This window comes from Vulpes lagopus, chromosome 18 (assembly GCF_018345385.1).
Source record: "Vulpes lagopus strain Blue_001 chromosome 18, ASM1834538v1, whole genome shotgun sequence".
Classification (NCBI taxonomy): Eukaryota; Metazoa; Chordata; class Mammalia; order Carnivora; family Canidae; genus Vulpes; species Vulpes lagopus.
Window position 1 is genome coordinate 18,957,501 of NC_054841.1, and position 288,358 is coordinate 19,245,858.

The following is a 288,358-nucleotide window of genomic DNA, read 5'->3' on the forward strand; positions in this document are numbered from 1 at the left end:
GACGATCTCTTCAGACTCCAGGGCCTCTAATGTCTGAGTCACAAACCTTGAGCACCTCATCAAAGCCACTGACTTAACACTGACCAAGAAAGAATCAAAGAGAGAGGCTTGTGGCCTCTGCTGGAGACTTCCTCTTAGGCTACTGCTAAGCCTACTGCTTAGGCTACTGAGGAGAATCACTTGGATGATAGTCACCCTAGTTTAGGCTCTTGTCTCCTCTCAGATTTGTTAAATACAAGTCATCAAGGGTAGAGGCAGGCATCAGTGCAGGTCTAAAAGCTCTGCAGGTGATTCTAATTGTGCAGCCAGGTGAGGGTCTCCTTTTAGGTACAGTCGGTCACGGATCCACCTTGGAGGGTATCCACAGAAGCAGTCTTTACAGAAAGCTAAGCTAAGCTCCACCCACTTGCATTCTCCCACTTGCCTCCAAGGACAGCTTGAAAGTATCTGCTAAAGGGCTGCCCGCTTCATTTCAGATGCAAGGTGCAGGACCCAAATGTATCTACATCACTCCAGGTGGAAGTCAAACCCGAGACCACATTAACAAACTTCACTCATGTTTTCCTTGCTCTGGGCCCACCGAGATGGGCCTCTGGAAAGCCCTCTGAGTTTTGTTGGGGAGTCCTTTGTGTGTTTAGGCATAAGTCTCACTCCCCACATGATGGAGTTTGCCAACTTCTTTCCTGCTCCTCCTTTTCTGCTGACACATGCAGCCCATGAATCGTGGGAAGGCACCTCACTATTCTTGGTCCGGCCTGCCAGGATGCAATTCCCATGTCCTGTGTGCAATATCCCAGACATTGGTACCGGTCCCAGAGCTGAATAGCCCATCATGGCCTCTCTAGTGTATATCTTTGCCCCTTTCACTCCAAACTAAAAAGATATAACTGCAATCTAAATTGACTTGTATAAATCACCCCCCAGCTGGTCTACCCAGAAGTGAGCCTCATAACCCCAGTGTACTCAGCAAAGCAGTCTGACTGACTCAGGCCCACCTGAGCCCCAGGTATGCACTCAACTCTTGTCAAAGCTGGAACTGCAAATTCCAATTCAGCCCCACCATCTGAGGGAATAATAGTATTAATAGCTACTATTTATTAAGTGCTGAGTCGGAGCTGGCATGATGCTAAGTGCTTTAAGTGGCTTATCTCATTTAATCTTACAGAAGTCTTAGAGAGTGTGGGTTATTATGACCTATTTTACAGATGAGGAAACAGAAGGTCAGAAAGGTTAGGTAAGTGTCCCGTTGTCATTCAGCATGTAGGTGGTGGCGCTGGGATTTGAATTCAGGTCTGTGTAACTCAGATGCCCCAAATCCTGGTCTGGCTGAGCTGTTTCTGCAGCACTCAGGTGGACTCCTGGTACTTTCCCCCAAGGGCTCATGGATCATTCAGAAAATAAGCAGAGCTTCAGACTGAGCAGGAGTCCAGGATCACTGGTCATGGTTTCATGTTTTCTATCATAGAATTCGATGGCATTTGTCCATCCGTTTCAATTTCTTATATTCTCCACACTCCTTCAAGAGTTCATTTAGACCAAGGACTCATGAATGGCAGAGTGTCAGAGTTAGCAGAGCCTTAGGCCACCAAGTCCACCCCCATCACCACAGAGGAGAACTGGGTTGATCTAAAGTCACACCACGAGTCCACAGGAAGTGGGTACAGGACCCAGGGTCCTTCTCCCAGAGCCTTGGACTCACTATGTGACTTTGCATAAGTGACTGCTCTCTGAAGAAAGCAACAGGCAGAAAGGTATCCACAGGAGACCCACCTTAAGAGCTGAAGCCAAGAAGATGTGTTGAATCAGGGGTATGGATCTGAAAGGTCTACTCTTCCCCTTGTCACCTTCCCTGCCTCTCCTTGGGCACTTCTGGGAAAGCTAGATACTTGCTGATGCCAGTTAGAAAGTCTGGGGCTTAAGTAGTTTGGGGACTTTGAAAGGGAACTAGACAGAGCTAATCCAGCCATTATGCTGACTGATCTCAGAGGAAGAGTCCTCCCACCAAAGGTTTTAGTTCAGGCTGAACAACCTGCTTGGGTTGTCCTCGGCAAATATTCCTATCATGGCCACTTTCAAGTCACCAACATGATATAACCAACTTGCACATTTCCTGAAAATTTGACATCTGGCTCTGTGAGGTACAAGTCGACTCCAGCACACCACTGCTTCCAAATCTTCAAGCGCCTTGCGGGATTGGGATGGTTCAACTCTCACAGGTTTCCACCCTCACGGGTGTACCATGAAACACTGGTGGGTGGGGGCGGGCGGATAGCTTGGATGTCCCACTGATAGGTCTCTCCCGGCCACATCACTACCTGTTTCCTATCTTGATGGAAATGTTGCCATTTCTACCCTGCTACAGAACAAATAGAAGTGTCACTTGCAGGTCCCAATCTCTGATGCTAGTTTCATATAAAAAATTATATATCTCAATCGCATTTCTCACAGTTGTGATTTTCTCCCCCTTCCCCTCCTGGGATGAAGAATGTCATGTTGGGATACTGTGCTGGGAACTGTTTCCCTCTGATCCTTTCTATCAGGCTACCTTTCCCTCTTTGCAGGTTTATACTTCCCTAAGTTCAAGGCTTCGCCCCATGCATCTTATAAGATTTGGGGGCAGGCTGAGCCTGGTGCATCTGGAAGGGGAGATGAGACTTCGTGGTTCTAAATCTCCCCTTGGCACATGTTCTCAGGCATGAGTGAAGAAGCAGTGACTCGGTTTGAACAGAGAAACTGCAGACAGATGTGCTGTTTTCACATCTGGCTACTTGGAGGTACAGCTGCCTGTGGCCACCCACTGTCTCTGCACGTGTGGGGGAAGGGATGGGTTCCTTCAACTGGGCTGCATGGGGGAGGATGCTTAGGTCCCAATCGGAGGTGCCAATTGGACCCTGGGGGTGGGGAGGATATTTTCTTAAATCCGGGTGGTCTGGCAGACAGGTAGAAGGGTTAAGGGTTGAAGACACCCTTGAGTCCTTGCTCAGCTCCTCATACCAGCTGTCGGTTTGTGAAAGCACAGCCCCCATGTTATCCGTGTTATCCAGGTGACTCCAGTCCAACCTCTGCGGGGGGTTAGGTAAACCCATTCCCTGGATGGCACTGCGCCAGAAAATTAGCAATGATCAATGAAAGGGGAAGGATGATGAAATAAAAGTGGAGTCTCAATTATGCTCTAAATGAGCAAGGTGATGTTAAGTCTTTAGCAGAGGAGGGGCCAGGGACGGGAGGAAGGAAAAAACGATCGCCTGGAATAATTCTGCGCCCCAGTCTGGACTTCGCCATTGATTTCATATTCCAGTTCCACAGATGGGCCATAAAGGCCTTGTAGAGTGCATGTCTCCCCTGCTATATTTCTCCACCATCTGCATAAAGGAAATGTAAGTTGCCCTGCCCTGCTTTTCTGTCCACGGACACTGGATCCTGGGTGGGTCTCAGGGAACAAACATCTGTGGGCATTACGTTAGGGATTCGAGTTTACCAGCGGCTGGGAAGCTGGATTTGTGGTTTCAGGGTACAGGATGTTTCTGTGCGAACCATGGTCAAAGTTGCTTTTGTGAAATTATAAAAGTAATTTGTTGTGTTTGTATGAAATGGAAAGCTGAAACGTTTTTACGAAATGTCAGTGATTGAAACAAAAACAACTTCTTTTCCCCCTTAAACTCTGCTAAAAGGCAAAGTAGTTGATGTTGAATTTGGTGATTTGCCCTGAAAAATGCAATCATTGGGACAGGCTGTATCAGTCATTCAGAATGGAAACCAAATGTTTTCTTCCATATATATATCTATAACGTAAGACTTATCCCCCATCTGCCAAAACCTCTTTCTGTTGAAATGTTCAGAGTGGAATTGCATTAATAAGTAGACATCAAGTGAAATTTGCTATATGCACTTTCCATGGTCTCTGTAAACCGAGTTGCACGTAGGGCTTGTATCAATAAACATCTCTACCTGTGGGTTTTCAAGACAGATTAGCTGAGAAGAACCATTATGGGATAAAAGAAGAGGGCGTGCTGGGAGAAAAATGAAATCAAACATTCACCCGTGCAAACACTTCCTTCCTGGATACTGTTCGGATTTTAATTTCTTTCTTTTTTTTTAATATAAAATAAAATACAAGATGTTGGTGCTGTTTGGAGATAGCCCACATCTGTACCGTAATGAGACAATTCTCCCAAGTGCAGTTCTCAGTGGGGTATTTATTTAATCCGTATTGGTTTTGGACCACAGCCTGTAATGAGGAAGGACACGGGCGGAGGCAGGAGACGGCAGTTGGAAGTCTGTACCTTTTTGAACATGAAAGTATAGAAAGGTCGTGCATGTATTTAGATTTTAGTGAAAATTCAATAACTTCAGCCGCAGACACTTTGCTCCGGAACACTAATAAAAATGGGAATGGTAATAAAGGGCCCGAATTCGAGCTTCTTGGAGATGAAGGCTGGAGCAGTGCCAGGTGCAGCTGCCCTGATGTTCAAGAATGTCCTGGTATGTTTTCCAGGAGGACGCGTGGGCCAATGGAGGGCTAGGCTGATTTTATGGTATCTTGTAACGGCACATGAGCCCCAGGGTCCTGTGAAAGCTGCACAGGCCTGGCTGAGGTGGGATCATTGAACGGGGCTTTGGGAATGCTCGAATTTCCTGCCAGCGAATGTCCTGACTGACAGACACTTCAGAGTTGAAAACTGGAATGTCCCCCCTCAAGCTAGTCATCCTCTGCTGGATCTTTTTGTCTCTCTGCAGGGTAGTGGTGTGAGAATCTCATGGATGAACTGTGGTTTGAGTCAAGAGACCCCAAAGAAAGAGCCACAGACTAGGAACAAGCTGTAGGACTGGCCTTTGGAAGATTAAGGACTCTCCCTGAATGATTTAGCTTCACCCTCACCACTGCCAGCCACTGACTCTCTCCCATGTTTGGATACTCCCTGGTCCACTATCACACCCTTGCGTGTGGTAGATTCAGGATCTGAACCCAGATCAAAGTTAGAAGCGGCATGGCCTTAGACTCACCAAACCTTCTGTGGGCTCTGACCCTCTCGCCTCAGGAGGAAATCAGCTCTGAAAAGAGAGATCTGGGATGAGATTCAACCTAGTGACTCGCCTTGATCCTGGATATGACCATGTTTGCCTAGAGTTGTTTGAGAACCATGTCTCTTTTTTTCTTTTTAAGTATTATTTATTTATTTATTTTAGGAATCTCTATACCCACTGTGGGACTTGAACTCATGACCCCGAGATCAAAAGTCCCATGCTCTTCTGACTGAGCCAACCAGGTGCCCCAAGAACCAGCTGGAAATCACCCCTCAGCCTCCTTTGCTGCAGGCTGATGCTCTCAGCTTACACCAGGGTTGATGCTTTGCTGATGGGTTTGCCCACATTGGCAGAAGGCTGCCTGAGAACCATCTGTTTGAGAAGCTCAGACTTCTCTTGTCAGGCTGGAGATTCTCAACCTGTGCTAGCTTTGCCTGAGCTCTGGAAGCCCAGCATGCTAATAGTACTGATTATTTCAGGGCCGTGCATGGGACATGGCACATCACATCCCGGGTTACTGGCTGTGACGGCTCCAGGAGATTAGTGTACCATTTTCCTCATTTTATAGATGAAGAGAGTGATTGGATTCTGGGTCTGTCTAAGTTCCAAGCTCACGTGATTACTGCTGACCAGGGAGGTTGTGGGGTGGGTCCCTTCTGGGGCATGCTCTTGGAATTTGTCAGGCTCACAGCTGGGAGCTGAAGTACACATGAGCTGGGTGGGCAAGCCTGCTCCCATGAAGTGCCACCTGCACCTGGCTCTTCTTCCCATCCCACTCTTGAGTCCCTCGCTCTGTTCTGGGCCCTTTGTGTCTGCCTTGGTTGCCTTTCCCTTCCCTGCGGAGACCTGGAGCCTCTCACCCAGCAGGGCTGACCTGCCAATGATAAATACCATTTAATTACAGAACAGGCTTTTCTGCCGTTTCTCTCAGCACGGCTTCTATTGCTGAAGATTAAACTTCATTCCAATACCACTGAATTACCTTTTTAAACCTATTATTTCAATGTGATTAACTTCACTTCTTTTCATTTAGCTGTAAGCAAAATCTTGTTTACAAGGCAAAAAAAGTCTTTGCCTTAATATCGGCAATAATAATACAAACGAACATTGCAAGAAAATAATTTATGTGAAAAACAGGAAGAAATGGCATTGATACATGAGGCTCCTCTTCAATTAATAAAAAGGAGGAAATATTTAAAAACAATTTATCAAAGAAATATATACAGTTCATACATCATGCATTTGCGAAGAATGTACTAATATCCATTCCACAAATAGCTGTGTGACCCCGGGATTCTAATTTTTGTGTGTGTGACGGAATCTGGGTTGTGGTTGAAATCCAGAGCTGGGTTCGGTTAATGAAGTGCCAGGAGAGGCTCGTGCTCACTAGACACCTGCCATGCAGGATACCGTGTTCTCCCTTTCAAGGGGGCCGAAATGCATTTGCAGTTTTTGTAGAGAAGGTGGTTGTGGACTCCAAGCCTGGGTGGGCAACCCAGAACCTCGGCTAGATTCTAAAGCACACCTCCACCATTGTGTGTGTGCTTCTTTGCAGGACTGAGATCCGAAGCACTAAAAAACATGATTGTGTTAAGAATTGCAAAAGGAAGAAATGCTTGGTGATTTAAAAAAAAAATGTTTTGGTTTGAAGCAAATCCTGGCAGACTGTTTCCCAAAAGTTGTCAAGGCCGGGTGGCCGCTGGGAAGTGGTGGCATCTGTCACTGCAGTTATGCAAATCTTCTCTTACTGGGGCCAGAGTGTGGAAAGGGGACTCACGGCTGCGTGTTGGCAAAACATACACCGTATGCTATCACCCGCATTTCTCCCTAATTTATTTTGACCATTTTCTTTTATGGCCTTCCACAAGATGCACTTCACAGGGCGTTCCTTTACGGGGAGATGCAGAGAAATTAGCATTTACATCATATTTAACAGTTTACAATGAGTTCTTCTGCCCACACATAAACCAACATGCTTTTATAAGGAAAACATGGATATCGGAATGAGTGTTCCCACATATGGTACTGCGTTTAGCTGACGTGTAGACTTCGTGATGGTTCAAGAAGAAAAATGGGGAGTTAGCGACTTTGCCTTCTAGCCAGGATGCCTGATCCAGTGCGCCAAGCCACTCAGGTGCCCCTGGGAGGAGGAGGCTGTCCCCCACATCCTTGCCCCTGACCAAATTTTCTTGATTTTTCCTTCCCTCCATCCCTCCCTTCCGCTATTTATTAGGCATATTAACTGAGCACCGATGCCAGTCTGGCCCTGAACTGGGGTTGGCACAGTTGGAAGAGAATCAGACACCCTTAGACTGTCTAGTGCATGAGATTTTTGACATATAAAATATACCTAGACATGCACAAATAGTCTGACCAACATTGCCTTGCAGCGTACATCATGTCAAACTCACCTAGGGACTCGAACTGGCCAGGAGAGGGGGTGACAGACTCCAGCCTGCAACGGAGCCCTGACCTCACCATGGCTCATGGGTTTTCTATTTTCCCTATTAGCTCTCTGTCTTGTTCCACCCAGAAACTGATGAATACTGCTTGTCAGGATCTTTATCGACATATTCTCATCTCGTCCTCAAAGCGACTTTTATTTTAGTAGAGTAAATGGATGTAGAGCAGGTGTGGCTGCTGGCCACTCGGGCACCGGCCCTGCTCCATGTTGGGATTTGCAGGACTGGCACCCATGTGGCCTCTCTGAGAGTTGTCCACTGTGTCTGTAGGGATCTAGGGTCTGCACCCCCACTTGCCATCTCAGAGGGGGAGCTTGTCAGACGAGTGGGCATCGGCAAAGCAGCAGAGCAGACTGACCAGTCAGTACCCTAGAGCAGTGGACTGTCCTCTGGGGCAACTACCTCTAGAGGGGCCCCAGGATCCCCTCCAGTGGGGGGCCAGGAACTGTTCACCCTGGTGGGCGCAGCTTCTTCCAAGGTAGGGTGCAGAGTCTCTGAAAGGCTGGGGGAAGTGCCAGAAACCATCAGGGCAGGTTGACAGATGTGTTTCCAGCATCCGCCTCGTTCCTGGTGCTTGGCAGATGGGGCGCGAGGACCAGGCAGCTGAAAACCTGGATCAGTTTCAAACAGCTCCATTTCCCAGGCTGAAAGCAGAGCATTTCCGGAGGGCAGCCACGGAGGCAGCAGCTCCAAGTGCCCCAGCCAGAAAAGTTCCACTGGAGCCCTGCAAAAGCCTGGCTTTGTTGGCTCAGGGAGTTGTGGATCTGAGTGAGCTTTATCTGGCATTCTCTTCGATCCCTTATTTCTGCACCTGTTTGTAGGGGTGCATTTCACCTTTGGTGCCTGAATTCAGACACTTGATAACCTTGAGATATGTCCACTTTCCAGATAGGACTGTTAAGCTAAAGGCTGGCCTGACCTTCTAGAGCTATGCTGTCCCATACGTGGTAGCCACTAGCTAGAGGTGGCTACTGACCACTTAAAATGTGGCTAGTCCAAAACGACATATACTGTAAGTGTAAAACATTCATTGCGTTTTCAAAAAAAAGAGTGTAAAATATTTAAAAATATTTTTATATTGCTTACATGTTGAAATGATAGTATTTTGGATTTATGTGGGTTAAATAGGATATATTATTTTTCATCTTGTAAAAGGTATGGCTACTTCAAAATTAAACCTGACAATGGGGCCTGCATTCTTTTCTTTTGGACGGTACTGTCCTAGAGGGCAGATTTGGTAGGATCATTCTCAATGATGTTGTACTACGTCCCCAGCAAAATTTCCCCAGTAACCCTCATTGCTGAGGACTGCCAGGTCCTGGAGGCATGAGCTATCCCTTCCTCTCTTGACCAGACTGTGAGTCAGATTGGATCCTCGGGGACCCAGGCCAGCTGTTTCTGAACAGTGGCTGCAGGGGCCGCTTTGGTTCCTCTAAACAGTTTCTGCTAATCTGATGCCACCAGTATCTAGACACAGCCTCTGAGCTAGGCCCCAGTGCTTGGGGTTTCTCCCTCTGGATCCAAAGACAAGCTCCTCTTAGGGCCCCCACGGCCTTTCTTCCTGCTCTTGATGGTGATTGGCCTTGTCCTTGGCTGACCCACAGGACCAGGCTGCTGAACCTTTTTTCCTTGTACCTTTTCTACGGCGACAGGCTGCCAGGTTCCAAGCAGGTTCCATTGCAAGTTGGAGCAATCTTGGGAAGTAGGCAGGAGGGGGCATCTTGCTGTAGCCACCTCCATCCTGGGTGATCCCTGCCCCTAATGTCACACGGCACTCTTTCAGCTTGGGGCAATTGGAAACATCCATCCTTAGGGTTGGGGGACCAAGGGGACAGGGCACTACCTCTTTGCTCTGTGTGTGTCTCAGCCAAGCCAACCCTGAAGGCAAGTTCTTTTGCACAGAGGCACATTCTTTTTGGACTCCTCAAGGGCAGCCAAATTCCCCCTCTACCATGGTGGCCTCTCCTAGGGATGGGTAGGCTGGGGCATCATCTTTCTTTCTCCCTCACTGAGCTGGTATTTATTGAGCACCTGCCCTATGTGCTAAGGGCTGGCAACATCACAGCAACAGAAGCCCCCATCACCCTGGCCCCCCAGAGCTCCCTCTGGTGGGGGAGGCAGAAGCTCATCAAGAAATGGCACCATGATGTCTCCTTACAAACAGAGCTACTCTGCAAGGAAACTGCGAACTGATCTGGTCTCCAGGGCAGGTGGCTGTAGTGAGGGAAGGCTTCTCTGTGGATGAGATGTTGGAGCTGAAACTGTATTTTGAAAGCTTTGCCTTTGACTTCCTCCAGGCATTGTGAGGGGCAGGTGAGGCTGGCAGGAGACAGAACTGTCTGGCAGGAAAATTTTAATGAGAATCGTGAAGCAATCCAGAAAATCAGCACTTCCTGGCACTGAATCTTGAGTAGGAGTAGGGGGCAAGTGGGAGAGGGAGATTGGGCTGGAACTCCCCGTAGCGCGAAGCAAGAAGTTGATGCCTAAGGTAGATGAAGGGTGAGCGGGCGTGCACCTCCCTCCTGCCTGAGATGCCGCCGCTATGCAGCAGGTGCCTGACCAACGTGCGCAGGCCGCCCACTGGGTGCCAGGAGTTGGGATGGGCCTCGTGCATTACGGGGCCTCGGAAAAGCATCAGATGCTAGAGTGGGCCTGATAAGACACCCCATGTTGGAAAGAGGCTTGATCCAGGAGACCTGGTTCCAGCCCTAGTTTTTGTCCCCCGACCCTTTGTCCGACCTCAGGCGACCCCCTTGCCCTCCCTGGGATATAGCCTTCTCATCTGTAAAATGAGGGGGCTGGACTGGATGACCTCCAGGCCCACATGCACATCTCAGGTTCCGGGACCCTGGGAGTCAATGACGTGCTTGACTGAGCCATTCCCGGCTGTAGCTGAGAGGTCGGGGTTCAAGCCTGTTATGAAGCTGCCACTCAGACGCTGCCACTTCTGATATTAATTTTCTTTCTCCCCGTGAGGCCTGGAGGGCTTACCAATGACTCCAAGAATTGCCTCCGGCCTTGGGGACGGAAGCTGGCCCTGAAAGCAAACGCCCAGAGCCCCAGAGCACCCCCACCCCAGGCTTCCTGTGAATTGACCCAAATCATCTCTTCGATGAGCAAGCTGTAGCTGCGCTCTGGAGAACGGGGAGCAGGTGACCAACTTTTATTCTGATTGTCCTCAGAGCCATGCTCCGCTCCATCAGAACCCTGAATGAGCCAGCTTTCAGGGCAGAGGGAGCCCTGATTTCATCAGAAGTGCCAAGTCATGGACCTGGCGCTACTCAGTTGTGGGCTCCAATCCTGGAAGTAGTTGAGTGACTCAGGTGTCTTCTGTGAGCCCATTTCTTCCCCTATAAAATGGGGAAGATAGAGTCACCCACCCTCACTATATTACAAGGAGGATAAAAATGAGCTCACATTGCTTTATGTCACATGTAAGCACCCGGTAAAATTTAAAGCTTCGTGCCAATTATTATTATCATAAAATAATAGCAATACAAAAGTATATATCCCTCCTGATGAAAAAAATGGAGCTTAGAGATGTTATTGCTAATAAACGTACCCTTAATTTAGACATAGCGATTTAACTTCTAAAACGTTGCCCTTTTTGTTTTCCCCAGAACATATGAGGCACGAATCATTCCCCCTATGTTTCAGCTGGGGCAGTGGCTCATAGAGGAGTGGAATGCCCAAGGTCACGGCCACCCGGAGAGACAGAAACCCTTATCTGATTGCCTCTAAGAGGGACATTCCTAACCCTCTTATGCTGTTTGGGTTGGACACGACTCTCAGATTCTTTTCCCCCTGCGGTTCTTGGGACAGCCACTGTCTCTTTCCTGGAAGGCCTTGGGCACTCCGAGCTGTGACTGGTTTGCTAGTAGGGCCTTTGAGAGTGGCCATGCACCCCTTTCGTTTTGCATGGTCAGCGGGGGGCCTTGAGCATAGTTCTGGGCAAGATCCCTTGGCCAGATAGCCAGTCCCTCCCTCCCCATTCCTGGCCCCTAAACCCACCTTCAATCTCAGTTGAGTCATGACTGTACCTGAGATGAACCTGCCTATGTCCTGGGCTGATGGGGAGGCCTGGACAGGGGCTGGGAGCCTGCAAAGGTGAGGACTCCAGGGAAGGAGGTCAATCGCTACCTGATGTTTCTGTGAATGGAAGTACCCCCCCTGCCACAGGCCCATTGCCATCTGCAGGTACTCAGCCCCCAGGCCAGGGGCCATACATTAGTTCCTGCTAAAACTTCATTCCTGCCCTTAAGATGCTCATAGTCATGGCTGGAAAAGCTTTTTGGGTGGCCACCAGATACAGCCAGCAAGGAAGTTTCTGCTCCCCTTCTAGCTAAAAATGAAAATGTCTTTTCAGGGGGGAAAAATAAATAAATAAATTTAAAAAGCCCCTGGAAACAACACCTTATCAGAATAATAAAATTAAATTATAACAGGGCTGTCAGTGACACAATATCTGAGGGTGACAAGATGTAATCTCAGTAAAAACATCGGATCTGTCTGTTTATAGATCTAATAAATTATGTTAGAATTGTGCTCTTATAAATCCAGGCTGTCGAGGAAACCCAACAACTAATTCATCAGTTGCTCGAGGAGAGGTCTGCTTCTCTGTTCCAATTGCTCACCATGTAGATAACAAGGAGCCTTACAGACCGGCTGGTTAAATGTCATTTGTTTCAGAGCTGTAACACGGCACGGATCATTGCTCACACATAGTCACCCAATTATATTAACCTGTGCAGCAATACGGTGTAATGACATGACATTAACGCAGCCACTTCAGAGGGGCGCCAACTTCCCTCCTGGCAGAGGACGAGCCCAGCCAAGGGCTTCTCCCCGGCAGCAATCTTGTCATTTAAATGCAAAACAAAAGCTCTTGAATGCGAGGAGCAGAGAGTCACTTCTCTCTGGCAGCCTCTGAAATCTGAAATATTCTAGGCTTTATCCTCTGTCAGCTCTGAAGGGCTCACCAGCCAAGTTTTTTTTTTTTTCTTTTAATCTGGTGACTCAATTTTTCCTAAAGGCCAAGATTCTCCCCTTCTCTCCCCAAAATTTGAGATTTCTTGTCTGGAAGTGTAGTTCTGGGATTGTTCCAAAGGTACGGAACCAGGAGATGAACCGAACCCAGGATGAGGGGCACAGAGGCAATCCTGCCCTTCTGGGGGATTATGGTATCAAGGGGTTCAAGTTTCCTTTATTTTGTCAGAGGTAAAAGGGGCAGGGGAAGAGATCTAGCTGATTCTAAAGCTTTGTGTTTCTTAGTCTCGGCACTACTGACATGAGGCTGGATAATTCTTTGTTGTGGGGCTGTCTTTTAGCACTGTTGGGTGTTTAGGAGCATCCCTACCCCTGAACTCCTAGATGCCAGCCAGTAGCATCCCCCCACCCATTGTAGTGACATGACCAACAATGTCTCCAGACATGGCCAAAGTGGCCCCCAGTTGAGAATGCTGATCTAGGGCAAGGCGTTCTCTCTACACACATTGAGCAGTACTCACAGTGCACCAGATCTGTGCTGGGTTGGGGGCCCTTTAAGTTGCTTTGGAACTTTCTTAATAAAGGAGTGGCCTGTCTCTGGGACACCTGGGTGGCGCAGTGGTGTGATCCTGGAGTCACCCGATCAAGTCCCACATCAGGGTCCTTGTGGGGAGCCTGCTTCTCCCTCTGTCTGTGTCTCTGCCTCTCTCTCTGTGTCCCTCATGAATAAATAAATAAAATCTTAAAAAAAAAAAAAAGAGTGGCCTGTCTCTGAACTTCTAGAATCTCTCTTTTCTTCAAACAGAGAGGTGGCTCTGCCCTTCAGGCTCTTCAGGTTGGAATCCCAGCTCCTCTGCTGAACGGCAGCAAAATCTTTGGGTCTTTGTTGCTTTGTCTGTATGGTGAGGATGATAGTAGCAGTGATCTCATTGGACTGTTGTGAGGATTAACTGATTTATGCAGGTGAGGTACTGAAGGCTTGTACACAGTAAGCCCTTGGCACTTGGTTGTTATTTTCATGAAAGCCTATTCATAAAGGATCCCAGGGACCCTGGGGATAAGGAGTTGGCTCAAACCTCAGGGATGGAGTTTGACCAGGGGTCAGGGCAAGGCAAAGCAGTGCCCCTGAGGAGAACTCCAGTCTGAGGAAAGGAATCAGGTATGTAGCTCATAAAGATGGATCATGTGTACCCAGAAGGGGCTCAGAGATAATGATTGCTGCCCACTTCGAATCAATCAGTCGGTCAATCAGACACATACATAGCATTTTGTTATGTGCCAAGTGCTATTATAAGAGCTTTTCACATCACTTAGTCCTCACAAGAACACTGTGAAAGAGAGGAGTTCTAGCATTACCTCCATTTTACAGGGAGGGAAATTGAAGCATGAAAAGCTTTGTTTTGTTTCAGTAACTATCCAATGTCATTCATTTAGTAAGTTGTAGGACTGGGATTTGAACCCAGGCAACCTGGTTCACACTCTCAACCATCACATTTTGCTGCTAACTCCAGCTCCCCTCCATGAAGGGATAAGAGGTGTGGGGGTAAGGTAAGGCCAGGAGTCTGAGGGTGGCCGGGGCAGAGAGCTGCTCGTTCCCCATGTGAGCTTGCTTCCCTGTTTCTACGTTGGTCGAACCTTTTTTATCTTTCCCCCCTTTCCATTGAAATACTTATGAAAGTGGGGCCAAATGGGGTAAGGGCAGGTAACAGCCTCAACCTCCCCATCCTCATTCTGTAGGATTTGTGTTCTCAAGAGGTCAGAGTCCTCAATTCCCTCCCCCAACCTCAGCCACACTCTCCCCCCAGGATAGCTACCAATGGTGTCATGCCACTGGGGTAGAAGTGCATCAGGGGAGATGATGGACATCTGGGATGTGATGTTGGCTTTGGGGAGGGGTCAATCTAGGGACGAACATGGGAGTTCAAGGGTTGGAGCTTGAGTTTACACCTTGCTCAGATTCTTTAGGAATATGTGACCTTCTCATAGTAACATGGCCAGCTGGCTGGTTCATAAGATAGCTTCACTATCCATGAACCATCAGATTCACAGTAAATATGAGACAGAAACACTGGAAAGTTGGGGAGATGATTAGAAGATGTCATTTGAGCCAGCTTTCTGGCATATGTTTTGGGTCCAAGGATTCAGACAGCAGCCAGGTGGACAGTGAGGACTCAGAGAGTCTCATTTTATTTACCAGAAAAATCTTATCCCTGGACAGACCTTTCTTTTCTTCCTTCATTCCTTCCTTATCAAAGGTGAATAAATAGGAGGAAAAAGAGGCCTTGAGAACTCTGAGAAAATCTTCACTATAAAGCAGAGAACATAGTATTCATGATGCAGAGAAAGAACTTACTTTTGAAAAAAAACTGATTATAGTAAACTGAAGAACACTTTACAACACATCTAAATTTGTTTTTTCAGCAAAATTCATGCAGTTTATGATACAAGATATGAAAAATTAGTTGATGATACACCAATGTAGGATATGAAGAGAGCAAAGTTGAGAAGAGATAGAAATGAAATAAAACAATAAAACCCAACAAAACTAAACATAAAGAAACAAAATTAACATCAACATTAGATGCAGCACAGAGGCAGAATTGGCAAATGCAGAAAATAGAATCAATAATCACATAATCTCTATGTGCCTCAGTGTCATTATCTGTTCAATGTAGATAAAAGCACCTGCTTCAAGGAGTTGATTTGAATATTAAATAAAATAAAGCATATAGAGATCTTAGCAAAATATCTGGGATAGAAGAATGCCTTTAATAAATATTAGCCATTAATTTTACAATTAAAAGCTTAGTATAAAAAACTAATATGGTCACAAGAGAAATGTTTTTAAATTTATTTTATTGTGCATTTGAACCAATAGTAGGCAAAGCAGACATTTTGAGACTTGTATTCAGAAATCTTGCATAAACTTGAAAACCAGCAAAATATAAGAGAAAAAAAAGCATAGGGATTAAGTATATAGAAGACAGAAAATGGTGCTCCATTATAGAGATTGTTGCCTTTCCTAAAGAAGAGACCTTTGGGTATATTCTTTCACATATATGAAATACTTTAAAATAGTTCAAAAAAATTTAAATAGCAAAAATTTTAAAAGAGGTAAGAACAACAAAGGAAATGACAATTGAAGGTGAAGTAGAGGAAACCTTTCTCAACCTCAAGAAAAACCTAAGTGTATTAGTGGAATTCATAGACAAGTTAATTATTTGGCAAACTTTGTTTACCCTATTTCCCTCTTGAAGAGCAAAGGGGGATTTTCCTTGAAATCCCAGCTTGGCAAACATTGATCTATATATAATCAGGTTAACTAGACCCTGTATGATCTGACTTTCCATTAAAACACTAATCGCAACAGCTTCCATGTTCCCTTTTGCTCATTCTCTTCCAGCCACACTGTCCACCATGTTATTCCTTGGAAATACCAGGCATGCTCTCAGTTTAGGGTCTCTCCATAAACCGTTCCTCTGTCTGGAATGCTTTTTGTCAGAGCCACACATCTAGCTTCCTTACTAACTTCAGACTTTCATTCAGACATCACCCTACTCTAGGGCTCCCTATGACCCTGCTGAATGTCCGTTTGTCCAACTCCCTATGCCCTTCCTCAGCTTTATCCTTGCTCCAGCATGTGTCACCATCAAAAACACTATGTGATTTATTCACTTTGTTGTTCATCTGTCTCCCTCACTAGAATGCCAGCTCCATGAAAACAGAGATCTCCATCTACTTCATTCACTGCTGTCGAGATCATTGCTTCACATAGAGTAGGCACCCACCAGATACTTGGTGAATATGTGAATTAGTAAATGAATAAATCCTATAGGCAGACAGGAAAAAAACAAACAGGTTTTCTATAAAGGACAAGTGTCAGATTGCTTTCAGACTTTGCCACAACTCTGAAGACTACAGGACAATGGGTCAACATCTATGGAATTTTGAGAGGAAAAGGTTATGATATGAAAACACACTATTCTCAGCCAAGTTGTTTATTTGTGAAGACAACAGAAAGATGGAAAATGTACCAAAATGTACAAAATGTACCATTGATGAGCTCACCCTAAAATACAAAACGAAGCAAATGAAATCTTTGAAGGCATACTCCACATGAATGAAATGAACCAAAGTTGGAGACTTACCCAAAGTTGAGTAAATCAAGATATAAAGTTAGGGTACTGAATATTAAAACCTGTTAGACAGAACTAAACTCACTATGTTATTTTAATAACCATAAATACGATTACTTAGCAAAGCCATCATCTAAAAACAATTCTTGGAGAAAATGAACATAATATAAACAAACATGAAGTTATACATTAATCATCTGGGTTTAAAATTTCTAGATTATATTAATGAAAACATGAAAGTGAGTTAGGAAGGAATTGGTAAATTTTAAAATGCTTCTTTACTCCTTGTGTAGAGGAGGAGTCAACACCAATGACTTAATTCATTGCATGATGAACAGACTACAGGTTTAAGGTCAATTTTTACAAAAAAAAAAAAAGACAATTGCTTAGAGAAATACAAGGGCATATTATACTCTTCACATAACCAGAGGGGGTAAATAAGCACAGAAAACAATTTATGGAAATATTTTTGTATATATTTACTAGTGCTTTTTTTATATTTTGAATTTTTTTTTAAATTTAGAAATTAAGCATCATGATGATGGGAAACACAACTAATGGCTAAAAGGTTCAAAGAACAGAAAGCATAAGAAAGTAATGCAGAAGACCTAAAATTCTAGGTCTTAAATAGAATACACTTTAATCAAAATGAACTAATCAGTTTTAGAGTGGATTAAAACAAGTAAGTAAACAACAGAAATTAAGTACAAAATTTGTAAAAAATTTAAACCTAAGTCAGAATGACACAGAAAGATAAGAGAGGATTTAACATAAAAATCACAATACTAAAATAATTCTAGTTTAATAAGAAAGCAATACATAATAAGAAAAATGATAGTCATGAATCTTGTTGTGCCAAATAACATAGTATTAAAATTCATAAAATGAACACTGTTAGCAAAACAAAGAAAAGTGATAACATAATAGTGGCAGAGGCATTTAATACACCTCTCTCTGTCTTTGACAGATCATGTAGATTAAATATAAGTAAGGATATTGATGAGTTGAAAAATATATATTTTTTGCCTGTATCTATAACATCAAGGGCTTCTTGACCTTTTTTTTGCAGTTCCCACTTCCATGTCTTAGGGCTGTCATATGTTCCCTAAAAGCAACTATCCTCACCTCTTCCTTTTTCTCTTGGTTTTCTTTTTTGAGTCTGTGTGATCTTTACACAGGTTTCTATGAAAAATCCAGTTAAGCCAAGTATTTTTGGAGTTAGCATCCCTATAAAAGATTTTGGGCATGTCACATGGAAGGATCACATAGCTCATTGTTCAGTACCCTGGCTATCCCCCATAAGTTGTTTCCTTTCCATAAGCCCATATTCTCCATATATGATATGACCCTTAGGGATAGATCTGGTCCCCCTATTTCAGTGAGTTCTTTCCAGAATACCAGCCCCTATGAATCCAAATAGCTTCCCTTACCTTCCTTAGAATTCTGATAAAACAAAGCCTTTCAATCTTAAAAAAAAAAAAAAAAAAAAAAAAAAACAAAGCCTTTCAATCTTTATAAAATTATTGTTGTTGATAATGCAAGTGCCTCCAAGTTTTTTGAATGCAAATTCCTTTATGCAAAACATTTTTGAGTTTACAGCTTCAACATAAGTATATTTTAAAATTATGTAGACATACCATTGTACTAAAATATGGAACTCCATGCTTTTTAGACTAATAGTTGCTACACTTCTTGCTACATACCTCTATGTGTAAAACCTTTCAAGCATATACTTTCAATATGCGCATATTATTAATATTATCTTCTTCGATGCTAATATGACATATGAAACATATACAAAAATAGAGGTTAAAAGGGACAAGATAAAAAATAAATATTAAATACGGGTTCTAATACTTTTTTTCTTGCACCCTATTAGATAATGCTATATTCCTCTCTGTGATGCACCAAAAGAGGAGACTGTGTTCTAGGAAAAAGCTTCTTGGGATCCCTGGGTGGCGCAGTGGTTTGGCGCTTGCCTTCAGCCCGGGCGCCATCCTGGAGACCCGGGATCGAATCCCACATCAGGCTCCCGGTGCATGGAGCCTGCTTCTCCCTCTGCCTATGTCTCTGCCTCTCTCTCTCTCTCTCTCTCTGTGACTATCATAAATAAATAAAAATTAAAAAAAAATTTAGGAAAAAGCTTCTTTTCAGGAACTCTTACATAGTAGGACACATTGATCATATATTAACAAAGAAGAAAAACATCAATAATTTCCCTAAAATAAAAATTATGCAAGTCATATTCTCTGAACACAATATAATAAAAGTAGGAAACATTAAGAAAAGGAAAGGTTAGAGGGAAAATACTTAATTAGTGGAAAGGAAAACAAAACCTTCAAGTTGAAGAGAACCTAAACTACCAGTCATGCAATATTTAGATGAAAGGAAGAGAACATTATTTAGGAACCTTAAGGAATATGGTCAAAACTGTACTCAAATACATTTTGTCAAGTGAATTCACTATTAAGAACACAAAAATCAGAGAAGCATTTTTTCAAGAAATCAGGGGAATATGTACATTTAGGGAAAAAACATGAAAAGTGATCTTTAGGGACAAAAACAGAAACTAACAATTTAGAACATAGACACACAGTAAAATTGACAATTAAATGCAAGTGAAGTTCTGTAGATGTCAAGATCTCTTTTGTCGCTAATAAAAAGGTCAGATTATGGTTCCAGAACATTAGAGTGAAAAATGGTATTTAACATCACAAAGATAGTTTTTAAAGAACAATAAACCAAAAACCAAGCACAGATACATCTTTTCTAATTCACAGTCTAATTTTTCATCTCACTAATAATTGTTTCAGAGCATAAAAAGAAAAGCAAAATTAGCAAAATTTCATACCAAAACCATATAAAGACAGAAAACACAATGTCAATCTTACTTTTGAATGTGGATACCAAAAAACTCCAAGTCTAATATTAAAAGAATAGAGCACCATGAACACATAAGAATTATTTTAGTACTCCAAGGATAGCTTAATATTAGTAGATCTCTATTAAAAAATTAAGCTTCTATCTGCTACTGTGTCATGTGAAAATGCCTGAGTGAACTTTCCCCACATGTGGATAGGATAGTTGAGATTATATGTCCTCATACTTATTGAACGTCTCTGTGGAATACGAAAAATTCACTTCATGGGATGTAGAATTCTGAGATGACTTCAGGGAGGTTGGCAGTCATCTTCCAGAAGAGCTGAGAACAATGGGAGACTCATAGTACCATATTTAGCCATTACAAATCAGAGGAGGCAAACGATGACTTCATATATGAGTCCCCATTGAAAGCCATAGGGCAGACACTCCAAATTACTGGCATTAATTTGTAACCAGCTACTACTCACATAGGCAATTCCTTAAAGAGTGCTACAAGGGAAGAAGCAACAGGGATTTACTTATTTAACAATGACCACTGATTTTTTAAAGTAATGTCAGTGGAGCCAAAAAGTCAATTATAATGTAAGGACAGGTCATATTAAAAAAAACCAATATTATCATTTTTATGAAGACTATAAAAGAATTTAATAAAACTCAATATCCATTTCTGATTAAAAAAATCTAGTTAACACAGGTTTAAAGACTTCTTACTCAACAAAATTTTGGTCTCAAAACTAATATTCAATCCATATATATGGTAAAACACAAAAACAATTTTCACTGAAATCAAGAATAAGGACGCCCCTCCACCTAGTAGAGGCCAGGAACATCTCCCAAGTTGTGATAAACATATCTCCAGACATTGCTAAATGTCCCCCGGGGGCAAAATCATCCCCAGTTGAGAATCACTGTTCTAGAAGTTCTAGTAAATGCATTGAGAACATTTAATTTAATCTCATAAGTGCAATTAGACAATGTAATTTTTAAAATTATAAATTATAACTACTGAAAGAAAAAAATGTCATTACTTGCAGAAGGTGTATTTAACATCCTAGAAAACTGAAAAGAATTGATTAGAATCTCTATGGAGAGTAATGAGAAGAGTTCCTAAAGTGGCTGGATACAGAATAAATGTGCACACGAAAATCTATCCAAAATTCCAATAACAACTACTTAGAAAATATAATGAACCAAAAGCTTTTATCCCAGTAGCAACGGTCATAGAAAATAGAAATAGTAATGGAAAATCTTGAGGAATAAACTCACCAAGATAAATACTGGAATACATATGGAGGAAAAATACAGTTTTATGGAAGAAAGTATCCTTGGATCCACCTCCAGAGTGATCTTTTAAAACTAAAGACGTGTTACTGATTGCTTAACACTGTCAATGGCTTCCCACTGCCTTCAAGATAAAGACGGGTCTGTAACATGCCCACTCTGGCCCTTGCTGAGCTATGCAGAGGTTTGCTCCACCTCACTCCCTGGGCTCTAGGAGGGCACGGACATTTGATTGCAGGGTCACTTGCCATCTAGTACTGCTCTTTCCTAGTCTATACACTCCCAGACCTTTCATTTTATAGAACATAATTTTCAACTCCTGGACCAGCCCCATCACCCTTCTCTGTATATACTCCATTAGCCAAAGTCCCTCTTTAAAGCGTGGGTTCTAGAATTGAATGCAATACAGCAAGTATGATATGACCAGAGTAAAGTATTGTCCCTTTCTTTGTTGTTGTTTCAATATTTTACTTATCTATTCATTAACATTTTTAGAATGCAGATGGAGCTGCATTTAATTTCTGGCTTTACAATTTATTAGCAAGACATATTACCTCTTTGAGACTCAGGTTTGCTTTCGACAAGAGGTGGGTAACAGTGCTTCTTCACGCTTTGGGAGAGTAGTACACGACACTTGTTCTTTTTCCTTTTCTGTGTCCCAGTTGCTCATGTCCTAAGTTACCCCCCACCCTTTCCCCTTCATCATCATCATGTCCATGCCAACATGTTGCATTTGCCGACTGTTATTGAAGCTGACTGGCTGGATTTCCTGCTTCTATTTGTTCCCCATTGAATCCTCTTTACAGAGCAATCATTATAAAATACAGCTTATATATATGACTTCTCTATCAGTACCTTTGATGGCTCCCCACTGCCTCCCAAATTTCAAAATTTTCATCTATAGCTGAGCTGTGTCTACTTTTCTAGTATCATCTCCCACTCCCTCCCTTGAGGCATCCCACTTCTGGCTCAGAAGTTCCTTGGCTTGACAAGCCATGACCTGAGAGAGGACATACTTCTTCATGGGTAGAAGGATTCTCAACCAAGAAAGAAAAGATCATAACAAAATGTCTTCCTTTGGAGCGACACGAAACTGCTTCTTACCAGAGAGAGGGACCCAGGTGAGGCTGCTGGACTGGATGGGAGCAACAAGGATTCCAGGAGGATTTCTCTTGCAGAGCCAGAGAACCAGCCCTGGGGCTCTGGAGGCCCCATTTCTGAGCACAACAGCCTCCCCCAACCCAACACCTCATTGGTCACGGACACTTCCATTTCACGGTCAATTGGCCATAATTTCAATTATGTAGGAAGCTTTTATTTTACATGCAAATTCCAAAATGACTCAGAAATCTGTAGAGAGGCCTAGGTATAAAGGACCAGGAGTTTAGGCCTAGGAGTTGGGAATATTCCTATATTTTACATAACTAACCCTACTGGCCTCAGTATGCTCAGAGGATGTTGTGAGCAATGACTCTTGAGAGAATATAGGAGGCAAAGTGTCTGGAGCGTAGCAGATAGTAAATTTGACGTGGTCTACTGGTCTTTTTTTTTTTTTTATGTCAGTAGAAGACATTATGTTTATATCTCAAAACACCTTCTTATCAATAGAGTTACAAATAAAAACTCGTTGGGCCGAGTCTTGAGTTTTTATTTGGAAATCCAAATTCCAATTCAAGGGAGAGGATTTTAGCCTCAGATAGGAGGAGTTTCCCCCTCCTCTTCTGTGCCTTGGCTTACAAAGCTGACAAAGCAGACACCAGGCAGAGTGGCAGTGAGGCAGTCTGTCCAAGCCTTGCCCCCGTGTAGAACCCAATGAATGGCAGGGAGAACCTAGGTTAAGAGGTTCTCAACCTTGGTTCCCATTAGGATCACCTGGGCAGCTTTAAGGGCTCTAATTCCCAGGCCATGTCCCAGGTCAGTTGAATCAGAACCTCTCAGTGTAGCGCCCAAACTTGAGTTTTTCGAGCTCCCTTGAGATTCCAAGTTTCATCTGGCGGTTAAGAGCCATCATCCTTCTCTCCCCTAAGAAGGCTTCTATGAATGCTGCTGTGATGCTATCTGCAGAGGAAAAGAAGGGACCTAACATATGCTGAACACCGACTATGTGTCAGACACTGTGCAGGGAACTCTTCTTATACTGAAACTTTTTAACAATCCTGTGAGGTAAGGTAAGTCTTACCTTCTCCATTTCCAGGAATTAGCAGCTCAGGGGACTGAGTTGTGACTTATCAGCTCAGGAGAGTGACTTACCCAGGGTCACTTAACCCAAGGAGGTAGTGGGGTCAGGAGATGAAGGAGGCCTTTCTAGCTCCAAAGCGTCTGGTCTTTTAGTTCCATCAAGGTGTATGCACTAGGAGAACGACCAACCATGCCAGGCCGAGGGTTGGTTTTTGGCTATCATCTCCCTGTCCTAAACTGACTTCATTTTTTTTTTTTTAGATTTTATTTATTTATTCATGAGAGAGAGAGAGAGAGAGAGAGACATAGGCAGAAGGAGAGGCTCCACACAGGAAGCCCGACGTGGGACTCAATCCCGGGTCTCCAGGATCAGGCCTTGGGCTGAAGGCGGCGCTAAACCACTGAGCCACCTGGGCTGCCCTGATTTCAACAGTGTTTATGCAACTCTGTCCCTAGAGGAAAAGTGCCAGCTGAAGCAAGAGCTGAGATGTAAGAAGTAAACATGAATCCTCATTTCTAATCTTACCGAATCTTCTGCAGTAACCTCCAGATTCAAGACGACTGCATTATATGCCATCCCACGTGTGCACTCACGGACACTTTCCACTCACATTCAAATGCAGCATACACACACGCGTACTTGGGCATGAAATCAGTACTGTGGGGAACCTACTCTGTGCCAGGCACTGGACGTGTGTATGTTATGCCCAATGTATAGGGAGGTGGTTTATTGAAGAAGAGGTTAAATGTTTAAGCTTGGAAGATGCATGACTTGGATCTTAAGCACAGTTTTCCAGCTGTGTAAGCTTAGCCAAGTCAGTTAAGTCAAAAATTTTCCTTTCCTGCCATTGTTGTTCTATTAGAGGATGTAGGCATATCTCTCTCTGGCTGTGGAGCAGGCAAAGGGACTGGGGGCAGCTCATGAGCCCGTGTCCTCAGAGTCTCTCCCTGAAGTCGGCCAGGGCTCTGGTGGCGGCAGCTGTGTCTGTCCTGATCCTTCTCATGCTGAGGTGTCAGCTTCCACGGAGATCAAGTATCAAGCCAGGACTGGTCAAGGCCAGCCAAAGGTGACCTGGAGGCTGGGGTGTCCATGCAGGCATGTAGCATTGTGTGGGCATGAGCTTGAACTGCCCCACCTTGACTCCTCCTGATGCCGTGAGCAGTGGGGGCAGGTGTGGGCACCCTTTTTCCCTCTGAGGCTTTGCCTGGCTGCTCAGAGTGCTGAGGGCTTGCCTGCACCTTCTCAGACAAACAGACAGATGGACATTCCCAGGAAGGTAGCCTGGTACGTGGCAGAGAGCATGGGCTCTGGCCGTGGGCCTATCTGACCCATCTGGGTGACTCTCAGCCTTCCTCTCTGTTTAGCTCCTGGCCTGGGACACAATTATAGATCTCTGATGGCATAGGCACAAGTCTACCCTCCCTTATTTTAATACCCGGGTTTGTTCAGTTTTCCTGGTTTTAGTCTTAAAAACACACACACACACACACACACACACACACACACACACACACACACAAACAACAATAACAAAACTCCCCAGAACTGATTTAGAAGATGTTTGGGTCTATCAGAATCCTTTCTTCCTTGCTGTTACTTAACTGGGCTCTGCAGTGTCACGGTGGAAACAAAATGTGCCAAGGTGGACAGCAGAACACAGGCCCTTGGCTCAGAATCCCCAGAGACCCTTAGGAAACCACTGTGGCAGAACAGCTTCACCAACATGGGCCAGGGAGTCAGGAGATCCAGATTTGAATCTGGATTCCACCCCTGTGCAACCCTCTGTAAGCTACTTAAGCAATCTGAGTCTCTGCTTCCTGCTATGTCCCCAGCAAGGTCAGATTCCCCTGTTAGAGACATTTGCTCCCTCTATAGGCCTCATCCCTGTACCATCAGACTTTTATTTGGGGGATGATTTGATGCTATCTACTCCACTGAAATATGAGTTCCAGGAAACAGGAAACATGTCTAACTTGCTCACTGCCCTAACTGCAGGCTAGCCCAGAGCCTAGCACTTGGTAGGTGCTTAGCAAATATTTGTTGAATGATTAATTCATGAGTATCCAAGATTGTGCAGTCAGACTCACTGATTTAAGAAGTGGCTGGTGCCAAGAGTTCCTGGGGGCATCATGTCAACAGACATCCCGAAATGCTGATCCATTTTACAGATTAGACAACAAATCTCTTTGCCTACAGACTGAGCTGCCTCAGACAGAGAAAGAAAGTACTGGGGAAGTCAAGCGTCCTTCCACCCCGTAGATGCATTCCCATGGGACTTGGAAGGGACGTCTGAAGACAAGAGTTTGGTGAAGCTGCGTGTGGACTCCTGACTCCCAACTAGGACACCCTGTGACAGGGTACTGCAAGGATCAAGCCTGGGGCCTCAGGGAGCAGAGTCCTTCAGGTGTAGGTGAAGACCTAAGGGGAGAATCTGCAGGTCTCTGATAATATGACCTAGTTGTCATAGGATTAAATGAGCTTGCATGATTCAAGCATCAAATAAGGACAACCTTGGATTAGGACACATTGAATACAAGAACAATCTCTGAGTCCATACAGTTAGGAATAAATACAGTCATGTATTATATATTCACGTAACTAGCTGGAGAGAAGGGAAAGCTCTGCTTATGGTATTCTTACAGTGGGATGTCCCTGGGAAATGAAGAGACTACATGGTGGATTTAGAAAGATCACCGTTTTGCCATCATCACAGTAGTCATTAATTCAGGCAAGAATCATCAACAGAGAGTAAAATAAGTGAGTGCTAGGATGTTTCTAGAACTCTCCACAAATTACTTACAGAAGACGAAGGGAAAATAATATCTTTCAACAGTGGAGAAACCTGGGGTCATCACATTCACCAAGTGACCGAGGTCAACGTCACCAACAATGGGGCAGATACGTCACTCAGAGAACGGCACATCACTTCCGTTCTTTCAGCCCAAAAGTCACAACCCAAATCTAATCAAGGCAACAAACTAAAGGAGCTTCTGTCAAATAACTGGTCCCAACTCTTCAAAAAATGTCAAGGTCATGAAAGACAATCATGAGAGGTGAACGGGGGAACTGTCCTAAATGGAAGGAGTCTGAAGAGACGTTGACAAGTAAAGGCAGTGTGTCATCCTGGACCGGACCACCAGGTAAGAAAGGGAAGGAGTCTCAAGAGCATGAGTGGGAGAACTGGCACATCTGAGCGTGGCCCACGAGCTGCAGAAGATACTGCGTCTGTGTTAATTTCCTGATCTTGGCCAGTGTCCTGCGGTTGTGTCGGAGGCTGTCCTTGTTCTTAGGAAACGCACTCTGAAGTCTTTAGGGGTTCAGGGGGAAGTGAGATAATGTGATGAAGGCCTCAGGCCCAGGCACAACTAGAAATTGGATGCAAGGCTACTTTTTTGGCTATTCCCAGGAACTCTGCCCCTGGCTGGAGAAACCCAGCCTTTTGACTGGTGCGCCGTGCCCTGCAGACAAGTGTAAGCAGCCTAGAATAAATCCCGAGAGCTGTCACCAACCCCACATGACTGGGGAGCGGGGGTTCAGGTCCATCACAATCCTGGACCTTCCTGCCCCTGTGCTGTAGCTCCCCAGCACTCAGGGAACAGGCCAAAGACATAATGTTCTTCTGTTTATGTACTCTCTATGCTCCCAGTCAGAACCCACTAGAAAATACATTGAAACAAAATTAACTTGACAGGGAAATGGATATTTGAATGAGGCTCCTGCTTAAAACAATAATTTATCATGTTCCATCGGACGTCTCCACAAAACCAGGATCACGGGTGGTTTAGCTGAAATGAGGGAATTCATTACTCCCCGAAACATCTCTGGGACTCATTTCACAGAGGTTGGGGATTGCGGCGAGTGAACGAGGGGAACAGACATCCTCCAAGCTCTCCAAAACCATCGGACACTGCTGGGCCTTTTTCTGTGCAATCCCAGTACACCCTCACAGTTACCCTAGACATAAGGATCAATGCCCGACTTCACAGAGGAGGATGCCCAGCTAGGAAGTGATGGGTTGGCTTTTCCAAGTGGGAAGACGCCATTACTCTCATCAAGGACAGAATGGGCTGCTTCTCTTCCTCCATGGCTTGCCAGCCTCCTAGGTGAGCCCAGCCTGTTCCTGTGGGTGTGAGCAGCCCAAACCCTGTCTTGCAGCCTGTGTGTGGGAGCCCTCAGCCTGGTCCCGGGACATGTCCTCCTTCTGGGCACTCTTACAGATGCCTCACAGATATTGGGTAACCACAGAGCATTGTGGAATGAGGTGCCCCAGTGAGAGGCCTCAGGAAGGCAACTCATATAATTTACTCAATCACTTATTTCATTCCTCAAACAGAAATTGTGCACCTCCTATGTATTCTGGGGAAGGGGAGTTACATGGAATCTGGAGTCTAGTCTCAGATCTGCTTTCTGGATCAGCAGGATTACCTGAGAACTCGATAAAAATGCAAATTCTCAGGCCCCACCCCAGACCTACTGAGTCAGAAGGCCCAGCAGTCCTGTCCTAGCAAGCCCTCCTGGTGATTCAGATGCATGCTAAATTTCGAGAGAGCCGTATTGAAGGGCACACAAAAACAATGACAGACTGGTTGCAAGAGCTAGGGACAGAGGGCTTTGATGACTTGAGGGCTCTGACCATTGTAAGCAGAGCCCAGGATCGCATAGAGACGCCCATCTCACTTCCACCCTGTGGGGAAGTCTGGTCCCTCCTTGGCCCCGGACCGAGAAGCTTTACAGTGTATCCAGCAAGTGACCCATCCCCCAGCTCCACCGGAGCCAGTGGTCCAGCTGGACACCCAGAGATGCCCCAAGAGATCTAGGATGGGAGCAGTTGAAGATAGTGGATCTCAAGATAGTGAACACCTTCTCAGGTTGTGCCTCTCTCCTTTTAAAGTGAGGGATGTCAAGTGAGTCAACCAGAATTTGCGGTGATCAATGGTTCAATCTGATGGCTTCAAAAGTTGGGTAGGGAGTTTGGGAAGCATTTAGGACAACAATGCACAAATTTGGGTTCATGCACACAAATATCACACAGAGATCTTATCAAACATTCAGGGGACGTACTTCCAGCTGATTCTGTGGCAGGTCTGGGGGAGGGCCAAAATTTGCATATTTTGCAAGTCCTGGAGTTGTCGTTTGAGGATAGCCTTTCAGAAACAGTGTCTTGTGAGATGTGCTCAGAGGGCTAGCCAGCTCTCAGCTCGAGCCACAGGCTCAGGCTTATCAGCTGACCATCCCTGGCTTCTGGGCACCTGGAGATGGGTCTGTGGATCCACACAGGTCTCCTAGGAGAGGAGGAGTAACTAACTATTCTTATTTGATGGGTGATAGCAGGGCCTCGAGCCTGGCTGGGGGTAGTTGGTAGCATTATGAGCAGCAGAGAAATAATGAAGGTGTTCTCATTTTATAAAAGGCTCTTTGAAATCTAATTAGAATATGAAAGTTGAGATCTTGGGTCTATTTTTAAACAAAGCATGGGTTCAGCAGAAATAATCAATACTGCCTGTTGGCCTTCACGGGGGCAAGCCATGGGCTTCCTTCTGCATGAGTCCTTGATGAGGGGACAAGTGGAAGGAGAAGGAAGGGACCTGTTAGGAGCAGACAGGGCTCTATGGCTGTGGGGGAACAGTTAGAGGAAGAGATGGGGAATGTCACGGAGTCTCCATATTGTCTCAAAGTCCCATCGGATACCTGAAGGCCAAGAGTGGGGGCGGGGGGGGGCTGCAAGTGGTGATGTGTGGCATCCTCGGCTAGAGTAGAAGACACCTACACCCTACTTGGACTGTTGAGGAGAGCTGTAGGGGTGGTTTAGTGAAAAAGAGCATGAGTTTCTGGAGCTACATCCAAAACTGAAGCTCATTTCTGCTCACTGTGTAATTCTTTTTAAAGATTTTAAAATTTATTTGAAAGAGAGAGAGAGAGATAGTAAGGGAGAGCAAGAGAGAGCATAAGGAGGGAGGAACAGGCTCCCCGTGGATGAGGGAGCCCAATGCGGGGCTGGCTCCCAGGACCCAGGGATCATGACCTGACCCCAAGGCAGCTGCTTCACCTACTGAGCCACCCAGGCGCTCCCCTTTGGGTGATTTGACAAGTCTTGCAATCTTTCTAAACCTCAGTTTCCCCAACTGAAAATGGTGGTAATAATATCTTGAAAATGACTAAAGGTCATAGAAGAGCAATGACAGCTAACCTGTGCTGAGCACTGACAGTGCACACATATTATTCCAGTTGGTCTTTGCAACCACCCGATGACATTCAGGGGCTTGCCTTCTTCACTGCAGATAAAGCCATCAGCATCGTGCCTGGTCCAGAGTAGGTACTCAATGACTATTTGTTTCCTTTCCCACCATAGGAGGGGGTCACTAAGGAGGCTCCTTTCCAGAGAACTGAGACTCCTATCTGCCAGTACTCGCCCAGCAGGCAGTGACAGACCATCGTGAAGTCTCCTGAGCCAGAGGGAGCCTTCCAGAACCGCTGGCAGGAGATTTCTGGCTGTAGGGCTGCCAACGGCAGAGCCAGCAGCTCTGGTTAGCGCCTGCATGAGCCAGCATGCACAGAACCCGGAGACGCTCACGTGATGACTATGGTGCCACTTCCCAGGAACATCCCATGCAGATTTGCCTTCCTTGAAGAAAAGTAACGCAAAAGGCCATTTTTCACTTTTAAATAGCCTTCATTCTATGTCTTAATAAATGCACGTTTGTTGATTTGTGTAAGCATGATGTGGGAAGTCTGCAAATGGATGTAATCTGCACCCAGGGCACATGTAAGCACCAGTGAGCACTTTTGAATAATGAATCCCTCCCGTAAAAGACGGACGCTATTCATAATAATTCCTTGCTTTTCTCATTTTGCCGCGTACAGTAGCGATTAATCAATTTGCAATGTTATGTCACCCGCAACAAATTGCTAGCACCAAGACAAATTTATTGCTTTATGATAAAAGAACTTGTTTAGGTAGAAATAAATTAAATTTGGGGGGCTGTTGTTTGGGTTTGTTGTTCACCTAGGTGACCCATGGAGCCTGGGCTGGGAAGGTGAGGGTCCAGGTGAGCCCAGTGTTGACCTAGCGCCCCAGAGAGGAGTGGGAGAGCCAGTTACGGACTGTGAGACGGTGCAGCTCTGATGGGAGACAGCTCCATCCGGAGCTCGAGATGGTTCTCGGGAACGTCGGCCCGGCTCTCCGCGTGAGCAAGTGTAATTTAAGAGCTTTGCACAGAGAGGTTTGGACAGTCAGCAAGGCTCCAGGGAAACACACCCTCTTCTCCTTGTATACTTCATCTGAATTATAAGATTCCAATTTACCTCGCATTGCTAGTGAGGGGAACCTACATCATAGGAACTGGGGAGGGGGTTCGGAGATCAGAGGGTGACACAGGCCCCGGTGCATCTGTTCATCAAGGTGCACCGCAACATGAACATATGGGGGGGTTAGAAGAGGCCAAAATGGTGTTTTACCAAAATTTTGGTGTCGTAAATGGTGCAGTCAGCAAATGTTGCTTTTAACATACATAAAATTTAATTCTGTATAATGGCTCTATTTGCACAGACATTGTCAAAAGCTTTAATTTAACACCCTTCGTAGAATAAAGGCCGGGCTGAGTGGGTTCCTGCCACGGCACGGGTGGCTTGGGGATATACAATCTCCTTTCCCTGGATCATGTTCACAGAAAAGCAGCACCAGGAAGGGACGCATTTTGCCTGAGGACAGAGCGAGGGTGTGTGGAGAAGCATCTGACTTCCAGGATATCACACACGTTTGTCATTAATTTATACTCCATTAATTTGGAATCTGGAGTGGAATCAGGGACTGATGCGTTAATTCTGCTCTCCCCTGACTCCTCTCTCTCTCTCTCTCTCTCCCCCCCCCCCTCGGGAAAGAATTTTTTTTTCTTAAGCAATCTGATAGTCTAACACGATTTGTGAAAAGCAGGTTTCAATTAGGAAGGATGTCAGTTCCGTTGCCCACGTAAGTGGATTTCTCTGCCCCAGCTCATCAAAATCCATTCCAGTGCAGTAGGCACTGGGACCCCCCTTCTGGAATACCTTGACACACCCATTCCACCTGTCAGGGAAAGCACCCCTGTGACTTTCCTGGGCTGTGGTCTCTGTCATCTTGTCTCCTTTCAGCCTTGAGGGAGGGGCATGGAGGCTTCTTGTCTGCAGAGGCTCCTGCAGCCGTCCTGCAGTCTCCGAGCAGCCTCTTGGCCGGCCCCCAACCCCACTGCTGACACCCAGAGCCCCGTGAACAGTGGGGACCAGAGAACTCAAGCCCTTTGCTGGGACCCCTTCTGCTATCTTGGGGCTGGTGGGGTCTCAGGGGTTACGTGGCAGCCCCAGGGGTGGCTGGACTCACCTGGCAACGGCTTCTTTGTCTTCCATTGTGCTGCTTGCTGGGCTCCAGTGGCCCAGGTCCTGGCTGGAGCACCCCTCACGTGTCTGGCCAGGCTCGCCTGTTCTCTGGATGCCTCCCCAGCTGGGGGTCCTGCAGGGGCTTCTGGCCCTCTGTGGGGCTGAGCTCACGCTGCCTGCCCGCTGGCTAATTCTGGTTATTTCTCTTTCTCCTTGCTCTCTTGGGTGCCTTTATTCCTGACCGTGCATTTTCTCTGGGCTCAGGATTAAAAAAAAAAAAAAAACCCACACTGCTAATATCCTTGTCAGCCTTTTCCTGAATCATTGCTGTGTGGCTCCAGGGAGCCACGGGCCAGTGCCTTCTGGCCGGCGGACTCTGTCCCTGGGCCTTCCTGTCCTTGGGGTCCTGAAGCCCCCTCTTTGGGTCTCTTCATCCCCTGCAGGTATTCCCTGGGGGCCTGGATTGTCTGAGAAATGCCCAGCCGACAAGGCAGAAGGGGCCCAAAGCTGAGAATCAAGCTGAGCTTGTCCATGTCACAGGTGACTTCTCTCAAACAGTATTTAGAAAAAAATTTTAAGGTGCTTCCCTCCACATTATCTCATTTCCTGTTATTAGCTCTGTTTCACAGATGAGCAACCCAAGCCTCGGAGGCCTCAGTGATTTGCTCGAGGTTGTACAGCTACTCGGGTCAGGACTCCAGCCCCCACATGTATAACGCAGGTATGGGAGGGATAATCATCCCCATTGGATGGAGGGGGAAACTAAGACCTGAGTTGCCAGAAGGATGCATGGACATGAAAGGAGGGCGCTAGAAGGGGGATTTAGGCACCTGGCATCCAGGCCAGTGTCCAGCTCTGGGCAGGCATCTGTCTTTCCGTGTTGCACGTGAGAAGCCAGGTCAGCCCAGGCCACAGAACACCTGCTAGGAAGTTAGTCCAGTAGTTCAGGGGACTGGGGGTCTACCCTGCTTACTCCTGTCTCCTCACGTGCACACGGGGCCAGGTGGAAAGCCCGTGTTTACACTGCTCAAGAGAAGGCCGGTTAACAGCCTCTGCTCATCATGCTGTGTGGCCTGGGCAGTGTTCCCATTTTAGTCTGCTCTTACAGACCAAATATGACCCTAGTTGGGAATAGAAGTTTCCACAAATTCTGGCTCATGTCCATTCCGTTAAAGACTCAGGCAGAAGGTTGCAATCAACAAACCACCCCCCTTCCCCAGGCAGTCCTCACTGACTCTTCAAGACAGAGCAGACCCTCCCTCCCTGATTCTGAAGCACACCCTTCTCTGAACGGTCACCTTGCTATTGACAGGGCTGGCTGTTCCCCTACCATCCCTCGCCTTGGCTGGGCTGTGGCCACGAGACCTCTCATGGACGTCTAACACCTTCATGTGTCCACAGACGTGCAGACAGCCAGGATGACTAGCCACAGGTACTAACACGCACGTCCACCAGCCTCATTCTCTCCTGGAGACACAGCTACACACGGAAACAGCATCCCACGTATCACGTTCAGACACAGTGTCACGTGCCTGCACACACACCCTTGTACACGAGCACAGGCCCACCTGGAGAAAGTCTGTTCCTGTCTATACACGGCACCTTGTCCAGGCCATGCAGCAACCCTACCCTGCTATTCTGACTATCCTCCCTAGAACAGACCAATTGCAGTTGGGAATTGGGCATGCTCAGGCCCAAGCTTATTGGGTACCAAGCTGTAACACTGAGAACTTTTTGGACGGACAGCCTAGTTCAGCTGGGCCTCCCTTTGTCCGCTTTCCCAGATAGATCAGCGCTGACTATCTCCAGGTGGCATCTACCCGCATCTCGCTCCCTATCAGATAGCATGCTTCCCGTGGGCTCCTGGGGGCCTGAACCACCTCACCTCGCCATCTCAGCACTTTCTCAATAACTCATCAAGGCCAACTGTTGCTCACTCAGTGTTTTTTTTTTTTTTTCACCTTCACATCTGAAGCTCTGTTTTCTCTCAGGACAGATGTTTTCCTGTCCCTTGCCTGCCCCTAGGGCTGTTGATCAATGGAATAGCAGGGGAGAAAGGGAAGGAGAACCCAGATCCCAGGGTCTCATATGCTTGGGCTTCAGCCCCAGGCCTGGCCCTTCCCGGGTTTGTCACTTTGGACAGTCACTTGTCTTCTACAAGCCTCAGTTTCTGCTTCTGCAAACTGGGCATAACCATTTGAACCTTACAGGGCTGTTGGGGGCATTAGATGAGGTTAAACACATGTAAAAAGCACTTGATAGATGATAGAGGAGTCTAAAAATGTGAATGAATAAGATTGTTGTTTTAAGCATGGCCTTACCTTCAGCTTCCCTGCCTCCTAAGTCCCTTGGACACTTGGGCCGGGGCAGGGGCCTGGGCCTCTCATAGAAAGCAGGAGACAGCTGGGTGGGTAAGCAACTCCCTTCACCGGTGGGTGCTGCCCCCAACTCCCTGTCATTCATCGTTACTGCCTGTAAGGTCCAGGGGCTCACCCCTGTCCTGGAAACCAGGAGAAGATGCCCTACATGGATGAGGGCCGCATCCGTGCTGGTTCATTTTGCACATATTATCCTGTTGAGACTTAATACAGTCTGGCAGGGATTATTACAGATGAGGAGGATGAGCTCAGAAAGATGATGTGACCCCTAAGGGATTGAAGGGAGACTTGAACTCTTGATTTCTGACTTCACAGGATGGGCTCCTCCCCCGCCTCCCGACTCTCTTGGGAATGGGGAGAGGAAACTGAATCGCCCGCTTCCTCATCCTTGGCGGCGGCAGGGTGCTGCACAGATCCATCCTGTAAGCAGTACTTACAGCGAATCTCACTCCGCAGGACAACTCAGACAAAGACCTAGTTCACGCAGCTGGATGTGAAATATGGCTCGTGTCCTAGGACGTTTGTATAAAATTACTATTTCTGTAGTGTCACGGCTTCAAATCCACCTCTTATAGGAAGGAGTCCTGCCTTCTTACCAGAGGCTGATCTAGAAGGCGGAAGACTGGGGACTCCTTCCATGAACTCACTGGGGGGCCTCCGGTAAGTTTCCTTCCATCTCTGGGCCTCACTTTATCCATCTATAAAGGAACATGGTTTTCTGGGGTGATTTCTTTCCCCGGGGTAAAGAAACCTAGGTAGAAATGGCCTCCCTGGTCTGACTCTATGATGTTCAAAAAGAGCAGAATTTTTGGCTTCTGAAGCTGTGTCCTTGTCCTCCTGGCTCTCCCTCATTTAGAGGAATCAGCTAGGTTCCCGGTCTAGGGTGAGGGGCCCACCTTTGTCTCTGTCTGATGACTTTGCAGGACCCTTCTTCCTTCCAGAAACACAAGTAAGTACTGGTGGCAGGGGGGTGGGCACTAACGTTGGCCTTCTGGCTGTCAGAGGGGCTTCTAGAAGGAAGACACAGCCCTGGAAGTGTATTCTCCTGGCACTTTCTCTTGGGGGCTGGGGGGGCGGGGAGGAGGGCATCGGCATCAGTTACTGCTCCCAACAAATCGATATGTTGATAGAGCCGCTCTCCTGTGTGTCCGTTTAAACACCGATCCCTGCGTGGGATTCAGGCTGACCCACTCCGTTTGCCAAATGCAAATGCATTAACCTTACAATTGGGTAATCTAATAAAAAGGATCAATGGTCTGATACGGTGCTTATGGAGTCATTTACTGCAAGCGAGAGCAATTGAGCCAGGACCCAGACGAGTGGCTTGGGGGAAGCGGAGGGAAAGGCTCGGGCCAGCTGTCCGGGCTGACGTCCCCTGCGAGGCCCACTCCGCCTGGAGACGCTGGGCCCAGCGGGTGAGAGAACGAGGAGGGTGTTATTCATTCATTACCGCCACTTTAATCACTTAGAGGTTCAATTAAGTATAAATCATTAGTGGTATTTCAAGTTACTTTGCCCAGGCCCACACGTAGCACACTTGACTGGCGGTGGGGAGCTTTCTGTGTCGAGATTTAGCGTACGAGTGAACAAGGCAGTCATATGGGTTTTTCTGCTATGAAATTGATAAATGAAGCGGGCATTCGAGGTACAGCAGTAATTTCTGTGGTGCAGCCAAGTGCTCGCTCCCTTGTCTCCTCCAGCGATGAGGGCATGGGCCCCTTTAATACGGCAGCTTTCCCCTGGGGGCCCAGAGGCCAGGCTGGGCGGCAGGCCTGTGCTTTATTTCCTTGCAGAACTTCCCAGAGCGGGCCCTGGTTCATTAGCGGGAATATACCTGGGGAGAGGGAAAAACGAGGAGAAAGAGGGGAGAGGAGGGTCCTTCACCCTCATCCTGGCGTCTATCCTGTCATCATTTCTTCAGAGCAGCGAGCGGGCAGGATGAGAAGCACGGAATTGGGCTGCCTCGGCAGCTGGATCCCCTCTTCCCAAGGATGCACTTGGCCCCCAGTGGCCGGCATCCCTGTCTGGAAAGCATATTTTCTCCTAATCGGTTTTACAGCTCTTTTAAAGTAATATGTCAGATCATTTTCCCCATATACATAGTTAATGAAAGTAACCCTACAAATTCATTTTAAATAGATGGAAGTTGTTATAACCCTGATCCAGAATTTATTACGTTCATTACAATCTTGCTGAAGTAGGTAATGTAATGGACTATTACTTTTATTATCTTTTTAATCCCTCAAAATTATTAGGAACTGACTAATATTTGGCATCACCCTGTTAATGTTTAAACAGAAATTGATACTTTAATTCGTCTAATAAATGATGGGGGCACTCTGGGTGGAAACAGAAGCCTGATGGAGTTTATCTCGATCAGTCCTAAAGACTTGTAAGTGGGACTTAAGGGTCTGAATGCAATTATTTCCAGGCATCGGATCTGCATCAAGTACTTAGGAAGGACAGAAGACCGAAGATGGGCAGAGTGACATAGAGACCCAGTCGGGGACAAAAACGGGGCAGACAAGCGAGGGGGGGGGGGGGATTTGCACTCGTACATCCAAATTGTAATTCTGATTCACAATAAGCTCTGCTTGGAGCTGCCACCACACCAGTGAGCTCTGTGTCTTTTCCATCTTGCCTTCGTCCTCCCCTCCTTCCCAGATTAAAAGGGTTTTTCCCCCCTCAACCATTCCTGTGTTAGTAATCAGCTTTATGGCTAAGAATTCTCAAGTGCTCTAGAATCGGAGCATTGCTGTGACAAATGATTGGGTCACATTCTCCTAGCGAGGAGTGGAGACCCTGCTTGCTCCTCAGAAAATAATGTTGGCTGCTCAATTTGCAAATTACCAGATCTCACTGTGAATCGGAGGGGGCGGGAGGGGCATACTGTTGTGTCTCTTCCAGAAGCGCCAGGGCTGGGTACTGTGTTTACCCTCCAGAGCTCCCTGACCGATTCCTGCCGGGAGGGTGGCAGGTGGGATTTAGGAGAAATTGAGCCCTTGCACTTTCTTGTTTCTATAAGGCAATGCAATGGTGGCCGCTTAAATTAAAAAGAAAGGAAAAAAGGAAGAAGGGAAGAAAGGAAGAAAGGAAGAAGAAAGAAAGAAAGAAAGAAAGAAAGAAAGAAAGAAAGAAAGAAGAAGAAAGAAAGAAAGAAAGAAAGAAAGAAAGAAAGAAAGAAAGAAAGAAAGAGAAAGAAAGAAAAAAAGGCCTACGAATTCTAACAGGGTGAGAGGAACCAAGTGCTTCCCTTTCTGGCTTGATAAAAGCGGGAGGGAGGTACATTTGGGAGTAAAGCTGGCATTTTGTGTCACTCCAAGGCAAGGGTGTGTTTTCTAACAAAGAAAGCTTCCAGTTAGCAAAGTCACTAATTAGCACAGAGAAGCTCATTAGACTTTAAAGCTGCTTTACTGTATCATGGCTTTGCTCTCTCTAAATGCCCTGAGTTTCCAAAGCAAGAAGTGTATTGATTAAATTGACTCAGCATGAAATGGATCTCGTTTGTGCTGACCCATAAAGAGGTGGCTTCCCAGCTTTCCTGGCACAAGAGCTTGCCAGGAGACCCGTGAGCTGGGCCCAGGCCGGTGGGCTGGGGACAGCATCCTGCCTGCCCGTTGGCCGTAGCCCCATTGAGGGACCGGTTGCCCATCATTCCCCGAAAACCCGTTTTGATCAATGGAGGGGAAAGCTGCCCTTAACTAAGTTTGTTCCTGACGTCTTATAAATCGTGCTGGTTGCTTTCGTCAACACCGAGTTGACAAGGGCTACACGTCGTTTGGGGCTTGATAAAGAGACTAAAAGGCAGCTTCTCAGCATGTTTATTTTTAATAGACATAAAAAATGGAAAAAGGGGCTTTCTCACTCCTCCAAATCCTCGTTGACAGAAAAATACCAAGTGCACGGAGGTGGAGATGTGCATCGGAGATCCTGGAGCGGTTGTGTCTGTGTGTTTGCTAAAATATCCTTGTAAACACAAGGACAGCTCCAGGACTGAGAATGGGAAAGACTGGGCTCCGGAAAGCTCCATCATTTCCTTCCCCAGCATGAAGTGCCAGGTGCAGTGTTCAGGCATCAATGTGTCCGAGCTGTGACAGCATCCTCTGTGCGTCCTGGAGCTCAGGCTGCCTTTCTGGGTATGATAAACCCCATCAATTCCTATTGCGTCTATTACAAATGCAGCATTGTGGACCGAAGCCATGTCTTCTGAGGCACGTTGTTGGAAATCACCCCCCTTTCCTTCTCTAAACCTTTTCTTAATAGAAATAGCTCCTAGACATGTAGGCAGCTTCACTAGATGTGTATGGCACTAAAATGATTTGATGAAGACCATCAAAGCAGAAGGTATATACCTTTAAAAGCCAATTCAAAAATATTCAACAGAAATGTGACGAAGGGCTAATGTTCTTCCAAAAAAAAAAAAAAAAAAAGAGAGAGAGAGAGAGAGAGAGAGAGAGCTCTTTCAAATTGATAAGAGAGATATCAAAAGTCCAGGAGAGAGAGGAGGAAAGTGTGTGAAAAAGAATTTACAAAAGAAGTTCAAGTAGGTAGTATTTATTGAACACTTACTACATACCAGCTATAATTTACATGGGATCCCTCACTCATTCTTTACAAAGAGACCTGATGAAGTATATGTTATTATTCTCCTCCCTATTGAAAGATGAAAAGAAAAAAGCTTCAAAAAGTTAAATAGTAGCTCCCAATCATACAGATTGCAAGCAGAGAGCCAGGATTCAGGCACCTTGATCTTTGCTAGATCATACTTGCTGTATGCTAAACTGCTCTGCTGTGATCCCACAGATTCATAGATACTATCAGGTGACGAAGTTGAAAAACAAGTTCATGTTTTCTAGTAAACACAAATATGTTAACTTAAAATAACAGTGAAAATTTTCATTTATCAAATTAACAGAAGAGTTTTAAAAATATTAATATTCAATGCTGGTGAGGTTGGATTGCAACAGACACTCTTAAATAAGAATTGCAACTGGACAATCTCTATCAAGAGTTTTAAGAATGTACAAGTCACTTGACCCAGTAACGCCCTGATAAATAATTTATCCCAAGGAAATAAAAATATAAATGAACCTTTAGGCACACATCTGCATTAAAGCACAGGAAAATAGATTAATACTCCTCATTAGGGGAGTGGTTAAGTGGATTATGGTGGCCTATTCAATGAAATATTAAAAATAATGAAAATGATGTTGTCAAAGGTTTGTGATACCATGGAGAAATACCTATTCTGGAGGGGAGGGGTGAGGGTAAAGCAGGTTATAAAATTGCATGAAAAACGTCTATCATGTAAAATATGGAGAGAAATCAGAATGGAAGGAAATGTAAAATGTGAACCGGGGAGTGTTCTCTAAGTAATGGGATTCTATGTGGTCATAGTCAGTTTTTTTTCTTTTTTTAAGATTTTATTTATTTATTCATGAGAGACACACAGAGAGTGGCAGAGACAAAGGCAGAGGGAGAAGCAGGTTCCCTGAGGGGAACCTGATGCAGGACTTGATCCCAGGACCCTGGGATCATGACCTGAGCCAAAGGCAGATGCTCAACCACTGAACCACCCAGCTGCCCCCATAGCTTTATGTTTTAAAGTATTTTCAAGATTTTCTGTAGTAAACATGTTCAGCTTCTAAATGGGAGTGAAAGGCATCCTTTATGACTTTAAAAAGTCAATTTCATAATTTAAATTCCCTGCCTGATGGGGATGAATCACTGGTCCCCAGAGCACCACATTAACCCAGGATTCTGGGTATTTTCTCCCTGCATGGGTCCGGGACACCTAAAAGCAACCCGTGTTCTTCAGCAACCTGAGCCTGCTCATCACCTGTAACATACCCGCTCCTGGGGTTATTGGGAGCACAAAATATGTGTAAAGGCCCTTGAACAGTGCCCGCACAGTATGAGCACTTAATGAACATGAATAGTAATAATAATAGTAATGCAGTAATAATGTGGCTGTTGTTTTGTTAGTAGGAAGGAAGCGCCAAGTACCCAGTAGGCGCTGAGAAGTGTGCATAGATTGGCTTGTCCTGGGATGAAACTTGAAGTAATAGGCACTAAAAGTGTCCAGTGCCAGAGCTGAGCTCCTGATGCTGTCCAGGTGTCTAGGCAGCTGCTGCAGAGGCAAAGGGGATTCTCTTAAGTGCACCAAGGACCTCTATGCAGACGCTCACTTCACCCCCACAACCTGGGCACTTCCTTTGGACCAGGCACAGTGCCGCACCTCCATCCACAAGGATTTTCTCCCCTACAATTTTGAGAAGCAGGTTTCATTAGCACCTCTCTGCTTAAGGCTCGGAGACTAGAAGTCACTCTCCCGGGTCACATAGCCAGTAGATGGCAAAGCTGGAATTTGAACCTATGTTGATTTGGCTGCAGAGATGCAGGAGAAGACTGGCAATAATGGCTGAGAATATGGCTCTGGAATCAGAAAGACCTGGGGCTTTGACTCTGTGTGGCTTCAAGCAAGTAAGAAAGATGTCCACACCCCAGTTTGCTCATCTGTAAGATGGGACAGTACTAAAAAAAAAAAAAAAAAAAAAAGATGGGACAGTACTCCGTCTCTTAGTCCAAAAAGCCAATGATTATATGCTACACCATTGTTTTATGTCACACTAAGAAACACAAAATCATCGCCAGTTAAGCCATGATCTCATGCTTTCTTATCTCTGAGACTTTTAACTTTATACTTATGGAGAGTATTTTATTTAGACATAGATCTTTATCACAAGGCCTTTGTACAAACCTAAGAAGGAAAATACAAGGGAAACAACTCGCTTAAGGTATTCCTAAAGCCTCTTCATGCTCAGAGATGGGCTCAGAATTGGCGATGTCCACGTTTTCCCTCACCCTTCTCTTCTGCAACATCGCAAGCACTAGGAGTGGGGTTTCTTTTAAAACCTCTCCTCTATTTTCCTCGGACTTGGAGCCGCAGATGCACATTCTGCAAGTTCTTTTTTTTTTTTTTATTGGAGTTCAATTTGCCAACATATAGCATAACACCCAGTGCTCATCCCATCAAGTGCCCGCCTCATTCTGCAAGTTCTGATGTGTGTTCCCAGACGTGACAATGACATCAAGGCTGCTTCCCGGCTGACAGTGATTGTAAAAAGCATCTCCATTTCAGAGATGTTAAAGTGGAGAAAGGAAGTGTATATGTTAGAATCGATGCGACGTGGTAGCTATCTTCCAGGGTTGTTGGGAGGATTGAATGAGGGGGTGCCTGGAAAGGACTCAAGACGCAACGCGGGACATGTGGTAAGTGCTCCGTGTCGCTGCTGCCATCACTGTCACGGAGTTTCTCCCCTCTGACGTGTGCCGCGTGCATGCGAGGCTTGGGCCTGAGCAGCGAGCAGTGCTGATGAACTAACTGCCTTGTGCTGGCGGAAAGTCTGCTGCATTTCTCTTCCCGTCTCTCTCCCGCCCTACCTGCTCCCAGCCTTCTCTCCCTGCCTCCCCGTCCTCTCTCTACTTTTCTCCTCCTCCTCCTCCTACTTCTCCCTCTCCCTCCTCTCCACCCCCTCTCCAACTCCTCTGCAAATAAATGGCCCTGTCACTCCAGCTCTCTTGTAGGTTTACAGTGAATGGAAGTGTCTTTTTGAAAAGCTTGTTCTGTCTGACATTCTTGACCAGCTCAGGAGAGGGGTCCTTTGCACTCCCCTCTTCTGCTCAGAGATTTGCTCATTTAGTTAAAGATTTACAAGGCTGCTTCTAGGCCTCCAGGGCTCCACCCCACAACAGAGGCAGCTGGGGTGTAGGGGGGAGGCCAGGGGCAGTCCTGGAGGGGTGTGTCCGTCCTGCGTCTGGTGGCTGTAGGCAGACCGGCTTAGGGCCTGCCTAAAAAGAAACCATCTATTCTCATTTACGATTCTTTAAAAAAAGAAGTTCACGGCTTTTATGATGAGCCTGATACATGCATTTAATGACATCAAAGTATTTGATTATTGCATTAAGAAGAGGTCTGTGAGCTCTCTGGTGTCCTCAGTTTTAAGTGTATTTTAACTGCCTACAATGAAAGGGACAAGACAAAAAACGAGCTGTGGCAGCATCGTCATAAATTCTGGGCTGTAATTGACACACCTTTGCTGGCACCGGGAATGGTCCAGGCAGGTGGACACAGGAAGAGGACCAGCAGAGTCTACTTTCTCATGGGCCTGGGTACCGAAAGGAAGGCGAGACCAGCCACCCTGCAGTGCAGATCTTTAGCCAGCATCCAAGCCAGGGAAGAGCCTGGGACCAAGATCAGTCCGGGCTCCACTCTGTACCCACCGCTGTGCTGGGCTCTTTATACCTATTACTGTGTTCGGCAGGTCCTTGCTACAAGCCCCTTTTTCCAGATGGGGAAATGGAACCTCAGCAAAGTGAGGCCACGTGTTCCAAGCCTGCAAGTGTCAGAGCCATCATCTGAAAACCAGTCTTTCTGACTCGAAGTCTCTGCACCACTGCTGGCTACGGCGCTTGGATGGCTTCCGTCTGGGAAATGGTTAATGGAGAAGGAGGAGGGACTAGGTGCTGAGGCCGAGGGAGCACAGGCCTCCAGAGAGGAGGCACCGTGCCTCCTTCCTCCCACCGTCAGGGCCCCTAGCCCCTCGGATCGCGGTGGAAACAGAATCAGGACAGAAAAAGCCACTTGAAATGAACTGCGCCCAGACAGGCCGCCATGGTGGCGTGATTGATACTAGAGCATGCAGGTGTAATGAAACTGATGCCGGCTCCTCTGCACCTGTGATTTATTGAGGACAAATTTAAGATGAGAAAGGGCCCCATACCAGGAGCTGCATCTTCCCCTCCAAGGGAGGGTGGTCATCCATCACCAGCCATTGCAAGGGCCCATTGCGAGCGGCTCATCAGATGAGCCAATAGTCTCTTTGTTGGGGTTCCTAACAAGTGTTGGATCAGCAAAAGTCTATTTATGCTGGTGGACCTTTCAGGACCAATTTGTAGTGGGTCACTGATTCTGCTGGGGTATTATCTTCTTTACTACTCGGGCCAGTTGGGGAACGCGGCAAAGATTAATGGTTTTGGCTGCTGACTTGCCGCCGCAATCTACTGCTTCTGGACCAAAGATTAAGTTTTTTTGTGTTTTACCAGAAAGGGCCCACCTTGCGTACGAGATGTGCTTTGATTTACTGACTTGTTTATGGGGCAAGGAGTTGTGGAAATGTACTTGGTTGTGGTGAGGATTTGGCAGACGGCTGTGAGGCCTGGCATCCACACTCTCCCTCCTAAGACCCTGGACAGGGAACAGGCACCTCCTGGTGCCATGCGTGGTATGGGTCCCGCAGGCCCTGGGCAAGTCTCCTCCAGCTTACACGACATCCGAGCCTTGTCTGGCTCCCAGGAGCTGGCTCTGGGTTCAGAGAGGCAGACGGTGCCCTAAACTTTATTATTTAAAACTATGTTACTAAAAAAAAAAAATCAGTTACAGCTTTTCCTTATTATTTGGAAAATGGCACATGCTCCTCTAATACATCTTGGGGAAAAAAATTAGAGAAGCAAATAAAACCGTGCATAAACCAATTGCCCAGCACTAGGACTGTTATTTCATTCAGGATTTTTTTTTTTTACTGTGCACAAATGTATGCATGCTATTTGACACGATTAGAATCAGACTGGGGTTATGCCAGTTTTTTTGTTCTGTGGTTCTGTATTTTGCTTTTTACAATGAACATTCTATCAGAAGCATTTCCCCATCTCTTCATCACGTTAATAAGTCCTCTTTCCTTTTTCTTTTTCCTTTTTCAGTTGGATTTGTTGTAACACCTCTGGTGCCAGAGGTGGGTTCCTTTATTCAGCAAACGGTTTGCCGTGAGCCTCTTCTGGGCCAGGGCCTGGGCCGGGTTCAGGGAGCTGAATCAGGCATAGTGCTCGTGGGGTAGAGGTACGGCATCTGCTCATGGGATGAATCTGTGGCCTCCGGGGGACTGCTTCGCCTGCACCTCTCACGAGGGCCCAGAACACCACCGATGGTTTAGAGGTAGGGGTCTGTGGCTCGTGACCCCTCCAGAGTCCCAATAGAATCATAGTTTCAAAGGAGGAAGTGAGGCCCTGCTTCCACGGGAGAGGAGGCTGCTGATGGCTCCAGATGTCCCAGCTTGGTGTTTTAAGGTGATTTGGGGACTGGGAGCTAAGTCCTTCCTCCCGCTTGGGTACCAGCAGCCCAATGTTGGAAGACTGGAGGAAAAGCCTTGCAGCGCCCAAAGGACCAGCCACCCCAGGCAGCTGCAGAAACGTCCAAGGAGGCAGGAAGATACGATAAAAGAGTGTTGGCTTGGAACTCAGGACCTCAAAGGGACCTAAGTTTGAATCTCCTGCCCAGTGACCTTGAGCAAGTCACCTTCCCGAGTGATCTGAAAAGGGGGACACGTCCCTCTCAGCTCCCAGGCTTCTGTGTCCATTGACCACATGGAAAGTCCTGTGTGGATGCCAGTGCTCAGTCCCGGCCAGCTCTGCCCCAGGGCCCATTTTCCGGATATCACGCTGACTCCAACAGATGGATGGGCTCTAATTGTTCCAACAACACGTGTGCACTTCACAGGGTCTTTCCTGGGAGGCTTTGTCTTGGGGCCATAAATCACTGGACAACTGTCCCCACGGTTGGCTGGGACTTCCTTCCCCCGACTGGGCTGGCTGGTGGAGGGAGGGGCTGAGCAGGACACAGGGCTGCTTTTGGTTTTTACATCTCTAATTGGGAGTCTTCCTTACTCAGCATTCTCCAGGTTCCCTTTGTAGTGGCCTCGTCTCTGCCCCGGGGCGGGGTCCCCCCCTTCCCCTCCACCCTGTTCCCAGATTAACATTCTTTAAGTGAGCAGAGCATTTTCACTAGACTACTCCAACACTCGCTTTCCCAGCGCTGGTCGTGATAACTTGCAGGAGCATTTGTCCGCTGACCCAAGGCCTGGATCTCTACGTGGCGTGTTGTTTATGGGGGAGAGGTTTCTCTTGGTCCAAGCAGAGCTGTTGATGCCCTCAGACTTTCCCCAGCCTACGGGTCCTTGTCCCATACCCACCTCCTTACTCCCTCTTTCTGCTTCTGCCAACCCTCCTGGACTTAACATTCCTGAAAATCCCTCCCACCCTGGGACATCTGCCCTTGCTGTCCTCTGAGCTCCTCCCTGGGCTCTTCACATGGTCATCACCTCACTGTTCAAGTCTCAGGAGAAATGTCACCCACAGTGCTTCCCTGACCATCCCTCACACCAGACCAAACCACGTCCCCCCATGTTAAACTGCTGGTTGGCATGCAATGCACTTCATTCAGACGTCTCATGGTCTGTGATGATCTAAGTGCGTGATGGCATTTTAACAAGTTGACTGCCAGCACCTCCAAGACAAAGATGATCACCTTTGTTCTGGTGAACCTTTCTCAGGGTCTGGCACATTGGAGGCTCTCAACAAATGGATGGATGAATCGATAGATGGATGGACTGGAGAGTAAATGAGTGAACAAATGAATGGATAAGTGGGTGAATGGATGAGTGGGTGAATGAATGAATGATTTCTAGGTTTGTGTGCAAAGATCTATTTTTCCTTCTTTGATGGACAAGGAGCAAGGGAGTCTCCCCTGGCCCTCTCATCTCCAGAGGGGACCAAACCTCACTCAAAACCAATGTTTCCGGGATACCTGGGTGACTCAGTGGTTCATTGTCTCTCTTTGGCTCAGGGCATGATCCCAGGGTCCTAGGATCGAGTCCTGTATTGGGCTCCCTGCAGGGATCCTGCTTCTCCCTCTGCCTATGTCTCTGCCTCTCTCTCCACGTCTCTCATGAATAAATAAATAAAATCTTTAAAAAAACATTTCTGAAACCTGTACTTGTAGCTTTTCCAATATAGTGATCCATCTTCTGCCCTTCTTCTCCTTTTAAACTATGTATTACAAAAATTTCCAAATATACCCAAAAGTAGAGAGAATGATAATAAAGGCTTGTGCACTCCTTATGCCACATCTGCCCTCACTGGAGTGTTTAAAACACATCCCAGACACTATCTCACTTCATACATAGATATTTTAGGGGGGCATTACTGATAAGTAATGACTTGAAATTTTTTTAAAACATGACCACAATACTATTATCACATCTAAAAAATAATTTAAAAAACCTGGTTCCTTTAATATATGCTCTTTGGTTGATGTTCAAACATCCCCAGCTGTCTCAAAAATGTCTTCTTAACATTTAGGTTATTCAATTAGGTCATTAACGTTGCAGTTGGTAGATACATCTCTTCAGTTTTTAAAAAAATCTGCAACTGTCCCCCTGCTTCTCCCCACATTTTAAAAGTCATCTTTTCTTTCTTTTTAAAAATACCATTAGTTTCTTGGTGAACCTGGGAGGTTCATCCTGCAGACTATCCCTTGTTCCTGATGAGGGCCTCCTTATGGTGTCATCGACCATGCTCCTCTGTCCCCTGTGTTTCCTGGAAGCCGGCAGTCACATTCGATTTTGGCTAGAAGCCATCAGGGGTGGTGCTCTGCATGCCCGTTGCCTTGTGTCCTAATGACCTGTTCTTCTTCTTCTTCTTCTTCTTCTTCTTCTTCTTCTTCTTTTTTTTTTTTTTGACCTGTTCTTCTTTAAAGATGTTAGGATTGATCAGTGGCTTGCCCTGCCTTCCTAATGAACTCCTGCTCCTGTCTCTGTTTCCACTGCCATATGAGCCTGTTTGGTAGAACACGTCAGTTGAGAATATTGATGGTATCGAGCAGATGTGGGAGCCGTCAAGGTCTGGTGGCGAATGCCCTGATTTAGAGTCTCAGTCCCAGATAAGAGGTTTCATTTCCCTGCCTCTTGGTTTCCTTGATTGTGAGTTTGGGCAAACAGCAGCGGCTCGGATCGCTAATACGTGGGGGGAATGTTTGGTACCTCGCTGTGAACACACCGCACTGAGTACTTCCTGCGTGCTAGCTCGCTTAACGCTCCCCGTGGTTTCATGAGGTGTACGAGCCATTAACCCCATTATACATAGTGTGGAGAGGAGACACAGTGGTTGGGTAACCTGCCAGAGGTCACACGGCTAGGAAGCAGCAGAGCTGGGAGGTGAACCCAGGCAGCTGGGCTCCAGAGCCCACGCTCGCCGACGCAATGCTGTGTAACACCCACCAAGTTGGCAGGAGGTTCCCTGCTTTCCTCTGTGCCCGATGCTTGTCCAGTCATTGCAGGGACTGGGCGTCTGTCGGTTCCTATGCTATGGTGCACGTGGAGGGGTGGACTAAGGTAGCCCCAGTGGCCAAAAGGTGTTTGCCCTTTGAACTTGACAAAGTCATAATTCTGTCCTCTCACTGCTCTGAGGTGCACCAGAACCAGTTTGACAAACTCACATGCTGGTGAGAGGTCTGGAGACATAAGGTCCCACCTCCATTTTGGTAGGATTTGACCTCCCCAGAAAAACTCTTCTGAAGCCCAGAAAGGTTAAGTGACTTGCCCAAGATCATGTAGTAAGCCTGTCACTGAGTTAGGATCTCATGAGCCTTGGGCTGTTGCGTCCGGCTCTCCAGGTCGTCTCATGCCCACGTAGAGAGGGCTCTCCCTCTACTCCCCGCTCCCATTTGCTCTCAGCCATTCAGACAGAAACTCCTCTGGGGGTAACAGTGGACAAACATGCCTGCCAAAGGCACTCTGGCTGTTTAGGGCTTTCCTGGCACATCACCAACATTCTCCTCTGGGTCATTACTGTACAAGTCTAGGCCTGCTAACCTCGCCTTCCCAAGGGCATTCTAGAACTGACCTGGCCTCTCCCTGGGCCTCAGTCCTGAAGCAAAAGCAAACCTTGCTGAGCCAGGATTGGAACCCAGTTCTTCTGATTCCAAATTTGGAAGAGCCAGAAGTGATGCCAGCACATCTGCCATGACTACAGCCCTGTCTTCCCAGTAAGGGAAGTGAGGCCCAGAGAGGGGTGGTCACTGGGCGAACTCCCAGAGCCTTACCTACAGCCGTGCTACAGCCTGGGCTGGCTGTTCCCCCGCAGCCCTGGAGATTCCCAGAGTGGTCTCCTGTTGGGCTCGTACCTACATCCAGACCTGGAGGGGGTCTGGTGAACTCAGAGCAGCAGGGCTGGTGACTGGGGGCACCTTCTGAGCCTACTGAGCCAGCCCACAGTCTGTAGGTCCAGTTTGTCTGGTTACAAAGGCCAAGACAATAATTAAAGATGGCTTTGGATTCCCTGTGCAGGATCTGGCGCCGACGCCTAGTGGCTCTGTTGGCGCCTTGAGCCGTGGGCACTCACTAATGGACTGTGGCTGATCCTGGGACTGATTGGCAGCCAGCCTCCAGGTCCTCAGGGGAAACCTGGACATCGTGGCCTCCAGCCTGGAGACGCTTTCCCTTCTGGGAGCCACAGGGGGGCTTCTGGTTGGCCCAAGGCAGGAGTGCCTCTGAGCCCACGGGGTGAGGGGAAACAAACAGTGTGCCTCCCTACCCCTGGGATGGAACAGTAAATGAGCCTTCCAGGCTGCAAAATACAGAAAATTGTCAAAGTACCGACTCCTTATTTCTTCTCCCGGCTGCTCCTCTGCTCTGCAATCCTGGGCTGGCTAGCACATTATTCTCCACCCCTGCCAGAGTGGGAGGGGGCCCAGTAACAATGCCCAAAAGATGTCCTCCAATACCACACTGGGGCACAGTGTGGTCCCAGGACAAGCCAGGCTTCCTTCACTCCTAAGGCAGAGGGGAGAAATCAACCCTTTCAGCCACCTCTGAGACCACCCCTGCTTTTCTGCCCCCCCCGGCACAGCACAGGCAGAGGCATAAACATGCAGGGAGCAGCCCAGGGAAGGTAGAGCATTAGGGAGGCAAGGTTAGAGGAGCAGGCCTTAAAAGCAATGCATAAACTCAGACCTTACCTGGTTGGCAATAGGGATCCATTGAAGGTTTCAAAGGGAGAGCAGAAGAGAAGAAACTGGAGTCAGCCCAGAGTCATGGCTCTATCGTGAGCACATCAGGCAGGGTTGAAAGGCAGATACAAAACGGAAGCATCTGACCTTTTTCTAGGACACCCAATACTTCTGCGCTTTGCTCATCACCCAAATTTTATTCATTTACCCAAAGAGTGCGAAAAAGGCGCTTTAGGAAACTGCTATAAATCCAGTGCGAGTCACCATGGTAACCTGATTAGCAGCTAAATTAAGTTCATGATTAAGAAGAAATAAATAAAAATAACTCTCCTCCTTGGCTGGGGCTACCCACTGGGCCACTTGCGGCCGAGCAGATGCCAAGGCCTTGGACAGCCTGGGCCTGGGCCCCCTGCAGAGATTCTGGGGCAGGGGTGGGAGGCATGAATCTACCTCCAGAGAAGCAAGGGCCAGTGTTTATCCTGCCTGGGGGTTGATGAGGCCCCCGGCGGCCAGGCTGGGGAATGCAGACTGCTCTTCTGGAGGCCAAACTATGCTTGCCACAAGGGGCCCATGACCTCTAATTGTGCCTTCTGGACCAGTCTTCATTTGTCAGGTCATCTCTTCTATGAATTGCTGCCCCTCCAGTTCCAGGGCCCTATGTGCTGGGTGCCAGGGACCCCAACATGACTCAGACCTGATTTTGGTCCTGGAGGGGCCCCAGTGTGTAGTGGAAATTTAATTTCCATGTAGTGGAGATTTAATGGACATTTTGGGTACAGTTTGAAAAGCCCTGATGGAGGTCAGCATAAGGTGCTGTGGACACATGATGCAGGTAGGACTCTGGAAGAGGTGATGATTGAGAAAAGGCAGTTACATGCCTGCTGGAGACTGCCTACTTCAGGTGAGCAATCTGGGCCTTTTGTTTGGAGCTGGCTAGCAGGCTGTTGGTGTCCTAAGGCCAACTTCGAATGGGTTGTCATTGGCCCTCATGAGACCTGAGGGGTCTTCTTGGAGGCTGTGTTGTTAACACATCACAGCAATCGGCAGGAGGAGAGATAGATACAAGGAGAGGAATGAGCCTCCCACTGACCCGAGCCTCCTCCTGGCCAGAGCAGCCTAGAGCCAAACAGGCTTTGGATCCTCTTACTGTCATTTGCTGGGTGTGGCTTCTAGCAAGTGATTTAGTTTAGTTGGGCCTTAGCATCCTTGTCTGTAAACTGGGGGTGAAAATAACAGTAGTTCCTCTCTTGTGAGGTCATGGTGGGGGATGAAGTGAGATGATACTAACCCTATGCAGTGTGGGCCTTCACACGTAGAAAACACTAAGATGGTTGCTGCTATAGCTTCACTACCCAGGAAGTCTGCTGTGACTCAGTGGAAGGGGTGGTCAGGAAATGCCTGCCCTGCTTAGGTCTCTTTTAAGGGAAGTTGCTGTGGGGAGCGCAAATGCCGGACACTCCCCCAGCATGCCCAGGCTGAGGCTGCCTTTCCTTCCAAGGGTTCTCAGCCAGTGACTGAGCACAGGGCAGGAGGGCAATGCTCGTGCTGGCCTGTTCCTACAAGATGTGGGGCTCCCAATGGGTGACTTTGGCCCAGGACCACCCCGTGAGCCTGGCTGACACTCTCTGAGCAAGCACTGCGGTCTGAGTTGCCTCCCTCCCAAGTTCCCTTCTTCCCTATCTCCTCCCTCCCACAGATGTCATGCCTGAGGGCTCTCCTGCCTCCTTCTGCTCCTGTCACATTTATCCTTCACAGGTGTCTCCCCCATTTGCATGCCAAATGTCATTTTGGTGTTGGCTTCTCAGTAGACCCAAAATGATGCAGAGGATCAGAGGAAGAGTCCCAGAGGTGGGTGGCAGTGGAGCTAGGTGCCTGTGGGTAGGGAGTCAGGGCCTTTGAAGACTCCAGACTCTCCTCATGTCTTGTCTTCAAGTGTGTGTGTGCACACACACATGTGTGTAGGGGGCGTGGACACCCCCATGCCCTCTTCCATTATTGTGTTGACTATAGTGCAGTGATAAAGTCTGTTCCCACCAGAAGAAGATGAGCTCTTCAATCTGTTCCCAGATCTTAGGGTTGCAGAAGCCCTCATGCATGGCAGATGCTCAGTCAAAATATCTGAGTGCCTGGGACTTGTATCTTCAATTTTTCTTTGAACAAAATTTTGTTTTCATTTTCTGGTATTTTGAATTGCATCGTTAGCTTATTTAAGCTTTTCAGTTCTTTGTGTGAAGAGACATAGACACATGTATAAATCTTTACACCCACCCAGAAGAGAAATAGCAGCCTTGCTCCGTAGAGACTGCACCTGCCAGCAGACCTTAGAGCCTGCCCCTCTATCTGTGCTGAGCCCTTTGCCATCTCCTTTCTAGAAAGGAGCTTGGGAGTCCCTCAGTTCTGTTCTAGTGGATGAATCTTTTCTGGGCCCTCTCCCCTTCCCTCTCTCCTCTGGCTCCCAGCTTTCCCCCCATCTCTCCCTCCCTGCTAGGCAAGATCAGGGAAGCTGCAAACCCAACCCTTACATCAAAAAGGAACTTGAAAAATACTTGGAGCAAAAATTGCTAACTGTGCATCCTTGCTCTGTGCTGGCTCTGATATTAAATCAGGAAATGGCACTGAACAGCCGCTCCAAACACAGAAACAGGGGTTGTCAACACAGAAACCAAAAGCAATCTCTAACAGGCAGAGGTGAAAGGGACCTGGCACCAGGCCGGAATGGGGGGCTGAGGCCCAGAAATGGATTCCTGAGCCTGGCTTGTTCATGCCGTGTCTCCAGCGTACAGAACGCAGCCAGGCTCACAGTCCCTGGCAAAGAGCACACCGTGTCTCCGTGGGAAATGAAAGAGAGTTAAGATGTTACTTAAATACATTCGGGATGCTCCTTTTCATTTCTACAGATATATATTGAGCACCTACTATGTGACCAACAGTGACCCAGGAAAGATGCTTGCCCCATGTGGAGATGATCTTCTAGTCCTTAAGATTGGGGTCTCTTTGGCAAGGCATTCAAGACCCTTTAAGCAGGGGCTCCTGCAGAACCTTGAAGCTCTATCTCTAGCCTCCTGGAAATAGCTCCCCAAGTGCCTGTGACAGCGCTCCTGCTCTGGGCCTTTGAGTTGGACCTACCAGCAGGTCTTCCTGCACTTCTTGGACAATTTCCGCTCAGCCTTCGATGCTTTAGTCAAGTGTTACCTCTGCTTTGCAACCCTGGTCAGCCAACTCCTCTTCCCACTCCCCATAGAACAAAGGGCTCATTTGTTGGGGATCTACTGGCATTATGGATGCATCTCCATCATACCACCTCTCCAGCTGCAATGGGAAGGTCTGCAGTTTCCTGGAGGGGAAGAAAGAAGCCATGCCCATCCCTGTGTCCTCACCTCCTCGTACCGGTCACAGAATAGGCACAAATAGACCTGACACAAAAATGAAAAATCTTGATAAAATCCATTGTTGGTGTGGCTGTGAGGAAACAGTTTGCCTTCACATATTTCTGATGGGAAATTAAATAGGTACAACCTTCACAGAGGCTAATTTACCAGCATGAACATTACAAATTGTGTTCATCTTTCAACCCAGCAATTTTATTTCTTGCTATCTCTTCTGAAGAAATACTTGCACACATGCAAAAAGGAACTATTTGTTGTGGGATTGTTTGCAAGAGTGAAATACCAGAAATAGCTTAAATGTCCATAAATACAAGACTGGATAAAAAAAAAAAAAAACCAGCAACACTACAGACCATCCACCGGACGAATTGCCACGCATTAGTTAAAAGGAAGAAGCTCTCTGTGTATTGACGCAGAAGTTGCTGAGTAAAAATAAAAAGCAAGCTGTAGCTCTAGACAGAGATGTTAAAACTACATTGTTGCATTTTTTACAATGAGAAAGTAGGCTTGTATATCTTGTATAATTCATTTTCAAAAGAGGAAAGGTAAGAAAGAGATTGAGTGACCACAGGAGCTCCCGGCTGAGATGAGCCTGGGCTCAGGTACAGCCAAACAGCCTTATTCTCTCCATCGGCCCCTGGCAGCAGGTTCCCCCCAGTGTGACAGTGCCACCCACACCCCTGTACCCAGAAGCTTGTTCCCCAAGCTGTGATGAGCATGTGGTGGGGAGCTAGACCCCTGCAGCCCTGAAGAACATTAAGACAGAGGAGGAGAAAAGAAGGGAGGCCAGTAGGATGGGGTCACTCAGGTCATCCAGATGTGCTGAGTTGGTCCCTGGTCTGCAGAGGAATAGGATTGGTTCAGGAATGAATGATTGTTAACTAGGGGAGAAGAGAGGACTGGAGGGCATGCAGGAAAGGCCTGGGGGTTCTGAGACAGCATACTGCAAGGAAGCACTGGTGTATGTCTAATTGTTAACTTCATTCATTCATTCATTCATTCATTCATTCATTCATTCATTCTTCCACAACTGTCACTGAGTTCCTCCTGGGATGGGCATGGCACCGGCTGCTGGGGACACACAGACTACTCTATTGCAGTGTCTCCCTCCAGAAGCTCATGGTCAAATTCCATCTAGTTTCTCAAAGGTCATTTCTGGGACCCCAAACATCCAAATTACCTAAGGAACTTATTAAAATGCAAATTCCTGGGCTCTCCTCTAGACCTATAAAGTCAGACTGTGCCCAGGAATCTGTTTAACACATTTTCTCAAGTAGAAAGCATTTGGACTAACTGGCCAAAGCCTTTTCTTGACCTGTATTACCTGTCAAGTCCTCTCCCAAAGCTGAGGTCTGCGTAATCTAGCCTGGGAGGGAAGGGATTGAGGGAAGAGCCATGCCATATGACTTCAGTGTGTGAGATTTACTTCAAGTGACTGGGACCTTGCCCTGGCTCCTGGACTCTTCTCCCCATGTCTATTCCCAGGAGGTCCCTCTGAGGCCTGGGAAGAGCCATAGACTACATCTTCTAAGTCCTTCAGAGCAAGAAGACTAACTCATATTAGGCAGGGGGAATGGCCAGTGCAAAGGTCCTGTGGAAGAACACTACTTGGGCTGTGGGAAAACTTACAGTAGGCAGTGTGCTTGGAGCACTTTGAGGGGAATACAGTGAGAGATGAGGTAAGAGATGCTGGCAGAGCAGGGAATTCTGGGGATGAAAGCCATGCTAAGGAGTTTAGTTCTTTGTCCAAGTATTGAAAGAATTTGTAGGTAAGCTGGGGGAAGGTAGAATGGATGAAGGTAGAATGGTCAGATTTATAGAACATGAAAGCTGGCTTCATGACTCTATGGACAAGAAGAAAGTCTCTCTAGTCATCTAAGTGAAAGCTAAAGCAAGAGAGGGAGGACCCAAGATCTTGAGATGGAGCGATGGACAGATAGGTGATGGTTGGTCTGTGGGAGGTGAAGGCCTTGGCCTTGAGGGAATGATGAGGTTTCAGAGTCTCTAATGCTGGCTCTGAGGTCATGGCAGGTGGTAGTGGGAAAGGGAGCCTTGTTGGTCATCCCTCACAGGCTCTGAGTGGTAGTGAACTTCTCATCAGTATTGGGCCATCTCTCTCTCTCTCTCTCTCCTCTCTCTCTCCTTCTCTTTCTCTCCTGATAAGAGATGGACGAATAGGAGCTGAAGGTCAAACAAGCTGAAGGTCAAACTCAGACCAGAGAGAGGCAGGACGAAGGACCAAGGCCAAATTTAGAGGACAGGCCAAGGCCAAGGGTAAAGGACAAGGTAAGAGGGCGCTGCAAAATTTCTCTCCTTTGTTTTTTGTTTTTTTTAATTTCTCTCCTTTGGCTTGCATCCCACCTTGATTTCTCTCCCATCCTGACCCAGTTGCCACAGAGTCAGGAAAGAGGACAGAGAAAGAAAAGGGGCTCAACGATGCTTGACTACCCTGCCCTTCTCACTGAGCTGTCTGCAGAGACTTGGCAGGGAGCAGAGGCTCTGCTGTGACCTGAATGGAACCACTGAGGCTGTGAAGAGTTGGAAACCCCGACCCAGACAGCAGATGGGGAACTATGCTGACACCTGGGCCCCAGGACGCCACCTAGTCCCGACAGAGATCACATACTTCATAGTATTCAGAATCCTGGACTCGGGGCCAGAAGCCCCAGCTCATTGCTGCTGTGTAGCCAAAGAATTCACTTTGCCTCTCAGAGCTTCCTCTGTGTAGGTATAGATAACCCTCCCCACCTGAAAGTGCAGCGGTGAGGACCAAACAGGTTGATAAAACCGCTATGTGTCTGTACTTACCTGCTTGCCTACACATCTCTGCAAAATAAGGATAATAATAGTTGCTACCTTATAGAGTTGTGAGAATTGAAGGAAAAAGGCTTTGCAAGTCCCCATCCAAACGGGAGTGAATATCACAAACCAATACCCCATCTCTATTGGAGGCAATATTGCCCAGTAGGGTGTCTAACACAGCGCTGTCCAATAGGAATAAAGTGTAAGCCACATAATGTAATTTAAAAACTTCTAGTATTTATGTTAAAACAAAATAAAAAGAAGCAAGTGAAACAGTTTTAATAATAAATTCTCACTCCTAAGCGTGTTTGTGTGAGTGGGGGTGGTTGGGGGTGTCTCTGGTTCCCAGGAGAGGGAGTGGGGGGAAGGGCTCTGCAAAGTAGGGTCACTCTGGCTCCCTCCTGAGACCATGGAGTCCTTTGGGTGCTCAAGGCCACCAGGAACCAGAAGCCCAAGCATACCTTTCTGGAAGCACTGGGTTGGAATCTGATGGGCATTGTGTGGGGCAGGGGACAGTGGAAGTGACAGCTGCCTTTGGGAAAAAGGAAGAGGAGGAAGAAAAGGCTCCTGCCTCTTCTTAGGTCTTAGGAAGCTCAGAGGGAGTGGGAGCAACAGAATCCTTCTGGCTGAGCCTTGAAGAAGGTGGCAGAGACCTCTGGGCATTTTGGAGGAGACAGGTGATGGACTTCTGGGCGACTCGGAAGCAGAAGGCTAGCTCCTCTCTGGTCGAACTCATTCTGGGGCGGTTGGGACCACTGGCCTTTTTGGAAACCCGGGAGAGTACAATCCTGCAACCCACCCTGCACTTAGGCCAGGAGCTTCCGGCTCTGTGATTCCAAGCAGTGCATGTGCCCTGCTCTCACACACACACACACACACACACACACACACACACACACTGCCCCTGCACACCTCCCACCGCACTCATGCACGCACACAGACGCCGGCTCCTGCGCCAAGCACCTGCAACCCTTAGGAAACGACGGGAGTACGGTGCATCTAGAGGCTGAGCGCGGCTGCGGGGCTGCGGGCGGCGGGGAGCGGCGCGCCCGGCTGGAGGCGCACGGAGAGCGCGCCGCGGGGCCACTCTCGGGTTAGCGGGTTGCCGAACAGCAGCCCGCAGGAGCAGCGCAGGGAACTTCCAAGCGGGCGGCTGGCGGAGAGTAGTGCTCCCTTGAGAAGAACTTCTCGGTGCACCCCCACCCCGAGGGCCCCGGGGTTCCGCGGTGGCGCGGGCAGCGCAGAGCCTTCTCGCTCATCAGAGAGAGCTGAAGAATCCCAAGGTGGTGCGCCCAGGACGCATCGCCTCTGGCCCAACTTGGTGTGGGTAGGGAAAGGAGGTCGAGCATGGGTGAAAACTTCAGATGGGAGTTTTGGGGGCAAGAGACGCCAAACTGTTGGGTAGAGGGCTCTGGCCGCCAACAACAGTCCTCGGCTCCAAATCAAAAGAGCCTTGGGGGCTCCACGCCCCACTCCTGTGTCTTGGGCCGCGGTCCCTCCCTCTGCTTCTCCTGGACTCTCCACTTCTTCCATCATCCGTTTCCTATTCTTCCTCACCCCTCCTGCCCCCCCAGCTAGTCTTTTAGGCCAGGAGCGCAGCCTCCAGGAACTGCCCCCACTGACCGGGACCCCGGCACACTGATCCCCAGAGCCCCAGCCGCAGAGAGGCGGCAGCCCGTGGTGGCTGTGGGGGAGCGAGAGAGGCCAGAGGGTTTGGGGCCCGCTGAGACCCTGCCGCGGAGAGTTGCAGGGGCGGGTGTGGGGGAGGCTAGGCTGAGAAGTGAGGTGGGCTGCCCTGCAGCGGCCTCTGTTCGGGAGCAACCTGCGTGCCTTGTTTACTCACCCAGTTCCAACATTTTTTTGGAGGTGGTTGGGGGGTGGGGTGGGGTCGGAGAGGAGGCACTGGCTGGGCTGGGAGTGTGGCAAGAAACCAGGTTTGGGGGGAAGGTGGACCTAGGGATAGACGCAGATAGCGCAGTCCGAGCCCAGGGGATGGGACAGACGCAACGGAGACGGAGGTACAGGGACAAAGGAGGAGCGCGCCTGCCCAGACAAAGCCCGAGTTCCAGAAGCCCTGAGACGGCCGCCGGACGCCCCAGGAGAGGGGGATGTTTGGAACCTCAGGGCCAGGGTGGAGGGAACCCTTCGGGCCTTGAGAGAGGCCACACTGCGAGATTCGGTTCCTGTCCTGGACAGCGAAGGTCAAGCAGACCCAGGGCTGGGAGTGGGAGGGGGACACTGGCCCGACAGGCAGCCTCGGTGCAGACGCAGGGGTCCACAGCCTCAGGTGTGCTCTCGGAGCCACCGGGCTCCTTCCCGCCCCGAAGGAGGGCGCGCCGGCTGGGGGTCAGCGGCACCCAGAGCGCCTAGCGCGGTGTCCGGCCCTGACCGCCTCAGCCCGGAGCCCCAGTCTGCACAGACCGGGACGGCCTCCAGACGTTCCCGCGCTGAGCCGCGGTGCGGGTGTGCTCTCACCGTGTGCTGACACGACCCAGGCAGGGAGGGGGCTTGTCCCCGCTGCCGGCTTGGGGCAGAGGCGGGCAGCTGCAGGGCCCAGGCTCTGCCGGGAGACCGCCGAGTCCTTTCTGCAGAAAGCACGCTCCTCGCAAAGGGTTGAAGACGGGCTCTTCCAGCCTTACAGGTTTGCTGATCCAAACCTTTCAGTTCACGTTTTAGTTCAAATATACTCACTTTACTAAAAACAGGCAGCTTGAGACCACACCCCACCCCACCTGCACCGAGGGCGCAAAAGAATAGAGTTTTCAGATTAACTGGAGGCAAATTATTTTACCTTCTCACACTAAAAATAATAATAATAATAAAAAAATCTGCCTGTCTCTGCACGGGTGTGGCCCACCTGACCCCTACGCGCGGTGTCAGTCGTGCTGGCTCTGCACGGGCAGCGGCCGGGACACACTCACCCAGGGCGCGCTTCTGCCTTTCGCTGCACGCGCCCAAAGCTGCAGAGCAGAAGGCGACGCGGGAGGCGGGTCGGGTCTCCGGGTACAGCGAATTTGCGATTTATCCGGTTCCTGCGCCCGGGCCGGGGGTCTCGGGAAGAGACTTTTTTCCCTCCCGGGCCATGCTGAGCCCGAGTCAGGAGGGGTACGCAGCGCCCAAGCCCCGCCCGGATGCCTCGTGCGCTGTGGGCTCCCCGTCTGCGCTCCGGGGAGGTTTCTCATCGGACAGCCCTGGGCCCCTCCGCCGTGGCCGTTCCGCTTTCAGCCGCTGGCGTACCCGGGCCCCTGACCATCCCGCGCAGGGGGCTGCCCAAGGGCATCCCGGTGTCCCTCCCGCATCCCCTCTGCCCCCTTGCCCCGAGCTGGGGCGCGCGCTAGTTTCACGCGCGGCGATCAGCGCCGAAGTCGCGGCGGGGTCCCGGGACGGGACCCGGGGACCTGCGCGTGGCTCTAGGGGAACGAGTCCTGGGCCGCGGTGCTCACACAGCCTCGGTTCTGGGCCGGCCTGGATCGGACCCGTTGGGAAGACCCGGCTGGGCGCGAGGCGTCGTCCCAGCCTGCGGGCGGCGGGCCGGGCCGGGCCGCGCCGCGCGCCTTTGCGCACAGTGGCCACTTGGAGTCGCACTTTAGGTCTGTTTGAGACGCGCGGCGGGCTGACGCCGCGATCTGCTAAATCGTTACAAAACGTTCAAACAAAAACAGGGTCGGCTCCCCAGCAGCCGAGCGCCGCCCGGAGCCCCGTCCTGAGCTGGCCTCAGCCCCAGGCCTCGGGAGCTCGCGGCTCCGCGCGTCCGGCTGGGGAGAGGAGAGGCGTTCAGCGCCCCTCGGCCGACTCCTCCCCGCTCCCGTCCTCCTTCTGCCTTTGCGGGTGGGGCGGGCGCGGGGAGCGGCGGGCCCCGGGAGTCCCGTGCCCGGCTCGGCCGCCGCACCCGCCGGGAGGGGAGCGGCCCCTGCTGGGCCCGAGGAGGGTCCCCGGGCTACGGCGCGGGTCTGAACACAACTCTTGGCGCCGCAAGCCCGGCCCCAGGACGCAAATACGCGCAGCCCCGCAGCAAGGCAGGCGGGCTCGGCTCGCACCCCCGCGGCCCACGGACCGTGCCCCACCGGCGGGGGCCGCCGCGGAACAAAGGGCCCGGGGGGTCGTCCCGGCGCTCCTCCGGGCCTCCGCGGGGCTGGCACGGGCGGGGGCGGGGGCGGGGGGCGAAGGGCAAAGAGCAGGGGAGCGCGCGCAGGGGTGAGGCGGCGGCCAGGCCCGCGGGGGGCGCGGGGGGCGGGGGGCGCGCCCCGCGGGCGAGGCGGTGGGGGCCGCGCGCAGGGGTGGGGGCTGGGCCCGGGCGCGCCGTCCCACCGGGCTCCGGCCCCCGCCAGGCCTCCGCGGCTCCCGGCGCTCCGGCCGCCAGTCAGCTGACGCGGGGGGCGGAGGAGCTGTCAGGCGCGCCCCGCCCCGCGCCGCCGGCCGCGGGGGCCGAGCAGCCATTGGCCGGCGCGCTGGGCCGCCCGGGCCCCCGCGCCCCGGTGACATCAGGAAGGCGATAAAAGGCGGCGGCGGCGGCCGACCGAGCACAGCTGCACCGCCGGGCTGCGAGCGGCTGCGACCGGGGGAGCCCGAGAGAGCAGGGGAGCCAGAGAGCGAGCGGCGGGCGCTCGGCCGGCGCCTCCCCTCCGCCCCGCCGCGCGCCGCGCTCGCTTCTCCGCCCCTCCCGGCGCGGCCCGGCCCGGCCCCGCGCGGCCCCGGCCCCGGCCCGAGCTCGGGGCGGCATGGGGCCCGAGCTGCCCACCAGCCCGCTGGCCATGGAGTACGTCAACGACTTCGACCTGCTCAAGTTCGACGTGAAGAAGGAGCCGCTGGGGCGCGCGGAGCGGCCGGGCCGGCCCTGCACGCGCCTGCAGCCCGCCGGCTCGGTGTCGTCCACCCCGCTCAGCACGCCGTGCAGCTCGGTGCCCTCGTCGCCCAGCTTCAGCCCCACCGAGCAGAAGACTCACCTGGAGGACCTGTACTGGATGGCGAGCAACTACCAGCAGATGAACCCCGAGGCGCTCAACCTGACGCCCGAGGACGCGGTGGAGGCGCTCATCGGGTCGCACCCGGTGCCGCAGCCGCTGCAGAGCTTCGACGGCTTCCGCGGCGCGCACCACCACCACCACCACCACCACCCGCACCCGCACCCGCACCACGCCTACCCGGGCGCCGGCGTGCCCCACGACGAGCTGGGCCCGCACGCGCACCCGCACCACCACCACCACCACCAAGCGTCGCCGCCGCCGTCCAGCGCCGCCAGCCCCGCGCAGCAGCTGCCCACCAGCCACCCGGGGCCCGGGCCGCACGCGGCCGCCGCGGCGACGGCGGCGGGCGGCGGCGGCAGCGTGGAGGACCGCTTCTCCGACGACCAGCTCGTGTCCATGTCCGTGCGCGAGCTGAACCGCCACCTGCGGGGCTTCACCAAGGACGAGGTGATCCGCCTGAAGCAGAAGCGGCGGACGCTGAAGAACCGGGGTTACGCCCAGTCGTGCAGGTATAAACGCGTCCAGCAGAAGCACCACCTGGAGAACGAGAAGACGCAGCTCATTCAGCAGGTGGAGCAGCTTAAGCAGGAGGTGTCCCGGCTGGCCCGCGAAAGAGACGCCTACAAGGTCAAGTGCGAGAAACTCGCCAACTCCGGCTTCAGGGAGGCGGGCTCCACCAGCGACAGCCCCTCCTCTCCCGAGTTCTTTCTGTGAGTCGTGGCGGGTCCCGGCCCCCCCCACCCCGCGCCCTTGCCCCGGCCCGGACTCCCCGTCCCGCGGTCCCGCGTCCCCAGCCCCGGACTCCCCCGGATCCCGTCCCCGCCTCGGCCCCGGCCTTGACCTGTTTGACTTGAGGGAGAGGGAGGGAGGAAGGGCGCGCGGGCCGCGGGCGACGGGAGGGCGCGCGGGCAGGCAGGGGACCTTGGCCAAGGCGAGAGCGGCGCGCGCCAGCGCCGCCTCCTAGACTCGAGCAGGGCCAGAGCCAGACGAGGGGGTGGGAAGTCCCGGAGCCACTTTTCTCCAGGCTGGAGGGCGGCGAGGCATAGTCCCGAGGAGTCGCCAAGGCCGTCGGGAGACTCCTGGCTTTCCGAACTTTGCGCGCTAAGCCGAGGCCGCTGCCTCGCGCGGCCCCGGAGCGCAGCCCTGACCAGGAGGAGAGCAGCGAGGAGAGGAGAGGAGAGGAGAGGAGAGGGACCCTGGCGTCCCGGCAGGCGCGAGGCGAGGCTGAGCGAAGGAAGGAAGGAAGGACAGACGGACCTGTCCGTCCAGGGTCCGGAGAACACTGGCTCTCAGCCCCGAGACGCGCGCGGGCCTCAGTTAGGACGTTCTGCGCGCAATTCTCATCAGTTTTATTGCCTGCTCGATTATATAGAAAAAAAAATACGAAAATCTGCATTAAAAATATTAATCCTGCATGCTGGACATGTATGGTAATAATTTCTATTTTGTACCATTTTCTTGTTTAACTTTAGCATGTTGTTGATCATGGATCATAACCCCCTTGTTTCTTTGAGTGAGAAGGGATCGCAGTTCAGAAACTCCGGCGGCTGCTTTGCCGGGTTTCAGTCCCGGCTGTCGGCTTGTAAATACCCGCCCCGCCAAACCGCTTAGAGAACATGGCAGCAAGCAGAGTGTCTTCGTTTGGGTTTATTATTATTATGGCATTATATTTTGTAAGTAAAAAAAAAAAAAAAAGTTCTGGGCATTTTGCATCAGAAAACAACTTTGTCTTGGGGCACCCTTGGAAGTTGCATGTGTTCTCCCCTTTCCTGTCTCCATTCGGTCCCCCTGTCCCTTCCACTTGAGTTTTTCCATTTTGTTGGTGTTGAAAGAAAGAGGACTCTGGGGTCCCAGCTCCTGGGTACCAGGGCAGGGCAGCTGCGGACTTCCCCGCACCCCAGAGCCAGCCAGGAATATCTTCACTCCCACCTCATCTTTTCGCTAAAATGGACACCCCTAACAAGAAACGAAAGGAAAACAGATCTTATTTGCCTTTTTAATGCCATCCAAATCGCCCCCAGGATCCCTTCAGAAGCCTCCAGGCTCATGCTAATTGCTGTGGCTGCAGTGCTCTTCGGGTGAGCGGGCTTGGCCAGCCCTGACACTGCCCAGTGGTGACCTAAACTTGTGTTGAACCAACCGCCACACTCAGAAAGTACCGGAAACCCAAACATTTGGCAAGGAATTTTGCAACTTTCAAGCGCGTCCTTTAGACCCAACACGTTATGTGTGTTTCTTTCCCTGCTTTTTGAGATAGCAGGTGAGTTATTGGTGGTGTTTCCCTCCTACCCCCCTTCAGTTGTATAGTAGTTATAGGGAAAATCTGGGTGTTTTTCTTTATTACTTTTTTTTTTTCCTGCAGGTCAGTAAAAGGATTTAAGTTGCACTGACAAAAATACCAAAATGAAAGCGTATTTTTTAGTTTCCATTTGAAATTGCTGGCGCTGCTGGCCGGATGCATTTTTTGAGTTTGTATTAGTTGATAAATTAACAGTAATAACAAGATTGTATGAACCGCATGGTGCTTGCAGTTTTAAATATTGTGGATATTCGTCCTGCATCAGAAACGAGCTTCGGTTTTTACGGATTCAACTGTGTTGAAATCAAATTTGCTGCAACAGAAATTTGTTTTTATTTCATGTAAAATAAGGGATCAATTTCAAACCCTGCTTATGATATGAAAATATTAAAACCTAGTCTATTGTAGTTTTATTCAGACTGGTTTCTGTTTTTTGGTTATTAAAATGGTTTCCTATTTTGCTTATTAAAACCATGGAAATGGTGTTTATTTAGAGGATTCTGCGTTCGCCTGACTTTGACTTTCTTCTCTTGCTTTTTTAAGAGTTGCATCAATTTGGGGACACTCTCACCCTCCCTGGCCAATGGAGAAACAGACCAAGTCTGGGCAAATCTCTCCCTTGCTTGTGAGTGTGTACGTACATGAGCCTCAAATGTGTTTCTGATTCTCACTCTAGGTAGAGACTCCCATTCAGGAGCTGGTTTGTGAGCTGAGGGGGGCGGGGCACACTTCTTTGGGGCTTTCAGACTTGGGGATGAGGACCAGCCTGCTAGCCTGCCGGCTCTGAGGTAGAGATTGGCTGACCCCAAGCAGCCAGGAGCCCCCTGATAGGGAAGCAGGGTCTTTTTTGGCCATCAACAAAGACAGTTGGTCCTATCACTCTGGCCACTCCACCTGGGCTGGAAGGCTCTCGACTTTCTCTTGCCCAGTTCGTCTTGCTGCCCAGAGCAAGGATGCCTGTCTGCCCTGAGTGGAGGCCTATGCCCCATCACCCAGGGCTTGCAGAAGCAAGTGGAATCCAGCACAGGTCTTGGGGCAGAAGGCCCTTCAGACAGGAAGCCCTTCCTCATGGACCTGTTTTTGGGGGGTGGTGTGCCCTGGGCACACATGCCTCTCAGGCCACTCAGACCTGGAACCCTCAGACCCACAGAAGAGCACTGCATGGCTGGACAGGGATTTCAGTGACCCTCCAGACTGGGGGCAAGAAGGGGCTTGGGGCATCATTTTGATACAGCGACTCTGACTGCAGACTGGGAGCTGGGCCCAATACCTTTCCTTTCCTTTTCCAGATTCTTAGAAGAGTCAAGGTGTCCCGCCTAGGTTACTCCAAACCCCTTCAGCCTTCTCCATATCCTGCCTATAATTTAGAGTTGGCTTCAGACATTCCTGAGAGTTGGAGTGGGATTCCCACCGTTCCTCACATCCCTCCCGGATCCAGAAGGCTTCTCTGCTCCTTTGGCAATGGAAGTCTTCCAGCAGTCTTCCAGCCCTGGGGTTCTCTGGCCCAGAGTTCCTAACATGGAACTTCGGGACCTGAATGGGGAGATGTAAAAAACCCGGCTGCAGAGCCCCCAGCCGGGAACTAGAGTTAGAAAGAACAGAGAGAAAGAAGGGAAGGCTGAAACTAGCAGGGAATAGCTTTTGGCTCAGGATCGCTGGAATCCTGGGGGTGGTGGTTGGGGTCTGGTAGAGACAGACCAGGGAAAAGGCCCAAAAGTAAGGATGCAAACACTAGCAGCAGTGATTTACATTTAACAGTGCTTTGGTGTTGTTTAGTAGAAGTCAGAGGTTCTGGCTTGAATTAAATTCCAAGGCCCAGTTCATTTCACTAACCCAAAGATGTGCCGGGCACAGAAGTCTTTGGCTGTGATCGGGGAGGAGGATGGTGGCTGAATTTGGCTGTGAAGTAGCTCTACCCGAGTGCGCACCAATGAGGGAGCAAGGGGGTACGATTAGTTGGGTAGTTGTGCGTACAAGTGCACACGTACAAACTTGATAAGAGCATGCCCACGTGTACAAGTGTATCCCCTGTGGGGCGAAAGAAGGCTCGGCCAGGCTGAGCACCAGAAGAACCCCCTGCTGCATGGATCTGGAGACCAAGATCGCCTTGATTCCTTGTGGTGGAGGTTTGACTCCCTTTGGAATAATCCCGAGAGGACTGGCATCTCCCACTTCTAGAGTCTCCTGGCCTCTCTGCTAGAAACAGCCTCTCCAACGCAAACTCCAAGGCATTGGTTTCCCTTCTCCAGAGCACAGAAACACAGACACCAAGCCAGTGAGGCCAGCATCTAGAATGACACCGTGGGTCAGGCCGTTTCAAAGCGACCCATTGCATCTCTGAGAAGCTGACCACCACACCACGTAGTCCCAGTGACACACTGACACACAGACACCCAGACGCACAGACACCCCATCCAGCACCCACACGGTGTGCCCTTGCAGGCGCTCTCAATCCAGGCACCAACCCATTATTTGAGCGCCAGTTGGCCCGGGACGCACGCAGGGCAGAGCCGGCAGCGCACGGGAGGAGGCCGGGACCTCGAGAGGCTCTGGGGCGGGCAAGCCCCGGCTGCGCGTCTCAGCCCGCAGCCCGCCGTCCCGACCCGCCGCGACCGGCAGAGCCGGCGCCCGCGAGCTCAGGAGGAGCGCACGGGGTCCCGAGGCCGTCCGGGCCGCCCCTGCCCGCCCCGCGGCGCCCTGCAGCCCGCGGGCTCCTAGGCGGCCCCCGAGGCCCGCGGGCCCCTGGCGATCCTCCGCGACCCCGGGGCAAGATCCTCCAGCGCCGGGAGCCTCCCAGGCCAGTGCGCATCCCCAGGGAACAGGCCTGCGCCCGCACCGGGGGACCCACGCCGGCTCACACACACACACACACACACACACACACACACACACACACACACACACACACACGGCGACGCACGCGGGGGCGCACGCGGGGGCACAGGCGGACCCCGGGACGGTGGATCGCTCCAGGCCGGTCCCGGCTGGAGGAGCGCCCCCCACCCCCTGCCCCACGCCGCCCTCGGGCCTTGCGACCCCCGCTTGGCACGGTTGTGCGGGAGGCTGGGGATGGGCCGCCGCCAGGGGATGGCGAGGGGTCGGGGATGGCGCTGGGCGCGCCGACCCGGGAGCCCCGGTCCCGACCCGCGCCGCAGCGGTGGCGGCGTCCGCCCGGCTCCGCGGTCTCCCGCGTCCTCACTCTGGCCTTTCCCTTCCCCGCAGCCCTTCCCTGGTAAACTCTTCACTTCGGAAAACTTTCTCCCCACGTCTTGGCTCCCCGTCCCTTCTTCCCTACCTCCAGGCGCAGCCTGGCGACCGGAGCTCCGGCTGCGGGCTCCAGGTGTCCGGTAAGTGCGGGAGCGGCGCGGGCCTGGGCCTGGGCTCTGGAGCCCCGGGGCTCTGCCGGCTGCCCTGGGCTCCCGCCCTGTGGGCTGCGACGGACCCCCCAGCCTTCCCTCCCCTCTCCCCCCGACCGCGACCGCGGCAGCGGGGCTGGTGGGGACTGACGTGGTCAGAGCTGGGTCCCGCTGGCCAGAGGGCCGCGCGGCTGTCCGGGGGTGCAGGAGCCGGGGAAGCCGCCGGCCCTCGACCCAGACCTCCCATTTGGTCACCGCCCGGCTTCCTGCGGCCCAGGGTCTCTGGGCATTTTTGTGGCAGGTGGAAACCCCCCCTCCTGTCGGGGGTGCCCACCTCCCTCCCACCCACACTCCAGCTGCGCCTGTCCTCCGAGGCTCAGAGTGGAGCTGCACACAGGAGCACAGCAGCATGGTCCTTTGGCTCCCCCCACACCCCACTAAAGCTACAGTTTCAGTCAGGCCAGGCCAACCCCCCACTCCCCCACCCACCCACCCCTACTCCTCCAGTTCTTTCTCTGTGGGCCCCCGGGGAAACAGCTGGGTTTAGAGATTCCACTGGGTCCCTTGCACGCTTAGAGATGCAAATCCCGCCTCAGAGCCCCTCTGTTTTCAGAAAGGAAAACCCAGAACTGGCTTCTTGCGTAACCCGTAACCCTTCCCCGTACAGCTGGCTGTCTGGTGGCCTGGCCTCTTCTCCCAGAGATAGTACTGTTTGGATTTGTTACATAAGGAAGGGAGGATTAGAGGTTTACTCTGCCCCACCTCCCCCCACCAAAATAAAAGTCTTCAAAGGGTGCCTTTTGCAGACAGAGTCTTTTCCATCAGCAGCCCTCCTAAAAAAAAGTCAGTCCCGTTAGGAGAGCTGCTCCCAAGCTTGGGCCCAGCACAGTACCCTCCGGAGACATGCTAGCTTGCAGCAAAGGGAGAGTCCTTGGTCCACGCTGGACCTGGTGGGCGGAAGAAGCCACCATAAGACTTCCCAGGCTGGAGCTGGTGTGGAGGTCTAGCTTCCTGTTAGAGAAGGCTGCTGCCTCTGCTGCTGCTGTTGCTGCTGCTGCTGCTGCTGCTGCTGGAATTTCCTCCCTTCTGCTCCAGGGAGCAGGCGTCCAGGCCACAGAGAGCAGTCCTTTCAGCTGGGGAGCACACATTCTCTGGGCCTTGCACACCTGCACCATGCTCTGCATGCCTTTTCCATGGATCATCCTAATATCTTAATGCCCTTCTCCATTGTGCTGCACGTATTATCCTAAAAGATGCATTTAGATAAGAGAATCAGAGTTCGCTGTTCTCACTTCCAAGAAATTAAATGCCGGAGCTAAGTTGCCGCTCCAATTTGGAAAACCACCTAAATTATTGATAAGGGTTTGTTCCGAAGCACAACTCCGTGTTAGCTGCCCTTCTGCATTCTTTGCATGTGAAGTTGTTTTCCTATTAAATAACAGCTGCTTGTTACACATTCTTTTTTATTTGTATCAAAAGGAGGATCCTGTCCTTAGGCTGGGGTGAGGGTGGTGTGGTGCGGGGGTGGGGCGGATGGACAGCCACTGAGGCCAGCTGAGGCAATAGGAGGAGGCCTGGTACTTTCTGAGAAGTCAGTTTCAGTGTGAGAAGGGGGCAGAAGTGCACAAATTCAAAATTTATGTTGCCACGCTTTCCCTTGTAGAATTGAGCTCTGCATTTTACTAGGGTTTGCACTCCTTCCAGTAAATAGATGGGAGTGGGGGTGAGGGAGGGGAAACCTGGAGGGTGCTCTTTGCTCCTTTCAGAGCTGGAGAGAGCAAGGCAGGCATGGGGCCTGGCCTGTGACCTCCATCGGGAATCAGGAGCTCACTTTTCAGGTCCCCTTGTTTCTCCTGATGTCACTTTCACTGCCTTGACCCTGCCAGGGTTACCTGCACCTGTTTCCCACCAAGGTGGGGCCCCTGGGCCAGGATGGATCTGGGGACTCAGCTCTGCTTTCCCTGAGTGGGCAGCAAAGGGCTTCACTTCTCAACACAGGGCTTACATCTTTCCTCTTTTATGTCCTGGGAGCTGGAGCCTGGTACATATGTCCCTTTCCACTGACCAGGGGCAACCAGGTCACAGAGCACAAGAGGTGTGGTCAAATCATGAGGTTAGTCCTGTCATGACGTTTCACTGAACTCTGATATGTGGATTACTATTGTCCATGCAGATCCGAGATGGATAGGTAGGCCCAGGGTAGGCACCTCCAGGGTCACCCCGTGGAGGATCTAAAATTTGAATGCCAACCTATCTGATATCAAAATTTGTTTTTTTTGGCACCAAACTCCACCAAGTTCACAATCTCTTATCTGAAACACCTGGGGGGACGGGGAACTTGGGGAAAATTCCTTTCTAATTCCCCTTGCATGGGGTAGTCATTTCTTGGGGGTGTGATTACTGTTTTCCATCCATGAGACTTCCTGCCCAGACACAGAGATGGGCAGTGGGCACTTGGAGATCCAGTGGGACAAATATGACAAGGGGGTTGGAGGGAATCTCTGTCTCCCGTTTCAATCTCTCACAGAGAAGCCAGCAGCTTAGGGTGGTCCTGGTGTGTGTGTGTGTGTGTGTGTGTGTGTGTGTATGTGTGGGGGGGGGTGGGGGAGGCCCACTTGGGTGTTGCTAGCTTGTGATACTGGTGCTTTTCATAATTAATTAACAGACCCCTCACCTTTCATCTGTTCTCAGTTGAACTTTTCAGTAAATGGATCATAATCAGCAGAGCAAGTGTCTCCAGAAGCAGCAGCCTCTAGGTGAGGCAGTTCTGATGGAATCATCCTTAGTTTAACCATAGCTGTTTCTGGTGTGGTGTGGAAACGTTGGACCAGCACATAGATACAGACACATGCATAAACACGCAGGCAACTCATGTTTATATGCACGGAGGCAGGCATGAAGGTACACACACTTAAACCCACATGTACTTATCTGCTATATATATATATATATATACCCTCTCACACAGCATGTGCAAAATGTGCACACTTATGCATATACCTGTGTGGATTTACACTTACACTGAACCACAATGATTATGTATGTATGAACTCTCACAAAATGCGCATGGGTCCATGTCCATCTTTGTATGCTCACATGCACAGACGTACGTGCGTTGTGTGTTGAACACTGGCCCTCACATTCATTCACACACAAGCACTGTGTAACGAGTGAAATGTGGCACTGGCAGGGTTAATGGAGGCCCAGGCTCCCATAAATATTTATATGAAGCACTCAGGATCTCAAAGTGAGAGAGGAGAGCTCGCCCCACCAGTCCCTGTAAATCACGCAGCTGCTGCGTGTTACCTGTCAGATCCCGGCTGTGCGATCGGACTTGCTCTATGAGGGTGATCACATACGTGCTGGTGCACATGGCCCTCTCCGCGCCTACTCAGACATCCCAGCAAACGTACTTAGGTTGGTCCCCACTCCCAGGATTCTTCTGCGAGCTTCAAAAGGAAGCATTTCAATGCGGCTGCTTCTGCAGGTGCAGAGTTGAAGGGGGAGCAAAAGCTTTGTCATTATCTGAGACTTGCTTCCTCCCGTGGAGCCAGAAGTTATCCAGACAGCACGTGGGAGCAAGAGCGAGGTGGGGCTCCCGGGCCGATCCAGGTTTGCCACAGCCGGGCCTCCAGCTTCTGTCGCTGCTCTGACCCACCTAAACTTTGGGTCCCAGGGGCCTACGGTTCCACTTCTCCACAGCTACTGTGATCCTATGTTCGGTGAAAACTCTGCTTCCAGTCCTGCCACCCAAGACTATTCATTCAATCACCAAACAAATATTTGTTGTTTCTTCCATGTGCCAGGCATTGTGCTAGATGTTGGCAATATAACGGTGAGCAAACCCCAAAATCATCCCAGTGAACAAATCCTCATGGACTTTACAGTCTAGCAGGAGAGCGAGTGAGCAGTTAGTTCTTAAACGAATCGGTGTACAGTTTCAAAAGGAGAAAGCAAGCTGGACCTCTGAGAGCATCTATACTACAATGAAGCAGACATAGACTGGGGAAAGAGTGGTCGGGGAGGGCTTCCTGGAGGAGGTGATATTTGTGCTAAGATATGAAGCCTGAATAGGCGTTACTCAAGTCAAATGGGTAGGAGAAGAACATTCTGGGTCTAAATTTCTTTCTGGAATAAGCTGATTATTCTCTTTGCATAGGATATGTGCTTGAGCTCTTCCTCTACCAGAGTCATCTTCCCCCAGATAAAGCCACGGCAACCTCCCTCACCCCCTTTACCTCCTTGCTCAGATCTATCTCACCTTGATGAGGCTTACCCTGACCAGCCTACCTGATGTAGCATCCTGATCCCTCCCTGGGCACCCCCCGTTTTTAAAGATTTTATTTATTTATTCTTGAGAGACACACAGAGAGAGATAGAGGCAGAGAGAGGAGCAGGCTCCATGCAGGGAGCCCGACGCGGGACTCGATCCGGGGACTCCAGGATCACGCCCTGGGCCAAAGCAGGCACTAAACCACTGAGCCACCAGGGTTGCCCCCTGGACCTTCTGATCAGCCTTATTCTGCTCTGCTGTTCCTAGTCTTCTCTCCTCCTGCCCCACCCCCTCATAGTGCTAATCACCTTGGAGCACTGGATTATTTATTCATCTATTGCTTACTTCCTGCTTTTTTCCTGCCAGTGCATGAGCTCTGTGAGGTCCGTGTCTGATGGCTGTTTTGTTCACTAATGTTCCTACATGAGTGGTACCTGGCACTTGGTAAGACCCCAATAATCCAGTAATTGGTAGAATGACTATGTGTTGAGTAAAATGTATTTAAAGAGGAAAGGGGTAATTTCTGCCGAAGCATGGCTTGAAGTTCCTGGCTATTTGTCTATCGTATCTTATCTATCTCTATCTATTATCTATCATCTATATCTATCTAGTTTTTTGATATTCCTTAAAATACAAACTGCTAATTTTTTAAAAAAAGATTGTTTGCATATCATCCCCCAAAGTCTTGTATCCCTCAGTGGTACACTTTGGGACACATCCTGGTATCTGGTCTGACATGAGAGGCAGGTTGGGAAGCCCTGGGGTGGGACAGTAGAGCAGAAGGTCGGGGGGGGGGGCGAGTGGGGGGGCAGCAGAACAGAGCTTAGTATCATTGTTTCTCCTTAGATTCTTTGTGGGTCTATGAAGAGAAAAAGCCAGGGGTGGGTGGATCAGAGATGAGTCTGGTTGTGATTCAGGGAGCAGGGAAGGAACTAGCTTGCCTCCTGTTTCTGACCACCCTCCCTTCCTCAATTTATCCACAACCCCCCCACACTCTAATCTCAGGCAGAAAAAAAAAAAGCTCCTCTTCTCTGTTGCTTTCTGTGCTGAGAAGAAAGCCTCCTAAATACTTTGTCCCCTTGACAAGTTATTTTTAAAAAGAAATAATGTCTCTAAATCTAACATTTGTGATGATTTTTTTTTTAAAGAAAACACTCCACAAATCAACAGCTTTCTTGTTTTAAGCAATTGCTAGGGTTTGGAGAGCAGGCTGCTTGGTAAACACACTTGGTAAACATCCAGAAAAGATTGTATTCAGTGTCCTCAAGTCAAAATCAACCTTCCCCAAGCTCCTGCTTTGTGTTTCATTGATGCAGGAAGAGGCTTTCTAAAAGTGGCACGCAGATGAAGAGAGGTTGACACGGTTCCCGAGGACATTTCTTGTGCAAAATCGGGGCTGGGAAATGGAAACACATCTGTGAACAGCCCCCGACCCCACCCCACTCCTTTGCCTTCTTCATGACTTTTGGTTCTTTACCTCACGCTGGAAGGGATGAGGCATCAGGGCCATTTGACAGCTAGGTAAATAGAGTCAGGGGACTCCTGTTTCCAAGCGAAGCTGGGAGAGAGTGTGTGTTCAGGTGGCAGCTGATACCACTGGCAAGTGAGCTCCTCCAAGTCCGTGTTCTAGTTCTTGAGAAATAAGCCGATTTCTTGGGGGCAGATCTGCTTTCATATCCCCTCTGTGATGCATGCTTCTGGCTTTTTCCACCACCGCACCTTCGTTTGGAATGTCCCCACTTCGTTCTGGGTCAGTTCCCAGAGTCTCATAAACTTGCCTTCCAGGCCCCACCCCAGACTGGCCCCTCTCAGACTGCCAGGGTCCTCCTCCAAAAACTTACCTCTGGTCTCGTCACTGTCTTATTGGCAAAATCAACAGCCCACTAGTTTGTCTTTGCTCCGGAAGAGAGCAGTGTTCCAAATTTCAGTTCCACCTAAACCGTGGCTTCGGCAGGCCAAGATGCTGAGCCAGATCCTGAGGCGATTTAGGGAAGGTCAGAGGGCAGAAGCAAAGCACAGAGGCCCCTGGGAAGAGTCTGTCCTGGCCCTCAGATGAAAACCTCAAATGGAACCCATATTTTCCTGCCTGTCCAGATTCTGTCTCCTTTAGAGTCAGCAGAGAGTGACCGCTCCCTGGGTTTTATACTTTTATATAGTAGGAAAGTCACAGCTCAGTGGGATTACGGACTTCATAGATCTAAAAGACTTTCCTTTTGCTGGAGATTTCTAAAAACAGGTCGGCTGCATCCTATTCTCTTGGGTGGCCCTCCTTCCTTACTCTGTTTGCCTGAGGAAGAAGAGTATACCAGAAAACCAAGAAAGGTCCAGAAGTCCTGCTTGCAAAGAGGAGAAGCATTAGTTTGAACCTGGTTAAAATTGTTGCTGTGTGGTAGATGCACTCTGTGGATTACAGACCTGGGAGCCTGAAGCTGGTTCTTGGCATGCTGCCAGGGCATATTTTTAAAGTGATGGTTCGTTGGTAGTAAACACACTTGGTGAGTAGTGGGACCCAGAATGGGATCACTGGGAGCATACTACATCGGACTCCTCCTGCTTCCATCTTTGAGAGGTAGACCAGGGCCTCTGGCCTCTCAGCTCCTTATGCGACCTTTCCATATGCCTAGCAGTTAAGCGTTTCTCAACTATTAATTCATGGAACCCTTACACTTTCTCTATGAGCCAAGGGGGATAGCGCTATCCCCATTTGCTGGATGAGGAAACTGGAATTATCACAGAGAGGTTGAACAACTTGTCCAAGGTTGCACAGCTAGTAAGTGGCAGTGCTGGGATTCAAATGCGGGCTGTCTAATCTAGAGTCTGTGCTTTTGACTCTAATACTCTTGGGCCTGGGGGATGGATGATGGGTGAAGTAGAATTTGTAACTGGCTGAAAAATGTTTCTAGAATTTTATTCAGTGGAGACTTGACTCTGAGAGGACAGCACCCCCCACTCCTCCAGACCACTCTGCACCATCCTTTTGAGCCACCTGTTCTCCACTGGGGATATTCCTTTTTTTAAAAAATCTTTTTATTGAAGTAAAATTAACACATAACTTTATATTAATTTCAGGTGTACAATATAATGATTCAGTATTTGTTGATACTACAAATGATATTACAAAATGATCACTATAGTAAGTCTAGTGAACATCTGTCACCATACGTACTTATAATTTTTTTGGCGGGGGGATGAGGAGAGAGTTGCTTTCAAATTAATTTTTCTGAGATACTGGCCACTAGTCCTGCTCAGAAACCATCTATGGCTCCCCATCACATCCAGGGCCCATTCCAAATTCTTTGACCTGGCCTCCAGGGTCCTGTACCATAAGCTCTTGCCCCTCCATTCTTCATGTCCTGTGCTCTGGCCACACCAACTCTAGAACCTACCTTGGGATCTCCACCTTGGCCTGAGCAGTTGCCCCATGTAGTTCTCTGCCACCCATAGTCCCCTCCTCTCCACCTCATCTCTTTCTCAATCACTTCTAGGCCATGGATGCCAAAAGGAAGACACTGTCTTCTTTCTGAAATCCTCACTGGAGCTGGAGTGGGGGCCTAGAAGAAGTCCAGGTGGCAGAGCTAGGTGGATCTGGGTGTAGACCCAGCCCCTCCTCTTCCTGACTGTGGTCACTTAGGACATTCACCTCACCTCTCTGCTAAATGGGGAGTCTGTTGCCCTCTTCTTCTGGCTGCAGGAGGGATGTGTGGGGATGCAGCCTGTCAGTGATGCCTGATGGCTGGTGGAGTGCAGTGAGTGCTGGCTGCTGTGATTATGGTGGGCATGGCTAGTCGCTGTCACCCCAGGAAGATGTAAGCTCAAGAGAGGGCTGCAAAGGAGGTGGGACTTCAGGAAATGCTCCCAGAAGCGACTTGGAAGGATAGACTTAGCCGCAAGCCCAGACTCCCGCATTGCAGCTGGGAGACTGTCAGGCAGGTCTAACCAGTTCCTCTGGCCAGGATCTCTGGCTGAATTCACATGAAATTGATTGGCAGGGAAGGCCCTGGAAGGCGGTGTGCAAACCCCAGCCGGAGCTCCTGGGAAGTGGGATTTACAGCTGTGAACATACTGTGGGAAAGAAGCTGGAGTTTCAGCCCTGAGTGCGAATATTCTCACCCCCACCGGTTCGTTCCAGATGCTCAGAACCCAGGGAGCTTTGACTGACAAGGGCTTGCCAGCATTTTCTGGCATGGTTGCAATGCAAACTTGCTGCCCACCTAGGGAACCACTTTTTGGAGAGAACATCTTGAGTCTTTAGGCCTAGAGCTTGGGTCCCTAACTTGGTGACAACACAGTTGGGCTTTTTGAATTTGTGTTTCCACAAGCCTGTGCGGAGTGTGTCCTGGTGCACATGTGTGTACAGTCACAGGCCACAGTCAGGCCGCCTCGGTGTGCCAGCTGCCCTTCTGCACTCCTCGGCCCTGCAGTACTGGAGAGCTTGCTTCTTCTACCTCAAGGTTTCAGATTTTATATCAGCGGAACGGAACTATAATCATGTCAGAGTTAAATCTCTCTTGTGCCTGTGGTGTGCCTGGCTCAGTTTCCTGATGCATAGTAGGTGCTTGATAAATAGTGATGGCTTTTTTTTTCATTGTACTTTAAATCTAATTAGTACTATTGTAGGTAGGTGTGCAGACTCTGAAACCAGAATGCCAGATCCAGCACGCTCTAGCTGTGTAATTTGGGACAAGTTACTTAACTGCTCCATGTCTTGGTTTCTTCATCTGTAAAATGGGATGATGATACGTGTACATGCCTCACAGGGTGTGTCATAGAGCGCCTAGAACCGTGCCTGGTAGATAGGTAGTGCTGTGTGTGTTACCTCATGACCACTACGACGACCACCACCACCACCACCACCATCATCATCATTATCATCTTCTCTGTTGTGATCATTGCCTTATGGGCCCTTGTTGATACCCACTTGCTCCTCCAGAGGTGAATTTGCTAATCAGGAGACTTCTAAGTCAGTCTATGTCAGACCTTCGAGAGAGGCTTGATGAAGTCTCCAGGCATCATCCAGGGTAGCACATGGCCTGAATTCGAGTGCTGCCCCACTGCTGCTTCCCCCTCCCACCCCTTGGCCCTTCTCTTCACAAAGCACTGTCACCTATGGCCTGTTCCTTTCAAGGCACGCTGGGTGGTAGGTGAGCAACTGGCCCTCCACCTCACAGTTTGCCTCCTGAGATGATGATTGGCTCCTTCCTGGCCAGGATGGATGCAAGAGCCTGGCTGGCCCAGGTTCCTGGGCTCTGAACAGCTGATTGCTGTTCACTTTTGCCTTCTTGTAAAGGTTCTCCTATCTCAGCCTCAGGGGGACTGGGGCCAGCCTTCTACCTCTGACCCAGGCAGGGGATTCTCACTGGGGCTGGGGAGGGTCCTCACCCTGTCACATGGGCAAGGCCCAACTTCTGCAGGCTGACATTTCTGGTCTGAAGCTCTGACTCCGCCATCTGGGTGAAGAGGTAACTAACTGGGGATCAGGTGATCTTTCTGAGCCCCACTTCCCTCGTTTGCAGCATGGGTGCAATTATATTGATCTGGCAAGGGCAATAAAGAGCAATGAGGAGGGAATGAGGAAATGCATGTAAACTGGTAAGTGCAGCAACCCACACAGGTCAGGTGCTGTCAGCAAATACAGCCTGGATCTACCTGCCTCTCCAGCACCCTCCAGGCCTTGGAGGGTCCCAGGGGGACAGGAGATGGACAGAGGCTTGAAGAAGTTAGAGGGGCTCAGACTTGCTCCCCAGCTGGGCCTTCTGATTTCCTTGGTGGAGAGGAAGAGGATGAGCAGGGCCTGTCTCTTCTGTAGAGTCGCTGCTCATACTGTGTGTGTGTGTGTGTGTGTGTGTGTGTGTGTGTAAGCTTGCTGCCTCTCTCTACCTACTGGAAACAGGTTAGAGAGTCAGAAGTCAGGGCCCCTCACCCTGCCCTTCCCGATGCCCCCATGAACAGGAATACGGGCCACCGCCCAGTGGCTGAGAGTCGAACGTGTGTGTAAATTAATGAAAACGTGCTCATCTTCAGGTGCAAATCGTTCATTCATTCAACAAACACTCGATAAGTGCTGTGTGCTCCACATTTCTGCATCCCCGACCTCACTCCCATGCACTCCCGCCATACCTACGAGTGACTGGGAGGCTGTGCTGCCCTGTGGCAGCTCAGAAAGAGACTGAGGGGGTATGCCCAGGGCCTCCTACTAAGTGGCTGAACTAGGATTTGAGGCTGGCCTGCCCCCAAGGCTTTGGCTCCTTGCTTCAAGGGCTCTGCCTTCTGGTGGTCTAGCATCCTGAGAAGGCTATCAGCGCCTTATGGGAACTTGTGGTGCAGGGTAGGAAGGAGCCAGATGACACCGATTGGGAGACGGGGGAGGGCAAGACCTGGTGGGGCAGTCTGAGCAAGCTTAGGAGAGGGAGGAGGCAGCATTTAGGTTGGTCATGCACCAGGGCAGACAGAGCTGGAGGAAGGGGCCTTGGGGGCAGGGGGTAATTAGCCTGGGTGAAATCTCGAAGATGACAGTGAAGGAAGTTTCCAGAATAGCAAATGGATTAGCAAGATGTCTTATTTGGCTTCAGACTGAGGCACAGGATGGTGGCTATGACTGGAAAGAGGAGGCTACACAAAGGTGTTGAGGGGCTTGAAGGCATTGATGAGGAATTTGAGCCTTAGCCTGGCGTCACGTTGCCGCTGGGCCAGGCACCCCCATCAATAGCTCCTCGACACTGGCCAGCCCGTGGACACGGCTGCTTGAGCCGGGAGTGGACACCTGACCCAAGTGGGGCCAACAAGCATTTACTTCCTGGGAAATTAGAATTTGGTTACTGGGCTGCTGATCAGAGTGTGGTGGAGCTCGAGTGAGAGGACGGGGAGCTGGGGCAGCATCGCCTGGGTCTTGAGCGTGAGGAGCCAGAGACAGGCTCTCTTCTGAGAGCAGGGGGTGAAGCAGACATGCAGGGAATGCTGAAAAGGTTTCAGATGGCTTCCTGGGGCTGGGTGCAATAGGGTGAGCCAAACCGTATGACAAATCCGTAAAAACAAAGGGAGGCAGAGAGTAAAAGCAGGGTAGAAGGGTGAGAGTGAACAGAAGTGACATTGTGGATCCCATAGGATATAAAGTCATGTGGGATGGGCCCCTGAAGTGACTCCGGGCATCCTGGTGGCCAGTGGGAAGAGGGAAAAAAGATCACCTTTGGGACCTAGGAAACACAAACAGACCCCCTGCTCAGGAGAAATATAGGCATTGCTGGTTCTGGGGCTGGAGGGAAATTTCTCTGGGGGACTGCCATGTGCCCGGAGAGATTTCGGTCAGGGAGGGGGTGAGTGCAGGCAGGATCCTGCTTTGGGCTTCAGAGACTCGATTCTGCTGCCAACTTCATGGTGACCCTAGGTGGTTGCTTAGCCTGCCTGAGACTTAGTTTCTTCTACTACAACACGAGACACGTGTTGTTTAATGATAGTTGAGTAGCTTCGGGTGGCAACAGAGCAACAAAGTGAACATTGCCCGTGTGCAATGTTCTAGCTGCAGGGTCCCGTGTGACCACACAGGTCACATGCCCATGAAGCTGGTCTCGATTCTGTGACAGCAAGGGCATTGAGGGTATAGTTGACTGCTGCTTCCTCCTGAGCCTTAACACAGTGCCTGGTCCGTATTAGCATCTCACTGAAACATCCAGTGAATGAATCGGTGAAAGCAGATGCACGAGTAGAAGTTACAAAGCCTCTCTGAGCTCCCATCTTCAAAGTGGGAATATCTTGCTTTCCTCGCAGGCAGGCAGTGGAGACTCTCAGTTTTAGGGTCATGGGATCATGTGGCCACAGGTCCTGGAACCAGACAGATGCAGGTGGTCAGAGGACAGAGGCCAGCTCTGTGTGGGGCCAGGGCAGCCCGGCCTGATAAGGCCAATGGACTCTGCTCTCTCCAGGCAGCCAGCCCATTTCTGGTGACGTACTCTTACTGGCTGGACGCCAGGGCCTGGGGAGAGGCTAGGATTTCTCTTCTTTAGAAACCCTATTTATTGGGTATCTACCACATATCAGGTACTGCACGGGATATTTTTTTCACGCATGATCTTTTACCCTCATTTGGCAGATGGAGAAATCAAAGTTCAGAGAGTAAAAATGGCATGCCCAAGGCTGCTACTCGGTTGGCAAGAGGCAGAGTCAGCCACGGATGCCAGATCTGTCATCTCTTAGACCAGTGCCCGCGGAGAACGAAAAGGATGCATCACAAGGTTGGGGGAGGGGAGGGTGTTGCTTGCAGAACCCTGCATGAGTGTGTGTGTGAGTGTGCGCTTGTTTGAGTGTACAGGCCTTGGGCAACATTTGTGTCTTGGCTCCAGACTCTGCTGACCTTCTCCGCGGCCTGCCCACACCTGAGGTCAGCACAGATTCCTGACCAGCCTTGGCTGGTGTCAGTCACTACCAGGTGTACCCAGCAGTGTTAGAATCACGGATTTTCCTGGTGTACCATCTCTCTACAAATATTTGATTATATATTTACTTCTGTGTCTTTATTTTTTATGATTAGAGAAATATTGGTTTTTAAGCTTAAAACTGTACTAAGACTTTTGGGATATCTGTATAAGCTTGTTTTAAAAGATTGAGAAAAGGCAAAATGTAAACAGAAAAAATAAAGGGACAGAGGACCTGGTGTCCTTCGCTCTGACTACCAAACGTACCTCTCCCCCCCGAGACACAGACACACACAAAGACACACAGACACAGACATACACATGCAGAGACACACACAGATATACATGCAGATACACACAGACACACACAGATACACACACAGACACACACACACCCCTTTCACATATTCCAGGGGCCAAAAGCTGACTGTCCACTTTGAGAGCTGGGACTTGAATGTTTTTACGTGGAGGTCCCCCTGTACCACGTGACCTGGTCTAACTACCCCCACCCCCGCCGGAGTCTCATATCTGCCCACTTCTGCCCTTGTGACTTGAAAGCATTTGCTTTCTGAAACTTGGCAAGATGCTTTTTTAAAAAACAAAAATGGGTCCAACCTATACCCAGGGTTATGAAACTCCTTTTTTCCTTTTGCTTAACAGTATGTTTTGGACATCTTGTCTGTACAAAGTCTGACCTCACCCTTTTTAACAGTTGCATGGTGTTCCAAAGAGCTGCAGCTTGAAACATTGTTCTTTATCAAAAGACAGCCATGGAAGGTCTCTGGAACAGAATGTGTTAAACAGCAAACTTCAAAGAAAAGTGGTGCTTGGGGCATCTCACGGTGGTCAGGCTCCCAGAAGCCAGGGGGTCTGTGGGTGTGTGACTTTGGCCTTCTGACTTGGTGGGAGGCCGTGGGCCCGTGGGAAAGAGCATGGGGCTCAGTTCTCCAACTGCTTTTGTAAATATGAGCCCGACCTTCTTGTCCCAAGGATATAAGATGCCAACTGAGCCTTTGCTGTATGCCTAACACTGTCCTGAGAGCTTCATGTGCCATAGTGCACAGTCCTCAGAATGCTTTAGATGAGAAAATTTGAGGTTCAGACAGGAAGTGTTGTCCTGATGGACACACAGCAGGGCAGGGGCAGAGCCTCATCTATACCTTGCTGTCCTTTCAGATCTGAGAGGAGTTGCCCAAACCTGGCCAGATGTGGGATCTGAGAACCTTAGCTGGGAAGCTCTTGAACATGAGAGCAGCAGCTTGCCCATTGCCAGCCTGCCTACCTCCAGCCTCTTATAGTACCCAGGGCTCTAGGAGCCAAGCGGAAGACAGAAGACAGACACTTAATGGTGTGATTCAGTTGCAACACAGAGCCTTCTCCTGTTTATAGGGGGCAGAATGATCCCTACCAGGTTTGTGTCCAAATCCCCGGAACCTGCGAATATGTTATCTTACTATGGAAGAAAGGACTTTGCAGATATGATTAGGGTTAATGACCTTGAGGTGGGGAGATTGCCTTGCATTACCTGGGTGGGGCAAAAGTCATCATAGCGCTTCTTAAAGGTGAAGAACCTTTCTTGGCCCCGGAGCAGAGGGAGATTTGAGGAGGGAAGCAGGCTTGGGAAGAGGAGGAAGGGGGTGTGAACCAGGGAGTGCAGGCAGCCTCTACAAACTGGAAAAGCAAAGGAGGTAGATTCTCTCCTAGAACTTCCTGCAGGCACCTTGACTTTAGTGTCAAACTTCCAATCTATAGAGCTGTGATTAAAACTGTAATATTCACTCGCCATTCATCCAGGAAGATCCATTTATTCATCCAGAGTCCTTCTTTGGTCATATCATACGCACACATACACACACACTCCCACCCCCCACCCCCCACCCCCCACACATACATACACAGTACTACTCGAGTTAAGTGCTGATGGGTCAGGCATGGCTGTAAGTAATCATCATAGTAATGATCATACTATTACTACTAATACTACCAATACTGATACAGCAAACACTTAAATCACACCCACCATGTGTACTTTGCTAAGTGCTTTACATTTATGAATTCCTTCCGTTTTCATGACAGGTCTAGGAGGCAGGTAGGTTATGCTTCATTTGTCCATTTTACAGGTGGGGAAGCCAAGTCACAGAGAGGTTCAATAACTTGCCCAGGGTCACACAGCTAAGAAGGGATGGAGCTGGGATTTGAACCCAAGCTATCTGGCTTACATTTATAGGCACACACTTACACACACACACACACACACACACACACACATCCCCTTGCATTCACACTCAGAATCACACACTCACTTCACACTTCTCTGGCCAGTCTCCTTCCTTCCCCCTCTCCTATCACTGGCCAGGGAGCATGAAGCAGAGAAAACAGAGTCTGGAAATTCCCTCCCAAAGGGATTTTCGTGGATTGTTTTCAGGTCCAAGCTTCAAACAATGTTATTGATAAGAAAAAAACTTGCTAATTCTGCCCCCACCCCCCTGGATTTTGCATCTCCTTTATGAAACTTCACTCATTTCAACCAGATGATTGGTTCAATGTGTAATTAAATGTGAGTCAATGTGTCTGGCTTGGCAGACTTCTGTAGACCTGTTGAGTCCCCGGAGAGAGCTCTCAGAAGCTGCATCCGTGGTTGGTGTTCCTGGACGGTGGGGTCTGGAAACACAGACCCTGCTTCCATGGTGTCCATCCTCCTCTCTACCTCCCACCCCCACCCCAGGCCACAGAGCGGGGCTGGCTGAACAAGCCAGTGGACTGAAGAGTTAATTAGTGTTTTCAGGCAGCCAGCAGCTGGGGGGTCACCCCTCCACCTCCTTACCTGCCTCTGGGGCAGGGCTGGTCCCCTGGAACCTGTCGGGCTGGTTTGGAGGTTGTTATTACCAGGACTCCCTGGGAAGGGATGGAGAGCTGGAAGGGGGAGGGGAGGGTGGACAGGAAGGAGGGATGGGGAGCAGCGGGCTGGAGAGGAGGAGTGTGGGAAGGGAGCACTGATGACAAGAAGGGGGCTGGGAATGAGGAGGGTAGGGACAAGGAGGAGGAGGGGGAGGGCCGGGCTCACTCCTGACCTGGCCTGATTTCCCCACTTCCCATCCTCTCCCAACTCCAATCCCAGGAGAAGGACGAAATCTGCTTCCCTGGCTCAGCACAGGGCCTGCTATATAATGAGGGGGGCAAACCACTTTGAGAAGCCCCAAATCCCAGGGAGCCCACCTGGTGGGGGTTTGAGGCCTGCTCTGCGGCCTGGGGCTCCCCACTCAACCCAGTGAGCAATGTCTGGAGCTCTGAGCCTGGTGGGCCTTGGGAGAGGGGGCCAGAGCGGCATGGGGTCCACGCGTGGGGACCCTGAACAATGATGGGGTTGTTACACAGCCTGGGTACTGGGTAATTAGGTTAAATGCAGTCGCCTTTCTTCTTGCCTCCAGTCATTTTGGGCCTAATTAACAAAATCATTAAAGCCCAAGTTATTTTTTCACTGTTTCTCCAAGTCCAGTCCCATTACCAACCCCCTACCACCTTCTTCTGACGCATTTCCTTCTGTCTCCTCCCTCCCTTCCCCCTCCCTTCCTTCTCTCCTTCCTTCCTTCCTTCCTTCCTTCCTTCCTTCCTTCCTTCCTTCCTTCCTTCCTTTCCTCCTTCCTTCTTTCTCTCTTCCCTCTTTCCAACAATTTCCTCCTTCCAACAAGCACCACAACACCACCAGCCCTGTGTTTTAGGCTGGGGTCCAGAGAAGACTCAGATCCTCCCAGAGCTCACAGACCAGGGACTCCCGGAAGGCATCACAGAAGAGGTGATGTTTGCGCTGAGGTTTGAAGGGTACGCAGATGGGGGTAGGTAGTGGTGAACATCCCCTGAATTCCCACTCTGCCTGTCACTCTATGTCTTCTTTCTCAGTGAATTCTCATGACAAGGGTATGAGGTAGGGCTTGTGGCTCCAAGTTTACTGTTAAGGACATCAATGCTCAGAAAAGGTAAGGTGACACAGGGTCACCTTGTCCAAGGTCACACGATGGGACCCAAGGGCCAAGGTGGCGGTCAGAATCAGGCCAGTCTGTCACAATGCTGTGTTCAATTGCTAGAGAACCTCCTCTATCTGCTCCAGGTTGAGAAATGACAGGGGGGTTAGAAAGATCACCGATGGCTCTGAACGATGGCTCTGACCGGTGGGAGAGAGCCCGAGTCATGGCGAGGCAGGGGGCAGCAGTGGGAGCCCTTACAGGATGTGGACAGCCAGGGTCAGACAGCCATGAGAGTCAGGCTCGGGACTGGGGAATAAGGAGACATAGAGGAATCTACCTGGGACAGCAGCCAGGGCCTGGTGCTTGGAGAACTCAGGGCTCCAGAGCCAGCTTGGCAGGTTTGAACCCTGACCAGGCAACTTACTGCTGTGTGACCCTGAGCAAGTCCCCAGACCCGTTGGACTCCATCATGTGGCAATGATACCACCTACTTCGTGGAGTTGTTCAGGGCATTAAATAAATATAGTGTTTAGCACAGAGCCTGGCACAAATTAAATAGAAAATTATTCACATTTTTTTTCAGAAAGCTGAGGACGGCTGGGCTGGGGGATTGTCAGGGAGCTCCAGGAAGGATGGTTTCAGTTTCCAGAAGAGACATGTAGAGGCCGAAGGAGGCTGGGGGTGGTGGTGAGAGTGGGCGGGGCAGGCCCTGGAACCCCCTCCTCAGGGTGCGGACTGTTCCTGCCCAGGAGCTCCAGAGCGATGGGGGTGGGGCTGGGGAGGGAAGACAGATCAGAGATGCCAAAGGTCACCATGGGGCCCCAGCTCCTCCCAGGGAGACAGATCCAGGAAGCCAGGCGAGGGCGAGGGCAGAGGGCAGCTCAGCATCTCTCCACCTGCCTGCTGGGGGAAGGGCGGGGCTGGGGCCTGGGGCAGCCTGGATTTTCCTGTTGTTTCTCTCTGTGCACAAAATCCGCCTGGTCCAAGTCCCCTGCATGATTGAGCTTTTCCCTCTTGACAGTCCACCTGGAGGTGAGAATGTTTCAAGGTCTGGAAGATGTCCTGCAGGCTCTGGCACGTGCTGTGAGACTATTCTCCTGACCTTCTGCTTGGCTTCCAGGTCTACACCCTAGGAAGTGTCTTTGCTTAGTTTGCAAGGGGACCAACTGCTTTCTTAGGTATAGAGATCACATGCCTGAGGCATCTTTGCCCAGGATTTATGCCCCATCCCTCAGGCACAGCAGCTAGTGTGTGCCTGGGGCCCCCGTGATGCTTTTGGGAGTCCCGTGGATATATTTTTATTTCTTTAAATTCAGGGGACTATTTTTTTTTTTTAAGATTTAAAAAATTATTTCTTTATTCATGAGAGACAGAGAGAAAGAGAGGCAGAGGCACAGGCAGAGGGAGAAGCAGGCTCCATGCAGGGAGCCTGCATTTCTTTAAATTCAGATGAAAAAAAGATGAATATAATTCAGCCTGGATTACATTTTTCTTCATACCAACACAGTTCTAATATATTGTTATGGAAGTGGGAGTCCATTAAAGCAAAAGTTCTTAGGTCACATGAAAGTCATGATGTAGCCTCGTCTTGGCACTTCCTCCTCCTATAGGACAAAGTCCTAGGGGACAAAGAGTTAGGTTCTCTGGATTCACACTGCACTGGGTTTAAGCCCTGATTCTAGCACTTGCCAGCTTTGGGACCCCAGCTAAGCCACTTAGCTTCACTGAGCCTCAGTTTCCTCTTTTGTAAAGTGACATAATGAATGGATGAGGGGCCTTTAGCTAGGTTACCTCTGAGCACATAAAAGCATCCAACTTATCAAAGCTATCAAAAAAAAAAAAAGCCATTAGCCTGGTATTCAAAACCATTCTTTGTTTTTTTATTTTTAAGTATTTTATTTACTTAGTCATGAGAGACACAGAGAGAGGCAGAGACATAGGCGGAGGGAGAAGCAAGCTTCCGACGGGGAGCCTGATGTGGGACTCCATCCCAACACCCTGGGATTATGACCTGAGCTAAAGGCAGTGTTTCAACTGCTGAGCCACCCAGGTACCCTTCAGAACCATTCTTTTAATAGATTTTTACTGAGTACCTGCTATGGATTAGGCTCTGGCCTGGTCCCTAATTATTTGGCTGCTGCATGTTCCTCAGCCTCTGCAGGCCCTGGTCCCTACCCCATTCACATCTGTACCCCCATCATCCCACTCCCCATTCTTGGATTACAGAGACCCTTATGGTTCTTGCCTAAGTCTCTTTTCCTTCCATCACTCCCAACTCCCTGTTTGCTACTGGATCCTTGGAATGGTCTTCCTGGTCTGGCCAGGCAGCCCAGATCTGGACCCAGTGGAGGTCAGCTATCTTCTCCTGGATTTCTGCTCACTGCAGAGGAGCTGCCCCAAGCTTAGTCCTGCCCTCTCCCCACTCCTGCTCTCCCCTCCCACCACCCCTTGTGCCCCCTGGGTCCCACTTGGACCCAAGACCCTCTGCCCACCCTTCTCCACAGAGCCACATACAAATTCAGCCCTGGAGTTGTCTGTTCACTTTTCTCCAACAATCTGCAGAAATGGAGGTCAGGCAACCTCCCATTTGAAATGTTGACAAGCTCAGCTTCCTAATAAAATAAAAGCCTGTTTTCTATCTTATTGCTGCCAAAGACATCATGAATGATTGATTGATTGATTTAAAGAAATTAAAACATGTCACATATTTTATAAGCAACTACCCACCCAAGCTGGAGTTTGGGTACCTGACATAAAGATTCCAGCTTTAGATGTGGAAATAAATATTTTTCAATATCGAAATCAATATAAAATATGAAAAGCTGAATAGTGAGCAAAAATAATTTCCTTTTCTCTTGGATGACACTAAAAATTTCTGGAGCCCTAGGTTTTCCACGGTTGGGATCTGTGGCTTAAATTAGGGGAAAAACAGATAAACTAAGAAAAAAATAATAACCATTGGCACAAAGACACTAGGTCAATGAGTTGAAAAAACTCTTCCCTCATTCCCTTCTGCTCTCAAGCCCCCAGAACCTTCTGGACCCCGGCTCATTGCTCGAGCCTTGTCTTTTCAGGGCTCCCTTCACACCTCTCCACCCAATGAACCCCATAGTCTGCACCCCCAAGATACGCCTCCCACTTCCACCTGTGTGGTTCCTTCTGCCTATGGTTCTCGCTCTCTCTGCTCCTCTTGGATGTAAGTCCCAGGAGGGCAGAAATCTTATATCCTTTATTGATGGATCCCAAACTCCCAGAAGGGTGCCAGGCATGCAATAGGTGCCTATTAAATATCTGGGGAATGCATGGTCAGCCTAGAAAACTCCTATCTATGCTTCAGAACATTAGTCAAATGTTCTTATTTTCGGTGTCGTCATCCCTGACCCCTTGGGAGCTGTGCTCCCATGCTGCTTTGCAACACCTTCTCTTAGAGCAGTTTGCATGTGGACATGTCAAGGAGCTCCTGGGTCTCTGCAGGAGGCAGAGCTGCATTCTAGGCTTGCCTTTGACCCTTCATTCACCCACTCACTCGCTCACTCAACAAAGATTTACTGGGCATCTGCCTCTCGTGTACCAATCGCTAGGAATTAAATGGTGAGCAAAGTCAGTCTGGCGCCTGCTTCTTGTAGAACTTCCTATAGGCACGTCCATTAGCCCGTCCTCAGCTATGACATGGGTACTATCCCCTTCCTCAGCAGGTTGTTGTGCAGATTCAATTAGAAGTCACAGCTTGGCTGTTGCTGCCTGGCAGGGGCTTGTAGATTTTGCCCAGGCCCCAGCTCCCTCACTGGACTCTGAGCTCCTTCTTGGGGTAGGGGAGGTTCCCATTCCCTCTCTCTTCCCCTGGGCACAGAAGAGGTGACAATAAACTGAGGATGATTGTGTTGCTCTTTATGCCTGTCTCTGGGGCTCTCTCTGACACACACCGACTCACATCCGTGCATACACGCAGTCAGACCTGGCCTGACCTGACCACACAGGCTCTTCCAAGCCTCAGGACCATCTTCCACCTCTGAGTGGGCTGGTGCTAGGGACAAGAAAGAGTGTCAGAAGTCCAGGATTCCCAGATCTGGAATCCAGATCCCAGGGCAGGGATGCCCTGGGGCAGGGTGTGCCCAATCTCTGACCCGAGGCAGCTGTGGCCCAAGATATGGTACACTTTCACCCAATTTCTCAGAATCCCCGGGGACAGCCCATCCCACCCCCACTCCTGCGCCTGTGTGTGGCCATTCACACACCAATGCCTGACATGTGGCCAGAGGGCCATGCACCCGCCCCCTTGAGCAAATAGCAGTGCATGTGAACAGCGTTTGGCTTCAAGTCTGGATGTGGCCAGCTGGTCACTCAGGACTCCTGCCCCATTCTGCGGGGGTGGAGGGGCAGACGGAGTGCCTGGACACATGGGTTCTTGCCTCAACCCCAAGTATAAGCCAGATCTGGTACATATCCCTTCTTGTCTCTAGGCCTCAGTTTTTCGATCTGTACCAGGGTCTGACTGGTTGGTAGGAGGAACAAGATTCCAAGCTTTGTTCTACCAAATTTTTCTACCAAATTCTTGGGTTGGGTGGAGAAGAATATGTGGACATTTCAGGTTTAGGTTCTGTACATATTTCTTATGCACCTGCTGTGTACCAGCCTTAGTCATTTCTGGAGTCACCCCCAAACTCATTTTGTCTTGAGTTCCAATCTGACCAACATGCTGTCTTCCTCATGTCCTTCCAGGACTTCTCACACTCTTAAGGACCTCTCAGGTTATGGTGCCTCTCACCCCAAAGAAGTAGAGTCTGACATGTTGGCAGGGAGTGAGAACTCCTGCTCCAAAATGGAGCAGGAGAGTCTGATTTCTTAAGGGTGGCTTAGGACTATAAGAATATTTAAATAAAGTGGAAGTTTTATGGCATATGACACAACCTAGGAAATCAGATGATGTCACTTCAGCAATATTCTATTGACCAAAGTGGTCACAGGTCCCTGTTTCAAGGGGAGGTAGCACAGACTCTACATTTCATTGAGAGTAGTGTCAGAGAACTTATGGCCATGTTTGAAAACCACAATACCATGGCAGACTTGGGGGTTGGGCCCATGAGCAGATGGTGAGGTAGATGACCTGGTATGTCTCCCACGCAACTTTGCATCAGAGAAACACTTTGAAATCTGTCAGGCAGAGGAGGAAAGGGGCTTGAACCTGCACAGGCCTGAGTTCAAATCCTGCTGTTGTCACTTAACTTTCCTGAGTTTCCATTTTCCCAGCTGAAAGCCAGAAGTAAGTACTGTCACTTCTTCAGGCTGGTGCTGCTGTGAGAATTTAGTGAGCTGATGGAGGGGGCTCTAGTGTATGGTCTGCGGTCAACAGCAACTGCTCTTTGGTTTCGTGGATGCTTTTGTACGTAAATGACAGTGAGAATAATACCATACAAGCTTCCCCTCATCCATGAGTAGGAGTGAATTCAACGTATGTTCTTGGGCCAATCGCTCCGCAAGGATCTGGAGATACAGAGATGAACACAACAGAGCTGTCAGGCCTTGGGACATCCATACCCAGGGATGGGGGAGATGGAGGGATGGGGTGTGTATGTGGGACCTTCCACAGCATGGTGCTCTGTGGGCCCTGGGTCTTGGCGGAGGTCTCCTTTGGTCCTGTCTTAGTTCACATATTGCTCACCGATTCAGTTACATCTAAGAGCCTCCTGAAGTCTTTGAGAATGACCAGAGAGGAAAAAGCCCGTTTGATAAGAACTCCTGTGAATAAGGCACAGTTAGGGCTCTCAGCTGGCTTCTCATGTCCCTACCACCCCTCCAGTACTGTGCTCAGTGTTGTTCATGAAGCATGTGACCAACAGCTTTATGAGGCACGTCTCTGTATTACTCCACTTTATAGACAGACACTGAGACTCACAGAAGCCACATGGTGGTTTGTCCAGGGCCACATGGCATCAGAGCTGCCAAAATGCGAATAAAACTCCTGACTATGTGGATGGAAACAAAGTGTCCTGAGCATGGCAGAGATACATGGTGTTCTGTGCACATTAGAAGCTCCCCCCCACATCTCCCGCCACCAGGGGTGATTCTCACTGAATTCCACTGGGATCCATCCAGGGGAGGGAGGGGGAAAGACTTCAGAGCCATGGGGGTGGGCACTCTTCTCGCTATGGGAAACAGAGGCCTATGAGGCAGATTACTCCCTCAAGTCTCCAGGGGACTCTTGTGGGCCAAAGAGCTCCATGCTCACTGAGAGGCAGAACTTGGCCAGATATTAGCCATTTAGAGCTGTCTGACAACCAGCACAGTTTGCCTGTGGAGTAGTGAGTGTCCTGTCACTGGGGGTGTTCAAACTGCATGAAGCTGACAGTGCTGCTGAGGGTTGGGTGTGTGTGTGCTGCCTCTAGCCTTGCTTAGCATTGAGCAGGTGCTCACAGCAGGGGGCCTCCAGGGTTCAGGATCCTGGTTCTCTTGGTTGCTCAGTAGGAATCACTGTTTGGACCAGGCAGCCCCTCACAAACTAAGGAGGCAGGAATTATTTTCACGATGACCAGGCATCTTACATGCGTTATATCATTTGAACCTTGTCTCAATGCTAATCATTATGCAGATCTTCGCGGATTATTACGGTTGAGGAAAGTGAAGCACAGAGGGGTTGGTTAAGCAACTGGCCCAAGGCCACGTAGTCGTTGGCAGAGCTGGGATTTGAACCCAGGCCCCTAGCTCTGCTCACTATTGTCCTTGCTTAAGGACCCAACAGGGGCAGGACTGCCCCTTGGAATCTCTGGCCAATGCTGATAATAAGGCAAGTTGTTCTATCGATAGGACCCCTGAAGCACCGCCGGGCTGTGGGACCCTCAGCAGGACGCGGTTCTGACCCGCCCAGTGTGCCTGCATGCCAGGTTCTGTGCTGAGCCCCAACAGGGCATCAGGGAAGAGGCAAGTGCAGGGCAGGGTGGGTGGAGGGTCTGGGATGGGGGAGGGCCCCAAACAAGGAAAAATGGGACTGGCTGGAGGTCACCTGGTGGACACCCGGCTCCCTCCCCCAGGGGAGGCAGCTCAGCCAGGACTGCCCCAGGGAACCCTCTGCCCCCTGTAGGGGTGAGTTCCCCTTTCCCAGCGGCTGCCTTCATTCCCAGTCTCGCCTCCCACATCCCCGATTAGGTCATGGGACAGAACGGGGGACTCTGTGAGCCCAGAAGAGGGGCAGCTCACCTGGCTGGGCTGGGACTGAGGTCCAGAAAAGAGCCCCGAAGGAAGAGAAATGTAAACTGAGGCATCAAGGGTGAGTGGGAGGGAGCCAGCTAAGGAGGGTAAGCAGAGAAGGGAGGGTTAAGTGTTCCAGGCAGAGGCACTGGCATCTGGGGAGGTTCAGGGCCAGTGGGTGGTGTGACAGGAAAGGGGGGTGGCCGGGGAGCTGAGAGAGGTGAGGCGGATCCCAGACCACACAGAGACTTGGAGGCCACAGGGAGCAATCTGTATGTTGTCCCTGGGGACCCGCTGAGGGCTGGTTGGCAGGGGGCGTGTGTGCAGCCGGGGCCAGTTAGAGAGGGCCTGGGAGCTGGGGAGGGTGTGTGGAGGCCTGGCATCAGGGGGGCCGGCTGGACTGCTCCCCTAGCACCCCCCTCGGGTGTGTGTGTATGTGTGTGTGTGTGGGGGCATTGAAAAGATTCCTGGGTCCCTTTCAAGGAACTTCCTCTTGCCGCCTGGTCCCCCATCTCCAGGAGCCCATAAAGCCAGTACTGTGGGTAATTACAGGCTGCAAGAGGCCCGGGGCAGGGAGGCTGGGGACGTGAGGGGGGCGGGTGGGGTGCCAGCCAACAGGAGCCGTCACGCCGGCCTGGCTGCCCAGGAGAGAGGGTGCAGACACTGAGGCCCCCGTAAAGTTACTCCAGGGCAGGCCGTTTTTACAGGCATTCTGGGTGGGGGCATGACATCACTGGGAGCCAATTGGGCCCCCCCAGCCCTTCTTTCTTCTCTGGGGCCTATCTCTGTGGTTGCCGATGTACATTCTTGGGAACGTGGTTGCCTTCCTCTGGAATGCTTGGACCCAGTGGGTTTTGCAGCCACTGGCTGTGCCGGTCCTCTTTCAAGCAAAACCAGCCAACCCCTGTGTCCTACTTCCAAGTCCTCCCTTGGCCGACTGAATGGGCCGCCTTGAGTTCCCTTCAGGCTGCTACTTCCAACTTCTTTTAAAGAATCAGTTTCCTTTGAGAAAAGTCATCAACATGGATGGAGAAACAAGGCAATAAAAAACAGAGACAATGGAACAGAGGGATCTGGGTGTGAGTCAGTCCCAGCTCTACTCCTTACCACCCGTGTTGTTCTTGGTTAGGTCTCCACGGCATCATCGGAGCCTCAGTCGTCCCCGCTGTAAAATGGGGATAATACCATCCGCCCAGCAGGGTGGTTCTGGATGGGTATTAAGTATTCAACGATCTCTCCCCAGTGTTTTCCACAAATCCATTCTTTCTCACAACTCTTGATTCAAAGATTTTAAAAGCCTTCCCAGGTCTGCCTATTTCCCACATGATATTTATGGGGCAGATGATCTTAAGGAAGACGGAAGTGGGGCCCAGACAGGCAGAGGGTCTTGTGAAAGCCATGCCGTCTAATTAAGCCCTGTTTGTGGTTCTTTTGTGAAGCGTGATTATTTGTTAGCTCCGGTTAAAAGAAACTATAAAACCAATATACGACCCAACTGAAAATTTAGGGAACGAGGGGAAAAAAAATCCTTCCCATCAGGCTACCAGCCTAGCATTGCAAGTGCAGTGACTTTTATGTTAACCCAGAGCATGTACTGCTGGTCTTGATAATAAACTGGAGACGTGAATGTGGCTTTCTCACTCACAGTCTAAAAGCACCTTTGCCTGCCGCTCCAGCCTTACGGATTATCCTATTAATGGATCCCTATTATTTCATGAAATTGGTGTTCAATTTTACTTTCAATTTTTCCCTCTTCTAAATAACGCTTTAATGAACAGGTTTCTTTTTTCCACAGAGTGTTTCTCTTTATTGGTCTCATTTCCTTAGGATAAATTCCCAGAAGTGGAATCAGTGGGTCTCAGGGTAGGAACATTTTTGTGGTTTGTGATACATATTTTCCAATTTACTTTCCATAAAGCCTGTTCTAATTTACTTTGCCTCCAGCGAAGTTTGCCTGTTTAGCAATTTCAGGGCAACCTCACCAGCATTAGGTATTACTGTTTATAATTTTGTTTGCCATAGGATAGACTGTGATTCCTTTTTTATTTTAATTCCTGTTTCTTTGTGGGTGAGAGATATGCATGTATGTATTATATGTACTGATGGATTTGCATTCCCTTTTAAACATTATCTGATATTTTTGGTGTGTTCGAATAAGATGAGTCTCTTGCTACAAAATGCAAGACTATCATTCCTATGTGCCCGTGAAAGGCGAGTATATTGTCTTCCGTGTCTGGCACTAAGAGTTGTAATAAACTGGGGCTGTCGCCAAAGTTGAAATAAACAAATGGTTACAGCAGACAATAGAAGCGCAAACCTGACCCTGATTAATGAAGTTGCTAATGTGGCTTCCTGGGGTGGATGTCAGCCAAGGGCTTCCCCTGTGACTCGCATTAGGTCCTGGTGACAGTAAGTGGGGGGGTGATAGGATGCTTGCGGGGCTAGGGAGGGGGGTGGGATTTGGAGCAGGTGGGTGGGGTTTGCTTTCTACAGAAAAGGGCTGATTTGGCAGGACCTCACCGGGAGAGGAGTTTGCATGGGGTGCACGAGCAGACACGAAGGGGGAGGACGTGGGGCAGGGTCCTATGGTGCTTAGATTGGCCATCCCAGACCGAGTCCTGTAACCCAGCCCAGAACTGAGCATCCCGGCTGGGCCCGACAGAGAGACTTGAACAGCCAGACCCGGGTTTACCGTGGACTGAGGGGCATTCAGGAACCCAGGCAACATGGCCTGCCCCCTTTGCTTCCCAGCTGGGTCTGGCCCTCCCCGGCTCATGTCCTCCTTGTCCTTTAGTGGGCTCTCCTTTTGGACAGCTTATCCTCCTCTTGGTTCAAACAAAAGCTTATCAGATTGCTGTCCTCAGAGGGCCTGTGCACTCGATGCGTCCACCCCGCTTGTGTGGCCCCAGACTTGCTCACTCTCTAACTAGGGAATAAGTGCCTTGCTCACACTCATGCCCGCTCATCCTTGCAGTACCAATGCTAGCTCCCCTTCCTCCAGGAAGCCTGCTTGACCTCCCAGGTAGATAATGACTCCCTCCTTTGTCCTCCTTTGTGGAAACTTTTATTGCTGTTCTTGTCACACCAGACCTAGGATCGCCTGGTCACAGGTTGGCCTTCCTTCCTAAGGGCTGCCGGAAACTACGTCCAGGTCTGGGCCTCCTTCACCCATCCCCAGCACCTGCCAGGACACGTCACAGGCACTCAACGGACATTTGTGCAAAAGTGAATGACCAGCACTCTGCCGTTTATGAGACCTTCCCCCCACATGTTATCCCGATTGGTAGAAACATTGTAAAGGCAGCAGGGCTGAGTGTCGGTATGGGCATTTCACAGAAGGCAATAACAAATAAGCCAGCAGCGTCTCAATGTGCCAAGACAGTGCTCAGCATTTTACAAGTAGTCTCTCCTCTTGGGAGGAGGCTGGGGCTTGCTGAGGTCAGTAACTTGCTAAGGTCACTAAACATAGGGACAGAGCTGGAATCTGAATCCAGGTCCACTTGTCCCTGAAGCTTCCACACTGCTAGGCGGCACCTCCAAATGGCATCATCTTCCCTGTCTCCATGTCTGGACCTTGAATTCTGAAGGGAGGGAACAGTGTCTTATTTACCCCTGCACCTCCGGTGTCTAGCACAGGGTTGGGCACAGGTAGGGGTCAATAAATGCTGATGAACTGGATGGATGGAAGGATGGATGGATGGATGGTTGGATGTCTTCCCCAGCTCTGTTGCAAGCAGGGAGTCTCTGCTTTTGTGCAGTACGGACGGGAGATGGGAGTTGGGTTTAACTTGGGGCTGATCCCGCACCTGAGTGATTCTGGTCATAAAACACAAGGGTGTGTCCTCACAGGGACACAGTGAGCAGCGTGCCTGCCAATACATCGGATACGTCTTGCCAAACACCAAAGGGAAAATGCAATGTCCTAGGAGATCAAATAGCTGCCTCCCTCCCACGCCAGATGAGCAGGATCATTTTGCTCCATCTACATATGTGGTCCTCCCCTGGCGATGGCCTTGGGAGATAACGTATCCCATATATGTCCCAGAGTGTGGGGAACAGCTAGCATGAGTGTGATGGGTGCTGCAGGGGTGGGGAGGGCCCCCCTCCCTTTCCAGCCAGCAGACACACTGGAGGGAAAAGCAGGGGTCCCATCCTGGGCCTGCAATATCAGGCGGGGCCTGCTGGGGTCAGAGTTAGCCTCTGCCCAGCACTGGCAGGGCCTGAGTACCTGGCCAGTGGACCCTAGCCCACGGAGATTTGAGCTGGAATTAGTTGTTCTATTCGAAACGCTGCTTGAGGCCCACTGGCTGGACATGCAGCTTAGTTCCCAATCTGTAGCTGATTGTCCAAGAACAAAGCACAGGGCCCCCATTTTCACATGTATCCTGCCAGGGCACTCAGCTTCACCAGTGTGACCTCCTTTGGGTTCTGAGCTGGACAATAATAGATATGAGAATAGCTAAAATTTATTGAGCATTGGCTTTCTGTTAAATGTGAATCTCATCCAGGCTGTTGATATTTCAAAGTACTTAAGGGCTTGGATGTTGGGGTTAGCAACACTCGGATTCAGCTTCTGACACCTTCTGCTAATAGCTGTGTGACTCTGGGCAGGTCACGTCACCTGTCTGAGCTCAGTCTCCTCAGCTGGTGAGCCACAGTCTCTGAACCTCAGAGGTGGCTGGGGGTGAGGGATGGGGGTTAATGGAGACCCCATGTACATGGGCTTTTGCATCCTGCCCAGCATGCTGCTGGAGAGACAGGAGTTCAAGAGGTGAGGGATGCAGAGTGAGGAGGCTGAAGGGCCATGGGGAAGGGGGATTAACCAGTCACATCCCCACTCTATGCAGCCAAGGGTTCATTCTTGGGCTCTGCTCAGGGTTACGGGGCAAGGACAAGACCCTTCTCTGGCAGGACAGTGACCAAACCCACCTGCTCTCCGTCCTGCCTGGCTAGTACAGGAGACAAGTGCCAGGATTCTCTGAGCAAGAGGGAGGGCCAGGGCCTGGGAGAGGGGGCAGTCAGAGGAAGAGATCTGGGGCTGGGGCAGGGAGAAGAGAAAGGAGGCCCCCTCCCATTCTGCACCCTGCAGCCTGACTTCCCAGGGCTCTAGACTGGAGGCAGTGGGCAGCTCTGCTCTGCGTACTTCCGTCTGGACTCAGCTCTCTTGTCCGGTCACAGCCAGGCTCTCTCCTGTCCTCTGTGCTGCTTCCCCAAACTGGGTCAGGAGCCACAAAGTGGTGACAGTGACTCTTTTCCCCAACTGTATTCTGAGGACCATGGGTGTCTCTGGTTTTCTCATCTGATGTCCTAGGAAATTTTATTTTTGACAAAAATGTTTGATGAATGAATGAATGATATGTGAGAATGCTTATGGTTGCCTAGGGAAGTAGAGATTGTTTGAAATAGGCTTATTCCACAACACCCGGGCAGGGCATGTCATCACACTGGGTAATGTGTATGTGTGTGTGTGTGTGTGTGTGTGTGTGTGTGTTTACACGTGGGTGTGAAAGGTGGAGGGAAATAGGTGGACACACCCCTAGAGCCACTCGCTGCCCCCAGACCTGAGGCTTCCCAGGCAGGATCTGTCTCCACTCACCCACTCGGCTGCTGGGGGTGGGGGTAGGGAGTGGGGGCCGAGTGCCAGTCGGGGGCTCTTGTTTTCCTGGGAGGGGCACCAGCCCTCACTGGGGGATTTGTACCAGCAGCTAAGCAGATAATTGCTTGTCAGATTGATTGAAGGCTTTTCAAAATGTCTTTTCCTTGAAATGTCCTCCCATCCCCCCAATGAGCAGATTATTTGAGTTGGAACGTTTCCCCCTCAGCTTTTTCCCTCCTTTCTCAAAGTAGTAATTACTGCCCAAGTAGCCCTCCATGGCGTTTCCTGTCATCTGGAGGCTGAAGCCAGCGGCTGTTTCCTCTGCTGGGTGAACAAGCCAATTAGGGGAACACCCTACCCCCAGCCTCAGCCCTGGCGGCTCCCGGTGGCCTGGATGGGCCACGAAGGCCTGGCTGTCCCCTGTGGGGATGGCGGATGGGAAGGAACTGGCTTCACTGACCAACTGAGGTGGCCCCCCTACCCTCTTCCAAATCCCAGAGCTTTCCTTATGCTTTGTGTCCTGTTCCTTTGTGTGTGTGCATGTGGGCCCACATGCTCATGCACGTGTGCACACAAGGACACGCTCCTGCATATATGTATACCTGCGTGTGTACATGTCAACTGTGCATGGGCTCTTTGGTCCCAGTAAAAACCCCAAATCACTTGCAGTGATTTTCCCTGAGTTGCTCAGCTTGTCTGCCAAGTGTCTTCCCTTTTTAAGTGGAATGATGTCTGGCAAGACGGATAGAAAGGCAAAAAATGCAAGTAGAGTGAAATGCTGATTGCTGAATTTAGGTGGTGGGCTTATGAGTGTTCGTTCATGGCACGATTCTTTCAATGTTTCCATATTTCCAAATATTTCCAATGTGTTCACAATAAAAACGTGGGTAAAAAGTTTGCAAGGTTGCTCCACCCACCTCGCCCACACTCAGGATTTGTAATGGCCAATAGCCTTGCACTTTGCTTTCACGTTGGTCCTCTTCCTCCTCTTTCTTCCCATCTTTTCCTCCTCTCCCTAAGACTGGCCTCTCAGATGCAGCAGGCCAAACTGAGCAGGACAGGACGCAGTTCAAGATGAGATTAATAGCCGAGGCTCATGAGTCAAGATCGGTTGGGTCTATTTTAAGCTCTGCTGCTCTGTGACCTTGGGCAAATGACCTAACGACTGTGTGCCTCACTTTAGCCATCTGTAAAATGGGGCTAATAACAGAAAGGTTGCAGTGAGCACTGAACAAAAACGCATGTAAGATGCTTAGCTCTAAGGCCTGACCACGATCTGTGCTTAACAAATGTTTGGTAAACAAATAATAAAAAGAGATGTTGTAGGGAGGTACATAGCATAGCAAATCATGGGTGGGGGGGAACATGCCAAAGCGATGAGTGTAGGGGACCCTAATGGGTTCAGTGTGGCTGGATTATAACATGGATGAGCGGAGTGTGGAAGGACAGTGGTGGAGGGAGGCTGGAGTGGAGGAGGTGTTGGGAACACTTTGCTTTGATGACAAGAGTGGGGACCTGGGGATCAGATAGCTTGGTTCAAATCCCATCCCTGCCACTTACTAACTGTATAACTGGACAAATGACTCACATCTCCATGCCTTACTTTCTCTATCAGTTAAACATGAGGACCATGGCTCTTCTCACCTTAGGGGGCTGGATTCACTGAGTAACTGCAGAGAACGTAGACCAGTGCCTGGCTGCCTGGCCCATGGGAACGTGTGATAGAAGTGTTTGCTATGATTATCATCCTTAGACATGTGGGCACAGACCCCACACAGTTGTGTGCCTGTGGCTGTCTCAATGTGCTGGGTACCCATGTGTGCAGGTGCATCTTCAGCCATGTGATGCATATGTGTCCATATGTAGGTGTGTGATGGGCACAGGGCACAGGGAGTCCATGGGGCAGCAGAACCATGGGAGATGGCGCATCCATCCTGGGCAGAGTCTCAGGGGTCCCTGGCAACAGTGGAAAGTATGATTTATCGACAAGAGTCACTGTCACTTCCCTACTTGAATGCCTCCTGTGGCCATTCATTCATTCAGCCGACAGACGTTTCTAGAGCACCCATTATGCACCAGATGCTCTGCACTTGTTGGCTTTGCCTAGATTGCTCTTCCACATATATTCTTTTTGGACTTTTAGACTCAAGTCCAATGTCACTGCCTCTGTGAAGGCTTCCTGTCTACAGCAGACCATGTTGGTGGGTTCCCTTGCTACCTAGCTCTTGATCTTGCAGGGGAGACCAGTGACTCTTGTCTATTCATCATTGAATTCCTAGCACTGGGCATAGCTTCAACACATGTGTTTTGAGTGAATGAATGGATGAATGAATGAATGGTTTAGTGTGAAGACATCACAGGGGGTCCAAATCCTGCTGACTAGTTCAACAAAGAAGCTGGGAGTTGGTTCACCAACTTCTTAGTCACTGCAGTCTGTGCCACCGGCTCCCCACCAGGAAGGTGGCAGAGGCTGGGGGTGGGTTGCTCAGGAACAGTCTCAGGAGCAGCGGGCGTCGGCTGTGCGGAGCATGGCATGGTGGTGGGCGGGGCGGAGGGGTGGTGGTGAGTTCCTCAAGGCTGCTGGATGTGTTGGGAAAAGCAGGGCAGGAAAGTTGTCAGCGTCCTTCAGATAACGGGGGACATTTCGACCTTGGGCTCGGCCCAAGGTCCTTCCCTGGAGGCCCTGGTGGCCCTGGCGCTCTAGGCCCTGACACCCAGGGGAGGCCAAGGAAGGCGCCTTGGCTGCAGCAGCATGGATACTGAGCCGCCCTTTATCTCCTTGCACCACATGCCTGCTAGCAGTGGTGGGTACAGAGTGCACTGGGGGTTCACAGGAAGCCAGAGGAGTTTCCGCCCCTCTGGGGGTCAGAGGTGGCTGGAATTTGGCAGCCAGGGAAACGGAGAACTTCCTGTGGCCCTCTTCAGAGCTGAGATTGGCAGCAGGAACCAAAGAGAACTGGCAGCCCAGAGATGCCAAAGCTGTGATTTTCATGGCCAGTTCCTCCTGCAAGACACATGGTGGGGCTGGATCTCACAGTATATGGGAGTATAGTATGTGTATATGTGTGCGCGCGCACGCACGTGCATGCTATAGTGTATGCATATGTGCACGTGCACAAGCATGTATATGGTACACACGCACACACACATGTAGAGTGTGTGCACACATGCGTGTAGTGTGCCATGCACACACATATATGTGTATGTGCATGCACGGCTCTGAGTCAAGAATTTAGGGTCTGTGTGTCGCTAGATACACCTGTGTTTGTGTCCAGTTTGGATGTGAGTGCTCTTGGCATACACGTGAAGCAGGAATTTATACATGTGTGCTTATATATATGTCTTTTTTGGCTAATAAATATGATACTTGACACTCAAATATATGAGCACTAATACTCTCTATGAAATAAGATTCCCAGTCGCACTCAGCCTGGGTTATTAATCAGAGGTGGGCAGTTGGAAGGAGTGGCAGCAGGGTTGTCTTTATGGGTGAGGGGCAAGCAGAGCTTCTCGTCTGCTAGGGAGAGGCTTGGGTGTGGCAGCTAACTGGGCACCCCCGGCAGTCCAGCCCCATCTGGTGCCAGGAAGCAGGTGATCTCAGGCAGGATGAGGAGCAGCATCAATGATGGGGCCCAGGCCTCTGGGTTGGACATGGAAGTCCCTGCCTTGAATAACCACAGATGTGCACTCTAAACTCAGGGCCGTGGGAATAGAGATAAGGCCTCTTGGGGAGGAGGAGTTTGAGTAGAATCTTCGCCTTCGTGGCATCTAAGAAAGTTTGTTATTCATAGTTATTAAGTATTTGTGTGATATCTGTTTTCTAATACTAAACCCAGAGTTGGTGAAGTATGGTCTGTGGGTCAAATACGGCCCACTGTCAATTTCTGTAAATAAAGTTTTATTGGAACAACACCACATCCACTTGTTTATATGCTCTCCGTGGCTGCTTCTGTGCTACAATGGCAGAACTGAATAGACCCTATGGCCTATAAAGCTTAAAATATTTACCATTTGATGTTTGTAGAAAATGTTTGCTGACCTCTGTATTAGACTTAATTTCATGAAGGTGGGGATTATAAGGTTGACACATAGCAAGTACTTAATAAATATTAGTTAAATAGATGAATGACTTGATCTATTTTGGAAGGTGCTTGTTAGAATTCCAAGCAGAGGGAATAGCATGTACCAAGACATGTGGCCAAGAAATGGCACAGGGTGTGCTGGTCATGGGCATATTTGGTGTGGTTGAAGTTCAGAGAACATAACCACACACACACACACACACACACACACACACACACACACATCACACATTGGGGACCGTGGGAGCCCAGAGATGAATATAGCAGAGGGAGTGTTTGGTGAGGGAAGAGTTCCTTGAGATGGTGGCATTGAACAGAGTCTTACGGATGTGTAGGCATTTTCCAGAAGGGAGAGGAAGGGCATGCCAGGTGGAAGGAGCAGCAGAGGTAAAGGCTGGAGACTCAAGAGAGACAAGGTTGGATGCTGGGTACAAGATCTTGCTAATTACTCTGAGCTTTGATGAACATGTAATGGGGACCACGGGGTCCAGCATGAAGCTGGAGAGGTTTTGGGAGGTACATTAGCAGGGCCTGCTAATGAAGGTTAGAAGGTTTCCCTCAAGGGATCTGTGCTTTATTTTCTGGACACTGGGGAGTCTGGGGAATAGTTGCGCCTGCCTCCCAGGGTGAGGCTAAGGGTTACATGACATTAGGAAGATGAGCACATCCGCCCTGTGCCCGGCACACAGTGACAATAAGCAGGCTTGCCAGATAAAATACAGGATGCCCAGTTAAATCTGAATATCAGATGAATGAGAAATCATGCATTAGTATAAGTATGTCCCATACAATATTGGGATTTCACAGTATAGTTATGTCCCATACAATATTGGGACATACTTATACTAACGCATGATTTGTTTTTCTGAAATTCAAATCTAACTCAGTATCTGTACTTCTACTTGTGAAATCTGGTTCCCCATTATTACGGGATGTTGGCTGAACCTGGGTCTTTGTTGTTGGCTTCAAGGCCGGAAAAACTAGCCAGTGAAGCCAGAAATGGGATAACAAGCAGTGGGACTGGACACTGGGGCTGTGAGCCCAACCTCTTGGCTTATGGGAAAGGAAATAGAGGCGCAGAGAGGGAAGAGGCCGACTCAAGGCCACCCAGCCAGAGATGGTGCTGGCCTCCTGCTTTTCTCTGTGGTTGGTCAAGGAAAGTTTTGGCCCTTAGGGAGGCTCCCTAACACAGTCCGAAGGCAGGAGGAAGGCTCCAACCAGAGGGTTTGGGAACTCTTAGTGTGGCTTCTGGAATTTTCAGAGCCGTCCCAGGCTTGGCAGTAGATGCAGTGTGTGATCTTGGTCACATCCCTTACCCTATCTGTGCCTCAATTCATCTAGCTATAAAATGGGGCTAATTACACCTACCTCACTGGTGAGTTGTGAAGATTAATTAATGTTTGTAAAGGCTTTGTGATCCTTGGATGAAAGACGCTCCTTACATAGAAAGGGTCATTATATTTATTATTATTATACAAGTGCCAAGTATTATTACCTTAATTAGCTTTTCTAGATATCAAAAGCAATTAGACTGATCACTTGCTGAACTCTGCTTTGGAAACCCAAGTCAAAGAGGCTCGCACACTGACCTGTCAGCTAGCATTTTGGTGAGGAGCTGCCACATGCCAAAAGGGAGGGCTGGGATTTACAAAAGAAATTTGTTTCTGGCCCTGGATAAGGTTGGTCCCATAGCAAAATTTTCCAGGCGTTTAAAATTCCCTGAAAACAGAGGTTTTTCAGTGGAAATGCTGCTACAGGGAGCTCTTAGGGGGAGGTTTAGCTTTGTGGCCAAGGCAGCCTCAGCTGGGGGTGGAAATGTGTCCTGTTTTCCCTCTGTACCTGGAAGCCCCAGAGCCAAGTGCAAGTGAGGGGGAGGTAACCCCATCTTTGATGGGGGCGTACTGTGTGTCAGGTGCTACCTCAATGTGTGCATATCTTTAATCACAATCCTACGCGGTAGGTAGGAACTTTCTGACCCTCATTCTACAGATGAAGACACTGTGGCTCAGAGAAGTTAAGTGATCCCGGAAGGTCACACAGCTAGGCAGTGCAACAAGAATGCAAACGCAGGTCTTGCTGATTCTTTAGCCTTCATCCAGGTTCTATGTAGTGGACTCTCTCTGTGGTACCTGCAGTCTACCTGTCCTGGGTTGAAACCAGTCCCTAAGTCATCTGTTTTCAGATTGGCTCGTATTCAAAAGGATGGATGACACCACATAGGTCTGAGTGGCTCACTGTGGCGTTGGGGTTACCTACAAACTCAGGCCTTGGTCCGAACATGGCTTTGCCTATTCGGAGTCTTTGGACCCAGTTCAGAGCCCCAGGCTCTGGCAGAGGAGGGGCCTGTGGCCTGAATGTGTCCCATCAGGGCAGGCAGGACAGGCCAGGGCAGAAATCAGTGGGGTGAGGCTTCCTCTGTACTGTCCAGTTAGCTGGGAAGGTGTGAAGATGGCTGTAATTAACTTTACCAGCATCCTTAAGAGAGGTGAGAGGATCTTTCTCCCACGCCCCTTTCTATTCTATCCAGCTTCTTCAGTGACCTTGAGGACCCTCCCAAGGCTGTGACTAGGCAGGGGGTAGCACTGGATGGAGCTACATTGCCAGTGTGTGCCAACCAAGATTATATTCCAGGCATGCGTGTTCTACAAATCCATTTTCTTTTCACTGAGCCACCCCGAGGGCTGGGTTGGGGCCTTTGTGAAGTTAGTGGGTGTGCTGGGAGGTAGTTGAAGTGTTAAGGGCTTGCTGGGTGAGGGGGTAAGCATTGCAGGAAGAGGTTAGCATGTCATTGGAAGGGTTACTGGCTGGCTGGCTGGGATGGTGGATGAGAGTAGGTACTGGACAAGGCGTTGTATGCATAGATGGAGGAGGGCCGTGCATAAATGGAAGAATCGATGTGTGCGTGTAGCGAGAGATAAGGATAGGTCGGAAACATACAGAGGGGTTGGAGATTTTGGGGGATGGAGAGAAGATGTGGAAAGCGACAGAAGGGCTGGTGGGGCGGAGAGTTGGACGGTTGGCAAATGTATGGAGAAACTGGTCGATGGGTGGAGGGTGTGTGGGTGGTGGTTGGAGGAGTTTGGGAGCGAAGGGGAGGGCAGTGCACAGGTGGAGGGCATATCAGATGGGGAACGGGTTGGCAGAGATGAGGGCTGAATTGAGGATGCAGGGGTTGGCAGGTGGGTAGCGGAAATGGGGGAGGCTGAGGGAATTAGTGACGAGGTGGAGAAGTTGGTCTGCGAAGGAGGGATGGGTGGAAGGAAGATAGGTTGGCAGTTGGGTAGAGCAGTTGGTGGTTGGATGAGGAGTGGACAGAAACATGGAGCCATTGATGGATTGGTGGGTAAATGGAGGATGGCGGCTCAGTGGAGATGTCAGGTGGGAGAAAGTATTGGCAGATGGGAAGAAGGATCGGCAAAGGGGGGGATAGATGGCAAAGGGGGGGAAAGGTGGCAGAGGGGGGAAATGTTCAGTGGAAAGAAGGAGGGCTTGGTGGAAGAGTAAAACCGTTGTCTGGAGGACAGGCAGGTTGGCTTTGTGGCCCAGCCTGGACAGGCCTCCCTTTACCTCCGGGGGCCTCAGCCTCCTTGAAGGCCCAGAGCAGGTGGCAGGAGCCTTGGCAGCCAGCTCGGTGGGTGGCGGTGACCACTCCCCCCTCGTGTCTGCCCGCCCCTCCAGCAGCCAGCTCTCTCTGCGCTCATAAATCCGGGCCGGGCAGGCTTTCTGTAATTATCCCTGGAATATTAGCCCCAGAGGTGGGGCAGGTGGGGCTGGGCAGAAAGGAGCTGACTCAGAGGCGCTCGCTGTCTTTCGGGGGTGCGTCCAGCGCAGCCAGTGTCCGGCGCGCCCGCCCGCTGCCTGGGGGGCCCCGGCCTTCCTGGGGAGCTTGGGGCCCCGAGGAAGTGTTAATTAGGTAGGATCCAGACAGGCACGTCTCCCGCTGTCCCTCTGTCTCCCTGTTTCTCTGTCTTGGTCTCCTGCTCACATCTTGGCTGTACTCTCTTTCCTTCCTCCACCTTTATCACTTCCTCTGTCCCTATTGTCCCCTTCTATTCTGTTTTATTTTCTTTTTTAAAGATTTTATTTACTTATTTGAGAGAGAGCGAGAGAGTATGAATGGGGGGAGCGGCAGGCAGAGGGAGAGGGAGAAGCAGACCCCCCTGCTGAGCAGGGAGTCCCATGTGAGGCTCCATCCCAGGACTCGAGATCATGACCCGAGCCGAAGGCAGATGCTTAACTGACTGAGCCACTCAGGTGCCCTTCTATTCTGTTTTCTATTTCTACGGTGTCTGACTCCTGTTTTCTCCTCTGCTTCCTCCCCTCTCTCCCTCTCTGTCCCTTCATTACTGGTCTTTGCTGCTTGTCCCTCTCCTGTCTGTCCTGCTCTCTCCCCATCTGTCCCGCCCGCTTCCTCTCCTGCCACCCTCCTGCGCCTCTCTCATGGGCGGGGTGGCCCATGCACCTGCTCCCCATGGGAGCACCATCTCTCATCCGTGTGAGTCTTGTACACGAAAGCAGAACGGTTTCAAAGGAGGTGCTCTTTTGGGCTTCAAGTTATGTTTAGAAGCTTCCAAGAAAGCATTTTTCCTTCTCCTATTGATTTATGATGAAAGGGTATAATTAGCCCACCCGGAACTCTGGCCAGAGCTGGAGAGGAGAGGGAGAAGGGAAGACAGCGGCCGCTCTCTCTCTGCAGGTGGCAGACCCCAGCCAAGGAAGACGCTGCCCCTAGAGCACTAGGGGCAGGAGGGGAGACCCTGCACAGACGCAGGTGGGAACCTCGTGTTGACTCTCTCATGGGGCCACAGAATACCATGTGCTGAAGAGCACTTTGGAGTTTGAGAGGCCTGGGTTCAAATTCCACCCCTCTTCCCTCTCCCTGGCTGTGGGATCTTGGACAAATGGCTTAGCCTCTCTGATCCTCATTTTGCTCATCACTAAAATGGGATCAACAAGACCTTCCTTAGGGACTGTTGTGGAAATTAAATGAGACTGTGGGAAGAAAAGCACCTACCAAGTTTCAAGCAGAGGAGCAAAACCATTAAGAGTGATAGGAAGCAAGAAATTGATTGTGAGGATTTGGTCCCACGTGATGGTTGGAGAGGAGGAAACCGTCTCTGGGAGGTGGTTGCACTCCTGTTTGAAGTCAGCAGGGCAAGCAGTCAAGAGGGAAAGGCAGCAGAAGTCCAGAGCAAGGGCAAAGGGAATCTGAGCTGAATCACAAGGACTTATGGGTCCCCAGCTGCAATGATGCAAGTGACATCCTGCAGAAGCTGATGCCCTGCTCTGCAGAGCTCATCGTGCTCCAGGCCCAAGACCTGGGGGATCTAGGGGAAGAGAGCTGATCAGGGGCTGGAAGAGGTGTGGTCCGGGTGCTGCCCTAAGTCATCCAGGTGAGCCTGCAGACCAGCAACAGCACAAATGCTCCCCAACAGCCCCAGGGGACCCCTGCAGACTTTCTGAGCATCAACAGCATCTGCCTGCTGTTGCTTTCCTTCCACTTCCAAATCTCATGCAAGAGGTCTCCTGGGGCCTAAGCCAACTCCAAACTATGCAGGGAGGGGTTAAACTTAGTCCCAGTTTATTTAGATTCACTGTGTAAACCCGCCAGGGCACCGGCCCCAGCCGTGATATATTGACCTCCAATATCTGTTCTTGTCTGAATCACCTAGTGTGAGCTTTGGGTCCGAAGATGGCTTCCTTTGTTGCCAAGTGACTTAGAACTTTTGGGTATAGGTAATATTTTAAAATAGATTTTTGCTTTACGTGTTGTTAAAGCTCACCAAGTATTTTTAATGCACAGGAGGGCATGGGAGCCATTTGTCCAGCAGTCCATGTGACTGCTCCCAGGGGCTGGCGGGTGGTAGGTGCTCAATAGATGCCAGGATCAGAGAGACCCTGGGTGACACAATCGTAAGTGATGGCTCTTCCATCAGGCCGCAGGCCTGTGGTTCTGCTGTATCACACTGCACCCCAAGAGGACAGGACAGGGGGTGAAGACATTAGTAAGCTTATGTCCCTGTCACTGGGAAGACATTTGTGGAGGTCGGGAGGCTGTCACCATCTCTGTAGACACTGCTTCTCTTTCCCCTGACTGCCACAGTGTGCCTTGCTGGCAGGACATTTTTAGCTCTGGGGCTGTGGCTGGGCTAACCCCTTCCCAGGGCCCAGGCGAGGACTTGGAGATGGGAAAAACTTGCTATGTGCAGCAGTGGCTGCTGGCTTGTCCTGTCCTTGCATAGCCCGGGAAGAAGTGGCTTGCTGTGGAGAAGCAACCGTCCACCCAAGGACTATGTTTCCCTGGTCCTTTTGCATCAGGTACGGCTGACCTCAAGTCCTTGCCAATGGCATAGGAGTGGGTATGATGACTATGGCAGAGCCTCCAGCATGTGACTGAGTGGAGCACCCCCCCCCCCAAGAACACCCCATTTCAGCAGTTACCTGGTGTGATACAAACTTTCACTGTGACAAGCCGTGGACATTTTGGAGTTTGTTGCAACATCTGGTGTTGCTGTAACCCAATGGTCCTCAAAGTGTGGACCCTGGGCCAGCAGCACCAGCATCCTCTGGGAACATGTTAGCAGTGCAAACTCTCAGGTACCACCCTGGATTTCCTTAATCTGAAACCTCTCCTGTGGTGCCCCCAGGGGATTCTGATGCAGTTGAAAGTTTGAACCTTTCAAACTTATAGGCCCCAACCTATACACCTTTCACTCATAGCTCCTGAATGGAGACTGAGGACCACTCAAGTGGCTTGTCCCCCTCACACAATCCTCATCCCCACCCAACCTTGCCTCCCAGGGGCCTCATTCAGAACATAGCAGTTCTCATTCTTGAGATGAAGGCAGCATAGGAAAGTGGCATTCTCACGAGATAACTTGTTAATGCCTCTCCTTTTTTCATTCTCTCGACTGTCAAGGAGATGTGTTGGATGCTAAACTGAAGGATAATCTTGACTCGAGGAGCCACAGAGTACGGTTTGGACCAACAGCCTGGCAGGTAGGTTTAGTGTGTCCACAAAATCTAAGCCTCAGAGGTGCTGATGAGTCGTGGGACTTTGGACACTGTTATTACTTCCATGTCTACACATTTCAGATGGTTGCTCTTTTGCAGATGGAACTCATTGACTGCAATCTCTTTGCACTAAGGAAGAACCACATCAGGTATGCCGGCCATTCAGGGAAAATTTGCTGGTCCTGTTTTTCTGAATATATTAGATGGGGGCATATGTTTACTTTATGTCTCTATGAGTCCAATACATCCCGGAAAAGTGAAGGAATGAGTTAACCAGTTACTGGGCAGTCGGGTAACTTGCTTGAATACTTCATCTAGCTTTGCATATCTAGAAACTTCTTGGCTTCTTACACTCAGAGAAAACACTTTGGGGATTGCTGCAATTGTTTGTGGAGGACAAACAAATGGGCATGGTCCTTGCAGGTGGTGGGTCTCCGACTGGAACATGCGTCAGAATTACCTGCAGGGCTTGTTAAAACATGAATTGCTGGGACACCTCCCTACCCCCCACTGCCAGAGTTCTTTGAGCCCAAATTTTGCACTTCTAACAGTTTTCTAGGCGCTACTGCTGCTGCTGGTTGGTCTGGTCACCATACTTGGAGAGCTTGAATAACACTAACTGCGATAGCATACAAACCCTCAAGTGTCGGTAGCTGACACCGTGGAAGTGGATTTCCCACTTATAAATAGGGCAGTGGTCGAGTATGTTGTGATACTGCATAGGACACAGCTATTGGAAAGAGTCAGATATGAGTGCAATGTATGATCTGTTGGCTGAGAAAAGCAATTTGTCATTTATATAATGGGATCCCATTTTCTATCTTTTGTAAAATCAGAAGCAGAAAACAAAATGAAACAATCCATTTCCCCAAGCTCAAACCCTGAATATGTTTTATAAATATAGTAAGAAGGAAGTATGACTATACCAGGTTATTAACATAGAGATTCCTCTGAAAGATAAGGGAGATTATTAGATTTCTAGTCGTATGCCTGTGTTATGGTAAGAGGGTGTGATTTTTAGAATAATATTAAAAAGTAACAAAACAGTGAAAACTACCCAGCTCATAAGGGCTGGGTTTGAGTCTGCCGCGTTTTTCTGCATGTGTAGCCCCCTGCAGAACACAGGGCAGCATTTCTTCTGTTACAGGGCATGTGCTGTTGGAACTCATGACAGTTTTGATGAATGAATGATCACATCTGTCATCAAATGCATAAACTGCTTTTGGAACCTGGACCTGCCCATGGGAGCAAACCATTTGGGAGGCTCCAGATGGGGCTCTTTTGAGGGGGCAGCTACTCCAGGATGTCCTCTGGGATCTCCTGGCTATAGAGGGCTGAGTATGCTCCAGGATCTACCTTTCCTGAGTCCAAGTCTCTGGTGGGTCCCAGAGATTCAATACTGAAGCTGGTGAGTGGATGGCAGAGGCTTCAGCATGGATGTGTGGAGAAGGATTTTTCCCAGAGGAAGGTAGTGGAGGTCAGCTTTCATTACACACCATGCTCAGAGTCCCTGGGCCTGAGGCATCTGATCCTAGGGAAGCCAGGGCAGTGCTTGAGGCTCCACGGTCCCAGGCTGCAGTCTCTCCCTCACTGGTGAGTGGCCAGGCCAGTCCCAACAGGGGAACCGGAGACCTGGCTCCTCGAGGTTGGGAGTGAGGATCATTGTTTCCAGACTGGGAGGGCTGCCAGCAGAGCTCACTTAATAACGAGGCTCCTGGGCAGGGCGACCTAAGACCATGTGTTGGGGTCTCCACCAGCCCTCCCGGCTGCCAGAGGTCAGAGACTCTATATTACATTCTGCAGCTGGGGCCTGGGGTCTGGCCCCTGGGAGAACTGGGTGGGACAAAGCAGCTTGAGAGCCACTTGCAGTTATCCCTTGGGAAGTGGGAGGTCATCTCCATGTGGGGGGTGATGGTGGAGAGGGAGGACCTCTGGGAAAATCTTTGGGGCGAAGTCAGGATGGGAATCCATCCCAGGAACAACTTGATTCAAACTACTTGGGACGGGGGAGTGAGCACTGGATAGGAAATCCAGATCCCATTTCTGCCACTTAGTTGTGTAACCATGTGCCCCGTCATTCTGCTTAGCTGAAATTTTAGAGATAATAGCTGATTTCATCTTCGTAACAGTTCCACATACTCCGTGTCAACATCCTCCATTCTCCATCATCACGTCTGCCAACGGGGAGACAGCTCAGATGTCAGAGCGAGCCACTGAGGGAGGCAACTCCTGGCCCCAACCTCTGTGCTGCTATTTTCTTTACTGACATCCTCATATCTTCTTCCTTAACTTCTCTGAACCCCACTTCGGGCTTCGTCGGTAAAATGGATTTGCATTAGTCATTTTCCAGCCGAGAGATGGGAATTGCTTTAGGTCTTCCCAACAGAGGGAATTTAATACGGGGAATTAGTTACATGGGTGACTGGGGAGGTGGAGGGGCACCCCAGGTGTGTAAGCAAGAGCAGGAAGCTGCTGCCACCCTTAGGGCCTGAGGTACAAAGGAAGAGGGAATCAGTGTTACATCCCTGGAGTTAGGACCATCAGCAGAAGCTAAAACCACAGTAGTTTATGCCCAGAAGGAGGGGGTGCCTGGGCGGAGATGTAATCACTGCCAGAGATGCCCCAGGGAGCAGAAAGAAGGGAGGGACTTACTCTAGTGCCCACCTCCCCCCTTCCTCTAGTGCTTCCCATTGGCCAAACTACCAGGAAGGCAGGGGACACGGGGCGCTGGGGAAGGCAGGTCCCAGAGCACAGCAGAGCAGAGGAAGGGCAGGGAATGGATCTGAGATCAGATGGGTGGTCAAGCAGCCCCCAGTTCAAGGTCGTTGGGAGCACCAAAGAAAGGCCACGTGGAGAGAGCATGACCTAGGGTGGGGCACACTGTGTGTGACCAGCCTGGCTGATGACTGGCTGCCACTGCCATTCCACTGACAGGGAGCGATGGTTGAAGACAGCGTGTTTGGTTCCATGGCTGTTGAACCTTCTCGAGGGATGGCAAAGCTATCTGAAAGAGACACAGAAGGAAGGCAGTCAGCTCCACGGCCAGCAGGGAACTTGCCCATTTCCCTGACCTGCTGACATCTTCCCAGACTCTGCTCCAGGCTTCCAGGCTATTCCTTTACTCTGTCTCCTGCTGCTGCCTCCCAGGGCGCACCCAAGGGACTGCTGCCAGATTTCAGGCTGCTCTGTCTTCTTCCAGCTGGGGGTGGGGGGGGGGTGCGCCTGGCTGGCACACGAGGAGAAGGAGCCGCAGAAGACACACATCTGTGTCTAAGACTCAGATATTCCAGAAATTTCTCTGAGATGTTCGAGGTGGGGCCTGGGGGTGTGCGCCGGTCTCGGCTTACATCTGAGCATCGCGAGGTTCACCCCGACAGCAGAACTGCTAAATTTTGGCTCAAACCAACTAGGATTCCTCTATGACCTACCTCTCTCCATCCTTCCCTCCAGCCTCCTCTCCTTTTCTCTTTCCCTCCTTCCCCTTCTTTTATTTTGTCTTCCAGTAATCTTTGATCACTGAGTATACACCAGGCATTCTGCTCTGTAAATATGAGTAAGGTAGCTTTAAAAAAAAGTACATATAGTTTTGAAATTGAGAAAGCCATTTCTAAGTAGCGCATGGCTCAAATGAGAAATCATAAAGTATGTAATATAGTTAAGATTTATAACTGGAGAGTAATGAAAATGCTATGTATCAAAACTTGTAGAATGTACCTAAGCAGTACTTGGAGTGATATTTATGGCTTTGAATGCTTATAATGAGCTTAAGAAGATAGGAAAAAAATAATAGTTTAAACCCCAAAAAGGTTTAGTAACAGAAGAAGCAAATAACATAAGAGCAAAAATTAATAATATACACAGATAACATTGGGGAGGATCAGCACATCACAAGTAGACGCTCCTCAAAAGCAAGAAAGGAAAGAGAGCCTGATGTCATAGACAGCAGATAGGCATTCCAAATAACAAAAGAATATGTGAGTCAGTGTATTACTAAAATATTGGAAATCTTTTTGAGGGGAGGGACTTTAAAGAAAAATATAATTTACCAAAATGGACTTAAGAAAAAAAAAAGTCCACTGTGTCTATAGTTATTATCTTACTATTCCAGATAAAATATGTAACTTCTATTTTATAAAAAAGGAGACAGAAGGTCAGAGAGGTAAAGAGAGTTGCTTAAGGTCCTATGGGCAGGAAGTGGTGGAGGCAGAGCCTGGTGTGGGTGCACCCCCACCCTTCTGGGAGTGAGAGCCCATCCCCTGTGACCTCTGCTGGGACATTCCCCAGGGATGCCTGCTACTGCGGTTACTCAGGACTTTTAACGCACCTCTAGGGAGAGGCATTTGGCACCTGAATCTCCCCTGAATGTTTCACCATCTCCAATTAGTGGATGCTCACAGCAGCCCTGTGCTGCCTCCGGATTTTTCAATACCGCCCCGCTGAAAGCAGCAGGGCTGAGCAGCCTGCGCGGAGGCCTGAGGCCCTTTGACTCAGCCACCTCCCCGGCCCAGGGATACTCAGTGCCTGACTCGGTGCCCATAGCCACAGCCCAGGCCTTGGAGCCAGGTCGCCTCTGGTAGAAAGCAGGTGGCAGCCTGCCTGGGAGCCTGGGTGGGTGATAGACTCCCACGGTTGGAAACCTGCGTCTTGGGATGGGAAATGAGCCTTGCAATGGGAATTGTGGTATAGGGGGGTTATTGAAGATCCGACGGTGGGCTTTCACCCTGATAACCCTTGAACTGGCATCTATCATCTCTGTTTTGCATTCTTTCCTTCCCTTCTTGAGAATATCAGCCATCCTGCCTCCTTGGGGGTCTGGTGGCTTTGCCAGGGACAGGGTCCTATGATCTCTGGCATGTGACTCAGCTAACTAGCTCTTCCCTCACTTTTGATACATGGGCACAGCCTTGCTCCTCTCAGGTTGCTAAGTAGGCGTGATATAAGCCTGCAGTTTGGGGAGACATTCCTATCTGCCTATGCAGCAAGACAGCCAGACAAGAAAACAAGGGAGATAATTTCACTGGGAACAAAGGTTTCTGAGCCCCTGGATGCAGACGTGCCTGCAGTCCAGCTTTCTCATTTCTCTTAGGTAGTGGGAACCAATATTGTCTCTTTGTTCTTAAATTTGTGGAGTTGGGCTTTCGTCTTTTGAAACCCAGCGAGTCCTGACTAACACAGTTTGTCTTGGCTTCTCGTTCTCTCTCTGTCCGTTTTGAGTGGTGACTCACCTCGCTGGCACCTCACAGCTCCCCCAGTATCCTCCACTCAGGAAATGGGCTGTGGTGCATTCAACTTGCTGCATCAAGTGGAATGCCTGGCCTGGTTCTGAATATTGTGATGACTGATGTGGCGATAAGGGACCACGACGGAGATCCTGCAAGAGTGGGAAGAAATCCCCCAAAACATCTTCTTGGGGAAGTTTCCAGTCAAGAAATAGTAACTACGGCTAACACTTGGGTGTGGAGATGGTGCTGTGTGCTCAGAGTGCATTAGCTCACTTCATTCTTGCAGCGACTCTACACCTGAGTTCTACTATTTCTCTTATTTAACAGACAAGGCATCTGAGGGTCCTGGAGCTCATGCAATGTGCTTAAGATCACAGGAGTAGAAAGTGCTGAGGCCAAATTTTGAAACGGGCAATTTTATTTCATAGTCTGTACTCATAAGCACTCTCTTGACTTCATCATGTTTGTGTGCTGGAATTAGGTAGAGTCTTTTTTTTTTTCTTTAATGATTTTATTTTATTTATTTATTTGAAAGAGAGAGTGTGAGAGCATAAGCAGGAGAAGAGGGAGAAACAGACTCTCCACTGAGCAAGGAGCCTGACGTAGGGCTTGATCCTGAGACCCTGGGATCATGACCTGAGCCAGAGGCGGATGCCCAACCAACTGAGTCACCTAGGTGCCCCCAAGGTGGGCTCTTTTTGCAAAATGATTTTCAATATCTTTTACCTTTCTCAATGTAAAGGCCCTTGAATAAACAGGTTAAATCTGTTTTGTTTGTTTTTGGAGGGTAGGGGATTCCATAAGAAATGTCTTGAGTCAAAGGAGAAACTAAGAGTAAGCCCCAAACCCCTGCCCAATGCTTACCACCACTGCCAGAGTTATCCCTCTAAAGCAAAGTCATGCTGTTCTTTTTATAAAAGGAAGAGCCTTTGCAGCTCTCCTCTGCACAGGAGCTAAAGACGAAGTCCCATCATCTGCCTTTCAAAGCCCTCTGCAGTCTGGTCCCAGTCACTCTTCCCAAATTATCTAGATTACATCTCCTTCCCTGAGGCAGCTTCACTGCGCACCTATGAAGTTCCAGCTCAGGCCCTTGCTAGGGGACCCATGCTCATGGGTTGCCGCCAAATTTGCAAAAGTAAGATATTTTTAACAGAGATAGGTTAAAGCCACTGACTGTTTCCTTTGGCTTCCGTACTATCCCTCCGTCTCCTCTTACTGTCGGAGTGGCTCCAGGGACTCTGCTGAGAGCGGGTTGAGCGGGGGATACACGGAGTTCGGGTTTATAGTTATGTGACTTGCAGTTGCTTCCATGCATTGTTAAGTAATCCCTAGTCATCGCGGTGTAGAAATCGCCTCCAGGGAAACTCGTACCACAGATTGTGCCGACTCACATGTGACATGTGACATGTTGTGACATGAAGGTTTGGGGCCAGCAGCTGCGTCATGGCATGAACATGTCCTGTGGTGCCCCAAGTATGGAGGAGAAACCAGCTAGAAATGTCCAGAGCCAGAAGCTCGTCTGTGGGAAATTCTCACAAGTCTCAGAGCCCAAGTGCGAGAAAACGTAATAAAGACTTGGCCAAACATTCTAATAATCCTAAAAATATAGATGGCATTGACAAAAGGTGATGAAACTGGGGGGGGGGGCATTTTCTAAATGACCAATAAAAACGAAATTTGATCCATCGTTGATATTTTAAAAAATCATTATATTGACAAGCGCAGAGACAAAGAGAATGAAGCCAAAGTACGTAGGGAGAAAAGCATTACAGACATACATCAAGCCATCAGTTAAGGCACAATATGGCTATTTTTCTGGATATTGCCGTGCTTGGGGTATTTGTCAGCTTTTAAAACTTGAAATTAGTTATTTCTCATTCTAAAAGAATATTCCCTTTGTACCTAAATTCTTACGTTTTTATTTAAAAAAGAAGCCTCATTGAGGTATAATTCATATATAATGAAATACATATACCCAAAGGCATAGTTTGTGAGTCTTAATAAATATATATATGTACCCGGGTAGCCATCAGGATATACAACATTTCTGGGCGACAGGGGGGCTCAGTTGGCTCAGTCGGTTGGGTGTCTGCCTTCATGTCAGGTCATGATTGCAGGGTCCTGGGATCAAGCCCTGTGTTGGGCTCCCTGCTCAGCAGGGAGCCTGCTTCTCCTTCTCCCTCCACCCCTCTCCCTGCTCTTGCTCTCTCTCTCTCAAATAAATAAATAAAATCTTTAAAAGAAAGATATAGAACATTTCCATCCCCCGTGACCTTTCCCTCTTTCCCCTATGTCAACCTCCTTGCATGATGCTGCTCCAGGTAACCATTAATCTGCTTTCCATCACAATAGATCTGGATAGTTCTGGAGCTTCACATAAATGAAGTCATGCAGTACCCTTTGGTATCTGGCTTGCTTTAGGGGCTAGTACAGGTCAGCATTGTGCCTCATTTTGTGTTACTAATAGTTTTATATTTTTTTTTCTTAAGTAAAACCTCATAATTCAGTTACTGTGGGTCTGGCTTTGCTTCTTCCCTCAAGTCTAGGTATACCAGATGTCTGGGTATACCAGGAGGACCTCTTGGTCAATAAATATCCTGCGTACATGTCTGAGATCATGCCTGAACACTCTCCTCCCTCTGCTGGAATGCCTTCCCTCCTGATTCTGGTCACCCAGTTTAAATGCCTCCTACTTTCTGGATTCTCTTGGTCAGAACTGAAAACACTCCTTTTTCCTCCCCAGGAAGCACTGGCTTAGACTTCTCACTGCTCATGTGATTGTCTTATACTGGAATCAACTTAGTTTTGTTTCTCTGGCCATCTGGAATTTGAGGTTTCTGGTAATAGGTGCTTCATGTTGGCACTCCCCTTGAGTCCTGGCTCACCCCAGGTTGGCAGGTAGCCCAATTCAGAGCAATAAACATTGGTTGAAAATGAGAAAAAAAATAAGGTAACTCTTCATTTTGGGTTATAGAAATAAGACACAATTCTCTTCTTTGATGATAGCCATTTCTCCTTGGTTTCTCGCTCTGAGTTTGGCAGGGGCAGGGCATTCACTGTTCTTCTAAACGGATCCTATGGGGAACCTCAAAGGACATTTTGAGTGAGGGGCCTGCTCGGGACTGCGGTGGGTTGAATAGCATGTCCCCCCAAAGTATGTTGCAAGCCCTAATCCCCAGAGTCTCGAATATAGCCTTCTTTGGAAATAGGGTCTTTTTTCTTTTTTTAAGATTTTATTTATTTATTCATGAGAGACAGACACACACACACACACACACAGAGAGGCAGAGACACAGGCAGAGGATGAAGCAGGCTCTATGCAAGGAGCCTGACGTGGGACTCGATCCTGGGTCTCCAGGATCAGGCTCTGGGATCAGGCTCTGGGCTGAAGGCAACGCTAAACCACTGAGCCACCTGGGCTGCCCCTGGAAATAAGGTCTTTTCAGATGTAATTAAGGCCAGGATTTTTGGGGTGAGATCATCCTGGATTTGGATAGGTCACAAAGTCAGTGACAGAGGTCTTGTAAGACAGCAAAGGAGAAGACACACAGAGACACAGGAAGACAGCCATGTGAATACGAAGCAGCGACTGGAGGGATGTTGCCACAGGCTAAGAGAGGGCAGCAGCCACCAGAAGCTGAAGAAGCAAGGAAGGATTCTCTGCTGGAGCCTCTGCAGGGAGCACGGCCCTGCCAGCACCTGATGCTAGACTTCTGGCCTCCAGAACCAGGAGGGAATCAGCCTCTGTTGTAAGCCACTACACTTGTGGGAAGTTGTGGCAGCCTTGGAAACTGACACAGACTCGTCAGTTTGAAAGGATTACGTATATGAACGTGAGTGTAAGCCGGTTGAGATGGGGTAGGAAGACTGGAGCTGTAGCCCCAGGTTGATTACAAAGAATCAAAACCCCAGAGAACCAGCAGGATGCTACCTTTCCTATTTGTTTTCTTTGAAGAGGGGGCATAATTTAAATTATTGAAATTAAATTAATTAAAATTATTGAAATAGTGAAATAATCCAAATGAAATATAAGGTATCATTTTCATCCATTAAACTGACAAATATGGGGGTATCTGGGTGGGTCAGTCAGTTATGCATCTACCTTTGGCTCAGGTCATGATTCCAGGGTCCTGGGATGGAGCCCCACATCGGGTCCTGGGATGGAGCTGGCTTCTCCCTCTGCCCCTCCTCTCTCTTGTGCTCTCTCTCACTCTCTCTCTCTTTCAAATAAATAAATACAATCTTAAAAAAAAATAGACAAATACAAACAAATCCCACTGTAATATCGAGTTCTCACAGGATGTGGAAAAAAAGTAGAATTTTATGCTCATAGTAGGAGTCTAAACCTCCTGAATTGTTGATAGATAGAAAAAAAATCCTAGGTACATATCCTTTGACCAATTAACTCCACTTCTCAGAATTTATGCTAAGGTAATACCAGAGATGTAAATGATGTAAGTAAAGACATATTTAAAGTTATTCATTATCGCATTATATGCAATAGTGGGAAATTAGAAACAACTTACATCTTGAGAGTCGACTGGTTAAATATGTATTGGTACATTCACAAAAATGGGAAAATGTGTCCTCAAAATTTATGTTAGAGAGAGCTACCTTATAACTTGAGGGAATACTCATGATAAAATGATAAGCAAAGAAAAAAAAGGACAATAAAAACATTATTCAGTATGATTCTGATTTATTTAAAAATATGCATAGAAAACTGGAAGTTTCATGGTTATTTCTGAGCACTGAGACTGAAGCTGGTTTTATTTTTCTGTCCATACCTATTTTTGAGAAAAAAAAAAAAACACAAAATGGGCAGGTTTTGGTAATCAGGAGAAACAGTAAGTTGAATTTTAAACAGTACTAAAGGTTTGGGTTTTGTTATGGTCTATTAGGGCTTATAGTGTGTCTCTTTTTAGACAAAAGTGCCTGGGCACAGGGTTCAAAGGGCGCTTAGAATTATATATACACACACACAGGCATATATATGTATACACACATATGTACATATATACACACACACATATATACATATACGCATACACACATATATATACACATTTAAGCCCTATATAGCTGTCACTTGGCCCAAAGGGAAAGTTAAAAAGGTCACACAAAATGCTGCAGACATGTCTACCTGTATGTCACTCTGGTCCCTACTCTGCTGAACAGTGTGGCTCTGGACAGAGCAGAGTGTTTCCTCTGTCCTCCTTACTCAGGATGTGGTCATATCCCTACCTCCCTGCCCTCACAGCACACCTGGCCTTGGATCTTCTCCTTGTTAGGTACGCAAGGGGAATTCCACTTCCAAGTGACCACCGCAGGAGGAGGTGGGGACAGCAGTTGGACCCAGGAGACAAGCAAGAGTCCTTCTCTGTAGCCTGGCTGGATCCCAGGGAAGGTGGTGGGCAAGTCATGTCCCTGGGGCTGCTCAGCCTTTGTTGTTTCTCTGCAGGCTTGGGGACACCCTTTTCTGAGAGCCCTTGGATTGTGCTTAGAGTGACCAGACATCCCCATTTGTCCAGGGACAGCCCTGGTATAATTGTGATGCCTAGTGTACTCATTAATAGTGTCCGTTTTGACTCTGATTTGGAAGATAAACAACCACTAGAGTTTTAGTACAAATGTGAACTATTATATTTAATAATTCATAATACAAAATATAATACCTGTTGCTATCATTCACTGAATATACATATTCAGTGCCAGATTTCAAGCATAGATTTACTTTTTACAAACTTCTAGTCACTATACTCTAGTCAATGTCTCATTGACTGAGACACTTCAGTCAACATGGCCCCAAGCCATCCCATCCTGTTCCCTTCCCCTGCTATCCTGCTCCTTTTCCTGGGCTTTCTCTCCTAGGACATGGCACCGCCAAGTTTCTGGTCACCCAAGCTGGAAATCTGTTGTCATCCTTAGTTATTCCCTCTCCCTTCTTTTAATCATCCCCCAGCTCCCAGTGATTCTATCTGCTTAATATCATACTGTTTTCTAGCCACACTGACTATTCTATTTTGATGATTCTCCATGGTGTCTTCAACCCCAGGGTACATGCTATTTCCTTGCCTGCTTCTGCAAAATTAACTCCTACATTTTACAGTTTTCAGCTCACTCATAACTTGATCCCAATTCCAGTAGGGTTGCCCTGTTAAAAAGGACATGCCATGCTTTATATTTCTTTTGCGGCTGTTTATATTTCTTTTGGATGCTGTTTGTGGACCCCTTAAATTGTGAGCTCGTGAACGTGGGTATTGTGTCTATCCTGTTCTCTGCTGAATCCCTGGGTTTTAATGGAAGTTTCTCAGTAAGTATTGTAAGATGTGCTTGAGTGTATCCTGTTTTCTCCATTCCTCTGCCTCTGCTGCAGTCCAGGCACCTGGTTCTTTGCAGTGGCCTCTTGTTTACATATTACTTCTCCAATCCATTCTCTGCCTAGGAAGATCTCATAAGCTGAACTGCGTCACTCTTCTACTTAGAATATTCAGTGGCTCCCTATTATTCCAGGGATAATGCCCCAAATTCCTAAACAGAGGCTTTTTGTCTTGGCCCTGAACTCTCTGGACTGGACCATCTATCTGTTATCTCATAACAGATTTCACTTTAAATATCATGTCCCTCCCTAGGAGAACTTCCTTTCATGCTCCAGTGGTTAGACTCCTCCTTGGTACTCACACAGCCCTCCAACTGCTGGATGATCACAGGTTATTGTGTTTAGCTTTTTTCCCCCCCTTCATCAGTCCGTGGGTCTGGTGTACTCAAGTTGTATTCAAGCTTTGCTGTATTCATATTTCTAGCACAGTATTCATGACATAGGGAAAAGTAAAAGAATATTTGTGAAATGAATGAAATTATCCCTGTGTTAATGGTAAGGAATTCAGTAAAGAAAGAGAAAATTCTTTGAATATCATATAGCTGGTAAATGCTGAACACAGGTTTCAAGCCCAGGAGAGTGTCACACTGTTACAGGCTGAATTGTGTCCCCATCCTCAAATTCATATGTTGAAGTCTTAGCACTCTACTACATCAGAATGTGACTGTATTTGGAGACAGGGTCCAAAAAGAGGTAATTACGTTAAAATGAGGTCATTAGAGTGACCCTAACCCAATATGACTGGTGTGTTTATAAGAAGAGGAGATTAGGGCACAGATGTACACAGAGGGAAGCCCATGTAAGGACGTAGGGAGAAGACAACTACCTACAAGCCAAAAACCGAGCCTTAGAGGGAGCCAGCCCTGCTGACACCTTGATCTTAAATGTCTAGTCTCTACAATTGTGGGAGAAAGTAAGTTTTTGTTGTGCAAGCCACCTAGACTGTGGTACTTTGTCAAAACAGCCCTAGCAAACTAATACACATGCCTAAGACTTTCCTACTACACTGTATTTTAATTGTCTAGAGCAGAACTCTCCAACAGAAAAATACTGTGAATCACATATGTAATTTCTGGTAGTTGTATTATCAAGGTTTCAAAAAGGATGAATTTAATTTTAGTAATATTTTTATTTAACCTAATAAATATAAAATATGACTATTTTATTTTATTTTATTTTATTTTAAAAAAAAATTTTTTTTTTAAATTTATTTATGATAGTCACAGAGAGAGAGAGAGGCAGAGACACAGGCGGAGGGAGAAGCAGGCTCCATGCACCGGGAGCCTGATGTGGGATTCGATCCCGGGTCTCCAGGATCGCGCCCTGGGCCAAAGGCAGGCGCCAAACCGCTGCGCCACCCAGGGATCCCTTCTTTTTTTTTTTTTTTAAATATGACTATTTTAACATATAATGTATATGAGACATTATTAGTAAAATGTTTTACATTCCTTTTTTCCTACTGTTTGTAATGTGATGTGTATTTTACGTTTAGAGCACATACCAGTTCGGGTTAGCTACATTTCACGTGCTTAGTAGCCACATGTGGCTACCATATTGGGAATTGCAAGTGCAGTAGATAGTCCCTTCCTTTCTTTCTGCACACCATTTTTTTAAAAAAAGGTTGATATTTTATTATTTTTTAAAAATATTTTATTTATTTATTCATGAGAGACACACACAGAGAGAGAGAGGCAGAGACATAAGCAGAAGAAGAAGCAGGCTCCATGCAGGAAGCCTGATGTGGGACTCAATCCCAGGACTCCGGGATCAGGCCCTGAGCTAAAAGCAGATGCTCAACCACTGAGCCACCCAGTTGTTCTGATTGATATTTTATTCTGATAGTACACCATTTTAAACAATTAAAAAAGATCCAGCGAGTCAGCTAGGGATGTCATTCCTGAAAATTTTGTCTTTGCTTTTATGTTAGCAACTCTACTAGCTGGGTTAGCTGTTCTTCAAAAGACTAAACCATTTGGGCATTTTGGTCTTTCATCTCCTGCCTGGCATTGGACTGTAAGCATCAGATTCAGAATGTTCCTGTGAGAAAGCGTTTTGCCCCTCATCCCCTCTAATCACCTGTCCCTATGAATTTACTTGGAAATCTAGATGCAACAGTCCATTGCTACATGCTTTCATTCTCCAAACCTCAACCACAGCTGAAGTCTAGTGTGTCTGTTGAATGATCGTCCTGAATTGGTGCTTTCAAGTAGGTGGTTTGAGTCAGATGTTGACTTCTGTCCTGATCAGCTGTGACCAAGACGGAGTTGTAGAGCACATGCACGACCTTTTTTTTTTTTTTTTTTGTCCTTTTAATGTTGCATTTAGTTGGAAGAATTAGAGTTAATGAGATAGAAGGTGTAGGTGAACGTGACTTGGTGAATAAGATGATCATGGTTTGGTCAATAAGCTGAATGGAGTTGTTGACTTAGTAAAGAGTAAGAAACTGTACAGTTTTGAGTACAAGTTGTGACCACAAGAGAAGTGAGACTTAGGAAACTTTGCTCCAAGGTTAAGAATTGAGACCTTGTAGAGAGTGGCTTAAGTTTTGGATGAATAAGGGAACCATTGAGTCTGTTTCTTGTGTATGGTTCATCTCTGTAATTCTTTCTTTTGTGCACTGAAGATAAAATAGTGAACTTGCTGTCACGGAGCTCACACTAGCTTCTCCTGTTGGTGTGGTTTTATGCAAGGAAATTGAGTACTCATGAATTCCCATTATTGTCTTATTTTTCCTACTTGAAAGCACCAATTCAGGAAAAAACAAACAACCCCCCCACCCCCCGGACCTGAAGAAGGTGGAAGTCATCTCCTTGGTGATTTTGGGAAACTAGCTTGGGGTCCGATCAGTTATGGCCAACTTTTGCCTGCACTCCTTTTTTTTTTTTTTTTCAACCACAAAGAGTTAAACTCACCCAGAGGAGGCAGCAAAGGAGGTAAAGGAGTGTGACACTGATTTATAATAAGAAATATATATTTGGTCTTCATCCCAGTTTCTGACACAGAGCTCCTAAAACCCTTAGAATTTCCTAAGTGATAAGAGTGATAAAAATGTCTTGATATTTATAACAAACCCCTTTAAACTACACCTGAGTTTCTGTTAATGAGGTGACTTTTGGAAAGCCACCAAGGATGGGGGCTGGTTGCCACAGGAACCAACCATGTGATTGGGGGTTAGAACTTTCAGTTACACCTCCTGACCTCCTGGGAAGGGAGAGGAGCTGGAGTATCATACTCAATCACCAGTGGCCAATGATTTAATCAATCATGCCTATGCAACGAAGCCTCCAAAAAACCCAAAAGGATAGGATTCACGGGGCTTACAGGTAGGTGAACATGTGGAGTGCTGGAAGGATGGCATGTTAAGAAAGGAAATGAGAGCTGTGTGCCTCTTTCGACATCCCTTGCCCTGTGCATCTCTTGCATCTGGCTCCTCAGGATTGGGTCTTCTTGGAGTATCCTCTTTTTTGATCTTTGAAATCACCGTTTGAAGCCACTTTTGTCAGCAAGTAAATGCACAGATATGTGTATGTTATTTGTAGCAGTTATAGGAAAATGGTTCTCCTTCCTTCATAGACACCTCACAAATTTTAATTTGATGGTAACTGAGGCACCTGAACCAGAGGGAACTGACTGGATTCAGATGGCCTTGGCAGGATCTTCAGTGGACTTTTCAGGATCTTCAGGTCTTTCCAGTGGCCTTCAGATGGTATTTCCAGGACCTTACGGAAACTCTGGAGTAACCAGGGAAAAACTTTGGGAAAAATTTTGGAACCCAGAGGCCATGGTTGTCAATCCATTCAGACTCTTTTTTAAAAAATATTTTCTTTATTTATATGAGAGAGTGAAAGCACCCAAGCAGTGGGGAGGGACAGAAGGAGAGGGAGAAATTGGCTTCCTACGAAGCAGGGAACCCATGTGGGGCTCAAAACGAGGACCCTGGGATCATGACTTAGGCTGAAGGCAGATACTTAATCACTTGAACCACCCAGGTGCTCCCCATTCTGACTCTTGAAGGGAATCTTTGTTTCTGAATGTAGCTGGGGACATGATTATCTGGTTTTTGCCAGAATTATGATCACATTGATCAGTTCCCCCAAAGGAACAGTCAGGGCAGGTGAATGTAGTCAGGCAATGACTGGGGCAGAACATCAGCCGAAGAAAGGGACAAATGACCCACTGTGGGCTGGAGGTATACTGTGTGCCAGCCAGCAGTGTGTCTGTAGAGCATAGCATTAAGGGTTCTTGAAGAAATCAGCTGGAACATTTCCAGTTTAAAATGGCATCTGGCTAGCTACAGCTGCCCCTGGCACAGTCTCTCTTGCTTTCTAATTAACCTCTTTAATGAAGATATAGAAACAGCACAGCCCCATTACCATAAAAGTGGATACCCTCTCTCCTTGTCCCTCTCTTTGCATTGGCTTAGAGACATAGCATTTGCAGCAATTAAAAAATTGCGCGGCCATCTCTCAAGTCTGTGAGTATTGCTTTTCTCGCCATCCTCAATATATTTTTTTGGAGAATGTGTTTTTTATAAAGTGATAGGGTAGAAAGTTGGGGCCATATTACACTGATTGTGAGGAGAGCAGACAGCCAGGGGCAGTTGTATAGATGAGGATTGAGACAAAGAGAGACCAGGTAGCAGGGTCTGTTGGAAACTATAGATTTTAATGTATTCTGTTGGTTTTGAATGTCAGAAAATAAGGCAGTGGAAGGCGGAGAAGATCCCAGTAGAGCAGAACTCTATTAGATAAAAGGCTGAACAAGAATGAATAACAGATCTTAAAATAAGCCCCTTCCCCAAACACACATATAAACAAATACCAAATTCTTTATGTATATGCAGAGTCAAAGGAGTTAAAAAAACAATCTTCCTTCGAAGAAAATTCCAGGCTTACATATTTTTATCAGTGAATTCTTTTAATATTTAAGGAAGGAATAACACTAATCTCATGTAAACTCTCTCGGAAACTAGAGGAGGAGGAAACAGTTCACAATTCATTTTATAATATTTATTTAAGAAGTCATTATACACAATCTTAAATAAATTACAAAAAGAGAAAGGAAGAAAGACATAAAGAGAAACAGAATTACTAAAATCCTGCATGAATATAGGCTAAAAAAATCCTTAACAAAATATTAGTACACAAATCCAGCAATATACAAGAAGGATAACACATCATGACCAAGTAGGATTTATCCCAGAAATGCAAAGTTGGTTTAACATTGGCAAATCCAAAAGTGTAATCCACTACATTTACAGAATTAGGAAGAAACATATATCAAGGAGAAAAAGTATTTAATAAAAATGAACATCTATTCATGATAAAAACTCAGGACACTAAGAATAAAAGAAAAATTTCTCAATCTGATAAAATTTATTTATTAAAAAGTTATAGCAATTGTCATACTTCCTGGTAAAATACTGAACATTTTCTCACTAAGATTGAGAATAAGGTGAAGATGTCCTTTCTCACCATTTCTGTCTAACATTATGCTGAGGTTATAGGAATGGCCAAAAGAAAAAAGGGCCAAAAAAAAAAAAAAAAGATAGGAAAGAAAGAGGTAAAATTGTATTTGTGTTCAGATGTTATGATTATTTATGTGGAGAATCCTAAGAAGTCTCCCCTTTAACTACTAGAACTAGTAAGTGAACTTAGCAAGTTCATAGCATTCAAAGTTAATATACAAAGATCAATTGTATTATTTATATACTAGCACCAAATATTTGGAAAGGGACGTTTAAAGATTCCTTTGCCAGTGCATCAAAAACAAACCGAAAAAAATAAACTGATGATTAAATATAACAGAATATGTGTAAGACTTCTGCTCTGAAAAGCATGAAACATTGCTGAGAGTAATTAAAGTGGACCAAAATCAATGGGTATTTATAGGTAGGAAGGCTCAGTGTTGTTTAGATATCAATTCTTCCCAAATTGCCCACTAGATTCAACATAATCACAATAGAAATTCCAGAGGGTCTTTCACAGAAATTGACAAACTGACTCTAATATTTATCTAGAAATGCAAAACACCCAGAATATCAAAAACAATTTTTCTTTTTTTGTATATTATTATTGGAGTTCGATTTGCCAACATATAGCATAACACCCAGTGCTCATCCCGTCAAGTGCCCCTCTCAGTGCCCGTCACCCAGTCACCCCATCCTCCTGCCCACCTCCCTTTCCACTACCCCTTGTTCGTTTCCCAGAGTTAGGAGTCTCTCATGTTCAGTCACCCTCACTGATATTTCCCACTCATTTTCTCTCCTTTCCCCTTTTTCCCTTTCACAAGTTTTTATATTCCCCAAATGAATTAAACCATATGTTTGTCCTTCTCCGATTGACTTACTTCACTCAGCATAACACCCTCCAGTTCCATCCACGTTGAAGCAAATGGTGGGAATCATCGTTTCTAATGGCTGAGTAATATTCCATTGTATATATAGACCACATCTTCTTAAAAGCAACCTTGATAAAGAAAAGCAAGGTTGGAGGACTTATGCTCTGACCTCAAAAATCATTTTAAAGCTATGATCATCAGAAGTGTGGTATCAGCATAAATCAAGATTGACAAATGAATCAATGGAAAAGAACATGAAGCTCAGAAATGAACTCAACTGGCCAACAAGTTCTTAAAAATCTTATTAAGTTTTTAATGTTAATTCCAGTATCGTTAGCATAATAGTATTGTATTGGTTTGGCCAACTGATTTTTGACAGAGTCACCAAAGCAATTCAGTGCAGAAAGGAAAGTCCCTTCCTTCCTTTCTTGACAGCCTTTCAACTAATGAAATTGGAGTAGTTATTCATAAGAAAAGACATCAATTCCTACTTTATACAAAACCACAAAGCTTTCAGGAGAAAGCATAGGAAAATGTCATCAGGACTTAGAGAGAGGCAGTGTTCTTATAGGACTTAGAAAAGAAAAACCAGTAAGTTAGGCTTTGTTAAAATGTGAATATTTCTGCTTATAAGCAGATACTTCTAAGAAAATATGTAGGTAATCCACAAGCTGAGAGAAAACATTAGTAAAACAGATACTTTACAAAGAACTGGTATCCAGGATATAGAAAGAACTTTTGTAATTCAGTAAGAAACAAACAAAAACAATTAAAATGGGCAATATCATTGGATATGTATTTCACAAAAGAAGATGAATATATGGCCAGTGAGCATATACAAAGTACTCAACCTCATTAGACATTAGGGAGATTCAAATCAAAACCACAGTATGACAGCCTTATGCATCCTTTAGAAGGTTTAAAATTAAAAAGGCCAATAGTCCCAAATGTTTGTTTTTCTTTTGTTGTAAATTTGTTTTTACTTAAGTTAGATTTGCCAAAATATAGTATAACACCCAGTACTCATCCTGTCAAGTGTCCTCCTCAGTGCCCATCACTCAGTTACCCCAACCCCTTACCCACCTCCCCTTCCACAACCCCTTGTTTCCCAGAATTAGGAGTCTCTCATGGTTTGTCTCCCTCTCTAATTTTTCCCACTCAGTTCCCCTCCTTTCCCTTATAATACCTTTCACTATTTCTTATATTCTACATAGGAGTGGAATATGATGATTGTCCTTCTCTGATTGACTTACTCTGATTGACATAATATCCTCCAGTTCCATCCACGTTGAAGCAAATGGTGGGTATTCATCATTTCTAATGGCTAATATTCCATTGTATATATAGACCACATCTTTATGCATTCATCTGTTGAGGGACATCATGGCTCCTTTCACAGTTTGGCTATTGTGGACATTGCTGCTATGAACGGTAGGGTGCAGGTGTCCTGGTGTTTCACTACATTTGTATCTTTGGGGTAAATATCTAGTAGTGCAATTGCTCTATTTTTAACCCTTTGAGGAACCTCCACACAGTTTTCCAGAGTGATTGTACCCATTTGCATTTCCACTCACAGAGCAAGAGGGTTCCCCTTTCTCCACATCCTCTCCAACATTTGTTGTTTCCTGTCTTGTTAATTTTCACCATTTTCACTGGTGTGAGGTGGTATCTCATTGTGGTCTTGATTTGTATTTCCCTGATGGCAAGTGATGCAGAGCATATTCTCATGTGCTTGTTGGCCATGTGTATGTCTTCTTTGGTGAAATTTCTGTTCATGTCTTCTGCCCATTTCATGATTGGATTTTTTGTTTCTTGGGTGTTGAGTTTGGTAAGTTCTTTATAGATCTTGAATACTAGCCCTTATCTGATATGTCATTTGCAAATATCTTCTCCCATTCTGTAGGTTGTCTTTTAGTTTTGTTAAACAGTCCCAAATGTTATCAGGAATGCCTTTCATACATTGCAGGTGGGAGTGGGAAAATCTAACATTTTTTTTCAAAAATCTAAATACATATCTATTTACCGTGTGACCCAACAATTGCATACCCAGGTAATCATCCAAGAAAACTGAAAATACATGTCCACAAAAAAGTTTGTATAAGAATGTCTCTGGCAGGACATCATTAAAAATAGTCAAAAACTGGGGTATCTGGGTGGCTCCGTGGTTGAAGTTCTGTCTTTGGCTCAGGTCATGATCCGGGGGTCCCTGCAGGGAGCCTGCTTCTCTCTCTGCCAATGTCTCTGCCTCTCTTTCTGTGTCTCTCATGAATAAATAAATAAAATCTTTAAAAAATAGTCAAAAATTGAAAATAGCCCAGGTGTCCATCAATAGGAGAATGGGTAAACAAATTATGGTATTTTCATTTAATGGAATACTATGCGGCAATTAAAAGGAACCATCACTGATGCGTGCAATGATGTGAGTGAGTCTCAAAATGTCTTGTCATGTGAAAGAAACCATACACACAAGTCTACACTGTATGATTTCATTTGCATGTAGCTCTAAAAAAGGCAAAACTAATTTATGGTGGGGAAAAACTCAGAATAATGATTGACTCTGAGAGTAGGGGATGGGCATTGACAAGAAAGGAGCATGAGGGAATTTTCTGGGATGATGGGATGTTCTATCTTGATAGAGGTTTGGGTACACAGGAATATGCATTTGTCAGAATTGGGAATGTACCTAAGTCAGATTTGTGGCTTTCACTGTATGTAAATTTCAAAAGAAGAAGACCTGTAAACAAACCAAAGAAGAAGACCTGTAAACAAACATTAAACTCTAGTTAATTATTTGCACTGTGAAATATTGAGGGGGATGCCAACTGATGTATGTAGTTTAATTTGAAGTGCAACAAAAAAATCAAGATGGTTGGATGGATGGATAGATACATGATAAAGCAAGTAAAGTGTTGATGATAGAGTCTCTAGAAGTACTCGCTATAAAATTCTCTCAACTTTTAAATTTTTATTTCATTTATTTATTTATTTCTTAAAAAGATTTTTATTTATTCATGAAAGACAGAAAGAGAAAGAGAGAGAGAGAGAGAAGCAGAGACACAGGCAGAGGGAGAAGCAGGCTCCATGCCGGGAGCCCAGCATGGGACTTGATCCAGGGACTCCAGGATCATGCCCTGGGCCGAAGGCGGCACTAAACCGCTGAGCCACCCAGGCTGCCCTCTCAACTTTTTTATAACTGAAACTTTTCATTGTAAAATATTAGGAAAAAATTAAAATCCAAATCGCAAACTTCGAGAGATATGAAAAAGAAGGAATGTATGGAAAGACAATCATAGACCTTGCTGAAAAGAGTGTTCATGGCAAAGATATTAGTCTCATGTTGATTCATACATTTAACATAGTTTGGAATTTTGATTTTCAAAGTTGATTCTAACTTTCATTAAGATTTAATTACAAGAGAACAAAAATGAAAATCTTACTAAAATGTTCTATATATTACATATATATATTAGTGAAAACAATATAGCATTATACCACAATTAAAATACAATGACATGAAAAGGAAGGGATCATCTTGAGTTACATGATAGACTACCTATGAACTTGATAGAATATACAAAAAGTGGTGTGAATTATTTGAAAGAGATGAATTTTTCAATAAATGTTGAAGTGAAATCAGTTTAGAACTTTAGCTCACATCATCTCCCAAATTAAGTTACAGATGAATTAAAGAGCTAAATTTTAAAAATGCAGGTTGTTTTCCCTTTGGATAGTTATGCTATGCACAGATTTTACTTAACATAGTATTAAGAGCAGTTAAGATTGCCTGCATTGGAATGACAATAATGTAGCAAAAGATCTTTTAAGCCCAAGAGCAAAGGAAAAAATCCAAAGTATAAGAACAATGTATTTGGCCACTTAAATAGAGAATTTCTATGTCTTCAAAAAATTATAAGCAACAGTAAAAGAAAAATGTCAAATTGGAAAAAATACTTGCAGTAAATATAGCAGAAAGGCTTACTATCCTTAACAGACATAGAGATCTTTCAAATCAATGTGAAAAAAAGAAAAACCTAAAGAAAAAGGCTGTAAGACTTGCATATGTAATTTGCTGAAACATAAAAACAATATTGTGCTCAAGGTTTCTGTGAACCTAAAAGTGCTCTAAAAAAATACAGTCTTCATTCTCTAAAAAGAAGATAATGAACTTGCAAAAATCTCTTATTGTTACTAAAGAATTTACATTAAAAATGAAGGATTCTCTCTCTCTAAATTAAATAAATACATTGTAAAAAGAATAGGGCAGCCTGAGTGGCACAGTCCTTTGAGAATTTGACTTTGAGTTTCAGTTCAGGTTATGATCTCAAGGGTCAAGAGATCAAGCCCTGGCTTGGGCTCCATGCTGAGTCTGCTTGGGATTTTCTCTCTCCTTCTCCCTCTGACTCTCCTGCTTGTGTGTGAAGGCTCTTTAAAAGAAATAAATCTTAAAAAATGAAAGATAAGATTTTGTTTTACACTTAGAAAGTTAGAAAAAAAACTTTTCTGAGATAGTTTTGTTAAGCCTGTGTCTCTTCTGCTTTGCAGTTAAGGGTGATGGTGTGGTGAACATTCTCATATGGCTTTGATAAATCTTTGATTATTTCCTCAGTGTGTTTATCCACGTTGATGATGTTTTATTTTATTAATACTCTTTATTTCTTAAATTGGTTGAAAAGCATGTAAGAGTTCATCAAATTACTAGTTTCTAAGAGATCATTTATGACTAAGGATGTTAACCATTTGTCATGCATTGCAAATGAAATCCCATGTTTTCTCACCAATATTTTACTGTGACGTTTTCCTTTTTGGTTGTACAGAAGTGTTCTATTGAAACATAATAATGTTCTGCTTAAAAAAAAGTACCTTTAACATGTTTGAAATGGTACCTAATGCATTAAAGGATCTCTGTGTGCAAAAGGCAGAGAAAATGCATGAAAATTGAAATAAGTGGCTATCGTTGGATGGTATGATTATGGATGATTTCTATTCTTTTCCTATGGTTTTTCCTAATTTTCTAAAAATTAATGAATTTAAAAAATGAGAAATTAAAAATGATAGTTTGAAATGGCTTTTCTTTCAGCACTTGGTATCAAGCCTGGCACATAGTAGGTACTCGGTATACCTATAAAAACAGCTTTATTGAGATCTAATTCACATACCATAAGATGCAATTTTATTTTTTAGCAAATTCACAGATATATGCAGCCATCATCACAGTCAATTTTAGAACATTTCCGTCACCTCAACAAGGAACCCTGCACCATTTAGCTGTCACTTCCCTGTCCCCCTACCTCCCCTAGCCCTAAGGAACCACTGATCTACTTCCTCTCTCTAATATTTGCCTATTCTAGCCATTACATATAAGTGGAATGACCCAACATATGATGCTCTTTTGCCACTGGCTTCTTTCACTTACTGTAATGTTTTCAGAGTCCATCCATGTTGTAGCATGTGTCTGTATTTTATTCTTTTTTTTAATGGCTGAATAATAGTATATTGAGTGGATATTCTACTGCTTGTTGATCTATCATTAGTCGATGATATTTGGGGTGTTTCTACCATTTGACTATTATGAATAATTATGCTATAAAATTTGTCTAAAGCTTTTGGCATGGACATATGTAATGTGTCTATTTCTCTTGGTTATATATCTAGGGGTGGAAATGCTGAGTCATAGGGTTATTCCATGTTTAATATTTGGAGGAATTTTCAGGCTGTTTTCCAAAGTGATAGCACCATTTGACATTTCCATGAGCAGTGCATGAGAGTTCTGATTTCTCCACCACTCCAACCCTGACATTTTGTTGTTTCTTAACTTTTGTTGATATCCAGGCTATCCCAGCAGGTGTGAAGTGGTTTCTCATTGTGGTTTTGATTTGCATTTTCCTGATGACTAATGATGTTAAGCATCTTTTCATGTGCTTATTGGCCATTTGTATATCTTCCTTGGAGAAAGGTGTATGCAGATTCTTTGCCCATTTTTAAATTGGGTTATTTGTCTTTTTGTTATTGGGTTATAAGTGTTCTTTTACTTTCTAGTACAAGTACCTTATCAGATGGATGATTTGCAAATATTTTACCACTCTGTCCTCTTTCTACTCTCGTGGTAAAATATTTTACCACTCTGTCCTCTTTCTACTCTCGTGGTAGTGTCTTTTGAAGCACAAAAGTTTCTAAGTTTGGTGAAGTTCAATGTATGTATCTTTTTTCCTGTCTGCGCTTTTGGCATCATTTCTAAGATACCATTCTCAAATCCAAAGTTGTGAAGATTGACCAATATGTTTGTTTCCTATGATTTTTGTAGTTTTGGCCCTTTGTATTTAATCCTTTGATTTATTTTGTGTTAGTTTTTGTACATGATATGAGGTAAAAGTCCGCCTTTGCTCTCTTGCATGTATGTAGCTATGCAGTTGCCTCATCAGCTTTTGTTAGGAAGATTCTTCTTTCCCCACTGGATGGTCTTGGCACCCCAGCCAAAAATCAATTGGCCATAGACACATGGGTTTATTTCTGGACTCTCAATTTTATCCCATTGGTCTATATGTCTATCCTTTGCCAATATCCTATACCTTGATTACTATTGCTTTCCAGTAAGTTTTGAAATAGGGAAGTTGTGAGTCCTCCAGCTTTGTTTTGTTCTTTTTCAAAACTTGTTTTGGCTATTCTGAGGACCATGCAATTAAAATGAATTTTAAAATGAGTTTATCTATTTCTACAATGAAGCCAGCTGAGATTCTGATAGAGATTGCTTTGAATCTATTGATCAACTTGAGGAATATCGCCATCTTAAGGTCTTCCAATCCATGAACGTGGAATGCTTTTCCAATTTTACAGATCTTCTTTCATTTCTTTTGGTAATGTTCAGAGTACACATTTTGCATGTTTTTTGTTAAATTTATTCCTATGTATTTTACTTGTTTTGATGTTGTTGTAAATAGAATTGTTTTTTAAATTTTATTTTGGATAATTCATTGCAAGTATATAGAAGTATAATTGATTTTGGTGTGTTGATCTTGTATCCTGCAACTTTGCTGAACTCATTTATTAGTTCTAATAAATAGCTTTTTAGTGCTCAGGATTTTCTCTATATAAGAGGATACCATTTATAATAGAGATAGTTTTATTTTTTCTTTCCAATCTGGAAGTCTTTATTTATCTTTTTTTCCCTTATTGCCCTGGCTGAAACATCCAGGACAATGTTGAATAGAAGTGGAGAAGGTGGAAATCATTCCCTTGTTTTTAATCTTAGGGAGAAAGCATTCAGTATTGAGTATGATCTTAGTTGTGTGTTATTCATAGATGTCCTTTATCAAGTTGAGGAAATTCCCTTCTACTCCTAGTTTGTTGAGTGTTTTTATCATGAAAAGGCACCAGATTTTGTCAAGTGTTTTCTTCTGCATCTATTGGGATAATCTTTCAGTTTTTGCTTTTTATTCTATTGATATGGTGTATCCTATTAGCTGATTTTTGGATGTTGTCAGTGCACTTTTATTGAATGTGTCCCATGCTGGTAGGCACATTTGGGAATGCAACTGAATCCTCTATGTGGTTTAGAGGCTACAGGCTGCCATATGGCTGTTTTTGGATGAGAGATGCCCTAGCCTCGTCTCTACCAGCTCTTCTCCAGTTTTCTTTTCCGTGCTGATGCAGTGCCTTGCACCAGTCAAGTACTAACTTACACCTCCAGTCAGGTAGACGTGTTTCAGGTTAATTAGGGGCCTCAGTCAATTTAGTTCGTAGGTTGTAATTACAGGCACCTGAGACCTGCAATTTCTGTTTTAATTAAAATAAACAATGTGGAGGGACTGACATCACACCAGGGCAACCGATGTGCAGGGCATAGGTAATTACACCAAAGCTGAGCCTCTTGCTGTGAAGACGTCTGTTGGGATCCATGATGGAGCACTGGGCCTGGCCATCCTGGTGAATGCTAATTACCTGCTGCCAACCACAGCTCAAACCAGACGGGTCGGTAGGTTGTGGTGATGATATTAAAACATGTTTCTTTCAAGTTGGAACTGAGCTGTGACCTTTGGGGCATGTAAGCGTGTGTGTCCATTTACATATACAATATCCCTCTAAATGTATTTACCTATAACATGCTTCCACATACACATGCAGTGGAATGAAAAATTCTTATTTTAACTGCTGGTTTTAGAGATCCTCTTGGGAAGGGAGTCAGCCTTGTTAGAAAAATAGTAGTTCACTTGGACAGAGTCAGACATATCCTAACTGCTCAGCCTTGGCAGTTACAGGAATTTGGGGTGGGGTATAGCAGGGAAAAGGGAGGTGGTAAGGGAGAGTGGAGAGAAGCAGGGCTGGAACGTGGCAGGAGGTTACAGTCTAAGAAGAGGGTAGCCAGTGAGAGATGCCTGGTGGCCAGAGTGGCTCAAGTCCATAGAAGAACAAGGTTTTTAATTTTTATTTTAAAATTGTTTGCATCAAACGATGTAAACTCCCTCTGGCACAGCAAGCCTTCAGTGAAGTCATAAGCATACACCAGTGTTTTAGAGGAGTGAGTTTCTTTTTTTGGGGAGGAGTGGGCGGTAAAGATCGAGGAAGAAAGATTTAATTCTACATTTGAGTTGGAGTGTAGGGGATCATACATGAAAAAGTGAATCCAGGGCTATAGGGAGCAAGAAGTGACTAAAGACTGTAAATCTATGAGACTTTTAGGAAATCTAGGTCTGGGAGTTGGACTTCCCACAGACATAGGAGAGAAATCCACATTCATTTTAGAAAAGAAATCTCAACATGGCACTCTGCCATGTGAAACCTTCCGATGGCCCTCATTACTATCAAGACAAGGTGTAAACTTACTTAAATGGCCACAAAGATATCCAGTCCTAATCCCTGAAACCTGTAAATGTTACCATTTTTTAAAAAGTCGTTGCAAAATGGGATTAAATTAAAGATTTTGAGATGGGAGATTATCTTGATGTGTAGTGACCATCACATGCATCCTTATAAGAGGCAGAGAAAGGGAGGGTACCACACACAGAGGAGGGGCGGGCACAGACGGAAGAGAAGCAAGGCAGAGGTTGTGGCCATGTGGCTGAAATCAAGAGATGCCAGTAGCCACCAGACCTGGAAGAAACTGGAAGCAAATTCTCCTCTAGAGTCCCTGGAGGGAGCACAGCCCTGCTGACACTTCAGTATTGACCAGGGAAGCTGATTTTGGATTTCTGCCCTCTGGAAATGTGAGGGTGAAAATTTCTATTGTTTTAAGCCATCCAGTTTGGGAAACTAAACAGGTAGCTTCACCAGACCCTTTGAGATCTGGCCCTTGACCTTCTCTCTAGCCTCATCTCTGACCCTGTTCCCCCATCACACCCCATCCCCCACCCCACACTCTGGCCATACTTTATATGTACTGATCTCCCTGCCTGGAACATTCTTCAGTCTCTGCCAAGCTTGAGAGATGTGGCAAGCTAGACCAGCTAATGGATAAGGAAACAGCATGCAGCCCATGCCCCCCAGAGGACTACTAAGCTGGTCTCTAAATCAGTGCCTCCCTGGCCAGAGTCTCAGGCTGGGACAGTTGCCTTCTTGCCCATTCTCCCTGGCTGAGGCTCTATGTCATGGCAGGCTGGAAAGGCCCACCTGTCTTACATTTGACCTCACCAGATTGCCTCAGATTCCTACCTTCTTGGGCACAGTGGAATAAGGACAGGCCTTGGTATAGGATAAATTGGGTTAGAATGTTGTCTTTTCTGCTTTGATACTGTGTGATCTTGCATAAGTTACTTAACTTTTCTGAACATCTGTTTTCTCATATATAAAGTGGGGCTTTTTCAACGGTTGTTGATATCTTTAACATATAGTTATGGAGCATGCACTCTATGTGAACAAGCCCTGGTCCCTGCCTTTGTGGAGGATGCATTTACTTAGGCTACTGAGGGAGCAAAATGAGGCCTGAAGCAAGTATCCTTTCCCCCCCCGCCCCCTCCACATCGTCTGAAGTTCCCTTTTCCTTAGGGGGTCATATCTGGCTCACTCACTCAGCCTAAGGGAAACCTCTCAGTGGTCAGTTCTGGCCCAAGAGGAGGCAAGGGGGTTTAGTTTGGGAGCAGAGTTTAGCTTGGACTCATGCCATAACCCAGACTTTAACATGTGGGAGGTAACAGTTGTCTTTGTAGAAAGATTTGTAAGTACAGCGGGCAGGTGGGTATGAGTGAGCTCTAGATCCTTCTAGGTCCTTCCTGGACCTTCAGTGTGTGACTCGGGGCAGAGACAGGACACACATGAGTTCTGACTAAGTGTGCTTACTGCAAATGCATGTGCACACGTGCGCACTCACACACCCGCCCGGGGAGATGCCACACCCCTAGGCACATGTGCACATATGGGTCTCTGGGTACACTCACGCATGCATTGTATTTTTACCGCATTTTTGTTTGTTGAGGGGCATACTTGTCCTTCTCTTTTCATACTGGATGTTTGGAAAAAATAATGAGGAGGCTCAGAAATACAAAGTTCCTTCATGAAGTTCATGCAGCCTTCATAGGACAGTGTTAAGCCTCAAGCCTGAGGTCTCAGAAGTGTCCACCAAATTAGGCTGCCTTTCTACACACACGCACACACACACACACACACACACACACACTTTCTCCCATTTACCCAACTAGGCAACATAGCAGGACAGTTGTGAGCATGGGCTCAAGTCAAATCCTCATTCTGCCACATTTTAACTACGTGACCTTGAGAGAGTCACTTCACCTTTCTACGAGAACCTGTTTCACAGGGTTGTAGTGACCATTAGAGATAATGAATGTAAGGTTCATGGCTCTTTGCCTAGCACAGAGTGAATGCTCAATGAATGTTGAGTTTTACTAGGTAGCAGGTGCTTTAGTAGGCCCTGAGATCTCATGAAATCTAGTACCTTGCTAGGAATATTACTGAAATATTGTTTCAAACATGACTTAAGGGGAAAGGTGATACACTGCCCAGCAGGCCCTAGTTCCAGAAGAAAGATGAAGAAAAGCCTAAGGACAGAGCCCCTATGGTGGCGCTGAGATCCTCCAAAAGATCTACTATTTGGGGATCCTGTTCTACCCACCGCCCCAATCTATAGACCCACGCCCCACTCATTTCAAGGTCCTAGGTCTGCACAGGCTTGGAGACATGAGCCCTGACGGCACAGGGCAGCTTCCTGGCCAGCACCCGGGGACAGGAGGGCCAGTCCTTGCTCGCCTCATCCCAGAGACCTGCACAAGCTGTAACAGGCTCACCGAAGGCAGGAGCCAGCAGCGACCCAGACGCTTCTGTGGTTTTTCTGGGCGGAATGCCTCCCTTGCTGGGCTAGGCTGTCTGTTCCCCGGGGCTGCTTGCAGGTCTGAAGAGCCAGGATCTGCCCTGTTGGGCTCCCTGTCCCCCTGTCCTGTCCGGCATGCTCCCCTGCAGCTCCAAACCCAGTGGAAGGATTTTTTACGGCTCGTGGTGCAATTCGAGCCCCTTTACACCCACGGTCAGAGGGTGGTTTACGAGAACCCACACCTCGTTGGGTTGCCATAAAGATGAAGTGAGGTAGTGCCAGAAACACTAGTGTTGGCACGTAACAAGTGCCTTGTCATCCTAGCAGCGACTACTGTGGTTCATGATTATTACTGTCATCATCATTGCCATCGTGTGCATCATCACTGTCGTCGGAGCCTGAAGGCGGCTAGCCAGGGATGACATCCAGTCCTTAGCCATGTGACGTCAGGCAAGTAGCACCTCTGTGCCTCAGTGTCTCATAATGCAAAGTGGCTACTCTTTTTGAAGCTTCCTGCCTCCATCCTATGCCAGTGTCAGAATGTCTTGGATAAGCATTCTGAGAGCCTTCCCAGTGGGAATTTGGGCAGGTAACCTCACTTCTTTGAATCTCTGTTTTCTCAGTAGATGAGTACAGTGCAATTGCAAGGATAAAAGAGACAAAGAAGCAGCACAGACTGGCCTTGCATAGCTCCTGGCCTGCAGTGGGTGCTCCTGCATGTCGGCAGCTGGTCAGCTGATCTACCTTCCATTCCATTGACACCAAGGAGGCTGGGAAGCTGAAAGTTTTGGTCCCAGCACCGTGAAGGCAGAAGCAGAAAAATACCTTGGTTTTGTCCAGGTCTTCGCAAATCCAGCCTCTCATCCTATCTTGGCCCGGAGGCTTAGCTCTCTAGAGCAAGTCTTGGTTCTCTTCGAACCTCTGACAGTTTTTCTTAGTGTCTGCTGTGAGCAAGTCTTTCTCAGGTCATGTGTAAATGCTGATACTTTTCAGAATTCTATCCTTGGCCATTTCCTCTTTTTCACCAGGGGTTTCTTCCGCCTTCGAAGCTCACTTACCAATTCTGTCCTGCTTACCCCCAGGTCATCATCTGCCACCCTGAGCTTCCTCTTGACCTCTGCATCTCAATATCCAACTATCTGCTAAAGATCTGTGGTGGAAAAAACTCTTGCCCAACACCCCCAAACTTGACTTAATAATTTTCTCCTTAAACTTGCTCTATCTTCTGTCGTCCATGTCCATGAAGCTATCCAGGTCAGAAATCTGTGGACATCCTCACTCTTTCCTCTCTTGTCTCACATACACACCGTCTTCCTTCTCTTCCCACTCTCTTTCTTCCACTAGATAAGGATTTCACGTATCTGCTGTGTGTCAGTCACTGTTCTAGTTGTTGGGCCACTAGGTCACTAAATCCTCTTAATATTATCCTCAGATGTCTAAGAATTGTGTCATCTCTGCTTCTCAGTTGCAAATGACAGCATCTATACCTAGGAGGAAAATATATTGAGTAGTACCCAGAATTGCTGGGTGAGATGGAGAAGTTGGCTGGAGGCCAAGCTTCTAAGAATATCTAAAATCACTCTGAATCTGGCTTATGGGTGGAGCTGCCATGGCCACTGCTGAAGCTGCCATTGAGTACTAGACCCCAGAAACCCGATTTCACTGCAAGCCACTGCCATTACCCACACCCATGTTGCCTCTGGGTTGGCATTTTGACTTGGCACTGCGCTGCCCCGGAAGTTGAATGCTTTTGTTGTTTCCTACACCAGCAAAACTGCAAGTGAGCTCCCAACAGGGCCAGTCCTCACACAGACCACTTCCCATCTGGAGCGTTTGAGCGATGAAGGCTGGTCATGTGCTTGTGGCACAGGGGCAGGGGAGTCTGGAAATTATTTGAGTTCTGACTTCTGCCTTGGAGACAGGAACTCATTTTGCCTATTTCCCCCAGATTGCAGAAGTCTGTTAAAAAGGTGGTGGAAATGACAACCTTGAGGTATAGGGATGTCTCTTGTCCCCTCCATTTTCACTGTCACTGCCCTGGGCCCACCTCAACCCCTCTCACCCATCCCATCCTGCTCAATCTTCACCCTAAGGTGTAGTTCTGGCATCATCTGGTCAGTGTCCATCTGGTCAGTGTCCTGGTCAGTGTCCTCTGTGGCACTCATTGTCCCAGCACTTTGGCCACCCACTGTGGTCCCTCACTCACTGTACAGTTCTTCAGCCTCATCCTCTGAAAGCCGGGACAGCCATTGGGTGACAGTTTCTTGACAATGTCTGGAGGATAGCATGGCAACTAGTCTCATGAACCCAACATAACTTGGAGTCCCAGCAGAAGACAGGGAAGATCCTGTTGCCCAAGGATGCGTGCAGGGCACACCTGTGGTTGACTCAGGGCAATTTGGTGAGGGCTTTCCCAATATCTCCTCCACTAGGGCCAGAAAGCTCACCACCAAGTTCCACCTTTGGGTTCAGCAATTCCATATATGACCCTTATAAACGGCAATCCATTGAGAAGGGCCCCTCATGAAGCTTCCAAGGCTTTGAAGAAAGGAGTCTTCTTGTTCTCTTTCTCTCTCTTTTTTTAAAGTTTTCTTAATTCCTTCATTAGGGTCCAGCACTCCCTGCTCCGCTTCCGAAAGCACCTGACAAAAGCCGAGAAGATTGTGAGCCATGGGAGAGTAAGTCAGGAGGGAGAGCTCATCACCCAGTGAGCATGGGTCACCACTCTTAAATAGAAGACGGTGAACAATTGTTTCGGGACTGAAGTTATGATTAGAGGGTGTGATGTCACCCTCCACAACCGCAGACTCAGAGAAGCGGGGTCATTTCCAAAGATAAGCTTTCCTGGTGTGTTAACGAGGGGAGAATCTGAGGTCAGAGGGAGCCATGGGCATGCTTTCCATCCTGCCAGGAGTGACCTGTCTCACGCTGACTGGAGTTGAGCAGCCACACCGGTCACCCCCAAGCTGCCTGGCCCATCTCAACCCGCCCTGCCCAGCCCTGCCCAGCCCTGCCCAGCTTGAGAAGTGCATTCTGAACCTGAGCCCCACCCTGGGTGGGGTTTGGAGTTTTCTTTGTTCCCTGGGGGGTCCCAGACTTGGCATTTGCGTTCCTGTGATACTCACGTTCCCCATGACTTAGCTTATGTGTGTGCCCCAGAGCAGTATCAGTTATAACCATGTATTGAGTGAGAACTACTGAAGTGTGCAGGGTGGGTTTCCTCTGTGCTTTGGAGGCAATAGACTCACTGGCAGAGCCTGAGTTCCAATCTTGGATTATTTATTAGCGAAACTTTGGCCACATTACTCCACGTCCTCCCATGAGCTTCTGCTTTCTTCTCTATGAAAGGGGAATAATGTTAGTGTGCATTCATCAGTGTGCTGTTAAAAGGATTAAATGGAATGTTACTCATGAAAGGCTTAGCACAGTTTGTAGGACATAGCAAATAATAGTAATGAAACCAACAGCTTCCATTCTTTGCTTGTAACAAAAATCATTTTGTTAGTAATTAAGGTATAATTATCACATTCTAAGATGCACTCATTTTAAGAGCCCACTGACTTTTGACAAATCAATATACCCACCGACCACCACCACTACCAGTGTATAGAACATTTCCATCACCCTCAACAGGCTCCTTGAATCTCTTCGCAGTCACCCTGGTCTCCCACTTTTGGCTCCAGGCAACCACTGATCTGCTTTCTATCCCTTTGGATTAAATTTATCCTTCCTGGAACTTATAAATAAAATCATACAGTATTTATTGTTTTAGGTTCTGGATCGTTTTACTCAGCCAGGTGTTTTTGAGGTTATGCAGGCTGTGGCCACGTGCCCAAATTGTGTTCTTTTTTATTTCTGAGTGTGATACAGTTGTAATGGGCTACCCCACAACTCATGTATCTGTTTGTCAGTTGGGCATTTGAGGCCTTTCCAGTTTTTGGTTATCTAGGAATAAAGTTGATCTGGTTATTCATGCACAAGTCTTTGTATGGACATCATGTTCATTTCTCCTGGGCAAATACCTAGAAGTGAGATTGCTGGGTTGCACGGTTAAATGTGTGTTTAACTCGCTGAGACACAGGCAGACTGTTTTCCAAAGTGACTGCACTATTTTGTAATCTCACCCACAGTATGAGAGTCACACCTGCCCCACCTCCTTGTCAACACTTTGTGACGTCAGTCTTTCAAATCTTAGACATTCTCATTTTAGACATGCGTGTTATCTCATTTCGCTTTTAGCTTTCTAATAACTAAAGATCCTTTCATGTGCATATTGGTGACTTGTATATCTTCTTTTGTGAAGGATTTTGTCAATTTGAAAAGTTTGGGTTCTTTCTTTATTGTCAAGTGGTAAGAGTTCTTTTAATATTTTTGACCCAAGTTCTTTTTCAGACATGTGTATTATGAATATTTTTTCCAATATGTACCTTGTTTTTGTTTATGTATCTTAATGGTGACTTTCAAAAAGAGGACATTTTTAATTCTGATGCAATTCAATTGATCTTTTTAAAAAATGGGTCATTGGAGGGGAATGGGTGACGGGCACTGAGGCGGACACTTGACGGGATGAGCACTGGGTGTTTTTCTGTATGTTGGTAAATTGAACACCAATAAAAATTAATTAAAAAAATAAAATTAAATTAAATTTAAAAGAATGGGTCATTTTTTTTGTTTTTTGTTTTTTCTTTTTTTTTTAGGTCCTATGTAAGAAATATTGCCATTGGGATCAATGTAGCAAAGATTTCCTTCTGTTTCTTATAGAACTTTTCCAGTTTTAGCTTTTCCAGTTAGGTCTGTGATCAGTTTTTAAGTTAACTTTATGCACAGTGTGGGGCAAAGGCCAAAATTCTAGTTCTCTTTTTTGTATGTATGTATGTGTGTATGTATGTATGTATGTACGTATTCTTCTTATATATACGCATCCAGTTATCCCAGCACCATTTGTGAAAAAGACTTTCCTTTTCTCATTGAATCACCTTAGCATATTTGTCAAAAATCAACTGACTGTGTATTTATGTGGGTTTATGTCTAGACTCTCCATTGTGTTTCTTTGATGTGTATGTCTGTTTATCTCTACTTTGAGACCACACTGGATCACATTAGCTGTATGGTGAGTTTTGAAATCAGATTATATAAGTCCTCCAAAGTGTTCTTTTGCAAAATTGTTTTGGCTGTTCCCACTTTCACATACATTTTAGAATCAGCTTTCAATTTCTCTATTAAACCCCCCCCCCCCCCGCCCACACAAAAAACAACTACTGGGATTTTGATTGAGATGGCATTGAAATTAGAGATCAGTTAGGGGCAAATATACATTTTAACACCCATGAGTCTTCTAATCTGTGAACATGATGTATCTTCCCCCGATCTAGGTCTTTTTAAATTTTCTTGCGGCAAAGCGTTGCAATCTTGACCGCATAGTTCTTGTACCTATTTTGTTGAATTCGTCCCTAAGTATTTCATGGATTTAGAATTAATTCCTAAGTATTTTTTTTCCCTAAGTATTTTGTGATGGCACTTTGAACTTCAAGCCCCAGGTGACTGATGCTAGTGTGAATTGCTGTTGGGTTCTGCATTTTGCTATGCACGCCGTGATCTTACTAAACTCAGTTCCACTTGCATTTTTGTAGATTCTGATGTATGTTCTTCATTTCTTCATATGTACCATGGGGATGATGTGAGTACACATATGAGAGGGCTGTTGTGGAGAAATAAGACAATATGTCTAGAGGACTTGTTCTGATTGCTGCTCACATTACGTAGTGTAATAAAACTGACAGGACCATCTTCAGTGCAGGCAAAACCAAGCCATGTTGCCAGAAGTAGGGTTAGGGGTTACTCTTGAGAGGCAATAGCAACAGGAAAGGTATGGAGTGGCATGAGAGTGGGGGCTTCTGGGATGCTGGGCATGTTCTGTTTCTTGATTTGGGTGCTGGTTACACAGTTGCTTTCAGCCTGTGAAAACCCATGAGCTATGCGCTTATGATGGATGCATTTTTCTTCATTCTACTTCATTATAAAGTAACAACACAGTCCAACGACTAATGTCTTTTGAGCACTCATCATGAACCTGGCTCTTGATATGGTTTATCTCATTTAATCCTGTGAGCTGGTTGCTCTCATACCCATTTTATAGGCGATGACACTGAGGCTTCAAGAGACAGAGCCACTTGTCCGTGCTCACAGAGTGAGGGTGTCGTGAGGGTCAGTGTCACACCAGAGCTCGTGGCCTTAACCACTGTGCCATGTGGCCTTGCCTAAGAGTTTGGTTGGAAAGTTGGATCCATAATTTGGGGCTGATGGGTGGGATAATGGGTTTGCTGTACCTGGACAGCACAGGGCAGCTCTGGGCAGGCAAGAACAGTAGCAGAGGGGCCTGAGGGTTCTGGGAAAGCCCAGGGGCCCAGCTGGCTTTCCTCACTGCCATCACTTCTCACTGCAGACTTGGTGTCTCAGATACACTCCCCTCAACACTGAATAATTGCCTGATCTGGACTAGTGAACAGGGTGGAGGTGGGGGGTTGTTTATTTTTCATTAAAAGGTCAGAACAAGATGATGGGAGGTGGTGCTCAGCGAGGGAGAGCTGCCTCAGAAAATGTGCTGACTGGTCCAAACCTATCAGACTGAAACACAGGTTTCTGGTATCTTCTGCTGCCCAGGTGGGCCTCAGTCTTTTCAGTCTGAGTCTTGATATTGCCAAGCTTGCCAGGCCTCCAGGGATGATGGCACGAGCTAATGAGGGAGGGGAGTGAGAGAAGCAGGAGGCCAGGGTTCAGATTTTCTGTTACGTAGGAAGTAGATTTTGGCAAACTTCTTATACCATCCTGGGCCTCGGTTTTCTCATCTGAAAAATGGCAATATGGTGTCTATGCTGTAGGGTTGTTATGAGGGTCCAGCTTTGTGCAGATAGTAACACACTTAGCAGAAACCAGTCAGTGCTTGGTGAGTGTCAAAATGTTTGCAAACTATAAAATGTGGTTAAAGCGGCTTTGTCCTCCCAATCCTGGGTCTCCATGTTCCATGTATCTAAGGAGATAACTCTTGGCTGCTGGGAAAAATAATAACAATAATCCCTCCCAGAAGGCTCTCTTGAGCACTTGTGCAGACCCATACCACGTCCACGTGGCCTACATATATGACTAAGATGCAGCCGGTTGTCTCTTCTTTGGGTCATGTAGTGACAAACAGCTTTCCTGATGGAATTGGGTAGATATTTGGGTCTTCCACCCTTAATCCCCACCCCAGGATCCAATGCTGTCCAAGATGGCAGCCCTATTACTAGCTACCACTGAGCTAGGAGTAGGGACGCCAAAGGACAGGGACAAGAAGGTCATGGCTGGGACGTTTGTCTCACTCTTCCTTGCATGATGAAGTCTGGGAGAGCTCTGAGTTGCTGAACTTGGGATATCAAGGGCCACCTTGACCCAGCAGGCTTGGTGAAGTTGACTCTCTAAGCCTATGACTAAAGTAGAAATGGGGTGTCAGGCAGAGGCCAAGCCTAGGCTCTGCCCCCTATTGTCCACTCTCTTCCTTGGCAATGGGTGTAGACAAGCTAAAGCAAAAAGGCTCCATACTTGGACCTGCCCTGTTCTTCTCACGTTCCCCTCCATTGATTCCAACTCTTTGCACACTTAGTTCTTCACTCCATTCTGCCTGGGCAATACATCCATTTCCCACTTTCCTCCCCTATTGTCTAATGGGATGTCTCAAGATCATCCCTCCAGGAAGTCTTCCCTGATCCTATTGGTCTGGGTCAAACGCCCCTTCTCCATGCGTCTGTAGCCCTTTCTGCTTCTCCATTGTAATACAAAGTGCGCTGAATTGTAAGTCCTGGCTGCTTGTCAGCACCTTCCTACCACCCAGCTGTCAATTCCAAGAGTGAAAGATTGCTTGTTTATTGCTGTACCCCCAGCACCTGCCACAAGGTAGTCGACCAACAGATACTTGTTAAATGAATGAATGTCCTGTGCAGGCATCCAAATCTTGCTTTCATGTGTCAGGTTGGAGGCACCCAACTCATTTACCCTTAAGTAGTAACTGGCAGGACTCTGTAATTTAGGACTTAATGAAGACACAAAAATGCTAGTAGAGAACATTGAGCCCATATTGTAGAAGGAGAAACCTATACAACTTGGTAACCTGAGGACATCAGTACAGAAAAAACTATGCATGATACACTCGGGTCTGTGCAAGCTCTTACTTCAGCCTCACTAGGTACCTGGGGAAGATTTCCGGCTCACAGCAGCCCAGAGACCTCTAGTTCTTTTTGGAGACACATCTGATGTCCTTCTAAAGATATGTTGTTCTTTTTTCTCTCACATGTCTGGCCTCACGTTACTGCTCGTTTGCAGAAAATTCCCAGCTTCTGCTTCTGTTTTTTACCTGAAGTTTACTTTATGGCCCATCAATGATACTTCTAAATATTCCTAAGGAGCTTTGTTTCCTTTAATATGCACTAGACAATGCCTGCCCTGGCTTGTTTTTCAGTGAATCACTGCTTTCTCCTTGCTCACAGTGCACAGAACTACACCTATAATCCATAATCTGGGCTTCCAAGCTTCCTGTGGTCCATCTGGGATTAGAGTTGTCATGAGGAATGACTGAAGGTTCTAGCCTGATACCTCTCTGGTAGGAAAAGTAACTTCTGTAATAAAGTTTGAGCTGAAAATGGATTTCCCCACTGGGTGGAAACATGGCCACCATGGCACCTCACGATAACTTTTTTAACTGTCTTCCTCTCCCACACTCGTGAAGGCTGGTCTTACATTATTTATAGATACTCTCAGCCTTCCTCTTCCTCCTGACAATGGCAAGTGCTCTTATTGGCTCATAGACATTCCTTCTATATCCTGAACTATATGCTGGGGATAGTGAGGTAAACTATCAGTTTCATCTTTGGAAAAATTTAAAGTCTAGATACAAAATATGTACATTTTTTTAAATGAAGATTTTATTTATTTACTTGAGAGAGAAAGCTAGCAAGAAAGAGAGCATTAGCAGGGGAGATGGGCAGAGGGAAAAGGAGAAGCAAACTCTGGGCTGAGTAGGGAGCCCAATGGAGGGGTCGATCCCAGGACCTCAGGATCACGGCCTGAGCCAAGGGTAGATGCCTAATGGACTAAGCTACCCTGGCACCCCCAAAATACTAAAATTGATAAGAATAGATAGAAGTTGTTTTAATGGCTACCAAGGCAAATAGAACTCCAGGGAGCTTGTGCAGAGGCACTGGGGCATAACAATACCTAGTGCGTTTAGGGAACTAGAAGATACCCAAAGTGGCAGACCTGTAGGGAACCTGGAAGAAGTGATGGCTAGAAAGGCTGAAGGTCAGACTGGGGCAAGGGTCTTGAATACCTGGCCACAGTGGGAGAGAATCCTAAAAGTTTCCAAGCAGTGACATTATCAAAAGGATGCTTCAGAAAGATCCCTCTGGCAGCTTTGTAGGGGAGGGTCTGAAGAGTAGAGTAAGATCAGAGGCAGAGACGTCAGAGAGGGAGCTATGAAAATGCCTACCCAGGACAGCAATTTTCCGGGAAGAGTACCCCTACATAAGTTAGTTTCAAGGAAGTTCACTTTTGTAAAACAGGTTTGGAGTCCTCCTTGAATACCCCTCTTATGATCATTAAGTGACACTAAAGACCCTGCTGGGACACAGGCAGATCCTCATGGCCTTAGGTGGGGAAGGATAGGTTGCAACTACAGTCTATGGAGCCTCATGGAAGGTGATAACTTGTACCTTTTCTCCACCCTTCCAGGTGGAGAAATCTTGTCTTGCCAGGATTGTGTCTCATCCCAGCAGCTTCTGAATGAGCTGGAGGAAGTGCAGACTCATTGGTTTCTGAACTAGGCCAGTGGCACCTGGTTGCATTGGCAGTGAAACTTTGGCATGATCTTCCCATTAAGACATTTTAATCAATCTCAGAAAGAGTCACACTGATGTGGTCAACTGAATTTACTACTGACTTTGGGCAAAATCCTTCCAAGATGTTGGCCTCAGTTTCTCCATCTGAAAATGGGGAAAATTAAAGTAAATCCAAGAGTCTTTTACTGTTATTTGTCCAGGAGGTCTAAAGCTCAAGTTACCCTGAAGGGCTGATAACTAACTGATAAGCTCTCATGACCAGCCCAGTGGCATCTACTACCATATTGTTGAGGTCAACCTTTCCAAACCCACTGGCTGTGTTCATATGTGTTGACTCAAGAAGGCACACAGGTTAGACTCTGGAGAAATTTTGTACTAAAATTTTGTAAATATGAGGAGAATGCAATTTGTGTTTTTACTCATGATTGGAAAAGAAAAGAGGGAACAGGGGTATACATGGATAGTTGATTATGAAAACTTGACCAAGGAACTCAGTGTGGCTTCCAGTACATGGGTGATGGGCTTTCATCCCTGAGTGTCCTTCATTTTAACTCTTGACTTTTACTCCATAATAATTTCTTCAGTGTCAGTGTTTCCCAGATTCTGAGTTTCTATCTTGTTCTAGAAGCCTCTTGAGGCTCCAACTCAACCAAGACCCTCTCCGGGACAGACTTCACTCCTGAATGTGGAATACATTTTCTGGCTTCTGGAGGCCTCCTCTTCTATATCTTACAGCAACTTTAACTTGACAAGTCCCAGCCTGAATTGATCCTCTTTCCTGCCTGACTTGCTCCTCATCCTCAATTCCCTATTTCAGGAATGACACCATTCTCGCACCCAGTCACCATGGCTAGAACCTAGGAGTCATTCCAGGCTCCTTGCCAACACACTCCTACATCCGTTGTCACATCTCGCGTGCTTGGCCCTTGCTTAGCTAGAATCTGTTCTCTCCTACCAATGACTCCTTACCCAAGTTCAGTTCTGACTTACTTCATATTGTACTGGAGGCTGCTATTTGTTTACTCACCCGATCTCCTCTTCTTCCAGGTTGACTTGCCCTAAAACCCAAATCTGGCCACATCTTTCTGCTTAAGATACCATGTAAGGTCTTCATGGCTTGTAGAATTAGGTTTAAATTTCCTAACCCAACATCAGCAATAAGAAACCATCTGATGGTTCCCTGATGTACCTTCTTCTTTTTTTTTTTAAGCTCTATGCCTTTCCACATGTTGGTCCTGCTACTTGGTTTGCTCATCTCCTCAGTTATTTTGTATTTGACCCTCCTGACCTTTGATTCCTGCTGACCTCTCAATCCTCATACATTATTACTCTCCCCCCTCCTATGTGCAGTCCCTGCTGCTGTCACCTAGGGTGCTTACCCCATCCCTGGAACAATTTCCAGAGGTGGCCAAGTCTACCTAATTTGTGCACTTTTGAGATGGCTCAAAGATGACCAGTGGCCTCTCTCAGATATGATGGATGTGTGATGTGCTCTTCTGGGTTGGCTGTAAGTCATGTGGACAAGGGACAGACATTTCCTGTGTGAATAAAACCATTCTTCTTGCTTTTCCCTGGGACCCTCATCAGTGTTCACCACTGGTACCTGTGAGTGGAAGGCAATTATGTGGTCAACACTAAAAGTGGTCATATTCTAGGAAAACAGTGATTATAGTTGAAAGAGTTCCAGATATGATTGGAAGATGTCTTTTTCCACGTGCAGTTTATAAAATTCCAAGTGATAAATTTGACATAGCTGGAATGAATCATCATTCACATTTCCCTGCACATTCTTGGTAAGATTTGCATTTGTGGTCTTCATCAATGAAATTTAGTAATAACCTTTGAGTCATTGGAAGCTGGTATTCATAGGTGGCATGATTGATGAGGCAGCATTGTGAGTAATGATGTAACTGGCCTTGAAGATACTGCTAGGGAACTACACAGGCACAGGGATCTGTATTGTCTCCAAATAAGCAGGTTCTGAAATGCCATGTCATTGAGAGGAAATACAGCATTAACACTTTTTTTTTCTCAGTGTAGGAGACATAAAACTAGCCAGAAATGGTGCATTTGACAATAAAAAAACACAAAGAGATGGTTTTTGGTCATGAATAGGAAGAGATAGAGCCTGGACCCTAAGAAAAATCTTCATGTTCAAGTGCTCTATTGGACAATAGGAAAATGCATTGTTAACTTCTTCATCCATTATTCTAAGTCTTCATTGATAAATCACAGTCTCATAAGGGTCCATAAATTTTATAATATATCTTAAATTAAATTAGTTATTGTCAGGGATCCACAACAATTTGCCCAGGGCCACATACACTTTAGGGATGGCTCTGTTATGGAGGAAGACTTTTTTTTTAAAAAAATGTTTTATTTATTCCTGGGAGACACAGAGAGGCAGAGACATAGGCAAGAAGGAGAAGCAGGTTCCCCATGGGGAGCCGGATAGGGGACTTGATCCCAGGATCCTGGGATCACGCCCTGAACCAAAGGCAGATGCTCAACCACTGAGCCACCCAGGCCTCCCTCTGGAGGAAGACTGTATAAATATCTTGAAATGCCCCTAGTTCCCCAAAAGGAACATTATGCATGCCATATAGATGATATTTTATGTTGTACCACTTCAAAGAACTCTTTAAATTTGTTGGATATCTATCTGTCCATCTGTTTTTTTAAAGATTTTATTTATTTATTCATGAGAGACACACAGAGAGAGGCAGAGACAAAGGCAGAGGGAGAAGCAGGCTTCCCTGCCGAGAGCTTGATGTGGGACTTGATTCCAGGATCCCAGGCTCACACCCTGAGCCAAAGGCAGATGCTCAACCACTGTGCCACCCAGGGGCCCTGTCCATCTGTTTTCAAGTGATGTGGTAGCAAGAGTTCCGACAAATAGGCAAAACTCGATGTTCACTGAAGGGAAAATACCTAAGATAAATTAAAAAGAAGCAAGCCCATGAGGGGCTGTTGCAATGATACCCACCCTGTGTAGCTCTAGGAGATCGAGTAGCTATTATTATCCTAATTGAGAGATAAAGCTCACACTGCTAATGAGAGATGCAGGTGAAGTTCAAGTTCAAGTCTCTGTGAAGCCCAGCATCCATGTTCCTTCCATTGTAGAATCCTGATATGGGTGAACTAGAAAGCAGTGTGACTCCTTAGCATCACCTCCAATAGGTTTGGGTTTTAAAAATATAAATACTAAGAAAGGGCACACAGCCAAGCACCTGGGAGAAAGTACCCGTGTTTGTAAAAACTGTGTCCAAAAGGCTGACCTGGAGTGAAGCTAAAGCCTTGGAAAAGCCAATGAGAATAGAAATGAGGGTTTTTCTTGTTTGGAGACAGTTGGTAGAGAAGGAAGGAGAGCCCAGAGCATGGTGTGATGGTACAACAATGTTGACGGGTAGAGAAAGATGGTACAACAATGTTGACAGTTGGTAGAGAAGGAAGGAGAGCCCAGAGCATGGTGTGATGGTGCAACAATGTTGACAGTTATCGGAGAGAATTGGGAGCTGCTCAATTCATCAAGGCAAAAGCTTTTAATCTGGAAAGATTGAAATTGAAGATAGGGGAAAGGCAGAAGGCACACCTCACTGCTCTTAATTAATTCAAGTCTCCATCCCACATGAATTATAGCCCAGGGTCTTGAAAGGACTTGCAGAAATCTTTGTGGGATCCCCGTCAGTCTTATTTGGAGAACCATGGTGGGAGAGACGCCAGGAGACTGGAGATGGGCACGTCTTGTCTTGATTTTCAAAACCTGGGTTCCAGAAATTATAGGCTTAAGTCCAGTTTCTGGTGATAAACTAGAAATGATTATTTAAATGGTGTATGGGTTATGTGGGCTTAGAAGAGGAAGTAGAAATCAGTATGGAACAGTCTAAGGTTCACTAAGAGCTATCAATTTTAACATATCATTTGTTCTTTTTTTTGGGAATGCTTCCTAGATATTAGTGCTGTGGATATGTTATTATTTTTCATCCTGCCACCATTTGGACTCATCTGGGGGAATTCTCACCTTTATGGATCTTGGGGAGTTGTGGAAGCTGATTTCCTCAGTAAAACTGAAAATGCCATGTGCTCAATTTCCCAGGCTCCCTTGCGGTCAGGTAATTGCCAGAGTAATTTATCCAGGTGAGTCTCCAAGGAGATCTCTAGTGACAAGCTACAGCAGGCAAAATAATGGTCCTTCAAAGATGTCCACATCCTAATCCCTGGAAACTGCAAATATTTTAGGTTACATTGCAAAGAGGAATTAAGATTGTAGATGAAATTAAGACTGCTGAGCAACTGTCCTTAAAATAAAGAGCTTAACCTGGATTACCTGGGTGGGACCAATGTAATCACATGGGTCCTTAAAAGTGGAAGAAGGAAGCAGAAGAGTCAAAGAAGGGAAGATAATGAAGGAAGCAGGGCCAGAGATGCTATATTGCTGGATTTGAGAATGGAGGAAGGGGGCCATGAGCCAAGGAATGTGGATGGCCTTTAGTAGGTGGATAAAGCAAAGAAAATTCTCCTTTAGGAGCCTCCAAAAAGAAAGTAGCACTGTTTACCCCTTGGTTTTAGCCTGGTGAGACCTGTTTTGAACATCTGACCTATAGAATCATAAGATAACAAATTTGCATTGCTTAAGTTACTGAATTTGTAAAAGCAGCAATAGGAAACTAGTATATGTTCACTGTGTCTCTGCAATTAACCTTTTCTAGTGGGAGATTTTATTAATGACATGGATCAATAATTTTCAAACGAGGCTGGAAAGAGTTCCAATGGGGTATCTTAGAGGCTACCTAGAAGGGAAGTTGAGAATGTAAAGGCAGAGGCAAAGGGATTCTGGGACACCCCATCAATACAGCCACTAGAACAATATTGCTTTTATCTATATTAGATATTAGAATTATATGAAAAAGGTTTGAAAGCCATCGTCGACATCATAGATAAATGTACTAAGTATAATAATAAAAGATAACATTTATTTAATGTTAATATAGACTGGACGCCATGCTTAGCAGTGTATACATATTAGTTAATCCTCATAATAATTATAAGAGATAGATATCACCTTTGCAGATGGGGAAACTGAATTTCAAAGAAATTAAGTCACTCAGCCAAAGTTTCACCGTGTGTAAGTGGCAGAGATGGCATTTTATCTTGGAGAATCTGACTCTAAAGCCTGTACTAACAGGCAAGTGCATCAAACAATTGGGAAGAGCTAACTAGAGTATCGTATTGATGGTACAATTCAGAATTCAAACATATTTGTATGATAGAAGATATCTACTTGGGAAAGAAGCAAAATACTGCATTTGGGTTCAAAAGCAATTATATCAAAGTGTGGGCAGTTCAAGGGAATTAATCAGGCTATCTGTAGGTTTGTTGCAGAGAGGCACTTGCAGTAGAAGGTCACCACCTTCTGGGTGTATTACAAGTGTAAGATTCCAGGAACCCTATGATTAGAAAGTCCTTTACATGAGAGAAGGGACTACCTCATTATGTTGTGAGCACCTTGTCAAGAAAAGATTGAGTTTATGGTGATGAGGAGTTGATTGAATTTCCTTTAAAATGTAAAATTCCAAGATCTGAGGGTTGTTGTGCATAGGATCAAATATTGGGGGGTCTTAGTGCTTAGCTTAAGCAACCCCATCTTCTTTAGACTAATGGGGCAGAGGAAATTCTAAACAGATAGATCTTCCTTTGGGACACACAACCTATGGGGCTTGGATTTTGTGGAATCCATAGTAAGTGTTTAAGCACCAACCTAATAGGAACAGATCTGCATTTCTGAGGGGCAAGTAGATCAGTGGGGGAGAAGTTGAGTCAGGGGAGCAGCTGCTGAAAAAGTGTGTGAGAGAGGCATTTCTGGGCCAGGGCAGACAGAGCCAGGAGAAGGAGGCTGAGAAGGGAAAAGAGGGTGGAGTACCCGACAACACCCAGGTGAGGGCTGGGCTGGGTGGAGCTGTCCAGAACAGGCGGTGCTGGTGCCTGCAGGCTGCGGGAACTCCAGGGCACAGAGAAGGTTCACAAGAAAGGTTGTCTGGGGAGGAGCCTCCTTGTGGTAAGTGGGTCATAGACTTGGTTGACTCTACAGATGTATTAGTCAGAAGTGGGTCAGGATCTGGAGGTCCAGCATCAAGACAGGTGGAGCCCTGTGATCCCTACTCCACCTGTGGTTTGAGGACCTGGTGAGGACAGACAAGAGCTCTTGTTGGCCTGGCAATGGGTCTGACTTCTGTAGGATGTGGGCTTCTGGATGGGTTGGAGGCGGCAGAGAGAGCCAGCCTGTGAGTCCCACTGACCAGGAGTCCTGCACCACTACCACCCTACTCCTCAATGAATCTGTATTTACCAGACATGAAGGAGAAACACATTCACCAGCTACCACTTCCCTCTGGCCTTCAGAACAAACCAGTTCACTCTTTCCAGGAATTCATCCACCTCCACCTGTCACTCTAGGACACTCATTCTAGGACACTCCACAGCTGGAGCTTTAATCTATTAGTCTTTTACTTCTACCTCCTTTCCCACACTAAATTGATGGAGCCTCAGTTTCTTTATATGTAAAATGGAGATAATAGTAATCTTTGTTGTACAGACCAGTATTGCATAAAAAGCTCATACATATAGTGAGTGTTCAATAAAAACTAGTTATTATCAGGGAGGTGCACTAAACCGAATAATGAGGAGTCAGGTTATTCTGATGGGAAACATAGTATAATAAGGCTTGGCAAGACTTTTTTTGGGAGGGAGATAGGGAGAAGAGAGGCATAAACATGGAAGCCATGGAAGCGAGAACAGAAACACAGAGTCAAGAGAGGGCAGCATGATAGTTTGGGGCAGGCCTAGGCCAGAGGGTAGGGAGTGGTCTAGGACTATGTGTCCAGATGCATCTGCTCATGTTTCTTCCAACTGCTGAGTCTGATGGCTAGGTAACCTGAGTGCAAGGCTCAGAACAAGCCAGCAGAGATGTCACTCTCACCTTAGAGTCTAGAAAACCTAGTTCCATTTCCCATTTTTGCTCTTTTCCCAATCTGTGACTCTACAATCCACTTTTCTCTCTCCATGTAGATGTTTTCAGCTGTAAAATTAAGGAGCTGGGTCAGGTTGTCTCAATGACCCTTCCCAGCTCTGACATTCTAGGACACTGAACCAATCGTCTGATTGAACCTTCTCCCTGACCAAAAGTAAGTCAAACTGGATGACAGCTTTAGATCACCTTTATTGCAGGCCTGTAACATGCCAGGTCATGGGCTAGGTGTCATTATCTGCATAGAAGCATTATATTTCAATTATGGGGTTTATTACTGTCAAGGTGTTCTGAGCCCCACCTTGATAACACATCATCACCTCTATTTCTTTTCATGTCTTATTGCATTGGTGAAATTGTGCCACCTTCCTAGTGCTCTTGAGCAATCTCAACAGTGATTTCTACTTTCTTTCTAGCTTCAAATTGCCTCAGGAAACTCCCCCCTTGATTCTACCCTCTGCAATCCTCTTACGTTTATGATATTCTGGAGGGTTGGTGGGGGCAGGTCTTATTTTTTCTGTATGTCATTACAGACACATTTCCAGGCTTTGTCAGCTGTTGACATTACCCACAATTCCAGGTATCTTGATTCCGGGGCCTGCTAGTACGCAGGAAACTGAAATCAGGAATAACTCTCAGAGGTGGTGCCGGCAAGATCTGCACAGGGTATGGAGACCAACCAAGCAGACTGAGTTCCAGCACCCAGTAATAATAATGCTGAACATTAATTAGGCATATTTTCCAGGCACTGAGTTAACTCAGCAGTTATTTTCCAGACACTGGGTTAACCCATCCCAAGCAGAAATGATGTCAGGGGATTTGCGGCAATGTCTAGAGATACTTTTAGTTGTCACAAAGGAGGGGAAGGTGTGCTCCTTACCTTCCCTTTAGGTGTCACAAAGGAGGGGAAGGTGGGCTAAAGGTCCTACAATGCACAGGGTACCCCAAAAAGCAAGTGATGTTCTACCCTGAAGTGTCACTAGTGCTGAAGTTGAGAAACTTTGGGTTAAACCCTCTACATGCATTATCTCATTTAGTCATCAAACCAGCCATATGAAGCAGCTGCTACTATTATTACCACTCCCCTGTTTATAGTTGGGGGAGCTGAAGAGTAAAAACATGAAGCAATTTACTCAAGTTCACCAAACTGGAGAGTGACAGAGCTAGGCTATGATCCCAAGTTTGGCTGACTCCAAAGCCCGTGTACTTCACTACTTCTTTGGGAATTGGCCAACTGAGCTTGTAGGTCAGGACCAGGAACATGGATTGGGAGCTGATTCTCAGAGGTTTCTGAGATGTCCAGGGCCCCCCAAGGCCCAGTCTTGTTGCCACTGCAAGAGAACACAAAAGCTCAGCCTACCTTCTGAGGGCACAGGCTCCTGGGGGGTCCTTAGATTGACCTGAGGGGCTGATCTTGGTTACTCTCAGCTGAGCTGAGTTAGAAAAGGCAGGACATCATCCTAGTAACTTCAGCATCAAGTCCTATGGCTCTGACCTCTCCAGCTCTGGAATCAAGTGCTGGGAGGAGACTCTGACAGCTGGCGGCACATGCTCACAGCCAAATGAGAGATGTGGCAACACGCCAGAGGTCAGGTTTCCTCCTCCGATGTTATCTGCAAACGTACTCAGAATATCAGCACAGTGGGAGTTGACATGTGCATGGACACAGGCCTGGTATACAGTAGGCCCCCGATAATGAGTGAACGGACAAATCAAGCGGGCCAGTTGAGACCTCTTCTATGAGGTCAAACCTTGGAATAAAGTGAGAGGGCTGGGCATAGATCACAGAGGGGAAGGCAGGGCCAGGCCTGTGGGGTGATGCTTTGGTGGATGGGATAGCGCCAAGTCTTCCAGAGGGGTCAACAGAACAACAGCTGGAGCTGTATCTCCTAGAACACAAGCCACAGGAGACTGGGGAAGTCTGACTCCTAGCACCTTAGGGGCTTGACTAATTTTTGGACTGCATCATTGGAATGTTTGGCAGATAGGCTTTAATCTCAGTGACCTCCCAGACCCAAGGGCTGCAGAGCCTGGAGGAGCCTTCCTCCCCATGACATCCCCTGGGTGAGGGTTGAGGTCGCAGATGGACTCAGGAATTTAGTTTATTGTTCTTGAGGTGGAAATAATTCTTAATATTCTGGTTTTCCCTTTCTAGGCCCTTTCAAAGACCATATTTATACCGATAAACTGGTGTTATGGAATCCAGAGAGATCCGCTAAAGGCACATAACTCTGGGATCTTTCTTCTTCTTGTTGTTGTCTTATCCTCTATGGAGGAAAAGGAAGGAGGGGACAAGGGGGAAAGGGAACTGAAATTCATCAATGCTTTATGTTGGGTTGAGTGCTTTTCATGGTCACATTAACGAGGTGGCAGAGTGACCTGCAATGGTGCCATGTAGACCTGGGTGGCCAGAGACTCCCTAAATCTCAGTTTCTTTGTCAGTAAAATGGCATAATACTTGTACCTATTTTCTAGAGTTGTGATGAGGATTTAGTGAGCTAATACACTAGATGTGCTCAGCCTGGCAGCTGCCACAGAAGAAGGCCTCACTAAATGTTAGCCAGCATTGTTGCTGTTTTAATTTTTTTTTAAAATTTATTTATCTATTTGACAGAGAGAGAGAGAGGGAGAGGGAGAGAGAGAGAGAGAGAGAGAGAGAGAGAATGAGAGAACAATCAGGGGAAGCAGCAGGCAGAGAAGGAGAGGAAGAAGCAGGCTGAGCAAGAAGCCCGATGTGAAGCTCAATCTCAGGACCCTGGGACCATGATCTGAGCCAAAGGCAGATGCTTAAGTGACTGAGCTACCCAGGTGCTCTGTTGCTGTTTTAAATTTATGACTCCCCCCACCCTGGGAGGTGGGACCCATTGTCCTCATTTATGTCTGAGAAAGTCAAGGCTTGGCAGGGTTACTGTGGTGCAGCTTTGCTCTCAGTTCCTCCAGCAAGTCTCTGCTGGCCTCCAAGGCTGGGGCAGGTGTCCCCTGTCCACGTGGCCCAGGCGCCTGCTCTTCCCTCTTAGCTTTTGTTGCAGCATAGAGTGAGCGCCTGGCCCAGGCCCAGGCCCTGCCACACCGCAGACCCATGAGGACAGCCTCTGGGCCCAGAGGATCGTCCTGGGCTGTGAGTACCTAGCAGAGCACTGGTACATGGTGAAAGCTGAGGAGACCTGGGTAATTCAAGGCCACTGGACCCAGTGATCTGAAGTTGGGTTTGCTTCTTTCTTACAGTGTGTGTGTGTGTGTGTGTGTGTGTGTGTGTGTGTGTGTGTGTTCTTTCTTAGAAATGCTGAGAAACATGAGTGGCTGGGGATATCCTTTAGATGTTAGCTGGTCTCTTCTCTGGCATCGTAACTATGGCCTATTTTCCCTCTCCTTGCTGCTCATCTCTCTCCACCAATTTCTACACTACCCAATATTTCCAAAGAGAGAGAGTCAATGTGCCATCCATCTAGAAGGGGTTGGGAGTCAGTTATATGCTTTCTTGGTGCAGAGATACACAAATCATGATAGATCCTTGCAAGTGACAAGGAAACAATGGCTGATTTCAGCATAGGGCTCTGAATCTTTCAACGACTGTCAGTTTTCTTCCTTCACTTTTCACTCCTAGCTCATCCAGTTCTCCTGTATCCTAAGAGAATTACTCAACACAGGATCTTGGCCAGTGGATGGAGGGTGAGCCCAACTCTACAGAGGAGGTATTCATTAATTGTTAATCCAATGGTTTGAGCTTCTACTCTGTGCTGGGCCCATACTAAGCACTGGGGGTATAATACAGGACAAAAAGAGATGTGCCTGCCCTTCAGAGCTTACAGTTTGATGGGAGATAGAGGTGATAGTCATGTAGTCACTCTGTGGACATAGATATAATTGTTCTGAAACTACACATAGATATAATTGTTCTGGAGGAAAAAAAATAGTTCTATGAGTCCTTGACCTAGATTGGGTGATCAAGGAAAAGTTCCCTTAGGAAGTAAAACCGAGCAGAGATCTGAAGAATGGATAGGAGGTGGTGGGTAGAAAGTTCCAGACAAAGGGAACAGCTTGTGCAAAGTCTCTGTCGAGGGCTGGTAATAAACAGAGACCTTAGAGTGAGAGTATGGAAATTGAAGGTGTGTAGGCTGTGTGCCAGGCTGGAGAGGCAGGCAGTGCCTGATTGTGTGGGACCTTGATGGCCAAGGTTAGGATTTGGCTTCAAGTCTAAGAGAATTGGGAAGCTGTAGAAGGGGATTTAGAATCCAGGATACAATTTGGTTTCTTCTTTAAAAGATTGCTCTGGTTGCTGTGGGGGAAAATGGAGAGTGCCCGAGAGTGCATGGGGAGTCCAGGGACCAGGGAAGAGACAAAACTGGTTGTCCAGGGGACGGCGGCCAGTGCTTGGATACAAAAGGATGGTGGAGAGGGGGAACAGAACGTGGGCTTCAGAAATAGCATCAGGAGGATGCAGGGACCCAGGGAAAGGGAGTTGTCAATGGAGCCTTCCAGGTATCTGGTCTGGCAACTGGCAGGATGGCAGCCCCACTTTGAGACACAAGGATGCTAATAAAGGGTGAGAATGAGGGGTGGAGGGAGGCAGATGAAGAAGATGGCCTGGGACCCACTGAGCTTCAGGGCTTGGGGGACATCCGAGTGTAGATGCTAGTAGGCACTTAGATGTATGAGTGTGTCCCTCTCATTTTCCAACTCTTCAGAGAGCTGCTCCTGGAACTCTTTAAGACTCGGCTTTATTTCTCTGTTGCTGCTCAGTTTTGATCAGGATACAGTTAAGCCATTCAAGTATGTTTTCTTTCATATTAAGGTTTCTAAGTGAGAAAATGTGTTCCCCCAAGAAGATATAAACCTGGTTCTATTATTACCACCATTAAGGAGATGAGATGAAATGCCCCCATGACAGGTCTCCCAGGTGAGCCCCGAGACTACATGTCCTGGAGAGGTCTCACAGCCTGGGTCTGGGAGCACTTTGTCTCACCTGCATGGAGCTGGTGGGAAGGGTTCTCCTGAGTAGAAGGTGGCATCTATCTTTATCCCAGCCAAGGAAATTTACATCTTTTTCTCATTGTTTTTAATAATGTCATTCAACTATTTACTGATTTATTTAGCCAACTTGGATTGGGTATACTGTTTTAGATTCTGGACACAGCATAAGACAGATGGAGTCTCAGTTCTCATGAAGATTGCACACCAGTTGGGGAGACAGGCAACAATCAAAGAAACGAATATGCAAACAAGATAATTTCCAATGACTTTGGGGAAGGCATCTCTGAAGACTGACATTGGAGGGGAGCTTGATGAATGAGCCAGCCAGTCATGCAAAGGGCTGGGTGGTAAGAGGGGAACAGCTGTAGGAGCACCCATGTGTAGGTTCTGAGGATACATACTTGAGGAATAGAAAAGAGTTCAGGGTGCGAGTTCAGTAAACAAGGGGGAGAGTGATAGGAGAGGAGATGGTGGAGACCACAGGGCCTGGACCATGTGGGCTATGGTGGATTTTGTTCTAAGAGCATTGATAAGGCGAGAAAGGCTTTAAAACAGGGAATGATCTGTCCTGATTTGTCCCTTAAAAAGATCACTCTGACTGCTGTGTAGAAAATGTGTTGTTGGAAGGCTAAGGGTAGCAGTAAGGAGTCCAGTGAGGAGGATGTTGCATTGTCCATGGGAGAAGTGCTGAGGCCTGGACCGAGATGATGGTGGTGGTCATTGGCTCTGAAGCCTTTCTTCTATGTGCTTATGTCAATGACAAATGCCCCATGCCCAGAGGGACTCAATAATTCTGTCATCTATTGCTCACCATAGCTACCAATATGGGTATTTTCCAAAACAAAGAAGGGTGAATGAGTATTTCTTCCCATTAAGCAATCTGTAAGTCTCATTTCTCTTATATTCTCTTATAGTTTAGCATCATTATTTTTTTCCCCACCAACTAAATCACTGATCATTGTGATGGTTAATTTTATGTGTCAACTTGAGCAGGCCATGAGAAGCCCAGATCTTTGGTGTCAAACTTTCTTTTGGGTATTTCTGTGAATTTTTTTTTTGAATGAGATTAACATTTAAATTGGTAGGCTGAGAAAAATAGATGGCCAGCCTCATCTAATCAGTTGGGCCTCATCTAATCAGTTGAAGACCTCAGTCAAGCAGTTGAATAGAACAAAAAGGCAGAGGAAGAGAGAATTCTTGCCTGACTGCCTTTGAACTGGAACATCAGCCTTTTCCCTGCCTTTGGACCCAAATAGAAACACTGTTTTTTTCCGGGGTCTTGAGACCCCTAGCTTTTAGATGGAAATTATATCCTCAGCCTTCCAGGTTCTCAGGCCTTTGGACTTAGGCTGGAACTAAACCATTTGCTTTTCTGGATCTCCAATTTCCTTACTGACCGCGCAAATCTTGGAACTTGCCGACTCCATAACCACTTGAGTCAATTCCTTATAATAAACCTCTTTGTGTTTTGTGTATACACACACTACAGATTTATTATAAGGAATTGACTCTATATTTTCTTTACATATATACATATATACACACAGACACGCACTCATTTGTAGGCAGAAGGAACAGATATACAAATATATATGTATATACATACACACATATACATGTGTACACACGAAGAGATTTCTGTATGCATATACGTCTACACACCCATGCACATGTCCTATTGGCTCTGTTTCTCTGGACAATGCTGACCAATACAATGAACCAATGCTTTGTGTTATCACCAGGAAGACCCAGTAACAGAGATGGAAACAGTGCTGCTCCTCTGGGTGTGGAGGTAGGTTTGCAGTCTAGATCTGGTAACAAACGTCTAGGTTTCTGGAAATACCCCATGGAGGATTAAGCTATATTTTCAAAAGCATGAAAAGACATGATTTGTTTAGGAAAAGCCAGATAATTTACAGTGCCCAGACCACAGTTTTGGTACTTGGAGCAGTGATTTAGCAGGAGGGAGATGTAGGGAGAGGAGGGTGGAAAGGCTTTGCCCGATGGGATTTGGCAACACTAAGGAGCAAAAGAAGGCTCTAGAGCAGAGCCTAGAGGACTAACACACCTAAAGGCCCACTCTAGAAAGGCCTCCCTGGTTGCAGTGAGAAAGCACTAGAGAGGGTAAGGCAGGGAGCAGGGAGCAGGATTAGGAAGCTGCTACCATAATCCCAGGGAGTGAGGAGCAACCTGTGGGTTCAGGTGTGGGTGTGGGGGTGGAGGGGAGGCGGCACCTAGAGGGATGCTTAGAGGTGTTGGTGCAGGGCTTGGTGGTGGTTGGACACAGAGGAAGTAGGAGACACAGACTGGGAGGATTCCAAGGTTTCTGGCTTGAATGGCTGAGAGGATGGCAGCAATGTGACCCTGGATTATTACAGTTAGGAAGCCCCTCATTTCTAGGTTTTATAAAATAAATCAGAAAGATGTTGCTGTAGGTTGTTTTCTACTCCCTCCTGTTACCCCTTTGAAATGTATCTTTGCAGTTCCTGCCATCAAAAGCTGTAGTCTCATTTCCCCTCCCTTTGATTTTGGATTGGCCTGTGACTTGCTTTAGCGCCACAGAGTGGTGGGCGGGGTGGCTGGCATGCCAGGTCTGAGGCTAGGCCTCCAGAGGCTGGGGGGTGGGGGTGGTGGGGCTGTGATGCTCTTTCAGAACCCTGTCTGGCCATCGTGTGAACAAGGCCAGCCTGCTGGATGATGAGATGCTCTGTGAAGCTGAAATGAGCCATCCCACTGCAACTGTCCTAGGGCAGCTGGGCTCCGGCTGACGAGCCTCTGGCTGAGGTCCCCAAGGGGGCTAGACCGAGGGCAGCTGCCCCCTGAGCCTGGCCTGAGTTGCTAGCCACAGAATCATGAGCGGAGTAGATGACTATAGTTTTAAGCCACTAAGCTTTTGGGGGGCCGGCTGGACAGAGAGCACAGTAAAGGGGTACAGGTAGTTATGAAATAGATGTAAAGCTGAAACCCACAGGGGACGGTGTGTGGCTATTATTATATAAGCTTCACTGTGCTCTGCGGGTGTTCAGGAGGGCGAAATGAGACTAAGAAAGCCCCTTGATTCACCCTCTCCTAACATTCCTAGAATATTTTGTTTAAGGAATCAGTGTACATTTTTCCAGAAAATTCATTTTGCCCCCTTGATGACCTTAGTCCTCATCCCTGTCACAATGGGGCTGTGCCATATTTGAAGACAAACAGTCCCGGTGTGTCCAGAACTTTCCTGGTTTGGGGACCGATAGTCCCACATCCTGGGAAACCCTTTAACCTCAAGTAAACTGGGACAGTGGGTCACCCTACAGTGCTTTGCGGCTTGCAAGTCGGCTGTGTACACGTTCACCCACTGGCTTCTGACGTGGGTGGGGCGGGGCGGGCTGGGGGAGCTTTGCTCTTGCCGGTTTGATAGTGAACCTGAGGTCCAGCAAGTCTGAAATGACCCTTGGACCGCCCAGCTGGAAGGCAGCCAGGAGAGGAGCTGACCCCAAAGCAGCCTGATGCTCATACCTGAGCCTGCTCTTGCACACCTGTTATGTCGGGGGGCAGTGACACCAGCCCCTTATGACGGGGCTGTGGAAGTGAGGACCTGCACCCCGGACACACTCGGGCACTGCCGGCACCTCTCCATCTGGATCATTTTCAAACATATCGGTGCGGATCTGACACCAGGACAGAAGAGCTCACGGCATATTTTGTAGCTCACTCCACGGAGGGAAGCAACTCAGGCCACTACCAGCCCTGACCCTACCCTCTGAGGCCAGAATTGCTGCCAGCTCTGATGTGACAGTGGCAATGCAGATGAGACTCGGCTCCGGAGAGAGACCTCGGAGAATCCAGAAAAAAGATGAGGCAGGCAAGGGCGAAAGGGACAGGAATAGAGGACTGGTTTCGTCTCTTTCAGGAACTGTGTTGATTCTTTATCGTGAACTCTTTGTTTAAAAAGAAAATCCATTTTTCATACATTCAGAATTCCAAGCTGCCGAAAATTTCCTCCCGTGATGAGACGCATTCAGAACAAAAACGTGCAGCCTGATTTGTCTTTCCCTGAAATCAAAGGCACTGTTCTAAAGAGACTGCGCTCGCCACACAAAGGTAGCAGATGTTTGCCGAGATTGAGCCGCACAAGCATCCACACGTTCAATCTTGGGAGCGTTTTGCTTTTTGAAAAGAGGAACAGTTTTGTGTCATTCCGCGTTGCACAGAAGCTTCTGGTCCCAGTGCTCAGGTGGGGTGTGGATGAGGGCGAGTTTGCTCCGGAAGGATCTGCAGGGGAGGATGGGGCAGGACGCATTACAGCATCAAGCTCCCACTGAGCTCCGCGTGTCTACCCAGAGTGGAGTCAGGCGCAGCAGCTGCGGGGTGCAGGGCCTTCAGGGTGCCACGATCTTCATTCTTGCCCACGAAGAGTTTCTAAGTCCGAGGCTTCCTACCCTCACGGATTCAGAAAGCCGATCCTAAAGCTCAGCTAGCTTTTAACTTCCCAGGCGCATTTCCTTTCTGCCATTCCTGCCTCTCCCAGATTTCTCCCTGTCCCTCATCCCTGGGGTGTAATTGGTCATAGAAACCTGCATATCCTATCCCCCCCAAATGGAGTTCAGAATCTACCCTCTGTTTCCATCTGCAATGCAGATTTAATCCCTATTCCTGGAGCCCTCGCCACCAGAGACACCCTGCTTACACCTCTCATGCTGTTTCACAATGATCCGTTCCCACGTCACACCGGAAACTTCTGGATGAGGTTCACCTTGACTTTTGCAGTAGCCAGCACAGGCTCTGGCATCTTCCCGGGGTTCTTCAATATGCAGGAGTGAATGAGGAGGTAAGACTGTCAGTGATGGGATGTTCCTTAACCACCTCCAACCACACCCTTCAGATCCCTCTGTCTCTGTTCACACAGCCCTCTTTTTTTTTTTTCACATGTCAACTCCTACTCATCCGTCAAAACCCAGTGCCCATGTCTACTCCTTCAGGAAGTCCTGACATCCTCAGCCTGTGTGGCTTATTCATTTCTCCCTCCGCTTCCGCAGCCCCCTCCGCATGTGCACAGCAGAATACAGACTATAATGACTAACGTATCTGAGTTCTTGTTTGTGGCTGCCAGGGATGGCAAGTAGACTTAGTTTCACAACTCTGTTTTGCCTGATGTTGCTGCCTGAAGCAGTGTTGAGCTGGATCCTGAAGGTGCCTTTTCAGCATTACAGTCGTATGTCCATAATGTTTATATTTTATACAGCATGTATGATTTTTCAGTAGATTAGAAGGAGGAGGCCCGTTTCCTAAGCAGAAGTAAATCTAAAGAATGTGATGTCAGTGACAAAAGGCCATGATGCAGACAGGTACGTGTGGGTCAGCCCGCAGACTGGTGTGGCTTCTAGAAGATGAAGCCTGCTTGGTGCAGAGAGGCTGAGGATTACTGATCCCAAAGCCTGTGTGGGGAAGGTGCGTGACACCACTCTTTAGCTTTGCTTCTGCTCCCTGTGCAAGATGGTTGATAAGAGAGGAGGTTCTCTTGATTCTCAGCTTTCTCCATGCCAGGCAGATGCTGGGCGCAAGGCACTAAACTCTGATAGTTATGGGGTAGACTTTAGGTTTAGAAGAATTGGGTTAGAATCCCCACTCTGTCATTTCTACTGGTATGACTCGGGGCAAGCTACTTAGCTTCTTGAAGCCCCAATTTCCTTAAAAGGAAAGGGAGCTTCATACTAAAAATCAGCCTTTGTAAAGTCCCTGGGATGTGCCAGACAGTGTGTTTTTTTAAATTATTTTATTATACCCTTTCCAGCCACGACGAGGTAGGTACCCTTGTTGTCCCCATGTCTCAGATGAGAAACCGAGGTTCAGAATGCTTAGGTAACACGTCCAAGGTCACTCGGCCAGAAAGCTCTAAGTCCGGGTTGAAACTCAGCCTAACTTCACACCCAATGTTCTTAGCCATGACCCTCAGTTATTGCTTTATGATAAGATTTTTTGTAAGAATTGCATGAATTATTTTTTAACACGGAGCTCTAAATGCTTAATAAGTGATAGCTTTTCATGATACTTTCGGAGCAATTTACCGAGTATGCAAAATGGACAGATTCACATACCAAGAAAAAAAGAAAAAGCCTTTAGAGTTCTGGACACAAAATATTTCAATTCTAATCATAACTTATTTTTACAGTATAAAAAAATCAAGGGAGAAGTAACCGACCCCTTATCAAGAATACGAAAATCGAATGTCTTGAGATTTCTCCTTTGCTTGCTTTCCAAGGAGGAGCCCTTACAAGGTTTCAAAGAAAGATCGGGACCTAAGAATTTTGGAGGCTTTATAGTTCCAGGGACAGGTAGACATTCTTTCAGGTCCAAGGACTCACGTAGACTTACGATAGAGATGTAAGACAAATGAATGGAAAGAAGGCGGGAATGAGGAATGGTGGTATCAAAGGACATGTGATTTTTTTTCTTTTTGAAACTTTGACCCCAGGTTCCGAAATCCAGGATGCTGTCTGTATTGTACTCCTGAGCCCGTGAAATCTCACTATTTAGCTCAGTTACTCTTCTGCTTCTGCAACTTCCCTGAGACCAGGAAATATATTTCCTTTTATTCTTATCTCTTTCTTAATATGGATTCTATCATTTAATTCAGGAAAATAGGGATTAGGAGTTCCAAAGGGATTAGTGGACGTGTCCAGGTCCCAGAGCTATTGAGGGGTGGTGTGGGACTCCTCCTGGGCTCTCCCAGGTATACTTTCTGCCAGACAGTGGAGGCCCATCACCCCAGGGCAGAGGTGGGACTGACATGGGTCACCTGCACCTGTGCAGCCATTTCCATAGGCTACCTGGCTTTCTGTTTGGGGGCTCAGGAGGCCCAGGTCCCGCTCTCCAGAGCTTTCTTCTGGGCCAAAGTGTGGCTGCCCATCCTGACTCGAGGGTCCCAGCTGAAGTTGCTCTGCAGAGCAGGGACTGAGTCTTCTCAGGCCACAAGTGACCCCAGAACCTTTCTGCAGGGAGCTTTGTTTAGGGAAGTCCCTCAGATCCTTGGCCAGAAAACCAAGAGTGAGCAAGTCTTCCTCTTTCAAGATAGCCCTCTCCACTGCCCCAGAAGGCCAAGACAGAGGGAAAATCTGCAGCAGAAAGGGCCTGACATGTCACACTCATTGTTCCGACCTTGCTTTTTTTAGAAAAGGAGCTCTTTCCCATGGTTAAGGGGAGAAGTCAGACTTTCCTGTTCCTCTTGGGCTGGGCATGAAGCAATCTTCAGCCCTGATGTTGACACCAGGTCAAACCCCTAGACCTTCTCTCTGGGTCTGGGCTCCTTGGACTTCTGAGCTCTGACCTTGGAAAGTAAGAGCTTTCCCTGGCTGGGGGTTCCACAGCAGCAAAAATGGTGCAGGACCCTAGCCGAGATGGAGGGAGCAGGACAGTGCCAGGGGCCTAGCCCTGGGGCAGGCAGCTCAACTTGGACCCCAGCTTCACCACACACTGGCCAGGAGGCCCTGAACAAGCTCCTCAACCTTTCTGAATCTCAGTTTCTCCACCAGAAGTGGAGAAATTGGACTCTATTTGCAAAGCTGGTATTTATAGGAAAATAATGAGAAGATCTATGTGGAGAGCTTTCTGTAGGGCTTAGCATGTGGTACTCCCTCAACAGACCGGAAGCTAGTACCTCAGTCCTTACTTTGAACAATTATACAGGACATGGTAGTAAAGATTTTATATGCTTGGAGGTGGGGGCCTCTGGATTTCCCGAGATTTCCTGGGTCTTAGTCCCAGCCCCATCCCACATCCCCATGCTAGTAACAGCATGAACTGGGAAAAACTCATCTTTCTCTCTGATCTTGAGCTTTCATCTCCCTTTCTGGGTCCCTGTTGGGTTGTGGTGGTGGGATTTCTGCATGTGCTAGGCATATGGTGGACGCGCAGTAACTGCTCCCTTTATTACAGGGGAATCAAGTCAGATCCATCCAGTGGATGGCCTCAACCTCTGTGGGGCTGACCAGCATCAGATACGTGTGGATGGGCCCGTCCTCTGGCCTGGTATGAGGTGGAGAAAATCTAATGGAAAAATGAAGTTCAGAGGGGCTTTCTCAGTGTGATCATTCACTTTTTTGTTATTTCCAGAGCCTGGCACAGGGCCTGGCTTATTTTAAGCCCTCGATACATACTTGTCAAATTAAAGAAGGCTTTGTTAAAGCCGACAATTTTGTTCTGACAGGGTTGGCTCCATGGGCAGGGCCCCATGCTTAGGAGGGCCCTGTGCATGGCTTAATGCTCTCCTGTTGGCATCTTGAAATTCTTAATACTGTTTGAAAAAGGGCCATTCATTTCCATTTTGCACTTGGCCCTACAAATTATGTAGCAGGTCCTGCGTGCAGGCAAATATACCTAGAAGCAAATCCAAGCTGCTCAGGCTGACTTGCTGATCTGCCCTGCTCTGTCGCTGAGCTCTGTGGCCGGGTGCCACCATGCTTCCTGAACTCTAGCCACCCAGACCTGTTCCTTTAACAGGTCATGCCCCCAGCCCCTCCCCAGCTCACCCTGTGGTTGGCTTCTGTCACTATTCCTGTCTGGGCTCCTTTTTTTTTTTTTTTTTAAAGATTTTATTTATTTATGAGAGACCCAGAGAGAGAGGCAGAGGCATAGGCAGAGGGAGAAGCAGGCTCCATGCAGGGAGCCCGATGTGGGACTCTATCCTGGGACTCTAGGATCACACTAGGAGCCAAAGGCAGACGCTCAACCACTGAGCCACCCAGGCATACCCTGTCTGGGTTCCTAAGTCGCCTTCACCGGAGGGCCCACCCTGACTATCCTCCAGCCACTCTGTCTTATTAACCTGATTTATACTCATTATATATGAGTATAAATGAGTATAAATGATTCTTCTTTCTGAAATCCACTTGTTTTTTATTTCTTGGCCTGTTTATTTCCTGTTTCCTGCAGTAGACTAACCCCAGCGATAAAAGGCAGCAAGCAATCTTCATGTGTTGTTCCCTGCCTTGTTCCCAAAGCATTGCACGGCCCTTGGCACACAGTTGGTACTCAACAAATGCTTATCGACTTAAGAATGGACGGCATTGGCAGCGTTGGCTTTTCAACTCTGATCTCCTGAGACTCTCTCGGATGGGAAGGTGAGAGCAGAGTTGGCAGCACAAAGCTGAGGTGGGGATGAGAATGGCTGTGTGGGTCCCCAGCACCTGCCACGCTCGTATTCTCCTGACAACAGGGGCTGGGCTCCTGGCTCAGGCCCCTGCAATGGGAATCCTTTCTGCACACGGGGACTTAAAAAGTTCTCAGCAGCTGCTTAGGATCAAGAGGTGGGAAGTCAGAACTCGACTGCTGTGCAAACACTGGATCAGAGGCCACTTAATCCACTGCTCCATTTTGTAGGTGAGAACATTGAGGCTCAGGGAGAAGAAGAAACTTATTCTGATGGGGTGACTGGGTGATGGGCGCTGAAGGGGGTACTTGAAGGGATGAGCACTGGGTGTTATACTATATGTTGGCAAATCAAACTCCAATAAAAAAATATATATATGTAAAAGGAAAAAAAAGAAACTTATTCTGTAGCCATAACAGTAACAGCAAAAACCTAACTCGACCCAAGCCAACAAATGAAACAAAAAGAAAAAACAGTCAGAGGCACTATAGCACACAAGCATAATACTAAATGCATTAATATTACAAGGTGCTTAGGACACTTTCTGGCACAAAGAGTTCTTTCACTGTTCCAGGAAATTTGCAAGACCCTTCCTCGTGTCGCTGCATTGATTGAATCCCTCCGGCCGCCTGTAATATTGCAGTCCCATTCTGCAGACGAGGAAATGAAGGCCCCGGCTAGGGAGTGGAAGGGCTGGGGTGTGACCCCAGGCTGGCTGACTCTAGGGCTGGGTTCTTGGGCTCTTTCCTGGATTGCAGTTATGGGTAGAGCGGGCATGGCATCTCCGTGCTCTTTCCCAGCACCGGGCAGGGGATTGGCCCGAGTGGGAAATGCCTCTGATTCACATTTGCTCTGCTGGGAAGCCACCTTACTCATTGGCTCATTCATGCTACAAGTATCCTTTGCCACTGTCTCCCCTGTGCCTGGTGCCATGCCAGGAACTGCAGACAGATAGGTGAAGACAGGCATCTTCTGGGTGTTTGAGCAGCAGTCCCAGGTGAGCCCGGGGGATGGCATTGGCAGAAGGTGGGCCACACGCCGGACAGCCAACGGGCTCAGGCTCTCTGACTTTGCTGTTCCTCCTGGGGTCTTTGCCCACCCTATGCGGAGGGTACAGCTGACACAGGAGGCATGAAGGGCTGGGATCCCAGAACTATCAGAGCAGACCAGGCCTGTGCAGTTCTCCTCTGCAAACTGCCACCGGGAGGGCTATGATGAACTCTGGTAGCTCCGATGTGTCTGAGCTGTGCTCACTCGTGGGTCAGGGGAGCTATGGAGAGGGAGTGGAGTGCCAAGGGAGCCCATCCTTGGGAGACCCCAGGGGAGCCCATCCCTGGAAGACCTCAGGGGAGCCCATCCCTGGGAGACCTCAGGGGAGCCCATCCCTGGAAGACCTCAGGTGAGCCCATCCCTGGAAGATCCCACGGGAGCCCATACCTGGGAGACCTCAGGGGAGTCCATCCCTGGAAGACCTCAGGGGAGTCCATCCTTGGGAGACCCCAGGAGCCCTCAAGCAGTGATTTCAGAGTCATCTCTTCTTCCTTGCAGCCTGGCTGTCCTGCCTGGAACCTCTGAGACTGTTCTGCTCCTCACACCCTCTCAGAAGCATCCCAGCAAGCCCTGTGGGATTCAGTGTGGGTCTCTTGAGGTGAGTGGTCCCTCTTCTGTCCACAGCAGAAATCCCAAACCTGTGACATCCATCGACTTCGCCTACCTATTCATGCATGCACTCAAGACTTTCTTTCCACAAATATTTCCTGAATTTCTCTCGTAGGCTGGGCATTGTGCTGGGCTCTGAGGACACATCTGAAAATAAATCAGTCATGATTTCCACCCTCACAGGGCCCACATGTTAGAGGGCCAGCATAAATAGAATAAAGCAAGGAGAAAAAAAATCACACACCCTAAAATGTGCATGGAGGGAAAGAATGGGGTGATATCTAGTGGTTTTGGAGCTGACTCTTCTCAGCTCATGAGAGACCACTGTTAAAGACTCAGGAGTCTGATGAGCTGGTGGTTAAACACAGGCATTACAAAAAATGAAGGTGTGAAAATTTACAATGAAATAAATTACATTAAAAAAATAAAATGCATCGCTTCTTAAGTATTTTACTCTTAGCTCTGCTTTTGAAACTATCTGCTCCCGTTGTCTCCATAGAGTGGAAACACCCTCTACCGATGTGTCACTGTGCCTCTCTTCCTGACACCGCCCCCACTGGGATCCACGAGAGAGGAGCAGAAGAACGGACCTCAGGCTGGGAGGTCAGGGCCGGTGTCTCTAAGGAGGGGGTGTTTTTGCCGAAGGACCTGAAAGACCAGAAGGGGTCAACCATATAACTGAGCACATGGGGTTTCACATGGGGAGAAGAATAAGGGCGAAGTCTTGAGGTGTGGTTGTTTCTGGGTATAAAGAGGAGACCAGTAGGGCTGTTGAGAAGTGTAGACATCTCTGGCATGGTGAGTGAGGGCAGAGGACGCTGGAAGAGTGGGCTGGGGCCAGACCTTACAGTGCCAGGGAGTTTGCATCTTATTTGAAGTGCAGTGGGAAGCCATAGGAGGCCATGGCAGGTGTCTCCGTGTCCCCTCTGATTCCAGGGCAGTGCTGCCTCCTCCCCACCTGCAGGACACCTCGGGTCTGTCCTCCTTCTGCCCCAGGGCTTTCTCCAGAACTACCGGGGTGGGGTGGGGGGAAGGTAGCAGGAAATGAATTCTCCTGGTGGGTCCCTTCATCCCCTTCAACCACAGGAGATAGAAAGTGGTGTATAAAGCCTCCTGCTTTCCAGATGGGGACTTCTAGGAGGCCTTCTGCACTCTGCTCAGAGGCCCTGTGCACTCAAGCCCCTCTGCCTACTCTAATGGCCTCAGTAATATCCCCTTTGGGAAGCTGGGCCCTTTCTCTGTCTCCCACTTCCTGTTCTTTCACTCATGCTTCCTGGGATCAACTCCCAGATCGATTACCTGCACCCAAGTCCCTGTCTCAAGCTCTGCTTTTGGGGGGCCCCCACACTAAGATCAGTGTGGTGATGTGAACACAGTGAGCATAGAATGGGTGGCTTGGGTATGGGCTGGAGGCACCCCTCCCCCTCAGCTCTCTCAGGAACTTTGCTGTTCCTGGGGCCCTGCACTCCTTCACGGTCCCCTCTCCCTGGCCCCAGAACCAGTCCTGGTCAGGGACAGTCCCTGTGCTGAGGCCTGAGCATGTCAGCCAGCTGGTAAATCAACCCTGGAACCATGATGTGAGGACACCCCAGAAGCCTCACTGTGTCTGCACCCGATCCCCTCCGCTCCATGGTGGCCTGGCGTCAGGCTCCCGATGCGGGTCATGCTAGGCTGGCCTGTCACTTGCTGGTCCCCATCCTCTCACATGGTTCTGCTAGGCTGCCACCTAGATCAGACTCTTCGGCGAGCCGTCTGAGTCTCCATGTGGCAGCATGGCTGGTCCCCAGCGTTGAGGATATGCCTGAATTAGGCTGAGCCACACAGACCTCTGTCCTGTGGGTTTCTCAGGTCCTCGGCCAGAGGCTGCAGCCCCATCCTATCGGCCCAGCCTGGGTCAACTAGGATACCTAGTCTTGCCTCTTCCTCAGTTTCCCTAGTTCAGCATAGGTCAGCAACCCACTTAGGAGGGTAGGCCTCAAGATGTGCTTCTATTGTGGCGAGAGGGTCTGAAATTAAGAGCAGCTAGGTGCTGGTGTTGTGGGTGTCCTGTGTGCTCAGAGTAGCCTCCACACACCCCCTTCTAAATCACTCCCTTCTTGGCCCTGCAAAAGCCGTGTCCTTCTAACTCCCCTCCACTCTGCACCCCCCAGTACAGGCCCTCTATCAGGACATGAGTTGCCTGTGGCAGTGGACCCCACTCCTTCTAGGACGTTCTTACTTGGCTTGATGCCTGGGAAACCAGCCCATTCTCCTCCTTCTCCCCTGGGGGCCTGGCTCTCTTCCCCACCATCAGCTCCTCCTGCTGCTCCCTTCTGAAGCTCTCCAGAACATTCTGACTCATCCTCTGACTCAGGTGGAGTCTATTTCTGTTCCCACGTTCTGCTCCCTGATGGGCTGGAGATCACAGCTGTCACTCTGGGGGAGGGGGGCAGCGAGGATCCTGTGCGTGTGCTTGTGCATGTGTCCACGTGTGTGCGGGAGGCACACCACCCCCAAGAAGCTGGGGAGGGTGGTTCTCCTATTCCTTCCCCACCTTATATCCCCCCAACTCTTCAAGAGCTGACAAGCATCCCCCAAAGCCCCAGGAGAGATGAGTGGTGGCAGTAGCCACGAAGAACCTCACCCTGATCTTCTCAAGCTCATTGTATTATGGAAGATGCTTTTTAGCAAAGAACCTCCAAGTGGACAGTTGCTTCTGGCAAACTCTGAATCCTAGAATCTCTACATAGTAGAGTTGACAGGAACCTAGAGGTTTAAGACAACCACCTACTTGATACTTTGGGCCTAAAAGAGACCCAGATTGGTGGGGAACCATGTCTGAAATTAGCCAGCAAGCAAGTGGCCGAGCTGGATTCAAATCATAATTAATTCAAGCCCTCAGTTGATGTCAGATAGTTTCCTATCCTCTCGCCTGTTACCACCTAGGCAGGAGCCCCCTTCCACTAGGTATGGTGGCCAGAGCCACTTGTAGCGATTAGCAGTTGAAATGTAGTGAGTCTAAATTGAGAGGCACTGTAAGTATGATATGCACGCCAGATTTCAAAGACGTAGCATAAAAAATAATAGGAAAAATTCTCCTTAATGGTTTTTTTACATTAATTGCAGGTTTGAAATGGTAATATTTTGGATATATATGGGATTAAGTAAAATATAGTAAAATTAATTTCACCCATTTCCTTTTTAAAATGCACCTACTAGAAAAATTTAAATTCCATGTGTAATTTAAATATGTAATGGCTCATGTTTGTGGCTCACATTATGTTTCTGTTGGGGCGGATCAGCCCTCAGGCCAAATCTGGCCTGGTGCCTGTTTATATAAATAAAGTTTTATTGAAACATAACCAGGTTCATTCATTTACATAGTGTCTATGGGCAACTTTGCTTTATAATAGCAGAGTCCATTATTTGAGACAGAGACATTTTGACCCTCAAAGCTTGAAATATTTACTCTCCAGCCCTTTCAGAAAAGTTCTGCTGACTCTTGCACTAGACTATCAATTTCATGAGAACAAGGATTATGAGCTTGATACAGAGTAAGTGCTTAATAAGTATGAGTTGAGTGAATGAATGACTTGGTTAATTTTGGAGGGTAAGTTGGTTGGAATTCCAGGCAGAGGGACTAGTGTATGCCAGAGCATGGGGCCAAGAAATAGCACTGAGCACGCTGGTGATGGGGGTGTCTGGAGTGGCCCTTTAGAGAAGATTTGCTGATTCTTGCTCTAGATGCTTATATCAGCCTCCTCCTTGCTCCTTTGCCTGGTGGTGTTCCTTCTCAGGCAACTGCCATCCTGTCTATACAAACCCCACCAAAATCATTGACCTGCTCCAAAATCTTCAAGAGCCAGGCCATCGCTTGCAGGAGGAAGCAACGCTTCTGAGCATGGCCTTGCGGGTCCTCCCACGCTGGCCTGCCTTCTCCCCTCCTGAGCTCCTCTGGGCCTGCTCTTGCCCGAGCCCCACCCATTCTGGTCTCTGAGCCTTTCTTCATCCCCCTCTGCCTGCAAACCTTGCCTTGATCTTGCAAGTCAAATATCCACCCTTCCAGGCTCAGTTCCAATATTTCTTCCTGGAGACACGATGTGGCATGTTGCCAGTTTGAGTTTCTTTTAAATAATTGTTACTGTAAGATAAATGATAGGAGGCAGTCAGTTCCCACAGCACGTTGTATCTTTTTTCTTTCACTGCAGCGCTCATAATTGGAAGCAGGAAATCTCACTTTTTATCTAATACTTACTGTGTCCACCACACTAAGCTCTTCCCACATATTGTCTTTTAAAATTCTCTCAACTTTATGAAGGAGGCACCATTTTACCTCCATTTTACAGATGAGGAAACAGACTCAGAGACGTGACATAAAAATAGTGAGTGGTGACTCTGAACTTCAAATTCAGGTGGGTTGGACCCTAGAACCCAAAGGCTTAACCTAAGTTCTGTGCTCTTTGCTAGGTTACTTCCTACTCATCCATGCCTGGGCCCCTGGCTCCTTCTGCAAAGACTCCCATTCCAGGTCCTAGAAGCAATCCTGACTGGGGACAGCCTAGACCCTGCTCTGAGGCCTTAGTGTGTGAGCCAAGAGGTAAGTCATACCCTGTGGGGTTTGTATGGGGCCCACCCTGGACCTCACTCCAGACCTCACTATCTGCTCTACCCTCAAGGTAAGTATAAATGAACTCTTTGCTCCATTTTTGAGTCTTGACACATAAGTCATCTCCACAGGGAAGTCCTCTATGATTGCCCAGACTGAGTTAGATCTTGGATACATGTTCTCATCATGCTCAAGTCTTCTCCTTCCATAACTCTCATCACATCTGACATTTTTAGGTAATGAGTCTTTTATCATCTGTTTCCCCTGTATCATGGGTGCAGGGGCTTTCCAGCACGGCTCCAAAGCCTGGCACGTGAGAGGTGTGCAGTGAATATTTGACTGGATGAATGAAATCCTGCTTGTTCTCCTCACCTGGATATCATATCGGCCTTACTGGGCTCCAACTCCACAGGGAAGCAGAGAAGCACGTGAGTTTCTGTCCTCTCCCCACCCCTCCCTGAATGACTTAGTGTGGAGGACACTGGTACGTGTTGAAAGGAGACTATGAGAGATTGATGATCATGAGGCCAGTAAGAGAACTTGAGACAAGGAAGCCCCCTCCTTGGCCTCAGCTGACCCGATGCACCCACCATATGCCCTGTGGAGGCACAGCCTGTGGCTGACGACCCACAGGAGGAGAGGAGGGGCCGTGCCTCACCTCGCAGACCCGTCTGTGGCACAGGTGGGGAGCCAGACGGAACCCACCCCCCTTGCCCTGCCCGCAGGGAGTGCTGGGAAGCCTGCTGATCAATCATAGAGGACAGCTCCAGCGCTGGGAGGAGGACTAGCAGGAGGAGTCTGATCCCCAAGCATAGCCAATGGCTGCCTGCATTTCTCCTCCACAGTGGATGTGGCTACAGAATTTGGGTTTTCACCTGGTTCAGAGGAGGCCCGGGTAGGTGAGGCCTGTAGCAGTTGGGATTTTATGCTGGCCCTGCTCATCCTTTTTTTTTTTTTTTTTAAAGGATTTTATTTATTTATTTGAGAGGGAGAGATAGAGATAGAGATAGAGAGAGCATAAACAGAGGGAGAGAAAAAGGGACAAACAGACTCCCCAGAGAGCACAGAGCCCAAGTGGGGTTCACTTCCAGGACCCCGAGATCATGACCTGAGCCAAAGTCAGATGCTTAATGGACTGAGCTACCCAGGCGCCCTGCTCATTCTTACACATCTCAGGGCTTGGCTGCTGGGTGGGAAGGTCAGCCTGCTCTGGGACACCTTAGCATTTGGTCTCACAGGCTGGGTCCAGGTGACCGGCTCACTGTGGTTTGCCTGGAACTGTCCTATTATTAAGACTGTAAGTCCCACTGCCCAGGAAATCCCTCATTCCTGGGCAAACCCAGAAACTGATCACATTCCCGAGTGACCCTTGTGTTGTATGCGATTAGCTACAACACACTAGATGCACATCACGGCACGCTGGCCACCTCTTCTTCAGCTTGGCACAAGACTGCAAAATTCCTTAGGGTTCAGGGTTGGGCTGGAGCTGGGGACAGGCAGCAGCCAGCTCAGGCCTGTGAATCTGACCAGTTCATAGGGACTGGTATGAGCCCTATCTGATCCCGTGTCAAAATCCAGTGTGGGGCCCCCGAGACAGTTTAGTCTTCGAGGCTGTGATGTGGCTACATAGAGCTGGCCTGGTTTTTGGGAGATGCATATGTTCATACAGAGCATAATAAGCCAGACCTGTATACACTGGAAATCCAATGTGAGCTACATAGGTGATTTAAGATTTTCTAGAAACTATATTTAAAAAAAGGGGGCACCTGGGTAGCTCAGTGGTTGAGCACCTGCCTTTAGCTCAGGTCGTGATCCTAGAGTCTTGGGATTGAGTCCCGCATTAGGCTTCCCAGTGGGATCCTGCTTCTCCCTCTGCCTACGTCTCTGCCTCTCTCTGCGTCTCTCATGAATAAATAAATAAAATCTTATAAAGAAAGAAACAGATGAAATTGATTTTAGTAATACATTCTATTTAACCCTATTATCCAAAAATATCATTTTAGCTTGTGATCAATATAAAATTATTAATGAGATAATTTACATTTTAAAAAAATTCTGCACATCTCAATTTTGTCCAGCCACATTTCAAGGACACTTGTGGCTAGCTCTGGACAGTGCAGAACTAGGCACTTTTATGGCAGGGAGAGGACCTCTGTTCAGACAGGGCTTTAAGGTCTTAGCACATCCATTTTGAGGGGGTATTTGGGGTCCTTGAAGATAAAGATAGATCTGTGGATTTCAGAGTCATTGGTTGCCCTGTTGTGATACTTACGCTGTCTCGGAATCCTATCCCAGGACTGTAGGTCCACTGGGGCAAGAGTGGTGTTGTCAGTTCATCTTGGTAGGGTAGCCAGACCACAAGGAGGAATGTCTGCGGGTGTGGCTGGGGAGGGGCTCTTTCTTACTCTTGGAGAAGGCATGTAGTCAGCCTGCAGGCTTGGCGAGTCTGAGTCCTAATGGAGCAAACAGGAGCAGGAGCCTCCTGCTGGGAGAGGGTGCCTTCCCTTCCCACCTTTCCTTCCACCCTGGAGGGGCAGGTTGTGGACGAGTTCTGCGTCTGGTTTCCATCTTAGTGTCCAAGAGTCCAACATGTCCCAGTGCTTCCTAAGAATTGTTTTGCAAATGTCAATCTTCTTCTTCTTCTTCTCCTCCTCCTCTTCCTCCCCCTCCTCCTCTTCTTCCTTCTTCTCCTCCCCCTCCTCCTCTTCCTCCTTCTCCTCCTCCTCCTCCCTCCTCCTCCTCCTCCTCCTCCTTCTTCTTCTAGATTTATTTATTTATTTATTCATTCATTCATTCATTCATTCATTCATGAGAGACACACAGAGAGAGGCATAGACGTAGGCAGAGGGAGATGCAGACTCCCTGTGGGGAGCCCGAAGTGGGAACTCAATCCCAGGACCCTGGGATCATGACCTGAGCCAAAGGCGGATGCTCAACCAGCCACCCAGGTGCCCCAAAGATCTCCTTCTTAAAGGCAGTGCTTCTTTGGCTTTTGAAACTTATGTTTCCTTCCCTCAGGAAAATGGACAGTCCAGTATGTGCATAACCCTTTTAAATATAATCATAGGGGTACAGAGGCTCCCAGAAGCATTCTTGGCCCTCAAGAGTAAGGATTTCCACTTCTGGTAAAAAAAAAAATACGGAGTCCTCATGAGGCACAGAAGTGAGAGCTGAGCCCCATTCTGTGTCTCCCTATTACACATGGAGTCACTCACATCGACAGTCAAAGCTCTTCTTAACTCTTTTGTTCCCACTCTAGGAATGACTAGGGTGAAGCCGACCTTTGCGGAGCCCACGCAGAAAAGATGCCTCCAGGACCCCAGAGTGGGACAGCTCTTTTGGACAATGTGCTTCAGTACTGGAGGCAGCATCTTCTCATAAATCGTCTACAAGACAACGTGCTTTGGAACTCAAAGAAGCATCTCTTTTCACATAACCAATTACAGAACTAATTACAAACTGTTTTTATCTGTTCATTAAGGTAGATATAATTAAGGCAACATTTTGTTAAACTAGTTTGAGTGTGTGCTGTAGAGTAATAATTACTACTTTTATTTCTTTGCGATCCCTTCTAATTTGTCTTGGCTTCATCTAAAGCCACCTCCTGTTCTTTCTTGCTCTCTGCTCTTCATCACAAAGGCTTGGGCCCCTTGTCCTGCACCCCTGTCACTTTCCTGGTTACGTTCCCCCTTCTCTTGCTGTCCCCTCAAATTGTGCTTCCTCAGGGAGGCCTCCCTGATGCCCCAGACTGGAGAAGTCCTCTGGCATAATCCCCCCCACTCACCATTCCACTGTTGCATCGATATGCACCTGTCACCTGTGCTTCCCACAGCTTCTCGAAGCCCAGGCCTCAGGCCTGTGCCATTTCCTTCTGTGTCCTGAGTGCCCCAGACAATGCTTGGCTGTTGGTTATATTCAATAAACATCGGTGGATTGATTCGTGGTAGATTTGGGCTGGCTTTGCTCCTTGTTGGCCACTGTTGGAATCTGCTCAGATCGTAACTGGGAACAATTCTTTGTCCCACCCTCCACTGTCCACTTCCCCTTCTCTTCCTGTTTTGTGAATACGCACTCACACATAAGCACACTTGTATGCATGCACACAAGTGCATGTGTGCACGTGCGTACACACACACACACACACACACACACACACACACACGGGATGAGTGGCATCTGTTCATATCTCCTCTTTGCCTTTAGGCCAGAACTCCTTGGCCCTTGTTAGCTGGCCTGGCTTCTGAATTGGTCTATAGAGGGGGAAAGGGGCCTCTGTGCTGCTTCTGAGAGATGCATTGCCTTCTGGGGGTGTCTATCTTCTTAGGGGGCCGTGGGGATTATCTGTGCATCTGTCTATCACCTCTGCCTCCCACCAGCCCCCTGGCTGGGGAGCTCCTTTTCCCTAAAGCTCATGGCCTGTGCTCCATTTCTGCCATTCCTAATAGATATGCCCTGGCACTCAGACTGGGGAGCCAGAGGCTGGAATCTCACCTCCTCCCCTCCCTAGCCCTGCCCAACAGGGGTCCCAGGTGGGAGGTTACCTCCTTCCAGGCTCTCCAGGAGACCTCCCCCCGCCAGCACAGGGCCCTGGGCAGGAGGCCAGGCTGCAGTCCCTAAGGGGGGTGTGGCCCTGGGAACACAGCCCTCTGGACCGAGCCCAGGGCGGTCATCGCACAGCTGGCTGTGAGATCCATGCCACAGAGTTTAAGACCTTTGACTGTGGAGCTCTGTTTCTGGAACCAGTTTAGACCATGATGATGTTCTCCATGTCCCCATTCCCAGCCTGTGTCAGCTCTGCTCCTCCCCACCTCATGCCCTGCTTGGGCCTTTGCCCCGAACCTTGCCCCTTCCCAGTGTCCATGGTCTGCTCCACCTACTGCCAGACCAATGAGAGGCCAGGGGAGGAGAGTCCGATGGGGGTGGGGGTGGAAATGCCTTCATGCCTAAAGTCAGGATTGCACCCCCCGCGCCTCCCACACACAGTGCTCTGAGAGGACAGGCTTGCTGAACTCCCTGGGGAGGCCAGCTGACCTTCCTCCCTGCCTCCTCAGCCAGCCTCGTGCTGCTTGTCCATTCTTGTTCTCCAGCACTTTGCATTCAGACCATTCCTTCCACCTGCTGCCCCCAGCTCTGTCCCTTTATTCTCCCACCGGGATGTGTGCAGAGTGCTGGCTAAGACTTTTGGAGTCCACAGACTTCAGTTTGATGCCTGGCCATTTGACCTTGGACATGACTACACGTCTTTGCCCCTCTGTGTTTCCTCGTCTGTAAAATGGGCTTAAGACTCCCTTTCTAATAGAGTTGTCATGAGAATGACATAAGGCAATGCACCCCTTCAACACACACTCCTGAGCACCTGCTATAAGACAGACACTGAACTGCGTGCTGGGTTACGGTAGTGATTCAGACAGAACCTGGTTGGAAGGAGCCCATGGTTTAAAGGCAGAGATAGAAAACTCTCACACATGGGCACAGAGAGAGTCCAACAAATCAGCAGAGCCATACGTTTCCCCTGCATGTTGGATGGTGTTGAGAGGCAGATGGGTAGGAAGCTGTGACAGGAGGCGCCAAGGTGAGAGCATCCCGAGGCAGGTGGGGAGCGAGGAGCAGGAGGCGGTACTCACCAGAACCCTGGAGGGTGAGGAGAGGTCCAGGACTGGGGAGAGTGCACCAGGTAGAGGAACACTCTGAGCGGGAAGGCTTTGAAGGTAAAAGAAAAAGAAAAATCATCTGGTGGGTTTATAGATCTCCATGGAGCGGGTGTGTGTCTCTGTGGCTTGGGCACGGCAAGCAAGTTATATCTGGAAGAAGTGAGCCTAAGACAAAATATACTGGATCCTGTAGACGGGTTCTGATGGGCAGCAAGGGTGCTGCTTGGGAACTTGAAAGAAAGGTGAGTTCGTGAGCCACAGCATAGATCCACTGAATCAGAAACTCTAGGACTGATGCAGGTGGTTCTGACCACGCTCAACCTTGAGTCTCTGATGGACTAAGGGAAGGAGTTTGGATTTCCTCCTTCAGTGCGGGAGAACACAATTAGAGGGTTTTAATCAGGGGAAGGGCTGTGGAGGCAGGATGTGATCTGGTTCATTGGTTTTGAAGGGTCCTTGGGTGGGAGGGTGGTGTATGGACTGTGGGATCTGGAGCAGCCGTCTACACTGGGCCGAGGGATTCACCTGATGGCTAGAGTTAGCACCATCTCTCCCTCAGTTTCCCACACTCACGCCTTGCTGTGTCCCCTTCCACTTTGAATGGACATTGAGTGGCCAACCTGTGCCTTACCCAAAGCCCCTGCTTGTGGGGATGGTACACTGTAGGGCCAAGAGGCTGGACCTTGGTTTTGCAAAGACTTGTGTTTGAGCAACTTCACAGTGAGAAGACTAGGAAATGAAGTCCACGTTCCGGGAAAGGAGAAGGGAGCACTGTGATCGTCAGGGCTCAAGGAGCCAAGGGTGAGGTCCTGCCTGCCCTGGGGCGCCCCTCATGCATGATCTCCAGAGGGAGCCTTGCCATCCCAGCCCTTCCCATTGCCAGCCTGGCCTCTGGGCCCTAAGTTTGAGAGCTGTTGTGGAGGGTCCGCCCTCGTCAAGCTCCTGAACTTGTGGTCAAGAAGCTACAGCCCTCATGGTTTCACCACATCCAGCACCAGTGGGCCGATGTTAACAGATTATTTAGGTAGAAATTGCTAAAGTCCTGGAAATGTCAGGCAAACGAGCTGAAGTGCTCAGGGATCTCAGGTGAAGCTGGCTGCCAGTTCATGTGGGCAGAGGGACAGCATAGGGGTTGGGATGGGTTTTCGGGGGGAGATAATGATTTTGTTGCATGGACTTGCCCCTTAGAGTCATTGTTTCCTCTTCTGCAAAGGGGGAACCATAGCCTCCACCGGGTCAGGTTTTGGTAAAGACTGATGGAAATAGTCCAATCTGCAAAGTGACTATGTGCAGAGAGCGGGCATGCAGGGAGCGCTTCCTTTATGGTCAGCTACCACGATGCTCCCCATGACAGTTCTTTGGCTGCATAAAAGCTGCCCCAAACTTAGTGCTAGAGAGAACAGCCATTTCGTTGTACCCAGGGACTCTGGGTTGGGAATTCAGAGAAGACGCAGTGAGGATGGCTTGACTCCGCATCCTGATCTCTGAGATCTCAGTTGGGAAGGCTCGAAGGGCTAGAGGTGACTAGAATGGCAGGGGCAGGGGTGGCCGATTCTACAATTGGGTTCACTCATGCATCTGGGGCTTTGGCACAGATATCTGGATGCTGGACTCAGCAGGGACCACACATATCTACTGTGGCATGTTTCCTGACACAGCAGCGCGACCTTCCAGAGAATAAGATGGAAACTGCACGGTCTTCCGTGGCAAGCCTTGGAAGTCATTTGGTGTTATGTCTGTCGTACCCTATTGATTGGAAGAGTCACAAGCTCACCCACATTCAAGGAGAGGGAACACTGGCTCTGTCTCTTGGTGGGGGAATGTCAACAAATTTGTGGCTGTGCTTTAAATCTACCACCGTGACAAGCCTTCCAGACTTAAGTTGGGGGTGACCAGGCCTGCCACCCAGTCAGACTGTGCTCCCAACCCCTATGGGAAGCAATAGGAAGGCTCCTTCCAGATGCTAAGGATGCCGAATCACCAGCTCCTTGCAAGCCTCTGAATTCAACCAACCTTGGCCTGTGACCCGAGGAGGGGTATAGAGTCTGTTTCTCTGCAGCACGCAGAGGTTGGTTGAGCTGGGGAAAGGATGAATAACACCCTCCAGGTTCTCTCTCTCTGAGCATTTAAAAAGCAGTAATAAATAGATGAGAGCCTGGGAGGTGTGATTGATTTGTTTTATGAATCACAGAAGAGGCTGTAACTCATGGGAGATTAGGGCTGAAGTAAGTTGTACAGCTCTTGCATTACACGTGGAGATTAATGGCTTATCACACGAGGCCTCACCGTTAACCCGGCTCACCCACAGAGAGTTTAATAGCAGGGCCATACGGGCCGACTTTTAATTCTTGAACAAATGCTCCAGGCTGTGTGCTGCCCTGATTCCCACCAGTGAGCACCTGCCTGGTTGAAGCTATGAGGGCTCAGAAGCTGGGGAGCAGTTTCCCTCTTGGGGACCAGGAGCTGGGGATTGCAAGTTTCCTCGTGTCCTTCCTGCAATTTCTCAAAGCAATGAGCAGAATTTTTCAGGAAAGTGGAGGGGATGATGCCACTTCTGTGCTACCACCAGCGAGCTTTCACTTGGTGTTCCAAGGCCTGTGCTGAGGGCTCTAGAGAGTCTCAGCTGAAACCTCATGGCAAACGTATGGGGCGGGTGTGATTGAGCCAAGGTGACAGAGGAGGAGCGTGGGCTGGAGGCTGCACCAGCTCATGGAGGAGCATGGGTTGGAATCGCTTGGACCTGGGTGGGAATCCAGGTGCGAGCCTCCTTTACTGGTTTGCCTGCTGTCTTGGATCTGTAAAACGGATAGTGCAGGTCCTTTGTAGAGGTGCTCTGAGGACTGTGGGGTCATGGTGCCTTGCGCTTTGGAAGCCCTCATTTAGAAGTCAGCCCAGGACACTGCTGGTGACAAGAAATGGACAGCAGAGGGAAAAGCAACTACGTACTTCTGAGACAAACCTGGCATCGTGTGGGTGCCTCTGGTCCATGCCTGGGAGTACAAGGTGGGGTTCAGTGGGCTTGATCCATTGATGGTTGAAGAGACCGGGGCTGGAGAGGGATGGGGTGAGGCTTGCAACGCAGCCACCATACAAAGTCTCAGGCTGAAAGCCCTGGATGGTGCTTGTCACAGAACGCCTTTAGAGTTCAGGAGTGGGATGGCAATGCTGGCTTCAGGCTCATCCCTAGGCTCACATACCTGTCCTGACCCGAGCAGCAGTAGCCTGAGGTCATCACCGAACCTCCCTGGGAGCTGGAGTCACTTGTGCTGCTGGTGGGCATTCAACAAGACCACCCTGAGCCCTGGATAGTCCTTGCCTCAGTATATCCATTTTTATGCCTTTGCTTCTGCCTCTGGTCCTCTGACCAGCACACCCACTGCCTGATGGGATGAGAGCTGGTGTCTGGATCTGTCATCACACAAAGACCCAGCTGTTGGCTTGTGTCCAGCCAACTGACTGGGTGATGCAGAACTCAAAACTTTCTGTCCACTTGCTCCCTGGTCTTTGTACCCACGGAGAAGATCTCTTTGGATTTTTATGGCTGCCTGTATCCCACCAGACTTCCCCGCATGACTTGGAAATCTATCTTCTGCTGGTTAGTACTCGTGAAGAACAAATGAGGACCGCCCCCCCCCACCTTTTCACAGAAGGAATCACAACTTTAACATTTATTGTCCAGGCTCTTTACATTTTCCACGTGAGACAGTCCTTCCGCTGAATGCTGACACATCTCCCCTCCTGCCCCGTCTTCCACTTTTCTTGCTTTACTTTTCACAGCACTCAAACCCTTTTACTTTATAATATATGCATTTGTTTTAATTGTTTGCCTATCTTTCCATACCTAGTAGAACGTAAACTCCACAGGGACAAGGATTTTTGTCTGTTGAATTTATTGCTGTGTCCCCACCTGAGACAGTACCTGGCCCATAGTAGGAACTCAGTAAATATCAGTGAAATGGATTGGATGGGTAAGGGCTCATGAGCTTTCAGAGATCTGGGTCTTCCAGACGGCTCTCTCCCACCCCCAGCCTCTGCTGTGTCCTCGTCTGGCTCATGGACACTGACCCTTGGGCAGCTCACCATGGGCTTGTTGACCTAACAACCACTCAACTTTGCTCCCTGGATTCTGTCTTGGACTCTGGCCCAGGCTTTCCAGGAAATCCAAACCCAGCTGTTCTCAGTCTTGACTTTGCTATTCTTTACGGATCTCTGTAACTTTGTGGGGCTCTCACTCCTCTGTGTGGCAGATACATGAATGGCCGGTCATATTGGGTCTGTTGTCAATCCTATGGCCACATAGCAGGTCTTTAGTTGGACAGTCAGTCAAGAAACATCTACTACACAGAGCGAGAACTCTAGAGCCACACTTCCTGGGTTTGAGTTCTAGCTCTGCCACGTATTAGCTCTTTGGGCAACCTCTCTGGACTTCAGTTTTTTTTTTTTCATCAGTATAATGGACTTAATGATGCTTGGTAAGAGGCTTCAGTGAGATTACGTTTAGGAAAGCAAAATGATTTTGGCATACAGTAAGTGCTCAATAAAAATTAGGTATTATCATTACTAGTGAGTCAGGCATCAGACTTGTTTTAGGGGTGACAGAATTGAATGAGATGCAGATCATGACTCCAAAGGACTCATATTCCAGAGGGAAGTGCTGAAAAATTGCCAGAAAATTATAGTGTAATGTGTTTGAGGCTGTGGTGATAGAAACTGTGGTGCCGCTCAGGAGGGCTGCTTAGCCTAGCCAAGGTCAAAGACAGGAAACCACAGAAGACCACCCTGGACATGTAATTCCAGAGTGAATATAACTTTGGCAGGTTGAAAGTATATGTATTAGTTATCTATTGTTACGTACCAAGTTAACCCAAACTTAGAGCCTTAAAACCCATACGTTCATTATCTCACAGTTTCTGTGGGTCAGGAGTCAGGGCATAGATTACCTGAGTCCTCTGGTTTAAGGTCTCTCATGATTGAGGTGGAATCAGGGTCTTGCCTGGTTCTAAGGTTTCATCCAAGGGCTCAGCTGGCAGGAGGATGTCCCTCCAAGTTCACTCATGGAGATGTTGGCAGGATTCTATCCCTCATGGACTATTAGACTGGGGGCTGTTCCTTACTGGCTGTTGTCCAGAGGTTTCCCTCAGTTCCTCCTCCACAGCATGGAAGCTGGCTTCCACCAGAACAAGAAAGCAAGAAAGGGTGAACAAGACAGAGAGGCGTTTGGTAACCTAATTTCAGAAGTGACGTCCCCTCACATTTTCCAGGAGAGGCAGTTACGGGGACTAGTCCATACTTAAATCCAAGAGTTACAAAGGACAAAGATCGGAAGGCGAGGTCATCTTAGAGTCTGCTGACCACAGTGGGGAAGTTTCTGACGGGAAGGGGAAACTTTGTGCAAGGTACAGAGTTGGGGAGGCTGCCTGGCCTGCTTGGGAAAAGGCAGGTGATGTCGGGGGACCAGTCCATGGGGTAATGGTGGTGCTGAACGTAGGTAGGTGACAACATAGGGCATTAGGAAGTAAGGTGAGGGCCAGCACAGGAAGAGCTTTAATGAAATTTCTCCTTTAGTCCTTAGACAATGAGGAGCCACCGAGACGCAGAGATGAGGGGAGGGACATGTGAAAGCAGGATCGGCACAAAGTCTGTGCTTTTTCACACACCTTGCATGTCTTCATTGAGAGAATGAGGACAGAGCAAGAGGTCGGTCGCATCTCAGGTAGGACGAGCACGCATCTCCATGTCCTTAGAGCTTCTTCTTGTGGGTTCTATCCGCCGACCCCAATTTTGTCTCAGATGACCCATGGTTGTTCTTGCCAATCCTCTATGGAAGCCTCATGGGCAGCCACTGTGTGTCAGGCTGGTCCCTGCTGGAAGGCGCTTGTGAGGGGGTGGGGGCCAAGGTGAATGGGATGAGAGTGGGGCAGACCCTCCGCAGCCCGCGGGGCAGTCAAGGATGTTCATAAAAATGGCTAACATTTATGGAGGACTCACCATGTGTCAGGCACTATGCTAAGAGTTTTATAAACCGTGTCTCACCTAATTCTCTACTAACCTCCTGGGTTGGTACTGTCATTATCCCCATAGGGCACTGAGCAGATATCCTGAGAGGTGACTGAGTTCGTGACTGCCACAGCCAGGACTCGAACCTAGTCCAGCACCAGAGCCCAAGCTCTCAGGTGCTGGTCTTCCCAGCCATCTGTGCACCCTGTGGGCATGTGAACATGGTACCTCTTGGTCATTTCTCTTATTGGTTGTCACGTGATTATAAACTGTACAGCATCTTAATGGTAGACAGAGGTGAGAAAACAAAAACCAACAGCATGTGATCCACAATGGAGAGACAATATGACTCTGCTTTAAATTATTTTTAAAGGTTATTAATTTGTTTGTTTGTTTATTTATTTATTTATTATTTGAGAGAGAGCAAGCAAGTGAGAGAGAGAGAGAGAGAGAAGCAGACTCCCCACAGAGCCAGGAGCCTGATGTGGGGCTCCACCTGGGACCTCAGGATCACAACACGGGCCGAAGACAGATGGTTCACTGACCGAGCCACCCAGGTGCCCCTTAAATTATTTTTAATATCTCATTTCTCCAGGTAAGTAATGCTGCCTGACACATTGTTTTCTGGTTGACTTTACATCTCTGGAATGGTGATGGAGTCTGGGTCGATGGCACAGAGCTTGCTGAAATTCTAGCTCCGTTCCTTATCAGCTCTGTGACTCTGGAGAAGTCAAACTCTTTAACAGCGACACTGTCAGTGTGCCAACTGTCTTCCCCCATATCCCTTTAGTGTTTTTGTACACAGCAGCCAATAGCCGGCATGTGTGCCCTCTGGCTGCAGAAACTGCCTTCGCCTGCGTGCATGGAAAGCTGGAGTTTAATGTGATCGCTGGCTGCGGGGGGCATGTGTTCTGCAGCTTGTCCCCCAATTAGGACAACTCTGAAGTGTGACACTGTTTACAGAGACTCCCTGGGGACGGAGCCAGCCTCAGCCCGCAGGGGTCTTTGCTTCAACGTGCACCCGTGCTGACCTCGGGGCTTCTCGGTGCCATTCCTCACCACCTGGGAGTGCTTTCTTCCTGGGAGCGCTTTCAACCATCTGGGTCTTGGACAAACCGAAATTGATAGACATTCTACAAAACGCCTGGCCAATGCTTTTGGAAAATGTCAAGGCCAAGAAAGAGAAAGAAAGATTTAGAAGATGTTGCCACTTAAAAGAGACCGAAGAGACAGGATGGTTAAATGCAATGCCTACTCCTGGATGGGATCTTGAACCGGAAGGAATAAATAGCTTAGAAAAGACAAGTACTGGGGCAATTGACAAAATCTGAGCAAGGGCTACTCAAGTAACAGCATTGGAATGACGTTAAATTTTGTGTTTTTGATCATCGTATCATGATTCTATGAAAGAATGTCCTAGTGCTTAGGATGTAAACACTGAAATATGCAGTGATAAAGGTGCAGGATGTCTCCAACATTGGCAAGTCCGGGGGGAGAACAGAGAGGAGCTTCTTAGACCGCTGTGGAAACTTTCCTTTATGTTTGAAATTATGACGGAATGCAAGGATCCTTTGTCTCAGGATCTGCTTCCAGGGGACCCAATCTAAGCCCCTCTCTGAGGCTTATAGAGCGGGGTGTGTACTGACCAGGCCGTTTCTGGGGTTGAAGCAATGGGTACCTGAGCCAAGCCTGGCACAGGGAGTAGTGACTCTACCTCCCTGCCTATTCGTCTGTCACACATTCTCAAACACAGGGGTTGGGAAGCCTGCAGAGAGCTCCCAACACATATTGCCGGACCCCAGAGAAGCACACCATTGCTCCCGGTTATCTGGGTCCGCACTTGTTCACCTAGCTGAGCCTGTGTCTCTGCAGAACCTTTCTCCACCCACAGCTGTGGTCAGTGATTTTTGTACATTAAAAGGAACTCCAGGGGGGAAGAGTTTTTCCTGGGGAGATCAAAGAGTCAGCCAACATAAAAGAAACCATATAAAACTGTATATATGAAGAACAAAACAAAACAAAAAAAAACCCAACCCCAGAGCGTGGTCCATATGTCAGAGTTGATAAGGCCAAACTTCCGTGATCTGCTCTATAGAGTTGCCAACCGAGGCAGGAATGTTGTCCAGAAAAGGCAGCCGCATAAAAGGGAGGTTTTTATGGACTTTGGCACAGGATGAGGCAAGAACTGTAGGTCCTAGGCTTTGAGAAGAATCTGTAGGACTGATGTGGTTTCTTTTACCCCTTCTTTTAATCAGTACTGTCTCAGCCAGGGTTCAACCAGAGAAACAGAACCGATAGGAAATAGGTATTAAGATTTATTGTGAGGAATTGGTTAAAGTGATGGTGGGGCTGGCTCAGCAGGCTGGAACTCGGGCATGGGCTGGAACTGCTGTCCATAGGCCCAATTTCTTCTTCAGGGACATCTTGGCTCTGTTCTTCAGACCTTTCACCTGGTTGAATGAGGCCCACCCAAATTATACAGGGCAATCTCCCATACTTAACGTCAACTGATTATGGACTTTAATCACATCAGCAAAATACCTTTGCAGAAACTCCTAGATCAGGGTATGATTAAGCAAGCAGGGAGTGTAGCCTGGGTGAGTTAACACATAGAACTGATCATCACAGTCACCAAAGCCAGTTGGTGCCACCTCCTAATATCTTCAGAATCCCTCCCCTTCTCTCTATCTTCCTTTACAAGCCCCAAGGTCAACGGCTGATGTCTGGTGTCCCTGCATCTAGGCCTATGGTCTCTGGTCAAATCCAAGGAGGCACAGTCCAGGTCATAAATGACTTGGTTTTTACCATTGACTTTGGGATAAATATCAACACCTTAAACTGGGCACATCCTACCCTTCCTTTTGTACCAAAGCCCTAAGCCCTACTGACTTGCTCATCTCTTTCACACCTTTCCTTCTGCACGTGATAATGGCTGACATTTTTCTTGTTCAAATTTTTATTTAGATTCTAGTTAGTTAACATATAGTGTAATATCGGTTTCGGGAGTAGAATTCAGTGATTCATAACTTACATATAACACCTACTGCTCATCATCAAAAGTGCCCTCTTTAATCCCCATTGTCCATCTAGCCTATCCCTCCACCACCTACCTCCACCATCCTTTAGTTTGTTCTCTATAGTTAAGAGTCTCTTATGGTTTGCTTGCTTCCCTTCTTTTCCCCCTTCCCATGTTTTGTTTCTTAAATTTCAAACATGAGTAAAATCATATGGTATTTGTCTTTCTCTGATTTATTTTGCTTAGTGTAATACACTGTAGCTCCATCTACATCTTGAAAACGGCAAGATTTCATCCTTTTTGGTGGCTGAGTAATATTCCACTATATGTATATCCATATATATATATATATATAATATATATGTATACAATATTGCTATAAACATTATGGTGCATGTGCCCCTTCAAAACTGTAAATTTGTCTCCTCTGGGTAAATACCTAGTAGTACAATTGCTAGGTCGTAGGCTAGCTCTATTTTTAACTTTTTGAGGAACTTCCACACTGTTTTCCAGAGTGGCTGCACCAGTTTACATTCCCACCAACAGTGCAAGAGCTCCCCTTTTTCTGCATCCTTGCCAACATCTGTTGTTTCCTGTCTTGTTCATTTTAGCCATTCTGACAGGCATGAGGTGGTATCTCATTGTGGTTTTGATTTGCATTTCCCCGATGATGAGTGATGTTGAATACCTTTTCATGTGTCTGTTGGCCATTTGGATGCCTGCTATGGAAAAATGTCTATTCGTGTCTTCTGCCCATCTCTTAACTGGATTTTTTGTTTTTTTGGGTGCTGAGTTTGATAAGTTCTTTATAGATTTTGGATACTAACCCTTTATCAGGTATGTCATTTGCAAATATCTTCTCCTATTCCTTGGGTTGCCTTCTAATTTTGTTGATTGTTTCCTTCACTGTGCAGAATCTTTTTATCTTGATGAAGTCCCAATGGTTCATTTTTGCTTTTGTTTCCTTTACCTCCAGCGACGTGTCTAGTAAGAAGTTTGTATGGCTGAGGTGAAAGAGATTTCTGCCTGTGTTCTCCTCCAGGATTTTGATGATTTCCTGCCTTTCATCTATTTTCAATTTATTTTATTTATTTAAGAGGGAGAGATTGCGAGTGAGTGGGGGGGAGGGGCAGAGGGAGAGACTCTGAGGCAGACTCCCCACCAAGCATGGAGTCCGACATGGGGTTCAATCCCACGATCTATGAAGCCATGATCTGTGCTGAAATCATGAGTTGGATGCTTAGCTGACAGAGCCACACAGGTGCCCCGTTTTTGAATTTCTCTTTGTGTATAGTATAAGAAATGGTCTAATTTCATTCTTCCACATGCTGTTGTCCAGATTTCCCAACAGCATTTATTGAAGATACTGTTTTTTCCCCCTATTGGATATTCTTTCCTGCTTTGTTGAAGCTTAGTTGACCATAGAATTGTGGGTCCACTTCCTGCTTTTCTATTCTGTTCCATTGATCGATGTGTCTGTTTTTGTGCCAGTGCCATACTAGATAATGGCTAACATTTTTTGCACACCTGTTCCCAGGCACTGTGTCAAGTGCTTTGCCTTAGACTGTCTAATTTAATAATCAGAATAATGGCATTTTTCTGACAGGGAAACTGAGAAATGGAGAGATTAGAGCAATCTGTCTCCATCACAAAAGTAGAACTGGCCTAATCTATAATCTCACAAAGTCTGACTGCATAGCCTGTGAGTGGCAGCACTACCTGATGCTGGGTCCTTCAAGGTTCTCTTCTCATGGATTTTGATGAGCTTTGGCTTGTTCTTCAAAGCCCATCTCAGGCATCACCTCCTCTCTGAAGCTTTTAGATTCCATGGGTATAATGTACAGCTCTCTTTCGTGCTTCTGTAGTTCCTGACTCACTCTATTTTTTGTGCTCTTCACTATGATGATCTGCAAGATTGGCTGTGTGCTCCTCCCACTTGATGTGAGCTCCTCAAGGAGAAGGAGAGTGCCGGCCTCATCTGCTTCTGAAGCCCCAGCACAGGATCTGACCCATTATTGACACCCATAATTATTGTCAAACGAGTTACTTATCTGGGGACTTACTGCCTCTCTCAAGTCCCAGCTCACAGCTAGTAGGGATGACAGTCCTCAATTACTCTGCTCTTCTCCCTGTACCAGTGCATCCCTGCAGTAAAATTACATGCTGAATTCTAATCGTCTCAATTAACACTGCAGCAGAACGATGATGGCCAATAGGACACTGCAAACCGAAGTGTCTATCTGATTAATAAAGGCAGGGCAGTGGGTGCTTTTTCCTGCTTGAAGGAGCTAGGTAACTGTCTCCATGGCTCCGCTGGCTAACGGGCAATCTAGCCTTGGAATGACTGGTGCCCAAGACCCCAGATAGGGCTATTGGACTTTGCCCTAAGTGAGGAAAGCTCTCTGGTTTGATGGGGCACCCAAAAATGTGTCCCCTTAGTGGGAATGGGGCCCTCTCCAACCGAGAGAGAGCATCATCGTGGAGATAGACAGAAGAGCCTAATGTACTCACTCCAGCAGAGAGCAGAGGTGTGAGGCTGGAATGGCAGGCACATGAAGTCTAGTATCCCAGGTAGTCTCTCACCCTGCTGTTATCATAGGCAGATTTTAATGGTGGCCACTCCAGGCCCTGAGGAGAGAAAGACAAAGCTAAACCCTTGCTGTCCTTTCTCTTCGGCCTGGTGGCCTTAGAGTTGGTGGTTAGCTTCGTCCTCATTGCATTCGCAACTGGTCTGCCCTGGACTTGCATGCTTTCCCTGCCTCTCTCCACCTTTCCCGGTGTCCTCCTCCAGGGAGTTACATGCCATGGCTTCTCTGGACTGGGAACATCCCATGGGTGGGGACTATCTCACTCATGCGTGTCATCCTGCCATCCAGGGCAGGGCTTGGCACATCCCTAGGACCCAATAAATATGTGCTGAATGAAAATGGGGCACAGATCACAGACAAGACACAGTTGCCTCATCTTTATAGACAAGATGATTGGCTAAGAGGTGCTATAATTTTACTTATGTGCAGATACAGCTAAATGTCTTCAAGGCAATGAAGAAATCTGGCACGATCTAGTTAATTTTGTTTGTGCTGGCAGTTATGATAATGAGAATTCTCTTTCACCTTCACATGTTCTAGTTGGGATGTCTGAGATGAGTTTTCACCAATGATCCTTTTTGCTCTGTACCTTGGAGGTGGCCACCATCTTTCACAGCAACAGGTGCTGAAGTGAGTTTGGGAGTTTGAGTTAGTCACATGGCTGCTCTGACCATTAGTCAGATGGACTGGCCGGTGGATTAACTGGAGGATTGTGAGATGAACATGAAACACGGGGCTGAAGAAATGGCATCTCATCATGATGAAGGCATTGACTATATGTGGCTTTAAGTAAATTGGGAGGCTGTTTCTACATCTGTAAAATGGGGATAATCATATTTAACACATAGCATTTGTTGTTCAGAGTATTAAGACACTGTAGGAAAGAACCTGAGATGAGGAGCTCTAGCTGATGGAGGAGATAGATGAATAATCAAAATGCTGATCCACAATACCAGTATTCTCTCTGAGGTCCATGTGAAGCCCACCATGGGAGCCCTGATGACTAAACTGTGGCCGGTGCTTGGGATCATGCAGGGCACGGGTGCTGCCATGGTTTAGGCTTATGTTCTCAGCTTCCCACAGCTCTTGGCCCGAGTGGGTCCTGACTTGAGCTCTGTGGCTCTGCCATTATATAATGATGAAACATTTCTTTAGATGGAAGGTCCTGGGCACATGTGCATGTCAGGCACACGATATAGAAGATGAGAGCTTCCAGCAGGCAGCATCTACACAGACGCTCGGTGGAAACTCGTGCTTACTTTTAAGGATCAAAACCTGTCCCTCTAGTGAACCCTATGAAAAGGGGGCACACTTCTTGACTTTGTTCAACATGGAAGGTCTGAATGGTAAGAGGGGTCAAGGTAGGAGCCAGGACAGAAGGTGCCTGGTCTATTCTGTGGGACCCCTCCATTTGCCCCAGTGGGAGTGAAGATGACTCCAGCAGGAAATACGTCATTGTGCCTGGGAGCAGGGTCCGGCTGGAAGGTGGTCCATAGACACTAAGAACCATGGGGAGATCTCGCATGGCCTAGGCCAGCTCACTTGGCCTCTGTCCGTGCCTCAGTTTCCTTATTTGAGGTCATGGTGGTGAGCCGTGTGCAGTGAAAGAACAACAACAACAAAAAAGGATGGTTGTAAATTTCGTTGATGACACAAATCGCTAAATAATAGCATTTAATTATTCATAACGTGTTTTGAGATCTTGGGATGAAAGCTGTGGAGGCCGTGGCATGTTATTAAATGGTTGTCAGCAACCTTTGTGCAGGTAATAGACTTAATTACTGTATTAATTGGACACAGTGGTGGCTAGGAGGGAAGGCCCTCCCATCCTGCTTCCTCCCCACCCTTTCCCCAGCCCTTGCGGGCCCCTCCAGGGGGGCAGAGGGTGCCCACTTCTTCTGAATCCCTTTCCTTACCTGTGGGCTTCATTCCAGCACAGCGGGGTGGGGATCCACCGTGCTTACCACCTAGGAATGCATCATGGGTCAGGGCTTTGAGACTTTTTGGGGTTGATGAGGCTGCTCTCCGCCAGCCCTGTGTATCAATCACCAGCTCTAATTAGACTGTAAAAGTCCTTTTCCCCCCCCTCCCTATAAGCTTGTTGCAGGTCACGTGGCCGATATGTAAATCTTAGCCCTTGGAGCAGTTTAATGGCCACGGTGACCACAGGTAGTAACTCAGGCTCCCCTATAAATGGAAAATAAAAACAACAACCCATTACAGATGATGGTAGGTCTGCAACCTGCACGCAGCACATCGTAAACTTGAGCAATTGCTTCTGTGCTTGGCTAAGGATGGGGCGGGGAGGGGGCTCCAGGTGGCAGGAGGACAGATTTGTGACCTGCCATTTCCAGATCATCTCTCCGTCTCCGTGCTCGTTCAGTCCAGCCCTGGTGCTAAACTTCACCCTGCCCTTCCCAGCAAGCAGGACATGGTCCTTTGAGCTCTGTTCCAGCTCTGCCTATGGGCTGGCCTTGGCTAGTGAGTCTTGCCATCCTTTTTCTGAAGCTAGTGTGTGAGTCCTGGGCCTGGCTGGGCTCCCTGCAGTCCTGTTGCCCCTTGCACTCGTGTCACCAGTTTTAGAGAGGCAGCATGACAGAGGAGAAATACAAGTATCATGAATGTGGAGATGTTTGCTCATTTTGGTCACTGCTGTAGCCCTAGCATCTAGGGGTGTGCAGGTGCTCAGTAAAGTGTTTTGTTTGTTTTGTTTTTTTGAATGAAGCAATGAATGAATAAGAATAGTTTCTGGGTTTGGGAACCTGGGTCTGAATCCCGGCACCGCTGCTCACTAGCTATGGTGGTAAAGTGTATAAGTTACTTAACTTCTCTGGATCTCAATTTACTTTGTATGATGGAGATTAAGTGCCCGTGTACCTGTGTCATCATGAGGGTTAAAACAGACGACATTTCTAAACATGCCTAGCAGCACATGTCACTTTCACAAATGAGAATCTAGAGACTTTGTCAGATTAAGAGGTTCAGAGCGTATAGAAGGGAGGACCAGGTATCCTGAGTCATTCAGATTTGGTTCTCTTCACTGTTCTAAGTGATGTCACAGACACCAAAGGGAATTTCGTGGTTCCTTGGTACCCTCCCCGCCAACCACCTCCTGCAGGATCTGAGAGTCCTCAGAAGCTGTTCAGATTGAAGGTTCATTTCAGCAAGTGGATGATTAGGGTCCATGGCCTGTTGGGCCGGATGTAGGGATAAGAGTGAATAAAACCCAGTCCCTGTCCTTAAGGAGTTCATGGTCCACAGAGGCAGTGGGAATGACAATGGAATATGGGCAGACCATAATAGTGTCATATGGGGAACTTTGTAAGAAGTGGGAGGCTCTAACTCTGTCCAGGGGTCTCTGGGACAGATTCACTGAGCACAGGATGCAAGATGAGTCCTGAACAATGAGAAAAAAAGCCTTCTCTAGTGAAGAAGGGAGTGGGTGGAGTATTAGAAATAGAAAAAAAAATAGGGCATGATTTGAAAGTGTGAATATGTGTGGAGTTTTCGTGGACTGAGGGCTGGCTTGGCATGGAAGGAACAGAGGTAAGTGGAAGAGTAGGGGTGGGCCAGGTAATGAGGGCTTATAGGGTATTCTAAAGATAGACTTTTTCTCAAGGGCACTGGGGAGCCACAGAGGACTATAAGCAGGAGAGTGATGTGACCATATTTTTAATTTGATAAAATTACTGTTGACTGGCTGCTGAATGAAACAAAAGACTCCAACACTGGGCACAGTCAGCTCAGATCCAGATGTAAATAAAGTTAATCGAGTGTGTGCGACATGCCTTGCTGTCTACATATGTCATCTTGTTTATCCCCTGATGCAGCTCCAAGCTAAAGATCACCAAGCAACGACAGCAGCCACCAGAAGCTGGAAAAAGGCCAGGAAGGACCCCTCCCTTGAGCTGTTACAGGGGGCATGGCCCCCCCCAACAGCTTGATTTGAGACTCTTGGTCTCCAGAACTGTGAAAGGATAAATTTCTATTGTTTTCAGCCACCCAGTTCATGGTATTCTGTTATGACAGCCGTAGGAAACTAGTCCACCTTCCACAGTCTATGAGGAAGACAGTAGTTTTAAGATGACTGGTTCTGGTAGAGCCTGAGACTATGGTTATCACCTACCAAGTAGTGGATCTGGGGTTCCAGGTCACATTTATCTCATCCGAACCTATTTCGTTTCCATGATACTGGTGAGGACTTTTGTGAGCAGCCCTCCTGGGGAACAGGTTAGCTATATATGGATGCTCCACCTCTAGAAGGTAAAGAAGGCTGCAAACTGCCTTTGGGAAGCCCCAGAGAACATTCTGGAAACTCATTGGAAGCCGGTAGGGGCCACATGAACACTTGAGGGACAATAGGGTCACTGCTCCTTTCTTTTTCCCATCAGTCCTTACATTTTTAGCGTGAATTGCCTAATTTCCAAGGACCAATTGGGGTCTTGTTCAGGCGGAAGGAGTCGCACTCTGTTTCCAGCAGTCAGGTGAGAGAACTAGACATTTGGACCAGCTGCGTGAAATTTCATTTCTGTCCTGTCCACATGGTGTCGCTGTTGAACACCAGTCCGGTACAGCCCATGCCCCTGGGGGAACACTGAAGTTGAGGTGTCCTGGCTGGCCTGATCCCTCTGGTGTGAGGGGCCCCAGAACAGGCCCACGCAAGTAGACTTTCAGTACAGCATGACTCCAGCAGGTGGATTCCCAAGCCTTTTGGAGGATTGTCTCTAAAGCCAAAATCATCTACCTGGTTTGAGTTTATAGGAGCTTCATCCCAGGAAGGTGATGAGGAGCAGTTTAATCAGATCTAGGCAGACCAGGTTGGGGCCTAGTCACTCACACAGGGAGGCCCTTTGTCACTCCTGTGCTTAAGTGAGGGTCTCTCCAGTTATAACCACGCATGGTTAAAGCTCTGTGCTTTAATTTTATTGCACTTAATCAGATTTGTAATCTTGTGGGTATTTGATATTTGCACTGGTGTGATATTTGCATAATTATTTGTCCCCCTCTCCAAACAGGAACCCCATGAGGTAGGTACCATGAGCACACCCCACTTCTGTGTTCCTGAGGCTTAGCATGGAGTCTGGCACCTTATGGAGACTTTGCAACTACCAATACACTAGTAGAGGCACCAGTTCCAACCTTAGGTCCAGTGCAAACTGTCTTGGCTGGAAGATCTGGGGCTACTTATCCAATTGCTCTAAACTTCTGCTTCCCTCTCTGAAAAGAGGAAATAAAAATATACCCTCTTCAAAAGGCTGCTGAGAGGACCAAGTAACATAATGCCTGGCACATAGCAAAGACTCGCTCTATAGTAATTGAAAAAAATTTTTTTAAAAGATTTTATTTATTTATTCATGAGAGACACAGAGAGGGAGAGAGAGAGAAAGGGAGAGACACAGGCAGAGGGAGAAGCAGGCTCCATGCAGGGAGCCTGATGTGGGGCTTGATCTTGGGACTCCAGGATCATGCCCTGGGCTGAAGGCGGAGCTATACTACTGAGCCACCTGGGCAGCCCCAATTTAAAAGGTTTTTAGCTCCTTCCTTCCTTCTTTCCTTCCTTTCTTCCCTCCATCCTCTCACTGTTCACCTTTTGTCCTTCTCAGAGTTTTTTTTTGTGTGTTTGTGTGTATATGTGTTTGTGCATGCATGTACACATGTGTTGTGTGCATGCACAAGCATATGTACATGTGTGTGCATGTATGTGTGTTTTGTGTGTGTATGTGTGCTTGGTGTTTGTGTGTATGTGTGTATATATATACATATATGTTTGTGTGTGTACGTACACATCTCCACCATAGGAGACTCACTCGTGAGGTGTGGGACTGTGAGTAAATCTTGGGTAGAAGAGTCTGTGCTACTGGTTCAGGGGCCCCAGTGCCTGGGAGACCTGGCCCTGAGAGGGCAGGTAAGGACAAGGTAGCCCTAAGAGCTGTCCTCACCTGCCCTGATGGTGGCTCCGCCCCCGCAAGCCACGGGCAGGGGAGGAGGCCTTGTTTGTAGTGAGGGCCAAGTACCCACCCACCTGAGTCCGTCTTTCACCTGCGTCATCCTGGGTCCTTCTGGAGCTCCTCCTGCCCCCTAGGCTTGGCACTAGAGGGTGTGGAAGGTAGAGGACAGGTGAGTTGAGGGGGCTTTCTTTTCTCCCTTGGGAATTGCGGAAGGGCGGTTAGCAGGGAGCCCTGGGGCTGCCACCCACTAGTGACCTTGGCTCTTTGTAAAGAGTTATAAAGCTCTTTGTGCCTCGGTTTTTCTTTTCCTTTCTGTATAATGGGGCTTTTTGAGTTAAAAGTAGAACAGAGTCTTAATCACAAACATATACACAGGTCTGGTAGCCAAATGAATAAAGCAAGCCGATTTTAGCTGTGGGGGAAATATCCTGACCCAAAGGGGCAGATGTTTTTCAACTTTAGCCAACTGGTGCTGTGTGAGAAGTTTGTACATTCAGAACTTCTAGCTTTCTATTATCCACGAGAAGGCAGAGACCTGGATTTTTACATTCAAGTTTTCTAAAACACTATGTGGAACAAATAAAACATCTCTATGGTCCAGATGTGACAGTGAGGTCAATACTTGTTATGAGCATATACCCAACAGTATACAATACAGATATTTTCAAAGTAGGTACTGCTTCTCCTGGGATGAAAGAGAGGGAGAACCGGGTATAGGGAAAGGCACAGAGGGAGATGTGCAGGGGGAGGTAGCTGGGAACATTCAAGAGAGCTTGAGGGGCAGCGAAGGCAGAGAGAGATCCAGCTGTGAGCAGTGTTGGCCTCTCTCTGGTCCCCGTGTGGAGTTCCCAGGACACACTCGGTCTCCTCCTGCCACCGTCTCCATGGATGCAGGTAAAACGAGCCCATCACCTCTGAGGTGGGGTGTTCAAGATGAGGACTACCAGGGGGTCTGAATCCTCATCCTTCCTTCTGGGATCAGAGGGTAGGATGGACTCCTGCTTGTCCCTCATCTGCCATCACTAAGCTGCAGGAATGATGTCTCCAGAACGAACAGGGTTTATTCGGAGGTGGAGGGATTCCTGAGCTGCTCAATCTGGCATCTGATGTCACCAGGCTAAGCCAGATGACACCATACCCTCTGGCTTTCCAGATGTTTTCCAGTACCTTCTGGGGTGGAGGCCAGGCTGGAGAGGTAGGGGTGCGTGTTAGTGAGATCAGCTGCTAGCCCATCCAGATGCTTTCTTTCTACTGCACCCCAGTCAGTGTCCAGGGAGCTGTCACTGCCCTGGGCAAGGGACTTCAATTTCCTGAACCTCAGTTTCTTCATCTGTAGAATGGGGATAATAACACCTAGCTCTCATGGCTATCAGGGTGTCGCTGTGCTCCTCTCTTTTTTTTTCTCTCCATCTTGCATTTGCCAATGTTACACAGAATTGATCACCATGCCTTCTTCTCTTCTAAGCAAGGGGACTTTCAGACTTTCAGAGCAGTCCACCTGAATCTGGCCCTACTGCTTCTTTCAGCATCCCACCTGGGGGCCTGGGGAGAAAAGGCCTAAGGGCTCTCTGTGTATTTATGCAGGTCATCTGCTGACACACACGAGCAGAGGCCTCAACATATTCAACTCTGGAAGAGTTTAGCTTCTTCAGATTTCAAATCGGTAGAAAGAGAGGCAGAGGGTGGTTGAGGTTTGAGGTTAACGTGGAAATGGGCAAACACTTCAGAGAAGAGAAGCTGCAGTGGGAATGGGTGGAATGTGAGTGAATTAAGTTGAAAATATTTTTTGAGCACTGAATATGATTCTAGGCACCCGGGGTGGTGGTAAACGAGATCATTGTGGTCTGCGATCCACTCCTAGAATTCCCTGGCCCGGAGGAAAGGCAGAGGCTGAGCAGAAACGGTGGATGTAGAGAAATCTACAGGGGGAAGTGCAGGGTTCTGGGGGAGGAATACGAGGAAACCTCGAGTGGCTTCGTTCTGTCTCTCAGATGAGGCATGCTGGTGTTTTAAATAGTAATAATAATTAACGACTAACAATGACCTAAGGCTTACTATCCGCTGGGTATTTTGCGTGCATGCTCTCAAGAAATCCCCAGCACAAGCCACTGAAATACAAATTATTAAAGAAGCCGAGAAGTGATGCTCATGGTCTCTCGGCCATCCAGGAGTGAAGACAGAGTTATTTGGGTTCAAGACCTCATGGTTGTACAGCACACAGACACAGAGAACCCTGGGCCCCATCTAGTCCTGCCTGAAGGTTGACAACCTGAGTGACACTGAGGGGCAACCTCGAGCTTCCCGTCTATTCTACTCCTCAAGGGCATGAGCAGGTTCTCATGAGGTAGGAGAAGAGACCCTAGGAAAGTAGACACACTTGGGGAAAGGCTGGACGCAGGCAGGACGTGAGGGAGGGCTATTTCCATCTCTTCTTGGGTGGTCACCTTGTTGTCGCTTTCCTTCAGGGATGCGCAACCTCTGGATCCATTCAAACTTCCAGGGAAGGCATTTCTCTAGGAAGTTCCTACTGTTACCTATGAAGTTGGGTCTCCCCTGGATGTTTCCAATTTTCCTTTTTTATTTGGCCTCCACTGAGGTTGAAGAAGTGCCTGAAGTCTGTCTTCTGTTGAATGAGGGATGAAAGAAGGTGCCTGATCTCTGGCTCTCTGCCCTGACACCTTGGGCTTCATAGAATATCCCAGACACCAGCCCTTGAACTCAGTGAATAGGGAGGGAGCATATATTTGAAGTCCTTCTGGGCAGCCCTGGTGGCTCAGTGGTTTGGTGCTGCCTTCGGCCCAGGGCGTGATCCTGGAGACTCAGGATCGAGTCCTGCATCGGGGTCCCTGCATGGAGCCTGCTTCTCCCTCTGCCTGTGTCTCTGCCTCTCTTTGTGTGTGTCTCTCTTGAATAAATAAATAAATAAATAAATAAATAAATAAAATCTTATAAAAAAGAAGTCCTTCTAACACTCAGATAATCCCAGAGGCCCGTGGGGGAGAAGGAATAGATCCGTGGCATACAATCATCCCAGACTCAGGCGATGGCATGAAACCTGACCACTAGAAGGGTGCTTGGTGTTCAAGGTTATTTTCTTTCCAGACTCTTCAGAGGTGCTTGCATGCATGACTGTGGCAAAGGAGTCCTGTTGGGATCTGATCTGCCAGGCAGAGTGAGAGTTGAGCAAAGTTGTACTGGGCCTGGTTGAACCCAATGAGAGGAAGAGGCACAAGGGTACATTTTTATTTTTATTTATTTATTTATTTTTAAGATTTTAGTTTTTTTTTAAATTTTTATTTATTTATGATAGTCAGAGAGAGAGAGAGAGAGGCAGAGACACAGGCAGAGGGAGAAGCAGGCTCCATGCACCAGGAGCCCAACGTGGGATTCGATCCTGGGTCTCCAGGATCGCGCCCTGGGCCAAAGGCAGGCGCTAAACCGCTGCGCCACCCAGGGATCCCAAGGGTACATTTTTAGAACCAATTGAACAAACACTCTTTGTGGTTCTTAATGTTCAGACACTTTCTTCTTCTTCTTTCTTCTTCTTCTTCTTCTTCTTCTTCTTCTTCTTCTTCTTCTTCTAATTCTTTCTTCTTTCTTCTTCTTCTAATTCTTTCTTCTTTCTTCTTCTTCTTCTTCTCCCCCTCCTCCTCCTTCTTCTTTTTTCCCTTAACTTCTGTTTTCAATCTTCAGCTGGAAGTGGTCAGAACCGAAACTGAAAGTCATGGCACCTAGAAGTGAGGCTGACCACTCTTTAGCAGAGCCTCCCATCTCAGACTAGCCAAGGTGAGACTTGGTGGGGGGTCAGTTTGGTGAAGGATTCCTTGGACAGGTCAGTATTTAGTAGGATATTCAACTAGAATGATGGCCTTGTGCTCTATGCCAACACTTGTTCTGGGAACTGGAGTTTCAGAGATGGGGAAGATATGGTCATCCCTTTTCCTTAGGACCTCAAGGACTGTTGACAGAAAGAATACATAGTCAAATAATGTATCTCAGTGTGAAGACTTAAAACAGGGTTTATATAATAAAGTGCTGTGGTTTTACATAGAGAAGAATGACTAATTCTGTTGAGTCGGGGAGGTGGTTGGGGCAAGCTTCAAGAGCTTTGATTTAAACTCTAAAGAACTTGTAACCTGAATAAATCTTGACATCTCACATGGCTCAGTCCAGTTTTGGTGTTGTAGTAAGAAAAGTAAGTGTAGTATTTAAGAGTAGTTTAAGTCTTTATTTAGTTTCTAGAGGAAATACTAAATGGGAGAGGGTTACTCTAATGAATATCCTTCCAATTTTCCAGTTGAACATCCTTTACACAAAGACTTCCCCCAACTTCTTCTGTCTCCTAATCTCAACCATCCATACCATGAGCTTTCTTGACTCTCAGTTATCTCATTTTTTTATTTTTTATATATTTTTTTAATAAATTTATTTTTTATTGGTGTTCAATTTGCCAACATACAGAATAACACCCAGTGCTCATCCTGTCAAGTGCCCCCCTCAGTGCCCGTCACCCATTCACCCCCACCCCCCGCCCTCCTCCCCTTCCACCACCCCTAGTTCTTCTCCATGTTACCCCAGCTCTTCATTAGATGGATAACCCAGCCTCTGCATTCTGTAAACATCTTAATGAAGCATGTTGCCCTGATTCTGCCTCCTAAGGAAGTGGGGAGGAGAGAGGATCCTGAATACTCATCTTTTCACGATTTCTACTTTTGTTGCTGTTCAATGGGGTTTAACTAGGGTGGGAATTGGGAAAAAGGCCCCACTCTGTGCAAAGAGCTACATCGCAGAAAAGCACAGAACCATAAAAGAACACTGTACGTTTAGGGATGAACAGAGCTGGGGATGCTCCTGAAGAAGTAGGAGAGAGATAAAGTTGGAAAGGTTCAAAGGGGCTGGATTATGAATGGTCTTGAGGCCAAGGACTAGGAATCAGGACTTGATCCTAAGAGTAATGGAATCTGTTGAAGGATTTTTGCTTGTTTGTTTTTAATTCGAATAAGATGGGATCAGGTTTGTATTTTCGGAAGATGACTCTGGTGGCTTGGAGGAAGCTTGGGTAGATGGGAGGGGATGCTGGTGGCCAGAGAGCCAGTCGGGAAACTGTTGCAAACACTGGGGAATGAGACTTGAATTAGTGTGACCATGGAGATGGAAATGGGGAAATGGGTGTCAGACCTATTTTAAAATGGAACAGGCAGGGGAAATGGCTTCACATGTTCACTATATTCACTCATTTGTCAAGGCGATTGTGAAAGAAGGTATCAGGCTTAACACACGTGGGTCTCCTGTGCCTTGACACCCAGTATGTGCACAGTAGGGAGACTGCACCTGTAATTAAGTACAAGTCCAGGCTTGGAAGCCTCTTGCTGAAGAAATGGACCATGGATTCAGAACAAGCATCTGGGTGGGGCTTACACACATTTCCAGCTTTCCTGGCAACTTCCCACACAGACTCTGGTCTCCAAGGACCAACCTGGCAGTACTGCTCTCTTTCTCAACCCACTGCTCCTCCCTGCTTGGCTTGAGATCTAGGTGGAGGCCATAAGGACTTCTTTCCCAGGGTGAATCCAAGACAGTGAGGGAGAAGAGACACGACCTTCAGAGACAGGCAGATCAGAACTCAAATGTAAACCCCACTGGCTTGATGAGTCACTTCACCTCTCAGAGCTTTAGTTCCTCATCTAGAAAATGGAAACAAGTGCCTCTCTTAAAAGGTGGTAACATATGAGATAACCCATATGTAAAACCCCCCAGCCGTGTGCTCGGCACATTGTAGGTACTTGATGTTAATTTGATTCCATTGAATTTGGCTTCATTTGTAGCCCCAAATCATTTCTTAAGTGGAGAGCAAACTGTGTCTAGTTAGCTGTTATAATGCTCATTTTTCATTTTATAGATGAAAATAAACACACACACACACCACACATACACACGACACAAGCACTGTAGAATATGATTTGTATGAAACTTGCCCCAGTTCAAGCTAGACCCTGACTTCTGGCTCCAAAGAACTTTCAGAAAGAAGGTATCCACAGGATGACGCTGCATAGAACTTAGTTTGCCAAGGGCCTGAGAAGTTGGATTCTAAGGTTTGCAGTAGAAAGTTGAGTCTCTGAGTTTTCAAGAAAAAACTTCTGTCCTCTTAGCTAGAGTCACTGGCCACAGGCTCCGCTTGACAGGAGGTCGGTCCATAGACAGTTCATGATGGTCTTAGGAGGAAGCTAGGATCCCTCCCCTCTGCTGCAATTGTAGGAGGAGAAGGGCAGGGGGAAAGGAAGGAGTCATATCCCAGACTCTGAAGGTGAGGCACTAGAGCCCTCTGCCCACAGCTCTCAGGCTGGGAACTTGATCTAGAGAATCTCGGGGAATCTCTTCTTCCTGCCATGAGGGCCAACTGAACCCTCGTGGTTCAAAGTCATATCAGGAAAGGACTTTCTATTTTATAGGCATTTAGCTTAAGCAATTCAGCATTGAAGCAAAACGGAAGAGAGGAAATAAAAAATGTAAGCACGCAGATGATTTTGGCCATTGATCTGCTCAGTGAGCCTAGGCACGGAGTGAGCTGGGTGGGGAGAAGAGCTAGCTGAGTGTCAGCTTCAGGTCCATGTGCCTTTCCACTGGCGGATGCCTTGCAGTACCAGCTGTGATTCTAGGAGTTAAAGGTTTGAATATTTTCATGCAACATTGGCCTGGGAGCACGTCGATTTTATCCTTTAGTGCTCAAGTGGAGACATGGTGATTTGTTCCAATACTGGAGACAAATTTGGCCTTGTGGACAGATTGAGAAAAGATGTGAGAGTCCCCGGTATGGATCCCGGGTGGTGATTAATGATGCTTGCTAGTTCCCAATTCTTTGTTTTTTTTTCTTTTTTTTTTCCTTCTGAGTACACAGAAGACTACAACTTTGTGATTGAGTGGGGTGTGTGATGGGTTCTAACTACTGCATGATGTGCATCACTACTGGGTCAAAATATCTCATTGCCAGGGCAAGAAACTCCAAAGCTGTCTCTTTCCCTTTGGCATGGTGGCAATTGGTGGCTGCTTTGCAAGCCTGGGATCCTAAATTCCTATGACAAATGGAACCACCCTTCCTATCTGCGAGAAACATGGCACTGAAGAGACGTAAATCCTTGTGGTTTTACCTGAGGTTTTGAGCTTGCTTGTTGTAGTGACCCAACCCAACACATCCTACCTGAGATATTGTTTACAGGGAGATATCGGGTACTCGTGATGGTCACCTTATGCTGTGACTTTACCATCTACATCATGGTGGCTCCATTTGAGCAGCAACAGGTACCAGCAGGTACCCTATCCTCTTCTAAGCACTGTGCTTGGTACTTCACACACATGATCTCATTAAATCCTTCCCACTTCTCCATGAGATCAACCAAATCATTCCCAGATCAGGAAATGAGCATAGAGTGATTTGATATTATGCTCAATTTAAAATGGCAGGGATGGATTTTAAAGTCTGATTTTTCTGACACAAAAGCTAGTGTTCTCTCCATTCTATTACTTGTCCTGGCACCTTCAGAGCTAGTTTCCCCCAAGAGAGTGCTAAGCAGCTGGGGGTTTGGCAATGGAACTGTGCTGCCAGGCTTTGGCCACCCTGGTGCCAGCCCAGTCACTGCTGTGCGCCAAGACTCCAAGTACCTCCACCTACCCCACACCTCTTCCTACACTAATGATATTTACTCTTGCCACCCTGGCAGGGTGTTCCACTGCCTAATTACTGTTTAGAAATCTCTGAGGGTGGAAAACACAATGTTCAGTGCTTAATGGTTAAAGGACCCATGTCAAGTCTAGAGAAGACCAGGAGACTTGAGTGCTGTTTGCACAGGGCAGGCCTGGGACACTAGGGGTTCAGACCAACAAAGGTACATTGTGTCATAGAAGGACAGGGACAGAGGCGCTGAGGTGTCTGCTCAGGCCAAAGGAAAGCTTCCTCTATTATCTGAGTCATGTAGCTGGGGGGATGAGCACCCACCACGATCACTCTTAGGTCCTCCTCTGAGACCAAACCTTTGTTTTTGTCATGCTACCAAACATACAGCAAGCCATTTACTGAGCACTTACTATGCGCCTGGAACCTGGCTTGGGACCCTGAGAGTCACAGTCTCATTTATTCTTTGCCAACAAGGTGGTGAGCACTTGTCCCTGTCTGGAATCTGAGGCTCAGAGGTTGAAGTGACTTATTCAAGGATGCAGGGCTGGTGGGCGGCAGATCTGAATCCAGGTCTGTCTGGCTCCTACGCCTGGGCTTTTAAACTCAAGCAGCCACGTTTCTCCTTTGAACAAAGTTGGAAAGAACAAAGCCAGGTATTTTTGGAGTCACAATGATGGGAGGACTCTGAGATCTCAGACCATATGCCTTAGCCTTTTCATCTATCTGAATCATGGTGACCGGGGATCCCTGGGTGGCGCAGCGGTTTGGCGCCTGCCTTTGGCCCAGGGCGCGATCCTGGAGACCCGGGATCGAGTCCCACATCGGGCTCCCGGTGCATGGAGCCTGCTTCTCCCTCTGCCTGTGTCTCTGCCTCTCTCTCTCTCTCTATGTGACTATTATAAATAAAAATTAAAAAAAATGAATCATGATGACCACTTCTCTAAGATGGGAATTGTGACTATATATATGTTTATATATATATACTACATAAAATTTATATATATTTATATACATATAAAATTATATAAAATTCGTGGCCTTCCTAAAGGTTCTTGGCTCTTAGCCTTTGGAAGACAGTTCAGTGATGATCCTGTGTACCTCAGACCTAGGAAGTCATCACTCTCTTGAATATCTCCCAGGATGGGCAGCTCCCCACCTCACAAGGTATCCCTTTCTGAAGTCGTACAGCATACTGTCATAGAGGGCTTTGCCTGAGTAAAATTGCAGCCAAGGTACAGCCTTCACCCCCAGGGGACAGGGAAGAGTGGGAGGAAGAGAGGGGGTGTGCATTTAATGGCTGCGTCCTGGTGGGTGTCCCGGGGGACACGCCTGTGATGGCATGACTAGATGGTGATGCTGGGTCATTTTCCTAATTGACATTAATGACACCATCTGGCCTGAACATCTACCTCCTGCTTTCTCTCCTGCCACACCTTGCTAAATCTCTGCTCTGAATGGTGACACCTGACCTGCCAATATCCCAACTTGTCTGGCCAACACCAGTTTCTAGAAGCTGGCAAAGGAGGTACCTGAGATCCAGATCTTTCCAGATCCAGACTGGGTTCTGGTCTCCTTTGCCCTGGACACAGGTGAAAGTCTGGTTTTCTCCCCAGGTGGGTATGATAGGCCTCCACGGCCCAGGTAATGGTCTGGAGCAGAGTTGGCTCTTCCTTGTTTGACATGGAGTTGAGGGGCTGGAGGCTAACTGCCAGCCACCCCACAGGCTGTCTGGAGGTGAGAGAAGCAGAGAAACGGAGATCCACAGGCAGAGGGAGGCACGGGGAATCAGGATGAACAATAGGACGGGAAGAAGGAGGGACAGGAGGAAGGTAGGCAGGAAGGAAACCATAGTATGTCCCCTCACGAATGCTGTGTTTGGAGGTGCTGAGTTCCTCAGGTACCTCCTCCTTCTCCCTCTTCTCCTCATTCCCTCCCTCCCTCTGTTCCTTTTACCTCAGTTGTACAGAGACTCTGAAGTCCTAAGGGGTTTCTGGGAAGAAGGGAAAACACGGGCATTCTAGCTCTGCCACTGAGCTGAGCCGCTTGGGGCAAGTGTCTTGCCATCTCTGAGATGTGATCTTAGCTATAAAATGGAGACCCTCCCACCCAGATGGACATGGAGCTGCCCTGAGTTGTGGTGTCCACGTTCCTTGGACTCTGGCGGGGGTAGGGGGCTCCCCAGAGGAAAGATTGGGTCATGGCTCACAGAGTGAGGCCTGTAGGACCAAGTCTGGGCCGCCTCACGCAGAGCAGCTGTGTCCCTTGAGAACATTTCTTGCTGTCCATGGGCAGAGGCCACCTGATACCCAGGATCTTGGTTGGGGGAGGTCAGCTGCTTCCTGGGGCCTGAGTCCAGCAGCGGCTCCTGAGAGGACAGCCAGTGACACGGGGGTGGCTGGTTGGGGTGGGGCCCGGCGGGAAAGCATCGCTGGGCACGGTTACCAACCATGGAGTGCTCTGGGCCGTGATTTCGGCTGGTACGCCTCTCATTAACTTCACGAGGTGGGTTTATCGTCCCCATTTTACTGATGAGGAAACTGAGGCACACAGAAACTGTGTGTGTTTGTGTGTGTGCGTGTGTGTTAGAGAGAGGGTGACTGGTGAAGGCCGTACCTCCTTTAGATGCAAAACCAGAGAAATGCTCTTGTCTGCATGAGGGGTCCATGCTCTGAGCAACCCAGAACATAGCACCACCTGTCGTGCGGCCCCTGTAACCTGGAGGGAGAGGGGTGGAATGGGGGGCAGGGAGCCCCTTCCTGCCCTGTGCCCTGGCGGGGGCCACCAGCAAGAGGCCCCAGTCATCCTGACCCCCCCACCCCCCCACAGGCCTCTCAGAGTCCTCTGACCTGGGCTGACCATGCCCTGGGCCGTGCAAGGCCGGTGCGTGGTGAACGTGCACCTTCCGCTTTCTGGCCCTCGGTGTTTCCAGCTACAGAGGGAAGAAGTGGTCCTGGCAGGTCTGTCACCCAGATCTGAGCCTGCCTCCCCTCCCGTGAGACCAACCTGAATAGGGGGAGGAGGCAGTGGCCCGATGGCTCTGATCTTGGAAACTCACAGTCGAGGGAAACAGATTTTAAACCCGGAATCACACGGCCACTTTATAAGTTGAAAATTGTGCTGGGTACCATGTGGCAAAAGCAGGAGATTGTATGAAGCATGATGATAAGGTGACTTGAGATTAATAAATTTAATTTAGGAGTCCCCGAGGGAATGCCGGCTCACCTAAGGTGTGACAGGTGAGTAGATGCAGGCAGTGCTGAGCGGGGTCCTGCGTAGCGGGGACCACCTGGAGAAGGACCCTGAGGAGGGGGCCAAGTGGGAGTATTTGGGACCTCTGCCCGGAGCCTGTGCATCATTTCATCTGATCCAAATAAGACTCCACGAGATGAGGGCTGGTGACATCCCCAGAAAGAGACAAGAAAAGCCAGGGTCAGGGACGTACAGCAGATACGTAGAGTGGCCAGCATTTGTTTTCATTTCCTATGCTTTCCCCTGGATCTCAGGGACCAGAAGTCCAGCAACCACATTCCACAGATTCCCTCGCCCCCAGAATTCTTCCTGTGAGCAGAGTTTGCCTGGGAGATCCAGAAGGCAGAAGGGCCCTGGAAGCCATTCTTTCTTCTCAAGCAGTGATGGTAGAAGTGTCAGTGCCTGTCACCTGCCCCAGACCTGCATGGAGGGGACCTGCGGTGGTCCCTGATGGCTTCCTGGAAACTCCTCACTTCCGGGGCAGGAGGGCATTCCTGGCTTCAGACCATGGATATGACAGTGAACTGGAACTCTAGGGCAGACTCAGACTCTCTCTCCTCCAGCTCCTTTGCACGCCTTGCAAACACCCAGTTCCCTGAATTAAGCCCCTTTGAGCTCGAGATGCCTGGGTCTCTGGATTTGGGATCGCCCTCTGGCTGATACAGAAGACAGGGCGCTTCCGGAGACCACAAGCTACCAAGTTGGTCAGACTGTGAGTCAAACCACGTCTGCTTGGTTCCAAGGCCTGCATGCTTTTATTGAAAAAACGTACTTTCATACCTTTTCTTAAATTTTTCTTTTGTTGTAAAATACACATTAACATAAAATTCACCATCTTAATCCATTTTTAATGGATTAATCCAGGTCAGTGGCATTAAGCACATCCACACTGTTGTGCAGCCACACCACCATTCCTCTCCAGAGTTTTCATGTTCCAAACCCATACTCTGCACAGTAAACACTAAGTCCCCATCACCCCCTGCCCTTGGGCCCTGCGACCACCCTTCTACTCTGTCTCTACCACTTGGTCTGTTCTGAGCATCTCATATGAATGGAATCGTACAGTACTGGTCTTTTTGTGTCTGGTTATTTCCCTTAGCTTCCAGGTTCCATCCAGAGTACAGTATACATAGAATTTCCTTCCTTTTGAAGGCTGGACAATATTCCGTTGTACAGAGAGACCACATTCTATTGACCCGTCCCTCTGCTGATGGACACCAGGGTGGCTTCCTTGCTTTAGCTCTTGTGAGCAACGTCGCTGTGAACACAGGTGCACGAGAGGGCCTGAATGCCTCACCTGTCTGTTGCCACATGGCTTCCAGCTGCCCAAAGTTCTCCGTTTTACATCACCCTGAAGGCAGGTTATCCCTATCATGTCTTTGAGGCTGCAGGATGGGACACTGCTTCCCCAAAGTTGATATGCAGGATTATCAATCATTCCCTGCAAAACCAGGCTGTCTTCCCACCCCTCTCAAACGCTCATGGGGTGGGCTGACTCGTGAGGCCGAAGAAGGGGCGGAGTGGGGGAGCTGAGGGATGGGTGAAGCCTTGAGGTGGTTTGAGGAACAGCAAACTAGCAGCTGATGTCTGAGCCCGAGAAGCAAAAGCCAGACACACGGCCCTGGTCTGTCCGGCAGCTGGCTCGGTCCACTTCCTATCTGACAGGTGGGCTGGGGAGCGGGAAATCACAGGTAGAAGGAGCAAGTTGTGTTCCCAAAGTAAGATATCCAGGTCGCCTTGGGTCCTTGTGTGGTTGTTTAATTTCTGCTTTTGCCATACTTACCCCTGTTCCCAAAGGCTGGTTCTCCACAGCTGACACTATTCCCCATGACTCAGTGGGACATGAAATCTGGACGAAATGCTGCCTGCCTCAGAGACCTACTGAAAATGGGGGCAGCTCCCCATGCCCCGGTCCTGACCATAACTGGTTTCCCCAACTCCTGCTTTCCCCATGCCTCCTCACGTCTCTCTTCACCCTTCCCCGTGTTCTCAGCTTGCTCCACACCTGAGTCCATGATGCCAAAGACCTCCTTTTGGACACAAGTTTTTATTTAACCTTGACATCAGAGAATCATTCCCCAGACAGAGAAGTTCGTCTGTCTCTGATGTGGTGTGCCCTGGGGCTCACGTCACTGGGCACCTCCTTTACCCAGATTGGGCAAGGCAAAATTGGTGTCGACAAACACATCGCTCATTCATTCATTTATATCGATAGTTAATGGAACACCACCATCAAGAGAAATAAGAGTAAGAACACAAGGACAGCTAATGAGGGGGAAGTAAACCAGGAGGAGATATTTTAAATGTACTTAACTGGGACCTGGGGCCGAGGCAAGATTTTTTTTTTTTCAGAAGGAACTGATGTGTAAGTTGAAACCTGAAATATGAGTAGGAATTTGCTAGAGAAAGAAAAGTATTCCAGGTTCTGGAACCTGCATGTGCAAAGGCCCTGTGGTGGGAGAGAGCTAGAGGGCATTTGGGGAACCTCGAGAAGTTTCGACAGACTTAGGAGTTGTTTGTAAAGGACAGCATGTGTGTAAGAATCCAGCTGGGAGGTCCTCTAGCCCGAGGGCACAGGTTCTTCAAGGTCTTATCCATTTCTTTTTTCATCAAATGATCCTTTTCTAAAGAGTAAGATCAATCTCAGAGGAAATTATTGCCAAGGAGGAGCAAAGATGGAGAGTATGGTTAACTTCGACTTTTTCTTGTGCTTTGCCTTCACAGGCAACGTGATCTCTGTGGGTGTCCCCCTGACTTCTGGGTCCGGTTCTCCTCCCTCAGGTTCCTTCGTGTCTCTCCATTTTTCCAGTTTCTTACCCAGCCACTTTTATGGGTGTTTTTTTGGAAAACGCTACCCCTTCCTCCCTGTGAATTACAAGCTGCAGTGCTCAGGCTTGGCCAGGGAGACCCTTCGACTGTCACAGCGTGGAGGGAGTGAGACCAGCCAGGGGGTCTTGGGGTCGCCCAGGACCGAGGGAGTGGCAGAGTGGGTGCAGAGGAGGGCCTAGGTGTCAGAAGGCTTCGGGAGCTCTTTGAGAAGGCTTGAGCATGGCTTGGATGAACCTATGGGTGGACACAGACCATGGAAGCAACACAGGGAGGTGAGGAGGGGCGGGGCAGAGGGGCTGGAACCTTTGAGACCATGGTGTGGACTCCGGAACCGCACAGCACAAACTTGGGGGAGTCGTTTTACCCCCTTGACCTTCAGTTTTTCCATCTGCAAAGTGGGGATACGAACAGTACCTATCTCGGGGTGCCCGAGGGAACGGAATGAACAACGTTCAGACCTGTGATTGGCACATGCACCTCTGTCTCAGCGTCGGTTCAATACATTCGGACACATTCTCATAAACACGTGGGTAACACAGGTCTGGAGTCCAGAAGGAAGACCTGGGCTGGAGGCAGAGACGGGTGGGGGTGGGATCTCCTTTCCTGGATCATCGCTCCTGCCCACCAGGTAAATATTTGCTGGGTTAATGTGGAAGCATTTAAGAGAATCAACTCTGCACAGATAGCTGCGGATTGTTAGGAGGACCTTATCTGCATGCGCGCGATTAATATGTCAATGGCCAACCAAGCGACTCCACTCATCAGAGCTGCCCGGGGGACTAGTTATTGGTAGCACACGAGTATTTAGTTTGAGTTACGGTGTGAGTTCTGGGGCAATAAAACTACAGACCACTTAAAAAAAAATGCAATTCACTTCTCACTGGTCTTCCTTCCCATTAGCCTGGGTGAATGGAATGTCTGGAATCACGTTGAACTTCCTTGTATTTCGGTTCTGAATGGCAGGCTGCTGTGCTGTAAGATGGGACGAGGGGTGGCTGCGAGGGGTGCGCTCCCCCTCCCCCGGGGGAGTCTGAGCAGCCTCGGGCGGCTGCTGATGGGAATGAAGATGCCAAGCACACCACCACCCCCCAGGCTCCGGGCTCTCCATTTCTTCCATCCAAGACTAGTTGAACAAGAAGCGAGAAACAGTGCCTAGTGAAAGAGGAGACGAGTGGACAGGAAAGTGGGTCCATTCTATCCGTTCTTTCCTGCTGTGTAGAACACCACCCAGGACTCGGTGGCTCAGAGCAGCAGCTCATCTGGCTGGAGGCCCTTCTGCTGGGCTCACCTGGGCTCGTCACGGGGCTCCATCTGCTTTGGTCTTGGGCCCGGCCTGGAAGTCTTGGATGCCTGAGCCTGTCTCCAAGGCCTGGGTCATCCTGACCCTCCTGGCATTGCCAGACCAAGTCTTGTGTCCAATCCCAGAGTCAGTGTGGAGGAAGGGACTGCACTGGTGTGGATTCTGAGAAGGGGGATTTGTTGGGGTCACTGCTGTAAGGATGAACCCTGGGAGTCTCTGCACTGTGTCCAAGATTCCAGGGCTCTGCTGAATCACACAATGGCGATGTTGCAGATACTGATAATAACCCTAATACTAGGATTAATAACATATACCTTTTTATTTAGTACTTATTAAGTCCCAGGGCAGAAATAATGCATTCGGTATTTAATCTTCTCGGCAATTCTGCTGGGTCAGTACCCCTCCCAGTTTGTGGATGAGGAAACCCAGGTGTTCATTCATTCTTTCTTTTTTTCTTTTTTTCTTTCTTTCTTTCTTTCTTTCTTTCTTTCTTTCTTTCTTTCTTTCTTTCTTTCTTTCTTCTTTCTTTCTTTCTTTCTTTCTTTCTTTCTTTCTTTCTTCTTTCTTTCTTCTTTCTTCTATTTTTTTTTTTTTTGAGAGCAGGAGAGAGCATGTATGCACATGTGCTGTGGGCAGGGGTGGGGCAGAGGGAATCTCAAGCAGACTCCCCGCCCAGAGCAGAGCCATATGTGTGGGGTTTGATCCCGTGACCCGGAACTCATGACCCGGGCCAAAACCAAGACTCGGATGCTTGACTGACTGAGCCACCCAGCCACCTGAGGTTTGAAAGGTGAGGTTTGTTTCTCTAAGTGCATCTCGTGGCTGTAATTCTTTGTGAAGTGGGAGAGGCCTGCGGTAGGAGAGGCAGGCTCTGGATCCTTCCACCCTGGCCAAGAGATCTCTGGACAAAGCTAAATCACATTTCCAAAGGAGGTCCTTCGATGTGTTGAAATGTAAGCAGCTTTCCCCACATAGCAGTTTGATGAGCTGAGCATACGTGAATCAGAAACACGAGGCTGATGTTTGTCTTTCTCCACATGGGGGTCTGGCACTCTGCAAGTTCCCTTGGCGAGCAGGATTCGGGTCCTGCCAAAACCTGGAGTTCTGGCAGAATGGTGTGGGCCTTCCGGTCAGGCCAGGCCTCCCTCCCTGCTGTTCAAACCAGAGTCCCAGCCTCCTGCGGCTCTGGCTTCTCCCACCGCTTCTCCCAGCTCCCGAGTCCCAGGGACAGGGCAGCAGGAGGCGTCTGTGCAGCCCAACCCTGGGTGGAAAAAGGTGGCACAGGGCACGGTTTCCTGGAGCGCTGCCAAGCTGCATCCTCTAGGTGCCAGGAACCCCAGTGACGGAAACTGCGGCTGCAGGGCCCATGCACGGGGCGTGCTGTCGGGAATCAGCTCGGGCTGAGGGCGAGTGTGGCCCAACAGAAGGGGGGGACTTGGCCGGGGCCCGCCCAGGAGGTGGCCTTGCCAGATTCCTTTGAAATCATGGGATCGCGTTCTGGGAAAAAGCAGCTCTCAGGTGGAAAGGGTTCAGAGCAGACCTGGCTCGTCAGGCTTTTCTGTAACCGTGTTCCTTCTCAGAGCCTTTGCTGTCTGAGGTGAGGGGCCAAGGTGGGCAGCAGGGCTGCGGCAGACTCGGGCTCCTCTGCCAGAGGAGCTACCTCTGTCTACTCACCAGGGCACCTCTAGCATCTGGCTGGGACCTGGCGCTAAGGAACACTGGATGAGCGATGAAGCCTGGGGATGAGGCTGATTTAAGGCAAAGGTCCACAGCCAGAGGTGAGAAAGAAACAAAAGAGGCAGTGGATGTTCTGGGCCATTCTGGAACATTCTGGAATGTTCTGGAGTTCCTGGCCATAGTCCCAGTTCTGAGTCTTCAGATGCTCATCCTTCGAGGGCTGCAGGATGCCCCTCCTGGCCTCTCTGACTGACCCCTGAGGCTGCAGCTCAGCCAATGCCCCCTTCTTCTCCTTTCATGACCAATTCTTCCTGGGATCCAGAAAGATCTCTTGGCTGTATAGGGAGCCGTGCAGGTGCTGTCAAAGAAAAGCAGGGTTGTTACTCCGAAGGGAGAAAGCCTGTGTGGGTCTAAGGTAGCCAGCTTGCTCCCCATTAGCCGAATACACCAGGTCTCAGAGAGTCACGGGCGATGGTGGTGGCAGGGGTTCCCTGGGACCATTCCTAATCCCATGTCTGCCCTCAGTGCTGCAGCTGGTGCTGATGGATGGTGTTTGGTCCATCAGATGATGGAGCTCCCCTTGTTGGATTCAGGGCAAGGATCTGAAAGCGTGGGGAAGGTCACTGTTGAGTTAACATAAGTGTGAAACCCTCTCCAGACCACAGTGAGGTGATTATGAGGAAGGGGAATTCTGGGGGCTCCCCTCCAAAGCTGAGCTACTGCAATGTTCCAGGCCCTGGACCAGGCCCTGTGCTAAGTCCCCATACAATCCTGTAAGGCAGGGTGGCTGCCCCATTTTACAGATGAGGAAACTGAGTCCAGGGAATAAAAGTGACATGTCCAAGTTGTTGAAATGGGGTTTGAAATCAGGTGTGGCAAATCTGAAGCCCAGGTGATTTTCAGACCAGCCTCTGCTTCCTGTGACCAGAAGGATGTATGTCCTCTGAGGCAGCCTCCTAATGGGAACCTTGGTATTGTAAGGGAAAGACTCAGGGGAGAGACTAAAGAATATGCTCGAAAGTCCGTGTGGTAAGGGGAGAGGAATAAAGTGACTCCTTCATCCATCCAGATAATACTGAACATTCACTGCAGCCTAAATGCCAGAGATTCAGCAAAAAGAAAGCCAGCCCCTGACCTTGGAAAGTCAGTAGGTGAGTCAGGTATTTTTTAAGTATTACAAAAAAATCATAAATTGCATCTGTGAGCAGTGTTCTGAAGGAGAAGTACGAGATACTAAGAGATATTCTGAGAGGGCTCTGGCATGGTCAAGGGGGCCAAAGTAGCTTCCCCGAGGAAGGAATGTTTTAGCTCAGATCTCAGACATGAGTAGGAGTTAGCAAAGTGAGTGTGAGTGTGGAAGGGGAGGAGCAAGAAATATTCCAGAGAGTCAAAGGCCAGAGACACGTGCAAAGTCCCTGTGGCAGGAGAGATCCTGGTGCTCTCTGGAGAACAAAGAGCAAAGGGCTAGATGGTGTCTTAAAGTTGGAGCATAGGAAGCCAGTGAAATATCTCCAGTAGAGGGGACATGATTATATCTGAATTTGGAAAAGATTCCCTTGGCTTCCATGTAGAAGAATATGCTTCCTCTTTTTTTTTTTTTAAATTTTATTTATCTAATTCGTGAGAGACACAAAGAGAGAGGCAGAGACATAGGCAGAGGGAGAAGCAGGCTCCCTGTGAGGAGCCCCATGTAGGACTAGATCCCAGGACCCCAGGATCATGACCTGAGCCCAAGGCAGACGCTCAACCACTGAGCCACCCAGATGCCCCAGATATGCTTCCTCTTAACTGTGAAGAGTAAGCTTGGCAAGAAGGCACTGGGAGCCAATTGGTAAGTCAACTTCTCTCGCCAGGCTTTGCTTTCCCCCTTTCCATGGGAATTTAGATGCCGTGATTGATCATTTCCATCTTGCAGATGTTCTGTGGGCCTTCCTCATGCTACCGGATGCTGCCTCTCAACAGGACACTGAGTCCTGGGGGTGAAGAGATTCTTCTCTTCTTCTCTCAATCTTTCTCTTGTAGCATTTAACATGAACCGTTCCAGAGTGAGTTGCCATGTGCACGTGGACAGGTATCTGTGAATACCTGGAAAACAGGCAGGATAGGCTGTATCACCATGCAGTGATATCTACCAAGGCAGCATGTGTGCTGGGATGCACTGATTCTACCCCCTGGCATCAGCTTTCAAGAACTACCTGCAAGAGGGCAAAAGAAGAGTGTGGGCGGGTGGTCATGCTAACATTGTTTATAAACAGCCCAAAAAACTGGAGCCAAATTAAAAGTCCACCAGTTGGCAACTTAAAAATTATAGCACGTGCATAAGTGGGGCAAATACTCAGTAGCCATTAAATGAAATCAGTGGACCCTTTGTGTGCTCAAATGGCAAATCTCTGAAGCATTGTGACAGATGAATAAAGCAAACTGTAGAAGGGTACATACCTTGCAAAAATCAGCATAGACATGCACCCCAGGGGCACTTGGGTGGCTCAGTCAGTTAAGCATCTGTCTTCAACTCTGGTCATAATCCCAGGGTCCTGGGATCGAGTCCTGCCTCAAGCTCCCTGCTCAGCAGAGTGTCTGCTTCTCCCTTTGTCCCTTCCCCTGCTCGTGCTGTCTCTCTGCCCCCAAAATAAATAAAATCTTAAAAAAAAAAGAAAGGCACCCCCTGGCTCCCACCCCTAGCCTTTCCTATGAGCTTCTATGTCACATATAATACCATATAAAGAACAGAGATTTCCGAGAAATACTTTGCTGGTGATAGTGGTTGCCCCTGGACCGGGTCAGGTTTGGAGGTGACCTCTGTCAAGGGGAACTCTTGCCTTCTCAGTACTAGTCTACTATTTTTAAAAAGAAGGTTGCATTTATAGATTTCTATGTAACTTAAAAAGATGAGCTAGGGCTCTTCGAGATACCCGGGAAGATATTGGCCAGATCTGCTGCGGCAGAGGGGCAGTTTCTGGTCTCTATAGGGTTCTATGCTTGATTGTCTTTACATTTTTCAGAACGTATGTTTGTGCATTCGTGGTGCAATAACACAAGGAAAAATGAAGTAGTTCTTCTAATTTGGTCTTCTCTAAGTGAGCTCAGCAGCTAGGAGCACTCGGGGGACCTGAGGCCCAGAAACCCATGTGACAGCGAGCCAGCCTGCGGTGAGTCAGTGAGCGAGGGAAGAAAAGGCCATCCCCAGAGCCCGCTGAGTCACGTGACGCCCGAACACAGCAAACTGGCTTGTTTTGCAACCCAGGCAGGCCCTTTAACCACAAGCTGCTGGCTGGCCCCATGCGGTGGGGGGAGATGATGCCAGCACTCTTCCCTCAATGAGTCATGCTCCTTCCCGCAAGAGCTAGGGCAGGATGTGGAGGAGATGGGCTTGGGGGGCAGAGGCTCCTGCCTTTAGGCCATGGGAGGCTGGGTGCCCTGGAGGGTGACAGGCCCCGGGGCCCTCGGGGAAGTCCTCGTTGGGGCTGCTGCTCTCCTGTGTAGATGGACACAACCACTGACGTGGGCCGCAGACCACCGCACTGAGTGCCTGCGTGGTGATCACAAGGAGGCAGGTTTCGGAGGCTTCCACTCAACACAGATAGCACGTTTACGTGCAGGGCACTATGCTCATGTGATGTGAGAGCTTACAGGGCAGGGCTTGCTGGCCCTTGTACACAGAAGGGGAGACTGGGCCTCAGTGGAGTAAGGGGCTTGCCCAAGGTGTCAGGTCCAAGCTGGTAAGTGGCCGAAGCAGGATTTGAAACCAGGTGCGGCTGAAGTCAAAGCCCAGCTGGCTTTCACTGCCCTCTGGTCCCTTCCAGAAAGGTGTGTGTTCACAGGTCTGTGGCCTTGGAAGCCACTCCTTGTGCATCACACTCTCAGGTTTGCTGGTGGAAGGGAAAGTCGGGCAAAAGTGGGAGATCCTCAGAGATGGTAACAAGAACTTGACGTACCATTTCTGAGCCCTTCTCTGCCTAATGCTGGACTGAGCACGTTACTTTCATGTGTTGCTCAGTCCCTCCAACACGGTGGTGAAACAATGATCTTTGTTCTCAGAAAGGGCACACTGAGACTCAGAGAGTGAAATGACTGTCTAAGCACACAGCTAGCAGAATTCAAAACTGAGTCTGTCTGATTCCAAAAACGCACCATCTATAGTTACCCAGAGGCACTCTTTCCACCTGCAAACACAGATTTCCTGTGAGGTCCAGCTCTTGGCTCTCCTTTTCCTCTGCAGTCTGACCCTTGCCCACCAGGCAAGTTCTTATTCATGCTCAATACCCCACCGGGCATCGCCTCCTCCAGGAAGCCTTCCTCAGCTCCATAGCAAGGGGTTCTCTTGTGCCCCCACAGCTCTCCAACCACATGGGTCTTTATTAGATGTGCTTTTGTGACTCTCCTTACTTACCTTTTCAGAGGGCCATGAGCTCTTTCAGGGTAGAGATAATGTAATGGTGAATTTTATGTGTCATCTTGACAGGGCTAAGGGATGCCAGGGATGCCAATGAAACATTTTTTGGGTATGTCTATGAGGATGTCTCTGGGAAAGATGAGCATTTGAATCAGTAGACAGAGTAGAGAAGCTGGTGGGGATAGGCATCATTCAATCTGTTGAGGGCCTGACCAGAACAAAAAGGCAGAGCGAGGATGAATTCATCTTCACTTGAGCTGGGACGTCCATCTAATGCTCCCAGACATTGGAGCTCCCAGTTCTTGGCCTTTCCAACTCCAAGTGGGACTTCTCAGGCCTCCAGACTCCAACTGAGTTACACCACCCATTTTGCTGGTTCTCCAGCTTGTACATGGCAGGTTGTGGGATTTTTCAGCCTCCATAATCACATGAGCCATTTCCTATAATAAATTTCCTCTTACATACGTATCTCTATGGTTCTGGAACCATAACTCATACAGAAGGTATCACATTCATTAACTATTTTAAAAATACTTTGGTCATATTTTCCATCCAGAGACTAGTGCAGTGGTTACATCATGATCAACCTATAGATCTGGGCTTGAATCCTGATTGGTCTGGGTGATGTTGGGTCTGGTCTGGGTGAAGTTGGGCCAATAACTTGACTTTTCTCAGTTCCGTCTGTAAAATGGAGATTCTAAAGTTTACTTCCCAGTGTCACCGTAGGGATTAAGTGAGATATTTCTGTAAAGTGCTGAGCACAGTGCCCGAGGCACAGAGTGCATTCATATCAGTAACCACCCAGTCTAGTCCAGTCAGAGGTCAGCAGATGACTGGCTGGGAGAAAATATAGCTGTCCTTCTGTGCAGCAGCCCCTATGCCATTGTGAGGACCCTATTCCAAGCTCTGAGCGCTGCCCATGATTTATAACGTCATCCCCTGAATATATCATTCCTTATTTTTCAGAGGGTGGTGATTCACACCCAAATTTACAGATGCAGAAAAGGGGTGAGAGAAGATGAGCTGAATAAATCTACAAACCAAAATTCACATATGGAATAATATAAAGAATAAAGATTTTTTTTAAAAAAATTTTCTTTCTTAATTCTGTCTGAGGGAATTACAATAATTTGCATCAATCACCTAAAGAAAAAATTTATTTAATTCCCAAGTCTGATGAGGGTGGGTTGAAAACCACATACACAAACACTACTTGTGACCCTCTGAATTCTTACAAATTTGGGGACGATGTGATAATACATTGTCACACCCTGATATTTCTCCTGAGAAAATAATCCTGAAGAAAGGAATAGACATAAGCAGAGATATTTATTACATCAGTGTCTATAGCAGCAAAAACCTGGATAACCCTCAAAGGATCATTTGTAGGGGACTGGTAAGTCAAGTCGTGGTCATCAATGTAATTGTCAACAATGTCAGTGATGTTTCATTGGAACATGCAAGACATTTATTACACAATTACCAGGAAAGCAGAATGCGACCTGGAATTTATTCTGTGAATGCAAGTGTGTGAAGTTTGTGTAAATGTGAGCAAGGACAGGCAGGTCAAAGGCAGAAAGAAAGAGTTGTTGAATGGGGGGTTGTGGGTTGCTTTCATGCTGTTGTTTGATTGAGTCACTATTTCTGGGTCACACTGTAAGTGGCCTGGAGAAGTCGCCTCACCCTGGGATTTCATACCCAGATTATTTTCCACCAAGCTGTATCTAGCCTCCTCTTGCCTCTCCTGCAGCCAGGTCACCCCAGCAACCCCCAAAACAGCTTCCATGCTGGCCTCAAGATGCAAATACACATAATGGTCTCTTGTCCGGCTCCCAAAAGCTGACTGGCCTTCACCAGGGACTTCCAGGAAGCCAAAGCACTCCAATGTGGACTGAATGGTTCCCCCTTGGAGTGCTCTCGGGCACTGGTCAGGAGGGGCTGGTCTTGCAAAATGGTTCCTGAGAGCACTTTCCATAGAGGCAAAGAGCCCTGCAGGGGAGGGAGGCTGCGTTAGTCCTAATGGGGCTGATGGGAGTCCCATTAAGTTAGGGACTTTCACTCCCCGAGAATCACAAGTGGGAGTCATGCACTTTTGCCCACAGGACCATTTCCAACTCTAGACAAACAAACAAAGTCATGGATGAAACCATTTCTGTCTGGAGGGAACTCCAGAGGGACCCTTAAAGCAGGGGGGAAGCTGCTTCGTTCCCCAGCAACCTCCTTCCCAGGATCCTATTTGGTCCGGCTGATGTGCGGCAGCCTCAGATGCAGGCCCCTGTACCTGCTTCCACCTGTCTCCATCTCCGGCGACCTAGGCCTCTGCCCAGCTGCTGAGTACAGGCATGGACCCCCAGTTGGCCCCCGACCCTGCCACAGAATCACGCTCTTTCAAGCCGGTTGACGTGAGGAGTCAGAGAGGGTTCTGGAGGCTGATTCTCCGTCATTGCCATACATCCATGGGTTCATTCATTCATTTATTCATGATCTCTTCTTCAGTTATTAAGGACCACCTGCTCTCTGTCAGACCTTATTCTGGGCTCCGAGGAGATGGTAAGACAGTGGTGGTCCAGGGAGTAAATGATAAACAAGTGAATAGGAAAAAGCTGAGAAATTCTATAGAAGAAATCCCCTGGGTGTTCTTTTCTGGGGGAGAACAGCAGGTAGCAGTGAGTAGAACAGACCTTTGTGGCCTGGGGTGGCCACTGGAGACCTTCCTGAGCAAAGGCACAAAGTGGGTGCTGGGTGTGTGCTCTAGACTCCCCCCACCCCCCAGGTCCGTCACTAGCCTTTCCTTTCCGTCTGTCTCTCCTTCCCATCTCATTGATTATTTGACCTTCATTCATCTAATTTTGGATCCTGACTTACTTAGTCTGCTTCTGGCCTGGGTCTCCCTGCCTCTGTTTCCTTCACCCCTCTGAGTCTTGCAGGGCCTCCCCCAATTGTCCTCTCCGCCTCTGTCACTCTGTGCCCACTTGACTTTGGCTCCCTCTCTCCCCCCTTCGGCTCCTGTGCCATGTGTCTCCTGTGCCAGAGCAGAGGCCACTGGGAAGCCCCGCCTGATTGATATTGCTACTGACAGCTAAAGCCTTGAAATCTTCCCACAGTGCATCTCCGGGAGGTGTTAAGCTGGCAGTGTTTTGTCTGCACCCGAGAAAGACAGGGGTTTTTAAACAAATATATACATTCTCAGAAATCCAAGCGATTGTATTTCTCCATTGATCCATTATGACGTTGAGTAAGTGTAAAGCTTCCCTGGTGCCTGCAGGGGAATTACAGAATGAGCGGGCTGTGCTGGGGAGGGAGGGGGAGGGCGGTGGAAACTGTCCCAGGGGGGGCCTGGGGCGCAGCCTGTGCTCTGAGGACCGGACAAAGGGGCTAATCTGGGGAAGGGAGAGAGATTATTTCTCGGTGGGGGCGCCAGAGGAAGCTTCTCGATGCCTGAGCATCACCCCTTCCATGGAGCCTTCCTGCCCGCCTCCCCACCCCCAGAGGGGAGTGACACTCACCCTCTTTGTCTCCACTTTGCTGTGTTTGGATGTCTAGCACAGCACCGGGAACGCTGAAAGGCCTTTATTTGCTACAGATTCCTCTTCCCCACTGGACCATGAACTTTGTGGAAACAGCGTTCGAGGGTACTCCACATCCCCAGTGGCCATCCCACAGCTCGTGTCCTGTCTGGCAGGGCCAGTGTCCAGCTGAATGCTCATGAGGGTGTCTTGGCGAGGAGCACACGGCAGGTGACACTTAGCAGGCTCTGGGAAAATGCCTCAGTTTCCTCATCTCTGACATAAAGAGGTCAGTGAAACCAGTGCTGGTGAAGTACCTGAAACATTGTGAAAAGCCTCAGTAGCAAAAAAAAAAAAAAAAAAAAGAAAAGCCTCAGTAGCGTGAGCTCTTGTTCCTCTTATGGCCATCACCTCTGTCATCATTGGCATCAGCTTTACCATCACACTCTCCAGGCTTGGGCACTGTGCACATACCTGGCCACAGAATCTTCGCTCTCCGTGATGAGTGGATCGAAGACTATGACTTGCAGTGCAAAAGGCTAGCTATGACCTGTGTGAACGTTTTTTATTCTCCCAAATATATTTTTTTACACCCTGGGTCCCTGCCATGAGATATTGAAAGAGCTCAGGGACAATCTTGGACATACCTGAGTGTTAATTCTTGTCCTTTCGTTCTGCATGTCTGCTTTGCCTGGAAAGATCTTTCTGCGGTGTGGCTTTTTCCCTACCTCATGGGCGGCTCAGTGCCTGATTCCAGGCCCTCACAGGCTGTGGACAGAGCTGGGCAACCCACTTTCAAGTTTCCATACCTGCTCAGTCCTTGCTCTTTCTGCTCATTTGGGTGTTGGGGAGCTTGGTTACTTGATTCCAGAACTGTTTACCACTTCTCTCTGAGTCTTAGCTTCCCCAAGTAGACATGGGAGTATCTTAGAGTGTTAATGTGAAGATTAAGGGACATAATGCATGGGACTGTGTCTCACGGTCAACAAGTCTTTATGCTGTCCTCACCTAAGCATGAGCTCTCCAAAGGCAAAGCTCCATGATTCATCTTCAAAGACCTAGAAGCAGATGTCCAGATGGTAGCCACGGACCACATGTTGGGGCCCTTGAAATGCGGCTAGTCTGATGGAGCTGAGCTGCACATGCAAAGTACACGCTGGGCTCTGAAGCCTTAGGATGAAAAAAAGAATGTCAAAGAACTGGTTAATATTTTTATTTCGATTACACGTTGAGAGGATCATGTGTTGGCTATACTGAGTTAAATTAAATGAGTGAAAACATCATTAAGTAGTGTTTACATTTTATATTAAAATAGCTATATGAAGTATATTAAAAGGCATGCTATTCTATAATAAAAATGATGATTACACAATGTAATTATTATTTAAGTCGACTTCATTTGTTTCTTTTTCATTTTTTAATGTGGCTCTGAGAAAATTTAAAATCACTTATGTGACTCACATTATAGCTCTGTTGGACAGTGTTGCCTTGGAACATAGTGAAAAGCCTTTGTAGCTCAAGTGAACAATGCATGTGGATGGCGTGGTCTGATATACGGGTAGATGGAGGGAAAGTGAAAATGAATGAATAAGTAGATAAATGAGTTAATAAATAGCTAATAAGTGGATAAATGAGTAGATGGACACAGATGAATGGGTAGAAGAATGAATAGATGAATAGAAGGGTGGGCCGATAGAGTGAAAGAATGGGTGATGAACAGAATTGGTGATGGCATGAAAGAATGACTAAAAAAAAAAAAAGATAAACTAGTAGATGAGTGAATGACTAAAAAGATTAAATAAGTAAGTCCCTAAGTACAAAAATAAATACATATGCTCAGAAAGGACAGATGGCCTGGGGGCCCCGGGGTTTGACTTTGATAATCGTCTTGCTGGGCTCTTGGAGTATAAGCCTTTGACCAAGAAGAAAGGTTTACCCTTGCTCTTGGGGAATTTATTATTTTAATTGTTAGTCTTCATCAGGGGTTATTGGAATTTTTTTCCCCTCGGACAGTTTATCACTTGTAAATTATTTGTCACATCGTTGTAATTCTATCCAGATCCTTAACTTTCTAATCATGCATCTTTTATGGGGTCTCCTTTAAAGAAGCACTATAATTACGTGCCAAGGGTCCCAGTAAATTTTATCAGGCCATAAAATATTATACTTTAATTATTTGGAAAGGGAAGAAAGGCAAATGTTCCCTCTGCAAGACTGGTGATCAATACGGCAGGGCTCGTGGTGGCTCGGGCAGCTTCAGATTCTCATCTTCCTGGTGGTCCTCCCAGGCCTCATGTTTCCTGCCCCAGCTGTGCCTGCACAGAGCAGTGGAACCAGGCACACTCATGTGTGTCTCTTGATTCCCTAGTGGATGTTGGGCCATCACAAACCCTTGATGTGCATCCTTGCAGGGCTCTCACTGTGCGCAGCAAGTCCAGGAGGAGGTTGGGGGCGGGGGGGGGCAGGGAGCTGTTCTTTCACTCTTTTCACAGATGGGGGAACTTAGACCCAAAGAGCATGTAGAGATAGGAGTCTAACTTCACTCCTGAGTCCATGGTAGATTCTTCTTCCTTCACTGTGCCACACCTGCTGTTAGGAATTCAGACTAGAAAACACATATGCGCGTGGTGGATTGGGTTTTTTTTCCCCCCCACTCTCAAGCATTTGAATTTAGACATGCTGTGGCACCAGAGCCAGAGCTTTGCATCCAACATTTTAATCGTTGGAATAGATATTTTAGCCAGGCTCCCACTATGTGCCAGGTCCTGGTGTTGAAGCGAAGCTGTAAATAATACAGATAAGTCTCTGGGGCTCATGGTGTCTTTGAAGAGACAGGCAGGCATTGGTTAAATCTTCACATTGATCGTGGATAAATCTTCGCACTGATCACGGAAGTTGCATCTGTGGTAAGTGCTACTAGAGGGACTTTGAAAGCTTTAAAAGAGAGATTTTTAATGAGTTGGGGGGAGGTCAGGCAAGGCTTTCCTGAGGAAACAAGTGATCTGAGAGCTGAAGGACAAGTCGGGGTTAACTAGGTAAAGAGACAAGGGAAAAGTATTCTAAGAAGAGGAAAGAGCATGTGCAAAGGGCCTGTGGTAGGAAGGCCTAGAAAATAATCCAGGGTGGCCAGAGCAGAGTTACCAATGGGAGACCGTGAAGCCAGGCCAGAGAGGTTTTAGAAGCCATATCACACAAGGCCTAGTAAGTCATGTTATTAAGGCTTTTGGTCTTTATCCTGAAAGCACTGAAGATTCAGTAAAGGTTTAGGTGAGGAAAAGAAATGTTTTAAAAGGCAGTGTAGGCAAGGGAGGACTTGGCACAGGAAAAGGGAGGAGGAGTGATCTTGTGCATGGAGGGCTGTCAGGAGGTGGGTTTATCTAAGCGTAGAGGCAAACTCAAAAAGAGGAGGAAAGAAGAGGATGGTGACTCAGCCCCACTCAGTCCCCTGGTCGTGGCTTCAGTGTCATTTCCTTGGGGAGACCTCCCCTGACCCCCAAGTGGGCCAGGTCCTCCGCCCCCAAATGGTGGTCCCCACCCTCCACTTCCCCTTTCATAACACATAACACCATTACTGCTGTGACTTACGTAATGGCCTCTTCCCCTCGCTGGAGGTGGGCCCCTCCATAAGGCAGGGACTGGAGAGTCTTGATCACTTGTAGTGACCCCACTCTCAGCCCAGGACCTGGCTCCTATTGGCAAGTACTACACAGACGTGAACGAGTGAGTGAATGGGTGCCCGAGAGAGATGGAAGTCATGGGGGCATGCTTCCTCCAGCCTCTTCCCCATTCTTGCCCCTCCTGGGCCCTCCTTCTCCTCCTCCCTTACTCACTTCCTTTATTGCCCTGAAGCTGGACTCCTCCAAAATCCCTGCCCAGGGGCTCTCAGCTGAAGGATGTAGTGGGCACATGAGGAAACATCTTAGCTCTGGATTTGAAACCTCAGTTTCCCTGGGGGAAGGTCTGCGATGCATACGTTCATTATACAGATGAACTACCTTGACTCAGGAGGTAAGTTTGGCTTGGTCAAAACTGCTCAGAAGGATGATGGCGGAGCAACTTCTGAAACTCCTCCATGTCACTGACTTGGGGTGACTCATCTTGTTGCTAGGTTGGCTCATTATCTCAGCGTGAACACTTTTTGGTGAACCTTGTGGTTACAGGGCTGGTGAAATCCCCAACCAAGTCTTCTGCCTAAAGAAAGTTGCATTTATATCAACAAGAATAATACTTATGCTAATGGTGGCTAGCACGGATGCCAGGAACTTTCCCAATCCTTTATTGCAGGGGTCTGAAGTCTGTGACCCGCAGGCCAGATCTTGTTTCTGCAAAAGAGGCTTTATTGGAACACAGCCATGCCAATCTGTTTATGTACGCCTGTGTCTGCTTTCTTGCTGTCATAGCAGAATTGAGTAGTTGTGACTGCCCGCATCGTCCTCGAAGCCTAAAATATTCATCCTCTGGCCCCTCACGAATGGAGTTTGCCAATCTCTGCTTTATATTCACTATTTAACAGGATGGCCCAGGTCTTTTTACATCACCGTTTTACAGATGAAGAAACTGAGGCTCACACAAGACAGTTGATTTCCTTGAGGTTTCGCAGAGCCTGGAAGAGACCTGGAGATTCTATGTTCAGAACCTGTGATCATCCTCACATGTTCTCCTAGAAGTGACAGCGTTGGTTTGATCTTGAAGGAGAAAGCAGAGGCTGAGCTGATTCCTGATAGATTCCAGGACTCCAAACACTGAACGCTCCAATGGCATTTATTTGGACAAATGCTCTGATTATCTATTGTTGCATAAAGATTCCCCCCAACAGGTGGTTGAAAATAACAACAATCACTTACTTTGCTCCCAAATCTGCAGCTGAGCAGGGCAGAGAAGGGATGGCTGTTCTCCATGCAGTGTCAGCAGGGGCGGGTCAAGCAAGGCTGAGGATTTGCCTCCAAGATGACTTGTACGTGGCTGGTCAGTTGGTTCTGGCTCCTGGTCTCTCTCTGTAGGAGCATTTTGCAGGCATGTCTTGGGCTTCCTCACAGCATGGTAACTGTGTCCCGAGAGGAAGCATCCTAAGACCAGGAGATGGAATTCTCCAGGATTCTTAAAGCCTAGCCCTGGACACTACTTCCGTTGTGTGCTTTTGGTCGGGTGTCATAGACCAGCCTCCATTCAAAGGGGGCCGAGACCCCACCTCTTAATGAGACCAGTGTCAAAGAATTTTGGGGTCATATTGAAAAACTCACTGCAAATATTCATATTTATTTCAGGGGTCCCTCAGGCCATCATTCTGATCCAGCATAGACTATCTCTGGTTAGGGTCACCTGGTCATTTCTTTCCCAAACTGGGACTCACCAGCAGACTGGAAGGATAGTCTAAATAATACTACCAGGCAGCGAGTGCAAATCAGAACTGTCTCAACCTACCAGCTATGCAGTCACCCTATCCTTGGGGGCAATGATTAATGTCTTGTTGGTGTCCTCAAGTCATCTTGGGAAGGTGATGTTAGGACCCGTGTTCTGTTTCAGTATGGGAACACATTTAGGAAAATGTTGGTAAGTTGTTTAAAAACGAAGAGTAATTTTTTCCTGGATGTAAATCTTCAGTTATCTGGAAAACTCATTTAAACAGAGCTTCTGCTTCCCCGAATCTTCTGGTTAACCACACTGCTCTTGTGGGATATGGCACCCTCAGATGCAGAGCCCCCCTGAATGCTACTGGCTGTGGCCATGCTGGCTCCTTTTGCTGAGCTCCGTACTAGATTCTGGAAAAGCAGAGGTGGGTAAAACACACTCCTGACCTCCAGCCACTTATGACTACTTAGGTAAAATAGTCCAGGCAATAAGCCATTGCCACGCCAGATGATAAGGGCCATCAGAGAAATGGAAACCAAATATCGTGGGAGCACCAGCAAATAGCTCTGTGAAAACACTCAGGAAGATTTTGCGGAGGAGATAATAGTCAAGTTGGGTGATTTATTTATTTTTTGATTACTTGGTATGTCTCAGGACATACTAGGAATTTTAGGTCCATCATCTTATTTAGTATTTAGAAAAGCCCCCTGTTAGGTGGACCTTATTACTATCCCATTTTATAGTTAAGGAATGTGCTTGAAGTACCTGAAGTAACTTGCTTGAGTCTAAACAGGCAGCAAGTAGCAAAAGCAGAACAGGTGTTGGGGATGGAGAAAGAATGAGTAGGAAGGAGTTTTTAAGGCCTCAAAGAAGGAAAGAACATTTTAGGGCAGCAGGTATAAAGACAGGCAGATGAAAGAGGGCTGGCTGTTTGGTGTGTCCGGAACAGAGTTGGGGCAGGTGGGGTGCAGTGGGGTCCTGGCTGGGAAAGGGTCTTGCAACACAGGGAGCTTGGGCCTTCCCTTGCAGACATTGGGGTTCCTTGTCGAGGCAAGGGAGGAGAGGAATATTAGATTTATCCAGCACCAGCCATCTTGAGCTTGGACCCCTCGCTATTCTAGGTATGAACCATGGACCAGAAGCATCACCTGGGAGTTATGTAGAAATGCAGCATCTCAGGGGCGCCTGGTTGGCTCAGTCAGTTAAGCATCTGACTCTTGATTTCAGCTCAGATCATGATCTCAGGGTTGTGAGATCGAGCCCCACCTCCAGCTCCATGGGGAGTTTGCTTGAGATTCTTTCTCTCTCTCTCTCCCTCTGCCCTTTCCCCTGCTCATGCTCTCTCTTTGTCTCTCAAATAAATAAAAAACATCTTAAAAAAAAAAGAAACACAGCATCTCAGGCCTCACCTCAGACCTACTGAATCAGAACCTGCATGTTAACAAGATCCCCAGGTGGTTCACCTGCCCACGAACGCTCAGAAGCACGGGTCTAGCGCATTGTAGTTCACAGAATTTATAACTTTCTATCATGTTTACTCATAGTGAAGATCTTCCACTGATAGTTTCCAGTTTTGAAAACCAGAGTGATGGCTGGCAAAGATTTGGGGGAGGACCAGAGGTCAATAGCAATCTGTCTACTGGATTTTCTTCTGGTCATTCTAATGACTACAGCCTGGACCTTCTGGAGTGGAGCCAGATCCAGCCCTGGTTCCTGCTCACCCCCTTCACAGACCCTGAGCAAGCCAGCTCAATGGCACAATGTTTGGCCACAGAGCCCTCATTTGAGAGTCTGCTGTGTCATGCACTGGGTGCCAGTCTCTGGGGATAGGCATGAAGATGAACAGACCTCTTCCCTGTCCAGCTCCCGGAACCACTAGCCAAGGCTGCAGGGGAGGGTGACATAGACATTTTACCGGGGTAGGGGCTTGCTCTGGCTAAGGGGGAAGTTCAGAAACTGATCTCTTTGACCATTAGATTACCTGCCCACTGGGAGATGCTCTGGGGCAGAAGTGGGGGCAGACTGCGTGTGTGTGTGTGTGTGTGTGTGTGTGTGTGTGTGAGAGAGAGAGAGAGAGAGAGAATCTAAGAGGCTCAGGTTGCAGAAATGTTAGCCCTTACATTTTCCTCCTGGCCCTCCGAGAGTCATGACCACCTCCTAAAGTCAGAAGTGGTGATGCTGGTTAGACTGAACATTCTCACCTTCCCTTCTTTCTCTCTCCTCCCTTTGATGAGCACCCCGTGTGCTTCTGTGCTGCTCCCTGGGGACGAGGAGGGCAGAACTGGTCCTTAGGCTGCAGAAACTTGCCCTCGGTGGAGGAAGCAGGGAACACAAGTGAAAGGATGCGGCAGGTGCAATGTTTTAATGGCCCCGAGAGAGGGACGCTGTTGATGCTGGGGGAACAAGGAGTCTCTGGTTCTGAATGGAAGATAGTCCTGCCATTTACTACCTTTATATCTTTGAGCAACTATCACTCTCTTGAATCCTCAAAGTTGTAGCTCAGGTCAAGGTTATGCTAATTCCCCCTGTCTGAGTCTGGATGGGCACTATGAGGTAGGGTGTGTGGAAGTGCCCGTCTGAAGATGTGGCCCAGGGTTGGTGTTCATAGACTCCTGGCCCCTGACCTCAGGTTCCAAGCTGGGCCAATCACCCTGGCTCGCCGGGGCCAGGAAACTCAAGGGCCTGGTTTTCTTTCACAAACCACACTTGCCCGCAGCTCCTCCCTGTCTTGCAGGGAAGTGACCTTCCTCACGTGCCCAGAAGACACATGTGATGATGGCGTGCCACAGGCAACCAAAGGGATCTTGCGACACTTATGATTCCCTCACTGCTGTGGAGGAGTGAGAGGGAGAGAGAGAGGAAGTGGGAGTCCCTTGTTCTTGCATGGTCTGCAAGGCCATGCTTGCTGTGGGATCTTAAGGCCATTTTTATGAAGATGGATGAGGGACTTGTCCTGAAAGTCACTCTTCTTCTCCTTTTCCTCTTCCTCCTTCTCCTTCCCCTTCTTCTTCTCCTCTTCAGCATCACACCTTCTGTGTACTACCTTGAATCTTCTTCCACAGCAAGTGATGCTTATAAAGGGGTGAACCCGTCTAGGCTCTGCTAGGCTTGCCAGGAGGGCTGGGAAGACAATGGAGAGCATGGGGGAGTGCTTGCAGGAGAGCAGCAAGGCATGGGGCTGGTTTACAGAACTCACAGAAGCTTCAGAGACCTGGAACAAATAGGCCACAGCGTCTCTGGGGTTTGGGTCCACCGGAGGAGATGAGCCATCACTCTTCTTCCTCCCACTAGCCAGACTCTGCTCATTCTTTTTTTTTTTTTTTTCTGACTCTGCTCATTCTTAAGTGCTCAACCCAGAGATGTTTTCCTCTGAGAATCTGCTTTTCTTGACATCTCTCAGGCCTTTCATCTCAGTGGTAGGTGATGACTTACTCTCTTGTGGGCACAGCCAGGACTCTGCTATCCTTTGAAGAGAACATGAGTAATGTGTGCACTTCTGCACACCTGTCCCAGTCGTTCCCCTGCGGTGACCCATGCCACATGCTCTTACAAGGCTCACACTCATGCATGCTTTCCTGCACACCCACTAGTGTGTGCATATTGACTTTCCTCCATCCACACACTTACACATGCCACACAGATGCAAACACCTGCCCCCGTGGTGCAAACACCTGCCCCCGTGGTTCACGCTCCCCGCAACCCACGTGTCCCACCCACCCGCTCTATTAGGGAGCTTTATTGCCTGAGCTCGCAGGTGTTTGCAGACCTGACATTGGCAGTGACTGAGTGGGCCTTTTGGTGACACTTCCATAAAACCTCATAAATCCCCTCTCCGCAGCATCACATGCACATTTTTATTTTCCTCAATAAATACGCGCATTCTTATTTCCTAACAGCTCCAGACTTGGCTGAGTGCCCGGCCAATGGGTCTACTTCCTGTACACTTGACTAAGATGCATTGTGGACCTAGATGGGGACCACTCTGTGGGCTGTCAGAGGCCCTAGACATCCTTGGGGATCTGGGGCAGCAAAGACCTGATCTGAGTAGGACATTTAGGGTCATCGTGTCCAGCTGCAAATTCTACCCCTCCCCTCCCAAGCCATTCCTCTTTGCATTTGTTCATGTATCCATTCCATCCAGACTCTTTAACCGAGGCTTGAGGTGAGGGCTGCTATTAAGCCTGTTTTTTAGACCTGGGAGCTGAGGCTCAGAGAAATTAAGTAATGGTCGATGCCAAGGCCTGGAATCTGCATTTAAACAATATTGCCACTCACTCTGAGGCAGGTGGTTCTAGTCACCCTTTGAGAATGAAGGCTTTTTTTGTGAATAACTTAGGTCTCAGGGTATAAACCACATTTCCCCCTTTTTAAAAATGAAAATACTTTGGAAATAGTAACTTTGAAGAGGGAAAGAGCGATCTCAAGGACAAACATCTTTTTACTCAGAGCGTTGTAGAACTAAAAGCTCTAAGAACTTTGGGGTTGATCCTCTGGAGAGGCCAGCTGAGGCCGGCTGCCAGCCACTCACCACAACCAGTGCAGCCAATCACCTCTGCTGGCTTTGCTATAACTTCGGTGCACTGCCATCTGCCCCTCCTTAAAAATAATTTCACTACTTCTACAAATTATTTAAAGTTTACCCCCCACAAAGGTCTTCTAGTGGCTGTTCTCATCTTCATTTCACAGATTGGGAGGCTGGGATGTACAGGTACAGTCTCACTGCTGGTAAGGGGCAGAACCTGAATCATGAGTCCAGTTTTCTGACCTTCAGGAGAGCTTGTTTTTCACTCACAGTGGTTCCCAAGCACTGACTGCCACCCACCTGAAATCAGGGGGTTGGAGGGTGATGAGCTTCCAGGGGGCCTGTGTGATGTGTGCTCGGAGTCCCAAGACTGCAGTGCAGAAGGCCTAGCTAGGAGATCTCTTGGAATGGAGAGAAGGCAGGAAAAAGGCAAGTGAAGGCTGGGGGCAGTGATGGGAGGGAGACAGTGGAGGGTCTGACACTCAGTGCCACCCTGTTTTTTGCCATCAAGTCATGCTAATTAGGTACCATGTCAGAAGCAGAGGGGTAAAATGTAACACGAAGGAGAGGCCTTTTTTTTTTTCTGAGGCTTTTAGAGTTAAAAGCTTGGCTGAGGTGGAAGGGAGGGAGGTATAGAGCTTGCATCTTCACTTCGATTTGGTCCTTTGGGAGGTCCATTATGAAGGAACCATCAATAGTCCATGAAGCTGCAGGCAGAGATGGGCGTGGGCCCCTGGAGAGCTCATCAGCTCTGATGCATTCACTTCCCTCTGTGGGTCTCCCAAATCATGCCGCCAGGAAGTGGAACAGGACAAGTTCTCGCCTCTGGGGAAAGCCCGCTGATGGGGGTGTCTGATGCATATGGCCAATCACTTATAAGTTCCGTGCCCTTCCAAGATACTTCCAGAATACACTGTGAGAAAGATGCTAATATTCTCCTGACCCTTCTGAGCCACCCAATGCCCAACCATTGGCTCTGGGCACTCCAGCCTGTTCTCTAAAATCCTGGGTCTCCCTGATTTCTCTTAGCTCCATTCCCTACCAACTGCTTTGCTCTTGTGCCCACTTAGCATAATGAGATGTGACCTAGGAGTCTCTTGGAACCTCCTCTGTTACCTGAGGCCTGTATGTCATCAGCCAAATGGCCACGGTGGCAGGGATGGAGGTTTCACATGGGCTCAGCAACTGGGACTCATTCACCAAGTCTAATCTGGTTAAAATGACTGCTCAGCACTCTGCCTGCTACTAGGAACAACCACTCTGAGCCCCTAATATGGCACTGTTCCCCAGGGGACCAGCCTGGTTGCAGAGTCAGTGCACTGAATTATTTCTATCATAAAAAGGACAGTGCTTTGTTCTCATTAGAAAAGAGATATGGGTATCAATGGGACTCTGGATACAGATTTGCCCTCCCTGCCTGTAATCCTTTTGCCAAAACTGCCATGGATTCACAGAAGGCTTACTCACCATGACAGTATTTCTCCACAGCATCACCTCTTCCCAAGAAACTCATTGCACCACAGATGAAGATCAGTGATGGGCTCATGTACATTACATTCTCTGGCTTTGCAGTGTTCCCCATCATCCTCAAGTAGTCAGTCTGATAGAATTCTGGAATAAGCCATTTGAAGACTTTTTAGGGCACTAGAGGGCTGGCAGCAATTTGTGATTCTGGATGCAGAAACTCCACTAAATCAGTGACTAATATAAGGTGCTGGTTTTCTCCATAGCCAGGGTTCACACGCTGCGGCATAAGCTCCTCTTACTATTACCCTAGTGATCCAATAGCAAAAGTTTTGCATCGTGCTCCCATGATCTAAGCTCTCGTGGTCTAGAAGATTTAGCACCCAAGGGAGAAGCAAGGGGCACAGTGATGGGTCAATTAGATTGGAATTTGTGACTGCCTCCTGGCCTCTTAGGAGCCCTCATGCCGGGGAACCAATGAAGAAGGAATTACTGTGCTGGCAGGGTGACTGGTCCTGAACACGGAAGAGAAGTTGGATCATTATCCCCACAACAGGGGAAGGGAAGTATGTCTGTGTTTAGTCTGTTCGGGCTGCTATACAAAATACCGTAGACTCAGTGGCTTATAAACAACAGACACTTAACTTCCCACAGTTCTAGAGATGGGGAAGTGTCTGGCAAGGGCCCACCTCCTGGCTCAGAGATGGTGGTCTGGGGTCTCTTTTACAATAAGGGGTAATAATCCCTTTCACTTAATCACCTAATCACCTCTCCAAGGCCTCACTGTAGAATGCCATGGGGGATTAGGTTTCAACACAGAAATTTTGGGGCACACAGACATTCAGTCCAAAGCATTCCACTCCTGGCCCTTCAAAAATCATGTTTTTATGTGCAAAATACATCCCAATAACCCCCAAAGTCTTGATTCATTTCAACATCAACTCTAAGGTCTAAAAATCCAAAGTCTCATCTAAATATCATTTAATCAGAGATGAGTTACACTCCAGATATGATTCATCTTGAGGCAAATTGCTCTCTAGATGTGAATGTGTGAAACCAGAGAGGTTCTGTGCTTCCAAAATACAAGAGTGCCCTAGACATAGAGTAGGCATTCCCATTACCAAAGGGAGAAATAGGAAAGAAGAAAGTGTTAACAGGTCCAATGTCAGTTCAAAACCTAATGGGGAAAGCAACATGAAAACTTAAGGCTTGAGAATAATCTCCCTCCTTTCCCCCTCCCTCTTTCTTTCTTTCTTTCTTTCTTTCTTTCTTTCTTTCTTTCTTTCTTTCTTTCTTGATTTTATTTATTTATTCATGAGAGACACCAGAGAGAGTCAAAGACTCAGGCAGAGGGAGAAGGCTCTCTGGGGGGAACCTGATGTGGGACTCGATTCCAGGACCCCAGGATCACGACCTGAGCCAAAGGCAGATGCTCAACCACTGAACCACTCAGTTGCTCCTTGAGAATAATCTTCTTTGGCTTGATGCTCTGCCCTTAGACCCAGTGGGGTCCTACCACCATTGCAGTCTTGGATTGGAGTTGTCACCCCATGTATAATAGACATAAAGGAAGGTAATTAATGTGACTACAATAATGGAAAGATAATTGATATTACAATTTTTTGTGTTTTTCTATCATATTATTTTCTTTCATATCTGGAGGACAATGTTGTAGGTTGTTAACTTATCCTTCACATTTAGTGATGGGTTGATCGAGGGGAGAGGCAGATGAAGAGGGAGAGGTAGACTCCCCACTGAGCAAGGAGCCCGATGCAGGGCTTAATCCTGGGATCATGACCTAAGCTGAAGGCAAACGCTTGACTGAACCACCCAGGTTTCCATACATTTTTTTTCTTCCTTATTCCACTGACTAGAATTTCTAGAGTGATTCCTAGTGGTGATAATATAGGAAATATTCTTGTTTTTCTTTTATTTTTGATAGCAATGCTGCTTATATATTGTCATTAACTATAAAATTGAGATAGATATTTCCATCTTGCTATTTTAGACTTGGTTAATCCTATTCATTATATTCTATATATTTTTTAAAGGAATGGGAATCAATTACTTCTTCATATTTATCAAGATGATTGCATTTTAATTGACCCGATATGTATATTTGTAACATATTTTCTAGCATTAAATAATCTCTTTATCACTAGTTGTAAGTAACTATGCTTTTTATACTCCAACTCTTTCGCTTTGCTGGTGTGCTTTGAAAGTTTTGCAAGTCTTTAAAAGCAAGATTTGTTTATAATTCTGATATTGATACACTACATGTAAACTGAAATAAAAAGAAGTAGAAACAAAATAAATCAAACTGTTAGCAATGGTCTCCTGTCTGTTAGAAGGTGGAATAAGGATCCATTTTGTTATTCTTCCTTTAAAGTGTAATGTTAAAATCGAACACTGTATCAATTATATATTGCTGTGTAACAAATCATCTCAAAACTTAGTGGCTAAAATAACAACTATTCTATTTGCTCACAATTCCAAAGTTCAACAATTTGGCCTGGGCTCACTCAGATGGGCGTTTCTTCTGCTGGTCTTGCCCAGTGTCAGACATTCCGCTGTCATCAGCCGGTGGGTCTGCTGGGGATTGGTTGATCTGGACGCCTCAGATGGCACAACTTATCTCTGTTCCTTGTCATATCCTTCTTTTTGATAGAAGCTGCAAATTCACGTTGGAAAGTGGGGTGCATGCAGAAATGGGACGAATTGCTGTAGAACTTTGTAAATAATCTGCTATAAACATATATTATAGTTAAAAATTAAAAAACATAAATCATAAAAAGAAAAAAGAATAACACCCTTTGTTAATAAGGATATGGCAAGGTGAATTTTTTTAAAAGATTTTATTCATTTATTTGAGAGTGAGAGAGAGATAAAGAGAGCTCACATGAGTGGGGGAGGGGCAGAGGGAAAAATAGACTCCCTGTCCAGCAGAGTGCCAGACATGGGACTCCATCCCTGGACTCTGGGATCATGAGTCAGATGCTTAAATGACTGAGCTACCCAGGGGCCCCCAAGATGGACTTTCTTACACATTGCTAATGTGCTTATTGAAAGAATAATAAAAAAATTATTTGATAATGTTTTACATGGATAGTAAAATATTTTAAAATTATTATTTTACTTAAATGTACCAGTTTACTAAAGGATATGATAAAGGATATGAATTAACAGCCAGATGAATAAATACATAGGGTGAGGTCTGGGGAAAATGTGTGGAGCTTCATGCCCTCCCCAGGCAAGCCATGAGTGGTAAAATGTTAATAGAATTTGACCTAGTTTTCCTATATGTTGGAATTTATCCTAAGGAAAAAATCAGAGTTCCACATACACAAAATTTATGTGCAAAGATTTTTATGTATAGCATTATTTGTGAGTGAAAATCTAGATCTAATCTAAATGTCAACTATGAAAGGAATTGATGACATCATCTCTATATGATAGAACATTAGGTAGTGATTAAAGGCATGTTTGAGGATATGAAGAGAAGCTTAAAAAGCAGGATTCCTATGTATTCATTGTAATTCTAATTTTGAAAATTGATTGTATTCATATACATATGTATGTGTTCCTATATATATAGTATTACTCTGTATGGCATATATTATATTCATATGTGTATCTTTTTATTTTTTTAAAGATTTTATTCATTTATTCATGAGAGACACACAGAGAGAGCGAGGCAGAGACACAGGCAGAGGGAGAAGCAGGCTCCACGCAAGGAGCCTGATGTGGGACTCCATCCCAGGACTCCAGGATCACGCCCCAGGCCAAAGGCAGGCGCTAAATCACTGAGCCACCCAGGGATCCCCCTCATATGTGTATCTGAATACAGTCAACTCTCTCTGTACATGTATATACATAAAATACTATACATGAGCATAGTAATGGTGGTTATTTCTTGAAGGTTATTCTGTTTCTGGTGTCCTTTATATTATAATGATTACTGGATCCACAGGTACCAGATGGGGTACCATGCCATTTTGAACCAGAGAGGGTCAACTGTAACTATATCATGTCCTGTGGAAAGTCTCTGTCTTCCCCATTAGTTCTGGGATTTCTTGAGGACTTTAATTCTCATTAGAACCTCTGCTAGTATCTCAAGATCTTTGTAATTCTGTTGCTCTTTCCTGTCTTTTTGGTTCTTCTTATGTCTCTGCTCTGGCATCGTGACTGATAGGTGGGCCATACTCTCTTCTCCTTTATTTTGACTTCCAACTCTTTCCCAAACATTCTGGGATATGAATATGCTGGATGAACCAGGCTTTTACTAAAGATCTCTGTTTCCTGTCATATCATGGAGATGGGTTATCCTATACAATATAAAAGTCAAGTAAGTCCCATATCAGAACAGAGGTACTTAAAAGACTTTTTTGTTTGTTCCATAGAGCCTATGGGCAGTCATACGAGAACTTCCAAGTATATTGTTTTTAAATGCATATGATAAAATATAGAGGAGGGGCTCCTGGGAGGCTCAGTTGGTTAAGTGTCTGACTCTTGGTTTCAGTTCAGGTCATGATCTCCCAGTTGTGGGATCCAGCCCCACATTGGGCTCTGTGTTCAGTGCAGAGTCTGCTTCAGATTCTCTCTTCCTTTCCTTCTTACTCCTACTCTCTCTCTCTCAAATAAATAAATAAAACCTTTAAAAAATAAAATATAGAGGATTACAAAGGAAATGAATGATATTGAAATAAACTTGTCATATATTTAAGAAAAAACAAATCTGTGATGTGGTGATGCATGTGCTTCTTTATTAGTAATGCATTAAATAACATGCAAGAAATTCTACTGGGACGCCTGGGTTGCTCAGCGGTTGAGCATCTGTCTTTGGCTCAAGGCCTGATCCCAGGGTTCTGGGATCAAGTCCCACATTGGGCTCCCTGTGGGGGGCCTGCTTCTCCTTCTGCCTGTGTCTCTGCCTCTCTCTCTCTCTCTCTCTCTCTCTCTCTCATAAATTAATAAAATCTTAAAAAAAAGAAATTCTAGTTAGCTAGAATTGAGTGTGATGTAAAAACAGCAAAGTGCAGAAGATATTTTGAGAGATATATATAACTATAGTTTGAAAATATCTGTAATATCTATTGATTAAAAAGCTACAAAAACTGCTAATACTATGGTTATGGGTTGCTTATGTCCATAATTTTAAAAAATGCTAGTTGTCAACTAGAGATTGGTAAAAAAATCAAGATGTTACTTTTTCCTCATCTCAGTTCAAAGATCCCTGAATTCTGTCTGTGGACCACTTGGGACCTAGAGCCCTGGGTGTAGAACCCTGGTTTCAGGCATTCCTGTTCTCCACATTATTGTGTGTTAAGCCCTATTATCTTAACCATGTTACTTTACTTTTTCTCTCTTCCTCTTCTTCCAGTCCCCACCCTCCCCTGGAAACTTGGGATTCTTCTCACTCTCTGAGTGATTGTGCAATCCCTGGTTCCTAATTTCGAAGGTAGCTCTTATCTTCTTCTGCAACCCATCAGGTTATCTTCAGCCAAAAGAACTGGTCATCGACTCCTTTTATCATCATCATAGTCAACATTCATGGAGTATTGTCCTCATGGCAGGTGTTGTTTCGAGAGAGCATGATTTCCTTTTATTTGTGCGCATGGGAAGCTTGATTTAAAGCCATGCAGTTATCAGGCTGCAGAGCCCAGGCTTGTACCCACTGGTCTGCCTGGCTGCCCTTTAGGGACACCCAGAAGAAAACAGAATTCAGCTATTCAGTGCCCCTCTTTTATTTTTTTATTTTTTAAAAATATTTTATTTATTTATGAGAGAGAGAGAGAGAGAGAGAGAGAGAGAGAGACCCAGGCAGAGGGAGAAGCAGGCTCCATGCAGGGAGCCTGACGTGGGACTCGATCCCGAGACTCCAGGATCACACCCTGGGTTGAAGGCAGTGCTAAACCTCTGAGCCGCCAGGGCTGCCCGTGCCCCTCTTTTAATAGAATCAGCCATCTTTAGGATGCAACTGTAATTTTAGAATAATATTTCAAAGTGAATGCATGGGATGGGCAGACACTAGAGCAAGGACTCTGAGAGAAGCAGGAGGGGACGTGCCTGGGACTTCCTGGTTCCAGCTTTGTTCTAAGGCTTGGGTGGTGCCTGTCCTTTGGGTTCTGGATGACCCCATATGGCTTTCTATTGCAGCCCCCTTTAGGCTTAAGCAGGCTTCCATTGGCTTCTGCTTCTTGTAACCAAAAGTGTTTCATACATAAATGATCGACATGATTTACTTTGAAAATCAGAAAGAGAAAATATGTTATTAGCAAAGCATTAGCAGTTGTGGGAAAGGATTTGTCATCCTTCCTGCCCTTGCTCCGGAGGCAGCCCCGTTCTGGTGACAGTAGAAGTGATGCCCATTGTAGCAGAATGTCACCTTCTCTGTGCTCAGATCCCCTGAGGAGAACACACATCCTCCTTGGTGTTTCTGTTGTAGTCCGACTCACGCATATTTCCTACCTTAGTCATTCTTTTTAGGAAAAATAACCTACTATTGCTTATAAACATTTCTTTTTTGAATTTGTCTTTCTGTATATATTGTTGGAGTATATACTTCTGCAAAAACAATGGCCTCCTTTGTATCTCCTGGAACTAAAAGCCCAAGGAAAGTACCAAATGCCTGATGGCCACATGGTGCTTTGGATACTTAGTGGATTATGATGCTGGTGAGGGTGGTGCCTTCCATCTTGACTTGTATTTTTTCAGTCAGACCCCTATGACTGCCACTAAAAATATTGGCCCCGAAGTGCAACTCACTGCACTCTTCCAGTGTTGGAAGCAGTTGTCGTAGATTGTTTGCCCTTGTGGCAAACCTGGTCTTATCCTACTTCTTCTAGACTTGAATCTTGTGTTTCATCTCCTTGGTGTGAAGTGCTTGCTTTTCCTCATGGAATCTGGCTTCATCCTATCCCACCATTTTTGGGGGAACTTGAATAGGAGATGATACTCAGCCCTTAGAATTTCAACCCCAGGCTCTGGCTTAGCAGCCCAACTCCAATATGGAACCCCAATCTTAGGTGTATTTGGGGTGGGGATGAATAAAAATACTAGATGACAAGATGGTTGTTTTGGCCAGAATTCTTTCACTTTCAAGTGAAATAAACCCCATTCTAACCTGTTTAAGTGAAACAGGCAACATTTTGACATAAGTAATTAAAAATATAGGCATGGCTAGATCTAAGGCATCTAATTCAATCAGGAGCCTTTTCTCTTTCCTCTTCCTCCTCCTCCCCTTCCTCCTCTTCCTCCTCATCCTTCTTTTTCTTCTTCAAGATTATTTATTCATTAGAGAAACACAGAGAGATAGAGAGGCAGAGACATAGGCAGAAGGAGAAGCAGGCTCCTTGTGGGGAGCTTGACGCAGAACTTGATCCCAGGACCGCAGGATCACGACCTGAGCTGAAGGCAGATGTTCAACCACTGAGCCACCCAGGTGCACCCTCCCTCCCCTTTCTTCTGATCTGCGGCTCTGGTGTGCATTTCACAGTAAGCTCTCTTTACCCCGTGGTGGTAAATGTTCTCTAGCAGTTTTAGGCTTTACCAAGTCCATCCTTGTGATCCCACTGACAGGATAAAAAGAACAGCTGTGAAACAAATATGCTTGAGTCTTGGGCCACAATTTGGACCAATGACAGATCCACATAGATGGAGATGGAGAGGAGAAAGGTGTGATGGGAAGACCCAAACAGTAGAGGATCCACTGTGGTGGAGACGGCTGAAGGCTAGTGATTGTGAGCCCGGTGGGTGGGGCAGTGATGAGGATGAGAGAGACACGGTGTGTCGAATGTTTGGTCCTGGAAGTGGTGATGCTGCTGATGGTGCTGGTGAGGTGTTGGTGGTCATGACAGTGAGGCAGAACAGATACTCCTTCTTGCTCCAGGTCCTACTGATTCCAAGACCACAATCCAGCAGGATGGTGCCTCCAACCCCATTCGTGGAGACACATGATTTCCTGTGGTTCTTGCCATTAAGGGCAGAGCAGGCTGAGAGCAGGCTGCACATTTGTCCTAGAACTAATTCAATGGCTCCTGAGTCAGCAAGCTCCCCAGGCTGTGGAAGCAGATCACATGGTATCTCAGAAACATACCTATGCCTGTTAGCAGAAAAACAGAGCAAAACAAGCTTCCACCACCAGGATGGCAGGAAATGTGGTCAGCTTTCTCTGAGCACCAAGGGAGGTGAAGCCAAGATGAAAGGTCATTGGCTTTTCCTAATGAAGAGGCACAGAAACTGCTGATTTAAAGGATAATAATAAAGAAAAAAACACCCTGGGGGACATTTTATTGCACTTAGAAATGTTCAATTTCATCCTTCATATGAAAAAATAAAAAAAAATGAGAAACATTTTGATTTTCATAAAAGCCAATAGATTAATATACAAAGAAAAAAAAAAGTTCCCGGCCAAGAACTAAGGCAGAGTTGTGTTCATGTGTATGCCTGAGCTGACTCCTCTGGCCTCATGTGAGTGTCTGCATTTGGCACACAGATCCCTTGTTCTGTAAAAACTATTTCAGGAACACTTTGAAAAGGCTGCCCAGTGATGGCTGCCTCATTTGGGATTTATTATAATATCATTAGGAGGGGTTATATCACTTGGTATAATGTCAGACACATTGTAGCCTGTGGTTTTATGATGTGGACAAATATCACACTCAGGAATAAGATGGCTCTGAACAAATCAGTTCCATCTGGGTCCCTACTGTAAATAGAGTTTTTCCCTTCTGCTGCGGGAAAATGGATCCTGATCTGCATCCGGTCCCCCGGACTTCTATCCTGCAGGCTCTTTCTAGGTCTCCCTCTTCCTCATCCCTTGGGACTTAGGAGAGAGACAGACAGAGACAGAGGAAAATTCCCGAGGACCCCAAAACCTACAAGGAGGGGAGGGGGAAGTGCTTGTCAAATAATGCGAGGAGAGCGAGAGGGGAATTAGCTTTTATCCAGTGTCCACCATGTGTCTACACCTGCGCTGGATGGTTTCATTCTATCACCTCACTCCATCCTCATAAAGAACCTATAGGGTAAGTAGATATCTCATAGCTATTTTACAAAGAGATATTGGGATGATGTAATTAAAAATAGTATCTTATATGAGGTCTGTAAACTCCTAAGGGAGGGTAGCAAGTTTTGAGGTCTTTCCAACTCCAAACCCTGTGATCCCTTATGGTACCCCCTTCAGTGTCTACATCCTCAAGAGCTAACTGTTCATCAGAGGAGGGAAGGGACTGGGATGTGTGGGTGTCAGTTGTATTCAGTTACAAATTTGGCCATTTTCGAAGCATCTGGGATCATGGTGTAACCACCCTGGGAAACTCTCTGGCAGTTTCTAACAAAGTTAAATATCTACCTCCCCTATGACCCAGTGATGACATTCTCAAGAGAAATGAGTACCTATGTCCATGGAAAGACTTGTGTGAGAACATTCACGGCAGCTGTTCCATCATAGTCGGGAACTGGAAACAACCCAAATGCTCATCAGTAGGAAAATGGATAAAGACATTGTGGCATGTTCATGTAATAGATGACTGCACCGCAGTGCAAAATAATAAACCAACGGTAGATGCAGTGACATGGAGGGATCTCCAAAATGTCATATTGAGCTAAGGAAGACAGACACAAAATGGAACATAATGCATGACTCCAGTTAACATGAATTTTAAGAATGAGGAAAATGAAACAAAGCTGAGAGGAAACATATAGTACTGAACTCTAGGCTAAGAGGTAGATAAAGCTTGGGAAGGCCCAGAGAAAACTTGCCGAGGGGTGCCTGGCTGGCTCCGGTGGTAGAGCATGTGACTCTTGATCTTGGGGCCCTGAGTTCAAACCCCATGCTGGGCGTAGAGTTTACTTAAATAAATAAAGTGTGTATTAAAAAAAAACTTGCTGAGAATTGTTATAATACTCTACCTGAGTGGTTTATACATAAGTATAAGTTAATTGAGTTGTTTATTAAGTTTTATTTAAGATTTTACTGGTGGGGTTTATGGGTAACTCAGTCGATGGGGCGGCCAACTCTTGATCTTAGCTCAGATCTTGATCTCAGGGTCATGGGTTCAGAAGATTTTACTGGTTATAGAATATACAATCGAAAAGCTGAAAATAATAAAGAGTTTAATACAAAAATTAGGAGAAGTAGTCAAAGGTGTTATGTCTCAACTGTTTTTTTTTAAACTGGCTATTTGATTACTTTTTACTGTATTTATAAAAAATGTACTAGGAAAATGGGGAAAGATACATACTGTGCCGTACTAGCGGATGTTGGATGTTCAGACAAATAACTAAATGAATGGTTGATTGATTTATTTCCAATACGTCATACAGAAAGTCAAGTGTCATTTTCTTCCCTCGGTAAATTGTAACTTGCCTCTCTGACAGCTGCCTGCCCATTTGTCTTTTCCTTTCTTTCTTGTCCTATGATTGCTATCATGGAGTGCAACAGAACAGGAGATTTTAGGTGAAAAGAAAGAAGAGGAAAAAGAAAAGTGCACCACTTTCACTTCGGTGTTAAAATATGATGAAGTCCTTTGCACAGTTTTGATTTTTCCAGAAGATAGCTTGTAGGTCGACTCACAAATTGTCATAACAACCTGTTTATTCCTGCCGAAAGGGACCATCAAAATGAGATTGTTAATTATTTGAACAGACGTGTCAAATTCACTCTGAAGAACAATGCCGGCATGTTATCCTGGTGCATACTATTGAGGATTGCAGACATGATTTTATTTCTGGCCTTCTAAGAAGAGCACTTATATACTGGGATTTGGGTCTATAATTTTTCCACCAACACGATTTATCTCCATGGTCTCAGTGAAGGCTAAGAGAGAATAATTCTCAAGTAAGTTGAGGCCATGTAGACAGATACTCTGAATAGTTTAGAAAGCTCCTCTACACTGTCTTGTGTCATGGTATAGTTGCCCAGCTCCTTGCTGCTCTTTATGTGGCCCTGGAACATTTGAGCCAGAGACCCTGCCTCCCTGAATTCTCTCCCCTTTGGTTGCCTGAGCATGACTCTGGCCATAGCTGACTTGTAGAAGCTGCCTTTGGCCTCTTGGCCTTCTGGGTGGGTGGAGTGAATGACCCCAATATCTGGCGAATGGCGTCTTATTTTCCTGAGATATTTGTTCTGAATACACAAGGGAGAATGGTAAAAGGGTCAGGGTGAGTGGATAAATAATTGTTTGATGGTAGACATGCAGGGAACTCTCAGATTCTTTCCTCCCATGAACCATAGCATGTTCTCCATTTCTGTAGTTGGAGAAAAAGTGAGAGCACAGTTTGTATTATCGCTGGTGGGGAGTAAGTTGTCTGGGCTGGCAGAGAACAGAGGACAGAGGAGCCAAGTGCTGACCTCAGTGGTGTATGCCTAATTTCTAGTGCAAGGCTTGGCTTGGTAATGGGATCTTGGTCACAATTACTCATGGATGCTCATGGCTATCTGGACAGGACCCACACCCTCCCTGTTCATGGCAGGAAGTCATATGAGGCCGAAAGATGTGAAATTCATAAAGTCCTTCTACATACCTAAGTCTGTGAATACTATTAGTCTGTGAAACATGAGGATAACAGGACCACAGATTTTTTTCCCCCTTAAGTTAAACCTTCAGGCTTTAATTTCACTCTGTTCCTTATAAAATGAGTGTTTTCTCAGCTACACTGGGACACTTAAATTTTTAGTCTGCTGAGTTTTAAACAACATCCAAATGGTTTAGTGTTTTCTTTTCCCTGTATTGTGGTTATTCTTTGTTTACACAATCCATTCCACTAATGTTTATTGAATACCTGGTATAAGCTAGGCAGGGTTCTAGGTCATAGGGACAAAGAGGCAAAGGAAGCAGATGACGTCCTGGTTATTACAGGGCTTGTATTCTGGTGGGGAGATGAACAGTGAAGGAATACACAAATACACGATGCCAGTTGATGAGATACACTATTGATGAGAAACGAAATGGGGTCTGAGGGTGAAGATAGAGCAGGGGCTGTGCTCATAGCTGGAGAGATGAGGGAAAGGGCTTGCTGATCCGGAGCTGATAACCCAGTCACCTTCCAAGCATTTGTAAGGGTGGTAGCCTTTAGGAATGGCTGGCCGTAGGGGTACATTACAGGATCACAAGCTGCTTTCGAGTGAATGTGTGATAACATGCTTATTCAAAATATCCTTGGGTCCCAAGAGTTCTAGAGAAGGCTAGCCGGCCCATTCCCCAGCCAATACCACCTCAGCCTCCTGGAATCTTGATGGCTTTTTCATTCCTTCCCCTTCTTCTTTCTGTTCATATCCTCTTTCATGGGTCGCTCTTGGCACCTCCAGATTCCTCTCGTATTGTGCAAAAATGTTCGGCCATCCCTAGCTCCGACTCTCCTTTTGGTCAATATTTATATATCCAAACTCATTGATGTCCTCAGCAGGGCAAGGACATTTTATTAAAAACGACACATTTTTTTTTTTTTTTAGAAGGCAGCTGTGACTAGAGAGAGAAAAATGCCAAGAACGAAGCACCGTGTGGGTAAATCTGGAACGGGTGCTGGGGTGGTATATTCTGCTGTGTTTGTCTAGAGGGTCTAGACAAACCTAGGTTTGAGTCTGGGATTGCATTCTTATGAAGGGAAAGAAAGGAATGTCATGGGTGAGAATCACCCAAGGAGGAGGTAGATCCTGAAAAAAGACCTGGGGATGTGGAAGGCAGATCTGTGACCAGAGAGTTTCCCTCTTTAGGCTTTGCTATCTTGGGTTCAAGTATCCAGGATGTGTTCAAGGCTGCCAGGAATAGAGGCCTATGTTTCATCTGGGGTTGAGGTCTATGACTCCATGAATTGGTAGCCGGGACAGGTTTCTACAAGAAGAGGCCATCACAGCCAGGGAACCATAGCTAGGGGTCAGCTTTTAGGAACACCAGGTGATAATTCCACTCTCTGAGAGTGCTTGGTGAAGGCACAGCCCCTAGGAAGGCAGCGTATCCATCAGAATTCAGTAGGCGCATTCTCTTTGATCACCAATTCGACTTCTAGAAATGTGACCTACAGATACACTTTTATATGGCATGTGGACCAGAGTTATTTATTGAATCCATGTTTGTAACAACAGCTCGCTGAAAAGAACCTCAACGTACACATCTGGGAGATTTTTACATTTAAGAAATGATACATTTCTGGGTGCCAATAATGGTAGTCACTGAACAGAATGCAGACGCGGTTCATCGAATGATATGGAATGATATCCAAGATACGTTGTCAAGTGGTAGAAACAGAGAGCAATGGGATATATACAGTAGGCCCTGTAGAAGCTGTCTTGCAAGAATATTTCCAAAAAAAAAAAAAAAGAATATTTCCACGTAGAAAGCCTTTGTGGGAATTAGTGTTAGATTGAGCTGTGTCTCATTTGGGTGTGGTCTCTCCCAACCCAGGTGTTCTGGTTCCCCAGGGACAGCTGTCCGAGTAACTGGAATGGTTTCTGGCACATAGTAGGTGTCCATTTGTGTGTGTGTGTGTGTGTGTGTGTGTGTGTGTTTGTTTGTTTTTGTCTTATTTTTTCTTTTTTGTTTTTCTGCAACTCCTCCAAGAACAGAGCTCATCACTGTACGTCTTCCATCCTAGACAATGTCAATTCTCAGGAGAAACCCCATTTGAACCTCTCTGCCCCTTTTATACCCAGGCAGGAGTCCTGCCTTGGCTCAGAGCAGGGGGGGATCACTCACGATGGGACTGTAGTGCCCTGCATGGCTGTGTAGATCCTCAGCTTGATCTCCCTCCAGATTCTCAGCAGCATCGACGTTGACTCCAAGGCTGGGAAGAACCTTTCACACTTTTAAAATAGAGCTGGCACCGAGTGCATGGTCAGCAGGCACATGCTGTTAACACTTTCTGACATCTCTGGACACAAAAGCTTCTATTCCCATTGAGTGAGTTCTTCACAGCCGTGTTCTTAGCACCCTCTTGCAGGGGATAGGTCTTTCAAAAGACTTACCTGGCTGCTTCCAAGTTCAAGGCTATTGGCTATCTCAGCTCTGTTTTATGTATTTTAATTAATTGTTACTCTCTTCTGTGTGTGTCCTGTGGTGACTTTTTTTTTTTTTTAACCACAAAGAGCAAACTTAAGAAAATCAAATACAAAAATACTCATAAAGAGAGAAGTGAGGCCTGGGGAGTTTAATTGAGTTTCTGGGGCTGCAAGGTGGCCCAATTGCTGCTGTGGGCTCTGGCCTGGCCATCTCCTCTGAGCTGACGACTTTGCCATTTGACGGCCCGGATGAGTGCCTACTTAGTAGCAAAGATATAAATGGAAGTAACTTTTTCAGCAACTTATTGGGTCTTTTTCCACTTAGGAATATTGATTTTTCTTTTCACTCAGCCTGGGATAGAGCTGAAGAGATCCATCTCTCTGGGCCTAAACACCAAGCTGGTGGGTGTGGTGCCAACTTGCATGAATGCCAGTGAATGAGATCTGTGGCTGTCTCTAGGACCCCACGGCCTTGCTGGGATGGCCTGCTCACAGAGAAGCTCTGAGATACCATAAAAACCTGGCCCGGTTTATACACGGGAGGAGGAAGTTATACAGTGTCCATCATACTGTTCTAATCACACTATTTACTTTAATGAGATATGAAACTATGCCAGTTTCGCAATTACAATACATATCAAGGCTTGAATATATGTGCAGGATGGTGTGTTCCATTGAGTACATGGAAATGGAGGTGGTATCCTCATTCTACATGCTTTTCCCACTTTCCCCAACAAAGAAGCTTCCAGACCTTTTGGCCTAATTAGAGGCCTGATAGGGAATCGGCTCACACTACCCACTAGCCTCCTGGCTTTCAAAATAACAAGGGAACACTGGAACCCCATGATCAGGGCTTTCAGGAGACTGAATAAATAAAAATGAACGTGATAAATATATCGTGGCTTTTGATAGCCATGCAAGTGCATCTGGCTTCAATTTGCAGGGATTTTCTCTTCTGTTAAATGAAAAAAAAAAAAAGAGCTAATAAAAATTCTGTGGTTAAAGGTCTTTTAAAAAGTACTAGAAAAGCAAGTTAAGATTTGTTCCTGCATTTGTTACTGATTATGGGCACAAATAGGGACAACAGTTGACCCTTGTGACTTGGATCTGGACATGCTGATGGAACCCTGGGGACCTGGGTGTGTATGACTGTCTGATGCCTCTGGAACTTGGGTGGGGAGTCAGGACAGGGATGGTCATGCCAGGCCCCTGCTCTGTTGTTTGAGTGGCTTTGTGAGGGTTGTTCTTGCATTCTGGATCTGCTTCAAGACATGGTTCCAGTAGTCAAGAGCATGCCCCCTAAGGGGGACCTTGTATGGGGGAGGACACAGAGCAAGAAGGGGAAAATGGAAGGGAAGATGGGAGGATAGATGACTGTCTACTGGAAGCATGGTTTGGGACCAGGTGTTCGGCAGCAGGCCAAGGGTGACTCCATATCTAAGAGGCTGTGAGGCAGGCAGCTGGCTTTAGGGACATTTGTTCCCATCCAGAACTCCCAAATGACTCCCAGGAAAGTCTGTGCAGCCCCAGTCTGGGGAGTTGGATCATCTGTTGAGCAAGCAGTATTACCCAGACTGGTCCCTTCATTGGATCACTTCATTCAGTCAGTCTTCATATGAACCTCTAGTATGTACCTGTTCAAATGCTAAGGCCTTAGGGATACAAAATGAAGAAAATTTGATTCTACTCTCAGGAGTTCCTGAGAGCCCAGTGGCTACTAGAAAATATATAATACTTGTAGTAGGTCCTGTCCTACCTGAGTTTCACAGAGGCAGGTGTAAGAAATGTTGCCCTGGGTGGGCATGATTTTGCAAAAGAGATGATGGTTGAAGTAGCAAAAGAAATTCAACAGATAGGAGAGAGAATTTCTGGCCAAGGGATTTGGGACATAAAAGGCCAAAATCCCTAAAGAGCCACAGGTTTTGGGAGGTCTGCAGTCTGACCACATATAAACTGGTCTTTAATAAAGTGTCTGGATCACTGGATCCAACCCAACTCAATTCAGTAAAAGCTTTTTGATTCATATCTAAGGCTCTGTCCAGGCATCTGGTATCCTTTGTGGGGACAGGGGTGAATGAAGACAAATATGCAAGACTCAAGATTTGTTCAGGATGCATTTCAAGTCTAGGAGAGGAAGAAGCATGCAGATTTCCTGTACAGGGTGTGCTGAGGGTAGGACATTAGGGACACACAAGAAGATGATTGCAGGAAACAAAGGAGAGACCACATGCTAGATAAGCAGTCCAGGAAGGGCTCCTGGAGAAGATTGGATTAGGATTGGGCCTTTGCAGATTGAAGACAGAAGCTGTCCTCCAAGGCAGAGGAGATTGTATGAACAAAGGCATGAAAGGCAGGCTATGTGAAATCATTGCTACTACCAAAGGCCAATTAACCTTCCAAAACAGTCTCCAAATCAGGCTAACCATCAGAATCTTCTGGGTGGATTAAAAAAAAAAAAAAAAAGACTGGGATTCATTCCCCTCCAGAAATTTAGTAGAAATTTTGAGTTGAACACACATTTCAACACATCCTCCAGGGGATTCTGATGCCCAGCACACAGGTGACATTCCACGTGAGGGGGAGCAAGGCTTTGGGCTTATCAGACATGGGATTGAATCATGGGTTTGCTTCCTAATCATTTTGTGATTTTGAGCAATGCACTTGATTACTCTTAGCCTCACATTCCTTGTTCTGAAAAGATAATGATAAAAAACTAGAGGGGTAGTAGTGGAAATAAATGAGATGATATGGATCAAACTCGCTAGCCCTGACCAAAAGTAGGTGGTGGATAAATCTGTTTCTTCCTCTCCCTGGTTTAGTAAAAATGACATTGTCTTCTGGGGAAGTAAAAATGCCCCAAAGGCATAATTCCTGGCCCTAAGAAAGTCACAGTCATAGATAAGGCAAGACATTTGTGTTCTGGAATAAATTGTCAGATACAAAGACTCCTGGACTGTCAGCATCTTTTTCCCACCTTAGATGATGCACAGAATTCTGCAGCAATGCCCTTTAAATGTAGGTATTGAAGAGGTTTTGTGTTCAGTGAGTGTACAGGGACCCCACCTAAGGAATATCAGTGGATTTAAAACCATTGAGAACTTATACCTTAGTAAGAATTAGCCAAGTGGCAGCTTAATGCTAACGTGATAGAGGAGTAGCAGATTTCCAAGCTTGCAAGGAGATGCTCTTAGTCCAGTGGTTTTAAAATTCTGCTTTGTGATGCCCTGCAGATGGGACCACCATGCTCGGTTATGCCCTGAACATCTCCAGGAGGAGCCATCCCTGTGGACTACAACGTGCATGGCATCTCTTGAGATTGTATGGTGTGTAACCTGCACAACTGTCTATGGAGGGCCCGCGTAAGGGATTCGTCAGTGTGGATTTTGTTAGGAGAGTAAGGATGGAGGCAAGGAGATGTAGCTACAGGTTTTTACTTCCCTTCAGATAAGCCCCGTGGTACAAAGCGAGGTTCGGTGAAAGGTTTCCTTCAAAGATAAAGAGAGGTACAAGCTGGTATCCTATTCAACCTCTCCATTGTGCAGTCAGGGAGCTAAGGCAGCATTGTGGGAACAGAGCAGAGCTGGCACCAGAACCCGAGATTCGTTGGCCTGCAGGGTGAGGGGTAGGACAGGCACATCTCCATCCCCACCTCCCAGGGCCAGGGCAGAAAGGGAAGGCTCTGGCCAGGGCGCCTCCCAGAGAGGAAACCCAGTCTCAAGCAGAGCCTTCAGCTGCCCTCTGGAGAGGCTCCGTGGCCCCTGCTAATCAAAAGTATCTGGAATCCAGTCTGTCCTTCATCCCTGGGAGCAGCTACCTGAGTCCTGCCTAGGCCCAGGCCCAGGTCTCAGACAGTGGATTTGCTCATCAAGGCCAGGGAGAGGCTTTGAAGAATCCACTTCCGCTTTGCCTGCTGACTTATAAGAAATGGAGAAGAGTCCTAATAGCCAGGAGGCAGGCTGAGGCAGCCCTTGGAGGAAAAGGAAAGTGAGACTAAGGGCAGGAGTGGGTGGGATGGGGTTGCTACCTCCCACCACCTCCTCCTCTGACCTTCCTGCTGCAAGCACCTCTCGAAGCCGGGGCCGAGCCTGGCCTGCGGTTGGCCTGCCAGACGTGGGGCACCTCCGAGCCTGCCTGTGGGTCTGGTTCCCTCGTCCCAGGGTCTCCTGGGAAAGCGGAGATGAGGCGGGCCTGCCTGGAGCACTTTCGGGCAGCAATGACTTCAGTGCTTGTCCCCAAAATAAATGCACCACAGACAAGACAATGTGGTCAGGGGCTGAGGACTTACTGTAAATACCAGCCTGGGGCTTCCTATTTCTGTTCCTATGACTCCCTGGGGGGCAGGCGCTGCCAATCCCTTCCCAGTGCACTCTCTTCTCACTGCCGCGTCCAGGGAAAAATCTTGGCCTGGGCGTCCCTCATGACGCTGCTCCAGGGACCCCTTTGGGATTTAGGGCAGGGACCCTACCTCCCAGGGTGGACTTAGACTCAGACAAGATAAGAAAGGGGTATTAGGTACCATGGTGTGTATTCACACATTCGATGAGTCCAAAACACGAGTAACATGTATTATGCACACAAAGAGTAACATGTATTATGCACTTAGTGTATACCGGCCAGTGTCTTACTGGCTTTCCATGTTTTACTGCATATAGTCCATCCCAAAGTCATAGAATGTAGATTTTATTCTTATCCCCATTTTACAGATGAGAAAATTAAGACAAGAACATAAAGGAATGTGCCCAAGAGCATCCCATCAGTGAGTCCAAAGTTCAGCTCAGGCAGCCTGGTCCCAGATCTGCATTATTTTATTTTATTTTGTTTTATTTTATTTTATTTTATTTTATTTTATTTTATTTTATTATTTTATTAATTTATTTTATTATTTTATTTTATTATTTTATTTTAATTCAATTTGTCAATATATAGTATATTTAATTTAATTTAATTTAATTTAATTTTATCTTATTTTAATTCAATTTGTCAACATATAGTATAACACCCAATGCTCATCCCATCATGTGCCCTCCTAAGTGCCCGTCACCCAGTTACCCCATCCCTCCACCCTCTCCCCTCCAGTGACCCTCAGTTTGTTTCCCAGAGTTAGGAGTCTCTCATAGTTTGTCTTCCTCTCTGATTTTTCCCCACTCAGTTTCTCTTCCTTCCCTTATGGTCCCTTTCACTATTTCTTATATTCCACATCTGAGTGAAACCGTATGATAATTGTCTTTCTCTGACTGACTTATTTCACTCAGCATACTACTCCCAATTCCATCCATGTCGAAGCAAATAGTAGGTATTTGTCCTTTCTGATGCCTGAGTAATATCCCATTGTATATATAGACCACACCTTCTTTATCCATTCATCTGTTGAAGGACATCGTGGCACCTTCCACAGTTGGGCTATTGTGGATATTGCTGCTATGAACATTGGGGTGCAGGTGTCCTGTCATTTCATTGTGTGACACATTGAAACATTCATCTGTGTCTTTGGGGTAAATACCTAGTAGTGCAATTGCTGGCTCGTAGGGTAGCTCTGTTTTTAACTTCTTGAGGAACCTCCACACAGTTTTCCAGAGTGTTGCGTTCCCACCAGCAGTGCAAGAAGGTTCCCCTTTTTCCATATCCTCGCCAACATTTGTTGTTTCCTGTCTCATTACTTTTAGCCATTCTCACTGGTGTAAAGTGCAGACCTGCATTCTTAACTCCTGTACCGCACAGGGAAGATGGTAATAACCTCGTTCTGCAGATAGGGGAAAAGCTGTGCGGAAAGATGAAAGATCATTTGTGGAAAGGCAAGGGGCCTTGAATGGGTAGGAAGGGTGGATTTGAATCCAAGTTCGGTGGATTGGGTCCAAAGGTCCTCCCACTGTGCTGGGGCACCTCCTAGAGGCGATTCTCAGCATATCAGAGAAGCTTCTAGCTCTGACCCCTCCCCAGCTTCTGGGCAGCAGCTGCCTCCCGTTGTCTATACTTCACAGCATTCATGCGCACTCTCATGGAGCCTTCTACTTTGAGCGAATTTACTGTTTCCAAGTGGAGATGGCCCCTGCCTTTGGGAGGATGCCCTGGTTCTGGTGTTTCCTATCTCTCAATTCTCTGGTGTTCCCAAGGCATGTTTTCCTCAGAGTTCTTGCAGTCTGGAGTGGGCACGCTGCACTTGTAAACTGACTCTTGCCAAGAAGTCTCCCTGTGAACTCAGAGGGTGTCTCGCCCACTTGGGAAATGGGCACTTATCCCATCCCATTTAGTGCATCTGCTATAGAATCAAAAACTATGAAGCCAGGCACTTTCCTCCTTCTTAGGAGTGGTTGATAGATTACAGACAGTGAAAGAAGAGACGGTGGTCCGAGTGATCCACAGGGCAGGAGTGAAATGCTGGGTCGTTTCTTTGGAGCAGATGTGCCGAGGCCAAGCAGGAGTCACACCCTCCTGCTCACCCAAGGCATTCAGTGGGATGCCAGGGTTGGCTGATAGGGTGCTGCTTTCTGCAGATAATAAAATTGTGGCATCTCATCGCTTTGCCTTGGCTACTAAGATGCACACAAATCAAATCTGTACCTAATTGTTAGAACTTTCATCAAAAAAGAAGTTCTTGAAATATTTCTATTCTCTTCATCCTCTTTCTACTTGTTCCTTTTGTTTTGGGCAGGTCTCTGAAAAAAACTTTCTTTTTTTATCTGAACTCTTATTATAAAATCACCTGGGATTCAGAGTCAGATAAAGTAAAATACTGCATGATTCTGCTTGTACGAGGCATCCAGAATCGTCAGATTTGGAGTTGCAAAGGATAGAGAGTGGTGGTTGCCAGTGACTGGAACAGAGAGGGCTGCTAATCAATGGGTAAAGAATTTCATTTCTGTAAGATGAGTACATGCTAGAGATGTGCCCTACAACACTGTACCTGTAGACAACAATCCTGTGTCAGACTTAGAACTCTGTCAGGAGGGTAGATCTTAAGGTACCTGTCCTAACTGCAGCGAGTAAAAGTCACATGTGGACGCAGTCACATGCGTGTGAGCAGAGGTATGAACAAACTATAGTTGCATGATCAAGGGGTGGGGGTGGGGGGTGGTAGGTGGCGGGGGCAAGGCAGGCGGGGCCAGTAACTTTTGCAACAGCTTAGAGAGCATTAGCACCATCAGTAGCTTTAAAAAATGAATTTCGTTTAATAGAGGAGGAGTCTGAGGCCAGATCAGGTCGGGGACCCAGGACTGTGTGATTTCCCCTAGACGGGCCACAATCATGGTTAGATGCCAAGGACTTGGGTTTATGAATTCCAGCCTCCCCCTTACCCCCAAACAGCTGGATGAACTTGAGCCAGTTGTGACCTTTCTGTGTCTCAGCTTCCTCCTCTGACAGATGGGGACAAACATAGTCCCTGCCTTGTTGAAATGTCATGACAATGAAATGGCTGGCTCGGTGTCTCAACTGAGGTTGGGACCCAGTAAATGTAAGCAGTTACACAATACTGCCTGTGATCCGTCAAGGAGACAGGGACAGACCCCTAAGTCACCCGGCAGACAAAAGTGAAGTCTGGTGACTTGCTGGTGGGGAACTCGCTGACCTCCGTCATCTCTGCCAAGGGCCCCGGAGACTTCTTTTGCAGCAGCAAGGCCTTTCTCACATGTTGGGGCAGACGGTCTTGGGGTACAGGCTGGAGTTCTACTCTAGCTGCCTTGGGTCTCTGTCGGTGGGGATAGGTGATCCTGTCCTGCGCCATCTGGAGGGGGCCTCCTTTCCCCCGAAGGTGAAGCTGGCTCTCAGACACCATTGCTTTACCATGGTAAGGCCAGGCCTCCAGCCGTCAGGTAGAGGCGACACAGGAGCTGTCTGCTGGCCCACTGCAGGGGCAGGTAGGGTGACCCACTCAGCTCGGTTTCCCTGGAACTTTCCTGGTTTTAGCACTGGAAGTCTCATGTAAATTGGGGTAGTTGGTCACTCTGGAAGCAGAGCTGATTGTCTGAATGACCTTCATGTCTTTTGCAAGCAATGCTGACTGTCAGGCCCTATTCTGACCTCTTGAATCTGAATCTCGGGGAGTGAGATCCAGGAATCTGTGTGGTTCACAAGTTCCCCTAGTGGTTCTAAGGGAGCCGGTTCCCTATCAGACAAAACAGTGGGTAGAAGCAACTGCTAAGCCCTCCCCAGTCACTGCGAATGTCCTACTTGGAGACAGTAGCCAAAATGTATCCCCAGGATGGACCTGCCTAGGGGAGAAGAGGTGGAGGAGGAGGTGGAGAAAGCTCTGAACTCCTCTCGTCCTGAGACCCAGGACTGCTGGGGGTGGATGGTGGGGAAGTGGCCCATCAAGCTCATATCGCCAGATAGTCATTAGGGGACAAGTAATGGGTTTTCTCTTCCTTCTCTATGGACATCTGCAGCTTTCTACAAGGAGCTTTTTCTGATAGAAGCATCAAGAAGGGGACACCTGAGTGGCTCAGTGGTTGAGTGTCTGCCTTTGGCTCAGGCCCTGATCCCGGGGTCCTGGGATCGAGTCCCACACTGGGCTCCCTGCATGGAGCCTGCTTCTCCCTCTGCCTGTGTCTCTGCCTCTCTCTCTGTGTCTCTCATGAATAAATAAATAAAATCTTTAAAAAAAACTTAAAAGCTTCAAGAAGGAACAGGGATGATTTGGAGTTCATTCACTCATTCGTTCATGCATATATGCATACATGCCTTCTGTACGCATCAGGCATTTATTAAACATCTATTATATACCAAATGTTGTTCCTGGTCTTGGGATGAGAGGTAAGTGAGGCCAACTAAGGACCTCTGTGGAGCTTTAATTCTGGTGGGTTCAGTGTAGCAACAGAAAGATCAGAAACTGAAGAGAGAGCACATTTTCCACACCTGCTCCATCCTTCCCACCCTCTGTGGTGTTCCAGGAGGCCAGGCCTTAGCTTGCGGGGTTTCCTGCCCCTCTGCTACTGTTTCCCATTGCCCGTGGGAGGCCTGGCCAGGCAATCAGAGGGATCATTTATTCCCAGGCTTGCTCCCTGCAGGGCCTCTGAGGATTGGCTACTTCCCTCCTGCATGGCTCCTTCCTTGTGATTCTCCCCAGGTCCCTGCAACGGCTTTTTGCCCTGCAGGCTGGGCAGGTAATGGCTCCATGGTGGTGCTAGCTCCAGGATGTTGCACCAGCATTTCCAGGGCTGCCAAACCCTGCCCTCACCGCTGTGCATGCCCCTTTCATACACGTGCCTCCATGACCCACACTGAGTGTACCATCTATTTCTTTCTGAGACCTTCACCAACACGACCTACCTGAAGTGCACCTACATTCTAGAAAATAACAATTCAGTTCTGCAGACGAGAATATCATTGATTTTTAAAGACCCCTCCACACCAATGCTAAAGTGACATGAAATTTATTGTTGTGTCTGGCAGGTGGGTTTTCTGCAACAATATGTTGACTGATAAGAAGCGTAAATGGCTAACACATTGGAAAAGTCATCTTAAGTGTAATAAAATAAGTTATAAGTCAGTGAAAATGAGATCTCACCTTTGCCCTCTTAAACCCTGTTGCAGAGGCATCAGTGGATCATTTAGGGAAATGTATCAAGAGCCTTTAAAAATTTTATTCTTATGGATCAAATGGTACTTTTGTTAAGAATTTCCACTTAAGGAAATATTCAGAGATAGAAAGATTTATGAGCAGAGATAGTCATCATAGGATCATCTTTTGTAGGATCTACAAAAGAAAGGTGACTGAAGAAATCATGCTGTGTCTGGAAGGACCGAGTCTCCGGCAAGATCTCCCTTGGCTGCACATTTTGTCGTGGTGCTGAGTGCTTCGTGTGCTGACCCTCCTAAACCCCCCAGTGGAAGCTGTGTGAGCCAGAAGCCCCTCTGAAGTGCTCAGTGAATGTGAGCTTTTATGGATTTTGAAAAATTATTTTATAGAAAGGCCCTTCTATAACTACCAAAAGAATGCTTTTGAAGAATATTTAAATATGTAAATGTATTCATGGCATAAAATGAGAATAAGAAGAAACAAGGCCCAGAATTTAGAATTTAGGTGTAGAATAGTCCTCATTATTAAAGCATGAAGACATACACTAAAATGATAAGTGTTCGTATCCGGATGGTGTGATTGCTGTAGGTGTGAATGTTTTTGTTAGTTTTCAAATTATTCAAAATAGATCATTATTAACTTGCTTCTTCCCCCTCCCCAATATAGAGAAGCCAATGACAACAAAAACACTAATGTCCCAGATCCCTGATATCTTTTGTACACACACACACACACACACACACACACACACGCACAGAGAGTGACACATAAACCTAGTTCTCAGTTTAAAACTGCACGAAAGGGTACAAAAACAAGAACATCTTCCTTCTCATCCACAGGCCTCCTAAATGAAACCACCAACAATAAATTCTTTTGATTCATTGCAGGATATATGCATATGCCAGCAGATCCGAGTTCTTTTCAAATAAGCCTGTATTGATTTTACAATCAGAAAATTGTAGCATGCACGTATTTGAGATGTGGGCATTTTTACCGTTAGTCCCTCGAGTGGCAGATCAGGGTCCTGACCTGATTTGGAGGACAGGGAGGTGAGGCACCCCCTTGGAGGAGGACCCTGAATGAGTGTAATAGCCATTGGCTTGGGACCTAAAGGTCTTGGACGGGCTCTGGAACTCAGACATCTCCTTGGTCCTCACTTCCCCATCAGAGGAACGGTAGAGGCATGGGCACTGGCATTTTACTTTGGACCAATAATCAGCATTAAGACGCCAGGACTGATTCCTTCAAGATTGGTGGTTGCTGTTGGGTCTTCACGAGCATTGCTACCAGCCACTTTTCTGTGTCCCTGAAAATTCTGGCTTTGGTTCCTCCCAAGGACCTAGGCACTCTTGACTTCCCCAGCCCCCCAAAACCTCCTTCTTCCTCCAGCTTCCTCCCTTCTTCTTCAAAGGAAACCAAGTACATGTATTTTCTATTACTTTTCCCCATCTCCCCCTTGCCTTACTCTAACTTCCTTAGAATTTGGGTCATTGATTGCACAAAAAAACAGGGAACCATGGGGTTGAACACTCATATTGGGCAATACATACAATATTCATAAAATTAACTGGAAGCTCTTTCTCTTGATGCAGTTCCCTACTTACTGAACTCATGTGACTTTTGAATAAATCACTCATACTGTTGAAGCTTCCGTTTGTTTTGTGTGCAAAAACGGAATGCAATATTGTCTTGGGTACAAAGTGATCAAGAATGTGTCGAGACACTTCCATCAATTCAGTCCAGAGGAGCAGCATTTGAAACCAGAGGTCACTGACTTCGTGTGGGGGGGTTGAGCCATTTTACCAGAGCATGTGCAATCAGGGAGTTGGGGTGAAATGGTTGCAGGAGTCCACCCCAAGGTCCCGGGTGGATGCAGGCCAAGCTTTTATCCACACATTCATGGAATTCATGCTTTTATTTGGTGTGTGTGCACACTATAGGATTCAAGGTTGGAAAGACTGGGCTGGAATCCTTGCTCCCCTTAATCATCCGTTAAATGACCTTGGAAAGCCCTCACATGATTGGGTTTCAGAGTCTTTCATAACGTGGGCATGATCTTCTTTTCCTTTCTGGACAGCCGTTGTGACAAGAAGATGAAGTCATCGCAGTAAAAGCACTTTGCAGACACCATGATGTTAGGAGTAGGTAAGGCATGTTCTGAGTTCAGATATTGGAAAAAGAGCTCCACGGTAGTGAGAATAAAAGGATTCCTTTCTTGGGGCACCTGGTTGCCTCCATCCGTAGAGTGAGTGACTCTTGGTCTTGGGGTCATGAGTTCAAGCCCCACACTGGGGGTAGAGATTACTCAGATAAATAAATAAATAAATAAATAAATAAATAAATAAATAAATAAATAAATAAACAATCCCTCTCTCCATTTATCTTTTTAAAAATAAATATGAGACATGTAAACAGTCTTTGTTACATACCATGTAGCCTTCTAAGTACTTGACAAATACTAGCACCTTAACTTGCCCTAATTACCCAATGAAAAAGATACAATTATTGTCCCTGTTTTACAGATGAGAAAACTATGGCATGAAGCGGGTAAGTAACTTGCTAAAGGCCACACAGCTAGTAAGGGGGCAGGATTGGATGCCCAGGCCATCTAGTTCCAGAGCCTATGCTCTTCGATGTTACTCATGGTGTCTTCATTGCTAGCGGTGTTTGGCATAGTAAAGATAACACGAGACTTGGAACAGGCTGCTTGTGCATCTGAGCCCTGCCACTTGCCTGTGTGGCCTTGAGAAGGTTAATTAGTCTCTGAGCCTTGGCGTCCTTATTTATAAAATGGGAATAAAGATGCCCACATCACACACTTTTTTCATAGGGTAAATTGAGGCACACTGTCTAGTCCACACAGGCACAATGAGGATGCACAGGAAATGTACATTAGATTTGCATGCAGAGCCTGCACCCAGCCTCAGCCACATCCTTGAATACTGGTGGATTTTAGACTTTCCCATGCTCTGTCCTCCTCCCTCCCAGAGGGACCCGCCCCTCGCCCCCGTCCACGCCACATCCTTCAGAGAGTGCAGGACCCTGTGTACACCAGCACCCGCGCCCCAGGGGCCTGCCCTGTAGATCGGGGAAAGAAGCTCTGTTTTACATGCCTGAACATATTCAACAATTACAGTTTTTCAGGTCCCAGGAGCCATTTCTCAGAATCCTGTTTCCTTTAAGCTCTGTATAGCAAACACGGCCCCCCACTTTTCTGTCTACCTCCCCTTCCCAAAAACTTGCCAGTTAATGTTAGGGTTGGAGGGAGGCTCTGATGAGCGCCTGCCCACGTGGGGTTAAGGTTGCCAGCGGCGTCTGCCTCTGGCCAGACTCGCTGGGAAGGGCAGCAGCCACTTCCCGAAGCTCAGTGGGGGCAGGAGCATGGCCAGGGCAGTGGGTAGCGGCCGGGCACAACATTTCCAAGATGTTGGGAGGCCCCGCCTTGGCAGACCAGACCCACAGCCCAGGAGTTTTGCAAAAGAGGCAGTGAGTCTTATCCAGCAGTCTGGATAAAGTCTGAAGCGGTTATACTTTTCGTAGACTTTTCACTTTGGAAATGGCCTGACACTTGCTGCAAAAACCTGACCAGGGATCTGACTGCCTGACTCAAGGCCCCTTTAAGGGGTAAATGCTGACAGATGATCTCGAATAATAAGGATAATAAATCTGGCCACACTTCCTTGCTCTCCATGAAAGGTATCACAAACCGTGTATTGATTTTTTAAAGAAAAGGAATAAGAAGTGTCTACCAATTAAGAAGAAAACTTAGTTTATTACACTCCAAGCTTTAAGGCAAATAGAGAGCAGAAAAACACTTGCTTTTGTCCCCTCTATTGAGACATAATAATTAGGCAACAACGTTAAAAACCTTATATTAAAACATGAGACAGGTTGTCACTTGTTCAGTTTCTGTGTGCTTTTGCTTTTTGCTTTTGCACTGGATCATATAGATCAGCCCAGGCTCCTGCTTCTCTGAATTTTGCAGACCTTTTTCCCTTCTCTGACCATTCTAAAAATTGTTACTCTCTTTTTGCTTTGAATGGGCTTCTCACAAGACTCATCTCACCTGTTTGCAAGATTTGCTGTTGAATGAGTTCTAAGAAATCCTTATTCATATGTGTATCCCAAAAGCCTTGACTAAGCACAAACCACAGGTTACTCCTTGTATTAGGTGGTTTGGAGCTCTGTGAAATGTTAAGGAGAAAAAAAGAGACTTGCAGATCCCAGGACTGTAATATCAAAATAACGAGAGTTTATCATTGAGGTAGAAACTAAAAACACGTGAGATATTTGAGCACTGACCTGCCACATATCTGTCCAGCTAGGCTACCCCACTTGTGTGTGTGTGTGTGTGTGTGTGTGTGTGTGTGTGTACTATGATTCTGTGCTCAGCCAATGTTTGCTGAATATATAATGTCCCTTTTTCTGGAAAGTAAACTCCACCAGGGCAGAGTTTACCTGTTGTTTACTGATGTATCCCATACATGGAGAACTGTGCCAGGCACACAGCAGGCCCTCAGTTAATATATGTTGAATGAATGGATGGCTTCGGCTCGTGCATGTATGTATTCAACATTCCAAAAGTCTTTATCAAGCACCTGCTTTGTGGCAGGAATTGAAACTAGGGGCTGGAAATACTATCCCAAACAAGATTGACCTGGCTCTGTCTTTTCTGATCTCTTAGGCAAGGAGAAGACGGGAAATTGGTTGAGCTCAGACGATACTGCTTTAAAGCAATCATTTAGGGGGAGTGGAGATACTCTCTTGAAGGACAGAGTAAAATGCCTCTCCCAGACCTGTGGAGCAAAGGGAGAGTAGGTGGGTGAAGATAGGACTGAAAGGAATAGTAGGTGGGTGAAGATAGGACTGAAAGAAGAGATGTTCATTAATAGGAAGTGAGGGAAAGCAAGGAGCCAGGAGGAACCGAGGATGCCATACACAGAGTAAGAGTCAGGGAATCAAGTGAGAGGTGGATCCAGGGAGTAAGCAGAGGCCAGGTTGTATAGAGCCTCCCAAGGAATTTGGATTTCCCTCTAAAGATAGCATGAAGCCATTGATGGCTTTCTAGGGGATCAACATGAGCAAATTTTTGTTTTGGCAAGATCGTTCTGGTTGCTATGTGTAGGGTGGATGTAAAGGGGAGACTTCATCAGAGAGGCAACTAGGAGGCTCCCGCATTGGTCATGGGACCTGTATAAGGTCTTGGGTAAGAGTGGGGCAGGCCGTGGGCTGGAAGAACTGGAGGGATTCCTGAGAGATTTAGAAGGAGGAGCTGACCGCGATTGGGGGGTGAAGGAGAGGCAGTAGTATTGGTGACTCTGAGATTTCTGGTTTGACCAACTTGGTGGATGGTTTGAAATAGTTCAGGAGAGAACATTAACATAGGGTCTATATGTGTGACTTGGGAAATGGAAAGTTTCGTGGCCTCAGTGAGACTATTCCTCAGTCTGCTTTGAAGGCAGATGGATGAGAAGGAGGAAGAAACATGATTTACAAAGTTGTGCTGACACACGTTTACATCTGCACCAAATGTCTGAGGATAAAGGGCGTGGAATGGTGTCCTGGGTCATTTAACTGGGTGCCTACCTGATCAAATTTCAAGGTATTTTATCCACACCTTCATACGACTCTGGAAGAATTACTGAAACTATCCTCTTGGATGGTCTCTGATGATTTGAATATGAGTCTTCTCCTGGCCGCTGGGGTGGAGTGGGGTGGAATGGACAAGAAAGTTGGGCCAATCATCTTTTCCAGAGACCAAACTTCTCCTTGCTTTAAGGATCTTTGATGTCCTCACCTGGTATTATCAAAGGGCTTTATTTCCTTCCATGCTAGTAATTTTGGGAGTGTGATATTCTGAAACACAGTATCAGCACTGCAAAAGGAATAACCCTGCACTGAGAATTCATTCACTCATCTATCTATCTACCCACCTACCAGTCAAGTGGTTTGGAACCGGAGTTGAAGTGTCTGTTGTAATTCGTCTCGGACGAGGTTCAGCAGTGGCACTTTCTTAAAGCTCTCCAGGTGAGATTCACGTGTGGCTAGGGTTGAGACTTAAGGTTCCAGGAGAGCAGAGGCCACGTCTCCTTGGCCTCTGCCACACTTCTAGCATTTCAAGGCAGTGCCTGGCACAGAAATCGTGCTCAATAAACATTTGTAGAACATATTAATTTAATTATGTGCATGTCGAACGTTTATTAAGCCTTGCCAGATTTTTTTTTCCTAATTGATGATGCACATTATCTTGTGTCATTTTCCATAGATGGCCACCAGGTACTGTGATTGAGGAAATCAGTTACTACTGAATCATATGCTGCAACGAGGTGAGGATTTGTTGCTCTACCTTCTCAAGTACTTCCTTCTCAGGTACTTTCTCCTATCTTTGGGCACCTGAGGCCTCTAGAGTGCCCACGACTGGGGACAGATTCTTGACCCAGAGGAAGCAAACATGATGCTCCTTAGTTGGGGAAGGTGTCAGTCGCTGTGCTAAGATGCCTTACACCCCTTTCAGATGCCACGTCCAGACTCTCCATCACTGAGAATGAGTGCTTGGGTCCTGCTCTGAGTTTCTGATCTGCCAGCCAGGAGACTGCCCTCTCTGCCTTGTTTCGTCGTGCCCTTCTGCCTCTGCAGTCTTGGCCCTGCCTTACTCATTTCTTCACCTACCCCTCTTTGTAGATCCCCGATGCTGTGAACAGAGACTATCTGGAGGTCCAACTTTCTCAAGTTATGGAGATGGCTGCCACAGGTCTCTTGACCCACGAGAGTGTCTAGCTGATGCAGCAAGAGCTTATTTCACTTGACTCCAATTACCTGTCCTGAGCCCCTTCCTTATATTGCCAAGAGATTTCCTGCAGATACGTAGCCCCGTGATTCAGGCAATTATTCACATATCCCCCACATCATTAGTTTTATGGAACACTGCCAGGGGGCATATTTTTCTTTCCCAGGACTCCAGAGGATAAAGGAAATAGAACTCTTACCATGAAGTCATATTAAGGAGTTTATTTCTTAGAAAATACCCCATAGCACTTTTATAAGACCTTACATAGAGAGACTGCATTTAGGAGAAGAATTATTTTTTGCCTCACCTGCTGCTGTAAGAATCCCAGTCCAGGCTCCCTGCCTCCCAGAGCATGGCTTTAGAAACAATTTCTGTAGTATCTCCTGACCAAAAACGGGTGCCTGGGGTTGCTGTAGAGAGGCCATGGTGCATGATGGGTCTTCTTGGGTTTATGGAGGGAGACTATATAACTTAATCATGCATGATTCAATCATCCCAACCAGGATGCATTTTTGGTGGGATAACAGGTATAAATCAGGACTGTCCAGGCTCACTGAGACATGTGATTACTCTAGACTTAGTGCTTTAATTCTACGGCTTACTGAAATTTCCCCTTCATGGGTCTGGCTGATAGAGTCGCAACACAAAGAGTTAGAGACAAATTGGGCAAAATATTAGATTATAATCCAGAGTAGTTGTTTTCTCCACTGAACTGGAGAACAAAGGATGATGGGATATATCAGCTCTTGCTGTGTGACAAATTGCTGAACACTGTATCTTAAAGCAACAATCAGCTATTCTCATGTATCTATTTGCAGGTCAGTTGGCCCTTGTTAATCAGATGAACTTGATTCTAAGCTACAGGATGGGTCCAGCTCTACTTCACATGTCTCTCCTTTTCTGTGGTCCAGTGGGCCAACTGGGGCATGCTCACCTCATGGCAATGGCACATGAGTGGAAACCTCAGCTGCTGCCTGACACTAAGGCTTAGATCTGGCACTCTGCCACTTTCATCCATATTCTGTTGGCCAAAGCCAATCCTATGGACAAGCCCAAAGTGGGGACATATACTGTGTCTTCAGTGGGAAGTACCCCACATACAAAGGGTACAGATATGATTGGGAATGATAGTACAATCTGTCACAGGGAGCATTAGACTAAAGGGGGTTTGCTTTTGCCCAGGGCTCTGGGGTGGGCTGGTTGAGTTTATTTAACCAGACGCAAGCTGAGAAGGAAACATGAAGAGATCACAGACCAATTTGGTCTTCTAAAGGCAGGTTGCAGAGAAGTGGGCTCCTTCTTATTGAGAATGCAAGAGGAAGAGGTGCGCAGAGACCCCCATGATTGACAATAGTGATCCTGCTCCATGAAATATGGTGCAGGATTGGACTCTTCCCATCCACCAATCAGATCACACATTTTACTTCCTACGGGATGGAGGTAACGAAGGTGGGAAGAAGAGCAGGGCTCATGCCCATGCTGAGGAGGGGAAGCAGAAACCCTTTGCCTATGGGCTTAGGGTGTCCCCAGCTCACGGGCATTTCTGTGGGATGTGCATGGCCCCGTAGGACCCTGCTAGGTGGAGGTTTGCAGGGTTGCTGGTAAAGGCTGGCTTTTCCCTTCCTTTGCTCATTCATAGTTTCGTGAATAAATGCTGTTCTGCGCTCAGTGTCCCTATGACTCTGAGTCACTTCCTGCAGCTTCCCTCCCCCTGCCCGAAGCGCCAAGCCCTGAGCCTTTGCCACCTGCAGCCAGAGCCCTGCATGACCTCCTCTCAGAGAGGGGAGAGGGGCTAAGGGGTGGTGAACCTTGTTAATCAGATGAACTAATCATGCTGATTAGGTCTCACTTAATAATGGATCACCCCTCCCAGGGAATCTCCTGTTTAATGTTTAAACCCATAAAATGGTTCTAGAGGAATGACATGGGTGGGGGTGTCTGGATCTGGGAACAGCGGGCTAAAGGGAGGGGAAGGGGACTTCAGGGCCAAACTTCCCTCACCCTGCAGATGACAAGGGGCTCTTTCCTGTTCAAGGATGGCTGAGACAGGAGCGATGTTGATCATGCAGAGTGCAAAGCAAAACAGAATGTGGTCACCAAGCTCTGTTGGTTCTTCACTGTCCCACTCTCCCCACCTGCTCTTCTCTTCTCTCCTCCGACGTGGCTCTGGCAGTGACTTCCTAGCTTGTAGGTCTGACTCTCCAGTCTCTATTCCACTATATACCGCAGCTACAGCAGTCTTTTCTAGGTTTCATTATTTACATAATAAGAAAAAATGTGAAAAATAATACAGGGGCGCCTGGGTGGCTCAGTCTGTTAGGCGTCCAATTGTTGATTTTGGCTCATGGCATGATCCCAGGGTCGTGAGACTGAGCCCCATGTTGGGCTCGCCACTGAGTGTGGAACCTGCTTAAGACTCTCTCTCTGCCTCTTCCTCTGCCCCTTCCTGCTCACATGAGCTTTCTCTCTAAAATAATAATAATAACAACAACAACAACAACAATAATGATAATACAAATAAGTGCATAGCTGATGCCCATATATTTGCCATTGCAAATCAACAAATGCTAACTTTCTGCCATATTTTATCTGTCATCTATCTGTGTATCTATGTGTCTTCTGTCATCTACCTATCATCTAACATCTATCACATATCTTCATCATGAACATCCATGTATCCTTTATTAAAACACAGCATACATATGGAAGCATGTAAGCCATAGTTGTGTGGCTGTTGAATTTTCACAAGGTGAACAGTCAAGTAACCAGCACTATAAAAGAAACAGAACATTACCAGCCTGTCCATTTGCCTCCTGCTGATCATTCCATTCCTCCCACCCCCACAAAAGGGAACTGCTATCCACAGGCTACAGTATGGGTTGGTTTGCCTTTCTTTTTTTGTACTGATTCTTCTTCTTCTTTTGAGAAGACACACAATGTTACATTAGTTTCAGGTGTGCAACCCAGTGATTCAACACGTTTATACATTATACTTTGTTTTGTACATCTACATGGCTATTACAGTATCCCCTGACTATATCCTTTATGTTGTCCCTTTTGTTCCCGTGACTTGTTCATTCCCTAGCTGGAAGCCTGTATCTCCCACTCCCCTTAGCCCATTTTGCTCATCCTCCGCCTCCAACTCCCCTGTAGTTTGCCTACTTTTGAATTTCACATTAATGTCATTGCTCAATATGTGCTGTTTGCGTGTTATATTTATTTTGAATCTTTTCTTTTCAGAAGGATATTATTTAAAGATTTTACTTATTTATTTGAGAGAGAGCGTGCTGGCATGCATGAGAGAAAGAGAGAGAGAGAAAACAAGCTGTGGGGAGGGGCAGAGGGAGAGGGAGAAGCAGACTCCTTGTTGAGCAGGGAGCCTGATGCAGGACTCAATCCCAGGACCCTGAGATCATGACCTGAGCCAAATGCAGATGCTTAACCTACTGAGCCACTGGGTCCCCCTAGAAAGACATTTTTAAAGATAAATGTGAAGTCCTCTGTTTAATTCTATTTTCTTCCCCACAGGCAGCCACACACCATAAATATGATACATAATCAATCAGTGCATGTGTTTGTATGTTTACATATGTGTATAACATTTGCTTTGGATGGTTTTGTTTTTATTTAAATACATGGTTTCTCAGTGTAAGAAACCACTTACCACTTGCTTATGTCCCAGAGTAGGCTTTCTAAACTGCACACCGGGTCATGTGACTCCATTTCCTCTTTGACTGCTCCCCTGACCCTTGCCAGACGGCCTCTACCTCTTTCCAACCTGTGAGTCTAATGCCGTGTCTGTTGCTGTATCACACTGTTTAGGATAAATGAATGCATGAACGGAAGAACAAAGGCTCTCCATGTCATGAGGAACTTGAAAGTCCAGAACAAATACTCCCTCCTCCTTCTTTGTGACTGCCTTGTCAATGTTTGTAACACTCCCCAAAGCCTTAAGGCCATCAGCAAGCCCAGCATGGAAATTTGACTTTATAAAATGTTCCTTCGGAAGAGGTGGGCATTTCAGAGCTAGGTAAGATCTCTGGAGTTGACTCCTGATTTGTTTTTCTGGAACAGGGCACAGCAGTGCTCTTCCTAAGCTTCTGCTTACTTAGAGCAAAGGTGAGTTTAGAATACAGAATTATCAGGGAGGTCTAAGGAGGTTACAGTGTTAAATTCACATCTCCACAAATTGCTAAGACATCAGTTATTGGAGTTGGCCAACCCTGGGGTTTCTGTCAAATTCTGTTGGTTCCTCCAGTCTCCCAGGTAGTTCTTCCAGGGCTCATAAGGGAGCCCAATGCGGGGCTCGATCCAGGACCCCAAGATTATGACCCGAGCCAAAGGCAGATGCTTAACCAACTGAGCCACCCAGGTGCCCCTAGTGTCTGACTTTATTTCTAACATTTTCCAATCTCATTAAAAACACTTGCCCAAATGAATGAGACCATATAATGTTTGTCCTTCTCCGATTGACTTATTTCACTCAGCATAATACCCTCCAGTTCCATCCACGAATTGACCAACTTTGGAAGGGGAGATGGGCGGGGGTGGGGGTGACTGGGTGAAGGGCACTGAGGGGAGCACTTGACGGGATGAGCACTGGGTGTTATTCTATATGTTGGCAAATTGAACACCAATAAAAAATAAGTTTATAAAAATAAAAAAAAGAAAAACCACTTGCTCTACATTGCTTTTGATAGTTGCATAATATTCTAACATGTGGTTGCATTGTAAATACACCTGACCATTCCACATTGTGAGCCACTTTAATTTGACTTTTTAATCAAGGCAAGTTCTGAGGCCAGCCCAACCTGACATTGCTCTTTTAAAAAAAAAACTCATTTGAAACAACGTGTGTTGCATTATTTTTGCTTTTTTTTTTTTTTTTTTTTTTTGCCGAGGATACTTATAATTTATTTTTTTCTTGATGTCAAGTTGTGGGTTTCTTTTTATCAATTATGCTCAGTGCAGCACATATCATTTTGTTTTGCATTCTTAGATCATTTCTTTCAGTTCAAGAATGTTCTACTATAGATTTGATTGGTGTTTCAGTGTCATTACTTTTTTGAAGACTTTTTAAGGAACATGTCTTTTTTCTTGTTGCAAATTGGATCACTTTTCTCTGTTTTCACATATGCCATCTGTTTGTTCATTATTTTCAACTCTAGATTCTAAAAGATATATTGCAAAGTTACTATTTCTCTGAAACTCAGTTTTCTGCAGTATAAATTCTGCTCTTCATTACTTCTAATGTAAACTGTGATTCTAAGAGTGCATTTATAGTTTCTTTGCCTGCTTTTGGATCTTGGCCAGACTTTGCTTCATCTTAGCCTGTGTCTTCCTTTTGTATTTTGTCTCATTTTTCATCTCCTTTCCCCCTCTAGAAGCCATGCCTTCTTACAATTTATTGGGAAAAAATACATATACTTTCTAAAATCTTCTATTTTTTCTTTTAGTAAACAAGTTTAGAGGCATGTATTTTCTCTATATCTTTAGGGTAACACACCAGAGCAATATATGACAAACAAACCATGGTCCATGGTCTGCAGGCCAATGATCTACAGGCCCAAACTAGCCCATTCCCTGTTTTTGTAAATAAAGTTTTATTGGAACATATCCACATTCACTCATTAATATATTGTCTATGACTACTTTGTTTCACAGTACTGTGTAATTATTACAGAGAATGTATGTCCCGTAAAATCTAAAATATTGCTATCTGGTCTTTTAAGGGAGAAAGTTTGCCAACCCCTATCCTATTCTCCTCTGTTTAATCATTGTTAAATGAAGAGAGATATTTCTAAATCCATTGTTTGACCCTAGAAGGCTAAAAATCCCATTGCCTCTGTAGGTGTTAATAAAGTCATTCTCTCAGATTTAAGGTAGAGCAGAGCTAGTACGGATAATCTATTAATTTTGGCTATTGATAAAATATTTATTAAGGGACTATTTCCAAAGGTGTGGGAAGAGTTCAGGGATGCAAAAGCAGATGAAGCAATAATCCAAATTTTGTACCTTTGAGGAACCTTTCCCTGCTTTAGGCCTGAAGGTGTCAGGGAAGGAGAGGGTGGGGACCGGAACCCAGAGAGGAGAGACCTATGGGAGATTACCTGACAAGCCTGTGGCTGGCTTTCTTTCTTTTCTTTCTTTCTTTCTTTCTTTCTTTCTTTCTTTCTTTCTTTCTTTCTTTCTTTCTTTCTTCTTCTTCTTTCTTCCTTTCTTTCTTTCTTTCTTTCTTTCTTTCCTTCTTCTTCTTCTTCTTTCTTCTTCTTCTTCTTCTTCTTCTTCTTCTTCTTCTTCTTCTTCTTCTTCTTCTTTCTTTCTTTCTTTCTTTCTTTCTTTCTTTCTTTCTTTCTTTCTTTCTTTCTTTCTTTCTTTTTTTCTTTCTTCTTTCTTTCTTTCTTTTCTTCTTCTTCTTCTTCTTCTTCTTCCTTCCTTCCTTTCTTTCTTTCTTTCTTTCTTTCTTTCTTTCTTTCTTTCTTTCTTCTTTCCTTTCTTCTTTCTTTCTTTCTTTCTTTCCCTGTGGCTTTCAATAGAGACATGCATCTAAGTGACCAGTAGGGAGGAAACCAGAGTAACAAATCCCCTGACCTTACCTCTTGTCCTAAGGTACTGTGCTGAGGCCCCTCTATAGCTGAAGTCAACCAGAAGCCAGAGGACAAAGAATTCTTTTACTGCACCCAATACAGGTTCACCTCCTTGGGAGACAGCAGAGAGTAGGGAAGGACAAGTAAGTGAAAGACATCCAGCACTTGGAGTTTACATTCATAGGCTTGAGATCAAAGCTGTCCTACAGAATTTTCTATAATGATGGAAATATTCCTTACCTATGTTGTCTAATTTGCTAGCCACTTAGCTCCACATGGCTACTGAGCACTGAGAGTGTGTCTATGAGCTTATGAACTGAGTCTTTCATTTTTTTTTTTTTTTTAAATCATTCTATTATTTAGATCTGGCAACTAATGGGTAGTTTGTGGGTTTATTTTTTTTTTTTTAATTTTTTATTTATTTATGACAGTCACAGAGAGAGAGAGAGAGGCAGAGACACAGGCTCCATGCACCGGGAGCCTAATGTGGGATTCGAGAAGCAGGCTCCATGCACCGGGAGCCCGACGCGGGACTCGATCCCGGGTCTCCAGGATCGCGCCCTGGGCCAAAGGCAGGCACCAAACCGCTGCGCCACCCAGGGATCCCTGAGTCTTTCATTTTATTTAAGTTTATTTATTTAAATTAATTTATATGAATTATTTAATATCAATTAATTTATTTAAATTAATTGATATTAAAATAGCCACCAAGAGCCAATGCCTGCCATATAGGACAGCATAGATCTGATGGATTTCTGTTTTCCTGAATGCATTGACTGCAGGGTGCTTTGCTGGGTTGTCCTGAGATTCCTTTCCCCCCTCTGGTTCTCTGCAGATTATGAAACAGATAATTCATTTCTGGAAATTCTGAGATAGTCTGTCTCCTTTTCTAGAAATAATATCTGAAAACTCACAACCTCTACGAAGTGTGACTTCTGGGCCTCCGTTTTATACCATTGCCTGCCTCATACCCCACCTTGGACCCCTTTCTCTTCCCTCCACTGTGAAGTCATATGATAATTTCTCACCGGAACTGGAAGACTCTTCCTGCAAAAATGACTCTGGAAAGTTCCTGGAGCGCACTACAAGGTGTCTGGTTTATTATTATTATTTTTTAAATCGGTATAGATCTGGGGTCTCTGCTTGTGAATTGGGGTTTGACTGTGCCTATCAGCCTTGACACTTTGCTTCAAAAGTTAAGATGTGCCATCAGTAATGGCTTGATTTTATCGGTTCCCTCCCATGGATGTAGTTCGTGAAATTTTATTGTTGAGACTCAGAACTTGAGACTCGGTTGATTGTGATTCTTAGCTCTGAAAATGTTCATGTGTATTTTGGAGGGAGAGGTCACACCAGGGTGGCTATGTGGATTCTATTAACCCCAGAGCCTCCCCTCACCATTTTGTCTTTATGATTGTCACTGTTGCTGTTGAAAACAGATCATGATTTTAAATGTGCATAATCTCAGGTCTGATGCAAAATTAATATCAATTGCTTGATTTTCACACCAAGACATTAATTACTATTTATTTTGCATTTGCATTCACAGGTATCTGTGGAGGGAAATTAGCATACTCTGTTGTTAGACCATTATTAAAATGACAGTTGGGAAAATATTTGAAAAATATTGTCTTTCTTTCTGTTTTCCTCTCTGGCATTGTTCTTCTTATTTTTTTTTTCTTAAATCTTCTCAGTAACTTACATTCGCTGCCCAATTTTAAAATTCTGGGTAAATAATGGGAACCATCCTGGAACATTGGTACTTGCAACAAAATCCACAGTGTGGGCACTTGGGCTTCCTAATGGCTTTTGCATTTGTGTGCAAACAAGCTGAACTGGTCAAGCTGTTTAAAGTGAGTGAATCAGAGGCACCTGTGAAATCATCTTTTGTTTCTTAAATCTTTGGGGGGCACAGCAGACACATTTAGCTGGCTGTTTCCTGCAGTTGGATTTGCCCATGGTTGGGCTGAAGAGCAAGCAAAAGAGAATGGCAGTCGTTCATCATTGTATTGGCAAAGAATTCTGAAACAGGAGTCTGATCGCCAGGGTTCCTGTGGCCTGGGGATGCTACGGAGTAGCTGAAGATACCTGGACAAGGCACTCGATTTTCTTATCTGTGATAGTGAGACTCACCCCAGCGGGTCATGGCAAAGCTCAAGGGAGGCGAAACACCCTGTTAACTCTGGAGAACCATGCACATGGGACAGGTGGCTGCAGCTACAATTACCGGTTTTGTTTTCTTCTTCAGTCTTCTCCTGTGAAGGTCATGCTCTCATGGGTACTCACCTCCTGAATCTGGGACTCATTGCCCAGGGTCCCGGAGTCTGCGGTCACATGGGTGGGCTCCACCAACAGAGCTTTTCCTGCTCTTAGGTGTTTCCTCTGTGACTGTGAGCTGCTTACAAGTTAAGGAAGACAGCCTTTCTAGGTAAAGAAGAGTCTTACTTTTTTTCACCAATATTAGTAAAGATTAATTTGTCAGCTCAATACATTTACTGAACATCTACACTGCCAGCTTACAAGGTGTTTTTAGTTCCCATCCTTGGGGACTTATAGTCGAGTTACAGCTCAGGGTGCATGAATTTCCCCCAAAGCTGGAAGGATAAATTAGTTGATTAATTGATTAATCTGCTCATCAAATAATCATTTGTTGAGTCTCTTATGAACTAGGTCTGGTGCCAGGCACCGGTGATCAGAAGTGAGCAGGATCAGATCCTTATCTGCAGAGTCACCAAACTCTGTATGCGGCACATACAAATCCCCAGTGAGCTCAGCTGCACGTTCGGAGTTCAGGATGCTCCCTGTACTCACTCCCGGGAGATTCGGACCAGGCATGTGGGGTTTAAAGCTGCATTTTAAACAAACTCCTAGGTGGAGAACAATTAGAAATACTGCTTTGGGGGAATCCATGTGCCATGGACGGACACACACACACACACACACACACACCTAAGTCAGTGTGGGAGAACCAGTAAATATTTCTCAGAGTTGGAAATCAGCTGTTCAGGCGAAACATGCTTCCTGGCTCCCTCTGGCTTCCTGGGCCCCTTCCGTCCCCAGTCCTGAGTGTTCGCCCCTCAGAGTGAAACAGCCATAGCCTCGTTACAACCCTGAAGTTCCATTAAGAAACATAAAATCCACTCCTCCATCATAAAATATGCACTTTTTTATATAGAAAAAGACAGAAAAATATTTTGTGCATTATACCATAAGTTTGTCCTCCTTATCAGTAAATCTTTTTGGAAAGAAAACCACCTCGAATTGCAGTCTTACAGTGTTTCACGCTCCTTGGCATGCCACCATTTGTGTAACTGATTTATTTATTTTTATTATTTTTGGATATAATTTTAGCATTGGCTATTTAGTGAACCTTTACTTGGTGGCAAGTGCTGTGCAAAGCACATTCCATGTATTATCTCATTTAATCTTTGCAGCCAATTCATGCACTGAGAGTGTTATTACTTTTCCCATTTTACAGCTGATGCAACCGAGGCTTGTAGAGCGAGGATCCGGCCCCAGGTGGCCCATGCAATGATGCATTTCCAATTTTCTACTCTCACAAATGGTGCCAGAATGCTCCTTTTTGGACAGAAACTTCTGGCTGTGTGCTTGATGATTTCTTTAAAATTGATTTCCAAAATGGGGGGGATATCTGTGTGGCTCCTATCAGGACAGACCCCATTCTGTGACCTTCTCTCCTGTCCCAGTCGCACTCATCATCCCATCATCCCAGGGGCTTGCGGTGCTGTGCCCTTCCTCCCTGCTTTCCCCTGACCACCTCCCTGCCTGCCGCAGATAGAACTAGGGCTCCCGGGACCCTCTTCCTTGGCCACCAATGTCTCCTGATGTCTCTTTGGGCAGCGACATGTAAAGGCCAATAAAATCAGGTCAGGGTGACACCGTGACAAGGTGTCAGGGCCTATGGCCATCCCTGGACTGTGACAGGCACCTGGGCAAGCTTTGTCCATGACCCCTGGGTGACGAGTGACAAACAGCATCAGTCACGAGTATAGATGGGCTGAAAGCAGAAGGGGATGCTGAAGGCAGCTGTGAGAAAGCCCCCCAGGCCTCCTGCCACCAGGAGCCCCTGGGACATTGTCAGCAGTAGACCTTCACAGACGAGGCAGCACGGAGTTAGTGGCACATGTTCCTTCCCTCCTGGGGCTGCCGCCTCCTGTAGGACAGGCTGAGAGTATTTGTAGGTTTGAGGGTCTCCAACTTTTGGAGGTCCCATCCTACATCATCGGAAACATTTTAAAAATGCACTCACATGTCAGATTAAGTATGGAAGTTGAGCTGCTGTTCAGTAATGGCCATTTGGAGTACTTTGCAGGCATTTAATGAACATTTATTTCTGTTTTAATTTTTTTCTAATAATATTGGAGCTGTATTTGAAAAGCCCTAATGTTTTTGGAGGCCCTTGAATAATCCCATAAGCACTGAATTTACAATGCCCCGTGAGTAAAACAACCCTACCCTCTTATGAACTTCCAAGGAAAAGATCCTCCAGCTTATTTATGACCTAAGTGTAAACCTTTCCTGCGATGCCTTCTCTCCTTGGCCCCCAGACTCTCTTGGCCTCTTCCTCCTTGACGCTTCCACAGCACTCAGATTCCGTCAGCACAGAGGGATGGTTTGTGCTTAGTTGCCATGTTATCTGTCTCCTCTGCTGGAACAGGAGCTAGGACCCTCTCTCATGTCTGAACCCCCCATGGCTTAACATTGGTCCCCAAGTGGTGCGTAGCACGACCTCAACACAAGCCCGTTAAATGCATGGAAGAAAGGGTGAATGGCTGGAGCTGTGAGAGATGTTTCTAGATCCGGGCTTCTCAAAATGCCATCCCTGGTTCCAGAGCAGCAGCAGCAGCAGCATGCAAACAGCTAGAAATATAAAGTCTCAGGTTCTTACCCCAGACCTCTTGACCAATGTCACCTCTAGGGGACACCGATACACTCAAGATGGAGAACCATGCTCTAGATCAGCGCTTCTCAAACAGATCACCGAAGGATCTATTAAAATGTGGATTCTGGTTCAACATGTTTAAGATGGGAACAGATTCTGTGTTCCTAACAAGCTCCAAGATGATGCCGGTGCTGGTCTGGTCTTTTGAGCACACTTTGAGTAGCAAGACTCTAGACTACCCCAGTCCAAGGTCCAGCTTATTCATTGCCAGGCAGGGAGAAGGAAATCTACACTTGGAAGTGACACCAATCTTCTGAGCCTCAGCTTCCTTACATGTCATGGGGGAGAGCGATGGGTTTATTATTATGGATAAATGAAACAATATGCAAAGCACAGTGCTTGGGACATCATGAGTGCTTGGTAAATGTTTTCTCTTCCCTCGATCCTTTCCTTTTTTTTTTTTTTATCAGTAGGTGTCTATTTATTTATTTATTTTTAATAAATTAATTTTTATTGGTGTCCAATTTACCCCTCGATCCTTTCCATACAACTTCTGATAGTTTCTTTTTTCTCATTCAGGTATTAAGGCTCTTAAACACAAAGACCATGCTTTTATCCTTCTGAAGCGAGCCAGTAAAAGTAGTTATTTGAATGACTGATGTTAAGTGATGAGAAAAACCTTTAAAATCTCCTCTAATTTTTCTTATAGTCGTTCAGGATGTGACAAACAGGATAAAAAAGGGTGGGTGAATTCACAAGGGGTAGGAGTCAGGAATGGAAGGAGAGCTTCTTTTGGCCAAGGCTCATGGAAGCAGAGCTAAGAGAACACCCATGTGGCTCAGAGCCAGCACACATTTACTGGGCACCGACTGCATGCACCGTGTCCAGCCCTTGGGGACACAGCGTCACTGGGATGCTGGGGAGGAATGGATGGAGGAATGGAATGTGGGGGCCTCAAAGCCTTTTCCTAATTGTGATCATTTGTCTTCCTGCAAGACGCAGACCCTCATTTGGACTTGGCTGGGGATTGTGTGGGCAGGGGAGGTATGGGTGTGGGGGGAGGAAGTCAGCATGAAATTAATTCTCTGCCTCTCCTCTCTGGAATGTCAATAATGTGCTGAGGACAGTGGGGGAGTGCTGTTGGCCGCCAGCAACCCCCTCAACCTGGGCTCAGAGTCTCTACACCCTCCTGGCAGTTTAGGGGCTTCCAGATCCCCAGGCCTGTGGCATCCTGTTTCTCCTGTCCTGCAGAGCCAAGCTACCTTCTCGGCTTCCACCATCTACCAAGGGGAGGCCTGACCCTCTCAATGCTAGTATCTCTCTTTCTCCCAGGATGTTATGTGGGGCAGCAACTCTTGGCAAGAAAGCCCAGCTGAATCTGCTCCAGATGGCAACAGTTTGGCCAGTCTGGGGGCTGGGAGCCCAGCCGCCCTGCGCAAGCCTCTCTACAGTCTCACGCTGCTGTGCCATCTTGCTCCAGCTCAGCTGGCCTCAGTTTCTGCAGCCAGCCACACAACTGGGACAGGCAGCTGGGCCCTAAGTCACCACACACTTGCACACTCTGAAACTACATTAAAATATTTCACATTTAGATTTGTCTCACATTCACATGAGCTTCTGCTTCTACAGGCTTGTTGTAGGAAAGGGGCTTTAACATGTCCCAAACTCTCATTTTATAGGTGAGGCAACTGCTGTGCAGGGAGCTCAGGTGACTTACCTGAGATCGCAGAGCCAGGTGGTTAGTGTAGAGCCAGCACTCCTCTTAGACTTGTGACTTTGCACCAGGAGGGCAGGCACACCCAGCTGCAGTTCCTAGGAAAGACTGCTTGCTTAGTCTGTCTGGTAGTAAGCACGGATTGCAACTTCTAGCTCTACTGATATGTTGGCAGGTGCTTGCTGGTTGGTAATGCTTCTAGAAGTGGAGTGCTGCTCACCTGTGTGAGGACAGTGCCCCATCCTCTGGTCCAGGAGGCTCTGAGCTGGCAGGTTAGTGAGGGAGCTGATCATATTGGGTGAGAAGCTCCTAGGATAGTGGGAACCATAGGATTTTGTAGGATGGGATGAAACGATGGAGACATAGAGGGCTGTTCCCATTCTTTTTGGTGTCTGCAATTGAGGTAGTGAGGGCTCCTTCAAATGTGCATATACTAAGGGCCAGGATATATATGTATATGTATACACACACACACACACACACACACACACATTTGTGTACACAGTCTTTCCATTCTAAAAGTAACAAGCTTGTTGTAGATAGCTTGAAAATACAGAAATGAGAAAAAGAAACTGCCCATACTTTTGACATAAAGGGACAGAGATTATTAACCTTATGGGTATGTGCTCACATTTTTCTATGGATTGCTTTACCAAGTTGAGTTCATAGAGAGTCTATCCTTTTATTTCTTTTTTAAGATTTTATTTATTTTTTTGACAGAGAGAGAGAGAGAGAGAGGAAGAGAGAGAGCACAAGCAGGGGGAGTGGTAGGCAGAAAGAAAGGGAGAAGCATGCTCCCTGCTGAGCAGAGAATCCGTCCCACCCCCGACACAGGACTGGATCCCAGGACCCTGGGATCATGGCCTGAGCCAAAGGCAGACATTTAACTGACTGAGCCACCCAGGTGCCCCAAGTCTATCATTTTAGATCTTGCTCATTTTACTTCACAAGTGCATTTTCCATGTTATTACAAATTCTTTATCAACTGCCCTCCTTTGGGATGCAGAGCAATTCAGCATTGCTTGCGCATCCTCTCAGCGATTTTTGGACATTTGGGCACATTTTCCACGTGATGATGTGGAAATAAAAACAATCTCTGTACCCAGAGATTTTTTTTTTAAATATAATGGCAGATTTGAATAGTTGTGATAGAGACCATATGACCTGCAAAGCCTAAATTTTTTTTTCCTCAGGCTCTTTTAAATTTTTTTATCATTTATTCATGATAGTCACACAGAGAGAGAGAGAGAGAGGCAGAGACACAAGCAGGCTCCATGCACCGGGAGCCCGACGTGGGACCCGATCCCGGGTCTCCAGGATCGCGCCCTGGGCCAAAGGCAGGCGCCAAACCGCTGCGCCACCCAGGGATCCCCTGTACCCAGAGATTTTATATATAAATAGCTAATAATCACAACAGACCTCAACAGCCGATGAAGATCATAATGATGTTAAGTTTTTTTTTTCAGAGCAATCCCTAGATTGGAGGACAGTTTGATCAAAGGTCCACCAAGTTCCTGCCGGACCACAGGTTATTTTTTAAATGACGTTCCAATTTTATGTCCCACCAGCCCTGTTTGAGATGCCCGTGAAGGGCCACCTGAGTAGCTACCAGAGAGACTGGGGAGCATCAGAGGCTTGGTGCAGAGGTCACCACATCTGGGTTCCATTCGATTACAACACGCCCAGCGTCCCACTTGCCCGGCCTGGTGCAAGTCATGTAACCTCTATGGGATCCTAGTTTCTCAGTTTTACAATGGAAATGCCTTAGCGGCTCCCTCACAGGGCTGCTTCCAGAATCAATGAACGACTGCACTCGACATGCTCCGAACAGTGTGCATCGAAAGTTCTCATCAACACCAGCAGTGGCTAAGGATGGTAATAATAATACCTGCCCAGGTCTCGAGGACCCGAGACCCTGGTTCACGCTTGTGGCAGACGCGGGGAGGGCTGACCCTGCGCTCTGATGGAGTCAGAGCACATGCCTTCTCCTTGTACCTTCTGCTGAACAAATTCTTATAATTTAATCATGACTTTTAATGTTTGAAATGGTGGCTTTTACATTTTACTGAAGCGCCATTGCCGGCTGCTCTGTGTTATACTCCCTGTTTATATTGCAATGCAAATTATGCCTGGTGGAGAGTTTACAAACTGCACTTCCATTATTAATAGGGTTATGATTTTCCCCATTCCACTCTTATCTCTATGGCTCGTGTAATACATAATTCATGCTCACTACCCTTCGCCCATTTCAGTGCCAGGGCACAGCGGTCTCTCTCTCTTTTCCTGATGACAGTCATTGGTATGCAGTGAGAGTAAAATGACCATGTCCCTAGTCTCAGGCTCTCTCTAAAGGTGTTTTCTGGAAGGACTCACACAGAGGAGAAATAGAAGCCCTGGACCATCTCTGGTCGAGGTTTGAGTTCCATTTCTCTCTGAGTTCTGAATCCTAGGCTGTCACATGTGGGGCTTCCTGGGGCCCTAAAACAGAATTGGCCTGTCAGAAGGAAAGGAGCATCTCGGTTGAGGATGGGCCATGGCATTGGCAGGAGAGCTGAAGTGGAAGGGCAAGGGGTCAGCTCTGTGGGCTTCAGCTGGCTAGCGTGGTCTGAGTGTTCCCAGAAAAACTCGAGCCTCAATCCTCACCCCATGCCCACTGAATGCCCCTCTCAGCAGATGGGCAGATAGTCAGTTTTCTACAAACCCATCTTGGTGTTTAAGGCCCTGGGCTGGCCCTTCTCGCTGAAAACAGACACCAAGGCTGAGTCCCATCAGAAAATCCCAGGGTAGAGGTGGATAGCCGTGTGTCTCAGGCCTGGGCCTCCTCCTGCATGCTTGAGCCAGGGACCAAAGGAAGGCAGACCCTTTCTCCACATGCAGCTCCATGTGGTTGCTTGGGATGCAGGTTGCTGGAGGCTCCGCGAGGTCTCCAACTGAAGAGGGCACAGCATGGAGGCCATTTAGCCCCCAGGATGCAAACAGCTGGGGACACAGGGCAGCTGTCTGTCCTCCTGAACTGCTTTGCAGACCCTCCCAGCTTGGGTGACCATCTCAGGACACTTGCCTCCATCCTTCCCTAGATGGCAGGGTCCTGGCTGCCTGCACAGCCTCTCGGGGGATGTTCATCTTTCTCACCTCGCAGGGATCCTGTCTCCCTCCCTGGTCTTCCCGATGCCACGATTTCTTGGGTGGGGTGGGGGCTGTTCTCCACACAGCTTCCCTGCCGATGGCCAACCACGAGGGCCCCGAGTTTCACAGGCTTATTCCTTTTCTAGGTGCCCTGATGAGTGCTCGAGAGTTGGGGGCGGCCTCTGTGACCCTGCTGGAGAGTTCTAATTCCCACACTCAGGGGCTGACAGGTAGTCTCAGGATTCCCCTGACTCTGACTGCTTGTTTTTGGGATCCACTGGGCCAGGTCCCTTGGGTGGGCCACAGGGAGCCCCTGGGACACCTCCCCGGGCTTCTGTAGTCCCAGGTGGCTGCCTTATTCCCTGAGGCCAGAGCAGCCACCCGATCTGAGAGAGCCCAAAGGCCCTTTCCTGAGGCCCCGTCTGGACACCCTGTGGGGCTGTTTCCTCACCGCATCCCTGGCAGTGACAGGAACATCTCAAGTCCCTGCCGGGCACACATCCCCATTTCCTGGCAGGCTCTGGGCCCCACCCTCTGCTTCCCTTGAGTCTCTGTTTCCCCTCCTCTCCCTGCTCCTCCCTCAAGCACATTTACACAGACATACACAGACACAGACACAGACACACGCACACACACACACATGCCTGAAGGTACCTACGGCCGCACTCGCAGACAGAAAGACGCAGGAATGCATGGAGAAGTCACGAACACAGGTCCTCAGAAGTCAAGGCCAAAGCATGCAGAGGCACAGATACTCACAAACGTGCACGTGACCACACCCCTCTGCACCCGGACACGTCTGTCCATGTGTGTGCAAACGTGCAGAGGCACGCGTAAACATACGCACATGTAACAGGACACAGGCATAAACACCGGGAGCTCGGCCCACACTCCCTTCCAGGAAGCCGTGCTCCTTCCCCCACGTGTTGGGTGCGTGCAAAGCCACAGTCACGCACGCAAACCCACTTGCACCTCCGAGGCCCTGACTTACTGAATCATGAAGCACTTTCCTGTTGTTTATTTTCTTCTGGCAAAAGGGAGATACTTATTTCCAAGAAGCAGAGTCAGAGGAGTTCGCTGAACCCGCGCTGCTGTGGCTTGGGCATATTTTGGCATCTGATTCTCTCTCTCTCTCTCTCTCTCTCTCTCTGTGCTCTGTTCACACAGCTCACTTTCTCCCATTTCTTCCCATTTCTGAGCAGAATAGAGTTGCCAGTTTTAAAGCTTCTATTTCCTGGGCATTGACAATACCCCTTTGGCCCTGGCCAAGGATCTGGGGCTGACCTTTGCTAAACCTCTTCCCTGGGTGTGTTGCTTCTTAGCTCCAGGAGCCGAGAGTCAGTTCAAGCCTCCTCTTTATGGCAGGTCTCGTAAAGTCTCCTGTGGCTGTCTGGAGCAGCTATTTTGTGCTAGGGACTCATTCAGCTTTACGTGAATTAACCTCCTTGAAGACAGAGTCTTTTTTTTTTTTTTTGGTCCTGTTTTGTTTGTTGCTGTCTCCTTAGCACTTGGAACAGTGCCAGGCACACAGTAGAGGCTTAATGAATATTTGTTGTGCGAATTATCTAATCTGACACAACAACCCTTTGAGTTAAATATTGCTTTTCTCATTTTACCAATATCTCATTTTACAGACTGAGGCTTGTTGTGGAGCCAACCCCAAATCTGCAGTTAGAAAGTGAGCAAGGGTTTGAACCCAGGCCACTGACCACCCCCCACCCCCCCACTGCAGGTTTCTATGCTGCTAGGGGAGGCGGGCCTCTCTGGTCTGAGGGATCCCGAACTAGCTTATGGTTTGTGCCATAGTCCTTTTAAGGTGAGTAAAGGCAGAGCCCAACTCATAGCAGTTGAATCCCATAATCTGGATAACTGGGTCAGTCCTCTGGTGGCTCCTCTGGCTTTTGGGGTTTCCCTATTCCCAAGTCTGGCCTGTCTGTATCCAGAACAGCCTGGGGTCACAGGTGAGAGTTTCTCAGAGTGACAAAAACATACCTGAACCGAGCCCAGTTGTGTATCTGCCCTGGGCCCACCAGGAAAGTCTCATCCTCAGGAACTCGATGGTTGTGTGAGATTGAGATTAATTGACTGACTCATTCATTCATTCATTCAGCACATCTTTATCAATCACCTCATGTCACAGTCCTGTGTTTGACTCTAAGGAAATCGAGTTGGGTTGGGCATAATCAGTTCTCTCAAGGAACTGGAAGTCTGGTGGAGGAAGCAGAGACAGGACCAAGATATACCCTGGGCCACAGGAAGAATGCAATAAAAAGGCTAGGGGATACCAAAAAGAGAGAAATTTGCTGTTCAATTTGAAATCATCAAACTATGGTGAACAACAACAGAGTCACCTTAAAATATGGCTTCACAGGTCCCAGAAGGTGTCCTAGCTCAGAAAATCTGGGAAGGGGATCCAGGAATGTGCATACTTGTGCTCCCCACAGGCGGTTCTGGGACAAGGTGCCAGGCACAGTGCGGGGGGAGGGGGTTCACAACACTCTAAGATGAGCAAAAACATCATGGGGACAATCCTGTGGTCTAAACGATGCTCAGTGAGTTGTCAACAAACAAGAAGAGAAAGTGCCCTACAGTGTTGTAATTTTTAAAACATGTTTGTTGTAAAAGTAACCAAATGGAGATGAAATAAAGTGCAACATAAAAATGACTCACTCAGGGTAACTAACCACCATCCTTAGTTGAGTGTGCCCTTCCATCAACATCAAATACATAAGTACAATCCCCATGTATCTAAATCTCTGTGTTTGCCTCTACAGTGACATCTGTGAGTCCATCTGTGCTGTTAAATATTGGCTCAGGGCACCACCATCGCTGTGACCTTTGCTGATGCTGGGACTCTCAGGATGTGCCGACGGAGCAACAGGTTCCTCTCCTTTTGTTCTCCTAGAGTCTAAGGAATCCTCCCTCCTAGGTCCCCTCTGTCTTCTCTGTGTGCGTTTTTGTTAATTGGTACATCTCTATTTTACTTTATTATTATTATTTTTAAAGATTTTATTTATTCACGAGAGACACACAGAGAGGGAGACAGAGACATAGGCAGAGGGAGAAGCAGTCTCCTTGCAAGGAGCCTGATGTAGGGCTTGATCCCAGGACCCTGGGATCATGACCTGAGCCAAAGGCAGATGCTCAACCACTGAGCCACCCAGGTGTCCTACTTTGTTTATTTTATAAACACTTTCCTCTGAAGTATAATATAAATGTACACATATCCTAAGCGTCCAGCTGCTGATTTTTCTCAAGCTGACCGCACTTCTGTGATCAGCACCGAGATCAAGACACAGAACATGACCAGCACACTGTCTATCCTGTTCTTCTCCCCCTCCTCATGCTACAATCCTGGCATGAGAATCTGGGGTGGGACAAGGAGGGGACAGACACCACACTTGTCTCTGTACTCGCTCCCTTTCATTTCCCTCCCCTCTCAAGGTCCTCATCCTGGACTTCTGTGTCTGCGGGATGCTCCCACCAGGTCTCGTGTGCAGGGACAATGCTTGGCTCCAGCAGGGCCAGGTATGGAGCTGAGAGCTCTAAGCGATAGCCAGATGATGGGTTCTCGGAGATGGGCAGTCCCGAGAGATCCTCACAAGGGCCCAGACACTGTTCATATGTTGACTCAGTTCTTATGACATCTTGTTCCTTTGCACAAACATGCTGCTGGAAGTGCTGCTGGAACCTGCAGGCTTCTTTGGATTGAGGCCCAGTGAAATGGCCCTCCTCTCCCTCCCTCTGTCCCCACCCCATCCTCTTCTATTTAAAAATTTTTTTTAAATTAAAACAAAAATTTAAAAATTTTTTAAAGATTTTATTTATTTATTTATTCATGACACACACACAGAGAGAGAGAGAGAGAGAGAGAGAGAGAGAGAGAGAGGCAGAGACACAGGCAGAGGGAGAAGCAGGCTCCATGCAGGGAGCCCAACGTGGGACTTGATCCCAGGTCTCCAGGATCACTCCCTGGGCTGAAGGCAGTGCTAAGCTGCTGAGCGATTGGGGCTGCCCCCCATCCTCTTCTAGATATTGGGGAGCAATCTCACATGTTCTCCGAGGCTTGGTTCTTCATGAACTATCCATAGCAATTGTCACTGCTCTTTGCCCTGGAGCCCTCCAAAGATTTTTATTAATTATTATTTATTATGCATATCTTTTTTTAATTTCAGAAGAAGGGCATGCTTGTGGAAAAATATGCTAATCATAGAGCAACGTACAAAGTGAAAGTCTTTCCTATTTGCTCACGACTCTGCATTCCCACTGCCCAGGGGAAACCACACCAGCAGCAGAAATGATGTGTCTACCAGATCTGTCTCTGTATTCCTCTCTTAGTTTTTATCCAAACTGGGATCATATTATCCGATTTTACAACCTTTCCTTGGCATTAACAATAGATCATGCTCATCTTTCCAAATCAGTCCATGCAAACTACCCCATTCTTTTTAACGACTTCAGAGAAGTCAACACTTTGGATGTGCCATAAGTGACTTGTCCTTGTATTTTTTTGGGGAGAGGAGGGGTGGAGGAGGGTGGTGTTTAAATTGTCTCCTACTTTTTCTGTGACAAATACAATTGCAGGAAACATGCTTTACACTTATCTTTGTCCAAGGGCTTCAACGGGAATGGGTCCTGGAAATCTGATGGCAGTGGTCATAGCACATCTGCCTTCTAAAAGTTGATATGTTATTACCAGCAGAGTGATGCACAGCTGCTTTCCCCTCTTTTACCATCAGATATTCTTTTTAATATTTACCAATTTATTGGTGGAAGAGACTATCCTTTTTTTTTTTTTTTTGATTTCTGTTCCCCTGTGCACCAATAAGGATTAACATCTTCCTATATTTTTTCTTTTATGTAAGAATTAACCCTTTCAAGAAAATGCCAAGAGACAAGGTGGCAGGGCCTGGAATGTTTGGGGAACAGGAAGAAAGTCTGAGTCTGGAACTCAAGGTGTAAGGACGGAAAAGATGGTGGAAAAGTTAGCAGAGGCCATATCACAAAAAGCCATCTGTGGCTGGGTAAGGATTTTGGGCTTTATCTTAAAAGCAGTGGGAACCATCGAGGGCTTTTAAAACGGGGGGCAGAATGATCAGATCTATGTGCTAGCATCCATGCAGGGGGTGGATTGAATGAACTAAAATTGGAGGTGGTAGGTGGTGTGTGTGTGTGTGTATTTGGGGTGGGGGAGATTAAGGTAATGGCTGGTTGTGGGGACAGACAAAAGAAGCCTTATTCAGGAAACATTGACTTACTTGGGCATATTTGACATGGGTTTGATGGAGTGCTGGTAGGGTTTGGTCCCCCCCAAAATAAGTCAGGCCTTCTATGGGATTGCATGAACCTTCTAAAGTTTCCATTTGGCGAATGTGGCACCTGGCCCATCACCATTGACCATGACCTCTTCTTGGTCTGGTCATCTGGGTGCTGGAATAATTGCCACTGGGATTTTCTGATTCCAGGTGGCTCAGGTGCTTGAGAGGACTTTCTTCTTTCCTCTTGTCAATGGCCACCTCCTTGTTGCTCCTGTTGGATAGTGGTGTGAGCTTAGCTGATAACTTCCTTCTGAGATTCCTTGAACTAAATCAGTAAAGAACCATAGTGCAGCCACATGCCCATTTTGGGAGCATTTACTATGGTCCCGGTGTCTTAGGAGGCTTAACACTTAGTCTGTGCCCGTGGAGAGCTAGAGTCAAATTGTGGAGAGAAGGGCTACACCCATGAGATGGAAGTGTCTGATGCTGTAGCTACAAAAAAGACAATGCCCACAAATACTGAGGTTTTAGCCTAAGGCAGGGGTGACAGTGGTAGTTTGGGTCTAAGTGCGTGTGTAGACAGGTAGCTCACAATTCTCAAGGGCTCCCTCCTGGATGATTCCTGTTTGATGTCTCTTGCCTGTTAGGCACCCACAATTTAATGCAATCAAGATCAGACTTTTTATTCTTCTCTGCATGGTCTTAACCAAGACCTACTTAAGTCGTCTTCTAGTTCTGGAACATGGTGCCATGACCCAGCCACTTGGCCAGTAAAGCTAACAGTGTCTTTTGACTACACCTACTGTCTCATTCCTCCGTTAATACTTCACCCTACGGATCATCCATACAGACATCCCACAGATCATCCCTCTTCCTCATGTCTGCAGTCCTCCCACCTCTGTCCATTTTCATCACTGTGCAGATCCAAGCCACCACCACGTCTCAGCTTGAAGGCTGCAGCCCTTTAAATGGTTTCTGCACTTCCATTTCTGCCTACCTAAAATCCACTCTCCATGTGATTTTTTTCTTTAAATATAGGGTGGATCATGCCACTCACATGATTTGTCTCCTTCAATGGCTTCTCATTGCAATGAGAAAAATAACCCAAGCTTCTTGCCTAAGAGTCCTTGTTTGATCTGGCCCCTGATAACCTCTTGGACCTCATCTGGGATCAGTCTCCCTAGCTTGCTGTTTTCACTTCCTCTAATAAGTCAGGCTCCTTCCCTGTCCTTTAACTCTGCTCTTCCTTGTGTCTGAAACCCTCTTTCACATGTTTGACTCCTGTGTGGGAGCCTCACCATCCTTATGGGTTCAGGTAGACATTGCAAGACCACCCTATTGGTAGAGGATACTGATCAGTACTTAATCTTGGCATCCTGTGTTTCCTTCCTATTGTTTTGTTTCTTTTCTTATGGAGGTCTACCATGCATACAATAAAGTACCATGAGCACACTAAGTGTATAATTCAATGATTTTTACATATACCTTCATGTGTGCACATTCCTATCATATCTCCAGCTCCTTGGTGGCACTCATGTCTATTGTTACTTATCTGCTTTGCAAAGGACAATAACTTGATCACGCACCATCAGGGTACAATCCCAAGGAAACAGATCCTGAGTGCTGGCTAATTGTAAAAGTTCATACAACCCCTTCAAAGAGCAATGTCAGAGTATCTATTCAAATTTAAAATGCATGTATTCATTGAGGCAATAATTCCTCTTTCAGAAATTGATCCTACAGATACACTCTTACCTACGCATGAAGGTAAGTGTACTAGCACGGTTTATAGGGAGAAAATGTTGGAAATGTCCCCAGTGTTGCTTCGCAGGGGGCAGGTTATAGAAATTATGGTTTTTTTATGCAAGAAAATACTATGGTAGCTGGTAGTAAGAACATGCAGTGTTGTGGGAAAATCCTCAAGCTACATCAAATGGAAAAAGGTGCAGGACGATGCAGATGGGATCCTCTCTTTTGAAGAAAAGAAGGATATATTTAACTGTACATACTTACATAAAGACCTGGCTCACCCAAGAACTTGTTACAGTTATTCTCTGGGCAGGAGAATTCAGTTGTCTTGAGTGGGAAGCAAATGTTTCCTATTTTCTTTTGAACTATTCAATTTTCTCCCCTCCGATGTATATGTAATATCTTTGCAAAAAATAAAATAAAATAAGGTCTTTGGACTCTGAGGGAAAATGTGCAGTGTACAGGGCGAACAGGCTCCAACAGGCCAGGACGAGGCTGGGAGGATAATTTGGCCTGACTTGGTCTTCAGCACAGAGGAGACTGGCTGGCTTAGAACTTGGCTTTCAAGGGGTCCTTTGGGGATCCTTCAGGAAGAGCAGCTGTCCACAGCTGCAGTGGAAGCCAGCAGGTATTCTGTTAGAGAACGCAGGCCCCACCTTCCTCTCCTACGGCCTGCTGTGCTGGGTGCCCACACTCCTGTCCTCGGCAACTCCTCTGGCCTCCCGTCTCAGATGGAGGCACCGTGAGCCAGAGGGTAACCCAGTAAATGTCCTTTTTGGGATTCCTAAGACGTATTGGTTTGTTTTGTTTTTAGATAGAGAGAGGTCAAAGCTTTTAAAACAAAAACATGCTCCAACAGGCAACCAGCTGTTCCTCTACGAGGCCCTCAAAGATCTTAGCGAGGATGGTGGGTTTGGGAGTGAGCCAGAGATGGGTTTGGTCACAGCACAACCGGTTATCAGCTGTACGTCCTTGGGCAAGTGAGAGGACTGCTCTGTGCTCCGTTTCCTTGTTGGTAAACTAGGATCCGAATTCCTGCCCAGGTACGAAAGCAACGGAATAACGTCTGTCCACCTGCTTTGTGAAGGCGAAGTGTCATTTGTATTAAAGAACGTATGAGTTTCCTGGCTGCCAGAATGAACGGCCCACAATCTTGGTGGCTTAAAACCCACCAGAAATGCGTGCTGTCCCCGTTCTGGGGGGCCAGAAGTCTGAAGTCAGGGTGTCAGCAAGCCTTCATTTTCTCTTCCAGCTTCCAGGCGCTCTGGGCATTCCTTGTGTCTGGAGACCTTCTCTTCTTCCATCTGTGCTTTTCTCTCCTGTACGGATACTCGTCACTGGATTCAAGGCCCACGAGGATAATCCAAGATGATCTCATCTCAAGGTCTTTAGCTTAATTATATCTACAAAGACCCGTTTCCGAGGAATGATTGCTGCTTGTGCCTCTCTTTTTTGCTCCCGACCCTCTGTCTGCTTCCTGCCCGGCCTCCCAATCATACCGACACCAACCCGACTTCGAGGGCTCAGCCCTGGGAGGTGGCTCAGCCCAGAGCCAGCTGTCCTGCAAATGCAAAGCATTGCACTCACGCGCATTTGAGAACTGAATGAGGGCTGCAGCCTGGTTAACAGAACTTACCCGGGCCCATTTTCTGCTTTTGCTGTGGTGTGACACTTACAAGATGCTGCCATGGGAGGAAGCTAGGCAAAGGGTTCAAGGCTCTCCCTGTGCTGCTATTACTATTGAACTTCTGGTGAGTCTATAATAATTCAAAAAAAAAAAAAAAAGTTGAAAAACCAAACATCTTTGCAACTACTTGAAACCTCTGCCAGAAAAAATAACCCCTGTAGGTGTTTCTGGAAGGTAGAAAAAGGCAATCTGTGCAACCCCCCTTCCTCCCCCCAAGGTGGGCTGAATTAATCCTCCCAGGGCAGCTGGGAGACCCATCCCCGTAGGCTGTTGGGAAGTCGCCCTGCCTGGCCTGGCCCACCCTCTCCCCCCAAGGCCTCCTGGGAGCCTGTCTTGATCAGCCACGTCCCTTGGAGGGGGGTCCTGCTGGGTCTTCCTCAAGCCTCCCCAGGGCGGGGCTGGTCTGGTTGGCAGGCACACAGCTGGGCTGTCCTAGCGCCACCCTGCCCTGCAGCCCAGGCTGAGCACTGCTGTAGCTGCTACCTGCACACAGCTCCGGCTCTTGTGAGCCTCTCCCTTGTGATTTCCTGGCAGGTCCTATAGCCTCAGTGACCCCTGCCCTGAGTCAGATGCTCTGGGCTTCTAGGAGGTGCTCCTCTGGCTCAGAGCCAGCCCGCCTCACCCTGCCTCTGGTTGTCATTTGACGCGTCCTCCTCCCTGTCCTGGGCAAGCTGCTCTGTGCCGACTTCATCCCTTGGCAGACTCCAGCTTCTACTAGTCTGGGCAAGTTGGATGCACCTTCCCTGGGCCACTTTTCTGGTTCTTTCTTGACTTCCTCCTCACTTGGGTGGAGGCTGCGTGTGGTGAGTTCTACACAGTGTGGCCTTGTGCTTGGTGTCCCAAGGGTCATACATCTGGAGTCCACGGATAGACTTTAGGGACTCTGGGAACCCCCTGAACTTGCATGAAATGCAAGAAAATGTATGAAGGTTTTTCTGGAAGACAAAATGATTCTCAGAAGATTCTAAGACCCCCAAATCATTAAAAGCTTGAGGACAAGAAGGGGATGTAACTTAACTATTAGCATTTTGTTTCTGCCATCAGCCTTCCTGGGCTACAATACTCTTTCCACCGAGTGAGCCCACCCCTGTGCCTCAGCTTCCTCCCAGGTAAGATGAAGTAAACAATGGCATCTATGCATCTGCATGTCATAAGGAGCCAAGGAGAAAGTCATAGCAAGTAGCCAGTAGGGACCTAGTGAAGATCAACTGTTGTTATCACCTGCCTGGAGCGTGTATTACTTCATTGCATGCTTACAACCACTGTGTGAGACAGGTGTTTGTTATCCACTGCCTTTGAAAGACTTCATTTGGCCAATAGCACACAGATTCTAGAAGGTGGAGCTGGGATTCGAACCCACAACCTCCTTCCTTTCTGCTACGCTTTGCTGTTGTTCAACACACAGAACAAGAGGAGGACAAAGGTGATGGGGCAAGAAAAAGTCTTAATATTTCAAAGCCCCTTCCATGTATTGAACTTGGAAGGTCTGTCATGGGGCCGTCTGAAGGGTATGGGAAAGTGCCCAGCCTGCAGAGCGATGACACCGGAGCAAAGTCCTCAGACACCTGGCCTCGGAGGACAGATGTGTGCTGCGTTGAAAGTCTCACTGACTTCTCA

General features: G+C 47.4%; 1 protein-coding gene and 1 long non-coding RNA gene across 6 annotated transcripts; both read left to right on the plus strand.

Moving 5' to 3' along the window:
* The first annotated feature begins 59,207 nt into the window (after positions 1–59,207).
* On the plus strand, positions 59,208–62,434 carry MAFB (MAF bZIP transcription factor B). 3 transcript variants are annotated; one of them, XR_005984462.1, is made up of 3 exons: positions 59,413–60,380; positions 61,692–61,930; positions 62,033–62,434. XR_005984462.1 is itself a non-coding variant. In XM_041733385.1 (2 exons), the coding sequence occupies exons 1-2, from the start codon at positions 59,425–59,427 to the stop codon at positions 61,750–61,752; spliced, it is 1,017 nt and encodes a 338-aa protein (XP_041589319.1). In that variant the 5' UTR covers positions 59,208–59,424; the 3' UTR covers positions 61,753–62,434. The 3 variants fall into 3 exon arrangements, 2 of the variants coding, with proteins under 2 accessions (XP_041589319.1, XP_041589318.1); XM_041733385.1 differs by having other exon boundaries at positions 59,208–60,380; positions 61,692–62,434; XM_041733384.1 differs by lacking the exon at positions 61,692–61,930.
* A 2,480-nt stretch (positions 62,435–64,914) lies between these two features.
* Positions 64,915–176,199, plus strand: LOC121477714. Of its 3 annotated transcripts, none has more exons than XR_005984342.1 (11): positions 64,915–65,316; positions 105,745–105,824; positions 105,939–105,988; positions 161,512–161,701; positions 164,806–164,898; positions 165,802–165,989; positions 167,567–167,666; positions 168,177–168,280; positions 172,124–172,253; positions 172,544–172,690; positions 175,522–176,199. It is a non-coding gene; the product is annotated as an uncharacterized LOC121477714 (long non-coding RNA). The 3 variants fall into 3 exon arrangements; XR_005984343.1 differs by lacking the exon at positions 64,915–65,316 and adding an exon at positions 89,374–89,419; XR_005984344.1 differs by lacking the exons at positions 64,915–65,316; positions 105,745–105,824; positions 105,939–105,988; positions 161,512–161,701 and adding an exon at positions 162,044–162,218.
* Positions 176,200–288,358: the final 112,159 nt, after the last annotated feature.

Bases quoted from the DNA above. Each gene is read 5' to 3' on its own strand.
- MAFB (XM_041733385.1), top strand. From the start codon at position 59,425: ATGGGGCCCGAGCTGCCCACCAGCCCGCTGGCCATGGAGTACGTCAAC. The intron at 60,381-61,691 runs GTGAGTCGTGGC...AATCGCCCCCAG, and splicing joins TCCTCTCCCGAGTTCTTTCT to GATCCCTTCAGAAGCCTCCA.